Below are 282460 nucleotides of genomic sequence, written 5' to 3' on the forward strand. Positions count from 1 at the left end.
TAATTTGGAAGCAGGAATAATTGTCCAGTGACTGGGAAGCAGCAGCCTTTGGTGCTCACAGCTCACCTGCAGTTGTGCACCAGATGCTGGAGCAGTTCTGCTGCCTGCTGCTTTGGGGTTTGTTAAATGACCTCAGAGCAGCACAGACCTGCTTAGGTTTCCAAGGATGTTTTCTTGCTGTTGTTATAGGGGCTGAGTAAATCAGCTGAAAACCTCTGTGGCAGGTGCAAGTAGAGAGCTTTTGTTAAAAATATTGTGTTAGGGGTGTTGTTAGGGAGTGTTGGAGTCTCTGGTGGAGCTTCCACCAGACTGAGCGTGGAGGAAGAAAAGGGGCCTTGTACAGTGCTGTGATCTGATCCAGTGCTGTCTTGTCCCTCTGGATGCTGAAATTTCCCACTCACCCTAATGGCTCTGAGACGTGAAAAATGAACAGAATGAGAATGAAACTCTGGATCTCATGGTGACCACCAAGCAAACCTGTAACAATTCTTGCTGCTTTTGCTAATAAATGGGGTGGGTTTTGTTTGGTGCATTAAAAAACTCCTTATTACACAGCAACTTCTCGGAGAACAGAGACACAGTCCAGAAATGGCTGAATTTCTCCAATAGCCATGACCTGTTGTGCTCCTCAAACATCTAAATGTTGTTTGATACCACAAACCGTTGCTGAAAGGCAGATTTTTGCCTGTGAGTATTCACTAATAGCATGAGTGATTTTTTTTTCCTTGATTTGATTATTTCTCTGTACTAACAGACATCAAAAAAAGAACAATTAGCAAATATTGTGGCAAAAGAGGAAATCCAAAGGGAAGGAGGCAACCTGGCCAGCACAACCCAAATCAACAGTTCATTACCAAGAGAAATGACACCATCTCCTCTGCAATTGATACAGACCAGCACCGCTGCCAATATGAGTTAATTCCTGCTGTGAAGGACTGTCCTAACGATATGAGATGGAAGATTACTGCAAAATGTCAATGGGTTTTAAATCAAGGAAGTTGTATTTGCAAGAAAATCTGTTTTAATGACTGGCATCCTGTAACATATGGTCTTGGATTGATCAATAAGTATAAAATGAGTTCCTTTGGGGAATATCCTGAGAAGCTACTAAATTGTTGGTAAGAAGTGGTAGGGCTTTGATTAACGTGATTGAAGCAATCTGATAGAGTAATTGTCTGTTTGATATGGGTCCTTCAGACTTGGTCCCACTGCTGTGATTGCAGCATATCCACCAACTTGCTGTGCTGTGCTTGGACCAAGATCTCCTGTACCATAGCAAATGCTGTAAGCACTGTTTCACACTGCAGATTTTCTTCTCGTTTTGTTTTTGTCTATTCCTCTTTCTCCTTCTTCTCTCGAAGGGTTTTGTTTTCATTATAATGTCAATTAAAAACCACTTCTGAGACCTTGAGATAATTTTATGAAGTGGACCTTTGTTTTCCTGGCAGCCTCAATCAAAACCTGAAGTAAAGCTGTGTGTACTTGTTTTCTTGTTTTCTTTGCACCTGATTCTGGTCTCTAAGGCAACTTTCTGCCATTGTGAGGTGTCCTTAAAGGGTTGGGGGTTTCTGACATTTACACTTGCTGGAAGACCAGGGCAGCTGAAATGCTTTAGCAGCTTTATTTGATCCTCCTGCTCTTGAATTATTCATCCTTTATTTACAAGCATTTGCTACAGACCCTCACTAGAAGTGTGCAATGCTTGGATTTTCTCTGGAGACTTCTTGCTAGGAGTACTTACAGTCTCACCCTATGGGATAGCTCCGTATTTTCTGTCTTTCAGCTCGCTTTTTAGCTGCCATTATTCAAGTTTCTGCTGACTGCTGATGTCACAGGTTTTTTTCCAAGCTTAGAAAGACAGAGCAGCTCCTGCTCTGCATCCCATCTGCAATTAAGCAGAGCTGGAAGTGGAAGATAGGTCTGAAAAGTTTGTCAGCACACATGGCAGGAGGAGGGACCCCCCTGGTCCCTTCCAGGCACGGAGTGACAGCTTCAGCAGTGAACTTAATCCATGTTTAATCCAATCATCCAAAGCTAAATATTTCTTTTGATGTTTAGAGAGGAAAATATGTCATCTGTCTAATTCTTTTTGTCAGGGGAATACATCATCTGGTGATGAAGTCTTTTCTGTGTCAGAAGGTCTCCGTCACCCATTATTGGAGCGTTTCATGTCTTTCTGCAGCATCTCTTTGCCCTTTCCCTTGTGTCAGTGCCAGGCTGCGTGCAGTACCGTGGTTTGATGTTCAATTGGCAGCAGGATGGCACTCGTACAGCCTGAAATAGCTGTATTTCTAAAATATTTGTTTTAGAATACAGCTTGGGGAAATCGACTGTTTTTACATTATTGATGCCAGTTTTATTTCTCCATCTAACTAAGGCGTTCCTATTTCATTAAGGCAGGGGAGGTTTAGGTTGGGTGTTAGGAGGAAGTTTTCACCCAGAGGGTGGTGAGGCACTGGAACAGGTTGCCCAAGGAGGCTGTGGATGCCCCATCCCTGCAGACATTCAAGGCCAGGCTGGATGTGGCTCTGGGCAGCCTGGGCTGCTGGTTGGTGACCCTGCACACAGCAGGGGGTTGGAACGATATGAGCATCGTGGTCCTTTTCAACCCAGGCCATTCTGTGATTCTATGATTTTATGATCTAAAGAGAGCAACTCACCTCAGGAGAATCATTTCTATTCCCATTGAGCTTTTGGGGAGTTTTGTTCTGGGCACTATCTGCAGCCACAAGAACGATGATAGATGCTTAGTTGACAATTGTCACTTTTTCCTTTTGGAAACACAATTGGAGCATCTTTCTTTTACAGTTTCAGTTGAGTTTTTCTATTGCTCCTTCTGTTGGACAGAAAGAGGAGGACATTTCCTGACTTCCCCAGTACACTGCAGTTGCTGATCTTGTTCTTGGGTTGGGATTTCACCAGGATTCTTAGCTCTCCTGTTGAGAGAGCACAGGAGAAATAGCTGAAAGTATAGTATGGAGTATAGTATGGAAATATAGTATGGAAAGTATAGTATGGAGATACTGAGAGTTACACGTCATCAACTCTGTTGTTTGCTATGGATGATGTGTGGTACGGGCCAGCAGCTGGGTACTGATCACAGTGCTTCTAGGCAGGCCACACATAACTCTTTGGAAATCATGCTAAAGTTGTTAGCTTTTTCTTGTTTTTTTTTTTCATTGTACTGAGAGCAGAGTAATGCAGCTTTCAGGTAATGAAAGGTCAGGTTTTCTCCCAAAAGCTGAAGGAAAGAACTTCCCAGCAGTTGCTCATTCTGTTACAGACCTGGAATTAAAAGTAAGCAGGAACCAAGGCAATGTTTTATTTACAGCCAAACCTTTTGTTTCTTTCTTCTTTTTTAAAAAAGAAAAAAATCCAAGATGTGATGTTTAGGAGTTTGTATGGACTTTTTCACGCAAAATCTCTTCTCCAATGGCTATATTTATGTTCATTTTTTTTTCTCATGCAATCACACAATTGAATATCTACCTTATCTATATTGAATAGAATATTATCTATATTCTATATATTGAATATCCCTTATCTACCACAATTAGCTGAACCATTGGTGTATTCCTGGCACTAAAATGTTTTGACCTTAACTTGCAGCCTAACTTTTGTTATTTAGAGGCACATCAGTACAGCAACATTTAGAGTTGAGTTGCTTTGGTCACTTTTTGCTCTTTACTGATTAAACCAGTGGGTAGGTTAGTCTCCTCAGCTATGTATTGTATTATTACTCGTGATAAGAGAGCATCCATTGGTGCTATTACTGATATTCATCTTTAGCCCATTAAAATGCAAATTTTAAGGTGTGCAGCAGATAGAAATCTCTGCACCTTAAAGCACCGAAAAGCCTGGCTAATTATGAGTCCAACTATTTTTCAGATAAGTCAGCAGCAAGTCATTATAAAACTTGTAATGTGAATCCTTTTATTTCCCTTATCCTGTGACTATTGAGCTGCTCGTGGTCTCGTGAGGCACTTTTTTGCTCCCACAGTTAATGCCCAAGAGTTTATTCATTACCGTAAAGGAGAAAGCAAACAAAGCTAAGAAAGTCACCCCGAAGGGCCTATTTCTTGTCTGGTGCAATGTGAATATTTGCAGCCCAGTGATGCATAGCTCGTGTCGACAAGACCAAAGTTCAAGCTTGTTCTTTCTGTGTAGCTATCTGATGGCTCTTTTGGTTGCAGATTTTTGGATAGTCCAGCTATTTGCATCCTCTCTCAAGGATCACTATGTCCCTAGAGACTCACACCATTAAATATGACTCCAGGTCTTCTCTAGCAGAGTGCTGCCCTCTGTGAATAGACCCCATCAGACAATGCCTGAAACCTATACACCAGCACATCATGCAATGCCCCTCTACAGATTCCTGCCCTGAGCATGTAACTCAGCTGTGCTGTTATGCCAGTGTCTGTGAATACACCAGCAAAAGAACGTGGCTTTGGTGGAATTCAGTCAGATGTGGCCAGGATCAGCTGGGCAATGGCATTTATGTATGGCTGAACCTGAAATTCAGTTTTCATACATGTGAATGCTCAGTGGGCAAAGCATACTATAGATGTTGTTCCATCTGAATTTACTCTTTTACTGGAGTGTCTCTTGATCTGGTTGGTCTGGTATTTGTATAGATTTTCCTTTTCAAGTGTGGAGGGCCCCATTGTATTGCAGTCTACAGCATGAATGCAGTCGCTGTGATTAAATACACAGAAAAATCTGATCTTCTACCTTAGAACTTCTGAACTTCTTATTTAATATGACACATTAATTTTTCTCTTTTCTCAGGATTTAACTCTTTGGCCAAGAAATTAACTAAGTACCTGTTAAGCCAGGAGTAAGCCCCAGGCAATATTGCAGAGTTGCTTTGAAATAAAGCAGGTCTCAATATTTGTTCCAAACAGCAGCAGAAACTTTTCTTTGAGTTAAAGTTGAGCTAACTTTTCCCATGTCACAGTTTTTCCTTTGCCTCTGTTTGAAGAGCTCACCCCCAGCTGGCTTTGGAGATGTAACCAACACCTTTGAAAGACCAACAGCCACATCAAAGGAAGAACAGAGACCAGTTCTGCTACCACAGGTTAAATACGAAAGCCTGTCAGGGGCTATAATTACAAAGATGACGCTGTGTAACTACCTTGGTGTACCCTGTGCTACTTGCATGCAGAGATAGGGATGAGCTACAGAAAGCCTCACCAGATACCCCCTGAATAGGGCATGAGCAGGGTGAGATTTTGAATTGAAAATAGCTTCTTGTACCACCTCTCACTAAATTTGTGATGCAGAAGGAAGCAGTCCTGAACCCCTCTTTCCACTGGGGAGTGGGTACTGTGTGTTGGCAGCACGTGTTTGGGATGATCTCCCCCAGAAATATTGCCTCTGCTGTGGGGATTTGGTAGGAGCTGGAGGGCAGTAGATAACTGCTCCTATTTGAACTTATCTAATAATGATGAATTTGGCTCCGCAGATTTGGAAAGGCATTCCTTCCCAAACTGGGGGGAGGAAGAAGAGTTTCTCTGTAGAAAACGCGCTCATGTTTTGAGGCATTTTCTGAATGTAATTGAACAAGTGCAGCTGCCTCTGGGGTTGCTGCTGGAGATGTGGTGAGCTGAGGATGAATTGCTTTGTGCAGGGTTCCCAGAACGAGCAGAGCTCCTGGCAGGGCTGCCTGTCCCACAGCCTCAGGAGTTACTCTGAAGCTCTCTATCAAACGGTGGAACTGAAGGCTAGACAGGGAGGGGAAATAAGTGCTTCTGTAGATTAAAAGATAGAGGAAGGTGGGGGAGAAATCCCAATCTCAACTCAGAAAATAGAGGAAGAGGGGGGAGAGGTGCAACTCCTGACTCTATTTATGCATGGATGAGCTGAGGACTTGACTCATGTCTCTTCCAAAGTGGGCACCTGGGCAGTACCTGTAGCCTTGCAGGTAGTGGCCCTTTGACTGGTGCTGTTCTGGGATCTCTACTTCTGCTGTTTTTGAGAGCTCCCCAAGGAACAGAAGCTCCTGCTCAGCCCCACCAGCACAGCAGTGTTTGTTGCGCAGCTCTGCAGCATCCGCCTTAAATCTTCTGTTCCATGGCAAGCCTTTGGCATGGATCCACTCTGGGGTGCGTCTGGCATTTCTCTTTGTGTTAAGCTGTATGGAAGAGAGACAGGATAATGCGGCCAAAATTGGCTTTTTCTGCCCCTAGCCACTTCAGATCAATGAGAAGATCTATGGAAACTCTCAGCCAGGAGAAAATAAAGAAAAGCAAAGGGAAAAAGAAAACTCTTCTCTTGAGTGATCGCTTAAACCCCTCTGACAGCCCTGGAAATGGAATTTCACTTTCTCCTCTGTGATTCCAGCACAGATTGTTTACTTTTATCTGTGCACTTGTCTTCAATGGTTTCTCACCTTGAGTTAATTGATTGACTGCCACAAGGCAGCTTGTTAAGACGGCTGCAGACCTGGCTGGGTGCTCCCCAAACATTTATTGCAGTGCTGTTACCTGAGGCCACATCCCAAATTAACACTGGGAACGGGTCTGAATAGAAACCTGTAGCATCTCTCTTACCTGTTGGTCTGAGTCACTCAACAGATTCATAAATGGTTTTAGATATCACAAATGCTAAGGCAAAATTTATGGCAGGAGAATCAAAGGTGACCTTTCCTGATAGATAACACCCGTGTCATTTTAGTAGCTCAGGAGGAACATGTCAGGATGCAAATACCACCTTAAAATACTCCCATAGCTGGGATTGCTTGAAAGCAGGCAGTAACTGTGCAGCAGGAGGCTGTAGAGGAGCATCTTTAAATTAAAACTAAGTTGAACTATGTCTTCGCAGAAAGCAATTACCCAGCCTGAAATTTGACCCGACCATCAGGATTAATTCACCACCGTTCTTGAGGAAAGTGCCTTTGGATATTTAGATTCCATAAGCAGATAGCAGACTCCTTTTATATCTCAACAGAAGGAGACAAATAGTAAATAGCAATAGCTCTAGCAGCTGGCTTATTACAGAAAACTATTAAAACGTCATCCTCTGTATGGCCAGTGGCCCGGCTCCCATCTCCATTCCACTCAGAGCTGGATTGCATGGTTCACACCTTTGCCTATAGAGCTGTGATGTTTGCATGCGCAACATAAAACATCTTGGCTTTAGACCATTTGTTTTTTTCCACTTGAATAATTTGTTGTAGCTGCAAAATAGTATATCTTTTTATTCAATCTTTTACATATAAATGAGTTTTATTGAATAAATGTTGCCATTGTCCATTCCCCACGCCATATTTCAGCTCTGTAACTCCAGCGACTTTATGATTCCTCTTCGATTCTATTGCAGTAACAAGTTTGTTTATTGCTTTTTAAATCTCCTGCGCTGACACTGTGTAAAATTAAGGATGTGGTTAAAAGAGCGTTTCTGAAATTTTGCATTTCCATAACCTTGAACGGGCAGCATCACAAATCAACCCCGGGATGCTGTGGCCACTTGGCTGTAGCTCATGGCAAGTTGCTGTGGTGTGCTGGCAAAGCCACTGCGGAGCTCTTGAGGTCCCCCACGCAAAGGCAGCACAGTGCTCTGTGTTAATGAGTGGGACTGAAATACTGCATAAGCGTTTTCATCTATTTTTATTGTTTCTCCTTTTGTTTTATAAGTCTGCGTAAATCCTAGCTGGGAAGCAGTGGAGGTGTGTGACTGGCTCCGTCTGAAGATTGAATAAGCCAACTTTTTTCCCTGCTTGGGTAGCTGTATTTTGTGATTGCCTATGTATGAAACATTAAAACCAAAGCAGTGTGAGTTTGAACGGGCTTGTCAGCAACTGTTATTGACAGAAACTAATTACACAGCCAGTCTCAGTGCTAATACATGCACAAATAATGTGTCTGTGGCAAGAGACCTCTTCAAACATCCAAAATAAAATGAAAAACCACAGGTCTTAATCCTCTTCTCCTTTAAGTCAATGGGAGTTTTGCCTTTCCATGCATGGATCGTGCCTGCTGTTGCTGTTTGCTGTAACCCAGCGTCAGCTCTGGGGGCTGAGAGCACTTCATGGGAACAGTGGGAGAAGTGGCAGGGGATGCTCTGTTGCCTGACTGGCGGGGCTGGTGTAGGCTGGGGTTGGGCAGAGTGCTCATATGCTGCCAAGGCTCAGTGCAGTGCACTGCTGGGCCAGTGCTGGTTGTCTTCTGGAGAAGACAAACATTGCATGAGCTTCTGGTGTCCTGTGCTGGGGGATGATGGGCTTTGTGAACCACTTCCAGGCTCTTTGTGCAATCAAGTTTTAGAGTATACTTAATGAAAACATGATTTGTTGCAGATTTTCGGGTACAAAAAGCTTCTGAAGTAACACAATAGGGATGAAAATAGTACTGTTGTGCATGCACATGCCAGTGTTTGAACTCAGGCACTGTAGTAGCTGAAAATAGCTGAAATGTTCAGTGATGAAACAAAGCCAGAGATGTGGCTGAATGAAAGAATTTCAGTCTTTTCAGTAATATAACAAACATATTTTTCTCTCCATCTTTGATCCGTTAATTGGGAATGTTCCAAGCTCTTTGTTTCCCTCATGTGAAACTGGGGCTGCAGTTTGGTGGTGAAGCTCTCTGTGTCCGTTTGCCTCTACTTTGCCCACACATTCTTGGAAGCATTGCAGCACTGCTCCCTGTTAAGGCAGTCAGTGAGCTGAGTGCAGCGCTTTGTTACAAAGCATCGCGTCGTGGGGGCAAGAGAGGGGCCATCAGATGACAAAACAAATCACCACCCCTACGTTCCCAGGTAATTCAGTGTATTAAGGGAATAGAGGAACTTCTGTGGGAGCGAATGGCAGCTAAATACCTGTTGGAACTGATGTCAGGACTCTCACATCCCCGGAGGATGCCCATAACTCAGCCACAGCCAAATTACCGCTCCTGGATCAGGGAAGGTGACGGCGAGGTTAGTTTATTAGCAGCACAGTAGTATGGAGCTATTTGGGGGAAGAGGATAAGCTTCAGGGTGAGAGGGAACAGCAGAATGAGTTGGTGCCTCCCTCGGATGGGTAACACACGGGCTGGGACCTGATTCTTGCCATTGGCAGAGAGAGGAAACAAAACTATTCCAGCATTGAGGCAAAGGAGGGGCTCTTCCTTGGCTCCTGAGCATGAGGCAGCCAGGAGCGTCACCCCTAGTTTGAGTGCTCATTTACCAAGGCAAGCTAAGAAGTTTTTTGGATGCTGAGCTTATTTTCCTTTCTCTGTCTGCCTGTGGCAAATAATGGTTTTAACTTCAAAAGTGATAGCGGTACATTATACAGCAATAGATTGGAGTTAAGTCTTAAAAATAAACCAAAGTGCAGCTGAAAGCTTTATTTTTTTTTTAATGGAAAATATTGATGCTAATCTGCTCCTTTTCTATATAACTTTCCTTGCTGTATTATCCGTATTCCTTCCAGTAGTGCTTTGTGTCGTTATGAACATCTGACACATTTCATTCTTCCTACTCTGTAGTATTAAAAAAAAAACCAACAAAAAAAACCCACCAGAAAACAACCAACAGCAAATGATTTACATAATGTATGGGATGCTTTTCTTGGAGGAAAATCACACTCTGCTTCAGGGAGCAGCCCTGCCTACTGCTCAGCAATACTGCCCTGCATGCAGTGCTCACTGCCACTCTGATGGAGTGCTTTGTGTCTCTGAATGTGGCAATGTTTTATGTGACCCACACATATGATCCAGGCTGTTCCTCTGCTGCTGCTTTTGGTCCTTTCTGAGAGATAAAGGTGTGACTGAAGCACTGCAAGTGCATCCAGGCTGGCAATGAGCACGGACTGGGGGGAGTTTCCCTAGAAAACTGCTGGCAACTGAATTAAGTGACCAGCCCAGGGTGAGTCACACACTGCTGTCTTCAGCCCAATTTAATTAATTAAGTTATCTTAAGTGAGTGTAACTGCAGCTTTGACCCTGGCTGGGCAGGGGAAGCTGCAGTGGGGTCTGCAGGAGCATCCTAGGTATGTCTGCATCAGCTGCTATAACAGAGCAACGTTGACACGAGTCAAATACAGAGCCCACAGCTGCTGGGAGGACAGTTATTTGCACTGTGGATGTAGCCAAATTTTGCAGCTGGCAAATGATGTTAAGTCAAATACTCCAGGGGTCAGGCCTAATTAAGATATTGGTAGCAGATTCTAGTTTAATTATGCAGGGAAAGTGAGCTCTGCCTTGTTACGTGCAAATGGTTGCACACCAGATGAAGCACACTGAGTTAGTTGTGCAGGAAGGAGCTTTGCATGCGCTCTGCATCACCAGACCCTCCGCCAGGCCTGAGTGCAGCAGAGGGGCTGGGGTGGATTCTGGAAGCTAATTGAAGAGGGACTTCTTTTTGAGGAAGCAGCGTTCTGCTGGAGGGCATTCTGCAAGCAAAGAGCAGGGCCAGATTTGTCAGATACCTCATTTGTTGTAAATAATTCACTCTGCTCCAGATGTGCTGTGTGAGCACTCTGCAGCACCACTTCCAGAGCTGAAATGGTGGCACTGCAAAATGCTCTCAAAGGTGCCCCTGCCAGCAGCCAGCCCCCAAAGTTTGGTGATGCTGCTCCTGTTGTAAAAATGTGCGTGATATCCTATGCTGAGCTGCAGAGTACATACCCCTCTCTGTGCAATGCATTTGATGTCTTCAGGACTAGGTTGGATGAACACCTGGGGCTGCAGCACAGCATCAGCCATGGAAGCAGCTCCTCCCGCTCTCCACTCTGCCTCTCCCACCCTCTGTGTCCTTAAATAAACTTCTCGTGGGTCATCTTCTTAACTAACAAGCACCTGAGGGCAATGCATGGGCTAACTCCCAAGCAGAGCAATAAATGCTAAGTTCTGATAAGAGCCATTTTACCCAGAGCTTTTCAAATCCTAATGACACTCCATTTCAGCCACATAACTTCTGAAACCAGCCAGATTTTCACACTTCTTCAGTAACTTGTTTGAGCTCTCTGTCCTCCAGCCTTCCCTGGTAGAAGGGCGGCTGTGTGCAAAGGCAGAGCAGGACGCTGTGTCCTGGATTCTCAGGCAGCCCGTGTCACTCCATGCACTGTCCCTGTTGGTTTTCATCAGGGCATTCAAATGACCCAATTTTCTCCTGCATTGCTGCTGCCCTCCCTCTTGCTTATAGGTATCAGTGATGTTCAAAGTCAGCTTTCCTTAGGAAACAGCTGCTAAGATGAGAGGACAGGGTGTGGGAATTGCTAAAATAGGGAAACAGACCAAAATGGCTTCTGGACCAATAGGATGTGTTTTCCTGCAGGCAGCCTCTTGACTGTGCATGGCACGCTGGGCTCTGCTAGCAGATCCTTTTCAAAGGCAGCAAAGGGCATGGGGTGCTGGCAGCTGGGATGTGGATGTGGGTAACAGCAGCCCAGTTGTTGTCACCCCATCTTTGGACCTCATGCAAGGCAGGACAAGCCCTGATGGTAGTACAGCATAATAAATAGAGCCTGTGAATCATCCAGTTCTGCTTGAAATTCAAGTGGTTGGGGATGGAGTTGATTGTTATATGTGCCTCTAAAGTTGATGTGTTCCCTACTTCCCCCTTAGCCTGCACTGTGTGGTAATGAATAACAGCTTAATCACTCTGGTATCAAGATAGCCCTTTTACAGCTATGCCAATGTTCTTTGGAATATAATTTGTACATGTTTCACTCATCTATTATCATTGTTCTTTCTAAATGAGAAAATGCAAATGTTACACCAAGGGCCCCATCTTCACAGCTTACTGAATATAATTCCTGACAGCAACATGAAGTTGTTTAGCATAATTTTCCTGTTAATAAACTGCCAATTACAGTCATTTAGTTCTTAGCTTTCAAAGACCAAAAGGTACACAGTGATTTCCAGCCCCTTTCCAATTATTGTTTCCATTTATTATTCGGTATATCTGAGAAAGCAGAAAAAGTAGAACACTCAGTTGTTTACAACTACTGCAGCTCCCTTTCACTGATGCAGAATGCTTTTCTAGAGCAGAATGCAGTTTTGCAGTGATGCACACCCCATTGCTCATACAGCTGTTCCTGTACACCACGCACTCAGCATCAGAGATATCTGTATTACACACAAATGTGAGTCAGCTTGAAAAAGTACCAAAATAAATTTTGTAAAAGCTGCTTAGAAACACCTGGCAGCAATGGACAACCTTTTTTTTTTGTTTTTTTTCCTCTCAACGACTTCTGTTTGTTGTGCAAATGCTTCCAAACTCAGATGGTAACGCAGCATTTTATTAAAGTCAGTAGAAAATACTATGAACGGGAGAGGAAAAAAGAGTGTTTCAGGAGATGTTTATGGTTGCTGGAAGGGATTCAGAAGTGTTGTATCTAGAAGCAATTAGGTTTTGAGCAGCTCTCCATGCGCAGTAGTTTCTGTTCAGATTTCTTCTCAACTTTTCTTACTGAATGGAATTTGCATGAAAACAATCTTTTATTTCTTGAGAGTTTATCTGATTTTCCTGCCTATTTCCAACTCCCTGCTCCATCTGCTCCTGAAATGATCCTTCCATGTGATGCAGCAGAATAACTTCTGGAGCAAGCTGGGCTGATGTTAATTGAGGAATAAGTGACAAAGGGTCTCAGGAATGCAAGGCCAGACTTGCAATGCAAACATGGAGACAGGCTGTAGGTGTGGGGAGAACTGAGGAGCATTACCAAGATGCATGAAGCCCTTCAGGTGCTTTGTTCAGGGTGCTGTTTTTCCCTGCTATTTGCAGGAGGCTCCAAACTTTCATCCCCTGTTTTGTAAATCTGTTGTTTCAAGAATATACCCATGGATTGTGCAAATGACTTTTGTCTCAAGTAATTTGTGTCTCAATCAAATGAGCAAAACAAAAAAATGCCTCCACAAAGCGAAACCAAAGGGAAGTGAGAGAGACTGCATCCTTCCCACAACTGCATGCCATCCTCTGCAAATGTAAGATGCTCAGCCTCAGCTGAGCCTCCTGTTACCTGCGGGAAGACAGAGGCAGGCTGCAGTGATTAGACTCCAACTGTAATATTTATTAGACCTTCAGGACGTGGATTTGGCAAAATTTCTGTTGCTTGTGTAAATCCTCACATGAAAGCCTGCTTTGGCTTTTCCTGGAGTGGGCTGTTTCCAAGGACTCAGCATTGGTGTCACTGATGTAGGTAACGAAAATAAATTGACTCCTGAGGAAGCATAGTTAGGTCAACACTGAGCAGTTACTTATGTTCCTCCTTCCTGCAAGCTGTGTTTAAATATAAAGCATGAATGCACGCCTGGTGCCATCAACAAGTCTGATTTGCCTGGGCAGCTCCCAGCGCTTGGGAATGCCTCAGCTGAGATCTCCAGAGCCCAACCTTGTGCTGAAATAGCCCTGCCTGCTTTTGTTAGCCAGCAAAGCAGCTGGTTTTGGTGCAGAGGGCTCCTTTCCCATGGCTGGGTCCTGCACTGTGTGCCAGCACCGCCGTTGTCCTTGCAGGCAGTTCAGTGTGAGCCGTTCTGTACGGCGATGCACGATCTTTGCAGAGAAGTTGCAATTGCTTTGAGGAACAAAGCCAGGTGGCCACGTTTGGGGATGCTATTGGAGCAGGGCGCATCCTGTTCAGCTGTTGGTGGATCTTTGATGTTGGTTGAGCATTGGCTCACTTGGCCAGCTCCTATCTGCTCCCATGCCTTGGACAAAGGCTCAAGGCTCCTCCTGTGCCATGAAAGCTGACTTGAAACAGCGTTATTGAGGTTATTAAACTTGAAGAAGGTGCAAGTGTATGTGCCAGCTAGTTCCTTTTAGGTAAGTATAAGCTATTAATAGCACTTGTAAAAACTCAACTCAAGATCTGCAGTCGAGGTATTATTCTTCAAGACACTCTTTGACTATTACGAGATTAATGGCTATGGGGCAGTTTGGAACTGAAACATTAATTTTAATCACATGGCTCCGTTTGTATTAATGAGAGAGAAGTGGGCAAATCCTATAGAAAGACACTAGAATATATACCTAAAGGGCATATGTGATGATTGTGCATTTTGTTAGAAAATTATTACTAGCCCTGGAAATAACTAACAACCAAATTTATTAGTTGAACTCTTTGAGGATATAAAGCGGTGCGGCAGTGTATACAGCAGAATGGCAGTGCTACTCATCTGTTAGGTTAAACAAATTCTGAAATAAATCTGCAAAGCAAAATAATTGTATTTCTTCCCTCTGGGGAGCATCATACATTCGTATTGAGAGTCTGCTGGGGTACATTTGTCTGTGCTTGTACCGTCCATAAGGGCTTATGACTGTTTTATGTTGGCTTTTTTTTTTTTAATACACTTGAGCGTTCAGTTGGAGCTGAATGACTCCAATTAATCACATCAATTTTCAGCACCTCTGGTACCAGGTTTTTTATCTATAGGCTAGAAACTTAGGGCTCTGTGGTATTTCCTTGCTGGCCTGCAGAGTAATGCGTGCTCTTCTATTCCAGCCTGACCTCTCCTGTGCTTGTATTGTAAGCTCACTGCCAAAGCTCAAGGCTGATAAGGCTGCCCTGGACCCATGTCAGGTTATTATATGCAGTGAGGAAAGAGCTTTATATGGGAGTGACACCCCTGGGAGCATTGCCTCTTGGCCTAGATGTGTTACATCTATAGGGGAGCAGAATGAGGACCAGCAGCCCTGCTAACCTCAAACCACATCAGGCTGATGTGCTGCTGACGTCCCATTGGGTTTGCTTTGCTCATCAGACAGCCTAGAGGTGATTTAACATGATGGGATGGGATGGGATGAGCTTTCATCAGTAGGAAGCCTACAAATGTTAGTAGTTATAATTAGGAAAGTGAGAACTCTCCTATTAGCCTGATTGATGGGAAGGCTTGATTAAGCAGAAAACTGATTTTTCCCAACTGGCTGTGACAGAAGATCCATTTGGTTGGAAATGGGAGTTAAAAGGAGCTCAAATTTTTGCTTATTCCTTTAACTGATGAGCAACTGGTTGGGTGCATCTTCGAAGGTTTATAGTGAGGAAAGAAACATCAAAATGAAGATGTGTTTTAGGAGGGCACCGTTTTCTAATCTTATTTTTAGGGATGGATGGTCTGTACATGGCCACCACACTCTGTCCTTACATCAAGCAAAGCTTGCTTGTGTTACACCGTTCTCACCAGCTGTCTAATCTAGGGCACGTGTCCTTCCAGAAAGACAAGGTCACTTTAAAACTGGAATGCAGTTTTAAAGCAGAAGAACCACAGAAAGCTGAATATACCCATGCACCCATACGGGGATATAATTTGGGAGCCATGCTGGTATCTGCACAGGCTTGTGCTGTCCGTTCCACCTCAGGTCAATGCTATTTCCAACGTCTCTGTACTGTCGTCCATGATGCTGTGAAGATGTGCCCTTGCTGACCTAATGGATTGATAAAGAAATCTGCTCTCTTTTTAATGCAGTTCTGGGAGAAAATTGTCGCTTTTCAAAAATAAAATGGTTTCTGCTGAAGGTTTACCACGGTACAAATGCAGTAGTGATGCGGCTGTAGCTCTGCTGAATGGCTCTTCACAATGCAAAGCTGACCTAAAGAAGAGCTCGTGTGCCCAAAAGCTTTTTTGTTCTCCAACTACATTCAGTGGGTTAATAAAAGATCGCCGCTCTCCATGCAAACCTTGCTGTCTGTACCATGAATTAAACCTCTGTGTCCAAAGGGACTTGATGTTGACCTTAAAAACCTTGAAAGCCTGTTAATATTAGGCAGCACGGAATATATAGCTCCAAGGCAGATCATGTTTTACTTACAGGCAAACAAAGCTCTCTAATATCTTCAAAGGCCAAAAATTAGTTGCAAGTAGATACAATAGAGCCTCAACAACTCTTATTGGACAGTGTTCTGTCTAATTATTATCTATCTATTATTTGAAGTCACAAATAAATTCACTAAATAGCTGTGTATTTTGACAGCAGTTCCTGAGCATGTACAAATTAAGCTGAAGTGAACATACCAACCTTTCCTGAACCAACTTGCAAACAGAGATAAAGGCCATGAGGAGCGTGTTGTAGCTCGAGCACATAATAGCCTCACTGCCAGCCCAAAGCTTGGGGAAAAAATAACTGTGGTCCTTTCATTTGCTGCAGACCTATTAATGAAATGTCCTGGTTTCAGCTGGGACAGTTGTTTTCCCCTTCTCCTCATAGTGTTTGGTATGATGCTGTGTTTTGTGCTTTGGGAGAAAGACAACACGGGTAACATAACGATGTTTTAGTTGTTGCTGAGTGTTGCTGTATAGAGCCAAGGACTTTTCAACTTGTTATGCTGTCCTGCTGAGAGGGGGCAGAGCCAGGACAGCTGACCTAAAGTGGCCCAAGGGATATTGCATACCATATGGCAACACGTGAAAACAAGGGTCTGCATTCAGTTGATGCAACCTGCAGAGAATACATCCGTGTAACAGTAAGTGCAAATGGGGACTTGACAGATATTGCCTGGGGTCAGTGGTGCGGGCATCCCGCGGGCCTCCCTTGTTCTGGGGCTGGCACTTTGCAGGCCCTGTTGATTGCAAAGTGCCCTGACATTGACATAGCAGTACTCATCTGAGTTTTCGACATGCAAAATTCAAATATTGCATTTTTTTTTTCTTTTTTTCTGCTGAAGTTGCAAGAACTCATGAATGCAGACTTAATTCCCCCAAATATGCAGACAAAATACTTGCTTACTTTCTTAATGGTCCCTCTGGGAGAGCTGGCCAAGTCAGACAGTAATGTTCAGTAAATCCTTGTTATCTATGCTTGCTTTGCTAATGAGCCTGAGTATCATGTTTAAATCCCTGTAGTTGCATCTCATATACTGGCTGGAGTGAAAATAAAATATTTTTGCTCAGTATTTGCCTTATATCATGGGTAGTTCTGCTGTGCTCCAAAAACACCTCTTCTGCTACTGGCAGGCTGCAAGGACTTTGTAGGATTACTGTGAAGAATAGGAAGGTGGAGGCTGTCCTGTTTCAAACAGCAAATGTTACTGCTAGTGGAGGGTAATTGAGATACTGACTATTTACACAGGTCTGTCTTGGAAATGCTCCTTTAGCAAAGGCCAAGTTTGATTAAGAGCTTTCCTCCTTGGATTGGGGCAAAGAAAATTCAAGGAGCAAGAGGAAAGAAGAAGCAAAGGAGACGGAAAATAAAGCAGGGCATTTCCAGCACAGCCCAGCCAGCAGGGAGCTGGGGATGTCAGTCAAGGGCAAAAGGATGCACTACGGAGGGAGGTTTCTTAGGACACCTTGTGATTTTATCACGACCCATTTTCTTTTGATTGAATTTGTGCTGCTTTATGCAGAATATTTTAACCAGTGTTTTCTTGAAGGGTTATTTATAGCAGACTCAAACTTTAGGAACGAGCATTTGTTGGGCAATGCTCTCCATTCTCGGCGTGTTTTTCTACTTTTTCAACATGAGTGAAGATGAATAAATTCCCTACATGTTTATAGAGGTCTGTGTCCCCTTTGGATCATTAGTAAAATCAAGTCTCCAACTAATGCTGAAACTGAGTTGATGCATTTGATCCCCGGTCCCGAGCTTGAGCTGCAGTGAGGAAGGCAATAGGATTTTAGAGGAAAAAAATCTAGACAGCATAGAAAATAATCACATTTTTTCCCTTCCACCCTCTGGGAGTTTTCCTCATCTGGACCAGAGCAGAAGCAGTGGCGAATTGCTGCTCCGCAGTGCTTACAGGCAAGGTGTGCTTCCAACAGATTGCTGGTTCTGGAAGCAGGGGCTTCTCTTTTCGTGCAGGAGTTTTTATGGCCTGCTGCCTCGTTATCTCCGTAACTTATTACAGCTTTATGTCTGTGTTGTGCTGCAAATGGACTGCCCATAATCCCCTTTTTATAGACTTAATCTGGCTGGTGATAAATGCTGCGGTGGCAGGGTTGGGTCTTCCTCTGGGTGGTGGGGCACAGCGAGAGCAGCTCCCTGCAGGCTGAGCCCCTCCTGCCCGTGGTTTGAAACCCCCTCTGTTCCAATCTGGCATTAAAGAGGTGTTGCTATTGACATACAGAGCTGGGTTTTCCACTGCAAGGATCAGTGCCAGCTCCCATAGCTGTGACCAAATTAACCCCTCCCCCCCTTTGATACCTGGAAGTTAACACCAAGTTGAGAATCCAAAAAGAGATTTTGGAGATTTTGGTAGTTTATGTTCTTGCTGAGATAGACACGATGAATATTAGGAGTCGTCTCCTCCAGCGCCCTGTGAAATAGCTGTTACAATTTTACAACGCCTGTACACACAAGCTGGTTAATTTGTTTTCAGCGAACATTTGTATGAGTGAATTATTCACCCATCTGCAATATTTATCTTTACAATGATGAGACAATTCAAGCCTGTGTGGAGATGTGCCTCTGTGTGAATGCATAAATCCCTGATCGCTGGCAGGGCAGTTGCTGCGGGAGCTGAGGATCTATTTATTCTGCCTTTCCTCCTCTCCAAGGGTTAGCCCAGACCCTCTTGCTTTGACATGAACTGCAAGCAAACAACTTGTATAATATTTTACTACTTTCTCATTGGAATATAAAGCTCCGATGATGCTCTCTGCAACTGCAGCTTGTCAGGTTTGAAGCTCTTGCTGATCTTCAGGCAGCAATTTTGTGCATCTTTTCCCTCACACATAATGAGCATTACGTGATGAGCTGAGGTGGCCGAGGTAAGGAGGAATTGCAGATGGAGAGCTGGAGCCTTTGGTGCTATCAGTGGTCAGCTGGGAGCCTGCTTTTTTGGGGTAGGCTTTTTCTGTTCAACAATGCTTGGAGCCCTGGGACTACAGGACAGCACAAAAAAGGGCACAGAGGGCTGTAAAACTTCTGGTTTAGATACTGAAAATCATCCTGAAGATCAGTGTAGATGAGTGGAGCTGCGTCCCCTGCCTTGGGACTGTCCTGGGCTGGGAAGCAGCTAGGATTGCGCTCTGGTCCAGGGGATGGAACAAGAAGAGCATTGGGCATAATGCAGAGTTACCTAAGCTAATGGTTCAGAAAATTGTTCCTACAGCTTCATCTTACAAGATTTTTTGTTTTAAAGGATGGCTTCGATTTTAGTAACCACAGAGGAATGCTGTTTAATGGAGCCCCTCTCAGCCAGGGAAGGTCCAGCAATGAGCAGCAGGGACTCCATCTCGCTGGGCTGGAGCTCAACTTGAGTAAAGGAGAGCAGAGCCAGTCATCCAGGTGGTAATTTCTGTCACCTTAGGAAGGAATCCTGAGTATCCATATTTCTGAAGAGCAAATTTACTTAAGAAAATGCATTATTTGCATAGATCAACATTTACTGAAGCGCTAAGGACTGGTAGTGCACTGAAAGGCAGTGTGAAGTAATAGCTTTTACAAACAATTACTACATGTTGAAGTCTTACTTTTGTTAATATTTAACATGTGGCATCCCAAGATCTATCCCTGTATTTCTTTTTTAAGAATCTCTTTCGTGATCTATTTCCTTCGGCCCTTCCCAGAAGAAGAAAAGCCGTGCTACTCTGCTACAAGAGAGCTTTCTCCATCTGCACAGGAAAGGCTGTATTTGCCCCAGCTTTAAATTATTCTGAAATGACTCACAAATCTTACCTTGAAAGTGAAGTGGTTCACTGCATTAAAGCCTTGGGAAGACAAGCAGCTAAAATACTGTAACCTATTTCCACTGATTTTAGGATTTAAGTTCTGCTAATGCATCTGCTAATGCCTGTGCGAGGAATAAAGTGCTTTCCTTTTGAACTTTAATACCTGAAAGTGAGAATAGTGGAGCTGCCATTGCTGTCACAGCCACACGGCAGAAATGTTCTCACCCACCCTGGCTCTCACTGCTCACTGCAGCAGATAACCTGGCATGGGGTAGGTAAGGCTTCTGCTGGTACCTGAGAGGTTTGCCCCAGAAGGGAAGAGTCTAACTGGAAGTTGCCCAGGATGAACAAAACAACGGCTCTCTAACCTGCATGATTTTGTTATCTGAGCTATTATCTGCAGTACGCACCCGTCCACGCTGTTCTAATTACAAGGAAAACTAATGGAGTGCTGTGACACTGCTAATAGGGAGAGTGAAGTTTTAGGTGAATGCACAAATTAGCTTTGAGGTTTCCTGCCGTCTTTAAGATTTTATGGTAATTTTCCATTTCTGCTTAGGCGTATTTGCATTTTGCACGACAGTGTAGTTCTAATCACTTGTCAGAGAGCGCCGATCTGCTGTCAGGAGGGCAGAGCCACCAACCTAGAGAGCTTTAAACATGACTGTGCCCATTGCCTTTCATGGGTCTCTGGGAATGGGGCTTTGGGGATCAGATTGTGGGTATTGTAGGGCAGGAAAGGCATTGGGGCATTACCTGGACCTAGAGAACAGCAGGTTCAGTCTGCTGCAGGTAGTCAAGCCAGCATATAGCATCAGACCAATAACTTTTTGCAAGAGTGTGTTGCCTGCCACTCTTGTTTTCTTTGTCTCCCTTTGCTGCACAGAAGCTGCTGATCTGCTTCCAGGTGGGCTTGTGTAACCCCTGGGTTTGGGGGCAGTTGCAGAAATCCATCGGTATGTACCAGCAATACAGAATCACAGAATCACAGAATTGTAGGGGTTGGAAGGGACCTTCAGAGATCATCGAGTCCAACCCCCCTGCCAAAGCAGGTTCCCTACAGCAGGTTGCACAGGTAGGCATCCAGGCAGGATACCAGTTACACCATCAGCTCTCCTTTTGGTGGCTGCTGTTGGAAAGTGAAGAATAAAACTGGGAATAACTTCAGAGCATAAATTGTCTGGATGTCCTTTCCTCAGCCAGGTGCGGTTTCATTATGGTGGTTGGCAGAAGGCTTTTGCTCCTTGGTTCTTCCGCAGTGTGGAAGTCCAAGTTCCATTATCAAGCAATTAAAAACTGACACCTCGGCGACCTTTCTCTTATTTATCTGTCAGACTGTTTTCTGGTGCTGTGCACTGTCCCTCCTCCCATGAGCTGTTACCTGCTGCCATCAGGTCACAAATTTCCTTTGCTCTTCCAAACCTTCTTCTTCACTCCCAAACCTTCACTTTGACCTCTTCCACCTGTCTAAAGCTCACTCCTGTTACTGCCCTTGAAAGCCTCTTCTTGCTAACTAGATTTTGCCTTTCTGCCATGCACAAGGCTCCCCCAAGACCTTTGGTCACAGCCTGAGTCCCCCAGAACACAAATAACCCAGCTGTTCCCTTGCAATACCTCTTCTTTGCCTCTCCTCTTTTGCCTCCTCTCTGCTCCTGACCCCTTCTTGCAGGTGCAGCCCTATTTACCACCTACATGCTTTCCCACTTTGCCGCACGCTTTGTTTTCAGAGCATGGCACAATTCACACAGGCTCACAGTTCCTCCTGCCCACAGCCCTGATTGAACCGTAACCAGCTCTGTCACAGCCCAGGCCTCATTTGTTCACCCCTGCCTTGTCCAATTGATTCTTTCACTAGCCTTGCTGGTTAAACAGCCTCATTGAAGTTCATGTAAATCATATCTCCGATTTCACTCCTGTTCTTTCTTGCTGTCCCTTTCTCAGAGATATGAATCAAACATTAATATTGATCAGCATTTACTGCCAGACACAAAGGAAAATTTGCTTTCATGTAATACGAAATATTAATAAAACATTAATGAGGGCAAAGGAGAAGGTTGCAAGCATGATAGCCAGCTCATCTCCTTCCTCCAGCTCTAATTCAGCATTAAGGATGTCTGCATTATGCAGTGATCTGGGCTTTCTGCCTGCATTAAAATTTGGATTTGATTTCTGAGTCCAGATTTGGGAAAGTAGAGGGACTTTACACTCAAAAGGATCAGCTGAGGAACCTGAGGTGTTTTTGTTTTCTGCGCTGTCAGGATGGCTCCTCAATACTGTGCTCTGAAGTCTAATATCAATCATTTTGTCAGAGTTGGACTGTGTTGATCACATTCAGATGCAGTGCCTCAATTAACTGGGCGCATGCTTTGGTATGTGTTGTGCATGAAGTCACATTCCTGATGGTGTGCACTGATGCTTAAAAAGCAGCAACTGAGCTCAAGTAGCCCAAAGGACTTCCACAGACAAATCTTGGTTCTGATTTCAGGTACTGGGCTCTAGGTTGTTCCTTGGGAAACTCTGAGGTAGAACTTGAGTGCAGTAAGTGCCTTCTCATTACTCTCTTATTAGCTGAAGAGTGCAGCAAGGGGGAGAAAGTAATGAATTCAGGAGTGGAGGAAAGCAGAAAGTTAAATGCAGCTAAATCTGTTTGGAGAGCTGGGAAATAAGGATGTCAAAGCGATATGTAAAGCTTCACTTGGATCTGGTTTATAACCATGGCAGGAGATCACGTGTGGGCTGCAATGAGACAGGCAGTGCCTCTCTGCTGGGTAATGGTTATCAGGTATACAGCAAGGGGAAGATGGAAGGGTAGGAAAAGTGATTGGACTTGATGATCTTAGTGGTCTTTTCCAAGCTTAATGATTCTATGAAATAAAAAAACAGGAGGAGAAGGCAGGGTGAAAAGAACAGAAGACCCAGAGCAGGCTGAGAACAGAAATGCATCTATGAAGGAAAAAGACCTCAGAGTACTGTCTGCTGTTAAATGAATGTTCAGTGCTGTGGAGTGACTGGAGGAGGAATCCAGCTCCTTGGGAGGCATTGCTGAGTGCCTCCTGGTGTGCTGGGTGCGTTGCTCTCCCAGGCTGCGCCTCGCTTTGTTTAAGTGCAATTGAGAGGAGAAGCTGTAATCTGAGAGCAATCGCCCACTAATATCAGGATATAAGAAAAGTGAGGCTAAAAAGGTGGAGAGCTGCCTAACCTGGAGATCTGTCATTGCACTTCCAGCATCAAATCTTGCTGGGGAAATAAAGAAGCCACTCTTACCCCAGGTTGATTTCTTATAGCAAACTTTGAAGTTGTTCCTGAGTTTACCAGTATCTGCTGATTGGTTCGTCTCAAGCTAAGTGTGGCCCCTGCTGGATTTATGAGCTGCTGGAAGAAGGAAAAGCACAGCTGTATTTCTACCAAGCCATAGAGTCACTAGAGATGCTGCAGTCTTCTAAATCATCATTGCTTATTAGGAAAACTTTCATTTTCACTGCTGACAGTTCCTTTTAATTTTCCTTTCTAAGGATCCTCTCCATCGATGACCTTCAGCCTGTGTAAGTAGGAATATAAAGCAATTGACATGAAATCAATATTAATTCAGGAGTGTTTAGGGTTCTTTCCTCCTTTTGTAGCAGAATCTTATCAGGGGTTACAGCCTGGGAGTCTGAAGCCATTGAGCTTCCCAATCTGGGACTCTGCAGTGCTCAGAGTGATCACAGGCAGTGGCTGTGCTCTGTGCTCCGCCATGGTGTGACATTAAATGTCAGCTTTTATTTAAAAAAAAAAAACATCACAAACAAAACAGTCATTGCAGTTACATCCAAGGCTCAAATAAACCGCTGCAAACTTCACTGCTGTTTCACACAGAAGTGTGTTGAGGAAATGAGTTTGGTCAGCATTCGGGTGGCGCGGGTCTGACCTGGTTTGGTTTCGTTTCTGTGGAAGCGGTGTGGTTTGTTTTTTCCATTGGTGGCTAAAGCAGAATGTCTCACTTGTGAACCTCTGATCAAGACCAGATTTTTCAGCCATTGCAGCAGACCAAATATGAAAGGAAGACTGGGGCAGGTGTTGCTGGGATTTTATCCCAGTGTGAGAGGTTAACTGGAAGGAATAAGTGGGGATGTGTGAATGTGGGATCAGTTTGGCACGAGAGTAATAGCAGGATGCTGCATCAGAAAGGACAGATGTGACTCGTAGGGACATGGTTGATGGGCATAGTGGGGATGGGGTGGGCTTGGACTTGGTGGACCTAGAGGTCTTTTCCTGTCTTTTTGATTCTGTGATCAGTGGGCTATGCAGAAGATGAAGGTATGAAGAGTTTCAAATTTAAGGACAAGAACAAGATATTTCGTGTACTTTTGAAGCAGGTAACACTGGATGGACCACAAGAGAAACTTGTTGAGCAAAGGGGAATGAGCTAAGATGATTTTAGGGACAGCATCTTAAGAGACAATGAAAACAAGGTTGCAGAGCAGATGACAGTGGAAAGCATTTTAGCCTCTTATCAAGAAATAACCTGAACAGTCAGGCTTGACAACAAGCTTGAGCTCAGGAGATTTGGGGTTTATTTCTGCTATTGCAACTTATTTTTAACCTTGAGCAAGTCATTTTATTGCTCTCAGCCTCAGTTTCCCCTACTTAAGAAAGGCATTTGTGGTATGATGTCCCTTTACAGCGTACTTTGCTACGTATTTCATAACAGTGTGCAATAAAAGGTTAGTACTGTAGCTGTATCTGATAGTGAAAAAGACCCATCGTGAGGGGAGTCTGGACCCTGAGGGCCTCTCCCTGTGCAAGAAGGGCAGCAAGCTGAAGCTGCAGCACAGCCCTGCCCTCTGCATGCTGCGCCTCTAAGAAGGATGGAGGATTTCAGTACCTTTAAGTGGATACCTATAAAAAGAGAGGGAAATGATGAATCATCATTCTCAGGTGCTTGTTAAGTGCTCTTGTTAGACACTATTTCCAATGGTCCGTGGCTTTACTCTGCTAAGAGTAATTCTGTTCATCCTCCTGGCTGCCCAGCAGATGAGCAAAATGACTGACAGCAGAAATATTCCAAACCAGGGGATATTAAGCAGGCGCACTGATGACTGATGTCTGCTGTTCTCCCCGGGGAGTTATCACTCATGTGATTTACTTTGACTCCACTGACACTTCTGCCCTTGAGGATTTCTCTCCTCCTTTGCAGAGCTGCGTGCATTTGAAGTTTTGCTGAAGGCTGTGCAGGGATCTTCCTCCACGTGGCTGCATTGCCATCAGAGTCACAGGGGGTGGTCAGGCAGGGTGATACCAGTGGCAGCAAAAACCCTGACTGCCCCAAGACCCGCACTAGTTCCATGCTGGCCATTTAGTCAGACCTGAGGTCCCCACGCCAAGCTCTAGTGATTTTAGATGACCGTGAGCCACCCAATCTGCAAGTCCATGCCACTGAAAGAACAGCTTTGGCAAGGGATTGTCAGTCTGATTTCCCAGCTTAAGGCAACTGTAGAATCGTAGAATGACTTGTGTTGGAAGGGACCTCAAGGATCATCACTTTCCAACCCCCTTGCCACAGGTGAGTTTGCCAACCACTAGTTAGTACCAAGTACTAGATCAGATTGCCAGGGTCCTATCCAACCTGGCCTTGAACGCATCCGGGGACTAGGGAGGACCTTCACCTCTGAAATGGTTTCCCTCCAGTATCTTACTGGCTTTTAGGACTTGTTAGCTGGTGTTTGTAGAGGCTACTTACAGAGCTACCCGTGGTGTATCAGCCACAGCAAGGAGTGGATGCATCTTCACAACTTATAAATAGGCGTGTAGGGTAAATTCATGCAGTATCAAACTAGAACGATGTGATGTAACAGCTTCATTACCATATTTATATCCTCCTAATTGCACTCCATTTAGATCACTTGCAAGGCTATGATGGATTTCCATGTAATAGGATCAAGTTTTATTTGATCTTAAGCCTTTTTCAAAAGGAAACCAAAATGAAATGTGAGATTCAGAAAAGATCATGAAACTTATTGCATAAATTTAATACCAGAAAGTATTTTCACTTAACAAAACTTTCTTCCTGTAGATGCCTGACCCACTTCCTGGAGTCTGTCCATGTATTTAATACACTATGTGAACGCCAAAGATTCAACAAGGCCAGGTCAGGCTGGCCATGAACTAAGCACAGCAACAATGATGTGTAGGTGCAAGAGGAAGAAAAATGCTTCTTGCATAGATTATGATATTGATTTCAAACATATTAGTAGCTCTCAGTAGGTCTCAGAGGTAGCCTTCAATTCTGAAGTACTTTTGGTTTTTGTGGTCAATACTGGATTTAGTTATTGACTGCTTTGAGTGACAGTGATGAGAAAAAAATATGTAGGAAGCGTTCTTTAGAGATGATCAGCTTTTGTAGAAAATGGCCAATGAAAAGCAACTGGTCTTTGTCATAACGTGATAAACTCTGACATCAGTTTCTGGAAAGAATGGTTTTGAACTTTTCCTTGCCATTTTACACCTACTGGAGACTGATGGGCAACTCTTGCTGGCTCAGAGTTCTGCTGCACTGCACAGAACTGGAGATTGCTGCATGACATATCATCCGCATTAACACTGTCAGTATCAATACTGATATTAAAATCAGTAACAAACATTATTCTTGTACCCATTTCACAGATGCAGACTTTAAGTCCACAAAAACTGGGATCTCAAGACATCCCATTTTCAGTTGTGTTCTTACACTTGCATTTTCACTGAGATCTCTCACAAGGGCAGAACCATACATGGAGTCTCAGGCACTCAACCACCACTATAGGTGACCATTCCTTCACATGAAGAGGAGATTTTAAGCAAATTGGTTGTTTAGAGGATTGGTACAGAGCCAGCTTGGAAGCACTCCACCTATGTATGCCAGGTAGATGCTCAAAGAGGTCCTTGCCAAAATGTTTTGTTGCTGGGAACGTGAAAGACTAAAAACCATTAGCAGGAAAAGTCAGCAGAATCATACTGAAGAGTCTTACCAAAAGCTTTCTTATTCCATGTTATTCTTGTTCATAGCTGCTGTAAGCATGGTAATTGCCAGAAAGACAGGCAGGGTTCCTGCTCTGGGAACCATCGCTGTTGGTGAACAGTCCATTGGCTGAATCGGTTGCTGCTCCAGGGCTGCATCTGCATGGACCACTGGATGGTTGTGGCTCTGGGCAGCCTGGTCTGGTAGTTGGCGACCCTGCCTGTGGCAGGGGATTGAAACTAGATGATCTTTGAGGTCCTTTTCTATGGTTCTATGATTCTATGAGTTGTGAAGAGCTTCGGACAGCTGAACCGTGAGCTCTGCACTCAGCACCTGGATGCACTTCCAGGGTGGCTAGCAAAGTTAAAAAAGCCTTGGCATAAAACCGCCAGGCTTTATCCTTTCCATAAATTTGCCCAAGGACTAGGAGTGTTTTAAGGCATATCAACCTAAAGAAGTTTTAGAGTGCACCGGAAAAGAGCTATAGTGCTGCAATTTACAGCCAGGAACACTCACCTGGACAACAAGAAGCCTGGTGCACTGAGCTGAAAAATATGCTGCAGTGTATGGTATTGGCTTGTTTGTAATAAAACACTAGCCTAGTACATTTTATTGGCTTTACAGCCATTTATTGTTTTGTTTTCAGAAATACAGTATGTAAGCAAAACCAATAAAATAGTTTATCGCATAGTAATTGTTCAAGAAGAAAAAGACCTCTTGGGGGAGGTATCCTGTGATCTCTTAAAAAGTACTCAGTGGGTCTCCTGTCTTGAGAGACAATATGGAGGAGATGGTTGAACACCATCCTGAGTTGTCCACTGACTTTATTGGGGCTGGACAGTGGGTTTACATGAGGTCTTAGACAATTTCCCATGTGCTTTATCAGCGGGAGCACAGATGAGCCAAGAATGCAAAGCAGAAGCACAGTATTTACTGTTGGCCATTCATCAGCTTTTATTAAATGGGCTCAGCTCTCTTGTGAGGGAACAGGGAGAATACGAGGACATTTCTGAGTTGGACACCAATAAGGAACCAATGTGACCAACCAGCATCACTTGGTTCTGGCGGCCAGCTGCAGCTTTCCAACTCCTTTTGGATTTTTTTCTCAAAATATTAGATGTGTTTGCTTAAGTCCAAGTTTGTGTCCAGAGTTGTCATGATTTGAAACAGAGCTGAGTTTATTGTGATCTAAAATGGGGATTTTGCTGTAAATCTGCAGAAATGGGCAAAATAAATGGTAAGCTGCTTTGTCAAAACTGTTAGGGAGCAGATTGTTTTGGAACCTTTCTACCTGCTTTGTCCATGGTTAAGTAGTTTGTTTCAGTTGTCAAGTCCTGTAGAGCATCTTAGCATCAGTGCCTGGTTTGTATGGGAGAGCAAAGTCACCAGTGCTGCTCCTGCTCAGCTTGTGTGCACAGCAGCACCCAGAAAGCAGCAGCTCTTCCAGGGGACAAAGCACTTTTATAGCATAGCATTTATCTTTCCAGCCCCACTGAACAAGAATCTCCTGCTTTATTTTTCCATGTAAGGTTAAAAAAAAAAAAAGAAGTAAGAGGAAAAACATATTTTCCTGACTTGTAAAGGTGCAGGTGATTTCCTTTTCAGAGGTACAGAACAACTATGCACCAAATCCCTAGATTTCAGATTAAAACATCAGCCAGAGGATACTCTTGGGATGCCCAATCCTTTTGGTCCACATAAAGCATCCTAAATTCTACCTGTACCTGAGCAAGTAAGGAGGAGTGCTGGTGCGTGCTCAGCTCCCCTTGCACCCCCTGTGCTGCTGCACCCAGTGTCCTACAGAGCATCTGCACAGCCCTTTCCACCTCCTGCACTGCAGCTCCATCCTCATCCTGCAGCAGCTGACTCCAGGCTATTAGTGCACTGCTTAATGATCCTGTTTCAGCTGCTTTGGAAGAGCAGTCCTTAGCTCTGTGTCTCACCCCAGGGATTTAAATTGGCTCGTATATCAAGGCTGAGTTTTGGTGGTTCCTTTATTCCTAGTGTCATTTCACATCACGTGGAAACCAGGAGGGTCTTCTGAGCAGGAAAATGACTTCCTGCCATTGCGCAGTGCCTATCAGCAGCCAAGAGCTCTCCCAGAAGTTATATTCTTAACTCTGACCTTTGCTCAGATCTAGTGAAGTTGGGCTGGGATAAAACAAATCACAGTTCCAAACGCTAAATTTCTCATCAAAGGATTTGCTTTTAAAAGCGTTGTTTTCATAACAGAGCTGTTTTCCCTGTGTTTTTAAGTCAGGCTGTAAGCCCACACGCAATTCCTTATTGCTGCTTCAACCTGTGCCTCTGAGAGCCAGCACACCGACCGCCTGCTTCCGTGTTCTCTGTGCCCATACACCCCACTCTCTTTGTTCCGATTTTAAATCTCTTTAGCCTGTGAGGGACTCGTAATACAGAGGGAGCAAAACACCTTTACATGTCTCCCATCAAAATCATAGTTTCACAGAATCATACAATGGCCTGGGTTGAAAAGGACCACAGTGATCATCTCGTTTCAACACCTCTGCTATGTGCAGGGTCGCCAACCACCAGACCGGGCTGCCCAGAGCCACATCCAGCCTGGATTATATTAAAATGAAGTAATAATCTGCATTGTAGCAGTAATTCAATAGTTGTACTCCTGTGGTTTGTTGAGAACTCCTTTATATACCCCCAATATCATCCCTCCAAAATGATGGAATTCCTGACCTGTTCCTTCTTCCAAAGCCCTCTGACCCAGCAGCTGTTGGGAGAACTCCTGGACTCTGGGTGCTCTCAGCTGAACCTCTGGCAGTGAGAAATAAGTTATTTCCAGAGTGTGAAACTCTCCTGACCCCGGCTGAGTGCTGCCAGAAATTATAACTGAAGGACTGCTTTGTAAATATTGTTGTTGAAATAGAAGTCTATGAGAAAGGCGGGAGAGAGTGGTGCAGTTCTTTCCTTGGAGACATCTTTATGGAACTTGGAGCTTTTCCTTACATGATTGTGCCCTGGGGCTGAAATCTTCCAAGCAAACTACAGAGGTTGAAAACAATAGAAGGAAGTAATAACACCCAGTAATTCTAATTCAATCAGAAAATAGAACCTAGAGTCTATTGGAGGTACAGCCGAGAGTTGGTGACAGCCTAAGTATGTTCTGAATTTTAGCATGAGATTTGTTGTATGCTTGCAAATATACACACTTAATTACTACCATTCATGTAATTGGAACTTAATGCATTGATAGAAGTTGTTTAGGAAAGTTTGTGGAAAATATTCAACCTCAGAAATACATGAAGTTGTGCTGTGTTGGTGAATGAAATGTCGATGTTCGTGCAGTGATAAAAGTCTGTAAATCATGAACGCCGTATCTGTTTGGATTTTGCTGTTTTTGGGGTTACCAAAAATACGTTTGCAAGATAATTAATTTTAAACGTTTGGAGTCACTGTGGTCCAATGTTTTTTAAGCTAGTATATATAATTCAGAGACTGGACGTGCAGCAGCAGCAGCTGTAACCCAGCTGCCTTATGAATGCTGGTGCAATAGGAGCAGCAAGTTACAGAGCTTGCACTGCTCAGAGCAGCACCACATGTGGCTTTTGCAGCTCGTGATGTATGTGGGGCCATTAAGCACTCCACCACATGCTCCTATCTCCATAATTTTTTAAATGAAGTTCTCCAGTATTTTCTGCTGCCACGCCATCTTTGCCTTCAGTCCTGTCCTGCTGCCCATGCTCCCTCCATTCTGCTGCTTCCCCCAGCCTGGCAAAGAGCTCAGAGTGGCTCCGTGGCCCTGTGTGTGTCACACAGACATGCTGTGATGAATAATACACCACACTCATTTGCCCGTGTTTGCATTTCTGATGTTAGCCCCCAAATTAAAGTATTTCTTTGGTCTTTCTTTGTCTTCAAGTTGATTGAGAGGGTTTAACCGCATGCAATATTCAAATTACTTTTGTGCATGAAGAGATTTTCAAGAAATCAATGCACTTTTTCTGTGAAATAATGAATGCATGAACTGACTGCCCTTTAAAGACAGTAGCAATGCTCTTTACTAAGACCAATGCACTAATATTACATGCAGTAATGTACTTTTTAAAAGTTAAATTCTTCATCGTTGGTATTTGAGTAGGACACAGAATTAGGCATGCATGCTGTATTTATTAGCAGAAAACTGATTATTATTACTGGCCAATCTGCTTTTTAATGATTCAGCGAGCTCATTGGATTTTTATAGTAATGAATACGGGGCTCTTAATCAGGTGATCTGACAAGTGCGCAATTTGCCTGGAAAATTATGCTGGGCTGAAAGTGTTTTTGTGAAGAATAAGGGACCAAAAACCCCATCAAATGTTGACATTTAGAGGTAAAAGAGGAAAAAGACACAAAAAGGAAGGAAGGATACAGTAATGCTTTGTGTCTGACTGCAGGTCTTGGGCCAGAATTCCTGGCTGTGGTGCCCAAATGAAGGCAAACTGAAGGTTTGCGTTTGCTCTGTTCCACCTGAGGTGGAAGGAACAGGAGAGTGATGCTTTGTAGGAGCAGAAAGCAGTGCTGGAGCTGGGGAAGATGGGGACAGGATCAGGTAGTGCAGTCCCCTTGTGCTCTGGTGGCGTGCATACCTTTTTTTTGCTTGTTCTTAAATGGAGCAAACAGGCAATTTCAAGTCTAGTCTCATAAATACCTTCAGTTTTTGTGATATTTTTTTTCCTCCTAGGTTTAGTATTATTTCTATATGTGCAGTGACCTCACACAAAAAAAGGGTGTGTGAGGCTGATAGAGAAAAAACGGCGGTGGTAAATCAATATCAGTGAGCTAACCTCCAGGAGTAGAAGTGCATTGGAGAGAAGCAATATTGCATTATTTCTGTATTGTCTGCAACACCTGAGCCTTGGCTATCATTTGGAAATATAGAAATGTCCTTTCATCTCCATTGTTTAACTGAAAGGATTCCCTATTTGCTCTCTGTCATCAAAAGCTGTTGTCAGTGATTGCGCCGTGTTTCGTATTGTCTTCTGTAAAACTCTAAAATGATTGTTTAGATTGAATGCCTGAAGTGAGCACTGGCTAAGTCACAGTACATTGTATATCCTTTCCAGACGTGGCAGACGGATGCATCGCTCAATGATATCTTTTCTCTTTATTGCAATCACAAGAAGCTTTAGTGCCTTTCTTCGGCCACGATGAAAATTACTCTTTTTTTTTTTAATCTGTGTTGAAAGACACTCGGTGATGTGCAATTTGGTGCAGAGAAATGTGAAGTTTAAGCCTATACTGGGCATGATTTGGTCACGATGTTGCCTGCAGCTGACCCTCCCAAACCTGTAAATAGCTTAGAAGTGTTCACCGTTGCCTCCATCCCTCCCAGAGTGGGGCTGTGCTGCAGCTTGAAGTATTCATTATTTTCATTACGGTAAAACTTGAGAGATTATCAAGAACTCGGCCGTGTTGTAGCAGGAAGGACATAAATTCCAAATAGTAGATGCTCTGTGCTCTGATGAGCTCACAGTCTAAAAGGACTGGGCTGGAGTTAGAAGTATGACTGCGTTTTTCAATAATCTCACATCAACCTATGGATTTTTTAAAGAGTGATGGAACACAGTCTTCAAACGTTATGATTCCCTGTACAACTTCATATCTTCTTAGTCTTCAGAATAGGATCTCTGAAACTCTATTTTCTTGGCCAAAATAGATCAGTGACGCAGACAGCATTTTTATGCACTCTTATCCTGACCAGGGAACAAACCAACTCACCTGCTCGAAGCTTCCACAGCTGAATGCCACCACCTTTGCTGCTGGGATGGCTGAAGTCAGAAACTGCTGCTTTCTAAACACTGGTGCAAGTGAAACCCTAAGGCACTGCCATGACTGACTGGCCCTTCTGTGATACTTTCCCAGTATTTATGGTTGCAGCAGGTATACATTCTTGTTGTAATATTTTTTAGGTCTTATCCAACTTGACCAAGACTTCATCAGAAATTCAGCTGGGGATGAGCTACGGCTGGGTATCAGACAAACTTGCATCTCTCCTTGATGCTGGTGCAGACCTATTGAACTCGAGGATTTCTGAGCATTGCTCACCCTTATGGCTGACTCTGGAAGTTTAGTTCTCTATAAGCAACAAGAAGAATGGGGCCAACAAAACCAAACATCTGGCAAAACTTGCTTAAATACCTGAAATGACTTTCAATGCTATAAAACCTTAAAAGAATGCATCTTGTCTCACGTTGGGTTGCTTTTAGCCTTGAGGTGGAGAAAAAATGAAAATTAATTATCATTTAGAGCAAGTCCAAGGAGCTCATTCTGTACATGTAAAATATTTACTATGGAGATCAGATATAGTTCTTTTCAATGTCACCCTTTCTAGACATTCACTGTTCTGACAAATCCTTGATAGCAAAGCCTTTCAGTGGTGACAACTTGGGAACCAATGGAGAATGTCACCAATGCAGGTTTTTCTTTTTTTAACATGAAGTTGATAATCCAGAGGGTTTGGAATAAACTAGTAAAGAATAGCAAGATCCACATCAGAATGGAACTGGAGATCTAGGAATTGTTGGTAAGCAGGATTGTGGAAATGACTAGATTGTGACACGACGTTTGTATTGCTTTCACTGCAGGGGATATGGATGGGTAAGGACAGTGCGTGCACCATTCCTGGAGATGCCAAGCAGCCATCTCCTCTCCGTTTCATGCTTCAGTTGTACTTTGAGAGCTTTCTTGTGTGTTTGTTTCTGCAGTTAATGGTTTTGTCACATCCACGCTGTCTTTGGCCACCCTAACAACTTCTGTCTGAACATAGAGGTTATTGTGTTGTTTAAGAATTGCTGGTAGCCATGGCAATGATCGCTTTTCTTGACCTAACGGTGTTCTTCTGCTCTCCTGCATACCTCAGCATTTTGGATAATTTAAATGTTTGCTGTTTAAATGATGCAATGTGGCTGTTGTGCTGTTGAAAATACATGGCATAAATCAGTGAGAGGGGTTGCTTCATACAGAACAAAGCCTAGTCCTTGGATGCACACATACATCACTCGGTGACTGAAAGCAATGCCATTTCGTTCACCTGAGGACGGACTTTCTCCCATGCACTGTGTGGGAAAACTGAGCTGACAAAGAGAAGGTGGAACACGCAGGAAGAGGGGAAAAAGCTGATATCCTGTGCCATAAAAATCAAATGCGAAGAAGTTCATAATTTAAAGCTGCCCCGGGTCATAATAAATAATTCAATCCTCAATTATATGCAGTTTCTCCATAACATAGAGCTATCCAGGTTTTTGTAAAAATCAATCCACAGGCTCTTACCACATATCCATGCATAGGAACAGATAAATATACGCCTATAAAATCTCCTGTCACGGTGATCATTTACCTGGTTTCATCAAGATTTGGTTTTTGTCCGTGAATGGATTTCTCTATGGGTCCTTTGTACTGCATAACATCCCATAACCCGAGCTGTGAAATTCAGGTTTCTGAGTGTGGCTTTGTTGGATTTGCTCCCATATTCTGTGTGTGAATATGCTCCCATATTCTAGATGTGTGAAGCAGTGCCAATGTGAGATGTGACTAAAACAATAACACTGAGTATATGTTTTGCCAGTAGCCTTAATTCACATTAACTTTCTCTTCCTAGGGTTGTTGCTAATAGGCAATGACTAATCCTTAATTATTATTTAAGTTTAATAATAGATTATTACCTCTTAATGATATGAATACTTTCAGCTGTGGTTGGTCAGAGACATCACTTTGCATTTCAGGCTCCTGAACAGAAACACTGGTAAACATTTTGCCTGGCACTTTTATTTAGGAAAAGTTTAAATCCACATTTCACAAACATCTTTTTTCTGAGTCCTTTAAATTCTGGTTCTGCACCATATCAATTGCTCTGGGAAAGGCAGCAAACTTTTCTCAGATACGAGGAAAAATAATTTAAAATTGGATGAATATACACTTATTGCTTTGCTTCATTGCCTCTTCAGTTTTATTTGAAATAGAAAAATGTATATTGAATCTGGTAATAGGAGCTGTACTGGAAAGTCTTTGTCATGCAGCAGATGCAGAAGAGCTCTGCTCTGAGTTAACGTGGCCTGACTCATCCCACCTCATTTGAGGTGATGCACTCAGCAGGACCTCATTTTTGGCATCTGCCACAACACGTGCTCTGTGATGCCCATCTCCCTCCTAAGATACAGAAGTGCATCTGGGGAAACTCATCTCCTCCCTAAACAGCCACGACCCGGTGATCTCAGTGGTCTTTTCCAACTTTAATGATTCTGGGATCCTAGACTTTGTATCTCTCTTTGAATGATCTTCCATATTGCTGGCCAGATATTCTTGTTTATTTGTTAGTTTATTTATTCTATAATAAAACCCACAAAACTATAGCTTCTTCCTTTCCCACAGGCTGGGATACTCAGTTCTATGGAATAAAAATAATCCGTGAGCCAGCCAGCAGCACTGTGTGAGGAAGTAGGTAAATTTTGCTCCTGCAGAGAGGCTCAAGCAATTAAATTCGTGAGATCTTCCCCAGAAGAGTTATAACACTCATAGATTTGCCTCGGTTTTTCTCCTTCCCACCTTGGCTTCCCTTGGTCCAGGCAGGCAGGATTGACTTCCAGTCTGCGGTGCCTCTGGGACTGCCAATGGACTTGTTAAATGGTGATAATAATTTTTAGGCTGTTGGCCACACATTTGTTATGAAACGAAGTAACTCTCTTCACATGAGCTGTCAGACAGAAATTACTTTTAGTCACAATCAATCTAAATTTCAACAAGGTGAAGGCTGTGAACTCTGCTACCTATTATAGGCCCGTGAAGCCATCCGAGCTTTTTCATTCTTATATAGAATGGTATTTCTATATTCTTGTGATGCAGAAAGTATTGTTTATACGCTCTAACTGCATAGCATTAAATGCAATAAATCATATATTTCAGATACCTACCTCCATCAAAGCCGAGATTTAACTTCTGTGGGTCAAATTCTGACCCTGCCCCTTTCTGTGGGGAACGTTTCAGGCCCCTTAGGAGCAAAACTCAAACTCGATCCCACATTCTGCATTTCTAACATTTCATCAGACTCAAAATTACCCCTGTTCTTCTCGTGCAAACATTAAAGAATTATCAAGCAAATGGCACTTCCATTATTCGCATTATAAAATATTCACCCTTGGCATATTGAGCCCACAAACTGAGGCTTTATGATCTTTAAAGACATCTCTTGGAAGGAGCTTGACTATGAGTCGGTGTCAGTAAGCACCATATGGCTGTGTACACAAGGCTGTACAACATATTTTGCACGTGCATATTTCTCCCGCATACCTTTTGCTTACACTTTGTTTTTAATCAAAGTGAATGCAACCTAAACAAAGACCTTTCCCTAATGCTGGGTTTAATGACCCTTTTAATATCAGCAGTACTGGGCTGCATCTCACTGGCTGCTGTTCTGTGCCACCTTTGGAGAATTAAACATGTTATAAAAATGACTTTTTGATATGACCCACAAATTAACTGGAAGGCACACAGAAGCAGTATAGTCATCCAGCATGAAATCAAAAACTAATCACTGCAGATTATGTTAGATTAGCTAAGCAAGTAAACAATTAGCCAAGTTAATGCCACCTACCCTGTCCTTCAGGTGAGGAATTTGTCTTCCCAGATGAGCTTAGTTCCCAGCTCCTCTTGCTGACATTGCATGTTATTGGATGAATTTTTCAAACTTGTGAGTCTTGAAGAAAAATGAAGGAGGTGTTGGTAGGAGGAAAGCTCAGCTCTCAGGAAGGAAGAGTGGATTTGGATGTGAAATGATGATACAGAGTTGGGAATTGCCCTTGAGATTGAGGGGTTGCACTTAGCTTCTTGCCAGGCTGGGTTACACAGTAGCACCCAATGGCACCCAGTATCATGGGATTATGGTGACTAGGGCCTGGTTCTGGCCGTGGGAGTGGTGACTCTTACACCAACATGATGGAAATGCAAATTCCAGCCCCAAATTCACGTCCTTTCCTGGTGTGGGCAGGGAGCAGCTGCCCCAGTGTCTCTCAAGAAAGGTGCTCTCAGCCTAATGCTGGAGCATTTTTTGTAAGTGTGGAAATAAAACAAGTAGCTGTTTTGGTTTGGTTTATTTGATGTTTTGCTCGTTGTTTTGTTTGTGTTTAATTTTATTAATGGATTCTGTATCTGATTCCTTCCTCTGAATGCCCACGCCGTTGTTTGACTTTTTAGCCATTAAGATCCCAGTGAAATTGAAATCAGGGCCGTTGGCCTTTTGAGATGGAACACGCTGCTCCATCACCATGCACTTTGCTTCAGGTCTCACGACATTGCTGCTCCTCTTGTGCAGCTTCCTGGAAATGCAGTGTGTGTGCATGGGTCTTTCTGCAATGTGGCATTTCATGTTGGAGTTGTTTGGCCTTGCTTTGTGTTCTGTTTGGATTAGAACCAGCACTCCAACGAAAATAATAATTTAATGATATTAAACTAGTTTCAGAGCATCTGTTTGTTAATAGCACTGTTACCAAGCTACAGGAAAACACACGAGTCTGGCTTTAAGGTTCTCACAGTAATGCAGGAATTAAATTGTGTTTATTTGCACCATTAATTCTCTGAAAACAAACACAATCCACTTTTAGCTGAGGTTTTTACAGAATTTCTGATGAAGTAGAATTCACCCAGTGGTCACATCCGATGTGTGACATTAGCTCCTGTCATCAACACGAGCTGCTTTTGTTCTTTTCACTTTAGATGTCTTGCCAGCAGGATGCACCCAGTGATACTTCAGTGGTCCTCATTACGTGCAAAATTTGTGATCCCTTCATTTTTTTTTCCTTGTTGTTATATCCTTTGCAATGGACTTGCAGATTGCAAGCACTTTTGGACATGAGGGCAAAGCTCAGCAGTGTCTGGGCACTAATATGAAATAACACCAACATCTACAGAATATTTCTTTGTCTTTACCAAAACTGAGAGGGTGAGACGTACACAGAAATTGAATACTAATTGAACAACTGACTTTATGAGGAAATTGTACAAACGTTGAAGCCACAGAAGTGTTACTCAAAGAATGCAAATGAAGAGAGTGACTGCTGAGCAAAAGGGAGATGGATGTGGGGTGAATTGCATGCTGGTTTGGAATGGCCTTAGACCATGTAATAGGCCTGGATGTTATCAATTACATTCTATCTATTAGTAATAGTTCCATGGTTCTGCACTTCTGCAGCTTGATGCTGGGGTAGCTGACTCATTCATGCTCATTTCTTTTAACAGAGTCCATTCTGATTTATGTAGACACTGATATGGAATGATAAGCTGCTAAAATTTGGTGGGTTTGCGTATATATGCAGGTTGCTCTGAAAGTAATGCCTCCCTTTTTTTTTCATGAAAACAACTGATACAAAGAGCAGAGTAACTCTGTTTGACAGAGTGAGTTCTTAGCTGCAAAACACTTTTTTCAACACAGTCACCACCATTAGCTGTGCGTTTCCACCAGCAATGAACAAGAGCTGCATGCTGTGCTCATATATATCTGTCCCAGTGGAGGGGACCACTGTTGTTGTCACCACTGCTGAAATGCACCTCCACTCCTCACTGTGCTCACATCCACTGGTTGGTCTCCACAAACATTCAGCAAACGCCGATGACTGTCAGTGAGTGCCATTTTTTGCACATGGTGGAATTCACTTCCACCCCTTCACTTCATTCACACTGCCATGTCAGATGCCAGGCTGTCAGATGACCCATCTGTGGCATGGTAGTAAAATACTGGTGGGAAGGTTCAACCTCCATGGCCATTCCACCAATATCTGCCTCTGTTGTCACGGGCTGTCATAAAATGGGAGGCATTACTTTCAGAGAACCCCTCATATGTAGACTAATGGACAGAAGAGTAACCATTGCCTGAGACTTCCAGACACCTCTTTTCTTTGTAACATTCTTATGATGTTTTCTGACAAATGTCATGGAATAAAAAGGATCAGATTATCTTCCGGTCCAGGGCAGAACATATGAAAAAATAAGTAGCAATTCAATTTGATTCAACCGAAAATGAAATCTGCTGCTGGAGTCTGACATTTTTTAAAAAGCAAGGAGCTGAAAGATGCATCGGGTCAGACATCTTCAGCTGAGAGCCCCCAGCCAGTACTCTGTAGCCTCGGGCGTGTGTGTATTGATCTGAACCAAGTCATCTAGAATTCACCCTCTGCTAACTGACACAGGAGGCTGTTACTGTGTGCAGGGGGGCTGCAAAACAGCACAACTTTGCACTCACGGCAGCAAAACCTGTTGCTTTTTAGGGATGAAAGTGCCTGGAGGGAGTGTGATGGGAGGAAGCATCCGAGCATCTCTCTGCATCCCTTGCAGAAGAGGATTTCTGCTGGCGGGTTGCTGCAGCCTGTTGGAGCTCTGGTAAGGAAGTGTGGAAGTTTGTGCACTCTGCTTCACTTCAACCAGCGTGTCGTGCAGTGACAGTAAAGAACAATCAATAATCAGGGGGTATGATTAAAAAGAAAAATTAATGACTCTCGGTATAAAATTGGATCTCCAGGTCTTCACTCATCCACTTCAGAACCAGTTCGAAGCCATCCGAGGTAATCAAAAACCTTGCTAAAATAAAAGACCTATCCAAGCTAATAAAAAACTCAACAGAGTTACTGTGTGTCATTTTCCAGGGAGCTGTAACTACTGCGTTATAGGCAGCTCATTGAGAACTAAGTGCAGAGCCCAAACACTGACGAGGCTCTGGAAGAAAAATGGATCGAGGCTGGATCAGATTTGGGCACAGAAGTGCTGTGTTAGAGGTTAAACCCATTCCAGGAGCTGAATGCTTTTGCTGCATAGAAAAGGATGTGACAATGAGTTTCATTTAAAGGCTGAATTCATTTGCCACAGGAACAATGAGGTTTTGCTTTTTTAATCAAAATGCAGACAAGTAATTTCTTAGGCAAGCAAAGCTCTGAATTATGGCAGGGAAGATACAATGAGAGTAAACAGTCTTTTCTATAATACAGCTATAAAATATTATAATATACATATACATGAAATAAAGAAGTGATTGAACTTGTCACTTAATTGTATTATCAGATTTGTAGCTTGTGAAAATGTCAGAGAAAATAACACAGTGCATAGGATGGGTCAATTTATTAATTGTGGATAATTTTTGAGCCAACCACAGCCCATGCTGTTGTATTTTTTATTTATAAGTATTCATCACATAGCTTGGACAAACAATTTCTAGCCAGTGGGTTAAGTCTTTCATGGCCTTCTCCTTCGGGTTCCCCCCTGGATGCTTGCTGCGATCAGAGCGTGGTCCCTGGGCTCCTGGAGCATCACCCCTGCCTGGATGTGTGTAACTTTTCCAGCAGGACACTGACGTTTGGGTCAGTTCTGAAATGATGTAAATTTCAGAAGCTCTGAATATTCAGGACCTCCCATGAGACACAAGAAAAGTTTATTTAGTCATGAATATCTGTGTAACTGCTGCCCACTTTCCCATTCTCCAAAGCTGCTCTATCATAGCCAGCTCTCAAAGCTGAATTACACTGAACCTGTACTCCAGCTCCACCAGTCCCACTGGCACCAAGTCTTGGCCTGGCAATCCATTCTCACTCCAGCAGCACTCGGGGGATTTATCTAAATAAGAATACAGGAATCAACCTTATTAACTAGCAAAGGAAAATGCAGGTTAGAGATGAAGTCTGGGGCTGCTGAGATGGGATGATCCACCAGTATGTGCCTGAAGGGTAACTGACTGCAGTTATTCCCAAGAATACACACAGTGATGTGCACGTTTCTATCAGCTGGAGGAGAAACACTCACATCCCTGCTCCAGAGTGCCACCCTTCTCTCAATGCTGTGACTCTTTTTTTGGGTTTGAAGTTCAACTTGCTTACGGAGACTTGTTTGTATGTTGCTCAGGAAGCCTGGAAGGAAGGAATTATTATTTTTTAGTTTTCATTTTGGGGTTTGGGGTTTGAAAGAATGCTTAAATGCAGATCTTTGATTGTACCCATGTGCCCCCAGGGAGGCAGGATCGCACAGTCCTCATTAAGGCCATGTGAGAGCTGAAAAAATAAAGAAGAAAAAAAGGATTCAGCTCTTCATATTATTCATAGACAAGAATACATTGTCTTGAATATTAGCTGCGGGTCTTATCCCCCGAGATCTGAGCATGCTGACACAATGAGGAGTTCTGAACAGGTTCCCAGGCATTGGGGAATTACACAATATGTGAAGAAGGTGAGATGAGAATAGGGACTAGAGATGTCCCCGTTCTCTATTTCTTCCTGTTTAAAATGCATCAATATTAAAAATAAATAAAAAATAGCAGCATGTTTTGTAACCCTGCCGAAGAAAAAGGAGAAACAAGATAGATACAGCCTGCAATTGACACTAACTTTTTCCTTTCTTTTCTGCCTGAGCCCGAGCTAATGGTAATAATAACTGTGCTGCCTGCCCACTGACCCAAATGATTTGTTATTGTGCTAATCCACCTCTACTGGTATTGACTGCTGGTCTCTAAGGGGTTGCCTTGCAGAGTCAGAAATAAATTACCCATCAGAATCAATGAAACTCGTGACTGCGGCTTACACAGATGTAGCTCTGTCACTCATGCTTGCAAATGAGAAGTGCTTGACAATTACTTCTGTACTTCATCTTTGGAGTGGGGAAGGCTGTGTGAGCTGCCTTGGGGAGAAACCCACTCATCGGTGTGGTCACTTTTGGATCATTGCTATTTCTTCACAATACCTTTGAGTTAGACAAATTAAAGTATCTTAAAAAAACGCCATTGCTTTTGCTCGTTGGTATGGAAACAAATTGTTAAGTGAATGGAGGGCCATGACATCAATGTCTCAGTGATATTGAGGTTATTGCAGTAAGATGAACTGATGAAGAAAACTTCCTTTTCCTCCTATCGCAACAGCTCCACCAAAGCTCACATAAAACTGAGAGAGCACAAACACATCGCTGCCCTTGTTGTGCCTGAGGACCTTTGGCTCCTGGTTAGTTTAGTTCTTCAGTTTTAGGCTGCCAGATGTGGGTCGTTCACTGATGCCGACTCAGTGCTGTGACTGTAAGAACTAAGCCAGCTGATGGGCGGCTTCTATGTGGCTTTGAGAGAGGCTCTGCTATCCTTAAAATCAGAGCAGAGGGATGTATGTGCTGAAAGTGTGCTGTCAAGTGTTGGAGTCAGGAAGATGACAGCAGCACCAAATCAGCAGCAGCAGCAGCAAGACTTCAAGCCAAGCCAAGTTACCTCGGGCTGAAGTGAGCTGCAAAGAGAGAACTCTTGAAGCTGCTGAGTGGGTGCTGCTGCACCTCGAGTCTTGTGCTTTCACTGGGTGCCCCCGAGGAGCACCCTGCTCCATCTCAGTGCCTCTCTGCAGCCTTCTCTCCATAAGGCTGAACCGACTCATTGGGGTAATCCTTCGTTCTTTTGATTGTGGAGTCACAGCACAGGGAGTTTTGCTAGCACAGCATAACTATCACAGAATCACAAAATGGCTGAATTGTAGACTCATAGAATGGCCTGGGTTGAAAAGGATCATAATCATTTAATTTCAACCCCCTGCTGTGTGCAGGGTCGCCAACCAGCAGCCCAGGCTGCCCAGAGCCACATCCAGCCTGGCCTTGAATGCCTGCAGGGATGGGACATCATCAGCCTCCTTGGGCAACCTGTTAATGATGCCTCACCACCTCTGAGTGAAAAACTTCCTCCTAATATCCAACCTAAACCTCCCCTGTCTCAGTTTAAAACCATTTCCCCTTGTCTTATCACTGCCCACCCTCTTAAACAGTTGTACTCCCTCTTGTTGAAGGACCTTTGGAGACCATTTACTCTGATTGTCCCCATCTACGTTTGCTAATATCTTCGTATAGGAGCACTACTCCTGCAGTTATCATTCATGCAATGCTTCTGCTGCCTTCTGTGCAAGCTATGAGCATACAGCTAGGGTGCTCCACCACATTTTGGCTTTGTCTGTGACCAACAGTGCTTCCTTCACACAGGGAATGTTTGCAGATGCACTCAGTGCTGCACCACGCATCATTCTGCAGTGCCAACATCTGGTCCAACTGAACACAGCAGAAACATCACTGTTGGTTCCAGTGGGGCTGATGGCTCCTTGATTGATTTTGCTTTTCTTTTCTCTTTCTACAGAAACTGAAAGTCATTGCTGTGATTAAGGAACCTGTCTGAAGCCATCAGAGCCCCAACTCAAAGCATTGGTAGGTGTGAGCAATTACACGGCTGCTTGTGAGGCTCGGGCAGACCTGATGCTGATGCTTTCTTCCAGGTCAGTCTGTTATTCTCAGAATGGAAAATTTAAAGATCAGAAAGCATTTGATAGGTTGAGGGAGACAATGCCTTTATAAAAATGTTATTGCTATTGACTTGGTGGGAGATTTGATTACAAGGAATTGGCAGGGAAATGATTTAATAGTAAACATTGACGTCTGCGGTACCCAGGAGTTATTCTGACAATAAGAGAGGAGAAAAAAACACATTTTCTTTTACTGTGGGAGAGAGTGTTGCTAAAAGGATAACACAGTGATGACTAAAAGTGATTGGCTTCTAAAAGCGGTTTTGAAGTAACAAAAACTGCCAGTAGAAATCTGGCCAAACAAGTACAATATGTATGAAGAAATAATTCCATTAGCAGCCAAAATGTAATATTTATTATTATTATTATTATTGTTATTATTGTTACTTAAAATACTTTATCAAGCACTGCTGCAGGAGAATGGCCATAAATAAGGCAAAGCTGCCTAAAATCAATGTCTACCCGAGGTCCCAAGGCAGATTTGTTGAAGGCAGATTTGTTGAAGGCATTCACACTGCTTTCTTACCAGTGCATGTCTGAGCTTTAAACATGAGAAATTTCTCCTACTGGCTCATACCACGGTCCCCCAAATTCTCTGTCAAGTGCAATTACTTCCCCACTCTCTCCACTCCACCTTTCCATCTCCCCGTGCATCATTCTAGCTCCAGTTTTATACCTCCTTGTTTTGGTTCAGCTTGAGATTGTGCTGCAGCGCAGCCAAAGATCTGTCCGCCAGGAAGTACAAATCGTAGCACTATTCCAGCTGGAGACTCTTTATCTGTAAAATACGGCATTGCAAAGCCTAATGTCCTCTGGTTTTATTAGCTGTTCTTGAAGGGTGCTTAGCTGGCAAGTGCAGCATCTGGTGCTGCCTCGGCACGGCTGGAGCACAACCTTCCAAATAACCTCTGCTGGGGCATGAGGGCTGCTGGTGGCAGCGGGTTTTGCTGGCCCTGCTTTGCTGGCCCTTCCTGCATTGGGTCCTGCAGGAGGATTTGGGGTGCAGGATGCGGTCCTCAGCGGGGCGTGGGGAAGAGGGACCCGCAGGGAGCAGCAGCCATGCTGAGAGCTGTGCAGCTCTGCTGGTCTGCCTCTCAGAGGAAAGGAGGGTCCACAGCTGTGCTTCGTAGGCTGACCCTCGGTGGTCCCAGTGGGTCCCAACCCAGTGATGGAGCCTGCTGGTGTGGAGAGGACATACAGAGCCAGTGACATTCATTTACTAGGAGGGGAAAACTCCAGCGTAAGTGGTCTCTACTGTGTATAAAGCACTCAGTGCCAGTGACGTTTGCCTCTTATCTTAGTGATAAAATATATTTATTTGTGAAGTAGATCTTAATCCATCTCTGAGAAGTGTTTTTAGTTTTTCACGGTAGCATTTATAATGATTGAAAGTGTAGCTGGAGAGGACATCTTTCTGTAGCAATGAACAAAAATAAGAATAACTTTTCAGCATTACCGTATATCAATAGCCAATTATTTTTGTATGGATGGGTTCTGGCTGGCTGCTAATGGACTGACAGTGAGATAACTCTTCCAGGAGAGAAACCATCATTTTAAAGATGGAGTGGCTGGCCTTTTAATTTTCAGGTATTACCAAAATCACATCTTTCACCTTTAAAAATTGTAAATGATCACAGTTCTATTCTAAATCATTTCATTGCTGTTTGAGCTGAGCCTGGCTAATGCTTTGCAAGGGCTTTGTCTTTCCATTTGCATTGGTGGCATTTACATTTCTCAATTTTTCTCAAAAAACATCGTCCTCTTTGCTTGCCTTCTTCCTTACAGCCCACACTGTCTGCAGAGGATATTTAAGGAATCCATGGCTAAGTCTCCTTTGCCCCAGTGTATTCCTTGAACTTGATATACAGCATCACTATGCACTGGCATAAATTAAAACCTATTAAGCGATGGGATTAAAACACAGAGATGCTTCAGAAAACTTTTTCACATGTTTTAGATGAAGCAGGCTCACGTTTCTTGCTCGTTTTTCTCCCGTTCTGGTGCACATGCTTTCATCTCCACATGCTTCATTCATCACCTTTCTCTATGGCATGGGGAATTTGGGAGGAGTTGAGCAGCCCTCGCCTCTGAGCAGCTGCCTGCTCACCTGTGTCCTCCCTGCTCTACATAGCTCCTCATTTAAGCATTCCTCTCAAAAACAAGTTGAAAAAAATACAGATCACCATATGCTTCAAAATATGCACCAGGACTTTCGTATGGCATGACTGCACTGTGAATTGCCAAAGAGCTTGGAAACAAAGCTAAACACCTTATTATCCACTGTGCCTATGGATCAAAGTGCTTTCTTGTCTTCAGATAAACACTGTCCACTGTCTTTGATGATCTCTCCAGTGCATGTGGGCGAGGAGAGCAACGAAATATTGAGACAGGAAAATAGAGGAAAGCATCATTCCCCAAGCTCTGAGCGCAGTCTCTGGCCCTGCTGCCAGCCCGCTGCCCTCCATCTCACAGGGCAGTGGGAACAGAGGAATGCTGAAGTCCTACATCACCTTTAATCCGGGTATCTGAGGTTATTTATTGGACCATTCTGACATCCCGTATGCAGCTGCACTGACAGCTCCCAAGAAGTCAGAATTGTGCCTCGAGTCCCTGCAACGTTTCCTATTCCAAACTTTGCCGATGGTTCCTCCCTCCAGTGGCACATTGATTGTGGGTACGCTTAGGGTGGCTCTGATTGCGTTCAGTATTTGGAGCTCATCATCTGTTATCCCATTCGCATTGTCATCCCGGGCCCAGACAGTATCAAATTGGAAGCAGTAGTGTAGAAAATTACGAACAAATCAAAAAAGACTACAGCTGTGAAATGAATCAAACCACTGTTCCTACGTTTAGTATTTCCTTTGGTATAAAACATCTTTTACGATTTATTTTTTTATTATTCTGGGCTGGCAGCTCCGACGGCAGTGACGAAGCACCGCGATTACCAGCGCTGCCAGGCAGCCAGGGCCAGTGGCCCAGCAGAGCCATCACTTACTAAAGCGTGGCCAAGGCAATGAAGAGCGGGTCACTGAGGGCAGCACCTCTGTAGGTGTGAGCCAAGACCCATTTGGGCCACCTAAAGGACTTGGCACTGGTGTGTGTGCCCATCCTGAGCTATCCTGCTGGCTGTGCAATGGGAGAATGATGCCTGCAGACTCCTGCCTGTTTTCAGCTCTTGACCCCATTCCTCTCCATCTGCTGCATCCTATGGGGTTGGAAAAGTTCATATCTGAGCTCCATGTCAGCTTTTCAGAGCAGCCTCTCAATCTGCAAATGCTGAGAGCGGGCTTTGAGTCTGTGTTTGTATGAAGATGACCGTATTAAATTTAAGCAGAAATAAATGGTAATTTAACCAGCGCGGATACACAAAGCTGACATAATCTCCAAAGGTTTCAGGCTGCTATTAAATTTGTTCCTCACTATTAATTTGTGACCAAGAAGATAATGAAAAACCAGCAACTCTAAAGTTGACATAAAAAGTAAAAGATATACAGTTGGCATGGAGAATTTTATGCGCTGTCAAAGCGAAAAGGCTTCGCTAAACGTATGTGGGCAAAGATACACACTGCCATCTTAATGAGCAATTAAAAGATGGACTCCTAATAATTGAATTGTGACTCTCGTCACATTTGTATTTGTTTAATATCCGTAGTTTGGGTTGAGTCTGCGGTTGAGCTCTTATTTTAATCAGGCCTGATTATGGCTCTTGGTTCAAATAACGGGGAGTGGTGAGCATGAATCTTGTTGTCCTATTACTTCCTCGGCTGTTTCTTTCCACTGAATACAATGTTCTTCCGAAAACGCGCGTTCAATTACTGCATTTGAACAGCAGGGCAGGACAAAGAGGGGGGAGATGATTTGCTGTCATTCCAAGCTTGAGTTTTCCAAGCGGTCATCATATCTTCCTCCTCTGAAGATCACGGAGTGAATTTTGGAATTACTTCAGATGCTTACCGGTTAATTCCTTTGCTGGTAGAAGCAAGCAGTCTTGGCTATGCTCGTTGCTGCTTCTTTTTTTTTTTTCTTTTCTTTTCTTTTTTTTCTTTCTTTTCTTTCCCATTTTGAAGTCCAATAAGAGAAGACCATCTGTTCTTCAAAACTGTTTCCCTTCAACTAACAGCCGCGGTCATTGCTGAACGCCATCGCATCATCAGTGGCGCGGGGCTCCGCGCTGCCAATCTGCTGCTTAACATTTCTCATCAACTTTGCGGAGCCGCAGCTGTCAGAGCTGACAACAGTTTGCACATTTCCAGCTCCTCTCAGCGCAGCACAGCCCAGACCCGGCCCAGCTCTCTCCTTTTCACAGCCCCTGGTTGTGCCCACGTTGTATTGAACACCCCCTGCTTCAGCTCCCCTCAACTTGCAGAGTGCTTTTATTTGATTTCTTCGTGTTTGGTTTAAACACACGTATATATTTTTAAAGTGCGTGGAAGGGAGAATGCCTCATTCTCATTCCAGTGGGTTATCCCACTGAAAAAATAATGGCAAACTCTTGTTTCTGCCCTTTCTCTGTGTGGGAATCTTTCCCTCCTGCAGTCTGTCTTTAAATTCATCTGTTTTTCTTTTCCTCCCAGCTCTAATCACTGTCTTTTGGGCCTCTCCAATTCACAGTTCAAAGGAAAACAAGAATTATTTTGCTTCAAACTCACATGGCCCCAAAGATGAGGAATGTATTCGTGTTTCCTTTATTTCCCCAGCTCCGTATCAGAGCTGTTTGCTTTGCAGCTGAGCAACGCAGCGTGGGGGGACAGCAGCTCTCCCAGAGAGCCCTCCCAGCTCCTTTAGCAGAGAGGCTTTGGGAAGGTGCTGTGGGGAAGGCAGTGACATTTCCCTTACCTAAACGGTGGCTTCTGCAGCTTACTTTGCCTCAGTGCAGCTTGCACTGAAAAGAGGAATGGGGCCAACCGGAGGGCAAGGCTGTGAGGAAGGGCTCTTCTTTTTAGAAATGTTTTCAACGGGTCGGAAAGGCTGGAAACCATTGGAGAATTGCAAAGAACCCCGGTGTGTAAGAGAAGTCCCCCAAATGGGTTTTGGTTCCTAATTGCACCTGTAACGCAAAAAGAAGTTGGGCTCTGGGGATGCCTGATGAGGAGCAGTCAGCACAGCTGATGGAGGAGCAGGCAGCACCTTCCATGAGCTGAATTGTCCCATAAATGCTCCTCACTCAGCCGTCAAGACCCAGTGGCCATGGGCATAGAACTGCAGGGCCCAGCTCTGTCAGGATGGGATGCAGGGACCTGGAGGTGCTCTGGGCTGGGGGCAGGTAGGGCACACATGGCCAGATTTAGGGTTGTTTCCCCAAATCTCACTGCTAATGGGGACAGCTGGGCAGAAGGAGGAGTGGGATCACCCTGGTGGGGAAAACCAAGCTTGGTACTGAGTTCCAGGGATCACCTTTCTGCCCAGCCCAAGGACAGGGCCAGATGCTGCTGCTCTCATGCTGCTCCATGCAGCATGACCAGCCATCTCAGCACCCCTAGTCTGTGCACCCCCAGTCTGTGCCTTTCAAACTGCACCAGATTATGCAAAATGAGCACTGAGTGCCAACTGCAGCATTGCCTGGCACATGGTGTGTGGAAACAAGCAGAGGCTGTGGGGATACCTCAGGTGTCTGTGAGTACGTCTCATGTTTATGCCCATCTTTTAGAGAAGCAGAGGAATGACCAAATGCTTCAAGCTGGCAGTGCAGTCTGAGGTATTTCCATGGAATGAATGGTGTTAAGCAACGAGACTTTCTTCCCTTTGGGAAATGGGAAGTAGATGTCTCCGCTGATATTATTTCTATTTTCTTTGGGGTTTTCTCTTACAGAGTCCCTGCAAGCTTTTGCACTTTGTTCAGGCAGAGTAAACCCCATCTATTCTTATTTCTTTATTTTGTAAATGCTGAGAGTATTTTGGAGGTGCAGCATCGCACTGACCTGTCTGACCACTCTGCATTTCCTGCCATGAGCAATAGTGACAACAGAGAAGCTGGTGCTCGTCAGAGAGCCTCTTGCTGCCATTCTGGGAGCTAATTTTTCGAAGCCATTTTTTAATAAACGGATTTTCTTCCAGACATGGGCTGCTTTCCTGGGGCAAGTCTGTGTCTTCTCAAACAGCTGAGCTGGGGGGGGGGGAGGGGGTCCCATTCCTTTCACACCAAAGCCAATGACAAATCCTATTTAAACACTCCGATCCGGCTGGACGTTTCTATATGCGAAGGAACACACAAATTACCATATCTTATCGGGTCATTTAGGCAGCTCCTTCTGCTGCTAATTGTGAGCATTTGCTCCTTTGCGATGCAGTTTGTGCCTTTGAAAGCAAACACCCTCAATCCTCTTTGCGGTCCGGTTTTGTGCTCTTCTCCTGTAAACACTCAACACTTTATAAAAAAACAACTGAGCAATGAGTTGATAGATTTTTATTTTTGTTTTTAACCAGATGAGACGGCGAAGAGGAGAACGAGTGAATGTTAATGTTTGTTTTCTGTGCGACCACGAAAAGAAAAGGAATCCTTTGTGAAACAGAGTGCTGCTGTGCTGCTGCTGGTGAGTTGCACAGTCCTACTGGGACAATTTGGTGCCTCGTCAGGGCAACCCCGTGTCGCAGAGATACTGGCAGTGCATTGGGGTGGAGCAGTTGTGATCTGGCTGCGCCGTTTTCCCCTTATCCCCGTGGATGTCCGCCCCACTGAGCGGCTACACGCTGTGAGGTTGCAACAGCAGGGCGCTCGGGGCAGTTAGTTTGCAAATTTAGGGTGTGCTGAGAAGCTAAACCCAGCAGCCCGACACCTTTCCTATCCAGGATGCCCCCACGGTCCCTCGGATCCCCCTTCCCCAGCAGACCCTCCTATGTCCTGCCAGCTCCGAGCGGCATCATCCCCACGGGACGGTTGGAACCCCGCCCCCCACACTCTAGGTGTGCCGCCCCGGGACGGCGCCGCAGCTCTCCGCCCTCCGACGGTGCGGCCCCGCCGTCCGCTCGCGGTGCCCCCCGTCGGGTCCCTCCCGTACCACCGTCCCCATCCCCGCGTGCCCCGTGGGGGCGGTCCCGCCGTCCCGCACAGGTGCCGGCGATTGGGTGGAATATGCAAATGCCGCGCTGACGTCAGGCGGCTCCGGCCCAGAGAGCAGAAATAGGGCCGCCCCGGCCCGCGCCGCGTACACGGCCGCCGCCGCTCCCGCCCCGTCCCGCCGTCCCGCAGGTGAGTGCGTTCCGCGCGGCCGTACCCGCAGCTCTCCCGTCCCGCTGGAGGTTCCGCGCCGCCCCTCCGCCGTGCGAGATCCTGGAGCGCTGCCGCTGTGCGGGGAGAGCCCGCGGGGGACACTCCGCCGTGCGCTCTGCCGGGGATGCTGCGGCTTCGTCAGTTCTCGGACAGCGATCTTTCCGCCCCCCGAGTCCCGCAGCGTAGGGAAAAAGAGGGGAAGGTTCCTTCCGTGGGGTCGGGGCGGTCCCCTCCCGGCGTAGTGCTGCGGCAGGGCCGCACCGAAGCGGGCGATGCCGACGTCCGCGGTGCTGAGCGTCCCGCCGCGGTCGCGAGTGGGGATAGCGCTTCCCTCGGCGGCCTCCGGGTGGCGCTGTGGAGCCGGAGCGCCCCGTCGGGTCCGCGCGTGGAGCGGCGGGGGGATGCGGGCGATGCTCGGCATCCGGCGCCTCTGTGCCGTTATCTCACCGCGGCGGAGCGGTGCGGTTGTTACTGGTGGCGATCCCGGGCACGATGTCTTGTCTAAAGCGCTTTCTTGCGTTGGGAATGAGTGGTTTTGTGGTGTTGCCGTGCGCTGAGCCTCGGAGCCAACCCGCGGCAATACGGTTCTGTCGGGTTCGGGAGTTTCTTCGTGGTCCTTCGTCCCCGCGGGGCTGATGTTTCCCAGCGTTTCTTTCTGGGAGCGCTGAAGTGTCTTGAAGAATTGGAAGTGAAATTTTCTTTGAAATATTCATAAGTGTGCTTTTGCTCGAAAGCAATGCAGCAGTCGTGCAGTTGGTTCCAGCGAGTTCTTAATGCATCCAAACTTTGTCTGTGTCAGATGGTGCAGAGAGCTGGCTGAAATCGTTGCCTTCCCTCTGCTTTGCTGAAAGGCTTTTCTAGAACGGATCTTCCCTTGATTTTGTAACTTTCTTACACTCGATGAGAATTTCTGGACGTCGGCGTTACTTGCAGAGCCCAGAAATGCTGTTCAGATGAGGCTGAAGCAGTGAGAGCGGTTAGTGGCAGAGGAGTGAGGATCAGATTCTTATCTGGTGTCATCAGAGCCAATTTACAGAGGTAAAGCTCTGGTCTGAGTGCTTTCCTTTTGCTATGGCAACAGCCATCGTTTCAGGTAATTAAGTTGATTCTCATTCTAATGTGAAGCTCATTGGAAATTAGTGAAAGCTATTGTGAGCTATTAATTTCTCAGCCCTAAAAAAAAACGCCAAAAAACCAAGCTGCGATTGAAGGAGCCCTGAACAGAAAACCCATTTGAAGAATGGTTTGGGCAAATGGCTTCATCTCCTTGTGGTCACCTCAAGGAATTCCAAACGCTTCTTCTGTGCTGGGGAGGAAGAAGTTGTGAGCTCTGTGCAGTGATCCCGCAGCCTGACTGCTGGCTGTGCATCACGGAGTGCTCTGAGCAGCTCGGGGGCTCTGTGCTCCACTGGCCCTTGGATCAGTCCCTGTCTCTTCAAGGTGACCCTCTTTTTTGCTGGAGCAGCCCTGAGACCTGTGCTGGTGCCTTTGGTTTGGCTGCTTGCTGTTGTTCTCTTCATTCAGATGCATTGCACTGATTCTTATTTTTGTCCCTGTGTTGGTGTGTGCACAAACCCATCTGAGTACAGGATGGGCCGTTCTTGGGCTGTTAATGGTGCTGCTGTGCTGCTGGAGCCTTTCCTGGTAAAGCAATGCCAGCTGCAAGCCAGGCTGCAGCTCTAGATCAGTGCAAGGAGCCATGAGCTGCAGGTGAATTTAGCTTTTCTGTAGCACAAGAGCATGAATGGTTTTGGAAGGAATTGCCCTGAAACCGAAGGAGATGTCATAAATAGATGTGGTGCTCACCTTTGTTGAAAATAGCCGGGTTTAATTCTGGTGCTTGAGTTACACAGGAGGTTGGTTGGTTGCTCTCACAGGTTGCAGAGAGCAGGTGGGTGGCACTGCCCCCTCCCCCCTTGGGTTCCAGGGGGCTGCTGGTATTCAGCTGCAAACCTTGTTCATGGTTTCACCTGTGCAGCAGCGCGTTTTGTGCCTGGTTTCTGTTTGTGAGCTTGCAGTGCTGTGAGCAGTGGTGTCTGTATGGGCTCATCTCCTGCAATCTGTGCCTTGCTCAAGTGAGGAAACTGCTAGTAAGCTTGGATGTATTTTATAGCGGGGATCCAAATCTATCCCATTTGAATTTTTCTTTTGACTTTGGGGACTGGACCACAATCCATCCCATGGCTGTGCTGTGTGGTGCAGCTGTGGATCAGGCTTTGCAAGGAGGCTGTGGCTTGGCTGTGTGACACAGGTGTGCAGCTCAGGGTGTAAATGCAGAGGGAGCTTTGGGATATCAGGTGACACAATCACTGTGTGTCTTCAGTTAACTCTTGCTTGGTATTTATGGTGCATACTTGTTGCTTGGTTTGAGCTATTTGGTTGCATAATATGTATGTCTTTCCCTTGTTATGAATGGGAGCAATTAACATGCTGTCAGTCGGTCTGCAATGAAAATAAGTAATTTCTAAACCGAGAGGATTTTTGACCAATTCCATTTCTAAAACCAGCATGCAGTTGCTGCCCTATTGGATTCATTAATGTTATTGCATCCTAATCCAAGCATCATCGTGTTTTCCAGCAGTTGTTTACTAAATACACATGAAAGTAGCCAGCTCTCTGTTTTGCTCTAGGACTGGGATTTCAAGCAGCATACGAATGAGAGGTCTCCAGAACTGCAAAGTGAGAGTATTTGCTGTGATGCTATCAACAGAGAATACCAAATACCTCTGTAAAACGTGAGAAATAGTACTGCTCTGTAAGAGCAATCCATAATGTAACAATGTACTTGTAGCTTATTGATATAGTGACTTTGGTTTATTAAACATTTATTTGTAGCCTCAGTAACATTACATCTGAGGCTTCTAATTGGAATTTAGAAAGGCTAATAAATTTTGATTTCATCCTGAGTGCTCTCAATTCAGGGTGTTTACATTAGCGCTGAGGAAAAGCGATGCCTTAACTGCATGGGTGAGTGGTGTGCAGCGACTGCTGGCTGTGCTGGCGTTGTTGGCAGTGTATTTGGGCAGCAAACAGACCGAGGCAGCATTGGTGTGAATGGTCACGGCTCCAAAATTAATAGCGATGCGCCAAGCCTTGGATATACCCTGCAGCAAATGCATGGTATGAAAGAGCTGTAAAATGAGCTCTGTCAAGGCAAGGTATGTCACGGTGACTTAATACAGCTGGGCTTAATTTTGCCATTAGCAGGTAACATGTCTTGTTAATGCATATTGCTCAAACCAAGCAGCAGCCTGTCACTTGCATGTTATAGAAATGCCATCTCCTGCTTCATTAAGTGGTCATTATGCTTCATTATGGTCTGTGTTAGCAGATGCTGTGAAAGGTCAAAGCTTCCCTCAGCTCCTGTGGAAATGGAACTAGGGTGAGGACTCCTTTGGTATTTTCTTTATGAGAAGTAATGGCACAGGCTGGTGGAGATGCGGAGCTCTCTGGCTGAGCTGTTCTCCTGGAGCTGCCTGCGCCTTGGGATGCTCTTGGCAGCTCTTCCAGGCATTAGCTCAGGGTTATGCACATAAGCAAACATGCAGCAGTTTCACCTGGCAACCCTATGAGTAGCTTGCATTTGTATTCTTCTGAACTAAAAAAAAAATGCAAGCTCACTTTAAAAGCCACTTTTCACATCTTCTAATTCCCTGCCAGAGAGCGGGATGAGCGGAGGAATCGCAGCCTCAGGAGAGGCTGACATGGATGAGGGGTGGGAGCAACACATCGGACCTCTTTGGTACAGAATTGTTGTGGGTCTCTCAGGTTTTGGTGGGGTCAGGGACCACTGGCCAGGTGCTGTCATCTGGAAGAGGCTTGGCAGCTCCTGTGTGCCAGCTGGAGCCCCAGGTTGCTGGCTGGCCCTGCAGCTCTGAGTGCAGCCTCTGCCCGGGGCAGCATCATCCTCTGAATGTGAGAGGAATAATGATTTTTAGTTGCATCACCTTGTTTGATATGGTTTGCTGCTCATTACAGGTTTGGAAATCCCAGTGCTCCAGTTCGCAGGGGTTGTGCAGGAGCAGGCTGGGAGCAGCGTGCCCTGTGGGGAAATAGCTCACAAAGCTGTTGCCATATGGGAATTCATTGCCTGCACACTGATGGGTGCAGAACAGGAAGGCTGTGTCTCACTGAATGTGCCATGGGAGTCTGCAAAGCCCCGCCAGCAGTTACCAAGCGGAGGTGGGCTCTGTTGGCTCCTGCCACTTCCTTGAATCTGAGCTGGGTTTTATTTTGAGCCTGTTTCATGACTGTTCTCTTGTTTTCAACAGACGTGAAATGATGAAGTCGAGAAATTTTCCGTTGTCTCTCGTTTTGCTTGGGGCTTTCCTGTCGTTCACAAGGGGATGGATGGACTTGGATGGGAGCAGACGGCCGCTCTCAGACCTGGGGAGGCTGCACCAAGAGGTACGGCAGATCGGCTGCTGCTGCAGCTCCTGTGTTTGTGCTGTTCTCAGGTTTTCTGTACTGTGAAGACAGAACAAGTGGGGGCTTATATCTGTGTATTTGTACAAAGCACACGCTGACGAGGTCAGATGAGAAGCAGTGATTGTGTAGAGGCCATGAAGTGTGAGAAGCTGTAGGTCTGGGAGTAAAATTGTGCACCTGGTTGTAGTGGAGATGTGGTCTCAGCCCCCAAAGGCTTCATGGTTTGCTCTGTCCTGGGGCACTGGGACAATTGAGCTAAATTTAAGGAGCGAACTCTGACCTGGATCTGTTTGGGTCACTGAGACTTCAGGTGAAACCTGAAGAAGTCCTTTCCCTGCTTAGCCCAAGGGAAACTGAGGCATGCGTAGTTCTGAGGGGACCAGCAAGCTTAAAAGGCCACAGGATCCCTGCTGCAAAGCACAAAGCCATCAGGAACATACCGAGGTGGTGGTGTGGCCTTAATGAGCGACAGTGATGTTGATTCAAGCATAAGGGGACCTGAATGCATGGCCTGAAAGGGGAGGTGGGTGCATCAATGCAGCGTGGTGATGCTCAGCAGCATTCAAGCCCTGGGTTTGTGGTGGTGGTGTAGCAGCGGAACCCACTCTGTGCTGAAGGTGACCCTGTTGACTTTCCTTGTGGTGATGCTGGTTAGGAGTCTGCTCCCTGCCCTGTAACGTGTCCCACGTAGGCTGTCCTCACCAGAATTTGCAGTGAGATCTTTCTGCTCAGATTCTCACCTTGCTGAAACAGAGGTGAGACAGCAGAGCCGTAAAGCTCCAGAAATATGATTTTCATAAGAATAAAACAATGCTGGAACAATTTTAATCATTTAATGAGTTTCTGATTACTATAGGTTTGCTAAATGATTGCTCAAATGGTTGGAAGGTGGGATCTGGTGGGGAAGCAAGAGGAAGGACACTTGGGTATTTTGTTGCCTCAAATGCTTGTGTGCTGGCAGTCAGCGCCAAGCTAACGATGAGCCCAAGATGGAATCCTGCAGCACTCAGATCTATTTAAGTCTCAGGATTTTTTCTTCTACTTGGAGAATCCCATTTCTTCTGGCTGACTCCCAACTACAAATACCTGTGTTTGTGTGCTTAATTTCAGTGCAGCAGCTTAAGGCAGTGGAAAAGATGCTTTTTACTGTTTAGCAGGCCTGACAATCCTTTGAATGGAGTTGAATGTTGTGCAATTCTGAGTTCTGCCACAGGTGTTTTTCCCTTGAGGTGTCCCTCCTCTGTTCTGCAAAAGTGAAGGAAATGGTTCCCCTCCTCTCCCCTTGTATTTTGCTGCTATCTGGAGTCACCATATGCAGGCACTGTGATGTTAAGCATGTTTCTGTATTGCCTGAGATCACTTTTGCCCTCTTATTAAAGAAAAATAAGTTTTTGACGTGTTTTTGCATCTCAAAATGAAGTCATTCCTCACTAATGCATGTTTGTTACGATTTTTGAAAATGTTACCCTAAATAATTAAATTCATTACTCAAATGATTTTTTTAATATAAACTGTAGAACTATTACAGGACATGAAAGGCGCTCATTCATTTGATCTTGCTCTAAAAACCGTGAAGTTATTGCACCAATTACTTGATGTTGCTTGAGGTGAAAGGATCTAAGCTGGAAATGTATTTGTTCCGATTTGTACAGAATTGATAGCAGGTGTGAATATTAAAACTTTTAATGTACAAAGGATGCAGTTAAAATAGCTTCAAGGGGTGTCAGAATTCAGGTTTTTTAATAAATTAACTGCACGGAAAGCTTGTTCCAAAAAATGATGCTGTTATGGTGCAACACCAAAATGAATCTGAATACTGAATGCAGCTTTAAGGTAGGGCAATGAAATTGAGAACTGCTGTTTTCTCTCAAAATGCATTCATTATCTTTCAGGAAATTTAGTCTTCATACGTTTTGTAACGAAACAGTTTGATCTTTTTCTAGTGATATTGGCTTTGATCAGGTGGGAGTTCATCTCCTGTGCTGCCTGGTGGTGGCTGTTTATCCATGGGACCCGTGGCATCTGGCAGCTCAGAGGCTGCAGTCTGTGCCACGCTGCTCTTTATTCATTAGGAATGTTTGTTAGTTACCAAATACGTGGCTGCTGATTAATGTGTAATTCCATAAACACGCGTTTAAAACGTTGAATCACAAATGGAAAAGCTCCAGGTGATTCTGAAATTGCTTTAGGAATACATAAAGGGTTAACTTACAGGTGAAATAATTTGGAGCGTGCTCTGATCCGAAATGCCTACAAACTTCATCAAAGCAAACGCTTGGCTGTGGGTCACTGACCTTCACTAATACTTGTTCCTATGTAGATCACAACAAGTTTCCTGAATCAAAAACATTACTTAATTTATGTTCAGATTGCCAAATCGATTTCTTCATGGTCTGTTGTGAAATTATTGCAGTTGTGCTTTGCATTTATAAAGGGAAAAATAAGTCTTGAGGCCACAGACTGCAATATACACTCTTCTGCATGAGAAATTAACTTTCCAGCACTGCACTGATGCTCAGCCTTCCACCTCTCAGATTTATGGCTGTTCCTGAGAAGAGATTTGTTTTCTGAAATATTTTTAGTCTTGATTGGAATAGCGATAAACATGTGGAGGCAGTCTGAACTTCCTTGGGCATATAATGAACTAAAATAGGAAACCTAATTAAAAAGGATGGTGTTAGTACTGCACTGAAAAGCATCAGCTTGCCTGGTCCGCATTAATCCTGGAGGATGATGCTGTTGCTTTTGCACTGTGAACCTTCTCAGGCTCCTTCTGCAGGCTGCTCCAACACTTCTACAGCTCCTGGGTGCTGCACGTGGAGCACTGTGCAGCTGGCATCTGCAGCTTTCTGGGGTGAGCCATCAGGAACCAACTCCTGAGCAGAATACGTGTCAGAACTGCTGAATATATAGAGCTGCTCAGCTCTGGGGTGAGACTTATGGGAAAGGCTTTGCTCTGCATTCAGCAAAGTTGTTTTTGTGCTGAGGTTGATCAGTGGCTGGTGACTCTGCACACAGCAGGGGGGATTGAAACTAGAGGATCCTTTCCATCCGAGGCCATTCTATGATTCTGTGATTTGAGGTGGCCACGCTTCATGGACGGCTCTGCAGTCCTAGAAGGGCTCTGAGGTGCCTCTGAGGCAAAGTATGGGGTGTTCTGAGAGCTCTGTTCCCTTCTCATGTGGGAAGGAGCTCTCAGAAATGCAGTTTTGTGAGTCAGTGCTCTGAGGTCATAGTAACTGATTTTTTTTCCAGCTATTGGGGCGCTGTACCAAAGTATCTTAGTTAACATTCGTATTTTCCCTCTGTTGCAGTCAGTATGAGGCTGCTTTTCTGTCTGTGCTGAAGCCAGGCTGCTTGCCATGTTTCCCGGGGCAAGTTTCTCCTATGAGAAGGGAAGGCACAGTTCTCAGCTGGTGCTTCATCAGAGCACTGCTGCAGGTCATCAGCAGGACTCCACCCGCTGAAGGGAGCACAAATATGCTGGCACAGTGCTGCACCTTCCATTAAATCTTATATTATCATGTTTTGCAGGGTGCAGCTGGCAGGTAGCCTGGCATATTTGGTAGTGGCTGGATAGTGTGAAAGTTGAGAATAACCCTGTGCTGTTGCTGTTCTAACAGTGGTATTTGGATGTTCCTGATAGCTCCCAGGTCGCAGTGCATGTTGGTGGGCATTGGGCATTTTGCCTCTTTGGGCCACTGAACCAGAGCTGTTCCAATTTTGTAGAAATAATCTCATTCAGGCTTGGGTTCCTTGATCATTTTTGCCTACAATTGTCACCTTATGCCTTTAATTATATAATCAGCCTCAAAGTATCGTGTGTAGCTGTGCCAAGTCTTACTTATTTTTATGCTAATGGCTGTTGAAAACATGTTCTTTTTTAAGGTGACAGTTTTCTTATTGGCATCTGGAAGCTTTTGGCTGAGTAGATTATCTGTTGTTTGACTTGCTCGTTACTTATTACTTGCATGGCACCAGAACCACTTAAAATCTGCACATAATAAATGTCACCTTCACCTGCACTGTGACTGCAGCCATCTGAGTGGTGCCAACCCTCCTGCACAGGGTGAGCCATCCCTGTGCCCATGCACAGACTGAACTGTGCTTCTCCAGGAGCATCAGTTACTCCTGGAACTTCTAATCACCTGCAGGTTCTTGCATGTTGTTTCACTTAATGCTGCAGCTAAAGACTGCAGCTGCTTAATCTGAGCAGCAGGGGAGTGATGGGGATGGTTTTGTGCTCTTTCCCCCAGCAAAGTTTTATTTCTGAATCTGACTGGGAAGGGAGCTCTTTGGGAAGTTAACATACAAAACTGCAAAGGCTTTGGATAAAAGCTTTTGCTTATAATTCAAATAGAGGCATAATTTCAGAGCATGAGCTTGGAGTAAGACAGGCGCAGTGTATCAATTTTATATGCAGTTGAAGATCTAATGTCCTGGTATTTATTTTAGGAATTATTATTGGTAATGTATTCTGTGTGTGTGTGTGTGTGTGTGTGTGTGTGTGTGTGTGCTCTTCCTGCCTGTAAGTCAGTTTTCAGAAAGGAAGGAAAGAAACAGCTGAATTAAAATCTGTGCTGGGCTCCAGCCTGTCCCTCCTCTAAACATTAATGAAGGTGAAGGGAGACAAACAAAACCTACATTTATTTTTGTATCACTCAGTTGTTCACTGATAACCCACTCCTTGTTACGTGCATCTGTGGCATCTCTAACAAGCCGCAACTGCTGCTTGTAGACCATTCCAAATCTAAACTGGTGCATTATCCCTTTGGAGATGAAAAGCTTTTCTTCTGTGCCCTGGGTATCAGCATATTTGCAGTTGAGAGTACTGTGGAATATTTTCATGGTGCTTGGATACACGTTAGGGTCCTTCATCTGGAGTTGGGTTGGGTCTGAATGCTGCCTCTTGAGGAACGGTGGGACTGTGAGGATGGGGGCACCTGGCTCTGCTGAGCGGTGGCACAGACTGACCAGCAGGAATCAAATTTGCATTGATTTCTAATGTCACAGTTAAGCAACTGTGAAAAATTGTATCTAGGTGGGGAAATGCTGATATATGCCTGAAGCAGAGAATAACATCAGAGTAAAACTTATTTGGCAAAATGGGGGGAAAAAGAAGTCTGAGATGATTTTTAACTTGGGTATGGTGTGCTGGAGGGCTGTGTTTTCTGATATTCTCTTCAGAAGTCAATTAACCTGAAAATAAAATGACCATTTTTTCCCAAATGTAGTGTATCTTCCATTCACAAAAGGCTATAGCAGTGGCTTTTAAGGGAAGGCAGCGTGACTTACAGTACTTCTTAGCATCAAGCAGGGCAGTTCTTGGCTTTTTGTATTAGAAAGGATACATCTGCGTACTCGGAATTCCTGAAACGGGCTTCCTGTGAGCTTCCAGATCACAGTGTGGAAATTTATGAAGCTCTACCTGAGATTCTAATCTGAAGTCCAGAAATAGTGAGTAAAATCAGAGGCAGTCATTATCTCAACTGGTGACCATATGCACGAGCAGATGATAACGTGGGATGTGGCACATTAAAGATTCTCTTTTTTACCAGATAGGGTAAATCTAAATTTCCAACTTCTGCACCAATTCCAAGCTTTCTCTAAACCGTAATGTGATTTCTTTTTTTTCTCTTGTGCCTGGACAAAAAAAAAAAGTGAGGTGGATATTCTTTCTCATTGGCATTGTTCTTTAAAAATGAAGTATACTGTTTGTGACTGTAAACATGACATCCTGGTGGTTAAAGCTAGTTGCATACTTGTCGTAACAGCTGCATGTGCTGCAGCCCATACGTACAGTGGCTCACCCACCCTGCATTAGGTGTCAGTGCAATTTTCTTGACTTTCCTACTTGATGTAAGGAAGAACATGCTCTGAAAGGGGGAAATGATCCCTGCCATATCATTCTGCTAATAGAACAGCTCCTTTTTTATTAATTTGCTGAATGAGTTAGGGCTGTACATTTGGAAATCGTACAGCAGTTAGGCTGATCCTGGGAGCACTTCCCTGGAGACTTGGTGTGTGCAGACGTCATGTCTAACTTTGTGATAGACCCAGCACGAGTGCAGCTGCACGTGCTGAATTTGCTTTATCTAAGTGCAAGCACTGCAGTCCTGTGGCAAGTACTTAGTAAGAGGATTGCTACAATCCAGCAATAGCAGGACCGTGGATCTGAAATGTTACCTATGCATCTCTTCCACACACTGCATTAGTCAGCTTTGGCCGAGTCCCCTTGCATTTGCTTATAGTTATTTTAAGTAAATAACCTTATTAACTAGGATATTTCATCATCTAGTGATGAAATAAACATCAGTATTAAAGGACAAGACTGAAAACGCTGCAAAATGACCCTTTGAATTGCTGTAAGCTGCCCCTTAAAGGGCTGTTTGTATCTGTTTGGTACCAAACTTGGTACATGTTAGACACATGCTTGAGTGGTGAGAATAGCAAATGCACAACCACTTACAAATATCTAAATAGTGGTGTGTGAAAGGGAGGCAATTAAGGAAAGAAGCAGAAGTACAAAGGCGCTGTATGGTAAAGATTCACTCCTTAAAATATTGTTCTGGGCTATTGCTTTGCTGCTTGTCGTGTGTGTGGGGGGGTTAAGAAGTGGTATTCTGGTTTCAGTTGAAGGAAAGCAGACAGGAAATTGTCTTTCCTGATTTCAGGTGTAATTGTGACTGTTTAATTACTAATGTTGCAGTGTTCTCACTCTTCAAATCAGAATGCCAGGATTTTCATGGGAGTGCATGTGGATGTGCGGGGACAAAAAACAAGAACAGTTACAGAAGGTTTATGGATTATGAACATACATTGCACGTCAGTTAGAAACAGAGCATGAAGTGCTGTTACTTAATGTAATTCCTGAGAGTGCTGGACTCTGTGTGCTTTTCAGCAGTGTTTCAGGATGGGGAGCCTTGTTCTGCACTCTGTCTTATTTCCATCACTAATGACTGCCAGTAAATCCATTTCTGGCTCCTCAGCCACCAAGCAGTGTGTTACATTATGCATTCCCTATGTGTAGTTGCAGTTAACTCTGTACAAATCTTTTCTACCTCCCCATGTTTGTCCTGAATGAAATGTGATTCTTATTCCAGAAGTACTCTGTGTGCCCATGATTTAGCATTAATCAGGGGCCTGTAATGCAAACTGGCTATTATGTCTTGGCAGGACATCTCAATGTTGTCTTCAAAAAGACCATCGTTCCCCCTCTACAAAAGCAGAAAAAGACTCTGTGCAAAAAAGTCATTAAATTGCATGAGTGTCATGCATGGACGTGTGTAACATTTCCACATGGCAGCTACTGGGAGAGTGAAGCTGTAATAGAAGGCAGTGAACTGTTGCTCTTTTTCCTTGTTCCATCTACCTAGATAGAATTAATAATAGTACTTAATGACACTGCAACTGCTCTGATTTGTAGATGCTGGTTTGGTTAGTCTTTCAGAGAGCAGTTTTCCAGTAGGTAGTTGTCTTGTGAAAAGCAATGCTGCAGCGAACATACTACATTGATTTCCACATAAACAATGATTAGGCACTTCACATACAGAGCAGAGGGGCCTTTTGTTCTGCATTCGATTAACTGACTTTAAAAGGAAGGAAATAGGTGCTGAAATTGAGCCTCGACAAATAAAACTGCTCTGTTGCATGAATGCTACAGTTTTTGTGACGTTTTATAGAAGAGATGATTTTTTTTTCCACTGAAGACTTATGATCTATGCTCTGGTAAAACTAGATTTTTAGTTAAAGAAATTTGCAGTCACCAAAAGGTGGCTGTGAAATAAGTCTAATATATAACCATCTGCTTTATGTCTTCTGCAGAACAGCGTTCCTCAGGCAATGCATCTGAGAACTTTAATGGCATTTTATCGAAACGGTTTGGTTCTCTGCTAATGTTATTAAAACTTGTGTGATTCTCACTGGAGAACAGCATCTGACACTTCAAAGAAGGGGAGGTTGCTCCTTTTTGTGAGGATTGCTGCCGTCACAGCGTGCGTCACGGTGCTGTGCCTGTGGCCAGCCGTAGCAGCAGTGTGTCTTAGTGTGTTAGATCATTAATAGAAAGGTCGCCTTGTTCAGCAGACCCTCAAGGAGGGAAATTAGCATCGTTTCTTATTTTCTGTGCTATAAAAATGAAGTAATGAGACTCAAGCAAACTAAGAACAAAACGAGTCCTTGCTGTAGCTCCACTTTACTTGGGGGGACTGAGTTGTCTGTACCTGGAGCTGATGCCTTTCTGTGGCCACTGCAGTCCTATGACAGCTGTCAGGTATTTCTTTTTTCCCCTTCTCAGTTCCTATCTACATTTCTGCAATACTTCCTGCTTTCAGTACTATTGGCCTTTTCTCTGTGAAAGAGAGTATACCAGGCACTGATATTCTCCCAGGTAACAAAGCGATGCTTTGCAGCATGACCTCATGTTCTCCTGTTGAATTGCCATCAAGATTTTCCTCTGTATACTGTCTGGTTTGGTTGTTGTTTTTTTTTTTGATAGTTTGCATTCATTAGGGCTTATTATTATAAAGGGAAGCAGTGTGAAAGAAGTGGAACTTTGAAGACCAACCTTTTGTTGTTTTTTTTTTTTTTTTTTTTTCCTACAGCTCTTTCATGGAAATACCAAAAGGGTATTTAATACAAGAGAGTTGACACTTGAATTTTTAGTAGTGCATGCTTGTCTTTTTTTTCTTTTGATCAATATAATAGTTGTAATTAGTTCTACTGTTTCTGAGCCTTTGAACTGCAGAGAACTCAAGCAGCTTGTTGCAGCGAGGGACTCCAGAGGAACCTTAAAAGTACTCTTCCCTTTTACATATATTACATGTACACGGGCTTAATGATACCAGGCTGTGTCTGGATTTTTTCATCCTGTGCCCCACCTCTCAAACTAATATTTTGAAAAGCTTTGAGAGGTCCCTGGAGTGTAACTGCCTACACAGCTCGGAGCTTTGCTGCCTAAAGAGGATAAATGCTTTGAAGTCTGTACTAATCCTGACTGCCATTTCACATATTTCTCAAGATCACTGAGGTAGAATCCTATGGGGAATAAGGAATAAATGTTTTTATAAGCAAATACCCTTTCTTTATTATCTCCCTCTGTTTGCACAGAGGGTTCCAAGAGCCTCTTTCTGCCTTTCTGATGATCTTTCTGGTGAGAACTTTGTTTTCAAGGTGTAACGTCCCTTGCAGGGGAGAGAATCTCCCTCTGTGGTGTGCACACCAATGGTGATGATGGATGAGCTGCAGTTTGTCTCTGGATGGAGCAGGCATGGCCCAGGAGCATGATGGGCTTCATCCTCAGCCTGCAGTGAGGACCAGGCCTGGCTGGGAGCCCCAGTGTCACTGCTGGAGAGCCTGGGGTGACAGGACAGAAAGGGCTGGAAACAGCTGCAGCCACGTAGTGCAGGTTGTGAAACTGCTCACGTTGATGTGATCCTGTCTGGTGCCTCCAGGTTTGGGGGATGCAAGGCCTGCAGGAATTAGCAGAGCAGGTGCTGCTGTTATTCCATGAGCTTGCTTTGCTTCTGCTCATTTCTACCTTCTGTCGTTTAGAAAAGCTTTTTCTTCTCACTGTGTGCTCCTGTGGCAGCAAGTAGATGGATTTCATGACATGCTAAACTGTTTTACTTCCCTTTGTCTAAGCATGGTCTGCAGGGAGTTATTTGTAAGTGCAAATAAAGCTGAAATAAAAACCATAATAAGCATCAGGTGGGTCAGAAGGCTCAGGTGGCTGGGAAGGCTGTGTGTGTTATTTTCTTATCAAAAGGAGGAAAGAAAACACCTTTTTATTTCATTCTCAGATAAACATCCGACAGCAATGAACACTAAGGGGGGTGAAATGAAGTTAAATAAAGCATATCCACAAGACGAAAAGACTGCTTAATGAGTGCTTAGTGCAAGGGCAGAAAGCTTGCTGCTGTTCCCTCTGTGCTGTGGGGGATGTGGATAGGAAAACAGCTTTTAAGAAAGGGAAGCAGATTATCAGAAGGTGAGCTGTTAGTGAAGGTTCATCTAATGCAGCAAGGGCAGCCCTGGGTGCCAGCATGGGGCTGGGTGGGAAGCAGCTGCTGGCACCAGTGCTGCCATCTGATGAGTCCCCAGCTCCTTTGATAGAAACTGTGCTGGCGTCCACCTGAACATCTTTGGGATCTTCCAGCTATAGGATCGTGCCCAGGGGGCTGATCCTGTATGAGCAAGCAGTGGCCAGGTTGATATGACACAGAGCAGGTCGTGGGAAGGATGGCCTCTGACCCCACTGTATTCAGTACTGGATACAAGGCATCATTTGAATGGTAGAAATCGAGAGCATTTGTAATTAATCTGTAAATAACTTTCCCACTTGAAATTAAATATTTATTACCTTGGAGTATCACCATTAGAATGGGTAGGTAAGTTGGGAGTGCAGTACCCAGTGGGACTTTAAGCAGTGTGTGTCTCTAAAAGGTGTATGGTGGGAGGTAGTAGGGATGCTTTGCAAGAAACAGAGCAGATGTAGCTATGCAAATACTGAAGTGAGCACAAGTAGCCTGGTTATTTTGAGATTATTCAGGTATTTGAGACAGGTCCTGCTGAAAATTTCTAAATCTTCCTTCCCCCTTGATCCCAAATTCTTAGTATATTAATAAAAATAATAAAACCTTCTAACAAATGAAAAAGAAATCAATTTTGGGTAAGAAGTTGTGCTCTGTCATGTAACCTACTGCAGAATGATGAATCGCTTCAAGTGATGTATTAATCTACCAAAATATTTGTGAACAAACCTAAATGTTTATTTGCAATTACTCAGCTACTGTGTAGAGCTTCACGGATGGCTCTCTGTGTCAGTGACTGATGTTTTTAGGGATTTCTGTTCTTGCTGCCTTTGAACAATTCTTGTACTTTTCAAAAAACCACAAACAATTCTCTTTTTCCTTATAGGTATCCGGAAGGTTTGAAGTCACAAGAAGAAAAGGTAGGAAAGTTTTCTTTCAATCTGCTTGTTGGTGTTGAGTATTCTTGCAGTGACTTCTTAAAGCAAACATGAGTTTACACATTTGAAAGGATGTACTGCTGCCAGATTTCAAAGGCTGTCTCCTAGCACTTGCCTGACAGATTTTTAAAGTAGTGACTTGTAGATTTTTTTTTTAAATGCAAAGTTTTTCTTCCTGCACAGAATTAAATGACAGTCATGGGGATGCAAGTCCGAGTTGGAGTGCTGGCAGAGGATCTGAACTCTGACCCTGGGAGCACTTTAGGGGTGGAAAAAAGGCTTGAACAAGGCTTTCAGTGCATTTATGTGCTTCAAGTTCCCCTCCCCACAGTGCAGTAATGTTGAACATGAATTTGCTGGTGCCCTGAGCTCAGGTCCTGCTCCTGCATACTCTTTTGCATTGGTGTTAGTAACTGGTTGCTTGCTGCTGTGAGCAACTCACTGGTGGTTCCTGGCAGCTGCCTAAGTTGCCCATCAAGGAGCTCCTTATGGTTACTTGGTTTTGATTTTGTTTAGGAGAAGTTTTCTGAAAGTTTTCATGCAGTTTTGTGTCATCTCTGTTGGTGTAATGTGAAGTGGGAGGCACTCTGCTGTTAAACAAATGAATGCTTTCCCTGTCTTTATTCAGTAACTACTTCTATTGCTTTGGGCGTCCTGTGTATCAGAAAGAGGTTGTAACTAGCACTGTTTCATTGTATAAAAGGAAAGGCCAGGTACAAGTGTAACTTGTCATCTGGGCAATGATTGGATTTCTGGTGTTTTTCAAGGTGGTCATGGCTCTCCAGGCCCGGGCTGTGCAGCCCAGTGAGGCTGAGACAGCAGAGGGACTTGAACAATTTAAATCATAGCAGTTGCTGTAGAAGAAATTTTGTTATCTCAGTTTTTTGGCACATGTATGTTTGACCAAACTTCTGCCAAATGATTTTCTATCACTTTTCTAATGAGGAAATTCTGTTTTGTCAGACTTCGGTCAGCCTCAATCTGAGGAGGGCTTTTGGGTTGTTGAAGTGGATCTAAGATGTAGAGAAACAGTTTTGCTTCCTGGATGTGGAGGCATTTATCTAACTGTGGAGTGTGTGGTGCAGCTCATTACTGATGTACAGACCGAGTCCAGCCTTGCTCTGGTGGGAAAAAAGGATTTAATGAACAAAATTTTGTGAAAGTACCGCAAGTCTGAGTTGAGATGTGATTCGGGTCTCCAAAGTCTACTTGCCATTGAAAGCATCCAGAACACCGGCGAATTCAAATAAGTTTTTGAATGTAATACTGAGTTTATGGGTCGTGCAGGTGCTTTGAAAATGCTCCTTGCGAGCAGTGATTGGATTTTAGTTCAGTGGCTCTAAACACTGAATTTCCAGGCTCAGGTGGATTTTTTTGTCTTCACAGAGTGGGCAAGGCTTGATTTCTGTTTGGAGGGTTTAATGCAGCAGTCTCTGAACAGAAGGCACTTCTTGAGGTTGGAACAAAAGCTTATTGTATTGAGTGTGTTTCTGCTGAAGGAATTATCTGTCAGGAGGCTTAGAGACAGGTGAGGAGGGGAGTGGAGGCAAGAGTGATAGCCAAGAAGTCTCCCTTTGGTGTGGTCTCAGAAATGAGGTGTCTGAAGGACTGCAGACTCCTTGGAATTCAGGAAGAAAATGCCAACATGGTAAGTAGACACTGGCCAGTAAAGCTGGTGGGTTTGCTGAGCTGCCTGGGGGTTTCTCAGCAATGATTAAGGATCGTCATCTCTGGAGTCAGTCCTCAGTAGTTCCTGTACAACAACCCAACAAGTCTCCTTCAGGAGCCTGATGAGCACTCGATGATTGCAGAACAGACATACTTAGGCCTAGAAAAAACAGGAGTGTTTAAAAATGAAAATAAAAATGCACACAATGTATTACAAATTTTGTTATATTATGTGATCTGATTTCTAAAATTGAGGCTTTTTTCTTTAGAGTAGTAATTGTTGAATTACTTGTTGTGAATTCTTTTCACTTGAGGAAACTAAAGAAGATCACGAGGTTTGAATGTTTCTTCTTGGAGAAGGTGGATGTTGTGAATGTCGTCCCCCATGCCCGGGGGAATATTTGGCTTTGTGGTTGAAAGCTGAAAAAATGAAACTTAAAAATATCAAACAGAAGTCACCTCAAATAAGAGCTGTAGCAAGCATATTCTATTTATTACATTTATTATTGCTTTAATGAAGTGATTGTGGAATTGTGCAAGGGCACTTTTAAACGTTTTTGCTGAAGTGCGGGGCAGGCCTGGCTTACACTTCTCAGATGTTTTTCCTTTTGGGCAAAAGGCTTGATTTCTTTAGATTGAAGGAGTTTCCTTCTTTCAAAGGAAACAAAGCCTTGGTTGCTGTCAAATGGTCTGTGGGTAAACACTGACTGTACTTATTTCTTTCAACAAATAGTTCGTTTAATAGGCATTTGATGGTCAGTTCTGCCTGGACTATAGGGTTGTATTTATTAGATGGAAGAAAGATGTGAAAACACTTTTTTTTCAGCTGTGGATAAGCCTATTTAAACTGGGATGCTTTTGGTTTCCAAAGTCAGGACTGCATATGCTGGAGAAATTTTGAGGCAGCTCCAAAGCCCATTACAATCGATGAATGGCTTCATCTGGCTTCTGTTGGCACAGGATCAAATATAATTAGATGAACTTTTAATTGCTGTGATATGGAGGGGAGATGCCTCCCTGGCTGCAGCTGGCAGACACCTTCCTCTGTGATGTATGAAGACTGATTTCTTTCTGAATTTAAGCAGCAGAGCTGGCAGATCTGTTTTGTTCCTGGGATGTCGAGCTGGTGTTTGGTTATTATCCTTTGAAACTAAAAATGCTCTGTGAACTGAAGAAACTCATTCTGGTAGCTGATTAGAAGCTGCAACAATATTTTTGTACTTCCCATTTAATCCCATCAAGTTGAAATTTTGCTCTCAGACACAACCCGGTGCAGTTTGCATCTGCATTATATTCCTGTAATGGAAAAAAGAACATGACACAAGACACAGGATTTTGTGATGCCTTCTTTAAAGAGAAAAACAAAACCCAGCATGTGGTTAATAAGCACAGGATTTGAATACCATTTTCTTGCTCTTATAAATTCAAGTTGGGGAGCAAGTTAGAGTAGTCAGGCTTTTCCAAACTGTCCAGCCTTCTCACATTTTCTATCTAAATACTTTCTAATTACTTACTCTGTACATCCACACAACTGTGCCTCCATGCAGTTCTTGCAGTAAAGATGCAGTATTGCCTCAAAATTCTTGCTTTCTGAATTATTCTCATCTCAATGCCTGCTGGCACTCTGAGTGTATGCTGAAGAGATGAGCTCCTTGCACTGGGAGGTGAGTGGGGGTGTGATCTGTCCTTCTGTCCAGGTGTGGATGTCTCTGATGTCAGATGTTTGCATTATTGCTGGTTTCCTGTAGCGTTCAAGAAAGGGAAATTGAGTAAAAATGTTAATAACCTGTATTTTCGTATCGGTTGTTGAGGATAGTGAAAAGGTGCAGGAGGACTGGTGGGACACAACAGGGCAAGAGCAGGGGTTGAAAGGAAAGCTGCAGTTCATGCTGGCCAGTGGATGATGCGCGTGTTTAGTGAAGGAGTGAGAAGAGCATTCAGCAGAAAACTGGGAGGCTAAGAAATTTATAGCAAAGCAGAAGTGCCAGACCAAGCTCCAAAGGGTTTACCTGTGAGCATTTGGCTTTACAATGGCTGGACTTAACTTTGGAGATAGAGATTGCACTGTGTAATGAGCAGATATGAACATATGATACTCGTTGGTTCGTGTTAAAGATGAAAATAACTTGTATAAAAGCCATGTACTTCCACATCTAATTCTGTGCATTCAGTAGAAGGGGCATCTGGTGGTTTTCCTGAATAATTAACCACATAAGGTCTAATTCTGTAACTTCTGGAGCTGACAAATGCTCCTACTGCTTTTGGCAGTGCAGGGCTAAAGGGTGCTCAGTACCCAGAATAAGTTTTATGCAGACTAGAACTGTACGACCATATGTGTGGGTAGTCACTAAGCAGAGAGCTAGATCTTCAGACACAAACAAGCAAAGCCATGCTGAATTTAATGGACCTCTCTCTCTTTTTACTAGCTGAGGATCTAGTCCAAACACGTAAAACTTTTAATTTGTTTTTATGTTGCTCACAATCATCCATTCAACAAATTAGTGTCAAAAGATGCTTTTTAAAGCATTCAGCCAAGAAATGTTCAAGCAGATTGCTTCCACTCTGTTTGTCCATATAATCTTAAATGAGATGTAACTCCAGGCTTATTCAAACAGATGACATCTAACTACCATAAAGACCTGAACTTTGGTTATCTTTTCAGCATTAAAAGGTTGAAGCCTTTTCTTTGAAGTAGTCACAAGCTCAGTATTGTGAAAGTCTTATATGTATTTTTATATATTTAATGGTACGGAATCATCATTGCTGCAGTGAATTACTGGTCACCATGAAGACTACAGAACAGAAAACGCAGAAGTTTTATTGAAAGTGCATCAGTTCAGCAGTGGTGGAGGATCCTGCCAATTGCTTAAGGAAAACTTCATGATTTGCCACCTTTGCCCTAGATGAAAAACTGAGTCACGGTTATAAAACAGTAATGCCCTTTAGAGATCCTATTGACTTCATCCTTTCCTTTTGCACACTGAAAATTTCCACCTATCCACGGAAGACAAAAGGCTCTCAAAACTTGGCAGGAGCAGCAAGTTTCTCTCCTCAGCCCCTTCAGGGGCACAGTGAAGCAATCAGCTGTAATTTCTTTTATAGTAAATCACCTATTAATTTCCCATCCCATTGTTCTCTTCCTACTGCTAGAGTCCAAGAAATCTCTGTTTCCTTATGTCTTGGTCAAACCTCCTGGAAATCAATAGCTGTGCTCCAAAAGATCTTGGCAGTCAGGTAATTCAAATGACATCTAGATTTGAAGGTACTACACAAATCTATATACCTTTGTGTGTATGCTATGTATGTATCAAGTTAGTATGTTCCAGTGGAGGCAGACTAACCCAAAGTGGGAGTAGAGGTTGGACAAAGTTCTTCACTCCCACATATGTCAGCATCAGTGTTTGATTATAATTTGTTATATTTTATGGCTGTAGGTGATGTGATTTAACAGAATAAAACCATGTGGAGGGAGAAGGACCCCAAATAGTTGACTCACTCACTGGTGTTTGCCACAGTAGTTAATAATCAGTGATATGAGTGGTCCCATACTGCCTTATTGTAGCTGTTGGCACTACGCGTGCATGGGGCTCTGAGCAAGGATGAGTGCATGCAAACACCATCAACATTCTGAACAAAACTGAGCCCCTTCCAGAGCTTGATCACTCTCCTTATAAAGAAATTCTTCTTAATATCCAATCTAAACTTCCTTTGGTGCTACCTAAAGCTGTAACCTTTTCCGACCACTTGTCACGTGAAAAAGACTGGAAGCTTCCTTGTTGTGACCTGGCTCCAGGTAGCCCAATTTCAGCAATCATTCCTTTCTAACTCCTGTTTTCTAGTTCCTTTGATGTTGTCACTCTCTTCTCTGCATGTTTAAAAAAACTCCCTAACCTTTTTGTCTCTGAGTCTGGCGCACTGTTTCATTTAGCAACCTGTGCACCTGTCCAAGGCACAGTCAGAGTGTGGGAGAATTGGGAGAATGCTGAGACAGTGTCAAATGCTTCACTAAAAACCAGGTAAACAGCATCTCCAGCCTTTCTTTCATTTACTAAGAAGGTCATCTTGTCATAGAAGGAGACCAGGTAAGCCAGGCAGGATGTGCCTTTCATAACCCTGTGCTGTCTGCAGCTGATCACTCAATTGTCATCCCACAGCACAGAGAGGACAATTGAAATGATCTGCTCTATAATCTTCCCTGGTACTGAGGTCGGACTGACAGCCTGTAATTCTCTGGATCCTCCTTCCTGCCCTTTTTGTGGATTGCAGTTGCATTCCCTGATCTCTGTTCCCAGCCCTCCCCTGTTAGACAGGGCTGCTGGTAAATCACTGAAGTCAAATACAGTTGTTTCACAGCCCAGTGCATGATGTGGAAGCCTCTCCTATTGAGAGGGCTTGCAAACAATATTGAAAGGTGCATATTTGCTGGAAACCCCGAGTTGCCAGACCACAATACAATAAACTGTTTTGTGAGGGTTAAAGAAAAATGAGCAGGTGTTTCCTGTAAAGGCAGCAGAGTGGAGCATGTAAATATTCAACTCTTTTATTCACTGTGTCTCAAACCATCGAAATAGCAGACTGCAGACTTACAGTCAGAGAGCCCAATGTCCAGGATTGCTTCTGGTCTCAATGAATTTAAGTTATGATTTGAAATATGCTGCTAGGCCACTTAATGTGCAAGAGCATGGTATATTTTCAGTTAGACTTATTAGGTATCAGCGTGCCATTTCTTCCTAAACTGAGCTTTTATCACAAGGCAGAGCAATTAAGCTTATATTCCAGGGCTTCAACTCGCTGCCCAAAGATGAGATAAATGAAGACAGAAATTGCCCCCTTCATGCTCTCTCAGTTCAAGCAGCCATCACCAGGTGGCTGTGGCCTTTGTCTGTGATTAAAGTGGTGTGCCAAGCATTCCTGGTTAGCCCAGCTGAAGCAGAGAGTGCTCATGCTGCCCTTCCATTGCCTGCTGGTGCTGTTGGACTCTGTCAGGGCAGTGACTACAAGGTGACCATTGGTGGCATTTGCAGTACATACCTGTGTGTCCAATGCCATCTTCCACTGTGTCAAATTCTCACCAAACCCAGGGCCAGGCTGGCTGGTACTGTAGCTAAGTCCTTGGGTGCTGCTGTAGGAAACACCCAATGAATGTGTTCTCAGGGGGCTCTGTTGTGTTGGTGAGTGTTTCTTTCAGACTGCACGTTTCCAAGCCAGATTTCAGCTCGGTGCTTAGTATGCCAGTATATTTTTAATAGGAAATTATGAGTCTGTAAAATGTTCCAGTTGTTCTTGGTGTTTGGAAAAGAACTCGTGTGCATAACGTGGTGCAGTTACTTTTCTAAAAGGGTTTTCATTGTGCACCTAACAGCACATTTACTGTATTTGGTAGACCAAAGTAGAGCTAGAATAGAATGAATAAGCCATTTTGGTCCATTGGGTAAACTCTGAATGTTAAAGCATTTGTAAATATGTATTTTGCCAGCAGAGCTGATTGGTGATTCTGAGTCTGCTCCAGTCTCTGAGACAAGTAATCAAGGTTTAATAGCCTTCCATAAATATTTCCTTGTTTGTCACAAGGCAGTAGTTATTTATCTATGCCATACTGCTTGTTTGCTGTTTGATGAGATCTGTAGGAGAATATGAGAGCAGTTTGTTGTTTTGCATACAACTGTAAGGCATTATAACCACTGAGAGCCGCTTCCTCTGTGGGATGAGGTATGAGGGGCAGGCTTCATTTCATTTGGAAACTGGGACTGTGGTCCTCACATCCCAGCCCCTTCTCCTCCCTTTTTTCACCCTTGCCTCTCAGAGGTGATTTGTCATCAGATCGCTCCTTTTAACCTCTCAGTTTTGGTGCGGTTAAAAAATGTGTCTTCCTTCTGACTTCGGGCTGCCCCTAGGGTATGGCATTCAGGAGAACTGAATCCCAGCCCAGCTGTCCTTACATAGAAAACTACTGGATGCTTCAGAAATCAAGCTACATATTCCACCAGCATGAAATCAGTGTGCGAAAAGTGATTCTGGACCTATAGGACCTATAGATTTCAGAGCCTGTTCCTTCAGAAGGGATAAGCTGCAGCCTGTTTTCTAATTTTATTCAGTGTATAGGTTCAGCTCTGCTGGGTTATCAGTGTCTGTAGCTGTAGTTTGTTGTATGGAATAGTTGGTAGAAAGACCACAGCTGAAACGCACCTCGTGCAGCCAGCAGATAATAGCTTGAAGTTATGCTCCTGCTTGGAGAATAAAAAGTGCAACAAGGAAAAAAGTGCCCTGTTCTCTATCTGCAGGATTGGAAGTTTTTCAAAATGTCACTTCTTACAAGATTTCAATTTAGCTTCTCACTGCAACCACAAAGCAAGTGGCAATAGTATGCAGTGACCCTTCATCTATTTGTTTTCCTGCTGCCATTGAAAGTCTCTGATGTAAGCTGCCTATCCTATGAATTTGCTTTACATATTTGTATGATTTAAACTCACTTTTTCTCAGAGCTACTAAAGCTGGATCTTTCATTATCCTTTGTAAGTTTCCTGTTTTGTTTTCCATTTGAGCAGTGTCTCAACTATGAGGGAAGTTCAGCAATAAAATGACTGACACAGGGGAAACACTAAATGGACTACATTATCCTTACTGTGCAACTGTACAGAAATGCTTTATGTCTCTATAACTGCTTCTGCCACTGCGACAGGGTAAGCTGCCATCATGGGCTGCAAAATGTTCATAGTGGTCTGTTGGTCTCAAAACCACTGCCAAGCCACTCCTTGCTGCTAGTCCCAACATGGGACATAATGAAAGGCATGCAGGTACCTTGAGCTATCCCTGAAGCCCTGACTGCTCTCAGTACTAAGCACCATCTTAGAGGAAAGTTTCATATGAAGATAGTGGTAAAGGAATGTGGAAAGCAGAAAGTCCCCTACTTCCTATTTGAAAGTAGAACGAAGGTCCCCACAAAGCTTGAAGGTTTGTATTTGGGCAGCATCTCTAAATGTATTCAAAACAGGTCACCTGGATTAGAGGCTTTGCTAAGCAAGCATTTCCTTAAGTCTGAGGTTGCAGTTGCCATTGGAATGTCCTAAAGTATCTCTGGAGAGTGTGGAAGTGCTGGGGAGCTGATCCAGCTCAGGGTGAGCTTTAAAAAGATTTCTTTCAGAATGCAGTACTTTTAAAAACAGCTCTTTACCACTTTTTAATGTTCACCTGATGCAAGTAGCATCATCAGAAAAAATCCTTGCTGATCTGTGTATCGGGGCTATAATTCACTCTTCAAAGGAAGTGTGCTCATCAGGGCATGTTTATCAGAGCTGAGCTGTACTGCAGCTGCTTAGATGACCCTGTCATCTTTCAGACATCTCTAACTGTGCACCTCTAGTATTTTAAAACAGAAGCAGTAATTAAAGTCCCCTGCCTTCTTCCTCACCCCTCTCCCATCCAGCAGGCAGGAGCTCTATGATTATTTCACAAGATGCTTGTTCACCAGAGGGGAAGAGTCTGGTCTTGCTGTGAGAGCAGCTCTGCATGCCATCCTTGTTGAATTTGTGCCCCAACACAGACTTTTGCCATGGTGTCTTTTTTCCCTGTTCATTTAGAAAGCCTGAAGCATTATTTTCAGCTCCTGCAGGTATCACAATTAATAGAATGAATGACATAACAGAAAGACATTTTGTTGTATTCGTTTAACAAAAAGAACGCAGGGGGAAGCATTAAAATTACCCAACTTATTTTCTTTTGTTTAGATAAACCAATATTGTCTCAGCACTCTAATGATGGCTCTCTCCCTTTTCAGAGCTTCCATTTCACTTTTGTGGTTTTGCAGCAATAAACTTCAAACTTCCTTTAAGCCAAACCTATTGGTATTTTTTTCAGAGGAATTCCCATGGGATAACAGGATTTCTGTCAACACAACAATATTGCTCCTTTCAGGAGATTGATTTAGAGCAGAGAGCAGAGCAAGGCGTTCCAGGGGGAGGCAGCACTGATGGGACACCATTATTGTCCCTGCCCTCTGTCACTGGGAACTGCATTGCACTTAATTGAGATCTTAACTCTTTCTTTGCACAAGCAAAATCTCCTCAGCAATGTGTAATTTGTGAAGTTACCTTATAGCTGCTGCAGCTTGTAGCTAAGCTCCCTGTGAGCAAGAATAAGGTAGAATTAATAGAACTATTAGTTTTTAAAGCTGAGACCCCGTGCTGACTTAAATACAAAGAAGTTCAGTTTTTTAAATTAATTTCCAATGAGAAGAGATGGGTTTAGATTTTGCTGCTTCATACAAAAATGAAGCTAAGCATAAAAGCTAAACACAGCAATAAGACTGGAGAGAATGGCCTCAAGTCACACCAGGTAGGTTTGGGTTGGATATCTGGGGAAAGGAAAAAGAAGTAAAGAGTGGTCAGTCAGTGGAATGGGCTGCCTGGGGAGGTGGTTGAGTCAGTGTTCATGGAGGTATTTGAGAAATGTTTGGATGTTGTACGAAGGGAAGATGTGCTGGGGGGAGATATTGATGGTAGGTGGATGGTTGGACTGGATGGTCTTGGAGGTCTTTTCCAACCTTGATGATGCTGTGATTCTGTAATTCACTGTATCTGTAGTGAGGCAAATTTCTCATTAATTATTGCTACAAATGCTGCTATGAAGATAAATGAGTTGTTCTCCACAAATATCACCTGTGGCAATATTTCCTTTTAACTTCTGGAAGCTTCCTGATGTCACCAGGGGCACCATCCATCTCCCTCAAGGCATTCCATATGGCAGAAGGATCTGAGGCTTCCATGAGCGTACCTTGGAGCTGCTGGGAATGTTCTATAAAGCCATAGGGTTGGGTTGCTTTAGACAGGGTTTGGTTAGTCCTTGCTGAGGACAAACATTTTCTTAAGATAAAAATCTGTATTCTCTGTGCCCATTCTGTATCAGGTGCTAGGATGTGGGAGTCAAGGCTTGTAGGGAGAACTCAGTATCTTTTATTATGCCAACTGAGATAGAAGGAAGCCAGGGGAACTTGAGTGCAGGAGTAGTCTGTCAGGTGTAGACATTAATGGCAATTGTCAGATATTGGATTGCAGCTCTTTATTCTTGAATGGAATTTGCTGATTTGTGTTACTGTAAACACATTCTGCTTTCTTTACTTGCTGTCAAAATCTAATTGTGTGCTTTCCAGCTATTAAGATAAAAATGGCCTTCAGGTCTCCCTTCTTTATCTCCTTTGTCTGAGTTACTTCTTTCTTTTTTGGCCAAAAACAAAATGACAGTTTTGACAGAGAATATTTAATATGATGCCAGCTACATGGAGGACTTTTAAATGTGTACGTATTTGTATTTTGTGTTTGTATGTTCTCTGACCTGGCAGCCAAGGCTTTAGGGGTGTTCTGTGGTGGTGGGACACAAGACAACATGGCTTACTGGGATGTGAACATCACCAAAGCTGATGTGATTTCCAAGATAAAAATCTACTTAAAACTAATTGTAATATTTAACTTCATAACACTAGCAAAATGTCAATCCTCTGTAACCTCCCAGCCATGATGTGCCTCTCCCTTGCAGGGCAGTAGCAAATCCTTCAGGTCCTGGTTAGCATTCAGCCTTAATACATAGCAGCTCGTGGCTGCTTGCTGGGGCACTCTGTGCTCCTTGCTGATCCCATCCCAACGACTCTGATAAGCTTCAAATAACGGTGTGCATACGTTAAAGAAGGAAGAAAGGCAAGATTAAGTTGCAGATTGTCCTCCAAAACTGTAGTGTAGCTTTTAGTGTTTTTTCTCTGTGGTTGGTGCCTTTTCTGTCATTTTTGGCTAGTCTTTTGTTGTTGTTGTATCTTTTAGGATTGAATGACTGGTGCACTGAGCCTGTGAGCTGTGCCCCTGCCCCTGGCACACTGTGTCTGTCAGGGAGTCGTGGTGCCTCTTTCAAAGGCTTTTGCAGAAGCACACCCAGGTGCTGCAGATCTGACTCTGTTGATGCCTGAGAGACTCCATCTATTCTGGTACTTCCAGTAGCAGAAGCAGAGCAGAGATTTATGAGAGTGGTTAAAAATACTCCTATTGATTCCTGGAGCTATATTAGTCTGAGTGATTTGGTACGCTTTGCTTTCTGTGTGCAAACCTCATTCGGTTGCTGTTCTGTGCCTTTGTCATGATTTCAGTGAGGCAAGTTTAAAGGGAAAGTAATATCCATTGATCTGATACCAGTTGTAAGAGGAAAAACAGGAGACAGCAGCAAGGAGGTACTGGTACCTCTGTCACTCTGGTGCTGTGATGCTTTATCCTGTATCAGCACTGTTTATGCTGAATACATGGATGCACTGGGTTTATGTTACAGCTAACCCCTATCCCTCGGTCTTCATTGAGTTAGAGACCCTGAAATGCATCTTGAGTGCTTGGAGCCTAATACCTCTAGCTGAGCCTGAGCTTCAGAAATAATTCAACTTCTATTCATGCAATTCTGAGAATAGTAGGAATTAATAGGAATTTCTTGTATCTTTGTTGGCTGCGTGCATGCTTTTGAATGAATTTCAGAGTTTTGTATTGAATTCGTATTGAATATGGCCTTTTTGTCCTAAAAGCCTCTGTATTATCTCCATTACAGCAAGTAACCTTTCTCTTTCTCATGTAGAAAGTGAGGATAACACCAAATAAACTTAGTAACATTGCGTGGGGTGGAGAAAGTATTTTGGTATCCTTAAAATAAAGCTGTTAGTGAAACTGTGTGCATGTGTGCCAGCAATACACTCTGCAGTAGAAGGCAACAGTGCTCTGTCTGGGTTCAGGAGATGACAATGAGTCAGCCACAGTAAGCTGCTAAAAATACCCACAGGTTGGAGACCTGGGCTCAGGGACTGGGCAGGGACAGTGGTTTGCTGAGCTCTTGTCCTTCACCCAGCAGAGCCCCTCTCCACAGTGCAGTTCCACCTTTTGTCTACAAGTGTTTCTGATGTTGCCTGATTATTCAGTGTAAAATTACAGGGAGGCATTAGGTTTTGGGAGCCTAATGAAAACTAAAAACGAGGCTGTTTATTTCTGGTCTCACGTATACAGCAGTGATGCTGGAGGAGGCTGGGGGTGAGCCGGGCTGATGGTGTGTGGAGCAGAGCTGTCTGCCCTGCAGGTCTGCCCTTGGCTGTGCTTGGTTTCCTGCAAATCTCAGCCCTTCAATAGTACTGGTTCCTGCCAGGCTAAGCACTGCAATGTTGCATCACGTGCAGGCAGGCAGCGAAAAACAATTCTTCAAGTCTTTGTGGATAGGGCTTTCAGGCTCTCTTATCTGGAAATAAATTTACTGGCTAAGGGCAAGTTGAATCAGATCCTCTTTGAAAGAAAAGCAGCAGAATGAAAAGGCTGCATGAGAGCCTACTTGATGGTGGGAAGGAAAACCCAACAGGAGGCGCAGGAGGGTCAGGAAGAGAGGCAGTTTCTGTGGTATGGCAATTAGAATGGGTGAGCAAAAGAGAATTGTTTTGAAGAAGACCCTAGCGCTGTGAAAGAAGAAAGCCCTGGGTCTGGTCTGCCTTGCTGATCTGAATCTTTTAAAATCAAATTAGTCATTCATGAAGGTGAGGCAGGGACTGCAGACCAAGAGCTGAACAGATGGATTTGCTTGCTGGAGAAGTTATTTACCGGGCAGCTGCTAATGCTTATTGGTGCTGCTATTTCTCCCATGTACGTTTTCAGAGCAGGTGGTTTTCCTGTTGATCTCTAAATGTTGCAAAGGAACTTGACATCCTTAGGTGTACTTGTCAGAGCAAATCTAAAGGGATACCCAGGGCATTTTAGCATTGGCGTGCTGCAGCAGTTGTTGAGGTCTCCTTTTAACACTGGAAGACTGCAGTGTGCTCTGGGTGCAGGGCATTAAACCCTCACTTCTGCACAGATATACTGACCTGCCCCAAAAAGCAGGGTCTCCTGCCTGTCACCACTGCATTGCTTTGGGCCAGACCTGCTTGTGGAGCCTTTCCTTTCTATGTTCTTCTTGCTGCCAGGCTCACCCTGCTCTGGTTCTGCTGGGAGCTGTGCACCTGGCTGTGTTTGCAAATTTGGCCTTTAGCTGCTTGGTCTCCCATCTCATTGACGGCTAGAGAGATCATGCAGAACATACAAAAGGATGCTGTGGTGTGCAATGAATAATTATTAAGTGCCTGGTTTGTGGCATTGCTTGAGCCAAGTTTGAGAGGCAGCCTTTGTGGTGGCCGTGTTACAGAGCCTCTTTTGGAGCAAGGGTGCGTGCAAAAGAGAAGTGGATGAAATTCAGTGCTCAGCAGTGCCTCCAGGAGCAGCACCTCCTGTCTGCTTTGCATCACTTTGCACCCTCCCAGCAGCAATTCCCACGTGGGGGTGAATGGCACCAAATGGAGGTGGAGTGTCGTCAGAGGAGAGCTCAGCTGTCAAAGTCAGTCTGACTTCTCTGTTTGCTGTGCTGAATTATTTTTGATAGACGTTTCTGTGACATGGCCGGCCTCAGATGACTTTCTGCTGTACCTTGTTGTGATACACAACTGCGTGATGGCTTCACACAGCCCTCTCTGGGGAAGGCTGTGCTTTACAGGGAGATGAGATTGCCAAGTCTGTGCTTACCTTCCTTAGAAAGGAGTCGGAACCATTTTAACAGCCCAAGGTAGCTGCTATGCTGATGTTTTGTAGCGTCTCCCTTAAATACACTTAATACTGTGGTATGGCAGTACTCTACAGCTGACACCTGCATGATCTCCTCAGTTTTATATTCCATTATTTCAGCTGATTTTTACTCATCCTGAAGGTTTTGGTTCAGGCTGAGAGGAAAATGTGTGTACCTGTGATACCAAGTCATGAAAGCAGCAGCTGTGTGTGTGTGTGCATGCGCTCCTGGGTGCCCACCTGTAGGAGATGGAGAGAAAGTGAAGCCTTTACAGACGTCTGTGAGCACTGGAGAGGGCGTGCGGAGCCTTGGGCAGGAATAGATCACAAATAGAGCTGCTTATCTAAAGCTTGTGAAGATCTTACCTCAAATAATCCATCCCACTCCGTCCTTCCTATCCTTCAGCTTCACAAAATGTATTTCACGTGGGCAGTGTCTCTGTGTTTGGGCCCATTATCTGGCTCCCAATAGCTGTTTATTCTTTCCAAGTACTCTACTACTGCTTGGATTTGATGCTTTTTTTGTATATACACAATCATTTTGCTGTTGTGCTGGCTGAGTGTCTGCAGATACAGGAGTGCCTCACCTCCCTGCCTTCCTATATGCCCCATCTCTTGCTGCTGTATTGATATTTCTGTACCTGGTGGGAAAATTAATTAAATTGTTCTCTATTTATGAACTACTTTATTGCTTTAATTATTTATTGCGAGTGCCGCTAATTTGGTTTAGGCAGTATTTAGTTCTGTTTCAGTAACTTTTCATTTTATAAACAAACTGCTGGTGCGAATTCATTGGCGTTAACAGCCTGTTATTGATTAGTTTGGCCTCACACTGTGATAAGGAAGAGTGGCTGTGTGAAACCTGAAGGTCGTGGTGTTAACAGCAAGTTAAAGTGTGGTTTTCTGGGAGTAATTCTTTGGAATATGCATAAGGGCTTGTGGTACTTATGGAAGGTTGAAGCCTCTCCACTATTTCTGTGGCTTGAGCTTGTCTGTACAGTAAGGAAGGAGGTAAAGGATGCAGCAGTCAGAAATCGCAGTGCATCCTTCTACTTTCACACCTCAATTGCAGCACTGAGGTGGTTTTTGCTGCAGAGGTTATTTGTGATCAGTTGTAACATCTGTAGTGGTGGGATGCAGCCCTGCCAGGCTGTGCATCCCTTATGGGCTGCTCTCTGTTCTGAAGAGCTTAATTCCAAACCCATTAAAACCGTAAGGAGGTTTCCTCTTTTGCTTGTACTCATTTCGTACAACATCTCCAGTAATGACTTGTGAGCCTTTCTCTGCAGCATTATATTCTGCTGACTGTTTGATTTTTTTTAAAAGCCTTGAGAACTCTGTCCTCATAACCAAGAGGTTAAATATTTTCTCTTCCAGCATCTCTGGTTACCTGCAGAAAGGCTCAAGGGCTATGCCTGCAAGTAGAAAATGAAGGTCTTGTTTGGACATCATAGTTCAAGGGCAGCTTGAAGAGTGTTTCTTGAAGGATTAGGGCTGATCCTTCTCTTCTGTTGCTACCAAAGTGGCATAACTTGCACGCAGTGCTTACATCAGCACAACTCTGGTTTTGGTGAGCTGTTGTAACCCAGGCTGTGCCCATGGGCAAAGGAACCAGCCTGCATTTAGAGGGCAGCATGGAGGCTGGTCCCAGTACTGCTCTGAGCTAAGAGGCTGTGGAGGAGAGCAGGAACTCCCTGCTTTGTCTTGGGGGTCTGCACACCCATCCCGTCATTTTCTGTCTTGGAATTCTTGTATGGAAGCATCAAGGGTGATGGGAGTTCTTTCTGTACTCTCCTCCTTCCTGACAAACGTCCTCCATTTATTCTGTGCTGTGGTGCCTTGTTTACAGCATGTGCAGCTGTATCAAACAGCTGCCACATCTCAAGGCAGAGGTAGCTGCCACGATCCTGGAGTGCCTGCATAAGCTCACGTTGAATCCCTAGGGACGAGGGGCTTTATTAAAAATGTAGGATCGTTATCACTAATCTTGAAAGTGGACCGATGCATTTAACATATATAATTATAAACTTCCAAACAAGATGATTTCATCTGGTGGAGCATCTGGGAATTGTTTTTTCATTATCACGTTTCAAAGAGTGAGAAATCTTTCTGTTCTCTCAGAGGATTTTATGGGATTAGTTGCTGCTGTTTGCTGTTGTGTATGTCTGCAAATGTTTGTATATCTATGCACGCCTCTGATTTATTCTGCATCCTTTTGAGAGGATTTTGTGGTGCCTTCTCTGGTGCTGTGCTGGGATGGTCCCTTTCCAATGGTGAGGAGAAAAGGAGCAGGCTTTCCTTGTGATTGCTTTGAGAAATGGTCTGACAACGTGTGCAGGAGTTTACTGATGCAGCAGAGCGCTTGCTGGCACAATCAATTTGGGAATAACCAAGGTGACTGAGAAAACGGCTTGATAAAATGATTTGCATGAGTGATATTTTCAGTGTGAAATGCAGTAGTAAACACACTGATCTGTTTTCATCCGAGTTGTCTGAGCACTCCTCTGAGCCCCTGGAATTGGGTCACTCTGTGATTCTGGCCACTCTTTCACAGGTGTAAAAAGAGGCCCCTGTGATGCTGCGGATTAAAATACTTTACTTTTGAAGGAAGTGCTTCCTGAGTAAGATTTTGAGATAGATGATACAGCCAAAAATCACTGCCAGTGTGTTTTTACCTGATAAGAACAGCTCATCTCGGTTCAGATTTTCAAAGTAAGGAGCTATTGGCATGATTGTTGACAATTGGTCTCAAACATTTCCAGTAAGGAAAGAGAGAATCTAGATATAAGTTAATAAGAACTTGATTTCATCTAACACCTTAATTCTCTTGCTCTGCCTAATCCTAACTTTCATAGGGAGGGTTCCCTGTTCTGGCAGTGCTGGGGGAAGTTGGCTGCAGTGGTCTGGAAATGTCGTCATAGACATTTGAAGTCCCATTCTTGGAGAAGAAATAAGGCAAACTGACGCAAGAAAGGGGGGAGAGCTCTTGTTTCTGATGCTTAGGAACCTGTAATCCAAAAAACACGGGTATTTTTACCATGCCACAGCCTAATGTAGGCCAGTGTTGGGTTTTTGAATGCACTGTTTTCTGTTAAAGGATGTTGGTAGTGTAGCAGCTAGAAATGCTGGTGAGTCAAGACAGGCTCTTAGCAGAAAGCAGAGGGGCAGGAATGGGGAGGAAAAGCTTGGGAAGGAGAGCAATTCATGGAAGAAGGCTTCTGTTGCAGGTGGGATCTAAGTTCCATGTGGTTGCAGATGCCCTTTTTAATCAGGATGCTCTGGGCAAGGGAGCTTTCCTGTTCCTTCTCCTGTTTCATGGTTTCACTTGATATCCAGGAAAGGTGCAGATCTTGGGCTGGGTTGGGGATGGGGTACAGAGCTGATGTGTCCATAGCTGGGAGGCAGCTGTCTGGAGCTGGAACAGGCAAGTGCTGGAAGCAACTTGTGCTGAAAATTGCTCAGGCTCCTATTGAGAAAGGATCATGGTAGATGTATCATTTTGTGCCAAAAGTGATGCTTTTCTGGCCAGCCAAGTATGTTTAAATTAGATCTGTGCATAAGGCACTTAAATCACAATCTTTTATAGGGTATTTTTAGAGTATTACAAGCTTTTTTTTTTTTTCCCTGTGATATTGCTTTCTGGTTTCCAGAGGCTAAGATAGGAGCTACTGATGGAGGAGCAGGCAGAGCAAGTTTGCTTGGGAATAAGGATACTCCAGAGAGTCTTAAAAGATAGAAGCTAAATGGGAAGCTTCTCCTTGTTGTTGCTGGGGAGGGAAGATGCATTGCGGCTGCCTGCCAAGGGCAGAAATGCAGCTCGCCCAGCAATCAGAGAAGCTGAGGGTTTATGGAAGCCCATGAACCATTCTGTACAGTGTTAGGAGTCAAAGGGTTTTGTAATGAGATTGCAGAGCGTTTTCGCTGGTGGCGGGCAGCTTGGAAGCAGTTACAAGTCAGCCTCTGAAAGGATCAAGCTAAGGAGGTTTTTCATTTGGAATTATTGTTCTTCTTGGGAAGAAATGCTACAGCACTGCAAGCTGAAGTATTGAGAGAGAAACTAGCACATCATTTGAGCAATGTGAGCACGTGATGGAGCTTTTTGCACGCATTGGAAAAATACTGAAGGGTTGCTGAATTTCAAAATCTTATCCAACGTGTGATTTTGGTATCTAAAGTTTTAATGATCCTCCCACAAGGAACGTAAGGGCAAAATAGAACCTTTTCTGTGGACTTGTAAAGCTTAATTATTTTACAAGAGTATGCTTAACTAATAGAATTAATTGACACCTGCAGCTGAACTGGCTAACACATTCTTTCCTCAGTGTTTAACAGCTAATTATAATATTTTGCAGTCTTCTAAGGCATTCCTGACTTTGTTCAGCCTTGGAGAAGCTCAGGGTTTCTTTTGTAGGAAGCGACCTATAACACAAGTGATTCCCAATGCCAAGTCTTCACTTCTAGTTGGAGATTCCCAAGTCCCACTTTGCTTTTCAGTTGCTCAACCTGACTGCGTTGTGACCCCATCCTCAGAGACCATCTTTCTCTGTGTCATCTGAGTTGGGCATCCAGCCCTCAGCCATTGTGGGCCCCAATGTCCCCATGTCACCTTGCCTGGCAGAGCCTCATGGCTCTGAGAGCTTCCTCCTTGTGCAGAGCCCAGTCTTGCAGCTCAGTCACGTATCCAGAAACCCTTTCAAATCATTTCAAAATCAGAATTCTAGGAGTGTGTGCAATGTGATTCCATGCTTTAACACTTCTTGAAGCAGAGGAACTCCTGTTATGCGTCTCTTTGCTTGTAAGCATTTCTATCAAGAGCATTTGAAATCATTGACTTAATTTCTTCTGTGCAGCTGAATGTCTCATAGAAGGAGTAAGAATGTTGCTGAAAATTCAAATAATGACTTTGGAAACCAATAGCAACATGAAATGAGCAGATCAGCAAGTCACTGCGGTCTCTGTATTCCATCAGAGGACAAAAGGTTTTAAAATACACCTTGCAAGGATGCCTGTAGTGATGCTTCACAGGGTAAGGGTCAGCAGAGAGCAAGGGAAGAGAAAGGAGCAGAGCGCTGCAATGCTGCATGAAGTATTTTCCATGCTTTTTTCATCTTTGTTGGCCAGAGTTGTGCAGGGCCCTCATCTCTGTGCTGCCCAGAGGGCAGCTCTTCCCCCCTCATTCACATGGAGTCAAATGCATTCAGGCTGGATGTGGATTTATACTGTTATACTTCCTCTACCTGTTCATCACTGTGCATACAAACGAACTTCTCACTTGGATGCCCCTCTTGATAACGATAAGCTTTTGTTTCCTGACACATAAAACAAGTGATTCAAGTTAGATTGTTTTGCACTTGTATGGTGTCTTGATTATAACTTTAAAAAATGATGGTTGATTAAAAAAAAAAAAAGAGAAATAAAAGGGGATATTAATTTTACTTGATCTGTAATATTGCAGCAGTAATGTCCAATCATTTGTAAGACACAAAGCTGTAAAATACATCCTGTGATGAGGCTATAGTACAACTAAGCATCATCGTAAATAACAAAACTCAACTATTCATAATAAGGTGTGATTGGAGTAAGTATGATGGGAGACATTTAATTAAAACTGAATGAAGGGGTGTTGTAAACATCACAACATTGCCACTGAAAACAGAAAATTAATGTGCTGGCAAACCAAACAGATAAGACTCTAAAATGCATCTATGGCGACGTCCTTTTGATGAATGTTTCAGTACCTCTGTGAATGCTTTCAGATTGATTCAAGGACATCCAAGTGCCACAATATCTTGTCCAGCCCCTCAGTCAAGGCTGCTGTCCTTATTTTTTCAGTCAAAACATTGCAAGAGTGTCTTCCATAAAGAGAAAACTGCCTAATACCCACAGCTCTATAAAGATGGGAATGCAATTTGCGTTTGAGGGATTGATGAGTGTGTTGTCACAGACGTCAAACTGTTCTGATCTTGGTAGCTCTAAATCTTTTTCTGTGGATTGTTTCTTTTCTCTTTGCTATTTTCAGTAAAAATGTCAAAACACATTTTAATTGATCCGCTGCTATTGTTCTGCTCCTTTCTCCTGTTTTCTGTGGAAAATGCTAGATCCTGAAAAGGGATGATTCAGCCTTCATCAGGGGGACAAAATGTTGTCTAGGATGCAATGGCTGCTAGAGACAAGACTTGGAGTAGCCAATAACATTCAGCCCAAAGCATCCTGCTGCTGCAGTGAAGATTTGTCTCATCCCCGCCACACAAAATTGCCATTCTGTTGCCTCCATTTAGATTCTCTCTTTTGTTAAAATATTATTTTTCAGGGGCAGTCCAATCATGCTCAGATTCCAGTTTTCCTGCAGGCCAGCTGTTTTTATCCTGTTGTTTGTAGTGTCACCACGGGGAAGCTGCTTGGGGTACAGTAGCAAGTCTGACTCTTGAATGCATCTATCTTTTAAAATACGAACAGTAGCAGCATCTTTGTTTGCCACCATCGATAACCAACATTTCTTGTTGCATACTGGAGAGGTAGGAGGGGTTAGCATCCATTGGAGGGATGTCAGAACCATGAACTTACAAGTTGGTAAGTAGCTTTGTGCTTCTGGAGGATATCCTCCACAAAGTGAGGTGGAGAGGAGTGGAGGTTAGAACACCAACTATGCTGCACAGACAGATGAAACCAGAGGCCATTAAGAGCCCTATCCATTGAAGTGTGCTTTGTGATAAAAGTACGTGACAATTGTTCACTGCAGGTCCCTGTGTGTGATGACATAAATGGAGCTTTGAATGGCACGGTGCAGCATTGATGGGTTCTCATGGTTTTGTCATGCTTTTTCTACTATTTCTGTTTTATGTTCAGTGGGAACAAGTCTCATCCTCTCTAGTCTTCCTATTTTTCATACATGAAACGTGCAGCACCCTGCCAGGGAGATGTCAGCACTGCACTGTACCAGAGTGAGTGCACTGAATAGTCCTGTGAAGCTTTGCATGCTCCATGGCACAGAGTTTTGCCCAGCAGTTCCTGTTCATGCTCTCTCTTCTTGCTGCTGCCCCAGAACTGGGCTGTGGGTGATGAGCACTGCTTGGACAGCAGGCACATGGAGCTCCTTGTGTTCCCCTTCCTTGTGTATTTAAATGAGCTGGGAGCAGAGCCCCCATGCTTGACATTTTATCAATACTGCCTTCATTAGAAGTTCACTTCTGTTCATTAAAGTTCTTCTTTTAGATGCAATTTGTCACTTCATTTCAAGTGAGAAGAAGGAGATCTGGGTGAGTGGGGTGGTTGTGTTATTTCTTGGAGTTGTAAATTGCTGAAGAAGTGGATGCTGCTGGCATGTTGTTTCACTTTCCCACTGCTGGGCTGGTTCAGGTCCAGATTAAAATCCTGCAGGTTAAGAACTCGGTGCAGTTCTGGCTGGTACCCACCAGCTGAGCTTGTAACCAGGGTTTCATCAAACCACAGCACTCTTCTGGGTTTTCTGCCCCTCCTGTCTGTGGTTTGGAGAAGCCAAGGGTCCGTCCATCGAGCCAGTCACCTCCCTTACTCTAATGTCCTAAATAAAAGTGCTGTGTGGTGTGCTGAATGACTTTGGGATGGGTAACCTTCATTCAGTGTCAAGGGATCTGTTTGTTACCAGCTACTTGATTTGCATCTGGTATTTTTTTCAAATACACAAAAGGAACAGTTTACAAATCAATACATATTTGCAGTGCTAGGTTTGCATAGAGGCAAGGATGGTTGGTTTTTTTTTCTTTTCTGGAACCTGGTGATTCCTAAAGTCTCTCTTCTAATTTGACCATAAATGTGATGACCTATGTGCCAATTAGAACCAATCATAACCAATAAGAAAACTTTCAGAAAATTATTCAGGCTCATGAAAGTGTTCAGAAGTATTCAAAATATTCTATATTTTTAGTTGTTTTTTTTTCCCTAAAACATACAACACTCAAGCTGAATGTGGGAATTTGGATGAAGCAATCTTACTAATTAAAACTCTGATATCTGCAGTGTTGTAAGATTTCCCAATTCGTGTAGAAACAGCATGATGGTTGTAGGATCATCACAAAAAAACAAAGCTTACATACCAGATTGAAATTGCTGGCCTGGCATGCTTGAAGGAAATGGTGCTGCTTTCTGCGCTTTGACTTGTATTTATGATGTTCTGATGGAAAGACTTGGTGGCTTCTTGGGAAACAGATGCAACGTTAATGTGACAATTAACCCAGTTGTTTTACCATGCAAAAAGGTGTAATTTTCCTCTTCATGAAAAATTAAGACCTGCTTTCATCATTTGGAAAGTGCAAAGCAGACTAATGAAGCAACGTTAGGACATGAATTCCAACATTCTTGGTGGGTAAACACACAGCATTGCTCTGCTTAGACCCAGAGGATCTAAATACAATCTTAAAACTGAAAACCACAGAAGAATTTGCAATTAAATTTGCAAACATGTTATGTCTGAAATGCATTTGAAAATGTGATGGTGTCATCCCTTGAAAATCTGTTGTTTATTAATGCATACAGTGTTTTTCCTCTTCTTTAGAGACAGCAACAGCTCTCCCAGTAGAGAAGCTGACATGGGGGATTTTTCCTTGTTAATAAGGTCAGAGATTCAAGATCTGAGTCAAGGTATTGATAGAGTGGTCGACAATGCTTGCAGAATCATGTCTGAATGCACCCTGCAGGAAGCACAGAGATGGTGACAGACTGCCAAGGAATAAGTCCTGGCTTACTGCACAGATCTGCCTGGTGAGAGCAGAGCTTGCTCCAGGGGCATCCCATGGGATAATGCAATATTGTGAGGTGATGGCTGGAGAAAAAGTTAATAGTGTTTTCATTCTGCAAGTTCAACTCCTGCTGTAGAACTGATAAGCATTGGAATTGTCCATACCTATCAGCATTTGGGGACTATCCCTCTTACAAATCCTTTCAGGAGATATAAAATTAGATATAAAATTAATCATAGAACAGCCTGGGTTGAAAAGGACCACAATGCTCATCTGGTTTCAACCCCCTGCTGTGTGCAGGTCACCAACCAGCAGCCCAGGCTGCCCAGAGCCACATCCAGCCTGGCCTTGAATGCCTGCAGGGATGTGGCATCCACAGCCTCCTTGGGCAACCTGTGCCAGTGCCTCACCACCTTCTGTGCGGAAAAACTTCCTCCCATATGCTGGCCTGCACCTTGCAGTAGCTCTGTGAATACCTTGTTGTTGTTGTTGGGGTTTTTTTGAGCACTAAGAGTTATGTCAAAACAGTGAGAATCACTGAGTGCATCGCAGGGCTGTGCCTGCACAGCAGTAAGTGCGGGCAGCTCCTGCCTCATGGAGAGCAGCATGGACAGCCCAGCCAGGGAATTTTGTTCTCTCATGTATACATGGATATGTCTCACTGAAGAAGTATTATTGTCATTCAGAGAAGAGTGCCAAGATGTGTTTTGAAAAGCATGCAAATGTTTTGATAAGTTCTGGACGTCACAGCTTCTCATGGTGGGTTGTTTTTTTCCCAGTTGGGATGGTATTTCTGCAGCATGATATTGTATCTCTATAAAGCATCTGAGTTTACACTGATCTGACTGCCATTTTCATGCTAAAAGGTTGGGAGCAGCTGAATTAAACTGAAGCCATAATAGATGGGCAGGATGCCTGTAGGGTCTCTTTAAGGCATCATAAATAAGAGTATTTCTCACATTCCTGGAACTCTATTATTAAGTAAAAGAAAAAGCAAAATTACCACTTTTCCTTCTAAAGACCTCCTTAAAAATAATGAATGTGTTGTCCTATTCCTTGCTGTTTTATCTATTCTGAGTTTCCATGCTCAGTAACACTGTCACAGCACCTGCAGAGCGCTGGCTTTGCCCCTAGGCTTTGCTCTGGGTGGTGCTGGCTGTATGCTGGGCAGAGGGGAGGCTGCCCTGGCAATGGCAGCAGGGAGCTGTGCCTGCCCAGGGAGGGCTTTGGTGTGGCTGCCTTGCAGCGCCGGCATCCAGCAGTCAGCCTACCAGCTGCCCTCGCTGGGCAGAGTGAATTGTAAAGCAGAAAAAGCTGTTTTCAGAGTCAGCCGAGTCTTGAAGAATTAATAGAAAACGGGCCATGGGGATTGGGATCGTTCAGCTGGTGAGCACAGCGTTTCAGTTTATGTAGGGTCAGTATTGTTTTTCTTGCTTCAGCGTGGAAGAAGTGTGCAAACTTACAGTAGTTTGGGATGGGGAGAAGCAATCCATATGTAACGCTGCTGGTCCCAATTTCTAACCTTGTCACTGTGCCCCTTGCTGTTAAGCACTGGATTTTGGTAAGGAGTTCATGCACAAAGCTAGGGGGATAAGGCCTTTGTCTCAAAGCATCGTTGCTCCTTGCTGTGCCATCTTCCTCCTCCTCTGCTTTCATACAGCACCATCCCACATGGCAGTTTTGTGATGGGAAAAAGTGAAGGGTTTATGGGGATGTGCTCACTTTGGCTGCTTTTGGAAACTCCCTGCATAAAGAATAACATTCATAATGCCTACTGCACAGCGATTAAGCTTGTAAGGGCAGCTAATATTTACATGGCATTTTGAAGGAGTACAGTGATAAATTCCTTCATGATTTTCCAAAGATGAACCTAATATGAAATCCTTGAACAAACAAGCAATGCCACGGGTAAGAGAACAAGGAGGACATCTACACCTTGCATCCTCAGTCCTGCTGCCCTCCATCCTTCCTGTTCCTGCCATACTGCTCAGTAAAGGCAGCGGATGTTGGGATGCTCCATCACAAAAGTTTCTCACTCTGTACTCTCATTCCCCTTCTCTGCGCTGGCTGCTCTGTCTTCTTGACTTTAGATCTATATTAATGGGTGTTTGTTCATTCTTCTGTGAATAGATCAGGTTAGGTAAGAAGTAGTTATTTCAGAGTGAGAGGCTGCACTCTCTGCAGAGCTGCCTGCAACTGAGACTTGCCGGAAGCAAAATCAATTGGTCAAACTTTGAGTATTTCAAAGTTCAGTACTGCATGTGAAGAACAGAGATGAAAAATGCTTTAATGCACTCAAGCTTTTTTTTTTTCTGGCTAAAAAGAAGGTATCTGATGGGAGAAACAGCACTGCTCAAGTTCGCAGAAGTAAACAATGCTACCAAAAATAAGTTAATTGCTAAAATGGCCGCTCTCAGTCCACAGCAATCCAGCACAGAGGCAGAGCTTTGATATTCTGTAAACTGACCATCAAGCAACTGTGCTGCAGAGCTCTGGAGAAGGGAGTGATTAAAACATACCAGGTCTGAGCCGTGTTCCGGGCTGCCTGGCATAGCAGGGCACTGGCAGTGAGTGAGGCTGTGCTGATACAGATATTGCTGCCAGCACGGCTGCAGTTCAAGTCAAACAACGTGCATTTCCATGCGGGAAGGCACACGGCTGGGTGCTTTGGCTGCATCTTCTGGGGCTCCATGGGGTGTGTGGGTGAGAGCAGAGCCCAGGGGTCAGGTTGGCACCTTCCCACCTGGACAAGGCCCTGCTGTTGGGTATTCCCCATAGCACCGAGCCCAGGTGGCACAGTGAGTGAGGACTGCTCTGGTGGGAGGACAGCAAATAAAGCTGTGTGAACTTGTCATTTATTCCTGGGTTCTTGGAGGCTCTTTGGGTTTCTTTAAAAAATTTATTGCATTCTCGGTTGGTCCTTGAGGCTTGTTAAATAGCTGCTGCTTTAAGACTCACAATGTGCAAGGAAGAGCTGTGAGCTCTCCTGTCCTTGAGCAAATGCATTTCTTTTGTATTTAAAGACATGGCCCTTTCTCTCTCCAAAGTTGATTGCAGTATGCCCCCGTTAGTGCTTTAGCAGAGCTAACAGGGAGAATGCATTACCAGGGTTTGTATTTTAATCTAAGTATGACAGGCAGCCTTGGTCTGCAATGGTCTGCAAATCTCTATTGCCTTTTTATTGTCTTATTCCATGTTAAGTACTCTTTATGAACAGTGTGCAGTGTTTGCTGGGTGTTCTTAGCTGTGCCAACTTTACATAATAAAATATATTTAAATTCCCTCTTGAGAAGAGGGATAAGGATTTTTTTCCCCTCTCCTCCTACCGCAGTCCTTCCAAATTTTGGGAGGAGGAAATATGAAATGATGTTGTACATGAAAAGACTGAATTTCAGCAGGATAATGTTTGCTAACCAGAAGTGCTGGTTTTGGAGTCCTTCCATGCTTAACTCTTCTTGTATATAGCTATATAAAAAACTTTCCTGCTCATCCAGCTCTGTGGTTGCTGTCTGCATCCTTGGCTGTGACACTGGCCTGTGCCTTTGACTCTTAGGGTTCCTGGGGAGCCCTGCAGCAAGCAGCATGCAATTGTATGGCATTTGGAATTAAGAACAGCTTAACATGCAATTAAGTGCATAAGGAAAACAAAGATCTGCGTGAAAACCTGTATGTTTCTGGAGTTTGCTTCTCAGTCCCGTTGCAAACCAGCCTCACCTGTTAACCACACCAGCAGACATATTGCAGCTGTCGGGGTGCTGCGCTTACAAGAATGAGAATTTTATCTGACAGCACAGTGCTGAGTTCTGTCTGGATATTATTGCTTACAAACTCCCCTACGCCTCCCAGCTGGACCTTCAGGATCATCTCAACTGATGGGGAAACCAGTTCTCCTTTCACCAGCTGCTCTGTAAGAAAGTCTCTATTCTCAGAGGGCTGGTTGGCACAGTTCTCCTTTCTGGGGCAGAAACTCCCAGCAAAGCACTGCATGAACAGGCTGAGTAGGCAGGGCCATGGAGGGCACTGCACTGTTGGCAGTGGGCAAGTTCAGCAGGAAAAGTTGTCCTGGGAATTTAAGACGTTTTCTCATATCTTTTTCATTCAGAAAATGCTATAGTTCTGGCAAAGCCTGATGCCTCCTTTGATGCTGATGGTGTCTGACACGGCATTAATGGTGTAGTCAAACATGAAAAACAATGCAGGTAGCATTGATTTGTTATTTTCCAGGTTGGTTAAGTTCCTTCCTATTGAGGAAACAGATTTAAATGTAGCTTGGTAGACCAGAGGGAATAAATATAGGTAGGAGTTCCTGTTCTTACAGGCATTAATAGCAAAGCTCCCACCACATGCAGGGGATTCAGGATGGGACCCTGATTGTGCTTCTGGGAAAAAAAGGATGTCTAGTTTATTGCATTGCTGTTAAATGTGCACCTCCCATGCATGCTTGTGCAAAGTGGCACCTGGACTGTGCTCGTCAAATTTAGTAATGTTGTACGTGGGGCAAAATGCTGCTAAAGATGAGCAGAAGTATTAAACACGATCCTGAGTAATTAGAACTGCTGTTACTGGGTGTGATGTTCCCTCTGGCTGGATCTGGATGATTCTCCAGCGTTTCAACATGCTGCAGAACTTGCCTTTGTGAGCTTTGCTGCTTTCTGCTGCTGCATCCCCATGTCCCAGGGCAGGAGCTGTGCTGTGCCTTGTTGGGCACATGTGGGGCAGCACTGAAGCTCTGTGCTCAGCAGTTGAAGAAGGTATTTTAAATGCAGAAGTCCCTGCAAGGATTGGGAAGGGCAGGCTTTCACTGGGAGGTTACAAACACAGCATATGATGGGTAGAACCTTTTTGTACTTAAAGTAGTTTGGATAAAGCTTGACACCTCCAAATTTTCCTATTTTGTTGGGTTTGTGCTTCATTTGAAGTGGGAAATTGATTGCTCTGGTGTAAGGTGGCACCCGTTTACACCTGGGGAGGTCGATCTCTTGATTGAACATAATGGGACCCAGGTGTGTGTGGCAGGCAGAGCAAGGTCACCTTGTTAATGCATCACAGCTGGTGGTGGTGCTCATTTAGGGCAGGGCACCCATTTTGTCCTGCTGATAAACCCAGGCTCCTTCCATTTGCTGCCTTGCTGTTGCTCTGGTGAGCTGCAGAGTCAGTGTGGAAGAGGATGGGAAAGAAGCAGTGAGAAGCGTGGCGGCAGGCAGAGATGGGTGTCCCAGGTGAGCCCCTCAGAGCAGTATCATAGCAATGGCCAGTGGTTCATATGATCCAGTATGGCCCAGGGATTCCTTTCTCCTGTTTTTGGGCAGGTCTTCAGGAGAGAACAAGTTAAGGATTATCTTGAAGACTCTGTGAAGATGTGTCCTTTAGTGCAGAAGGGTGGCTGTAGAGGTTCTGCGTTTGGTTGTTAGGTTGGGCTGAGGGGCTTGGGGTTTTCTTTCCTCCATGTTTTCATTATTCAGGAAGCTGTAGGGTATCTAGCCCAGAGGGAGAGATTTTAGCAAGTCACTCATCTTATTAATTTGCTCAAAATGTTTGTTAGTTCCAGATGTGCCAGTAATTGTAACACTAAGTCAGTATGAAGTGGCAGCAGGGATGCCATATATTGTGTTTTGCGAGTCAAGGAGTAACATAATCTTGAGATTTCATTGAGTTTTGTGGATATATGTGGAGATTTGGATGTTCAAGGGAGTTCTGGAAATGCCTAATTTAAATTCTTCTCTGGCTACTGGAAGAAGGAATATAAATCATAAACTTAAATTATGTTCTGCCTCCTTTGCGGATTTCTCTCCCCGCCTCCTGGGTAGGGAGATGGGTGCTGTAAATCCCCTGTGAAGTGCTTTATGCTGGCAGTTCATGTGGCAGTGTTAAAAGGGATGCTCTGTGCCATATTTCAGATGTATGCCTTTTATATCCCGTGTGCAACCGTGCTCCTGGGTGCTGCTGCAGGAGCAGTTTGTCTAGACAGTGTGCTCTGCACGCTCTGATAAGGATGTTGGATCGTGTCCTAGAGGAATGAAAAAAAAAGTGGGGAAAAAAGCCCACAAGATGGTGGGTGCTTTTTTCTTCAGGTAGTGTGGGATGTAGCTTGGCACAGCTGGGAGGGAGAGCCATGGCCCTGGAAGCAGTGACAATGAGGAGCGGAGGTGCTGCTCACATCAGGAGCAGTAGGGGGAGAAGGGGGAGAGATTGAGACTATAAAAGAAAGAGGGGAAGACTTAGGTCTGTGTTAGCAGCACTTGCTATCATACCTGTTCTGGTCCTGCTTTGCTGCTTAGAAATCAGAAGGTAGGGAAAAATAAAACCACCCTAAAAATGACCCAGACTCCCTCGCCACCATGTTTCTTGTTGCTGTGTGCTCACCAAGTTTTGTGTGAAGAGATTGGGAAGTGTCTCATCATCTTCATGCTGTGCAGATGCTAAATCTGCTCTTGGGAGGTAAAAAAAGGGATTTCTTGACCGAGTGTTGATGCTCTGTGCTGATGGTGACTTCTTGTTTTAACCATAGCTTAGCTGTACTTCCCAGCTGAGCACAGATGAAGGATGCAAAAAAATCTGTCCATCTTGCATTGCAGCATTAACTGCAGAAAGGTGGTGGACTGGTAATGCAGTGATGGCATCCTGGTATGTGCAGGGTACTGCAAAACCAACTACAAAAGGGAGGATGGCAGCATTCATCAGTGCTCTCTGTAGAAAGCTCTGTCTTCATATTTGCCTTATGGTTTCTTTAAGTGCACGGCCTCCTGCAGGAAGACTTTGGGTTGAGAGGAGGCATGGCTGGACTGCAGGCTTTTGATTTCAGCTTTCTGGGTTTGGCACTCATCAAATTCACCTTTGTAATTGTGGATGGTATTGGTTATATTCTGCCTTGTTAGTCATTCTATAGCAAATTGCAGTGGGAGCGAGGAGGTGGAGAACAAATTAGTTGAAGAAGCGAATGTACAGGTTTGAGTTTTGGTGGCCTATTCCCTGTGCCTCATCCCAACATTGCCCAATAATGTAATGCTGTTGTGTGATACTTCGTTTCTGGGAAGTTTGGATTTTCTCCTGGAAAAGTACACTGTGGATGAACCTGGGGATGCTGGGAGGATGCTGCAGCCGTTCCAGGTTTCTCTTGTTTCAGTGAAGCTTCAATAGGACTTATTGACTAAAAGCTGGTTTAGATTGAACAATCAATTAGTACCCCTCAGTGCACACACGCTGAATTAATTTGATATTCCCTCGTGTGAAGGCAGTGGGAAGAAGAATATTTTTGGTTATTTTACAACAGGAAGAAAGTGTATCTTCTAAAGGTAAATGTCGCAGTATCGATCAAAGCTCGGAGCAGCATCTGCACGACTTGGTGCTATTGCTGGAGGTCTGGCTGCACTGAAGATGCCGATGCTTCTTCCTGTCTCTCCTCCTTTAATTCTAAAGGTAGCACCTTTCACAATCGATGGCATCACTAAACTTTTCAAGGTGGGTTTTTTGTGCTTTTTTTGTGCCGCAGTGCGTGCTTGCCTGCTTGTTCCTGAGATTCCTGGGGAAATCTGCCTTCACCAGTACTTGGTGGGGCAGGGCTGGATACCGAGCAAGGGGAGGAACAGTGCTGTGCCGTAATGGAGCTAATGGCACGACGCTCAGGACAGCTGCGGGTACATCTGGTGTTAAACTACTGTTATTTAAACTTTATGATGCGAGAGACTGCCAACTCTCCCACTCGCAGCATATAAATTATGTCAATTGCTCATGCACTTTTTTTAACCCTGATTTCTCTTGAATTATGGATGATAGACAGGGCCAAAATTTGCTTTTAGTGTTCCCTTGTGAGCATCTGTATGCTGAGTGCACTGAGCAGTCATAATCTCAGTGTGTGCAGTCATGGGATGCGTAATATAATTTGTGCTGTGACCATATAGCTTGAATCCCAACCATTAAGGGAGTTTTGAAATCAGGAACTCGGCAGCTATTTTTGGGCAGGGTGTTTATTTCCTTGGGGGCAGGGGAATGCTTTGTGTCTGGGTAGAAAGCCGCAGGGCTTGTAGATGTGAGCTACTTGTTCCAGATGTGTTTCTGAAAGGTAGCGTGATGTCCTTCTTCAGGAGATCCCTCCATTATAGAAGTCTTGATCTTCATTGTAGGGCAAAATAATAGCTTAGGTTGTTAGAGAAGATATTATGATGGGCTTTCTTGGAAGTACATGTGGTGGTTGAGGGTGTTTGGCAAGCCATGCTTTTGTTGACTGAGCAGTTCCCATGTTGGTAGATGATGGTCTGTTGTGTAGCAGCGTTGTGTTTCCAGATTTCCCCTCAATATGAGCTCACTTCCCCCTAAAGTAACCTGGAGGGGACTGCAGTGTGTCTGAATACTCAGAGCTGGGCTGTGCCAGGCACAGGGGATGGAGGGACTCTGGTGACTCTCCGTTCAATTCAGTTTTAATAACCTGCAGCCCCATTATCAACGCACTGAGCTGAAGCAGTTTGTTTGCCGCTGCAGTCCAAAAAATTATTTTAATCAGTTTTATTAATATCTCACAAATCCTAGCTTCAGTGTGTGGCACCTGATTCCTTCCCTTTTTGGTACAAGTCCAAAAAGTGCCCTCAAGGTAATGGGGACCCTGCTGAGGCTGCTGGTCCTGCCATGATTTCAGCTGCTCATTCTGATGCTTGGAGGGAGAGTAAAGCCTTCCAAGGGGCTTTAATGCAGTGTGCAGGTATCACAGTGCTGCTGCAGGAGCAAGTCAAGGTGCTGCCACTTTTAAGATAATTTCCACTGCATTTATTGAATATTGTGTGCTTTAAGGTGTATCAACAGCAAGTGTTTGTAAATTGTATAAGCCAGACACAAATACACAGCGGAAGCATCTGCTCTCCTGTGGCGTTTGGGCTCTCTGTAAAATATGACCATTTCTTTCTCCATAGCTGTTGCTATGGGCAGTTAGTGCAGAGATGCTCACACCTGAGCTGCAGAGCACCCAGGGTTTGTGCAGGAAGGTTTCTGGGGGCAGCCATGGGGCTTTAAAGTTCATTAGGACTCCAGGAAGAGGCCAGTTCCGCACTGCACTTACCAATTTCACTGGCTTTAGTCAGACAGCACAGAAGTTTTGCACTGAGCTGTTCTTTGGGAGTGAAGTGCAAACAGTTCACGGTGGGCTGGTTGGGTAAAGTCTGTCATTGCTGATGGCATCTGAACTGTCCAGTGTTGGGAGATTTGTAGGCAAATCTTGTGCTTAGAGTGGTGGCAGGTGAGGTTAGAACTGTGAAAATGACTGGGGGAAGGGAATTGGGAAGGTTGGGTATTGGGGCGAGAATTGCTGAGGTTAAGAACCCAACCCAGGGCTCTGAAGTTGAGGGAAAGCAAGCTTTGGCTCTGAAGAGGAGGGGTAGGGGTGAAAGCTCTTTTGTGTGCTGGGTGAATCCTGCTGCTGCATCTTGCATCAGGATATGCGTTGGGATGGGGCCTGGGAGCCCAGGCTGGGTGCTGCTGCCTGGCTGTGTGTGCCAGCCGTTGTGTTTGTGATGCTGGGCATCAGCTGTTTGCACACATTGCTTTGAGGACTTGTGGGCGTTGAGCATTCAGGATCATCGGGTCTGGCTGTGAACCTGACCTATTGTGTCCCATCATTAAACCATGTTCCTTAGTGCCAGCATGTTGCCTGAATCATTGTGCTTTAAAATGACTAAACCAGTACATTGTTACAGTAATGTAAGTATGCCACCAAAGCTTTATTTTCTTTGATATTTTCTCTATATTTCCCTGTTGTTTTTTTGTTTTTCTTTCTACATTGCTGTTTTTTGGTGCTTTTTATTTTTTTTTCCTGACATATCCAGGCAGGCACCAGTGTGCTACATAGGCTAAAAATACTCAGAAAGCACTTCCAAAATGCTGAGCTAAATCACTTTGCAGCCCGCAGTCTGTCACACAGGAGCACGTACAGTGCTGTGCTATGAGATGCATTTGCTGGGTGCAAGTCATTAAGAAAAGGCAGCGCAGTGGCTGCTCTCCACCACAAAGAGCCACTCGGTCCCCAAGACGCTTTGCAAGCACAGCCCTCTCTGAAGGAAGCCACTTAATCCTTGGGTGAGCAAATATGATGATAATGTTCTGTGCTTTGTTGTGTACTGTGATCTAATTGAGATTTAATGCATTCTGCCTTGTCCCTGCCGTGGACTCCCTTTGGACCATGCAGTACAAAGCTCGGTGTTAGCAGCTTTCTTTGCTGTTTCCCAATTTATGTCTGCGAAGACAGTCAGGCGTTTGTTATTCGGTTTGAACACGTGAAACAGTTGTGCTGGGAAGGATACATGAGAAGGGGGGGAAACAGATCCTTTCTTGTTCTGTCAAAGCAGAATATTTGCTCTAAGTACAAATATTGAATGAGGAACCTTTCACTCTCCCGTCTTCCCGTTTAATAAGTATGTATTTGCTGCTGGCTGTGTTAAATGCACCTGCACCTCTTGTGTGATGCTGTCTAGTCCTGCAGTAACATTCCACTATCAAATAGATTGAAATTGCAGCACAAGTGTGCACTCTGACTGCAGTGGGAGAAGATATATCCCACAGTGGGACCCCTGTGCTGCAGCATAGGGCTTCTGACTGGGACATGCCTTGAGGTTTTCATGGTGCAAATCATGAAAGTGGTCTTATTTCTTCCCCTGACAAACTCTGTTCCTGGGAAACCTAGCCCTGCTCCTGACAGAAGGGCATCTACACACAAATAGGGCTTGTTTTCAATTTTTTACATGCTTTGTACGCTTGAGTGCTGTTGAGACAAGTACAACTTCAAATGTGAACTTTGGGGAAACTCAGTTTTAGCTCAGGATGACTCCTGCCATCACACTCTGAGAACAGTGTGCTCTTCTCCCTTTCCCCAGCTGCTCATTCACTCCATTTCATGCTGGATCCTGGAGGGATTTCTTTCATTGACCGCTTCAGACCCTTTTTTTCCTCCAGAACGAGCACTGTGTGTGTTCTTTCACCTGACTAAACCAGAGGCAGCCATGTAGTCCCTGTCGTGCTGGAGTCAGTGCATCGCCCCCAGGATCCCCTGCGGGACCCTGCTCTGCAAGCACAGCTCCTGGAGGCGTTGGTGAGGATTGCAAGTGCAAACAGAGGCAGGCTTTGTTCTGTGCCATAGCTTCCAAGGAGTATTTCTGTTGAGAAGTACACTGTTGGTTTTTTTTTTCCTAAGTCAAATCTATACTGTATTATTTAGTGCAGAAAAATCTTTACATGAAATACAACTTTTTTTTTTTAAGCATTTGCTCTGTCTCTTGGATGATCCCAGCTTGTAGCAGCTCTGAAGTTGTTTAAATCCGCCCATGCTGGGTGTTAATGGGAACAGGAGCAGTCAAATACATGCGCATCAGTAGGAAACTCGGAAGCATAAAAATTGAATTCTCTCCCTGCCTTTTTCTTCCCTATAGAGAAAATAGGCTCCATTAGCACAGAAAGCTCTGGCAAGATGGTATTTGCAGTCCAAGGCTGGAAAGCAGCTGCTATCCCTGGTGTGTTGTTGAGCAGAGGACTTAACTTTTCACTGCTGCCAGTAATCCTATTCACCCTGGCCACAACATGCCTTCTGGAAATGTTCACCCATTACTATTGGGTTGAAGCAACATCTCTCCTTGTGGAGCAATGTGTGGGTACAGCAGGAGGGCTGCAGCCGTAAGCAATGGGTGCAATGGGATGAGCCGTGCTGGATGGGCAAGGAGTAGGATTTTCTCTAATGCAAATGTTGTTTAGTGAGCTAATTCCTAGACCTCTGCAGTCGTCCTGTTGCTGCTCGTGCATTTCTTTTGCAAGTTATCAGCTGTGCCAAAGTGTAATTAATATCTAGTCCCTTTAAAAAAAGTAAGTTTTGAAGTTTATTGCAGCTTCTCAAACTTTTTTTCTGATGGATAAAATAGTAAGGCTGCTTATCTGCTGGCATAACTAAAAGATAGTTTGAAGGATGGCTGTAATTGCAGGTAAATTGGTAAAAGCTGTTTCTGTATGCCTGTTCTCGCTGTAGATCCAATACAGAGCCTCTGATTTCTTTAGTCCTTTCTGGACAGTATTCTCCAGAGACTGTGGCAGATCTCCTTTCCTTGGATCCAGTTCCCAAGCTTCCTGAGAGCTGCATGTGCCAGGGGCAGTGATAGTGAAGGCAGACTGGGGAGTTTCTTCCCTTGTTCCTAAGTTTGAAAATGAATATTTTACTTGGTTTTTTTTTTTCCTAAGGCACCAGGGAATGAATCTGAATTATAAACTGATGGAAAAAGCCTAGTCTCAGTCTTCAGCCTGAAACGCAGTGCCTGTCCTTTTGTGCTGTGTGCTGGGCATCTTCACCTGGTGGCTCAGCTGGAAGCTGCTTGGATTCTTTCTACAGCCAGCTTGTGATCAGGTGTAACTGTAGCCTTGGGTGTCTGCACTCCTCTCCTCTACTTATAGGATCAGGCCTGTGCTGTATTGGTGTGGATCAGCTTAAGGGCAGAGAGAAGCCCTGCACTGAAATAAGTTTTATTCCATTACCTATCTTAAAAGAATAAAAAGCCCTGTAATGCTGCTTCAGCCCAATGCGCTCTGATGTTGATGAGTGATGATTGTGGCTTATTCCTGCCTTTTATCTCAAGCTTTCCCTTTTCTGCTATTAAATGTGACCCTTTTGTTTCCATCGGGGGCCTTTGTATTCCAAGAGAAATAATGCTGTGTTGATTTCTATCAGTTGCGTTTTTTTAGTCCTCATACAGAACACTTTTGAAGGGAAAGCAGTGAATACATGTGCTATTATTATATATGTTCCCTTTCAGATTCAGCTCCCCACGTGCTTTCCCAACATGAATGAACAAATACTGCTCCTGTACCACGGGTACAGGCTGCTGCCTTCGTCCATGGGTGCAGCGTGGCCCAGGATTTCCCTAGGGATGCAGCTCTGGGAGGCTGGCTGCAGGGCTGTGCTCTGCCCCACTGGCACAGGTGCCCTGCAGGGACCCACGGCTGTAATCCTCTCTTCCAGGTGGTGTTTGCATTAATGTCATTTGCTAATGGCAGAGGGTTGGAGGTGTACAAAGGTGGGCACATCTCACATGGCTGAGCCCATCCCTTCCCTGGCTGTAATATCTGCCAGTCCAAATCCCCATCCGTGCAAATTAACAAAATTCAGATCATGATACATAAAGCAAGTAACACTGCTGCAGAAACCCTTAATCTGTGACAGTTATTTTTATCTATTTTCACCTCTTCTGGATTGTTTTCTGTTGTGACTCACAAGCAGCAAAGCTGGTGATTTTCCTACTCCTCAGAATAAAAACAAAGTAGTTAATGTCAGTGTTTTAGTGTTTGTGTTCCATTTCTGCATTGATACCCTCTGAGTCAGCTTTAACAGTGTGTGAGATTTGAAGTCTTCACTTCCAAGCAGACTTCTTAGTAAGTTTTTACTTTATTGTGTTATCTGTTTGGTAGGCTGTAACTCTTCCATCAGATAAATGCATTTCACGTTGCTTCCTCAGCAAGGAGCAAATGTGGGGGGAATAAAAGGTTTGCGATGCATTAGAAATGGCTTTAATTCTGTCCTTCTTTGTAGAAGAAGTATGGAGAGAAGTAACTGCTAGAGGGTAAATGGGGATAAAATGGATGTCTCTTGTTTAATTTAAGAGATTAAGATGTTGATGCCTATGCTTCCAACCACTTGGTGCAGTATATTTTTAAAACATTAAATATCTGTCAGAACAAGGCTGAAGCTATGGACAACTGATTGACAAATGAATATACAGAGAGTGCTGGAACATGACAAGGAGATAGGAGAAAATTTTCCAGAAACTTAAAATTATCACCTTGAGTTTGCAGAGAAGAGGGATGAATAGTAATGTGGTTCCTGAGACAGAAATGGTGCCTGGCTCTGGGATGGGGAGGGGATAATTAAAGGTAACAGAATGGGAAAGTGGAATGCAAGTGATTATTGATTTGTGTGGTGTTGGGGCAATGTTTCAGGCTGGCTCCAAGCTTAGGGAGCACCTACTGCTCACTCAAGCTGACCAGCACTGAATTAAGGCTTGTGGGCACTGCTGTGTCCTGCACTTGAGGACAGGTTGTTCCTAGAGCAGCATCTATAGCTGGGGATTTTGGTGGACATAATTTATTTATTTATTTTTGCTGTTTTGGTGACATCCCAATTAAAACTGGCTCATCCGCCTGGCATTGTACGGATCTGAGTACAGCATTCCCTCTGAGAACATCCTCAACCCGCAGCCAGCCCAACTTGGCACAGCTGTGAGTTGCTGAGCCCATTGCCATTGCTGGGCAGTAACATCTGTTTAAGATTTAGCTGCAATCTCAATGAAATGTGTTTCCACAGCAAATTTCTCTCGTGCAGTGTTTGGGCAGCAGGTAGGGTGAGGAGGAAAGATCTTGCTGTTCTCTTGGATGACATGTAGGGGAGGGCAGTGCCATCTGAGCTCAAGTATTTTCTTGGTTTTAGAGCAGCTGAAAAAAATGATTTTGGCTGTGTGTGAGGCAGAGCTGGTGGAGGCAAGATAGAGCTGGGAATTGCTTCTCTTGCACCATACTGGCCAGCTGCTCCTCCAGCTGGTGAGTGGTCCTCAGGGCCTCCCTTTTCCTTGTTTTTTCCTTGCAAAGCTGGAGGAGCAATGGAGAGGAAGGGGTTGGAGTGCAGCAGCTCACCGGTGCCTGCAGGCTCCTCCATGGCTTTCTCCTCCTGCACCCACTTGCACACTGCAGTTTTCTCACTGACAGAGATTACATGGTTCATTAAGAACAAAAACGGGACGTGTGCAGGCCAACAACCAACTCCCTCACATGGAGCAGCTGAGTGGGTCCTTCCAACAGATATTTCTCTTTCTGAGGAGTGGCTTAAAACTGACTTATAAAAATATCTTCCTGCGTCCCAACGCAGATGTAATGCATACCTGTGGCTGTATTTCTTCCTGTAATGGCCCTATTTGGCTACTGGCTCCCACTTCTGGTATAACTTGCAAGATCTTGCACTTGTAATGTATGAGGCTCGAAGGCATTGAGTCAGGAAAACATAAATGAAATGTCTTGGGGAAAAGAATGTGAAAAGCCACAGTGCAATCTCAGCAGTTTCCAGCAGGAAGCTGATGCTGATTTAGATGTGATACAGGAATGCTGCTCATCCCATTGGTTGGGCTGTCTCTTCAATCAGGTGAAGTAGTCATGAGTCAAACATGCATTATGCTTCACCAAGAAGTAAAAAAAAAAAAAAAAAAAAAGCACCTGCACTAACACAAACTCCATTACAGCTAAATAGCTTTAACACTTTTTTCCCCCTTTCTCTCAATTTATATTCAGCAGATGTCGAGTTTTGCGGAAAAACATTGATGCTCAGAAAAAGACTCTCTCAAAAGCTTTATCCAGCCCCTAATTTTCCCCCAGTTGTCTGCCTTCCTGCATGTGTTGGACAAAATAAAAGGAGTGCTGCAGGCTGTGCGTGCAGCTGGTGATGGCTCTGTCTGGAAACCTCTGTCCATGAAAATCACAGGTTGGGGGGGGGGGGGGGGGGGGGGCAGGAAAGGAGCCTATGTGTGCCCCTGGAAGTGGATTTGGAGACTCTCGCTTGCTTCCTTCTGAGGGTAAGAGCTTCCCTTGGTATAGGATGATGCCTGATCTGAGAACTTCATATATGGCTGCTGTAGGAGAGGTGGCTCTGCTATGGATCTGTGTTTTGAGTATTTGCTCGTGGCATGAAGCCCATTCTTCTAAGCCATGATGTGCTTCCAAGTAACACTAATAATAGGGTGGAATATGGAAGTTACTGGAAGACCTGGAGCCTGATCATTGTGTTTTAGGTCGTACCCAGTGCTGCTCTCCATCCTTTCCTGGCCATGGAAGTCTGCGGCCTTTCTGTTTGTTGTCTGTTTTTGGGATGTGCCTGCAAAATGTTTCTCGAGGATGAGACTTCATTTCTAGGGTCCAAATGTCCTTCCTCAGAGGAAGGAATATTAAGGGAAGTGCTGACACTGGTGTTGCTGTGATGTCTATAATCAGTCACCCTGAAACCTTGAGTGGTGGCAGTTGTACAGACAGGTGCAAGACTGGTGATGTTCACTGAGAGCAGAACTCCAGAGTGATGTAATGTGGGCACACAGTGAGTACTAACTATAAAAGTTTTGTCTCTCCATCTTTCAACCAGAAGTACATTATTAGAAAAATGTTGTTTTCTGAGGCAAATGCAATGAGCTGTTCTTTTTTACTCAGTGAGCCTGAGAATTGATGCGCTGAGTGAGAAAACAAATAGGAAACTGAAAAAGAGAAAAATTATATGCAGTGTGAAATAATGCTTGACTTGTGCGTGTGTAAGGGAAAAAGAAATACACAGTAAACAAAATAATACTTTTCTAGTAAATGGTATTATTGGAAGGTAATGAGTCAAACAACATAGAAAATAGACTTTAGAGTGCCCCTTAGAGAGAAACATGGAGTCTTTTGCTCTGGAATCACTGCTGATATTACAAGGTGTCTTGTAACTTTCATGTTGGGGTGATGAGTGATGGCTGAGTGCATGTCCCCCTTCCACTGCAGCTGTGTATCTGGGGGAAAACCAGGAACAAAGCAAAGGCAATGTGTGGGGCTGGGTTTAAAGCTTAATAACACGGGCAACTGGAAGCATCTTGTTTGTTCAGCTTGCCTCTGGCAGCTCTGTTGGTAATATAATTGGCGAATTCACCAGGAGAACACGCACGTCACCTGTAGTTATTTCATTATTGAATTTGACCCTCTTCACAGTCTTTGCCACAAGAACTTCATTGAAGGAATAGCAGAAAGATGCATGACACTGTTATTGATTTCTCATAGCTTTTATTGCAGCCTGTAGAGTGCTGGGGCTTGCTGTGCTGGTCAGAGGATGAAAGGGAACTGAAAGCAAGGAGAGCGAGGCAGGTCCTGAGAGGGGGAGCGAGGGGCTGGGGCAGGCAGGAGATTGATGAGAGAGATTAAAGGCAACAAGGCTGGTTTTGAGCAGTCACCTGTGGGAATTTCATCGCCTTTCTTCAGAAGAGTGTATTCTTCTGACATGGTTTTGTCAAAGAAACCCAAGTATTAATATGATCTGTTCCCTCAAGATCTGGCACTGGAAAGTTTCTGCATTATTCACACTATGCAGCACTGAGATAATTAAATGCGTGATCAAGTAAAACAGATCCGTGTGTGTGCTCATCCTGTCCAACTTTACCAGGTTGTTCACAACATGCTAAGTGTGGGTGCTGAAGGAAAAACCACGTCCCATCCTCCAGTGAGTGCAGGCAGCATCTGCGTGGACCCCTATATAACGTGTGCTCAGCAGTGCAGGCTTGGGCACAGATCCTGACTTGCTGCATGGCAGCGATGGGATAATATTGCCTTCAATATGAAGTACTTATCACAGATAAATTTAGGTAAACACTGAGTAAAGAGCAATTTTATGAATCGCCTTCTTAGCACTTTCAATAGCAGAACTATCAGGCAAATTGTGCGTGGTAGAGTCTCATGGCAAGGGCCTAAATATATATGGTCTCGTTTCAGTCCGTGTTTCTTCCTTGGTAATCTGTGCAAATACTTCACATTGCTCTAGATCTTTTGATTTCTTCTGGCTGTTTTTCATGTTATACCTTCATAAACCAAAGTGCCGTCCAAAAATGTAGTTTAATTGAGCTCTTGGTGTCACCGTGGTTAAAAGGATTTGAAAGTGAGCAAAAATAAGTCTCATTACACTGGGATGACATTGATCCCAATTTTCAGATCTAACCGTTGATAGAGAAAGCAATTCTATGATTTTGAATGTTTCATGCTGTTGTTTGCAGAATAACTGCACGTCATTGCTGAACGTGGAGCAGTGTCTTTGGTATTAAATGGCAGGCACAGACCCTCAGTGTTGGTGTCAGCCCCGTAACTACTGCCCATGGGACTCCTGCATGCAATTTCCCTTTCCTTTAGGTGCTTATCTTTTTTTTAAACTCTGCAAGAATTCTCAGTAGGAAACCTGAAATAATGAGAAGTTTTGGTAATTTTTGTTTGCAGGAGGGTTTGTGTGTCATCCCGGGTTTCGCTCCCTGTAGAACATCCAAATTAGTGTGTGACTGATTTGCTCCTCAGCAGAGGCTGATGCATCCTTCCCCTTCTGTTCCAAGATGTTTCCCCCCAGTTATCTCCTGAGCCTGGAAACCAAATAGTTTGCATCCTTAGAAAAACACGGACTTGAAGACATCTCATTTTCTGTGTTTTCCTCCAGGACAAGTTGCTGGTTTTGCTTTGTAAGAATAAATAAGTTACAGCACCAAGGGCAAGTAACAGAGCTAATGGCTGTGCTGCTGCCATTCCCTGTACCAGGAGCTTCACTGCAACTTCTCTGCTTCGCCACTTCCATAACAGGAGTACAGTGAAAAACAGAGAAACTCAGAGCAGTTAATTACAAAATTCTTGCTTTGTTTCCTTTCTTATTTTATTGCAGTAGTAACAATGTGTGCAGCACTGGCATTTGCTCACAGCAGCAGCCAGGTCCAATAGTCACACACCTGAACTTCTGTTACTTCAAGGCATGTGTTGAAGATGTGCTGGGAAGGGAAGCTCTGGGGCCTCGTGCTGCTGCACTGGATGCTGTGTTGCCAGCAAAGAGTGAAGTTTAGCAGATCACTTTTATGTGTGTGTGGATCTGTGTGAACAGGCAGCAGAGTAATGCTCAAGCACGTGTGGCTACGTATTCAGCTGGCAAATGGACATCTGCATGTACCAGCAGGTACACTTTACAGCAGGAAAAAGTGCTTGCAGGTGCACTGCTTCAGACCTCAGCATGGTAGCAAAGGAAAATGCTGGAAGTCAGTGTCAAGGTGGGGAGGAGTGGCTGCTGACCTGTGAGCTCACTGCGCTCCTTCTTGGAAGCAACAAATGAAGTTTGGAGACTGAGTGTTTTTACATCTATAGAATATTTATTTTATTGCTTTACAACAATCTGCCTTGGAAGCAGTTGGAGTGAGAGCTTCCAGTTGTAGTTACACCCATCTCTGGTTCCTCATAATTAAAGCTTCCAGTTCTGGCTGATGTAAAGCCTCAGCTCTTTCCTTCACAGATGAACTGGGGTGTCCAGCTGCCTGCAGCGGTGTGCTGTTCCTTGAAGACAAACTGGCTTCTTAAATATAAATGTAGTAATTTGCATTTGTGCAGCATGTAAGCAACCTTCCATGAGCAGTAACATGATGGAGCTGTTTGGTTTTTGGCTTTGCTCTGTGTGTGATGGGTTTGTCTGCTTGGTCTTAAGTGAAATCAGTGCTTGTCACCAGCCCAGCCTTTCCTTGAACTCTTTGGGAGATTTGCCCAGGTAAGGACTAGGGTTGGATTTGGATGTTGAAAATAATGAATTGCCTGATAGCTCCAGTCTGATCTGTAACATGTTTAGTGACATGTAACAGCAGCTGTTGCCCAAGTCATTATAAATTAACGAGCAGCCAAAGGATGTGTATCCTCCAGTGTCTAAACAGAGCAATAGCATCTTCATTTCCTTAAGTCTTGCTTGAGATGAAGGCAGCCATTAGCACCTCCCCCAGTTCCCAAACTCGGTTATTGTACCGCCTGTACCCCAGCTTTGTTGGGTTTTGAGTGGAATGCCAAATTTCTCGTGGGCAGCAGAAGCTGATTTGAGGAAGTGATGGGGATTTGCGGATGTACACAAATGGGCTTCCTCTCTCCAGCAAACTGACTTGACTATAACACCACAAATCAATCACTAGCCATGTTGGGTAAACTTAATTAGCATTGAAAAGTGGCTTGTTTGGCAAGACGACCAATCTTTAACCTAAGTGTATGACTTTCTTTGCAACTAATAAATTGAATGTATTGTGCAGTGAAGCTCATGTGTACCACGTGTACGTACTTGGTGGTTTCACTTGATTACCTTTCCTGTTTTTAATAATCCTTATAAGAGCAAGGAATGCAGTCACTTCTAATAACACAGCACAGCTAACGATGGCTTTTGCTGCTGCCCTGCCTGTTTGGTCCTGGTGTCGGTGCTGCGGGGAGTTGATTGCTTACCTGGGTAAAGACAGCAGAGCTTTTACAGTTGGAAACCTTCCATCCTCTGGCTTTCCACCACTGTTCTGTGTCCTGTGTTCCTTACTCTTCCTAGCGCAGGGCCTGTCTGCATGGCTGAGTGTGCGTGTGGGGACCTTTAGTTCCTCCAAGGAATATTCAGGGAGTAATTCAATTAAGGGGCTATGAGCAGCGTTATCAGATTCTGGCAAAGAAATCTTATATTAACACTCTGCTTGCTTGTGTGCTGCTATCGGTGGATTTGGGTGTCTGGATTACTGATTACACAGCTCTTGCTTTCCATGCTGTTTGTGGGCTGTCCAGCCCACCTCCCTTTCTGAGTGTTCAAACAGGAGTTCTTCATCTGGGAACACAAAATAAACCAAACTGAACAAAAGGAGCGAGACATGAAAGCACACAGGCTTTATGAGGCTTCTCCATAGTAACCAGGTGGTGATAGAAAAGCCAGAGTGCTTTGCTGTATAAGCTGGTGGTAAACAAATCTTTGCTGTGCTGTTTAAAAAAGGAAAAAATAAAGCAACGTTGTCTTTGCAATAGGAATTGCTTTTGCTTTCATCAATGCCAAGTTAATATTAAAAATCATGATACTTGAGGCTTCAAGAGGACTTTGTGCTGTTGCTGTGTGTGATGGCCATTGGGGCAGGATGTGGTCAGCAGGGGGGGCGATAACCTCTGGTGAGGTGCATTATGTGGTGCTCAGCTGGTGCTGGGTCTAGGGGGAATTGCAGCTATCAGCATAGGGGGGGCTGTGCTGTAGTTGTATCCCAGTTATGTGTATGGAGGCAGTAACACCAGAATCTTGGTTGTAAGTATCACGGTGGTCACTGTGCCCAATGCATGTTTTGAACCTTATTGAGCCTTAGTGGGGTTCAATGATGCTGTAGGAGCTGACCTGAGCCTCTGCCCTGCTCCAAAAGGCAGCAGGGCTGAGTGCTGGTGCCCTCGGCAACGAGCTCAGCTGGAGGTCACAAAGTGTGTATTCTTGAGGATGTTTTTCAGAAACCCTGGGACAATTAGTAAATAAATAAAGAATATTTAGATATGCTTTCCAGGGACTGTATTTTTTGCACTGCTCAGGGACGCTCTGACCTTCTAGTTTATTATGAGTCAGGAAAAGTCAATATTACCTAGCTTGCCAAGGTTGGAAGAATTATAATGAGTTATTGAGTCAAATAGTTAATCCTCCAGCAGCAGATATTTTCCCCCCTTTCAGATAAAACAAAGACTTAATGGGGACCAAACCAAATGGGATTTGTAGGAACTTTTACTCATCTTTATGAACATGCTTTAATCCCTTATTGCTTGATGGAAAAATGGACTCAACATGGGATGTTTCATGTGGCTTGAAGTGGTTGGGCAAGCAGGGACTGTGTGGCTGTTAGCAAGGAATCTAGAATTAAAAAAAAAAATAGGACCAGTAAGTTGAAGCAGCTATTGCTGATGCTCCTCACATCTCCATTATGTGTGATGGAGGTTCTGGGGTGAGAGGTTGGGACACACCAAAAACTCACCGAGAGCCAATCCTACACGTGGTGAATATGGACAGCTGGGGTTTGCTTCATACCTGCTGATCCAGATCGAGTCACAGCACAGGGGTGGCTGCTGTCGGGAGGCTGTGCAGAGCAGGCAGCAGGTTGTACGCTGCTAAATGTTTATTCCTCCTTTAATTATGCCTTTTGCAGCTTCCCTTTACAATTTGCTGCTTTGTGTGCTCCAATTAGCATAGAGTAATCTAATTCCCTGCAACTCTCTTTGCTGAGTATAATGCTAATTATTGCTCCGAGTAGCGGCTTGTTTGGGAGTATCCTGTCCTGTATGAATTATAATGATGTTCTCTTGCAAGCCTTCTGACTTCAGAAGCAGAAAATGTTACAGCACTGGGGCAGCTCAGTTTGCCTTTTAATGGTATCAAACAGCAGACAGTTGCAGTAACATTCAGAGCATTATATGCAGTAAGTCTGCCAGAGTGTAGGCTTTCAGAATGGCTTCTTGAGTCCAAGTCATGCCCAAATTTTTGGCACTGGAATACTCTCACTAGTTCCTATTGTAGGGTCTAATTTTGCAAAAGCCTGGAAGAATGAATGGCCCACGTCTGCCACTTCTCAGGGAAGCACTTTCTGCACATACTTGAGATGTTGATGACTCAGAGCTGGAGGTCTGGGAGCACAGAAGTGGAGATGCTCTGCAGATTGCCATCGTGCTGCTGTCACAGTGTGCTTTTAGCCTTGGGAACCTTTTAGCTTCTGCACTTGTAATGGCTGTGCACTGCTGTGCAGCAGACAAGGATGGTCTGTTAGGTAAATATTGCTAACTCTGATTTTTTTTCTCTCTCTCTGTCCAGTTCTTTACGGTCAGGATGGCCTGCATGCATCGTGTGAGAAGAAGTACTGCGGCCGAGGGAGTAGGTGTGTGGTGAACAGGGACACCAACCAGCCTGAGTGCAGGTGTGTAGAAGACTGCAAGTCCAGCTACATGCCAGTATGTGGATCTGATGGCAAATTTTATGAAAATCACTGTCAGTTACATCGAGCCTCATGTCTTCAGAGGAAGAAAATCTACATTATCCACAGCAAGGACTGTTTCTTCAAAGGTAGGACATCATTAAAAATGAATACTTCTGTACAACTTCCATCACTCATCTTACTGTAATCCTGATAAATGACTGAATAATGTGCTTTATTTCTAAAGGATGTTTTATTCTTGGTCTCTGTAGAACAGAACACAATGTTTTATGCAGTTATCTAAACCCCTGGGTGTCGTCACCCAAAATGTAATCAAACTGTGATCTAATCAATAATTAACGTTGGTGCATGCTTTGAGTGCGCTGCAAGTTATATTATACTCAGTACTTACAGCTTCCAGTGTAATAACCTTTTAAAGCTGATTCATTGGCTAAGGATTTGACAAGGACTAAGGCATTATGAAAAATGTATACAGTATTAACAAATATTTGTTCCATAAGTGAGGGGAAAAAAAATAATTGTCTCCTAATACTGAATGTGGAAGCTGAATCTCTACGTGCTGAGCAATGTCGTTCACTGACTGTTCTCCAAGCCCTGGCAATGAGAGTCTGACATCTGGTAGTGTGGTCGTGCTGGGAGCATCGAGGGATCTGTCATCTCTGTGGGGTCGATGTTTCCCCCAAAAGCACCATTGCTGATAATTGCAGTGCAGCCCATGTAGGCAGATGACACAGGCGAAGGAGAAAAGTTGTTGAGATGAAGTTAGAGAAGCAGGAAACACACCATCAGAGCTGAAGAACAGTGACAGGCAAATAAATGATAAAGTGTTGGAGATGTATTCCTGCAGAAAAGAAGTGGCAGATCGGTTGGTTGCAAAAATGTCTGTGCCCAGAAGTGGAGCACTTCAAATGGCTTTCTGAGGCTGGGTGTTTGCACAGAAAGAAAAGGGCTCTGAAGCAAGGCTTATATGCAGCTGTTCACAAATGTTTGCTGTTATATAATAACAAATAACAAACCAGAAATTTCTATCTAAGATTGAAGCCTTGCTTTGGCCTTGGTGGATCTGCTCTTCTGATCTTGGAAAGCAATGAAGTTGCTAAGAAAGCACATGGAGACCACGTGCAGGAGGAGGTACACAAACAGGAATGTCAAGGGGCAGAGAAGCTTTGTGCTTCTGCTTTGTTGCCTCTCCCTTTGTGTCAGGAGACCTGAGTCCAGTAGGAATTCAGTTGTGCTGATGTTAAAGACAGTTCTGGTTTACCAGTAGGATGCAATCATCTGCTGTTGTTGGACAGGTACGATAGTAAATTTCATTATCATTATTGCACTGAAGTGCTGTTGGGATGGAGTCTTTTATCTTTTTCTGTTAATAACTTGTGGGCTGTGTACCTCCTGTCACAAATCAAGTGAGGCTGCGGTACTGGGAGGAGTGTGATATAATGCCAGGGAGTGGAAGTAGTCGTAAATTATTTTACTTCTAATGAGAGGTCATATAAGGGTCTCACTGGAGTATATCTTGAAAACTGATTGTCGAATATGCCTCCGTCTACCTACAGAAAGATTAGAGTGGGCTGTTGCAAATATCTCCAGTGACATTTATGTGATCAAATATGAAAATAATTCTTTTATCTTCAGCTCAATGGGCACTTGAGGCCCTGAGGAGTTTGACTGTGTGCACGGCTATCCATCAGAAGTGCTCATTTACTAATACTTGCAAGTGCGTGATGGTAGAAGAGTCTACTTATGAAAGAGGGGCCCATTTAAAGCAGCTTTTTATAAAGAGACTTAATTTATCTTTGCGATACCTTTTGTAGATAGGAACACTGTAGAGTTCTTGTGCTTTGGAGGAAGTCCTGAGACACCAGCCCCAGAATTCAAGACTTGTCTAGACTCTGCTTTGCTCAACATTGCAAAGTCTTGTTTGCTCTGAGGACTTGTCTTTGGGTCATAGAGTCATACAGTGGTTACAGTTGGAAGGGACCTTAAACCCCAAGGATTGGGACTGGATGGGGGGGAAATACAGATCTTCATTTCCAGGGATGCTCAGCATCCCTCGAATCCCACTTGGCACTGCAGGTTTTTCTTTTCCAGTTCCCCAAAAGACACCTATAGATTTTTTTCCATTCTCGTACATAGCCTGCCTTTTTACAGTGATGTTTCTGGCCTGGGTTTTTATTCATTCCTTATCGCATATACTGCTAAAGAAGATGAGTTCTCATTGCAGTAATCAGTGCCTCTGGAATGGCTGTATTATACCTAATGGTACAATGTCACGCTTGAATGCTTTCCTGAACAGGCCATGAAATGATGTCAGAAGTTGTAGTTTTGTGTCCCAGTTTAAAGTAACCCTTAAACTCTTGCAATGGGGCATTCCTTAAATCTGCTTTCCAGCAAAATAAAAGCTTTATGGAAGCAGAGAAAGAAACAAACTCTCTTCACTTCCATCATGAGTAATAAAGTACTTTTCATGACTGTCTGCAGAGATAAAATGTAGGAGAAAAAGAGTTTACCTTAAGGGAGAATAAACAGGCAGAGTAGGACTGAGGAATATTTGGTTTCGGCTCTTCTTTCTGATATGTGGCTCCTGGGGTAACCATCTGTGTATCCTTTCATTTCTTTGTCATTCTTGATTTACAAACAGGAGACTGAACCACTTCTTTATATCAGTAGATTTATATTAAGCTGTTAATCTACAGATATGCACAGTAGCGTTGTAAATGCAGTGTAAGTTTTGTGACTGGAGAACCATCTGAAAGGTGCACGATGTATTGTTTCACCTAGATGTTAGGTATATATCATGGGCATACGCTGTTTGTTTTCTCTCGAGTGAACAGTTTACTTATTTCAATCTAATTAGGCTGCTGAGTGGGCTTCCTCGTGTTTTTTTGTCCCAGTTGGCTTCTTCAATTAGGATTGAAAGCCCTGCCCAGAAGCACACAGCAGCATCTGTGTGCTCTGCTGGTTTGCCCAGTTATCAGCGACAAAGCGGAGGGCTGTCAGGTGCAACAGGTAAAAAGAACCTCTGCTCCCTTTTTAGGGCTGTGACCTCAGATTGTCCATAGTAGGTTGATAACAAAGCTGACAGGAAAGAGCTCTCTTTCTTTCCTGTGTTGGTATGTTGGGGAATGATTGAGGTCTTTCAGCATATTCTTCGTGGTGTGACTAGAAGCACTGTGCTTTTTTTTTTTCCCTCAGCACACAGAGGTGGATTGCATCAATGTTGTGGTTTTGAAAGGTTTCCTTGAGGGTAGCAGCACCCAGACTGCAGACTTGGAGCTGGGTCTGCTGGGGGAGGCTGGTGACATCCAGGAGTAGAAAGAGGCAGAAAAATAACTACGTTCCCCTTTTGGTCGATTGACAAACAGTCCATAAATAGATAGGAAACCTTCCTTAGGAGTTGAAACCCAAAGGGGAGTGCAAAGCAGAAGTCCTACACCCAGAGGTCTCTGGGGAAATACCCCTCCTGCACCGAGCTGCTAAACTCCTCCCTGGTCTGTCTTCACCATTATGAAGCAGTTTTGTTCTCTCATTGAACAAGGCTTTGCTTGAGACTTCATGGTTTTTTATTTATTTGCTTTTTAAACATATTTTTACCGCTTTTTTGTTTTCTTGTTGTCATAGAATTGCTTGGAGATTTTGATTCTGTAACAAAACACATCAGGAGAAAATGATTTTGCTCCTTGCCAAAGAGAAGAGGTTTCTCTTCCCCAAAAGCACTCCAGTAACTGAAAACCAGAGAGACGTCTGTGCTTGTAATGACAATTGTCCCACAGATGTCCAAAATGAGCAGTTGCCCTTGGAATGTTCCTATCTGAATGAATGCCTCACATAATGTTGCTATATCATTTTTGCTCAGTGATTTGGACTATACTTTGCTCTTCCATGGCAGCAGTTCCTTTATTTCCACTCTATTCATTTTTCTTTCCTTTTGAGTTCTTACACCCACTCAGTCTGTTCACTTATTTTTTCTCTCATTGTTTTTGGCCAGCAAAAGCTGCACATTCACCGCTCAGCACAGATTGTCTTCTCTTACCTCTTCCCTTTCTCTTCAAACACAGGAACAATTTACTTCTCTAGCAGTGAGCACATCCTAGGAAAAAAAAACAGCTCTTCTGTTTAGTGCCATGCTTTTCCATTTCCGGGATTTAGTAATATTCTTCCCCTCTGCCACTTCTTCCCTCTCGCTGTTTCCTGTGAGATCAGCAATCCTAAAGCACAGCATCAGCTCAGCCCTGTTAGAGGAAGGGTAGCCATGCTATTGCCCAAACTCATTCCTTATCTGCTCTGGTTCTGGCATACTCTGTTTATCCAGCTGTATCATTACTGTCTTTAATGAGATGCTCAGTTTTTCTGGCTGGGATGTGTAGCGACTTTCTACTGCTGCTGGTCAGATTTAGTTGGAGCTCTCACATGGCTTCAGTGCAGCACAGCTGACCACATTTGTGAACTTCACATTATGTAAATGTAGCTGTTCTTATTACCTTATTCTTTAATTTTTTTAATTCAGTCCAACTTCTACTAAATGTCCAATTTTATGTGATCTCGCAGAGCTCGTGTGGAAAAATGGGGCGTTATAAAAACCCATTCATGCTCTGGTATTTCAGTCCTGTTCTTGTTCTTTTTCTATCCTCTCCCAGAATGTTAGTAGTAATTTTTTCAATAATTTACTGTTATTACTTAAAGTTATTTTTTTTTTTCCTATTAAGGAAATACTTTTAATTTTCCTTCTTAGCCAAGGACAGTTTTTGCCTCATAATATGTCATACTTTTGTACTGATTTGGGGTGGGAAATGGAAAGAAATGTGTGGTAAAGCACCTGCCTGCCTTCTGTACGCAGTCCTGCTGCTGAGTCTGATCTTTGCAGTGCTGCTCAGAGGACGTTCCATACCACAAGCTCTCTGTGCAGCCTTCCAATATAGGCATTGCCAATTGCCCATTCCTGAGACTGTGCCACCCCAGACCTGGCTGGGAGCAGCCCTGAGCATCCTGCTCAGAGCAGGAGGTGATGCTGGAGGTCTCAGTGCTGGGGCCTCTCCCACCTTTTGGGTTATCCATGGTCTCACCATTTTCACAGTCTAAATGGCATTTTTCATTTTTGACTTCTTATATATCCTTCCTCCTATTCTCCAAAAGTTGTTTTGCTTGTTCTCAGTTGTTTTGCTTGTTCTCAGAAACAGTGTTGCAAGCAGGAGCAGAGAGGTGATTGTTCCCCTATATTCAGCACTCGTGAGGCCGCACCTCGAGTACTGTGTCCAGTTTTGGGCCCCTCACTGCAAGAAAGATATTGAGGCCCTGGAACGTGTTCAAAGAAGGGCAACGAAGCTGGTGAGGGGTCTGGAACACAGGCCATATGAGGAGAGGCTGAAGGAGCTGGGAATGTTCAGCCTGGAGAAGAGGAGGCTCAGGGGAGACCTTATTGCTCTCTATAACTTCCTGAAGGGAGGTTGTAGTGAGCTGGGGGTCGGCCTCTTCTCTCGTGTCATTAGGGATAGGACCAGGGGGAATGGTTTCAAGCTACGGCAGGGGAAATTCAGGCTGGACATGAGGAAGTATTACTTTTCAGAAAGGGTGGTCAGGCACTGGAATGGACTGCCCAGGGAGGTGGTGGAATCACCGAGCCTGGGGGTGTTCAAGGAAAGACTGGATGTTGCGTTGAGGGACATGGTTTAGTAGGAGCTATTGGGAATAGGTGAACGGTTGGACTGGGTGATCTTTTAGGTCTTTTCCAACCTTAGTGATTCTATGATTCTATGATTCTATGATTCTTCTTATGTTATGGAACATAATAATCTTCTGCACGATGACAGCAAACTTTCAGTGCTTAAATGTTAAGAAGAATTGCAAACTGGGAGGAGAAATAAAAAACCAACCAGGCTGATAATTCATGCAAAGTGGACTGCAGCAATCTTGAGTAGTTACGAATTCAGCCTTGGATGGTGGTGGTTTGTTTCCTCGCTGCTTTATTTATTGTCCATGTGTTAGTTCTGTGTTTTGTTACTTGCAGAAGTAATTTGTTCTAGAAAAGAGCATTCCAAAACATCTTGGAGAATATCTTGGGTGTTTTTCTCATTTAGTGGTGGCAAAACAGATCCGTTGGGTTGGCTGGACTGCAGGCTGCAGAGAAACCTGCTCCATTTAGCACTGCAGCTTTCCAGGTGGAAAAATCGGAGTGTGAGTTAATGGCACGTTTTTCAGCCCACAATTAGTATTTGCCAATTTGAACCTGCAGCACTGCTGCCTGGCTGGAGGCAGTGAGATGGGCTTGGGGAGTTGGGATTTGTAATTAATGCCTCTGGGGAGAAGGCCGGGGTCTCTAGCATGCAGGATTGGCCTTTAATGATCTTTTTGGTGCCCTGTGTAAGCATGCTAGAGCTTTCAAATGTTAGAAAGAGAGATACGCATTTTGTCTAATAGAGGTTTCTGTTTCATTTCACTAGGCTAATACAGTTCTTAATACAGCAAATACTTCAGGATTCTGAATATCCAAAGGATTCCTTGTTATTCCCATGCTGTTTTATCAGCTTTTTCCTCTGAGACTTTTGAGGAATGATCAGTTTTACCTGGATTGTCAGGCTGATTCCTTTAAAATGTGATTGACAGCTTGATTCCTATATAAACTGACTGCATCTGTCTTTGGGGTAAGCTGTGCAAGATCCATTGATTTATGTGAGAATGCAAACACGAGGCGGTTTGCTCCTGGCTGTGGTAATAGGGATCTTGTAGGAGTTTGTCTAAGATTTGTAAGATTATTTTCCATCCATTGTTGTACCTGCAGAATTTCACCTGCCTTTTATCCCAAATGTTAACTGAATAGAAGAGGCTTTCTTTCTCTGTAAATCTGGTGTTCTGATGCCAAACAGCTTGCTGACATTTCCTCTTGGACCTATTGTGGTTGCAAGCTCCTATTAATTCTCAATGGAAGGATAATTTTAAATTTATTCTTTGACTGAAACAAGTACATTTAATGTTAGTGACAATACCATGTAGAGCATACTGCTGCTGTCAGAAGAACCATGAAGAGCCTGACAGCCTTCCAAAACCAGCTGCTGGTTGTCCTCCTTCACTGGAAGACGTGTAGGATGACTTCTGTTGGCTTTTGCATTCTAATTTTTTTTTCTCCAATACAAAGTGAAGAAAAGCCTTCATTGAATGGGAAGCTGTTGGTCTGGAGGTAGAGTTACAGTGAGCAGCAGTTACTGACAAAGCTCCTGTTTCTGGTTTTGGAGGTTGGGAGTGGATGTTCTTTAAGGCCCCCAAAAAACCAACCCACAGTTGTGAAAGACCAGGCGATCACTTTAAAAGACAGTTGAAAAGGTTGAAAGGTTGAGATGAACTTTAAATGATTCAATTGCAACAAAGGCCGCTGGAAACTAAGTCATGGAATCTGCATATATCAAATACATCTTAGAGTTAAGAGAGACTTAGGCAAAGAGATTCAGGAGTGCTTTAAAGATGAAAAGGGCTGACACTTGAGAATGGCTGATTAAAGGGTGTTCAGCCCAAACACTACTTTCACTGGGTGCTGAGTATAAAAATCCTTGCTACAAATTGGGATTCCGAATGCTGGGGAATACCATCAGACTCTATACTGTAGATTCAATTAAGTGGCTGAGGAAAACCAATAGGCTTCCATCAGTGTTAGCTCCCCTTCCCGCCTCAGCTCCACAGTGTAACAGATGTGCAGATCCCATTCCCTGTGGTAGAGTGATCAGTCACAAATTAAGACCCACAAGGAAGATTTCCAGGTGAGATTTAAATGGGAGGCTCATGCTAATAGTATTTTGTGTTTTCCATCAGTGTCCAAGAAGGCTTTATGAAGATTAATGAATTAGATATTGCAGCAGCCCTACGTACTGGGAAAATATTAATCCTTCTTCTACAGAGAGAAAGTCTGCAGTTTAGGAGGGAACCAGAGGCTTTCTCAAGATCACAGAAGTGGACATCAGAGCTCTTGTGAAATCATCCCTTCTGTGGTCCCTTAAAAATCCCGTGGCACGTGCTGTTCTTTTTCCTGTACGTTTGCAGGGCTGAAGGGGAGGGAAGGTCTGGCTGGGGCTGTGAGTTCCAGTCAGCAGAGATGTGGCTGTGGGCAGTGATGTTTGTGAACAGGGAGCTGTGCTGTGCGTGGCACTCACAGTAGCAGGCTTTGAAGCCTATCCAGCTGTGATGCTATGCAGACAGTGGCTCTGTGTTCAGTTTTGGGACAGAAATGGAAATGCTGGGATTTTACAGATGCAGTCTCTTTATCTCATAATGATCTTGATGAGCAAAAAAAAAAAAAAAAAAAAAAAAACAACTCCCACAGTAATAAAAGTATAGAGGAAAAAAAAAAGGTGAAAAAAAAGCACTGTTTGGGTTTATTTTGCTCATTCAGTTATAAAATCAGAGATGGGAAGAACTGCACAATGTGGAGCAAGACACGCGCTTGCTAAAATGTAACCTGCATAGTGAAAAGGCTGGGGCGTGAGGAGTCCATGCAAAAGGAAGGTGTTTGTTTTGCTTTTAGTGGGGGGTTCTTTTCACTGCAAGCAGCCTGATGAGCAAACACAGGTTTGCCTGCAGAGGGTCCCCCTGTAAAAACCTTGGTGTTTTCTCTCTTCCCATAATGATTACAGTCTCCTTTCAGGTTGTGTCTCAGGGATTTGCTTTACCCTGCTTGCTTGCTTTGCCTCTGCCACATGGGCACTGCAGTTAAAGAGAATTTAGTGACTGCACCTGTTGTTTGGGGATAACACGAGGAATTTTACTTTTGAAGCAATTTGGGGGGGAATAACAGAAGTGTCAGTGGGATTTTATCTGTTTATCCTGTTCAGATCATTATGATCAAGGCATAGAAAAGCCTCAAGGGGCAGAATTTGATTGCATCCAGAATACGTGCAGAGCTTTTGCCTCACAGCCAGAGCTCAGGCAGTGCTTGGCTGGGCAGCAGTACTGACTCTCTGTTGTCCTGGCCCAGCAGCCCCAACCCTGGTTCCCCCTGCAGGGTTAGGAACACGGACGCCCTGCTCACACAGCACAGCTCCCTCCATCCCCACTCTCCCTCTGCTGAGATTTTTGGCATTACCATGACTTCATTGACTTTTTTTTTTCCCCCCCCTCTCAGTAAATCTGGAGGAAATGCTGCAAAAACATTTGCGGTGAATATTTTATTTTAATTTTGTCTATAATCGCTTTGGCTGAATCTGCGGCCCTTTAGTCTGCTATTTTGTGAATATTTTAGCAAATTGGTTTACCAACAGGCATGTTGCCAGCAAGCAAATGTTCCTGGCTATTTGAGGAAAATGGGGTTTAGCTTTGTGTTTGCTGCAGGAACTCTGTCAGGGCTCCTCTGGGAGGAGCTGCTTGGCCAATTAGAGCAAGTCTCATTAGGAAATGGGATTCTCAGACCATGTCAAAGGCTGATGAGTGGCAGGACCAGCTGCATGAAGTGGTCCCCGTGCACAGCAGCTGGGTGCCTTGCAGGTAAAATGCTATAACAAAGTGCTTGTGGGCTCTCAGGAACCTCTGTTTGGTTTTTTTTCATCTTTGTTTTGGATCAGAGCTGTGCTTGGGCTGTAATGAGAGAAGGGCATAGAAGAAGAGATCTCTCTTGGGCATCCCTTGCCATGCAATGGGTTTTGCTGGGCTGTCTTCTGCTGTGCTCTTCTTGCCTGAGATGTACAGCAGGCTGAAAGAAAACCACTGCAGTGCTGCCTTTGGGATGGGACTGCCAGGGCTGGGGAGGTCACAGTGCTGTGCTTCTCCATCCATGAGTTCCTCTGACTTCCCGACTTGTTCCATGTGCTGGTAATCATCAGACTTCACCCTTGGCCCTGCTGTAGGCAGGATGGAGACGTGGCTGTTTTCTGGGGAATGTAATTGATAGGAAGCAAGAGCACTGGGATCTGGGACACCCCAGGTAGCATTGGGCCACAGCCTCATGTCCAGCACAGATGTGAGGTGTCAGCACACCTGGCAGACATCTGCCTCACACTCATAATTGGGTATCACAGTCACACAGGGCTCTGTGGAAAATGTTTAATTCTCCCAGGCACATTTTGTTTGGTTTTAAAGGTGAAATGGCTTGTTAGAGCCAAACAGAGCAGCAGAAAATCTTGCTGAAGCTGTGTGGAGTTGAGGAGGTAAAAGGCTGTTAGGACAAAAAGCCCAGCACCGCTGGGCCCATGAGATTTTGGCCACACCGTTGCTGGAACAGAACCTACAGGTAATTGAAGGCATTTTGCAGCCCCCGCTGACATTCAGCTAGGTTTTATTTTACATAATGAGCCTGTGCAGATCGGAGCACAGCTACTTTGGGGTCGCTTCAGAAATGTGGACAGGTTGCAGTTTTGGGCTCATCAATTCCTGCCAATTCCTCGGGCTCTTCTGCAGCTGAACAGCTCGGTTCTGCCAGACTCTTCCAGCTGGGCCTCCGTTTCAAGGTACGTTCAGTCAGTTTCTTAGACTGACAGCACTTTCCTATTGGACAGAAATTACTGAATATAATTTTGAGGACACTGTTTTCCTTTCTTTTTCTTTTCTGCACTGTCTTTCCCTGTGTTATATGGACATCTGGCTCGTTTTTTCCCTTTCAGTCTTGCTGCAGAGCACCTGCTCTGAATCAGCAGAGGTCATATGCGTCTCCTTTACACTTTATTGCACTCACCTTTGTTTTGGAGGCTTCAAAACTGCGAAAATTGGAGAAATATTTAAGAACTGCTTCTTACCATGTTTGCTACTGTTAGGGTCGTAGGAGTGGCTGTTGTTTGTAGTGGCATCTGACCTGCGCTGCCTTATCTCTGGTAGTCTAAGCTCTGCAAATGGAGCAATGCAACTTATTTTTCTTGACAATAGCACATGTAAAATACCACCAGTATCCAAAAGTGCATCCAGCAGACACGTAGCTATCTGGAATCCCTGAGCTTTGACTCCTTCCTCCTCAAAAAGGCTCCAGAAAAAGCTATTGGTCCCCTACAAGGAGCTGGGAGAGCTCTGACATTTTCAAAGCAATCAGGTAGAATTACCACATCTCTAAGTATATCTTTAACCTATTTACTGATATTTTCTTAACATCGTCTCATGGTGTTCATCACTCAGAAAGTAGCTGGAAGCTGCATCTGCCAGATTGCTTTAAGAGTCGTTTCAGTTTGGGAGCCCAAAATCTCTTATTTTAAACGGGCATGTTTTTACTCACTTAAGCTTCCCATTTTTTCCTGCTTCTGGTTACCCAACAAGTGCTCTTGTGCTCCTGGTGCCAGGCAGTGAGCTACTATGTTCTTTTTCCTTTGGGAAAGCCAAGAAGCTGCAGTTTTAAGCTGGGATAAGAAGGAGGCCTGCAGTGCAGGGCAGCACTCCGAGCATTGGGTGAGTCAGCATCCTGCAGTGCTTCTGAATGGTGGAGATGAACGTCTGAAAATCCTTGCTCTGATCAACGGGAGAAAACTTAATGTATGAAAGAAAGTACTTTAAGCTGTTATAGAAATAATGTTCCAACTCAGTCTCAGGCTGAGTTACGTTGTGAGCGAGCAGGTATTGTTTAAAGCAGAGCTGAAGTGAACTTTGTGCCTTTTGAGAGATTTCAAATGCTGAGAAAGTAGGTAAGATGATCACGCAGAGGTTTGATGCTGCGTCCTGCCTCTCTGTGCTCTATGCAGCTGTGCATGTTTCTGGGAGGCCTGCAAGCACCTGCCTTCATCTGTGACGTTTAAAGGCTTTAAAAAAAAGCACGTAACATTGATGCAAATCTTCTGCTCTGAGCTCACTGGTAAATAACGCAGAGTGAGGAAACTTCTGAGCACTTCCAAAAGCGCTGCTCTCAGTTTTTCTGTTATTACTGTGTTTGGCTTGATATTTGCTACAGAGGGGAAAAACCTGAGCGTTCCGTCACAAAAAGCACAGAATAGGGTGTTAGCTAGCGGTTTATTGCAATTGTATTTCTGCTGGCAGTTTACAGTTATCTTTGATCTGCAAAGCATGAGCTCAGTAATATTGTTTATGATCACATGAGGAACTGTACATAGGATCACAGCGGCTGTGGCAGGTGGCAGTTGCATGACTTCTCTGCAGACCTCAGCAGTACTGAGAGTTGGTTATAGCGACAGTCACTGCTTGTACTGATACCACTGCTCTGCAGAGGGTTGCTTTGCCTCAGTCCTTGCTTTGTGCTGCTTCTCAATGCAGCAAGAAGTGCAGAGAGGAGAACTGATGTATTCTTTTGTGGGTTTTTTTGGTAGAGGAGACGCGTCCCATGTGGACATCATCCCCTTCGCAGGTTCTTGGCCTCCTCCATAAGTCCCTTAGGCTCCATTTACTACAGAGGATTCCATGGCAGGATACGTTTGGAGTAACTCAGTCTGTCTTTCTGGATTGTCCCCCTCACTTCTAATAATTGTCTAATGAAAATACCAAATGTTGAATTCTGGATATACACCTCTCTAAAACAGCCTAGCACTGACTGATCAAAACTGATGTGGGCTCTTCATCAGCATGCTGTCCTTAACTTATTACTGCAAGAACAGTTTTTAATCCTTAACTACACAGGGAACATTTGTGGGAGTTTTACAGCAGGGAAACCGTTCAGGTGAAGTATTGACACTCAGAATTTCAATACAGTATTAAATCCCTCTTAAGCTATAGAAAATGAAAAAGTTTATGAAGGGAAGTAACTCATGCCTTCTAATTTTATTTTTATGAAGCAGTTTCCCCCTCAGAACATCTCTGTAAACTAATACCTCTTAATCAAGTCTGTCACTGTAAAACAAAATAAAATGTTTAAAGAGCATAAAACAAAATTGAGGATTTGTGGGGGGAAAATGCTGTCGAAATATATTTAAAGCAAAGTTCTTTGCTGCAGGGCATTGAGCTGTGATGCAAGAAGGGATTCTCAGCATGGATAAACTGTAATTTTTAACTAATTGCAGCTCACCCTTTTGGAGAGTGCTGCGGTGCAGCGCCGCAGCGCCGCATGCGGTACAGCAGTGTGAAGCGCTGAGCTGCATGTTATCCTCCAGTTTTCAAGCTGTTAGAAGCCTGAAGAAGCGTGGTGTGAGCAGGCAGGTGGCACACACTCAGCAGCTTGGCAGGCAGCTGGGTGGTGCTGTGGGTGCTGCTTGCTGTGCAGATCTCATGATCTTTGGGCGCCCTCAGCACCCGCTCCTCCTCACCTCCACATCTCCCTGCCTGCATTGCCGCCTGCATTTCCCACAGCACAGACTTCGGCTGGCAGCTCTGGGCCAACTTTGGTGTTAATGCTGTTCTCGGGGCAGAAGGAATTTCTTCCCTCCGGGGTGGAGGAAAAGCAGGGCAGGGCTCCTTTTACACCAGTGAGAACAGAAGTGCTTGCATCAAATTAACGCTGCAAAAATTGCTGCTCAGCATGTCTTATTTATTGTCTTAACCAAGCACTTTCCTCCATGAGTTTAGAAGTTTGCTCACATGGCTTGTGCCTTCATGCACCCTTTGTGCAATTTCTTCATGCAGCAGTTGCAAATGAAGATGCTAACAGCTATGTTCCAAAGCTTTGCTCTCCAGCGACCGAAAATGCAATCAGTTTTCCCACGTTTCTGCCATCTGTTGGGGACATCCTGAAATACTACAGCCTCACACCTGCTCTGTGCAGACTTTTCAGGTAGGAAATGATGGGAACATAGGCAAAATGCACAGCACATCCCACGATTCTGTGAATGGGCACAGTGAGGGCGGGTTGCTTGGTTGTGGCTGATGATTATAGAGGTCTTTTCCAGCCTTAATGATTCTGGTTTTCTCTGCCAATCAGTGATTGCATGCAAAAACTGATGGCACCCTAGGCTTTATATAAAACCTTTGTAGGTTTTGCAGGTGCTGGTTATGATCATGGAGTTTCAGTGTGCAGGGGAGTCAGTGGGGGGTGAGGCAGTATGAATGAATGTGTTTTTATGTGCTACAACACTGAAGGATTTTCGTGGTGCTTGGGCTTTTGAGGCCTGTAACAACTTTTATTGAAGTCAGGAATTTAATTTTTTTGCTTTTTATATGAATGCTTTTGCATTTTATTATGGCTGGATTAAGGCTTAATTGTCAGTGCTTTCACAAATTGCACTGCAATAAATACACAAAAAAGTGGATGTAAACATAACTTGTGGAATAAAATGCAAATATGTGCATTTGTGTAAAACGTGTTTGGATCTTGCACTCAAATTTACATTTTTAAGTAGCTGCTTTTAACAGTTATGGCTGCAGAAATCCCTTAATGTTAAATAGATGAATCTTTATCTTCAGACCAGGTTCAGATGTAGAAATAGCTGAATATATTTCTAGTACAAAGTAACTTTACAGGGTCATGCACTCTATCTAACGCCTTGTCGTTTTAATGGATTCTGGTTTAATTGCTCACATCCCACAGCTGAAAGCGGTTTTTCCTCATTCTTCTCAGATCTCGTTGTTACCATAAAATACTGTCCATGGGTCACAGCCTAAGCTGAAGCAATTTGCTGAGTGTTTTCCCTGCGTTTGGGGTTGGAAGTACAGGTGCTGAGGCTGGCAGCAGAGCTGTACAAGTGAGTTTGGCGCTGGGGCTGTGAGGGGAGGAGGGGAGGAGCATCCATGGATGTGCAATGGAATCGATGCAACCCACAGTGTGAGCTCAGGCAGGTGGTGATAATTCCTCTGTAAGCCTCAGCATGACAATGAAGCTTTGCCATTTGATGATGGAGGCTTATCCCAAATCAGCCTCTGCAGAAGTGGAATTATTTGGCAGGAGCCCAGGCATCTCGGGGGAGTTTGGTCAAAGGGCGCTCATGGTCCTAGTAGCAATTCCCAAATTTTGCAGATGTGTTAATGCTTTCTCAGCTCCAATTGGTGTATCTTCTACCCGTGCATGCATACTCTAAGCATGCCTGAAAAGCAAAGCCAAGGGGCCACGGGTAGGAAGGAGGCAGCTGTGGATCCCAGTTGGAGCCATGGCTGCTCTCACTGTGAGCACTGGGATTGGGAGTCGGTGGGGATGAGGAGTGCATCAGTGCTGTGTGCTTCTTGCGGTGCTGGTAGTTTGTTGTAAAAATCTTTCCATCAATTCAGTTTACATCGTGCCTTAAACTGCTTGTAAAATAAATATAACTGACAGATCTGCAAGTAGCAATACACAGATTGTGCACAGAATATTTTTCTCTCAAAGCAACCCAGAGGTAAAAAGTAGATTAGATGCTCAGAGCACCGGGTTGCATACCTGTGTGTGAAGGATGGGAGAGATACGGCCTAATATATTTTGGATGACAGTCATTCAAACTCTTTGCTGTGTTGATAATGAGAACAAAGTGACCAAATTTGATTTAAAATAGATTCTACTGAAAATGGGGAAAGCATTATAGCAACTGTAGCGTATCGTATACCTTAGGAAGTCTCCTTGACTAAATTTGCCTGTGGAAAGGAGGAATTGAAAATACCCCCCCCGGTCTGCTGCCTGGCAGAGACACTTCAGCCTCTGGCGATGGCAGAGCTGCAGGTTTCACTGGGACTGCTGAGCTCAGCACACAGCAGAGGTGTGCAGGGCAGAGCCCTTAGCTGGATGCTTTCATACCAGGGAATTCCCCTGGTGAAACACGTGGCTCTAGGTGACAAGCTTGTTTGTTGTTGGTTTTTGACCCTACTTTTAGACATTTCCTTTAAATTGAGATGGAGGAGCATGGCCAGCTGCCATTCCAGCTGCCATTGTGCTTTGCTGACTTGGAACGTGGCAGCTTGGGACTGCTGAGTGTGGCTGCTGGGAGCTGTGCAGTGCTGAGCACCAGCCTGGACTGGGCATCTCTTGGTGCTCCTGGAGGTTGGGATGAAACAGGGCTTTGAGGAGACCTCATTGTGGCCTTCCAGTATTTGAAAGGAGAGTATAAACAGGAGGGGGTATGTCTGTTTACGAGGGAGGGTAGTGATAGGACAAGGGGGAATGGTTTTAAACTGAGGCAGGGGAGGTTTAGATTGGATGTTAGAAGGAAGTTTTTTTCCCCAGAGGGTGGTGAGGCACTGGCACAGGTTGCCCAAGGAGGCTGTGGATGCCCCATCCCTGCAGGCATTCAGGACCAGGCTGGATGTGGCTCTGGGCAGCCTGGGCTGCTGGTTGGCAACCTGCACACAGCAGGGGTTGGAACCAGATGAGCATTGTGGTCCTTTGCAACCCAGGCTGTTCTGTGATTCTGTTCACAAGAGCTTGTTAGTGTAGACACGATTAGAATGCATCTTTCATATTTCAGTAGGTGTATCTTACATAATGAATAGAGAAAGGGGTAATACACTGCAGCTTAAAGTACCCAGGAATGGTGAGTTTGAGTCTCTTGTTGCACTTCAGCTGACAGTTGTCAGGGATTTTTGCAGGAAAAATTTCTTTCCATTGTATGCTTATGAAGAATTGGTGACATCTGGTGATCGCTTATAATGAGCTGTCTCAAGACAGCCAACAAAAATAAACCTTTTGGTAACAAGGATTTGTCTTGCTGTGTGTCGAGGAGAGATGCTGCAATTAAGACGTAATTCCTACCTGCTGCTCTGCTTAGAGGAACATTCAAACTGCGTCAGATCAGATGCTCTCTTCAGCATACTACAAAATGAGAAAGGTTGTTCCCAGACTCGTGGGTCTAATTGAATAAAGGCCTATCCAAATGAAAAGGGCACAGATGATGCTCTGGATCCTGCGAGACGAGTGTAGAGCTCCTGCTAATGTCAGAGAAAAAGCTGCTGCAGGATCAATGCAAACTATGTCTTTAAGTTAAACGCATTTATATTGGTAGGCAGGGCCTGCTGGCTGTTTTACTTGAGTTTTGTCATCGTGTCTTTGACGTGTAATAACCCCAGAGTGGCAGCATTAGCAATGTAGCTCTCAGCATCGGCAAGCAGAGCAGCCCCTGTGGGCAGGGATGTTGGCAGCAGTGTGAGGGCTCCTGCATGAACTGTCCGCACCATGCGTCTCCACTGCGGTCGTTTTATCACCATCCCAACTTGCTAATACATCAACTTTCATGATTTTATTTAGCCAGATGTAAGGCATGGCTTTTGTTCACTGGCTCCAAAACAAGGTTCTGTTATAATGCAACTCTTAGTATGTTTGGGGTTGAAGAATCATGGGGCCAAGAACTGTTTGTGCTTCTTAGTGCCAGAGCCGTGCTTGGGGCAGGTTGGCTCGCTGTGGTATTCAGAATGGAGAGGTGTCTCAGAAGTGACTTTCAATGGTTTTTAAGAAGAAAAGAGAATGTTGCCTTGTAGAGCTTTGCCTCTTTTTATTGACACACAAAGGGTACGATTTCAGTGTTGCCTGTATTTGTAAAACAGTGTTTCAAAAAGGATTTTTTTAGAGCACTTGATGTGGCCTTGGCTTTTAAGAAGTTTTGTGACAGCTGGAGAATTTAACAGTTTTTTTTCCTTTCAGACATGGTTTTATGTGATGAAATTCATACATAATGTCAGAAGTCTGATATTTTTATTTGTAACACAATCGCCTTGTTAATAAACAGCTATCATTTTATTTTTAAAAGCTTTGAACAGAATTACTATTCATATATTAATTAAAATACTACATTGAAAATTCAAGGTATGCTCTGAATGGCTCCTTATCTCTCGCTGTGTTCTGCCTTGAGCTGCCTTAGATGTTTAAACCAGCAAACGCAAAATTAGCATTCAGAAAAGGTGAAAATACCCCTCAAGAAAGTATCACCCATTTTGCACTAAGCTAGTTGTATTAAAGAAACCTGGATTCTTGGAATGCAAGTGCTGAAGCTGAGTAAAATTAGAGCTTTTTGGATGCTGTGTGTGATGGAAGATGCACCAGTTTAGGGGTGCCAGGTAGAGCACCCTAATTTGTCTTTGAAGCACTGCACCATTAGCACATGTCCAGCACACCTCCCAACCCAACAGGCCAAAGTCTTTCATAGCAAAGTGGGGGTTCCTTGAGCAAAGCAGTGCTGACCTTTGGCTGCGTTTGGTGAATGTGAAGCTCTGGAAAGAACTTCAGTCTGATTTATTTTTAAGAAGGATAACTCTTGAGTATCCTGGATTTTGCAAACCTAAAGCCTACCTGTGTAATCCCTGCAAGAATGTTGTGAATAAATTGAGATCTGAAATACAGAACTAATGGCCAAGGTAGCACTGCTTTTGGTTGTTTGATCAAGTAAGGTTTGCTCTTGCCTCTTGGTGTTGCAGCCATTTACAAAATAACAGCTTTCTAACCAAACCACAGATGTGCTTTTTCTTCTCCATCTGCATGACTTTCCCTTCCAAATCCCATGAATAGATTAATCAATGGGAGAGGTGCAGTGCTGGCCCCAGCCGACCCTCTGCCTCCTTCTGGTGCTTCAGATAGATCGGCAGCTCTGGATTAAATGAAAAACAAAGCAGTAGCTGGCTCCTTGCGCATGCAGAGGGTAATGACACACTGATATGGAAACTAAATGCAAGCATATCCTTTGGGCTCCTTGCCTGAATGCTCTGCCAGGGGAGAAACTAGCTCAAGCATCAGCAGCTTTGAGGCAGTAGTCTCAATGCTGACTCAGGCAGGACTCAGAGCGTTAAGACCTGGCGGTGCAGTTTCTCAGTGGTCAGAGGTAGGGTAGTCCTAAACATCTTCCTAATATTGTGGGTCATTTAAACACGGTTTGCAAAAACAAGATGCTTTTGTAGAGTGGTATTGGCAACTGCCTGTCCTCTGTAGCACGTTTGGATCCATCTGAGTAATTTCAGCCAAATTTAACTGTGGAGGCAGAGACCGTGGGTAGAGCTTTGTATGAAATCCAAGAACTTGCAGCAGGTTCCCGGGAGGCCAAAGCTGCTTGGTGAGAAGGCTCTGAAGAGCTGAAACCAGAGGGAGCCATTACGTGTGAAAATATTTGGAAATGAGCTCAGTACATCCCAGTGTCACAGGAATAACTTCTTTGTATGGCTATGCAGAAGGAGTCACAGTACTTTCATGTCAGAGCTCAAGGAAGACAGATAGAGGGGCTCAGTGACTCTTTGAACACAGCATCCAAGACATGCTGTCCCCAGATCCCATTTCCACTGTATCTGCTCTGTTGGGTTGAATGTATTGGGGTAGAGAGGCAGGGCCATCTCCCCTGCCCTGCTGGCCATGCTTCTGCTGGTGCAGCCCAGGGTACAGTTGGCTTTCTCTGCTCCAGGGACACGTGTAGCTGTCTCTGACAGTAAAGGTATCATCTTTGCTTGTCTTAATGAAGAAATTACCCATCTGTAAGGAGGGATATCATCTGCTTCATTCATGTTTGAATGGTGCGAGCCCTGGTGTAACGTTTATTTCATCCTATTGTAGTTATTTATACCGCTTCTTCCTCCTTTGACAGTCATCGTTTCTGCCTGTGCCATCAGCCTCCTGCCAGAGGAGTGGGTCGGTTCAGAGCTGTCAGCTGTGGGCTGTTTGCCCTCTGGTAGCTCAGCCCCCCACCTGCCAGCCAGTGTGCTAAAAGAAAGCATCTGATTTCCACTAATGGCTGCTTTGCTTCAGAGGTCAGAAAGGGCGGCTGTGAATTGTTGCGTGGCTCCTTATTCATTGCCCAGATAAAAGGAATGCTGTTGATTTTGAAATAACGGTGGAAGAATAGTAGACTTTCCTGAAGATTTCTTCACAGGTGGATTAAATGCTCCTCATCTTGCTTTAAGTAAAAACTCTTCTGCTACTGTTGATCATCTGCTTCCCTTGTACTTCTTGCTGTAGTGTCAGCTCCAAACCAAGCGCACAGAGGGGTTGTTGGCATTGGAGTCCCACTGGCAAATCACAAAAGGAGCAGGCTGGTGTTACTAGAAGATGCCTGATCACACATTACACAAGCACAACAGTAGGTTCCAGTGCTGCACTGTGATATCAATCGCATCCTCAGCACTCAAACCTGCTCTGTGATGTTGGGGAGGGTGAGAAGAGAGATTGTCCGTTGTGAAGCAGTGCCAGTTCTTGCTTATCTGAACATCAGAAAGGGGAATGGTAACACAGACGGAGCCCACCCTGTTAAGCTGGAACTTCTGTGCTGCCCTCAACATCAGATAAATGACAGTTTTGTGTACCCGTGAAGCTCGAGGATGAGATAAACAGAGCATAGCTTGCAATCACAAATACAGCTTGATGAACTGTTTGCATTGGGTAGATATTACAAGCTAGCATACTCATGTCTGAATAATTGCACTAAAGAGGAATCAATAAGCAATAGATTTTCCAGAAAAGCAGCACGTTGCCCATCTGGTCCAAGTGGACATCACTGGGCCGAGCTCACAGCACTGCTCTTTCTGGCACTGCTGTCTGGTTGATGGGTAGTTATTCACTGAAGCGCTTTGCCTTTGTGTTTACTTATCATTCAGGTTTAAATTCGTGATCCAAATAATAAATTTAGCTCCATTAAGTTATTGAAGGGTTCTAATCACAGCTGTTTTGGTAAGGATATACAGCCAGTAAGCATGGTATGAGTAAGGCTGCTTCTCATTTTTGTATCAAATTTAATGTGCTGATATGATCTTTTCAAGACCCAGATTTGAGTTTAACACTGTTTAGAAAACAGAAATCTGTCCAAACTGGTTCTAGATGTGATTCATTTCATTTTGTGTTTCACAATATATTTTTAACAGCTGATGTATGAGCGTGCTGAGAAGTTGCCAAAGGAGAGACGTCCAAGCCAAAGAAACCAAACCTCTGACTCCAAAATGATTTCTTTTTTCCCCAGTGTTTAAAAAGAGTTCCTAATTACTTATTTTAATGATTTTTTTTTTTTTTCCTGTTTTACATTAACATAATGAGAGTTGCATGTAAACAGTCTTTCTGCCAAGGTGCCGTCATGGCTGATATTGCAGGCTTTAAGGTGATGGTGTGACCACTCTCCCTCACTGAGCGCAGCTGCAGGCTTGGGTGAGCTGAGAAGAAATGGACCCCCACTAAAGAATGCTGTGTATAGATTGCAAAGAAAAGGAAAGAAAAATAAAACTAAGCAAGTCCAAAATAGGTACAGATGATCATTTGAAAACTCCTGGCTTTGACTCCTGAGATGCCTTTTTTGCAAATACTGACATTTTCTTTCCTGGTTTCCTTGGTGCGAGGTGGTCTTTAAGGTCCTTCCCAACCCAAACCATTTGATGATTAAGGGGGGACAAACTTGCAGTACTGCTCCATTCCTAGGAAATTTATTTTTTTAATTTAATATTGATTTTTCTGAGTTTCAGCTTCCATGTGCAGAGGATGCTTGCTGCAGAAGCAGGTGTGTATCTGAAGCTTTGCACCTGTTAGAGATACAGCAGCCAGCTAGGGTGCAATTTATAGCATCAAGGATGCCAGTGCTGCACTAGGCAGCAAACAGCTCCTCTGTGCCCTGGCAGCTCAGACCTGAGTTGCAGCTCTGTGCCCATGTGCATGCAGTCATCTAAAGTTGTTAGCATGGTGTGCATGCCCTGCTGAGCGGTGCGTTGCCCCAGGAGAGTTTAGGCTGAAGCGTTTCTGAGTTTGTAGGTCATAAATTGATGCTCCCCTGTGCTGCTGGCCCTTGTTGGGCAGGAGGAATTCTGTCATCGGATTTCCTTGTCTGAGTTGCAATCTGCGTTTGAGGGCCTTTTAATTCAGCTCCATGGCTGAAGTTGGAAGGAGTGAAAGTATTCCTGCCGATGCAGATCAGCATATTTCCTAGGCTCACAGCATGCAGCTGTTTATTTAATTTTCATAAGTTTAGTAGTCATCAAAACCTTTAACTGAAGTCTCATAAAGGCGGTTCTTACAGTGTTTTCCAATCTGCGTAATTTTGAGGCTGAGAGGACTTTGTATGCAGATGAGGACATGCTGGTAATGTCTGCTCCCCAGGGGAAGAGTGACTTTCCTACAGATGCAGGCGGTGGGGTTTTTGAGCAGCAGTATTCATGGCCATGATTGTGTAATTAGAAAGAGTTTTAGCAGCAGCTTGTAAAATGTACAATTAAAAGTTGGCCCCAACTCCTCCTCCCCTCTCTGCCTCCCAGAAGCCCTTGGTATGAGTTTCAGATAATTTCAAGCTCATTTCTACTTGATGAGTGTTAGATTGGGGTGGAGATATGCAGTAGCTGCTGAACTTGGTGCTTGAAGATTAGCTTTGTTAATAGCATCTGCTGATATCATTAACAACACCACAGAAAGGATGGCGGTGTTAGGGAGTTTGCCTTGATGTTGTGGATGGTTCCCATTCTGTATGTACCAGTGCAATCTCTATAAGCTTTGAGGCTCTGTAACAGCAGAGCCATTGTGGTGGGATGATGGAGGCTGCTGGTGGCATCCTTTTTTTTAGCAATAGCTGTAATCTGTCAGCATTCTTTTCTCCAAGCCTTCTGCAATTGTGACTTTTCCTTCAATGAGCGAGATGCTGAAATACTATAGCTGCAGTCATTCCTATTATGACTAAAGGTTCCCCACTTGCAAATTCTTCTTCCAGGTGTTGTTTTAAATATGCTGTTACCGTCCCTTTCAGCTGTGCTATTCATGTCTTTTCTTGGGTTCTTCTCTGGTCTTCGTTGCATCCTTTCCTGGCAGCTGCACAGAGGGTGAGCACGTGGGAAGTGAAGTACCCAGGAATATGGCATTAGCCAAATGGCCTTGTACTAGTATTTTCCTTTCTTCACATCCCTCTATGGATAGCACATGCTCTTGGAGCATACCCCTGTCTGGTAAGGCTTTTGTAAAGGTCCTTTGAGGTGTTAATAAATTAAACCTGGGCAAATAATCTGATTTCACGGTCTCCTTGGCCTCCAACGCTCCAACACAAATTTCAGGCTTCATTTTTCTGGGTTAAAAGACATTTTAAGAAAACTGGAGTTCTCCTATCTGACATGAACATTTAATTTTTTTAAAACTCAGTGAATAGAAGCAGAGGAATTGTTTTGACATTTGAATATCTCTAGGAAAGCAGTTATGACAGTATGCCACAAGACAAAAATTTCTGGTAATGCATGGCAGAGCAAGGTTGTACTGCAGCAGGATGGGGCTGTGCCAGCATCCCTGGGTTAGGGAACATCCCATAAATCTTCTGGGCTGGTTTCCTGTGGAATTCAATACTTTAAGGCTTCCTATAGCGACTTCCTGCAAATGGAACATAGGGAAGGAAAGGGAGAAGAGTCAGTTGAGAGGGAGATAAGAGGTGCGGAGGATAAGAGGTGGTTCCCATGGAGCTGTATCAACAAGGCCATTAACACTTTGCACCAATGGGTTGCAGGGACCAGTATGGCTGAATGCCTCCTCAGCAGCCCGGGTGCAAATCGCAGGCCTGATCTGGAATCTAAAGAAGAGGATTCATTTTGCCTAGTGAGAAGTCTTTAAAAGGCTCCATGCCAGTTATCTAGGCTTCCTCTGTTCCCTATGGGCTCACACCATTCATCCTGCTGTCTGGGATCTCTCATGCCTGCCTCATCTCTCCCTGAGATCAAAGGAAGGAGCATCAGGGCATCCGCTGGCACAAAGAGCTCAGTGATCACTTTTACCCTTCTGTTGTATGATGTGTTGATAATGTGATAGCTTGCAAGGCTGAAGTGGCCATCCATGGCTGTGTTACTTGACCTGTTTGGTACAGACAGAATTTTACTCCACAATGGGATGAATCGTTCTTCCTCTTTATGTAAATGGTTGCTATTAAAGGTGGTCAGGTGTGGATGACCTTGAACTGTTGGGCAGTAATCTAATTGTGATTACGAGCGGATAAGTTTCAGTGAGTGAACTGAAAGCCAAAGGCAGTAAATAACACAGCTTAAGATGGTGACCTGGGGAGCAGGGAAGTTAGCCAAAGAGCAATCTTTGTGTATAGCAGGGAAGGATGATCAAAATTTAACGAGCATCATAAAAAACGTTGTCCTGCTGATGGTTGCTGGTTTGTGCAGGGCCTTGACATATGTTGGTTGTTTTCTTCAGGAAGATAGAGGGGATCAGAAATGCTGGGCACAGTGATTTGCAAAGAACTGACTGTGCGAGAATGCATATCTGTGGTTGCTCTATATGCCAATGCCATACAGACATTTCACACTGCACAGGCTGAGTGGCTGCTGACCTTCTGTTCCCTTTAACATTGCTTTGGGTATGCAATCTTTCTACGTTTCTTTTTTCTTTTTAAATATGACAGGGTTACACTGTTGGCTACAGATCTACCCAGGAATGCCACCATCATTGCACCATCATGCCACCAATGTTTTCTGTGTGGGTCACCTGTAGTATCTCAGAAATATGAGCAGGGCCAATGGGCTTTGGGCTGGCATCATTGGGATGACAGGATGCTGCCTTACATTAGATAGCAATATATTGTTTTCTCACAGCTCCAAATAGATGTATCTGACAGTCGTAGGTGCATTTTCTGCTCGACTGACCACAGATCAAAACATTTTGCAGTATTACATATCCAAGCTTCTCAAGCATAAAAATTTAGAATATTAGTTCTGGAAGTTTTGGAATGCTTGATTGCTATTATATTTAAAATAATAAAAAAATAAAATCAAAACCTGAGAAGGATATTTTACTTCTTGGAGAAGCTGCAGCTCGGTGCTCACTGCCATCACTGTGACTGCCCACTGCTTGTCACAGATGGCATCAACCAGCAGTGGGAGAAGAGGTTAATTTATTTTTGTTGAGTTGAAGTGGATGCAGACAAAGCTATCCAGTCATGGGATGAATCTTCTGCTTTTTTGTTTGTTTCATGGGAGAAGAATGCCATCATCCTGAAATTGCAGCATTAATAGATTTTTACACAATTAATTGTGTTTAACTTGCTTTAAGAGTGAAGGGATAACAATATGGCAAACTACAAATTCTGTGCAGTTTTAACATGCCTGGCTGCAGTTTGGAGATGCTTCTGAGATAAGCAGTAGCTGTGGGAGAATCAGGGCTGGCAGTGATGCTACTGATGCCCATTGCCTGCTGTGCACTTTGGCTAAATTCTTAATTAGAGCTTAAACGCTGGATCCCCTTTTTACTCTTTCTCATTTTGCAAATGGTTTAACTGAAATCTGGACTGATACATCCTGGTTTGTGCATCACAAAACCACATGGCGTGTGAGAGCGACCTGACGTGACCGAGGGCCTGACCCTGCTGCTGCTAAATGATGTTACATTCCTTGGCTTGCCTCACGGAGCAGAAGCCTTCACCCGTTTTCCATAGCTGCTGTATGTTATGCACTGCTAAAGATGAAGGGAGAAATATTGGTGCAAGACTTTACATAAACCATTTGGATTCTTTCATTAATGTACGGTTTTGCACGCTTGCAGGTGAGTTTAGCAGAATCCCGAGATGATTAGGAACAGTTTTCACTGGGAAAGTAGGCATGTTATAAATATGTCCTAATATCTTACGGAAACTGCTGTAGTGGAAGAACTTTCTTACATCAAACTCAATCACATCACATTTTCAGTGAGCCTTGCTCACTTTGCAGTGCCCCAGCAGCCTCTCCAGAATGCAGCACAGCGAGGCAGCAGCATCCCCAGGGACAGAGCAGCATCCTGGTGTGCACAGCAGGGCAGAGCTGTGCCTTGTGCTGCTCAGACACAGCCTGGGGACGGTGTGAGAGGCCATAGGGCAGGGCAGCAGGTCCCCTGGGAGCTGATGGATGTGTCTCCTGTATTTGTCACTTGTGCTGTGTTTCACGTGCCTCAAATTTCGAGTGTCAGGAGTACGGAACAGAGATTGAATTAAAAAATTTTGTGGTGTATGGAACAATTTCACTCCTGTAGCCAGGTCTGTTTGATATAGTGCCATTGGGCAGAAAAGTATTAAGATGGCAATTACATCTGAATGCATTTGGAATAGTCTAGTGTAACTGGCTTAAGCTCTTCCTTTTGGCAGAGTGTGGCAAAATGCTATCATAGAATGGCCTGGGTTGAAAAGGACCACAATGATCATCTAGTTTCAACCCCCCCTGCAGTGTGCAGGGTTGCCAGCCACCAGACCAGGCTGCCCAGAGCCACATCCAGCCTGCTCTGAATGCCTTTCCTTCTGTTCCCTTTACTTTCTTGCCCTGAGATGCAATGTACCACTGGGCTGCCCACATCCTGTGCAGCAGGCAGTGCGGGTTTGCCATGGGAGAGGAAATCCTCATCCAAGTTCTGAAGGGAAACTGGGGAGCCCATTTCTTTGGTGGACCTTGGAGAGCAGAGCACAAGCTGAGGCTCTGTGGGGCGAGGACAGAAGCCCCAAACTGCTGCCATCTGGCAGGCAGCTCCCTGGAAGCCATTGCTGCTGGCATCCCAGCCCTAAAACCATGCTCATTCCTTCCCAGCACAGGCTCAGTGCAGTGCTTTAGCAGATCACAACACAGCGATTTGTCACTCGTGCTTTACCCCGGAATATCTGTCACTCTTGGTGTTGAAAATCTTCAGGAAAAACATGTTTTCATCCTCTTATTTTTACAGTAAGAAGCTTCCCTCTGTACTTTAGTGACATATAATGAAAAATCCTGCTGCCGACGGTTCGGAGCAGGGATGTTGTTATCTTGACAGGCCTCCAGCAGATCTACTCCACAATTGGTGCCCTGGATCGCAGAAGGGTTATTTGCGTTGTCAGCAGCAGAGCACTTCCAGTGCTCAAATGCTGTCCCATTCATCATCTATCATTGCAGCGCTTGAGGGAGAAAAAATCAAAAGTCCCACATGGAAACAGGAGTGTTCATCCCTGAAATTCAGCCTGTTGTATTTGCGAGTTGTTATTTATTCATTCTGTTTCTTGATCTGCTGTATTTACTCCTCGTGCCTAAGTTCTAAGTAGAAATAAAAATCTAGTTGTTCCTGTTGCCTGGTCTCTAATGGGAGAGGACAGGAGGAGCAGCATGGAAATTGTAGTGTTGGAAATTGTGGTTCAATACATAGATCTGTATTTTTCTCTTTGCTGCTCTCGGGTTGTAGTGCAGTGCTGCAGCTGCTTTGGTGTGGATGGGTCATGGTGAGCCTATAGAGTGCTGTAGTCAGTGGGTTTGCTAGGTGTCAGAGTCCTCCTCTGCACTTTGCTACATGGAAATGATCCGATTTAATACTTGACTGAGTCAGGAATTCCCATAATTAAGTGGTGAGCCATGACTGTCCATCACAGGAGGCTCTCCTGAGTTCTTGATTTCTGGAGCAGTGTATGATTGTGCTGTAAATGTTGCCCTTTGATCTGTCATTGCTGGGATCATTTAAGAGCTTGATGTGAAACTTCTTACTCCTCTTTATTTTTTTTATTTTATGCTAGAAGTACTTTCTCCCTCCTTGTGCACATTTTCCTCCTTAGAAGTCAGTGTTTTATAATTGCCATAATGCCCTTTAGGAGGGTGTATGTTACGATCTACTAATGAGTTGCCTTAGAGGTCTCCTAATGACAAGCTGAACAACAGCCACAGCACATCATTATCAGACCATTACACGCATCCTTAACAATAATAAATACTCTGCTTGCTGTAATCGCATAGTCCTTCGTTACTTAGCAAGGGGAGCTCAGGAACTTCGTGGTTCAAGTGCAGGGTGGGGAAGTGTATCCCACCAGCAACCAATCCTCCAAATGCTGGTGGTTATGAGGCGAGAATCCCCCCCCTGCAAGGGAGTGGGGAGAGCTGCTTAATGAATACCTAATGAAGAAGATCAACACAACCAGGGCATCTTCCCAAGCTGCTGACTCCTCACATCACCAGGGGCAGCCTGAAGTCGACCAGGCCCTGGGCCACTCATCCCATGCACAGATGGCACACCGTGGTGGCTGTAAGGGGTGGCTCAGCCAGGTGTGTGTGGCTCATCCCTAATGCAGAGTGATGGAGTAGATGGAGCAGAGAAGCCAGTGAGTTGGTTAGAAAGGTAAATGTTTCAGAGCACGGCAGCGTCAGTAAAATTTACATTAGTGCCAGAGGGTTTTAAAGGTTTATTAGAGCTTCAAAATAATACATTTGCTATCTGGAAATGCTTGATAGGTGTGCCAGTCAGCTGTAAGAAAGTGAGTGTTGGTTACATCCCAGAGGAATCTGGCCAATTTTGCTTCCTCTAATAGAAACAAGGTGGGGGACTGTAAAAATGTCAAGCAGCAGGTTGCAGAGCATCAGCAGCTGAAGTAGCCGTTTATTTAACAAAAAGCCCATTTGGTTCATTTGAATTATGGGATATCTGACATTTTCCATATGGGAATTCTGGGCTGCTCGTGGCTGCAGCAGGATGGGGTCTGAGGGACTGAGCTGCTTGGTGTCACTGCTGGGGGGAGCAGCTGATGGCCAGCTGTTGCTGCAGGGAGCTGAGCTGCCCTAACTCAGTGACATGAGTCGATGTGCCATAGATTTTGCCTCCAGGTGCTTCAAATGGCTGCAGGGAATTGGTTTGTTGTTTGTTTGTTTGTTTTTTAACGATTCTTATTAATTGTTATTTTTTTAATCGCTCAAGAAAATTTGGCTTCTATGTCAGTGAAGGAATGCTCCTCAAACATTCATATCCTACCAGATCAATTCCCTCCATTTAAAAAGCAGCATTCTCCGGCGCAAGACTTAAAATTAAAGCACAGCAGCAGATGCAAACTGGCGTCTGTATACAGATGTGTTGCAACAAGAAGTGATTACAAGTCTTCCTCTTTTTTTTCCCTGCTGTCTTTTTTTTTTTTCCTTTCTGACTTCTTCTCCATCTCTTGCTTTAGTTCTGTCCATACACGGAGCTGCAGTCCTTTGTTGATAACCGCATCTGAGGTTATTGATCTCAGTCAGTTGTGTGGCACTGCCTCTCTCCCCACGCAGCCTGCAGCTCGGGGTGCCACGTGGCTAATGTAGCTGAATTGTTTTCACGAGGGAGAGCAGTACAGTCTGAAGATGATGCGATGTGAGAGAGCACTGGACAGGCACAGAGTGGTCCACGCATACCTAGCTGAGGTGGTGGGACAGGCACATAGCAGAGCAGGCTGTGCTCTTAATGAATTGCTCGGTGGACGCCACCAGCTTTCTGTCTGGGAGTTGTGGCTGATGTGCTCCTGCTTTCTGTTACTGGGCTGTGCTCTGTGCGTGGTTGGGCTGAGCGGTGCAGGGGTCGCTTTGAGCCACGTGCCTTCGTGCTGTGTTCCTATGTATGTGCTTCCATATCCGTGGCATTGTTGCTTCTCTGGGGCTTGACAAACATTTTTGATTTGTAACAGAAAATAAAAGCCAACGCTCTGTAGGCAATGAACGATTAAAGCAGCATCAGGAACAGCCTGGATTGCTTATGGCAGCAGATAGAAAGCTCTCCCGGCTCAGGCACTGCTGTTAGTTACACTGCTGTGCAAAGTGAGTCTTTGGGAATGCTGCCCAAGTGCCTCTTTGGGAGCGATGTCCTGTGGGGCCGAGAGCACAGCCCTGCTGCAGTGTGTAGAAATTCCTGGCTTGGGATGCTGCTGTGCATTTGGGGTTGAGGTGCACATTCATGTGGGCATTTCCTGTTTGGGAGGGAGTAAGATTGGGATAGTTCTTGTTCATAGAGTGGTGAATTCATGTTCTGACATTACCAGTTCTGAATGTGTTTTCAAAGCTCACAGAGCAGTAGATGGGTGCTTTCTCTTGTTGTAAAATGAGATGCTGAAATAAATATATGCTGAGGCGAGTTTTAGCTTTCCCAGGTCATAAATGTCTAATTTTTAATGCTATCACTTTGTAATATATCCCATCCCATTTCTGTGATTATATTCCGTGAGCTCCCAGTTGCAATGAGATTATATACAGATATCTGATAAATGTACACCTTATTAACTGGAACATATCCCTAAGATAAGCAGTAAGTTTTGGCTTTTGTTGTTAATTGATTTTTTTTTTCAGCAATAGCAGCCAAAGGATTGCCAACATTCACGAATTTGCATGATGTTAAACATCTGCTCCTCCTGGTGGGAACTTTCACAGAGTTTCACTTAACTTGTAAATTCACATCAGGAATAAAGGAGGTGCTCCTCAGGCTTGGAGGGCACAGCTATGAGCAGAGCAGATGGGCAGGCGGTGCGGCAATGGGAGCACAGTGTTATGGGCCAGCTTTGCCTGCAAGCTTTCAGCTCGCTCTTTGCTCGCTGCTAATCAAGATCACGGTCATTGGTACTCTTCAGTGGCAGCAAGATGCTGTTGTGTCATTATCAGACAAGGGATGTTGCAGTGTAGCTACCTGCAGCATGATTGCTGCAGAGCCCTGCTTGCTGTTTTATACAGAGCATCCTCTGAACAAGCAAAAGTCAAATGGCTGATGTGACTGGTTGGATTAAAATTTGGTTAATTGTTATTCATCTGAAATGTCTTCAATCAAGCGCAGTGCTTCCAGCCCATGAAAATCAGTGTGTGTATACAGGGGGCTCAAGAGTCACAGATGTCTCTGCGTTGTGGGCAATCATTGCATCTCACCCAGCTTTTTCAGTATGCTTCTCAGTGCAGTGAGCTGCTCATTAGCAGGCAGAGCACTCAGAATGGGATCTGTCCATGTACTTTCACAAGAAGAGAGAAGGGTTTTCCTTCATTCCAACCACTCAGGAGAAGCAGGAGGGAGGTCCCTCTGGCATCTCCATGCACGTGCAAAACAGAGCAATTAGAGGGAGAGGAAGATAGAGGCAGAAAATTGGCCCGGAGGAACAGGGATTTACAGGGACTGAAGTCACCTTTTATTTTCCTGTCCCTGTATGCATCTGCTCTGCCAGGTCAGATGGGCCATGGGGCTGCAGGTGCCAACAGCTCCCATACTCCCAAACTCATCGTTCTCAGATTCATCAGTCTGATGTTTGGGGACCACGTTTTCTCAGTTTAGGCATGCAGGCACTTCCATTTGGTATGCATGAAAATGGGTCATTGCTGGTAGGCAATTTAGCTGTAAACAGCACAAGAATTAAGGAGCTACGCTCATAAATAAATTTGTATCCCATAACATTTTAGTTTAGTCCTTTTCTGATGCTTCTAACAATGCCACACGAAGCCTGAATAAAGCATATGAAAGGATGGACTCTTGGGGAAGAAAAAAGGCTTTCTCAAATCCCTGTAACTTTGCCCACAGATGGTGTTTTTGGTAACCATCTCATGAGAAAACATGTGCCCCCATATCCCACACTGAATTTCTTCCCAGTGCTAGCAAACTGCCTTAGGAACAGCCAAAAACAGCCAGCGTGGTGAAAGGGGAGCTGTCAGACACAATGACCCTGTGGTGCCTCCTGCTCCCAGCAGCTCTTGGTGGCAGTGAAGTGTGGCTTTGAGAACTGGCACTGCTGGAGGTCACGTTGGTGGGAGGTGGTCCTGAGTGGTGCTGGTGGTCTGGAGGGGAGTCCCCCATGGGGGTTGGCAGGTCAGAAGAGGTTTGATAGAGCTACATGTGTGGGTTGTCACCTGCTTGGTGCTTAGCATGGATTTGAACAACCACTGTGCTTTTGTACTGGAGGTCCCTTCCAACCCCTACAATTCCATGATGCTGTGATTCTGTACTGGGTTCTATGGAGCACTGCTGGCACCAGCTGTGGTTGCGCCCAAGTGCAGCTTCTGTGGGGCTCACATCCTCCACAGAGTGCTGGAGGTGTTAGGTTTGTTCAATGCTGGGGACCATGGGATTGCTGCTGTATCATAGAATCACAGAATCCGTAGAGTTGGAAGGGACCTTTAAAGGCCATCTAGTTCAACTCCCCTGCAGTGAACAGGGACATCCACAGCTAGATCAGAGTGCTCAATAAGTTACTTTAATATTGTTAGCAGAATAGCTTCTTACCAGAGCTTTCTCAGGGAGTTCTTCCCCCCATCTGTACGTATATATATGCATATCATTTTTTGTTTTTATTTAAGGAAATACTGCTGTTTCTAGCAATCATCACATTGTAAAGCACCCTGCAAAATAATATTTTACAGCGAGAGAAGTTTGCCCGTCAAAGGAAGCTCTGCATTTCATCACCTGACTTTTGTTTTTATTCAATTTTTGCCATATTCCTGTGAAGGACAGCAAATCCCCGGCCTTGTTTCTTTTGTTATCTGCCTCGGCTCAGATCAGGCAGGGATCCTCCTGCGAATCCCACTGCAATTCACAGAAACCAGCAGTAAAATTCTTAAAGAGGGCAATTATTGAGGGAACTGGATTAATGATCTGTCATCACAGTTTAGCCACATTCACCACTGACCTTTCACAGAGAGGATGGTCTTGATAAATGCAGTTCATTACAGAGTTCTGACATGAAAACAGAATGGCACTCTGTGTTTCTTGGCAGGCTGATCAATATTTTATCTGCCAAAGCATACAGAAGTGCTAAACAGGACGAATTACGTAGCTGCAGCAAAACAGAACAAGAAACAGAATTGCTCGGGGTGAGCAGAGCATGTAAATGTGACAGTTATTGGCCACACTTTGGCAATCAGACCCTGAGACGCTGTTTTTTCCCTTTCTTTTCTTCTGTCTTACTGTTTTTCTTTGCCTGTCATTCTTTTCTTTTTCAATACAAACAGGGCCGGGCTTCACTGGTTCTGGAAGCGCCGTAAAGAGATAAGAGGGCTTGTTTTTGCTGAGGGCTTCCAGCATGGCTGGGGACCCACTGGGATCCCTGCCCAGGGGCACCACCGCGCTGCCAGCCCCCCCAGCCAGGTGTGGGGATGGCAGTGGGTGCTTTGAGAGGATGTTTCATGTCTTTATTAAAAAAAAAAAAAAAGAAATAAATCAGAAATCCTCATCTTTTGAGCCTGGTATATTGAAGTTTTATCCCAGGAGCTGCTCCTTGTGCAGGGGTCGTTTGAAAGTCACCAGCGTTTTCTTTTTAGGGCTGTAAAGGAGGATGTCAGACTACGGAAGGGATCTGGGCTGACCTCCAGCAGAGTGCTGGGAACAAAGGCAGCGCTGCCCAGGGCATCCTACGGCTGGGCAACAAGCATGCAGCTCATCCCAGGGAAGGCTCCTGTTTGTCGTACAAAGCGTTTGTGTCAAATTAGGTTCTTGTTCAAAAAGCAGAGGGGCCATCAAAAGCAGTGATGCAGTCTCTTGGAATGGAGAAAGCAGCCTTTTTTGTTCCATTTTCCCTTTCAATTTAAAATAAATTCCTAAGCTGAGATCTGAAGGCGTGGTATTACACGTTGTTAACACTATTAACTTTAAAAAAAAAAAAAAGCCCTGCACTAGCAGATCAGCATCTTAGTTTTGAGATCAAGTGTCTGCAGTGTGCCTAGAGCTCTCTTCTTCAGCAGTCAGCAGAATAAATCCTATTGGGATCGTGCTTACGGATGGAAAAACAACTTGCGTGACTTTTTTTTTTCCTAACCGATCCTTATACAAAGTAGTGGAAAAAGATGATCAAGTGTGCAGAGACCCAGTTTAAGGCATGGAAGTAGAAAAGCAGTTTTCAGCTCATCCCAGAGCTGTGCAGCCGGCAGGTTCTCCACCTGGAGGTGGTACAGATGGGAGCAGGGGGCACTTGGGCTGCACGCAGAGACATCTCCAGCACTCAGAAACAGAGAAGGGAAGAAGTGCTGCAACAAAAGCAGCAGAGGCAGCTCCTGGTGTGCAGGCTGAGAGTCTGGGTTCCAAACAAGGCAGTGCTGGGGTCTGTGGGGACAGCAATTGCAAACAGAGCCCAAGTGCCCGGGGTGTGCTAACAAGGAAACCCCACCGAGAGACACCAGCAGGGAGAGCAGTCAGTGGCTAGCGCTGAGCTCATGTTGCAAAGGAAACTGCTGGAGGCACTTAGCAAAGCACAGACAAGAATGGGAATGAGTGAGAGGGCATGAAGATGATTTTTCTGTGATTCAAGTAGCAGCTGTGGTTATAATACCTGAAAGAACAGGAAACATAGAAGAGACAGGAGTGCTGCAAGAAACTTAAAGAGAGTATTTAGCAGATAAAGCTGGTGGATCCTGGGCACGGTGTAAGAAGATTATAAGTGTCACTGACAGCAGGAGTTGGGACTGGGGAGGAGAGAAAGCACTGAGCTGTGCTTTGCAGGACCTGTACAACAGCCCCAAAGGACTATGAACTGAGTCCACAGGGAAGATGGCTAGATTAAGGATAAGAGAGCAATGTCTGGTAAGGAACGGGAAGGAGCTTTATAACAGGAGAACCTGGTTAACCTTAGCATTGGCTTGCCAAACGATCCAAGCTGCCTACGTGTGTCCTTGGTGGAGGGCAGAGGCAATGAGTCTTCTGCAGTGCCTTCCCACTGCTTTTAGAGGAGCATCAGGTCCAGGTTGTGTGGGTGGGTCTGACTTCCCACACAAGGATGGCAATGAAACCAGTGCTTTGGCCAGGTGTACTGACAAGTTGGGTCAGACAGAACATGTCCTTTGACTAGGAATGTTTTTCCCCCGTGTTGTTTTTATTATTATTATTATTATTATTATTATTATTATTATTATTATTGCTATAATGAGATTAAATATATAAATTATTTAAGTATTTATATGCACTTTCATATATAAGCCTCAGCACATTTTCTCATCAATCTTTTACTTCCACTGAACGAGCACGAATGAGGAATCTTTCACCTCTGTGACAGAACTTTACTGCTTTTTCTCTTTTCTTTGTGTGCTGCCGAATGCCAATATGTGCCTTGTCCTGAAGGAACTGCTTCTGCATCACTGCCAGGCTCAGGTGTCACAGGTGGCAGGGGAGGATGGCCAGAGGTGTGAGCTGTCACCTCTGTGCTGCTAAGAGGTGCTGAGGGAACGGCGTCCAGCAGAGCTGAGCAGCGCTGTTTTCTCCAGGGGAAAGGGAAGATGATGAGGTTTTGGAGCAGTGTGAGCTGGGGCAGAGCTGTGGTTTGCGTCAGTGAAATGTGAAACAGAGCTGATATTTTAAATAGGTGTAATTGTGTTATTGCTGGCTTCCCTTGCTGTATGTGGGGGGTGGTCTGGTGTTACCCTGCTGCTGGGATGGGCTGGGCTGGTTGCTTGGTCCCTGACAGCAGCCATTGCAGTTATGGAGGAAAATGTTTTGATGTGAACACAGAGCAGCATTTGGGGTGTGCTGCTGAGGCTGCCACCAGCTCTGTCTTCCCTCCAGTTTCCTTTATTTCACTCTTTATGTACATCACATCTGCCTGGAGGTGACAGCCGTATCCCTCTCCAAGTCCCCAGGTTGGCTCCTTGGGCTGTCCTGCAGCCATGTGAGCCTGTGCATTTTGGGGAAGAACAGTTTTGGGGAATCTTTGTTGTCAACATGTGGATAGAGCATGGGGGTGAAGATCATTATCTCTTCCCTCTTGGCAATGCAGCCGTGGGCATTGTGATGCATCCAAATGGGAAGCACCACGCAGGAATAAGGTGGGAAGCAAACTGAATAGTTTTCTCTGTCTTCATTAGCCTAAGATACATCTTAGAATAGAATTAAGATTTGACTGGAAAGAAAGGAAAATTTCATCTCAGAGAAAAGCAATTATTGAAGTAGCTAAATCCGTATTTCTGACAAGACTGCAAAATTGTGTGATTGCACTGGAGAAGGCAATCAAAATTTCTTTTAAATAAGTACATGATTGTAAGGAAGGCACTTCTTGCCACCTTCAGGATAGCTATCAAATGGGGGCAGGGAGAAAGGCAAAACAAATAAACAAGAGTGATAGCAACTGAGTTGCAGAGAAGCCTTGTTCTTCCATGGGATTGATCTCCAACTGAGATCTTTGGTGGTTGTTTAAGAGAGAAGGAAAAATGTTACGGCTGCTCAGTATCGCTGGGCAGTGAGGAGCCCAGAAGGGTCTGAGTTCAGGATGGGAAGTGAGCCTGGTTGTGTGGTTATCACAGAAAAGCAGCACGGTGCTGACCCCAATGGCGGGTGCATTTCTGGCCCCTCTGTCCCCTTCTACCTTCTCAAGTCATGATGTTTTTGAAGCTATGAGCATTAAATAGGAAAGGGGAAAAAATCTTGCCAGTAGGTGGGTTTGCTATCAGAGAAATGCCTCCCACCTGGAATTTTAATTGGGTTTCAGTTGTAGTGGGACAAGAGGTCCAAAAATGATGTTGGCTCAGCAATAAAAGGACAGGAAGGCTGGCGGTCAGTATGACAACCTGCTGTTATTTTTCAGAGGAATAACATTGAAGTCTTTGGGGAACTGATCTGCAAGAACATTGTCCCTTAAAGAGTGGAGAGACCCCTCAGATTTAGTCCAGCATGAGAGCTGAAATAGAATTGTTTCAAAACTGCCGATGCAGAGAACAGAAGCACAGAGAAAAGGGCATCTAGCAGGAGCAGCGGGCAGTGCTGTGCTTTGCACTAAAGCAAACAGATCTGCACCAACAGGAAAGCGGCCGCACTTCATTCTGCTAAGCTTTGCCAGAGAGCAGTAGAGCAGAAAAGGGCAATAACGCTTTCGGTGCTCCGGGCACGTGGGTCAGCTTCCTGTCTAAGAGGATGCCTTTAAATCAGAGCAGAGCACTGCTCAGAGGATTGCTGGCAGCCGCGAGCACAGCGGGAGCTTTCAGGGTCACAAAGGTTTGGTCTCATTGCTCTAGCCAGGCTGGTGTCACTTCAACGCGAGCGGCTTGAGGGCTTCTCACTGATCATGATGTTTTTCCCTGGTCAGGGGTCGAGGGAGGTGGCTGTGGCAGCATGCAGTGTCACTGCAGGCAGCAGGCTGCTCCACACCATCCTTCCCCACCAGCCTAGAGCCTTGTGCTGTGTCTGAGGCTTCCTCATGCTCTAACACCTTGAGAGTGAGATGTATTTGCTGTCCCTATGCGCTTCGTGCCTCATTTAACCCGAAAGGGTTAGTCCCATGTGTTGCATAGGGTGACACTGGAGTGTTTGTGTCTCAAATCAGCCTCCTATGATTTATTTTTCACTTTGTGATCACTGGACTGATGATATTTAGACAAATGCGGGGCAAATTTGATATGGGTGGGGATTGCAAAGCTAAGTATGGAAGTCTGTTAGCAAAGCCCTATAATCTGCAAGGCAACGTTCTGGAGACAGCCCTGACAGCAGGGCTCAGCCAAACTGTCAGCTCCTGCAAAGGATGACCACTGCAGGAGCTGCAAGGCGCAGCCTGGCGCGGTGCCGTGTGTGCAGACAGCCCGGCTTTGGCTTTGCTATATTTATCATTGCTTCAGAAGCAGAATCCCTTAAAGGATCCCTGTGCAGTAACGCATCCCTCCTTCCCTCTCTTCCAGGTGACACGTGCACCATGGCCAGCTACAGGCGGCTGAAGGGCGTCGTGTTGGAGCTGCAGGCGCAGCGCTCAGCCCCACCGCGCCACCCAGCCGCCGACAGGGCTGCCCAGAAACGTGCTTTGGTGGAGGAGCTCTTCCAGCACCTGGATGAAAACAGGGATGGGCACCTCAGCAGCTCGGAGCTGGCGCAGGTGGGTGCTTTGTTGGGTGCAAATGGAGTGGGTTGTGTTTCTCATTGGAAAGGAGAGGTTGGCTGTGCCACAGCAGGGGGGAGCAGTGATGCTGCAGCCCCCACGTCTGCCTCTGCATCTCCGGTGTGGTGTCCAACACTCGGTGATCATCCACAACAACAACATGGCAGTTTTCCAGCATCATCCTTGCTCCTGAGAATAGCTGATAATCCTCACTGCTAGCAATCATCTCCGACATTTCCAGGTAGCTTTTGATTCTATGTAAGTTAGGAAGAAATCCTTTCCTTCTTCCTCCTCTTTTCTGGATCGTATGGTGACACGACAGTAAAGTCAGAATACTTTTAAGAGGTTTATTTTGCCAGGGTGTTGAGGCAGATAGTGAAATTTTGATTAGCTGATCCTAATAACATTTGAAAAGGTGAGAGCCTGAAGAAACTGTTATTTCTAATTATGGGCCTGCTGTGCTGTTGGAATTCATCTAATTGGTAAAGTGAACCAGCGCAGGCACTTCTGCTGATTACTTTGTGTCCTGAACTTATTTTCTTAGTGTGAAAATTTGACAAAGCAGCCTTATAAATATGAGCAGCAGCACTACACCAGATGTGGGAGAGTGTCCCCACATTGATCTTGTGGTTCTCTATGTTCTATAGAGTGTCCCCACATTGCTCTTGTGGTTCTCTATGTTCTATGAGGACAGTGCAAGCTTGCTGCTCCCCAAGCAGGACCATTTGCAATGGATTTGCTCTGAATTTTAATCCTAATGCTGTTGACACGATGCACAGTCCTGCCTGCACAATGCAAAGTGTCAGCATAAATTCCCTTAGATCTGAGCTATGAATGTATACAATACTTCATCTGAATTCGGTGATCTCTTATAAAGACATGGGTAGGGATAAGAAGGCACTTCTCTCTGAATTCAAAGCCTGCTTTTGCACAGTTACATCTGAGTGTGAGAAAGAGCACAGAGAGGGCTCCAGGCGCAACAGCAAGCAAAGGAATTGGCTGCTAGGTTTTTTTTAATTCTTCTAACTATATCATCAAACTCAGTAAACGTGTTTGCAGCTCTGTTGCTTGCTGCAATGTAATGAACTGACAAAGTCCAGCCCTCAGCTGGAGCCCACTCAGCCACACGTCCTCTGTGCACACGCAAAGGCTGACAAAGTGCCAGCACCTCTCAAAAGACAAAGCAACACCAGGTAATGCTGATTGCAGAGGGGCTGGGGATGCCTTTAATCCTGAGCTGAGCTGCAGTGCTGTGGGCCCCACTGGGGCAGTGTGGGCAGGTCAGGCTGTGCTGGGCACCACCTGAACCCTGGGGCTCTCACACCGCCTATATTTCTTCTTAGCTCCAAGCCAGGATGACTTCCATCTGCTTTCACCTGTCTGGCTTATTCACTCTGCTTCCAAGGGATTTTTGTAGGCAATGAGCAATTTTTAATTTTAAGTGTTACAGCCTTAAGAGAAAGTTTCTTGCCTTGAGAGGCAGATCTGTGACTGATTTGTGTTGGCTCTTTTAATCTGAAGCTCACCACAACTTTAAAGTTCCTCCGAAAATGGGAGTTTTATTGCCCATGGGTAGAGGCAGATAAAATGAGCATGGTGCACAGGGAGGCATGTGATCTCATTCTCTCTGGCCGCTGGATGAGCTGTTGTTGTGCATTTTCTTTGTTTTACTTAAAAGAAAAATAGTCTCTTGAGCACCATAACCTTGTCTGCAAGAAACAACCTGAGGCAGGTAACACACACTGCTGCAGGAAACAAAAAGCACAAAAAAACCCAACAACCCAAGAAACAAAACAGTCATTTTTAAAGCCTGAAAGGGGTCTTTAGGAGGCTCAGTACAGAGGGATTTGTCCCAGAGGAGAAACTGGAAGCAGAGTCCCTGCAGCAAGGACAGTCCAGCGCCAAGGTAGCTTCCAGCACAGGGACACAGTTGAGGGCCTTTGCTTGTTTGCTTACTGTCCATTACACAATTGCTTTGAGAGAAATAGTGACAGCAGATGATCCATCCCTTCTGTGTAGAGCCCGCTCTGTGTCCTCACTGCCAATGGATTCCATTGAGCTGTGTTTCCCTCTGGACCCAGCAGTGTGAAGCACCCATGTTGTCCTGCAGCCATGGGTATACAAATCTATTAACAAAGGTAGTAATTGGAATGGTATTTCCATTTAAAACCTGAATGTATTTTCTAGTCAGATTCATAAATCCACTGAACACATTGCAGCTGAAGTGCCTTGTGTGTTGTTTTTTTTTGTCTCCTGACATTAAATCAAAAGGACTAGTAAAAAAACTTGTAGTCTGATGAAAAGCTGATCAATTTTCAATACAAAGATAGACAAAGGGAAATTTCCATCTTTAGAAGATTGATCTCAAATGTTATGGTTGATCTCACTTTTATTGAACATTTTTACTGGCTAGGTGAAGGGTCATTTTTTTTAGCATTATTGCTTTAAATTGCTTCAATATAATGGGCCAAGACTAGAGGAGTAAATAAGAGAGTCTCTGGATTGCAGCAAAAGCCTTCCTGCCTGGGACATGCAGTATTTCAGGAGTTTTCTTCATGTTCCACAATAAATTCAGAGAAGCCATTGTTTTCATTATGCTTAGGTCTGAGTTTAACTGTTTGCTAACTTGGATGTATGACTTTCAAATCTCTCTTCATTTTTCGTGTGGAATGTGTGAAATCCTTTGCATGCAGAAGAAACAAACTGTTGAGAACTGAAAAAACACGTTCATTTTGAGTATACCATCATCTCTTGCTTGTTCCAGTCCTAAAGGGGAAGGTGAAAGCGCTTGTGGAGTGATACTTTTTTTTCCTCTTTGCCCTATAAACCTGGTCCTAATCTGCTGACTTATGAAAGTACTGTTCTCCAAAGCCTCTGCTGCTCAGAGGCATTCAGAGAATTCTCATGCACCAGTGCCAGCAGCTGGCACCCCGAGCCAAGTTTGTGCCAAGTCAGAGCTCCAGCTTGGAGGGTTTCATGGTGGTGGGGGCTGAGTTGTGACCATCCTCATGGCCCTCTGAGGAGGAAGAGGAGGGTACTGCCCAAGGGTCATTTAATGGCGCATCTGCTGGGTGACTCAGAACCACCGACTGTAGCTTTGCAGTGAGGTTGAGCGTTTTCTCTGCTGCAGGTAATGAAGAAAGAGGATCTGGAAGGTGATTTATTGGATTGTACGCTGGAAGACCTCCTCCGGTTTGATGATTATAACAACGACGGGCGCTTGACCCTGCAAGAGCTCTACACGGCCTTCCGTAAGTCCTGATGCTTCTGTCTGTCCTCAGTGTTGAAAGCGTGTGAATATCTGAGATGGCAGTGCTCTCTGCCCAGGCATGGTCAGCAAAGATGATCCCTTTTTGTATTTCATGTAAGGCTTGTTTTTAAAGATTGCTGTGCTTCAAAGGGTGGGCAAGAGCCAGGAGGTTGGCAAAAGCGTGTGGGACTCGGTGTTCTTGTGGATTTTCTCATGCTTTGGGCTGATGGCATCTTGTTGGTGGCTGTTGAGAGATGTTGGGGGAATGCCATGTATGTAGCCATGAGCGTGTGGCTCCTGAGTAGCTCTGAGGAAACAATATGTACAAGCTGTTTTTGCCAAACGTCATCTTTCTAAAGAGAAGGTTTTCAATTTGCTTGATTTTCATTTAAAAAAAAGCAACTTTGGATAATAACATTTGATGTGCTTTCAGACTAGCCCCAGTAATCACCTTGCACCTATTTGAACCACATATATATTTAATTCAACACAGCACACTCAAAGCAGCAGATATACAGTAAAACATAAAACTTCATCCGTTAAGAAGGTGATCAAGTGAGTTACCCCAGCTATAAAGGTTTGACATGCAGTTATTTGGGAGTGTATTTGGATCAACGCGTTCTCAAAGTCACGGGAACTTGAAGCTGAATTCCACAAGTCATCTGTATGAGTTCTTGGTTCAGTGGATTTTAAGCAGGCAATGAAAATAGGACAGGTACAAAATATTAGCCCAGGAACAGAGGAAATAATCAATAAACTGCAGAAAGTATTGCTGCAAAAAAGCACGGCGTATTGAGGATTTATCAAAAGGATTTTGAATATTAAAAGAAACTAAAGTTCAGGTTTCTCTATTTTCAATTTCCCAGAGTCCCTGCTTTTATCCAGAGCATTTATTGGTCGTTGGTTTTCAATTAAAAAACAAAGCACGTTGCTTGCAACTTTGGAAACTTTACAGGATTCTGCATGTGAACTTCAGTGCTTGGTTAAAGCCTGGCTTTTTACTTTATTGCATTGTCTGGGAACAACTTCTCAAAAATATGTTTATAAGCTTTGTTCTTCATTATGAGGCAGCCCTGGCCCTTGACAGTAGTTTTGTAGTACAACATCAGGCACATTTTTCACGTTGTGTTGCTTAGAATTCAGCCAAGTCACTTATTTCTGTGTGCCAGCAGTGGGGATGGCTGCTCTGCAAATTGAGGAACCTGACTTTCAGAATTCAGTGACATCAGGAAGTCTCAATCTGATTTATCCTCTCAAAACCTCCGTTAGGTCTGTCTCAGCGTGCCGCGCTCCGGTGCGGTGTTGCAGTTTGGAAAGGTTTGAAGATGACCTTGATGAAGCAAAGAGCTTTCCAATTTGTCATTCTTGCTATACTTTCGAAGCTGCAATTCATTTTCTTGACTCCCATGGCCTTTCTGCAGCTTACAGAGACACAGAATTGTACCTCCTCATTCCACAGTTGGCTCTTGCCTTTTTTTGACCCATCTTCTCCCTCTGGGGCCCACACAGGTCCAAAGGGCATCTTTGGTTCTGTGCCCTGCTGGTCAGCTGAGAGTGAATGAAAGCTGTGTGGGTGAGAAGAAATGCAATGCCTTGCCTTATTGAAACCTGGTCTCACCATTACAACTCCTACATGTAATAGGTGCTGCTTTTAATAATCATTTCTAATCACGCTAATCAATTACATACGCATCTCAGTGCAGAGTATCAGATTGAGGGTAGAAATAGCAGCCCTCCTGCTAACCCTCTCTAATGTATCGTCTTTATTCTATTTTTTTCTGAAAATTCTTTTATCCCTGAATAACAAGAACACAATTTTTAGCAATTTCCTTTTGTGTATGAGGATGAATGGAAATATCTATTAGCAGAGGATTAAAGTATCACTTTCCAAATCATCCTAATCATTCGTACACGATGAGTAACATCTGAGACAGTTTAAATGTTCTCCTGGCAGCTCTGGAAAGAACAAGTTTAGGTGTCTTCTAATTTCTTATTAGTAAGTTTTATTAGATAAACAGGATTAGGGCAGTAATGAAAAGAAATTCATTTTTAAGATGATGAACTCAAAGATTTTCACGTTCCAAAGATAGAAAGTGTAGTACTAAGTGTACTTGTCTGTTTTCTTATTGATATTTTCAGAAAAGATTCAATAGATGAGTAATAAATAAGAAGCTTCGTTTATATCAGTACTACAGCAGTGCATGCACCTAATTAATCAGCATGGAGATGGTCAAGGAAATTGGCAAGCACGCCGCCCAGCTGAGTCGAGCTTTAAATACACTCAGATGAGTGATGTTTGGATATAACTTCTGGAACAGTATCTGACTGGAGGTCATTAGAATTAGGCATGTCACTTTTGGCTTACCCGTTGTCTTCCCTAATGGGAAAGTAGCAGGTTGGCAGATGTGAAAGCCCAGCTGAGAAAATCAGTGTAATCTTCTGGATCTATATTAGCATCAATGTGGACAGGTCCATTTGTAACACAAATATGTCAAAGAGAGGGAAAACATGCATCCCATCAAAATGGCTTTATCTTGTCAACATTGTTTAGCTAATAAGAAGCTATTAACCCTATGATAAAATCCCCTTAAGTTCTAGCTCACTGCCAACTAGGGCTCTCTCCTAAGCAGCACGCCCTTCTGACAGCTTGCCTGTGCATTTTGCTCTACCTCAGAGAGCACGAAAAGGCCCTTTGTGAGCATCCTTCCTACCCCATGGCTGTTGTTCTGACAGCAGGGAAATGCTGCTGGCTGTGAGATGTGCTGTTATCTAAAGAACACAAACACAGTTTAAATGCATTTATACAATCACAGAATCACCGAGGTTGGAAAAGACCCACAGGATCACCCAGTCCAACCGTCCATTTACTGCAGGAATGAGTGCAGAAGAGGCTGTGGGATCAGTGTGCTCTTTTCACTCCTAAACTTGCTGGTGTTGGCTTGTGATTGTGCTGTTGTGCTCTTGGTAAGAAGCTTGTGCTGTTCTCTGATTTTGCTTTAATTCAGATTTCCCTTGTTGAACTGGCCTTAATACTTAGTGAACAATGTACTGTGGGTGAATGTGAGGAAATAAAAGGAGTGAGGATCCAGGGCTGGGCATGGCTGTTGGGTAAATCAGTGCCAGTGTAGAGGAGCAGCAGTGGGTTGGGCTCCAGACGCCGTAAGTAAGACACATGGGGCTGTTCCTTCCTGACTCTGGACATCTTCCTGAGCCAAATCTGCACAGCAGAGTATAAAGCAGATTTATTTTTGAGGGGTGATTCTTGGAGACAGAGCTTTGTAGCTGTCAGCCAAACACTGAGGCTTCATGCCAGCCAGGACAGGCAGAGCTGTGCCTGGGGAAAGGAGCAGGAGATGCAGGGCACGTGGGAGAGCTTCTATTCTCACGACTTAAGGAAAGATAGAAATAACTCATGTTTGAAGAGAATGGAACGTGTGTGTTTGGAAATGTCTGCAATCAATGTATTTCACGTCCGCCTGGCAGCCCAGGTGTCCAGCAGGAATTGCAGCTGTGAGTTCCATTCCAGGGCTGTGTGTTACAACCCAGTCCTCCCCGTCGGTGTGGCACGTAGGGTTGGACATGTGTTGCTGCTATCTCCCAGTCAGATTGGTCAAGCCTAGTTAATTATATTGGACAACTATATTGTGAGATAAAATTTTGCTTGAGGTTTTTTCTTTAGCAATATTATAGCGTCAGTTATCAACAGGATCAAATCGTAGTCCAAAAATATTGACAGTCTGCGCACCGCGCTCAGCCTCTTCGGCTGCAATCTCCTTTGTATGTGATTTTTCTTTCATGTTGCTGCAGATATTGCTACGGAGTTGGAAATAATTCATTAGCTTACCAACATTGATTTGTTTCTCCTGTGAGCGATGTGATATCCAGACTTCAAACACGCCTCAGCAAGCAGAGCAGCGCGGCGGTGCTTTGGGTTGGCGGCGGTGTTTGGGGTGCCGCAGTGCTTGGGAACAAGATGAGCTTTCCTTTGCTGGCCAATGTGAGCAGCTCCAGGCTGCCTTGAGGGGTCCCATGCAGCTGTGTTGCTGAGGATAATGGCAATTCTGGGGGGGGTTTCTGGAATAATGAATGTAGCAGTGCATTCTTGCAGCAAAAATAAGCTAAAAGCTAACCGTGGGGCAAAAAGCAGAATTTGTAAGCCATTTAGCTAGATTTCTGCACCTTAGTGTCTAAAGTGAAAATTTCTGGTAGGGTAGACATGGTTGGAATAATTGTGTGGGTTCTTTTGGTCAGGAATTGCTGTCTGATTAAGGCAGAGAGCATCTCCTGGTGGTGCACATGGTGGGAACTGCCAATCTCCAGTAGTTCTTGAAATACCTCTCATTTCAAAAGATACCGCCTGGAAAATGTCAACAGGCTTAATATATAATGACTGAATAAGAGAAAATGAACTAATTACAAGTTGTTATTGGAAATCCATTCTCTACGAATAGCAAAGAAAGCTCACCAGAATACAACGTCCCGGTGCTTTTAAACTGCTCCTCGGGGTGCATTGATTTGTTAATCTTGGTTTTAAATGAAAGAATTTGCAGTGTGGAGTTGTGCTTCGGAGGTGATGTAGTGCAAACCGTATCAAATGTCTACGCACATTCTTGCAGGAGCAGAATATCTAAATATTTATAAGTGCTTATGAGTGACTCAGTGGCGCATAAAACCAGGCAAATGCCATTTCTCAAAAAATGATTTGATCCGTACCAGCAATGTTCACTGAAGCAATCTCTTACACACAAATAACACTATTCTCAGTTGCTTGCAGACACAAAATTACGTCAGTGAGCAGCAAATACAAATGTTGGTGAGCTCATGAAATGACTGACAGCCCCTCAGTGTGGCATCCACACCTTCAGATCGCACAGGTCGAGATCTATATGTGGTGATTTGCATTTTCAGTGAGCTGGGGATGTGGAATTGCAGGCTTTTCTATGGCTTTGTTCCATTCGTGCAAAAGCAGAGCTGGTTTCTGAAAGTCAGACCTAGACTTCCCACACTGTCACTCCTTTTTTTTCAGCAAATGTCTTTCTAATGAATTTGGGAAACAAATGAAACAAAGTCATGAAGCAAAAATACGGTGGTTTTTTGTTTTTTTTTTTCCTAAAAATGAGGGAAATTATGGTGAGTGAGTGTTAGAGCTGTGTTTGCCTTGTGAAATCATCTAAGGAACACTGCCGTGTGTTCCGTTCTCCCATTTTCACGGATGCTTTGCATCACTTCTCCATCCACATGCTCTTCCAGTTTTTTTCCTCAACTGCTTCAGCCGATTCATGAATTTTAAGGTCAAAACTGTTCCTTAATATACCGTAATCACAGAATTGTAGGGGTTGGAAGGGACCTCCAGAGATCATCAATCCAACCCCCCTGCCAAAGCAGGTTCCCTACACCAGGTAAACCAGGAAACCGTAAGGTTTCCCAACATCTGCCTCAGATCCGTTGGCTGCCACTACTTCTCCTCAGTTCTTGTTGTGTTTGTTTTTGGGAGTTGATGGTGCCTTTTAGGTTCAGCTCCACATGATGCCACTGAAACAGCCCCATTAGAGCAGTCCCCAGTGGGAACTGCTCCCTGAGATCTGTCCATCAGCCAGCTCCTGCTTCATTTAGCACATGCTTCATTGATACAGCATTGATACACAGTGCTACTGAGCTGCAGTGCTAATTTTATAATCAAAATGCCAGAGCAGCCATCAGAAAATTACTGAGTACAGTCCGTATCCCCAGTGCAGTGATACGATTTATGTAGAGCCACAGCTGAGATGTTTTTATTTCATGTTCTTCACAGGAGAAAATCTCCTTGACAAATCCAGAATGTCCTGATAGGAACTGAAAAAAATAGCAGTAGGAAATTGAACAGGCTGAATTGAAAGGATGGTTCTGACCTCGTACTTTACACCATGCTCGGACCCCGTGTCTTCACTAGGGCATCCCAGCAGTGCTATTGGGAACTTGCTGCCTGCAGAAGGGATCTGTGGCTGTGATTTACATGAAGAAAAAAGAAACGTGCTAAGTATATGCCAGCCTGTGGTTTTTCTTTTTGGTTGACGTTCTGTTCACCGTGAAAAGCTGACTACAGAAAAACATGGCAGGTGCCACTGATGCTGACCCAGCTGAAATGCAGCAGCACTTTTCATCGCAGCCCCAAGGAAATGCTGGAGAGGCAATGGAGTCATAGAATCATTAAGGTTGGAAAAGGCCTCTAAGATCATCTAGTCCAACCATCCACCCACCACCAATACTGCCCACTAACCGGGTCCCTGTGTACCACATCTACCCTTCCCTTGAATGCATCCAGGGATGGGGACTCCCCTCCTCCCTGGGCTGTCTGTGCCAACCCCTCTCTGCTCCTCAGAAGAAATTCTTTCTAATATTCAACCTGAGCCTCCCCAGGTGTATGGTGGGCAGATGGGAGCACGTAAGGGAATGGGAATAACATTAATTCCAAAGCAAAGCACCAAAAAAGGAGCAGGGTGAAAAGGGAGAGTAAAAATATCCTCACGCTGTGATTGCAAAAGCTATAGGTGCTTTTGAAACACAAAATTAAATGGAACATTTGAGAGCTTGAAAGACGTTGGTAACTTTCAAAACACGCTTTCAGGGTGTACTTCAACATGAGCTGTATCTCACGGGGCTTTCCTGGATTTTGTGTGATTTCAGTGCAGAGTTCTGCTCTGATGGAACTGCTGCTCAAATTGCATTCAGGCAGAGGCTGGTTTTGAAATTGCAGGGCACAAGATGCGGCCCAGCCTGACTTTCCCTGGGTGTCTGTCTGGCTCTGTGACCCAGTTTTCCATGTCATGCATGCTTCATTTTAATTGTGTAGAAAATACTGCTTTGTGCAGTGCTCCATCGTACCAGAGGTTATCCATCATTCCCCACTTCGCCAAGACCAAATCTGCATCCCCGGCCTGGATTTCCCTTTTGCTGGTCACATAGAAAAGCAAAAAAAGAAAGGAAAAAAAAGAAAGGAAAAAAGGAGGGGTGGGGATGAAGGGGAAGCATATTAGTTTGTCCCTGGGCTCTGAGGGCTCAGGATCCATTTCCACTCGTGCCATGTATCAGCTGGGCTCAGGCAGTGCCACCACCACCCCTGCGTTCCTCTTTACAACAAAAGCTGTCATCTGCATATGTTGAATATACAGTCACAGGGCTGCTGTTTGATAGCTCTCGCAGGTAGAATCCTAAAAATTTTGCTGCACGAATGTCTGCCTTTTATATTCCACTCACCTCCCTAAGGCTATTGATCTAAGGAGCCCTTTGCCTGGGGAGAAACAAATCATTTTTGCCATGAAATTTCGGGAGCTGTAGTCTGAGCCTGTAGCAATCTGGTGAGAGAAAACACAGCGCTGCTGCTGCCTGTCCAGGCTTAATGTTGTTCTGCTTGTCTAATCTATCTCCATTAGCACAGACCTCTTGAATACTCTTAATAAAATCAGGGGCTGGAAGGAATACTTTTGCTAATGCTCATATGATGAAATAGGAGAATGCCATGCTGTGTCCCCTGGTAGAAAGCAGCTTCCCAAGGGGAGGGCTCCTCTTGAGGACAGTCTTCTTGTTCATGGGTGTAAGTCCACGTGTAAAATCATCATTTCCTGCTCTTTATAACAATTAGAAATGAGCAATCCATGGGGCTGAATTGCTTGGAAGAAAGCAGTGTTCCTAGGCTGATGGCTGCCAACTCTTCATCCCCTCCTAACTTACATCAGGAAGTTCTGCTGCATCAGAAACAGCAAATCTTCTTTCTTAAGCATCCCCTTTCTGTAATGATCCAGAGGAGGCTGGCATGTTCTTCTTTAACGTGCAAGTCCTGCACAGGATGACTGTGACTGCATCCTGGACTGTGACTCCATCTCGGCTGGGGATGAGTGAACCTTCCTATTGGTAGCTGATACACGTGTGTCTCTAAATTGGGTTTATACTCCTCTGGAACAAAAAAGCAAAGTAGTCTCAGTAGTACTGATAGTATCTGGTTGCATTTGGTCATCACTGGTATCAGAGTCTGTTGCACTTCATTACAGTAAGAAAAAGAGCTTTGTGCCAGAATCTGCTGTAGCACTGTCTGTCTCCAGCCCCAGATGTAAGCCCTGATTTACAGGCTTCAGAAGGTATAAAATGGGTATGAATACTGACTGTGTGAGTGAGCACATCTCCACTTGTTTTGGCACTAATTGCTGTTGGTTTTGTATCACCGTTAGCCGATGTAAGTGCGTTATGAACTACCAAACATACGTGTGTTTCACACAAATGGAGTGGTTTGGAGCCTGTTGGGAAGCGTAATGCATCTTCTGGCAGGGCTAATAGACTTGTTTTGCTTTTAAATGCAATTTACCAACCAGTCATCTACTAAAATATAGCATGCCCAGGTCTAAATTTGTTACAGAATTTTTATTTTCCTCCTTACTTGGTTTAAAGATGTGTTTTTATGAATTTGCTCCAAGTCAGGCAAGATGTGTTTGTGGAAAGGCTCCAATATGTTAATTGGTGTTTATTGAATACTTCAGTGTAATGTGATGAACAGGCATTGTGGATTGTAATTAATGCATTGACATCCAGCTTCTATAGCTGAATGGAAGATGAAAGCAACTTGTAATGGCCATAACAGTCATTCATCTTGTGGTGATGCGTGGACACCTACCGAGTCAAATAGCTTTCAGAGAGAACAGAAATGCATTTTCTTTGTCAGACACGGGGGTTTGTGGCCATGGCTGGAGAGGGCTGCTAATGTAGCACCTCTTCCAGCAAGCAGCGCTTCCCTCCGGCGTTATCGAGCTCCCAGGATGGAGACAGGCACTTAGGCAATGAGAAAACGAAGTGGGCTTCTGGCATCCAAGTGAGCATTATTGGTGCTGCTGGTATCCCCTCATTGCTGTGTGCCCAGGCTCTCTCCTTCCCCTTGCCGCCTTCTTCTCCCTCGCTCACTTGAATTTGCTGAGAGCTGAGTGTATCAACAGGAGGGATTTGGCTCAGAAAGTAGATCTTTTCCTTTCTTAAATGCAGTGAGAGAGTAACCCGCTTACTCCTTTGATGCATTAGCACGGGTGGCCTCTTGAACGCAGTGCATTAAACAAATTATATGAACTGCAAATAGCATGGTTTGTATTCTAGTACACAAACAGGACTCCCACAAATAAATAAACCAACGGCAAGAAGCTGCTTTTCAGCTTTCCTTTTTTAAGCCCTGCAACTGGGCACTAATACAATTATGTCAAAAGTATGTTGAGCAGATAGAAGTAATGAACTGTTGGATTCCTTTTCTGTAAAAGCTCTTTAACACAGGACGTCGGGGAATAAAAGATTTTCCCTGCAGTAGGCATCACGTGTACAAGAGCTTTAAAAAAATAAAGAAGAGTGGCAGATTAGCTTCTTTCTTTTGACTCGTGGGAAAAGACCAGCAGCTCCAAGCGCTCATTGATTAGCTTTCCCTTCATTAAATGTGAGGTAGGGGAGGACTTGACAGGTGCAATTTCCTTTAGGGGGGGGGGAGCTTAGGGGCCTGGTGCCGCGTTGCACTGAACCATTGCTGCAATGCTCCCGTGTGGCAGCTGAGTTGCAATCTTGCATCAGGCTTTCAGATGCCTTTCAGGTTCTGGTTGGAAAAGACCTCTAGGATCCTCATGTCCAGCCCACCATGTCCACTGACCACATCCCCAAGCACCACGTCCCACATTCTGGAACACCCCCAGGGATGGTGATGTCCCCATTCCCTGGGCAGCTGTGCCTGCGCATCACCGCTCTTTTGGAGAATAATTTTTCAACTCGACCCTCCCCTGGTGCAGCTTAGGGCTGTTGCCTCTCATCCTACTGCCTTGCAAGCATTCTTCTGCCCACGAAATAAACAATGCATCAATAATTACTAATTGATCCACAATTTCCTATAACAAAAGAAACTTTGGAAGAAATAGTAGGGCCTGTAGCAAAGCAATTTCATTGTTTTTCTCTTAGTGTTCTGGATAATTTACTTTGAGGACTAGGTACAAGTCTCTCATAGAAAAGGCTGTAATATCTGGTGAAGTATTTGTGCTTCTTGTAGGGATTTTCTGTTTCCTACAGTTATTATAACAATTGTAGTTATTAGTTTTTGTGGATGATGCCCCATAGGAGTTGGATGGAGATGCCCAAGCAATTTCACGTTGGCTTCACAAGATGTCAGATGATAACCATTTTTAGTCACTTGAAATAACAAACCTGGTTCATTTTTTTGTGAATCTGTCACTTGTACCAAGTTTATACATGAAATGCACATTTTACATGCACCAATCTGCTTTGTCTATTCCATGTTTAAGCTGGTAAGACCTCTGGCTGTCTAATTCCACTGGCACATGCCTGTAACTCCTTCATAGTGAATAAATAAACTAATGACAGCCTAAAGGGATAGGGTTAGGGCACAAAAAGAAACACAAACTGTTTTCTTCTTATTTTTATCTTTTTCATCAACACATTTATTTCATTACTTTGTTAGCAGCATTACTGCTGCCTCCGGCAGGTGAGTAGAGCTCAGCAGTGCCCGAACCAGGAGCAGCATCCTGGCACACCTCGCTCTATTGCCATCTCCCTGCCTTTCCCTGGCCTCGCCTGGCTGCCTTTCTCTCCTCAATTAGTTTGTATTTTTTTCATACCTGTCTCTTTCTTCTGTGGATATGAAGAGGAGGGTGTTCAAATGATGGCACAAGAGGAACGTGAGCAATTCCCATTAAAGGATTTCTAAGCCTCCTCCTCGCGTATCTCTTGAAAAATATTGACCATAAATATCTTGGAGATGTTTTGAAAATGTGGTCCCCACGTAGAAATGATCTTGTGTCAATAGCAGATGGGTCTCAGCTGTCAGGGGCTATAGCATCCCTCTACAGTTCATAGGCAATGAAAGTCTGGAGAGTTCTGGGCTAATTTCTGTCTCTTGCTTCACAGATCTTTTCCTAATCACAGTGAGAATGAAATTGCTTCACCGCCAAAATCCCCCACAGCCATTCCTGCTGCAGGACTTGTGGCCTCCTCTACTTGTGGGCAGTCTCCACTGTCCCTTCCCTAACTAAAGCAGAAAGGGATGTGCTGGTACTTAAATAAAAAAGGCAGCGAGATTCCTATGCTGCGGGCTCTTCCTAGGCGGTTCCATATCAGCGTTAGCATCTTGTCTCACAGCAGGTGGAGATATGGAAATAACACTTCAGGAGTTCTCTCATTATGGTGGGCAGGAAATCGAGAGCTGCACACAGAGTTCACATCATGTAATTTTCTCATAACTGCTTTTTTGCAGCTTCTCCCTGAATTGTGGTGCGTCCGGCGTTGGCTGGGAGACTGTTGGTGGTCCCATGGAAACACTCCCTGCCAAGGAATGTATCTTTGTTATAGTGTGTTAATTTGGGTTGGCTGTACTGTGAGAGAGGCGTTTCTTGGCAGAGAACAAGGCAGTGGGAACAGTCATCCCTAATGGAGGAAAAATATTCACCATTTCACATGCTCAAAGTTACAGTGTCAACTTCCCAGTCTGGTCACATCGCAGGGTTTAATTAAATGGAAGTGATAGGAAATGTCCTTGGATTTTACCCATCATCTGGAGAAATTGGCTCAAGCCTGAGTTCCAGGAGCACAGACCTGGAATCATAGAATAGAATGACAGAATTGCTCAGGTTGGAAAAGACCTTAAAGATCATCGAGTCCAACCGCAACCCAACCAAAGTAGCCTAACTCTAACAGCCCTCTGCTAAATCATGGCCCTGAGCTCCACATCCAACTGAGTTCTTCCTCTGTGCCCTCCCTCTGGTTTTGCTTTGAGTTGCAGGGCAGCTGCTGTCTGAAGGAAAGGGTTCTGTGCTGTGTTAGGCTGTCAGTTTTCAGAAAAGTGGGGTTTCTTTTGCTTTTTTTTTTTTTTAAATATTATTTTTCTTTTGCTTTTTCCACCCTTCAGAGGTGCTGGGCTCTTGGCAGTTATGCTGAGAGAAGCCACCTACAGCATTGGCACTGGGTTTAAAGATCCGCAGTGTCATCCTTTGTCCTTCAGAGAAGTGCTTGTCATGCAGTCAGCACCGCAGGGCTCCCCAGGGCTCTCCCATCAGTGCTGTAGCATTGTCTGGGTGCTCCTTTTGCAGTGACAGATCCTGAAAGTGTCTGTAATGATGGGAGTGACTTACAGAGAGGCTGAAGGAAAGCGCTGAGAAGTTTTCGATCCCCTTTGGCCACCAAGAAACCATAGGACCAAGGTGCCAAATTGTGCTGTGATTTAAATGCTGTTGTTGTTTTATTGCAATATGTGAATATAACCTAAGTGTGATCATAGAAGGTAGAGGCTTTTACCTTGCACCGTGAGTGAAAGGTTTGCCAAAAAGTGCACCGTTTCATTGCTGTAGAAAGAAGCTGCATTAGGCTTTTCAGTAGCAGCAGATGAAGAAATCAGATGGAAAAGATTCTTCAACAAAACAGTTTCTGAGGCAGCATCCAACCCGTGGGCCCTGCAGCACGTGGGGCAGCCGGCCTGCCTGCCTGCCACAAGCTGTAATGTACCTCGTAGGAAACAATAAGCAAGGGAGTGCGGCGCTGTCTGTGCTCCAGGGCTGTGTCCTTAAATCAGTGAACCTGAATCTATCAGAGCGAACCACCTGTCAGTTCCCTTGGAGGGGATTTTTTAAAAAGCAGCAATGGTCCCTTAAATCACCAACCTTGTCACGGGAGGAAAAAGAATGGCTCTTTTCCCATCATATTACCTGGATGGAAACAGTAAGTAAGAACAACAGAAAGATGTTTTTTTGTGCAAGCGTTCCTGCAGGAGGGCAGGGAGGGGCCCACATCTCAGTGCTGCTCTGCTGCGTTTCCTGCAGCACAGAGCATCCCTGGGAGCTCACATCTCCTCAGGCACCAAAGCCAACCCTCCCAGTGCTGGTGCTGGCAGAACAGTGCTACCCAGTGCTGTGGAGATGCCCTTTTGTGAGCATAAGCAGATGCTGCTGCGTTCCTTCTTAAGTTGCTGCCTTGTTATGTGTCTTGTAGTAACAGTAACAGCAGTGAGCGAGCTGTGAATGATGCTTTGCTTTCCCTGGTAGAATATCCTGGTTAATCACAGAATAGATGCTGCTCATCTGCTTTTATTTCATGAAAGATTTTAAAGAATAATAGTCTAAGCCATTCACCCGGTGCAGTTTCAGCATATCTCATTCTGACTGTTCCAAACCTTTTGTCTCTGCTTTGCTTGTCATTAAGATTCAGGGGTTCGGTCAGTCCGTGAGATGAGGGGCAGCTGAATTGATCCACCTTTAAGCTGTCTGTTCCCTTACAGAAACCAAAAGCCTCCTCAGCTTCCTCCTGACCGAACCCAGAGAAAATGCCGCTTCATTTGTTTGCCTTCTTTACATGCAGACATCATAATGCAAGCTAATTAATCCTGATGCAGCTCACGTGGCAGGATGCAGCCCTTGTTGGGATTGCTCTGTCGCTCCAAGCAGAAGGAACTTGCATGGATGCTTAACAAATTGGCTGCTCAGCTTTGTGTGGAGTACTCATTTTTCTTTTGGACTTTCTTACTTGGAGGGATGAAAAGCTTTCAATTGGCTGCTTCTTATTGCATCTGCGGACAAGTGGAAATATATTAAGAGAGGACACAGAATTTGTCTTTACTTTATTTGCATAAAAATACAGTTCAGACCAGTTTCTCTCTCCAAAGAGGTTTTCTGTATTTCTGTATGTACCCTCCTCGGGGACAGCAGTACAATTACCAAAACAAGCAGAGCTGCATTAAACTGGTACATCTCATAGCATGGCAGGGGTCTCTGCTGACATTCTGGTAAAAAATGCACACAGTGGACATGGGAGGTGCAGGAAGCCCTGTCCAGAACTGAAATAGGAAAACATTTGCTCTATTCCTTAATTATGTCACTTACAGTAGTAGATTTTAAATCTGTGTTTCCTCTCTTGCATGTTTGCCTTTGCTCATCATCCCTTTTCAAAGATGTAATCTCTTTCCTGTCTTTAATCTGTGCTACTTACTCATTACGTAAGAAGTTTGTAAATCTGCAGTTTTCTTTGGGAATTTAGATTCTTTTAATTAGTTTTTGTTGGTGCTTCTGTCGGAGAGCAGCTCTACCAGAGATCTGCCCAGAGACCAGGGAGAATAAACACACCCAGCTGTTCTAACAGGCGTACCATGAGAATCCAGCAAGGCAATTGTGCCATTGTTACCACTTTATAATTACTTATTTTGTGTCTAACAGCTCTTTTGAAAGGCTCAGTTCTTCACAGCTTCATTAAGTCCTGCCATCTCCTCCCAGCCCCCTCCCATCTCTATTTAGATAGATTGGACAGATTTTGTTAGCTTTCTCATGGTGATGATGGGGACCAAAAAGTCATTTAAACATATTTGGCAGGCCATACATCTTAATGCTATCTAGTAATAATTCAACAGGAAAAGGAGTCATGTGCCTGTGAGCTAAATGAAATGAATTTCGGGCTCTGTGCTCCCCGTGGGCCAGGCTCCCCTTATCTCACTTCTCATAAATGAGGTGTGCAGTTCAGCTGTGTAACTGAGATGGAGAAATGATGTTCAGGACTCTTTGCTGGGGAGCTATGGGACGCCCTTAGGAGTGCATGGGCTGCTCAGTGACTCCCTGGGAATATGCTGCCTGCTTTCATGGGCTTCTTCACACACGCTGTAAATGCCAAATGAGCACTGCACACCAGGACTGAACCCAAACACAGCCCCAGAGCTCCTGCAGCAGGATGATCCCAGGGTCAGCGCCTGCAGGGCATCCCTCGCTTGGTCCTTTGCTCTTCTCGCTCCGTGCTGGGATGCTGCTCCTGATGTGGTGGCCCAAGAGCAGAGCTAGGCTGTGGGGTCTCGTCCTTGACCAGCCAGAAGATAAATTTGCCTTTTTCACCCTATACTTTGTTGTTTCGCAGAGCTGCCTGCATGTTGAGGTTGTTACTAGTCCCAGGTCCTTGGCAGCAGCGCGTCCCTGATCTCTTCTTCTACATTAATTGCTATCAGTGCAAGAGGAAAGGTCGTTCCATGCCAATCAAACTAGTTTTCCAGTGGCCTTGACCTTTTGAGAAAGAGTTCTGTTGGAAAGGGGGAACATCCGGCAGTGTGACAACACCCTCATCTTTCCCTGTGTCTGCAGATCTGGCACTGAGGTACCCACATCAGTTTGAATCCCAAATTTCTGGCTTTTCCAGGGTTAGTGACACTTTAAAGAATTGAAAAAGAAAATTCACATCAGTATGATGTTCTCTTCAAAACAGCTGTCCGCTTCCCTCTTAGAAGGCCAAGCATACCTATTGCACATGTGGCAGGAAATATATTTCTTTATGATGTAATGTTGAGCTGGTGCACAAATCGACCGGTTCCAGGGGGCAAAAAATGCCAAAACTAACAGCAGGAGTTGCTGTCATGATTGGATCGGCCACGTTGCAGTGAGGTTTGTTCCCAATGGAGTTGATGTGGCTGAACACTAATAGTCATCATCAGCCATTGCTTCCGTGGCAGAGACGAGCCAGTGCCGCTCAGCGTTAGCTGGTGTGCAGACCCTCTGGAAGATGCTGCTGTACCCAAATCTGATTTTCCAATGAAAGGAAGTAATAAGCAGGAGGCGAGCAGCCGTGAGCCGGCAGGGATGGCAGCCAGGGTGCTTCTGTGCTCAGAGAGTCTGACGTGCTGTTCATCACCACTGCTGCAGGAGCTGAGGAATAAACAGGGCACAGACATTTTTATTACTGCGCCATCAAACTCTGCCCAGGGAGATTTAAGGCATTATTGCTGGAGGTAGCACTTGGTGTAGTCAAAGAAGCGCCTAACCTCAGCGAGGAAATTATCCGAGCTTCTTGTTACAATGAAATTTATTTTCCCAGCGTTAAATAAAAAGGGAGGAGCTGTGTGTGGGGTGGGAGATGTGCCACTCAGCACGCTGTGTGCTGCTCCCCGCTGTCACGCAGCTTTCATTCCAGCTGTAGACTCAGTTACACTGCTGTGTGGGGTAGTGGCTCCTTCTGGGTTGCACTTATTGATATGAGCCACATAAATACTTGCTGTGCTGTGTTTGTTTTGGATTACGGCTCCTGGGCAGTGCAGGCTGAATGCTGTGGGCAGCCCTTCCATAGTCCCAACCCCTACAAAGGGCCAAAATGCCCCATTCCACAAGGTGCTAAATTATAATACCCCTATGTGTGTGAAGATTGCACCTTGGTTTGGTGTGTTGAATGCTTGAAATGTGTTAAACGTTGCCCAGCAGAATGTGGGAAGTCAGGGTCTGAGCTGTGGTGGGGCTCTGAGCTGCTGTGCCCACATTTACAAACTGATGGGAAGCCATCCACAGCCACCAAACAGCTGTGAGAGGCAATGAGGCCATGTAGCCTGTTCTAGGATTTTGTTCTTGCTGCCCCGATTTTCAGTGTTGTTCCACTAAATGTGTTCTCCTCCTTCCTTTAAACTGCATTTTCACCATCAGCCTCCAGTCTCAGTCCTGGAGCTTTGATTTGGATGCTGCTGAAGGATTAGATCCACTTGTAGAAAAGTTACGTGGCCAAAAGTCCTGGCTTATTCCAAGTATCAGTGTGATGTCAGGTTGTACAAGTTCTCCTATGAGTGTTTCATGGCTGTAAAAGGCAACACTCATCCAAAAAAAATACAAAACACCACACCAGAAACTACACACAATAAAAACCCTGAAATTAAAATGGCTACATAAGACAACAGACGTGTGAGAGAAAGGATTTTGGCTCTGTCTTTCCTTTTGGAAACTTCATTATCAAGTTATGGGGCTTTGATACTGCTATTGATTTCACATAGAAGATATTCAGTGCTACAGTGGTGCCAATCATATTAAACCTCAGGATGGATGACTGCAAAAATGTAATAAGGTGATGGTTACAGCTTACATTTCTAATGAAAAGTTCCACTAATAAATAGAAATCCATAATGAAATTGCTTCTTAAATGAATTGTTATTCAGGAATTTTCTGATTAGTATAAATCCTCTGTTATGTCACACCCCGATTAAATTAGACAGGATATTATTTTACGTAAGATAGTAATTAACTAAGCTGGAATTGGGCCAAGTAGCCATAGTTTATACCTGGACTGCCAAAAGATAGATGAGACTTTTAATGCTTGCAGTCAGTTGAGAACCACCCGAGTTTTCCATTCGTCTGGAAGGTGATGTTTTACCTCCGTTTTCATTCCATCTGATGAACTGGGAACATTGTCACCACTCAGTGAAAGCTAAAGTTAGTGGGAAAAACCTGAATCAGTACCTCTGAGAGGAACCGTGGCCAACACAAGGGCACTGTCATCATCTGTGCTCTTTGTTAACGTGGGAAAGCCAACCTAGGGCTTCTTGGCTGAGCACTGCTCTGGCTTTGAAACATCATCACCTACACTTTTGTGATGTTTTGTCCGGGTTTGGGGTTTTTCTTTTCTGGTTGTAAAAGGAAAAAGGTGATGGTGAGACGTGGGGCACGTGAGCCTTGCACCCACGTGTAGGCTGGGGCAGTGCTGCAACCAGGAGGGCTGGGAGTCAGGAAGATGAAAAGATATCTGGAATCAATACTTTCTGAATTAGATTTCTTTTTTTATAGGATTAAAAATGTCTCGTGAGTGACCCAGAGGAAAAATGTAGACTGGAGGCAAAGTAGAAATGATTACTGTATCTAATAACTTCCAGGTGTCCGCGGTGTTTGCAGTGAAGGGGAAAGCTCCAGTGCCTGAACATTGTGCATTATTAGCTTCAGAGCAGTGCTTTTGTCTTTGGTTGGTTTGTTTCCTTTATAATTAGTGCAAAAGCCATTTTTTCCAGAGAACTGTTGTATTTTTTAGAGAATAATTTTACAAGCCTTATGATTTTTAATGATTACGAAACAGCAAGAAGGTAATGCAGTAATGCAGGTGTAAGTCCTTGTAGTTGTGGACATCACACTGAAGGGAACCAAGTCATTTACTAGGAGTGTAAATGAGCACGCCAGGTAGTTGGGTCACAGTGTGCTGTTACAGAGTGGGATGGCAAGCCTGGTGTGGATCTTTGCAGAGTTAATAGATTTGTCATGGAGTTACATTAGTGCCAACATCATCTAGCTCAGAGTTGCTCCACATCACAGTGTTTCATTCCATCTTTCAGCATTAAATCTGACAGGTCTGTGTCCTACCCCGTACCCAAAGTCACGAGATCTGTTGTGCACAGCAGCTCATGGTTGTCAGCAGCAGAGATGTTTTATAACCTTGCAAAAGTTGGACTCAAATGTTATCAAAAACCACCCAAAACGTTGAACTTGTCAGCATGTATTTGCTTAGATCCCTGTGAATACAAACCGTTTGGTTCTTGCTCTGTCTTTAATAAAACCAAATCCCCTTTCTCACCTGGCAGCTGTCAGCAACAGGGAACTTTACCCTTCAGATTATCGCTTATTGAATCTTCAAGAAATTGAATTGTTCATTATATGTGTCAGCTGTAGTTTACCAGAACGCTTCTGTCCCTCCAGGAAAGAGCTGATTGCTCTAATCATATAAGGCAGTCTAAAATGTTGAAACCCATATGCGGCCCTACAGCACATCCATGCCTTTTCATGTTATTGTAGGAAAGGTATTGAGTGTACATCACTGCCCATCACCCATAAAATGCAGGCTCAGTTTAGAAGCTGAAAATATTAATGAGAAGGAACCCTTTGTTTTTTATGAATGCCTTGCATTAACCTTTGCCTTTTCACTCGTGATGTCCATCTCTCTTAATCTAGACTTACAATTCGCATGCCCTCATTTATATCCCAAACAAGCAACCTTCCATTAATCTGAATTTGCTGGATCTGACTCTCTCCTCCACGTAATTTTTGGAAACTCACATGAGGACCATCCCCTCCATTGTGTGAGCAGAGTATGCCATCAGCAGCCAATGCTCACAGCGTGCCCTGCTTTATTCCCAGCGCAGGTTGGCTGCTGCTGGTTTTCCCAGTGAGTGCAAAGACTCTCCCAGCTCAGGTCAGACTCCAGACCATCAAAGAAAGCGCTGCAGTACTTAACTGGTAATATTTCAAAACAAATTACCTGATTTGTGGAGGGATTGTTAGCTCTCGCTGTGCACGGCATCAATGGAAACCATTTCAGAGTTGAGTGATCACATACACTGCACAATACACACCGCTTGGCTTATTATAATGCCTTGATTCAGTGGAAGATAGTATTTTGAGAGCAGCGTGTGGGTTCTTTAGCAAATATTTTACATGAAAAGAGTATAACTGTGGAGCTACAGAAAAGGAAACTTAGAAGGATTCATATATCAGGCCTGAAAATCAGATAAAGATTCAAATCCGAGCTCATTCAACATGACAAAATCCTTTTTTTTTTTTTTCACTCTTTAATGATTGTGGAAAATAAATGTCATGGCAGTAGCTGCCATAGCACGAGAAACCTTGTAAGAATAGAGAAGGTGGTTAGCAGAGGTCCCAGCGGGACAATATTCTTCACAAATTGAAGAGGGATTTATGAGAATGAGGGGAAGGAGGAAAGGGAGAAGCTCTGTGTCAGTTAAAGGACTCAGCAGTCTGCCTGTGTGCATTGCTGGGGTCTGCAAAGGGAGCCAGGTAGCTTCGCTGTGCGTTTGCAGAACGCTTCTTTCCTGGGAATTGAGGATATTGGTGTGGCAGCACTTGAGTTGCTTTAGAACTTTGAGCTTTGTGCTAGTGGGAAGCAATGGGAAGTGTGTCAGCAGGTGGGCTGCATGTGAGCCCGTGATGGCCAGTGTTAGCATTGCAGATAACCAGCACCAGTGGCCCTGGGTAGTGAAGATGGTTCCAGTCTGAGGGGCCTAGCAGGATCTCGTTTTCTGTGTCCCAGCCTAGTTTTCCTTCCTGACTTGCGTTGGACACCAAGAATAGCTCCTGTGATGGAAGAAAAAAAGGATGGTGTAAGGCTCTTTTCCATTGAATCAGCAGACAGATTGAGGGCATTGCGTTGAGAGCTCAGCAACAGAAGTGGAAAGTCTTGGGTTCCCATGGGCCACAATTAGCACGTAGGATACTTTATAGCCAGCTGCAGCAAAATGGCCTGGGCTTCATACACGTGTGTGTCTGCGTGTATATGTATGCCTTTTTGAAACATTCATAATGCTAACACAGTGATCTCCCATGTTCTTTTGAGATGTTTTCTTGAAACCTTCTGCCCAAGTGTGAATGTGTTTGTTTTGTAACTCCGTGTAACATGGAGTTGGTTAAAGATGGGGCTGTAGAAGCAAGAATAGAAACTGCTGCTCTGAACGACTGTCTGGCTGTTGGGAGGCATCATCAGCTCCTAAATTCAGTGCTGGAGAACTGGTAGTAAAACTTGTTGTTTTATCTGGTGAGAATTATGTGCCTGATACGGACTACGAGCTCTGATGGTGAAGTCCTACGACATAACCCACGGCTATTTTCTCACTCCTAATTCATTCTAGGCCAGTAGAACTGCTGTAGGACTCTGTGTATTTTTCTTATCTCATGAGAAATGTTGCCATTTGGAGTAAATATTATTCTCTTTCTAATGGGCTTGAAATTCATTTCAAGTTTTCCAATTACGTATTTCATTTATTTCATGAATGTGAAATGACACTGCAGAGAGCAGAGTTGTGAGCTGCCCTGCGCTGAGCTGCAAAAGGTTTCAGTTCTGAATGTAAACGCGCAGAAATTAATTAATGAAATGGAAGTTGCTCGCCATGAGATGCCAGGCATTTCTCTGGCTAAGAAGCAGATGCACCAGGAAAAAAAACAAAAAGGACTCAGCGTAGCACTTTGTGCTGACCTGAGGCAGGGAGTGGTGGGGTGCTTGGCATGGTGCTGCTGCCCTGTGCAGGCAGGGGGAGCTGATTTGTGCTGCTCACTGCTGTGTGGCCGGCGTGAGAGTCCGACCCAATAAATATTTTAGGATTGAAATAATTACTGATGGAGCATATGGAGCTCTGTGAAGCCCGAGACAGTTTGTAGACTCCTACAGTTTATATTGTGATACTTATGTGAGACTGGTGATGTCAAAAACAAGCTTTTCACAGATTAGTTTATACTGTTGCTTCTCTACTTGAATTGGACTCAGTGTTGCTTGTACTGTGCAATTCAGTTCAAGAAAAGGATTAAGGAGGGTTAATGAGAGTTATTGCAGCCTGGGTGCCTTTGCACACAGTACAGAAATACCTGCTGCATTGTTCCTGAAGTATTTCATCCTCAATCCTTACTTCCCAGGATGTCTAGGTTTGATTTTGGGGTCTCTTTTCTCTCTGTTTCCTCCTCAAGATCTCAGTTTATGTCCATTTCTAGATATATCTGCATGGTTCTGCCTGCCAAGCTGCTCTTTAGTGCAGTTATTGAATTAATTATGCACACAGTTCTGAAAAACAAAATGTCTTGCTGATCCCATCTTTGCTCCAGGGAGTGGTACTGGAGAACACCAGGTGATGCCGGCCATGCTGTCATTTCATATCCCAAAAGCACAGGGACATGAGATGGGAGGTCAAGAGCACGAGAGCAGATGTTCTGGGGTTCAGGATATCACACCGTGCTGTCATCAGTGCTGGGCATTGCCTGGCATCCCTGACATTCATGGGAAGTGTTAGTCCAAATCCTTAAAATCTGCGTGAGAGAACGAATGACCAAATCTACAACAGCAGAAAGGTTGGTCCGTGCTGGTTTAGAACTCTGGATGGAAGCACATGAGCGTGTTCCACCAGCTGCACTGCACGTCTCTGTGCAGGCAGGGGCTCTGTGGCAACATTCACCCATCTGCTGCTCTGTGCCAGTTGCAGGCAGACCTGCAGGTGTGGTGTACGAGTGCTGCTCCACTGTCTGAATTGGTCCAACACAGATCTGGGGAGGATGAGGCTGGAGAGATGGGCTGCAGCAGTCCCAGCACACAGTAAGGAGCAGCGCTGCCTTTGAATGCAGTGTTTGGAGGGTTTGTTCTGCAGGATAAAAAGAGAAATTAGAGCTCTTTGTTCGGTGATCACAAAGGAAAAATGCCCACATCAGAAAAATGCATTCACATCTTTGTTTTTCATTTGTGCCTGAAAAAGATCAGTGAAAACAAAGATGTCTCTTTCACAAAGCATAGGAAGCAGTAGAGTAGGACCCAGCAGCCAACTGTCCCAGTGGTTCAGGTCCTAATAAAATCTTAAACCCATGGTTCTTCCTCAGTCTCACATGCACAGAAAGAAAGATAATTTATTTCATCTCAAGCTGAGAATTTTCTCTCTTAAAACATGGCATACTGATTTACAAGGTTTCTCCTGTAAGTCCCTTACAGTAAATTACCTGTCACAAGGGTCGTGGATCCCTGTCTGCATGTTTGAATAAAATGTATAACAGATTTACAGCATTAATAATGGGACTGTCTTTGGAAAGCTCTCAATTTGCAACAGTGAGAGTGGAAAGATGGCAGCTGGGTTATTTAGCATCCTGCCTATCCTCCTCCTGAAGTTGTGAGCAGAATATGGCTGCTGATTGCTGAAGGTGCTCAGGTGCATCGACCTTGACTGGAAAACCTAAAAATCCTCTTACCTGAAGGGAGCATCAGTGCTGGCCAAGCCTGGAGATGGCTGGAAATGCAGAAGCTTTTGCTGGGAGAGGAGTGAACCCATAAACCTGTGCCACATCATTATTTTTATTACTCTGTGACCAGAGGAGATGTGCTGGTGAAGTCCACCTTGTGCCACTCATCTCTATTGTCTGAGCAGAATCATTTTAACAGAAGAGCACAGGATGAGTCGTTTTTTGACATCCCCTTCTTTCCCCATTGGAAGAAGGGACCACGTGCCAGCACAGATGTTATATCTCTGACAATCCCTACACAGGAATGTGAACGTGCCATAAATTAGCCAAATATTATGAGAGCATAGGAGGAGTCCTATGCTGTTATAATCACCCCCTGTGCACTGAGAGGGTGGTGAGGCACTGGCACAGGTTGCCCAAGGAGGCTGTGGATGCCCCATCCCTGCAGGCATTCAAGGCCAGGCTGGATGTGGCTCTGGGCAGCCTGGGCTGCTGGTTGGCCACCCTGCACACAGCAGGAGGTTGGAATCAGATGAGCATCGTGGTCCTTTTCAACCCAGGCCATTCTATGACTTCTCTTAATTCAGAGCATGTTCTTTGGCCCAGTGATGTCACAGCCTCAGGATCACCTGCCCATCACACAGCCCGGTGTGGAGCAGCAGCCGTGATGCCCGGCACACCGTGAGCCCAGCAGCCACATTCTCATTTTTTTTACCCCAATCTTCAGCTGACAAGCAGCTCCAAATCAACCAACTGATCCCAGCCAAGTAGATAAAATTTGTTACCGTTCCTGCAGAAATGGAAATAATGAAATTGCTATTTTAGAGCCTCTCTTTAATAAAATACACTATCATCGGGCGAACGTTATATCTCTGCAGAAATTCATAGACTCGTGTGTACATCTCTGAAATTAGACTGGTGCACTTGAAATAAAATCCTGCTCTTTATGAACAATTCCAGCTGGGGCCTGCTGTAATGATACTTCTATATCAGGCAGGGATGAGTGTCACTGCCAAATAGAAATAGCTGCTCTTCCATGCATACACAGGCCATTGTTTTATATAAATGTGTGCTGCGGAGCCCTGGTGACATGGCCTGTATATCTTACTCATCTGAAGGGAGTTTACATTTCATTCTCGTTTATCTGTAAACAATCTACACAGCTCCACGGCAAGTGAAAGATGGATAGAGTCACTGATGGGAAATTTAATGCACATCTGAAATGCGAGCTAACATTCAGATGTATGTCTTCTCGTTTTTTGCCAAATCAGCTTGCTTGGGGTTTGGACAAAGTTTGGTTCCTCATGGCAGTGCTGTGGCTTGGGCAGGGTGCCTTCAGGAAGGGGCACAGGGGTCCGGGGCTGGGCATGGCTGCCTCTACCTGTAGCTACATCGTACCTTCTTCAGACCATCTAGAGACAGTGCACTGCATGGCTGGGGGAGCTGGACCTTTCCATCCTGCAGGAATGAGCATCTTTCTGTCCACCTGGGGCGTTTCTCTCTGTTGAACTTCATGGAATTCCTGTTAACCCACTTTTGCATCCCATTGAGATCCCTTTAATGAGGTTTTACATTGTTTTACCCAGTAACCCAACAAGGGGATCATAAAAGCTCTTCTGATTGCCTTGTTGGGTTACTGGGTAAAACAAGGCTGGTAGCAGCTGAGCTTGGTAGGTTGCATCTTGACCTTTTCTGTCCTGTCCTGTCCTGTGTCTTGGCTGCATGCAGCAGACAGCTCTGAGAAGGAGAAACCCATTGGAAGCCCTGAGGCTTCCCTTGGATCTTTTCCTGGTCCTTTGCTGATACTGCTTCTCAGTATCAGTAGTATTTAGGGCATAAGTACGAAATGCTAGGTGCCATTAACTGCTGGAGAGTGGGGCCGGTGGAAAATCAAGCAGTGTAAGTGTCTTTGCAAAGCAGGATGGTTGCGTAGCAATGCAATTCAAATTCAAATGTGCAATTCAAATATTGGCACCTGGCTTGGAGATGTTTTCTTGGAGGTGTATGTAGCTGCGTGCCTAGTGCAGGGGGAAGGACAAGAGGAGCAGGCTGAGAGAGACATAGGTGCCTGAAGGGTGACCTTTCCAGCATCTCTTGGTTGCATCAGTGCCAGAGGAGCCGCCCCTGCATGGCTGTTCCTGCAAAGAGGGGGAATGGCTGCACGAGCCAGAGAGCAGAGTGCCTTCCTGTGCTCAGCACTGCATGCTCCAGCAGTGCTTCTCTGGGGGGTGGGTGTCCTTCTCTGACAGATCACTGGAGGGGGGTTTGCACAAAGGGTTTGTATTTCATGCTTCTGAACAGAGAGAAAATAAAGAAGATCCTGATTTTGCCTAAAGACAGAACTCATGTACTTTGCACCTTGATTGCGTGCACTGGAAGGTTTTCTGCTTTCTGTATCTGGGCATATTTGAAGTGAACGATGTAGTTACACTGGGATAGAAGAATCATATTGATGTGAGTTAGTGAGGTTTGAGACAAAGGAAGTTGGAGCAGTATCAATCATCCTTAAACTGGGAGAGACAGTATGAACACGAGAGAGCTTCTGCCAGGATAGGGGACTGCATAAAAAATCACCGCCGCGCTGAGAAAGTCCCAAGCAGTCTCAGGCTGCCCCTGTGCCCTCCTGCACCTTCATGGGGCAGCTCAGTCCTGAATGACCTCTGCAGTGTCTGCCCACACTCAGCATCAGTCACAGACTCATGGGTGCTGTCTGCCTTGTTGTGTGTCACAAACTCTTGGGTGTGCTGGAGATAACGGCAAAGGAAGAGAAACCCACAGACAGCCTTGAAGTTGTTGATACAATCCAGAAGACTTTCATGGAATACCAACATGAATACGATTGTTGCAGTGCTGTTAGCAGTCCCAAAGTGATCTTTCTGTATCGTTCTGGTTGATGAAATACCCACGCTGAGTGTTTTGGCTTATTTGCAAACCTCCTGCCACCTGGATCTGAATCAAAATAACTCTGCTTTCAGTGGAGTAAGGAATAAGGCATGCCTAAAATATTAAATTTCCCCAACAATTTATATTGCATTATTTTTAATTACATTAGAGTTCCTGCTATGTAATTACCCTGCAAATGTGTTCCTGTGTTGAAGATGTGCAGATTTGTTTTGCACTGCTCTCTTCCATTCCCAAAGTCAAACGCTACTTTTTAGTAGGTTTTATATGTGCATATTTTAGCTGGGAAATTGGTTAGAGTTGGTTAGACCCTTACATGCACACTGTGACTCTGACATTGGTGCCCCAGTGAGGCAGTGCCTTCTCCTGGAGCCTTTGCATTGCTTGGCTCACACTGAGTGCTGCAGGATTTGGGGGGTTGGAGCACAACCACAGGGGAAGCATTGCTTTTATCTCCCCAGGAAAGAAAAAATGGGGCTTTAGCAGGAGTGTGCTGGGAAGGTCACCTGCATGGCTGTTGCTAAGGAGGAAACCCAGCAGTGGGGAACGATGATGTGCCACAATTAAAAGCAGAAAAGCAGAGAGGAAGGTAGAGTTGGTTTTGGAATTGGCTGAGGGCAGGATCCATCCCTTGGCTTATTTTCATGGTCACGCCAAGTTCCAGTTTGTCTTGTTGCTCCGCTGTATTTCTGTCCACATTACATGTAGCACCCAGCAGCAGCTCTCTGTGGTACCTTGCAGTAGATAAAGATGAAGCGATGCCTATAAAATGTGATGTTTGCTTGCTTGGTTGTCTTCTAGATTAAATGATCATAACTTAAAATTAGGCTATTCCAATCTGTTACACGCAGAGCTGTTAATTTAATTTCAATACATTATTGCTTGTCCATTCAAGTAGCATGTACGGTCCTTTCCGAGAAGTGTGACACTAATAACGTAGCTACAGTGAGAAAGGAAATTAGCATTAAGATGTTATGTGATTTTTCTATTGATCCTTCATTAGAGCTTCTCAGGGGTCTGCTGCTGACACAGGGGGACGTCGTGGGCACAGGAAATGAGCTGCTCGAGGTCTGAGAGAGCAGAATTGCATTCAGCATTTGCAGAGGCTGAGGAGATTCTGAGCAAGCTTCCCTCTGCTCCCAGTGGTCGGATGCTTTGCAGGGAAGGAGGTAAATTGCTCCCTTGGTACTCAGACACGATTTAATGATTTTGCTAGGAAAGTGGGCATTTTGGGCAATTAAGTGTGAGGGTCTGACCTGGGAATGTCACATGGTGAGAGGTGTTGGACTCCCACAAGGGTGGCATTGCCCAAAGTCAGAGGCAAACCTTCACTTTAGTAATTCAGTGTTACTCTCAAATGCTGTGGCATTGCGGATCCCCTTCTGTTCTAAAACCATTTTGTTTAAGGCTGTGCGATTAGAAAAAGGCTCCAGAACCTTTCATTTACCTACTATGAAACGTGTGCTTCATTCCTGGATTTGGGGTTTCCCTGCACTCATGCAAATTTAATGACAACAAAGCGGTAACATCCAGCGGGGCGTTCATGCTGAATTGCTGCTTCCATACGTTGCTGGGATTTAAGCACTCTGCAAGAGCCATACCAGAAAGTTAGACAAGTGCTTTGCTTGAGCAGCAGTCTGCTAATGAGATCTGCAGGCCTTGAAGTAACCTTGTCTGGGGTGTGTATGGGTTTCTAGCAGGAAATTCTTTACAACCTTCCTTCATAATCTCAGTCTGGAATTTGCTTCAAAGGGCTTTGACACAGCAGTAAGAACCACACTGTAATATTTGTAACATTAAATGTGCTGTGCGCAGTGGCATTTATCACTGTCACAGTGATTATCTGCCTCTAATTAGGAAAGAGCAGAGGAATCTATCAGTGCAGAGGGGGGGGTCCTTTAACCTCACATCCAAACACCCCCAGCAGAAGGAGCACTTTGTGATCAATCCGTGCAGCTCTCTCTTGACACCTGCAAGATGCCAGCACAGAGGGACTCATTAAAATGCATTCTTTAAATTTCTGATGCAGATTGCCATGCAGTGTGCTCCAGCAGTTAAGGGTGGCTCATACATTTACCTGGGCTCGCACCCAGGCTGCCAGCACGGCTCTCCTGCAGCCATCCCCTCTGGCTGTGGGCGCAGAGCACAGCAGCGTGATGGAGCAGAGCACTGAGCAATGCTCTGATGGCACAGAGTCACAGGAGCACGTGTGGTTTTAAAGATTTCCAGGGATTTATGGAGCGGGGTTAGATTTGTGTGTTGGTTTATTTCATTCTGAATAACCACAGATAAACAAAGGACCCACGACTGTGCTTGGACAAATTGAATCTGAGCTGCAGCAAAGGGCTCAGTGGGGTGGGAGCTGAGCCAGGAGGGTGCTGTGCTTGGTCTCATTTGCTGTTGAGGAGAGCAGGGAAAAAGTGGGCAGAATAACATCTGTTGGGGCTGGGGGTGAAGTTAAGCCCTGTGGTATCCCTGCTGCGGGTGCAGTGGGTTGGCACATCACTGCCTTGCTGGGACAGGTATTTCAGTTCCATAGGCTGTACAGCAAAGCTCATTTCCTACCCCATAAATGGCACGTGGAGTCTGCATGGGGCCAGACCAGCAGGAGTCAGCCTCCAGCTCAGACTCTGTCTGAGCCCTGCACGTACCCAGAATAGTTTGCTGAAGGCATTGCTTGCAAGCATTTAATATTTAAATACCTTTTAATCATCCTCATATCCTTATTATCGCCTACACATGCTGCTGGTCTTTATGGATGCAGGGGGACCGAGAAGGGCTCAGCTGCAAATTGCTGCTCCTGTTCTAACGTGGGCAGTGGGGGCATCACCCAACACAGCGACGCCGACAGGAACAGAGCAATGCTTACAGCCCAGGCAGGAAAAATGCAAAGCAAGACCTTTGCACAAGCAGGTCTTCCACTGGCTGATAAGGAGTAAAATATAATTTGATTTTTTCTGAAGTAGTGCAGTGAGTTGCATTGCCATCTGAAAAAACCAACGAGACTACAGTATTCCATTAATAATGAGCAAGGAATAAATTACCTGCAGATGACATTTTGTAATTGAATCACAATCTAATATCCCGGTAATATATTACAATAATAAGAATATTAGGATGATTAAAAGATATTTAAAACTTCAGCCCACAGAAATGCTAAGACCCAGCGCTGGGTGAAAGACAGATGCTGTGTATGTGTTTTGCTGATTCTCAAAACCAGGCAGGTAATGTGATGGGTTTTGGCTCCGTGGTGTCATAAAGTTCCTCTCTGATGTGTGCTTGAAGTCTGTTTGTTGTCAGTTCTAAATGTTTCTTCGCAACAACAGCGGTGCTGGGGGCAACCTTAAGTGCAAGCGCAAGATCTAATACATTTTGCATACATCTGGCATGGTGCGTAAGAAATATCCATGTGGGAAACCATCGTTCATTCCCCAGCTCTTCTGGGGAGAAGGCTGGGCGCTCAGCACCAGAGCCAGAATCATTGGAGTGAATGAAGGGGATTCTCTTGGTGTTGGTGAGTTCACTGAGCTTCTTAATCCTTTGCACTGCTGACTGCCCTGGCAGAGCAGCCAGCACACGTGGCCACATGTCTGTAACACTGTGCTGAGATCCACGGAGCCCAGCATGGGTGTGTGGTTGGGGAATGCTCGTGCTCACACAGTGTGATGGAAATGTCTTCTGTTTGCCCTGGAGATTTGGTGAGTCAGTCAAACAGAGCCGTCCTACGCTTCTGTCTGTCTCACGCACTTCCATCACGTTAATGAATGGCAGGTAATTGTGTGAGGGCTGCGGGGAGGAGGAGGAGACCCTCCTGAGTGCTGCTTGGTGTTAGTGAGCTTGGCAGTTCACTTACTAGCAGAAATGTCTGTGAGATCAAATGGGTATGAAATACTGTTTTACTATATAGGTATAAAAAAATGTTTTGTATTTAAGTCCTGAAGCGGACCTGGCTTTGATAAGGAGCAGAATGGCATCCCTTAGGAAATTCATGGCCACCACCCCACTCCTTGCCAGGATCACCACAACTCCCAGCCCCTTCCCACCCCATACCCTTCAGGTTTAACATCAGGAGAAATTTCTGCTCTGAAAGAGCAGTCGGGCACTGGCACAGCTGCTGAGGGAGTGGGGGAGTCCCCATCCCTGGGGGAGCTCCAGAGCCATGGGGATGTGGCACTGGAGCTCAGTGGGCACAGTGGGGTGGGCTGTAGCTGGGCCTGAGGATCTGAGAGGTCTTTTCCAACCTGAATGATTCTGTGATTCTACAGTTCTGTATCTTCCTTCCTCCTGTTTCCCTCCACCCTGTATCTACACAGATCAGCCTCCGCTGGCTGACACAAGAGAATGAGGAAAATGTCCTTTTTTCAGCTTTCCCATTGCTGAGATGTGCAGTCCTAGGCAGAAAGGCACAGCAATCTTCTATTGCCACAATCTGTTCTAAAATTTATTATGCTTTAATTGATCTTTAATCAACCCGGCTTGGTTAGTACTTATTTATTACTGAGTAACACATACTCCAGAACCCACTGAAATAAAAACCCATTCCAGGAAGGAAACTGCTGACTGAAGGCTCCAGCTACCAGGAGAAACTAGTACAGACAGAATCCCATTAGATGAATGCCTATAAAGAAAAAGCCAGCCTTCTGTGAATGGGAAGATAAAGTGCAGCCATAATTTAAACTGTTTGATATAGCAAACAGTTAGAATATGTTTTGCAAATTCCTTTCTGTAGGGGTGAATCACTCCCAGTTCACTCACTGCACAAATATCAGGCTTGTCAAAGAAAAAGTATTTCCTATGCGTTTCTGTTTGGAAATTAAATGGGTTTGGGGGATGTCTATAGAAGTGCATATTCTGAAGCATGCTTTGAGGCTGTATGGCTGTGTGCATATGTGTGTACTTGCATTCTCACATCCACACGCTTGGATATCTGAAAGACTCCAATGGAGGCTGCTGGTTTAAGTTGAAAACCACCAGATGTCAGTTAGGAAGAAGCAGCACTCCCAAAACAATGCCTGCCCCACTCCCTGGGTGGACATTCATTCCCCTTCCCCTTCTTCCCAGGGTCTGATAAATAGATGCTGCTATTCTCGAGGTGCTCATGCATTGCAATACAAGGAATTTTCTAGGTGCTGTTAGATAGAAATAGGTTCATTGAGTTTTTTCACCACGTTTCAGTCAGTAACTTTGCTCTCCTGAGGTGTTTTTTGGTACAAAAATCCACGGGTGGTGGCAGATTTTAGTGAGAGCCAGAGTGAGTCCTTGAACCTCAGAAGATGGGAACGTCTGATGGCATCGTACCCTCGAAGTGCCACCTGCTCCTCCCTAGGAAATTGTTATTGATTATTACTCTTTTTAATTATAGCTCCACTCAGAGCCTCACGTAGGTCCATAAACAGTACTAGAAGTCCTTGACATCGTGCATGGGAAGCATCTCTCTGCCTCGTGGTGATTTCAGGGGATTTAACTCAGTTTATGATCTCCATTCAGTTTAAAGCTCAAGGGTTAGAACTCAGCTGAAGGGAAGGGCTGTTGTGCTGCTCTCCATAACCAAGTGCCCTCGGTCCGCATTGCGTGAGCGCTCGGACAAACCCTGCCAAGTGGAGAAGCAGCCCCCGACCTTTCGGGGTTCCAATTAACTCCCTTGCCACTGTCGGTTGGATTTCAGCCTCTCTGGTGGGCACAAACTTTCAACGCTATAATTTGCAGAGAGCCTGGGAGCCACGGAATGCAGCAGAGAAGAAAAGAAGCAATCATAGCTTTGTCATCTGAGGAGGAGGCTGACCTTTGTGTCCTATCAAATTTAGTCCTAAATACATTTTGCCAGTGCTGTGGAATGCCCTTCAGCTGGCACCGGCGTCCCTCGCATGCTGAGCTAATGCATTCAACAGCACAGACTCTTTAAAGTGGGAATTGAATCTTGTTGCCCCTTGACAGAAATGGAATAATAGTGTAATGCAACAGAACATTTTTGAAATGCTAATACTTGCCACCTGCAACTTAATTTTATTTTTTTTCTTATTGCATCTTTTTATGACATTTCACAGTCCCATAGCCTCAATGGATGGATCTGCATCATAAAAGTGACACGCTGATGATTTAGGAAGGATACTCAGTCTGAGTGAAACGGATGGAGTGCTTTAAGAGTGTCAGTTTAGCACCTATTACATAGGGTCAATGTTCATTTTCAATACATCATTAAAGCATCCTGCTAAATCACTCAGAAAATGTTCATGTTCTCCTCTTTGAGCCACCATGTTAGATTATAGGGATAATGAAGTGTAACTGCACATAAATGGCAGTTTTACACAAGCATATTTTATTGTTTTCAGGGCCACTGTTTGAGGTTATTCTGAATATGAAACATTAAAATATCCCCAGTGAAATACTGAGTACCTCTTTAGGTGATAGTTGCCATACTTAGGTTGGCAGTCAGCTACCAGCTCCATCAAATTTGATATCTACTGAAGTCATTTTCCCACTCTATCAGTTTTACAATATGCGGTGTTCACTAAACTAATATCAATAAAATCAAAACTGCCCTCAGCCCAGTAGCTAGTTCTGAAATTGCATTACAGAAGATGTATTTCTATTGTTTTGAGCAGAACCTTGGAAACTCGGTTATGTCAATAGAAATCCCTTTGCCAAGGTCAGTTCAAGTGCAGGGTGGTTTTTGCTGGCGTCAGGTGTTATTAACAGTGCAGAGTCTCAGAGACACCTCTGTCATGATCACCATTTTTATTGCCAAGGTAATGTTAAAAATCAGAACTTGGGAGGCAGGAATCAGGAGTTACAAACACGAAATGTTAAATATTTAAACAAGTCCTTGTAGTCTATCCCTAAAATTGACTGTTCCCACAGTACAGGTGGTGCTGGGAGACACTTGGTATGAAATTGGATTTATGGGTAGTGCATAATACTGAAAATATTAACTTCTTTTGTACTGAAACAGAGAGCTAATGCTGCCTCTGCCCTACTAAGGAGGGAAAAAACTATCAGGTTCCCTCAGGCTCATAAAATATTTACCTGCTTTTATTGCATTTTGAAATGGGAAACGTGGCTTTTATTTACAGAAAGGTGATGCAAGTGTATCACAGTGGGCACCCAGCCCTTCTGAGATTTCCCTTCTACATCCCACCCCATCCAGGACTTCTTATTAACTTCATGCTTGATTACTTTTGGCTTTCACTGCATTCACTAACCAGGTGCAGACGGGCATCTCGATCTTCTCTCTGTTCTTTATCTCAGAGCTCTCTATTAATTGCAATGGGACTCTCCAGTTTCAAGGTTCGGACGTGTAGATTGCATGTATTGAAATGAGGAGGTAAACATACCTGCTTTAAGACTGCTCTGTGGTTATGGAGTTTGATTCCACACATCACTCTTAGGAGCCAGCTGCTCTCTCTGTTTGGATGGTGCCATTTTGGTTTGTTATAAAATTATATGAAAGCAGAACAGTTTGAGACACGGGAACAGAGCCTCCAGGACACCATTACCATTCTCCTTGCAGTGCAGGAAGAAGGGACCAGCACGTGGCAGAGCCATGACAGGCCTTGCAGAGAGCAGGAAGCACATGGGAAAGGCTGCTGGGTGCAAGTGGCAAAGCATGGAGCAGAACTTGGCCCTGGCACTGTGACGTGGGGCTGGAATAGCAGAGAAGCTTTCTGAGGCAGCTAATGATGCAGGGCATTGCAGATTTTTTTAATGCTTCAGCTGGGAGATTCCTGCCATTAACAAGGAGTTTGTCTTAATGACAGGCTTGTTTTAGGAAGCGTTTGAAGCTAATAACTATACTCAATAATGATGGTGAACATTATAGAGTTTTCCCTATTCACCTGTAAAGGATTGTAAAAGGCTTCTGCTCTACTGCCAATACCACCTTCTGCAGGCTGCGTGCTCTGCAGCTCAGCTGCTGGAGACCCAGTTTCTTCCTGGGCTCAGGGCAGCGCTGCCAAAGAAGGATCACAAAATCAGGAGGAATTATGGAAAGAAAGGGTACTGAATAAAGGTATTTCCCATTGCAAATAAAACAGACCTGATCTTCAAGGGGAAAGTGTTATGTGAAGAGCAGGGGGTCACATTCCTCATTTTCCTTCCCAAGGGCATTGGATTTTTATGCACACAGTATCCCTTCTGCAGGACAGATCTACAGGGTGTTGAGCATCCTAACAGGGAGAAGAGCTGAGTTCTGCTGTCCTTCTCCTAGGATGAGCTCCTGGCCTTGGGTCTGAGTTGGCAGGAGTGCCACGTTTGCCTTAGTTTATCTAATCTGTTCAACAAATGGTGTGAAGCCTTAGCAGATACCACACAGCATTCTTTGAGATGCATCACAAGTGCAATTATTATCATTTATTACAATCAGATGAGTTGGCGAACCATAACCTGGGTATGGATGTGCAGCAGTGGTTTGTTTAGCACAAAATCCTCCAGCTTAAAATTCTGAATGTATTTCATGTGCCTGGATCCACCAGTCCCCTGCCTTGCTTCAGAGATGCGTGCAGTGACCTTTGTATTGTTAGGGCAACATCAATGGAAAAGGTGTCATAAACTATGGAATTTAGCTCGGATCCCTATGGAGAAAATAATTTCCTTGTCTTTTCAATTTTTTTTCTAGCTTTCCCTTCAGAAACCAGCCAGTGCTTCCTCCACGTTCTTGACTTCACTTAATTGCCAGAAAAAGAATTATTTGGAATATCTGCTTGTTTTATTTTATGAAGTTATTCTGAGTTCTCCACTCTGCTCGTATTTCCTTATTACAGTGCTCTCTACTCTTCCTGAGTGCAGCAATATATCAGTATTATCCAGTCTCCAATCCTTTAACATCGTGAAAGCTTCCATGGGTAATCCTGGTTCTGTCCTCTCATGTGACTGAGCTGTTATATGTGCCCTGTCCTCAGTCTCAGGCCAGCTCTGAGGCTGCAGCATTGGTCTCGTGGGGCAGTGACACTTTGCTCCTCGCCACCTGGGTACAGTGAGCAACAAGAGAAGGCACAATATTTTTGTTTGTTTTCTCATACCATAATAGCTTTGGTTTGATGTTCTTGCTGAAAATGATGGTCTGAAAGGTTTCTGGTCAACACGAATAAATTAATAAATCAATGCTCGCGTCCCATTAGGTGTTGTACATGGCTGCAGCAATTAGCAGCTGCTCCCTCTGCGTGTGGGATAATTATTTCATATTTATCAGCACTGATCAACAGCTCATTTCTGCAGTTGCAGTTTCTCGTGTAATGTAGAACTTCCGGAAGATAGTTCTAGCTGTCCTCATGGTTTGCTTTGCTTCTGAACCTGGGGAAGCCTCCTGTCCTTTGTGGTTTTCTGTTGCACGAAGCAAAAGCTGAATATTACCTTGAGGACAACTCATCTGATTTATTCTCCTGGCATTTTACTGACAGGTCAAAGACAAAAAGCGTTCTGTGCACTTGCACAGCGATGCTGCAGCTGAAGCTTTTTAAAGGATCATTATTGAATCTGTTGTATGCAGTGCTGTGCAGCCATGCTATCTTCTTGCAGCTCACCTTCAAAAACCTGTACAGAACTTTGAGTCAATGATCTGTGTGACACGTTGTGTCATTTCTATGGCAAACCTCGTTCTGCAGATGACCTTAGCAGAAATTAGTCAGAAGAAAGCATTGTTCTTCAGTTAGTACAAGCAGATGATCCTGAGCACGGGCACAGTTTGGTTGTGGGGATCTTGGACAGGGTCTGAAGGGTCATAAAAAAATGATGGTGCTTGTGTCTGTGGATCAGCATAACTCCTCCTGCAGTGAAATGCAACTGAAGGGAACCGCTTTGGCCTGATTCATATACATCCCTGCATCTGAATGTTATGCCACTGTAAAACAAGATACAAGGGGATAAAACTTTAAAGGTTGGTAATAAAAAGGTAATAAATGGGATATACAATAGACTGATGAGAAACTTCATCTATTTCCCTGAGTTACGGATGACCTCATAACTCATGAGTGGTGGAGCGAAGTGGAGTTATGAAAGTCATGAAAGGTCATCAATAACAAGTGGAAATAAATGAGTTAGTCCATTGTGTTTTCTGTTTGCATACATCTCCACTGATAGATGTGACAGCAGTGTTGGGCTGATGAGACTCAGGAGGAGCGGAGCTGGGAGCATCCTGCCTACAACTCACTGCCGTCTTCTCCATCACAACTCAGGGATTAGGAGAAGTTTTTGTGAAATGGAAAAGAGACCAAAAAGGTGCCAGCAAAAGTGAGGGGGTGAGTTGTTGCCCTTTTCTCATAGGCATCTGTAGTGAAAATGCTAAGTCGCAGCTTGAAGCAGTGATGGAGCACCTGCTGGGAAGGCAGCTCCAAGGGGAGCTCAGGTGCATGCAATGCAGCTGAGTGACCTGAAGGGCTGGAGCCAGGATCCCCCCCTGTCCAGACCTTATTTAAGGGTCAGCAGTGGAGGTGAGGGTGTCTTACTGGAGGTTCCTGCCTACCTGAGGTCTTCCAAAGGTAAGCAAGTTCTTTCTTCTGTTTCTGTGTCCATGGCTGTTGCATTTGGGCTAATTCACACTTGCTGCAGCCTAGGGCTTTGCCACCATGCTACTATTGCTGTGCTTTCCATTGTAGTATTGTGTGACAGCACTGTTACCATGGGGTGGCACACTGTTTTGGAACATGTGGCTGCAGAGGGCTTTGTAGCACATGGAAAGGCCAAGCAAGGGCCAAAAGAATGCAGCAATGCAGATTCAGATGACTTATAGTGCAGTATGGTAGCGAGAGAATGCAGGAAGTCTGTGATGATGTTTCTTCTGGTGCCAGGCTGTTAGTTCAGTATGTTTTACTCCAGGCTCCGGTTGCTTCTAAGACTGTTTTGTCAGGTGTGATGCTAAATGTCCCTTCTGTGCCCTTCTGCAAACTTTAGCATAAGCCAAGGTCAAAGCAGAACATAGCAGTCACTAATAGCTCAGACCCTGCTCACATTTTAAGAGCTCTCCAAGAAGGCAGCTGCGTGTACGTAGCAATTCCACCCATAATGGGATTATAAAGTAATCTCAGAGAGGCTGCAAGAGTAACCTTGGGAAATAAGGCATGTGTCTGGTTCTGGTTCAGATACGCTGTGTAACTGCAGCTAAATAGCGTCTGTCTCTGCTTCAGCTCGCCATCTGTAAAGCAGGGGGTTTTACATTCTTTTCATAAAGGAATATTGCTGGGAGGGGAAGAAAAAAAAAAATCATTGTGCAGATATTCTTGTCCTGGAGAACCAGCAACAGAGCAGTACTTGAATGGAAAGTCACCAGAGGAAACTAAGAGACCATTGTTTTGATGAGTCAGTTAAAGAGCCAACGCTTCCTGCTGACAGGATTGAACTTCAGAATTTGGTTAGAAGGCACTGTTTTGCTGACAGCACTGTCTTTCAAAGGACATACAAAATCAACACCTGACCATCTGTAGTCATTTAAGATTCACCCATAACACTTTGCAGCAGAAGAGCTGTCGTCAACCTTGACATCTGGACGAACGCCAACATCTCACACTCTTTATTAAGTCACCCTATGTAAACCACTGCATCCTCTTCAGTCCTGTAGTACCCTCTTGAGTTCCTGAGCATTTTCTGCATTTCATGCTTCCAGAGCAAATGCAGATGTGGATCTCCCACTGCAAGCTGCAGCAAACTTACCCTCAGTAGCATAGTTCTCCTGGAGCTTCAGACATAAAATCTTCTCAGGGCTGTTCACCAGAGACCATCCCACGTGTGATTTCCCCCAGTGCTCTAGCAGAGGTGGCAGCCAAGAGTCTCCTCAGGGACACACAAGGACAAGGGCATACAGTGCTGCTAGGCAGAGCCCTTTTGCTGTGTATGAGCAGGGCTCCAGAGTTCTGCTTCTGACCTTGGTAGATAAGCATGCATTTTCTTTAAATGTGTGTCCTAAATTGGAATGAATACTTCATACCTTCAGCTATTGCTAAGTGAAAAATCTAGAGAAATAGTTTAAGCAATTTTCCACAGAGCAGTAGTCAGTAGAATGTATTAGAGATGATATTTCTGTGATGCCTTGCTTGACAGTATTGGGGAGCAGTGATTTACCTGGTTTAATGTCCTTGGCCCTTCTCCTTCCTTCAATCACTGTTATCTGTAGCATGGGAATAAAGGCTCCATTCAGTTTGGAAGGAGCAGTTCTGCAGTGGTTTATGAATGCTTTGTTTGCTCAAACATCTGACAGACATTACTCTGAATCATTAAGAGCCTTTTTTCACAATATGTCCCTGACTTCAGCACTTAATCCTTGACGATTCTTATATGAGCATTGTTCTTGATTTATGTTGAGTGTTAGTGATTTGAAGTGCATGAGTACAACAAAATCATCATGGTTTTGTGAGTGGGGGTGTAAAACTATGCAGATAGCAGTGTTTTAATCTGGGGCCAAGGCCCAGAGATTCCTGTGCAAGGCAGCCCTTGGTGCATGCCTTGGGACCATGCTGCTGTGCTTTGAGGTCAGATGCACTCAGTGGCTTAGTGAAAAGGGGTGAGGAACTGCAGCCCTGTTCATCTAATGTGGACCTGGACTAAAGGAGCAATATCTCTGACTTTTGCTCCAGTTGGAGGCATTTTGAGCAACCCCGTCTCACGAAAGATGTCTGTGCCCATGGTGGGGTGTTGGATTGGATGATATTCGGAGGTTCCTTCGGATGCAAATGATGCTCTAATTTTTCACTTGGTGATGCCCTTTTAATAGCACCAGAGCTAATCCTCTCCATTCCACCAGTGCTCGTGTTTGGCTGTGTTGCTCAATGAAGAAGGGAAGGGGGGAGAAACTGGAGGTTTGGTAAAAGGTGAAACATTACGATAAGACAAATGAAGGAACATTCCTGTCACTTGGTTCCAGTAGGATAATTTAAATTATTATTAAATCCCTTCCACTTAAAATTAATAACTGCTAGGAAAACTCGGTCTTTGAGCTGTTTTCAGTGTGTGTTTGAACAAAGCTTTGCACCAAGAATCCCTGGTCGTGGTTGGGCCTTTTTGGCGTGCTGTATCTCACCAGACCTTGTCAGGCATTGTGTCTGCTGTCAGATATGAGATGGCTTTGAAGGGATACAAGCCACAAAGGACTGTACATCAATTAAAGCACAGCAGGACGCTGCTCACCAAATGCCCTGCAGGTACGTGTTATATCCTAGTGGCTGAATGTCATGTTACATTTGTGAAAATCATTCCATTATCAAAGCAGTGATTTGCACAACGGATTATACTTACTGGCAAAACACAAACCAGGCACTGATCTTGTTAATACTCAGATAGGCTGTGTGTTTTATGTTGGAAATCTTTAATTTTTGCTTTATCATCCTGAGCAGTAGCTACACTTAATGCTGTTCTGAGGTTTTCCTATCTCAGAGCTGTTATTTAGATAAGATACTAGGAAAAGCAATCGAGGCAGCAGTGCTTGAGATAGTGGCTTTTTATGGTGCACTAATTTGTGTCTGACCTTTGGTGAGTGAATGAATGCATTCTGTATGCTGTTTCTGTGGCTCTGCACAGCTGCATAAAACAGAGGGGAGAGAAGCTCTGCTGCAGCAGGCAAGGAGGGCTGCTCAGGTAAAAGCCAGCTCTGAGGAAGGGACGCTGCTTTAACTACTCAACTACTCAACAACTACTAAGATGATTCTGCCTCGCTCCCAGACTGAGATCTCATTCCTTGTAAGAGCTTTCCTGAGGTTACTTTAAGGTTCTAATATAGCAGCGCATTGGCTGTACCTGGGGGTCGAGGTCTGTGTGTGTGCCTGTGTGCACAACGTAATGGAAAAGATGTTTTGTAAATGCCAGCATGTGGGTTTGCAATCTGAGCACTAACGATGAGCCCTGACCAGAAAGGTACAAACCACCCCAAGTCAGCTGATAGATCTGCATTGCCAGTTCAAGTCAGGAGTTAGTCAGCTGTGTTAGGAGAGATGAGTCCCATCCAGCCTTCCCTTTCCCACCATGTCCCTCCTGGGCTGAGCCCAGCATATTCTTACCCCCTCTTTGAGGGGCAATGCACCCTCCAAGTGTTTGTAGTTAGGAGTGAATTGTTTCTTGGAAAAACAGAGCATCTGGTTGGTAATATTTGTGATGAGTGCCGTGCCAAAGATCTTAAAAGAAAATATCCCCAGACTCTTGATGAATATTGTTGTTTGTGGCACTCAGCATATGGTCGCTTTGCTAGCAAATAATTTAGCATTAAACAAGCTTTCATTTGGTCCACTCAGTTTCTTCTGGGCTGCTGTAAATTAAATATTTATTTAAAGACTATTTGTATTTACGTTACAGACTTGACCAGGAGTAATTCATCGTAGATAAAGCAATGTGCGCTCCTCAAATGTTGTTTAGAGCTAATTCCAGTTTGTGATTGTTAATGTCAGTAAGGCATGCACCTATTGCAAGTGGTCTGAAGAGTCAGTATTTAAAACCAGTTACCAATGTGAGAGGAGTGTCAGTGCAGTGGTCCCACCTGCAGGGGAAGGAGCTGGTTGGTAGCACAGAGCCGGAGAGATGAAGTTGGTAGGATCCAAGAAGGGAATAATTTGACACCCCATCCCTGGAGACTTTCAAGGCAAGGCTGGATCAAGCCCTGGGAAACCTGATCGAGCTGTGGAGGTCTCTGTTCATTGAAGGGATTTGGACCTTTAATGGTCCCTGCCAACTCTACGGATTCTTGGATTATTTGGAAGGAGCAATAGAAATAGCTGATGCCCTGGGCAGCCTGATGTGGGTAGCAGCTTTGCCCACAGCAGTTCTTGGGACTGGATGGAATGTAAGGTTTCTTCCAGCCCAATCATTCTATGATCCTATTAAATATGCCCATTATTTACATACTGTTGGGTTGGAACAAGTGACTGAAGCTATGCTTGCATCCAGTTGGCATGGTGAGGTGGGGATGGAATGGAGGGGCAGCCTGAGTTCATCTGAGCTTCAAGGAATGAAGCAGTGGGGAGGGGAGTCTGGGACAGGGTGAAGGAAACTGGGTGCCAGCAGGAGGACTGGGATGGTGGGAGCTGGAGCAGCTGGGGCTTAGGAGGGCTGAGAGGTGTTGGTGCTGTGATCCTGCTGTGAGGCTGCACGGCCCCTGAGGGCAAGTGTCAAAGGTGATTCTTTAGGGGATTTAACAGCAAAGGATGTTAGGGAATAAACATGAAGAAATGGACCATTTCTGCTGTCAGAGCCAAATGTGAGAAGTTGAAAATAAGGTCGAAGGATGTAAGATAAGAAAATGAAAATATTGCACAGCGGTCTGCTCTGTGCTGCAGGATGGGGAAGGGACTGCAGCCCTGTGCTGCCTGTGTCCCACAGCTGCTGCCCTTCAGCCTGGCCCTGCTGGTGTCTGGGGTTAAATGCCATGGCATTTGTAAGAAAGAACTGCTCCTAAAAAATCATTTTGCTCTGAAGATTGCGGAGGTTCAAGAAGCTGATGTTGTTGGTTAGTAGACAAAGAGTACTGGCTGCACTGGGCTTTGCTGCCATATCTTGCTTTTCAAAATGCCTTTTTGTATGATAGCACAGATGATTTGTTTTCCCTGTTACTTCCAGCGATGCAGCATTTATCATTCTTGTATTACTGGAATTTGAGTTGCAGCAGTCACTGCAAATCTCTGCTTCAAAGTACTTTTGTATAATTAAATTTCGGTTTTTATATGTGGATTTTATCTGTGAACCTCTGAGGGATTTTAATGAGGAATCCACAGACATGACACGCCTGTGGCTGTTTGCACGGCCCCTATTGCCTTGCATGCTGAGAAATCTTTCCAGATGGGTTGGTTCTTCCTCAGGCTTTTCTGCAGGGAAACTGAGGCATCCCCAACTCTGACCCTCTCTGCAGAGCCGCTTCCCAGCCCTTTGTTGTCCATCTTGCAATTCCCTGCAGAGATAAAACTCATGGAATTGCCAGGCTTCAGTATTGTGCAGCAGCTGCCTGCTGGGTCTGGTACCAGCTCTGGGCATGGCCTGGCCCCTTCTGCAGCTTCCTAAAAGCTTCCAAAGTGCCGGGGATTGGGCTGGGAAAGGTTTAACCGGGACAGAAGATGTGCTGAGAGCATGAAGCAGGGGGTTTTTCTGTAGGGGCTGCTTGCTGTGCTTTGGTTCCATTCACCTGCCTCACCGGAAGGAAATGTTATTTTTAATTATCTGCTGCTTGCCAAATTAATTCTGTGCCATCTTCACATTTCTGACTTTCACCTACCCTTTGTGTTTGCGAGATGGGAAGGGCATGCATGAGAGGGCTGATCCAGAAGTTCTTATCAGCAGATGTTTTTAAAACAGGAGGTGCTGTTGGGGGGCTGCTGCAGCACAGCCTCACTGTGCCTTAGCCTGGGCAGAAGGTGGATGGCTTTGCCCCATCCCTGGTGCCCAAGGCCATGGCTGGGCCCTGGGCAGCCTGACTTGGTGCAGGGCAGCCAGCCTGCAGCAGGGGTACCTGGCAGGGCTGTGAGTTCCCTTGCAACCCAACCATGCTGTGATTCTGTAAGTCTAAGCACAGTGCAGTTATCCCAGGTGAATCTGTGCTACTTCTTCATTTCCAGAGCTGCATATTGCTGCAGCATGCATCAAATTGGGCTGATGCCTGCCCTTCCAAGGCAGGACAGCAGCACGTGGAGAAACGCTTCCTCTGGGTGCGCAGAGCTCAGCCAGGGGCAGCCAGGTCCTGCCATCAGCCATCCCACTCTGCAGACTGGAGGAAGCATTTCCATACAGCAGCGTGAGCCCGGAGCATGTGGCAGAAATAGCTGCATATGCCTTTGAGTCGTTGGTTTTTCCTCCAGTTACATAACCACAATTTTCAGGTGAAAGGTGCTCTGGTTTTATACTGCTGGCTTGAGAGCGAGGTTGCTGTTGGTATGGAAAAGCACCAAAAAAGCCTTGGGGGAGAGGCTGAATTCTGACTTGAATGAAGCAAAACCCAAGCGAGCAATGGCTGGAAGAAGGAGGGGGGTGGAATAGTTCCATTGGATGGTGTGAGCCTGGAAAAGCAGAGTCCTTGTGTTTTTTAAGTGTCCCAAGTGTGGCCACAGTCAGAAAAGATGCCAGATCCATGTAATTACCACAGCTAAGTTTGCAGTCATCCATACAAAGAGCAGTGAAAGCTCTGTGAATACTATTATGAATGCTTATTTACAACTTGAGAGTGTGGTATCATTGATTTGATGGCTTATGAACGCAATAATATGAGAGAGTATGAAGGAAATAAATAGATCCCATTTGAAATGCTTGGGGTTTTTTTGTTGTTTTATTTTATTTTTTTTTTAGAAACCCTTAATCTAGGCTTTAAAAGCAGTGTGGGCCCTTTTTCTCTGCTCCTTGTTTCCCGTTTCATGCATTTTCCAGTTTATCACATTCATTGCATATTGCTGGCCCAGACCCCGAAGTGAAATGAGTGGGGAGGATAAGATTGCAGCCATTCAATGCGGCCATTTCAGGGGTCTCAGTGCTGTTGCACTGCATGGGAATGCATCCTGGACCCCACACGCCCTGCAGCCTGACTCTGCTCTATTTGCTAAGTAATTTACGTACACTTTACAGTGGTTCCCACAAGTCATGCTGTACTTAATGATCTGACAGCATTTCCATGATAAACCCTAGGGGTTTATAGTGCAGCCATAAAAATTCACTTCTAGGAGAAACTTGGCATGCCACATCCCGTACCAGAAGCTATCTTTTTCTGCCTTGAATCAGGTATAAATCAGTTCAGCTACTGCAGCTTATTGAAGTTCAAAAGAAAAAAAAAAAAAGTTCAGTAGTTTCATATTTTTTGGTCCTCTGAAACTCAAACACCACATTTTAAATACAGATAGTGACTGCTCTTGAAAGCTCCGTTCCTTTGGAAGAACCATTGCAAAGAGTTCCCATCTTGAAGCTAAGGAATTGCTAATGGAATGGCACGAACTTCCATTCCCCCTGTAATGAGATGAGCCTTTTGCACGAGGCAACTATTGCTCTTGGGGTGGTGAAACTGCAGTTGCTAGTAATGGTTTCTTTCAGTTCCAACTGGATGTACTAAAGTGCAGAACTGCAGAGAGCAGGTGAGGCTTCTCACCTGTGCCAAACCACAGTGTTCTTTTTTTTCCTGTGAGTTCAGTGGAAAACTTTGGTACTTGTCTCCTTTGGTTCTTGGGAGGACGCTTTGGACTCTTAATAAAAGAGACAAACCTTTGGAGTCAAGTGTTGCAACGATCGCGATTACCAGAAGTAATGGTGAGATATCAGGCCATTAGCAATTCTACCTTTCAAATTAATAAATTGACTGGGAAAATGCATGGCTGTTATGGTGTAGGCAGGACACTGTTGACACAACATGGGAATATTTTATCAAAAATTAATCATATCAACATGGCTCTCAATATGCAGGAAATAGGAATTTAAAATAAAAACAAATGCGTTTATGTAAGCTGTTCTCTAAAAGAAACTACTTGTGCCTATTTACATAATGAATCCATCACTTATCACCCTCAGGAGATTAGATAATTAAGCACTGAGCAACTTATATTTATTCATGTACTTTCAAGAATGAATGAATTATCCCTTTCTGCACAAAGTGAATGTTCTCTGATTAATAACAGGAGGGCAGGGATGGGATTTTACAATGGGAAGTGTACTGCTCGTTTTCTTAAAAAGAAAAGAAATTGATCTTTAGAATACAGTACATCAAGAAGCTGTTTTTGATTGAAAGTCAATATAAATGGTTTTAGCAGCTTGTTAGCAATGCGAACGCTCCTGATGCAACTTCATGTGGCAAAACTGGGCTGAAAAGTGGGAAAAGGCATTGCAATATTTCCTCACTATCTGCTTCTCTCATGTTGAATCCCGGGTTCCTAGTCACACAGGTTAGAAGGGTGTCCAGCCTTGACAGGAATGTGAGACAGGGTCTTGTCCTGCAGCACAGTGCTGGGTATCACTGATGTTTTGCATGTATTTATGCCAAATTCTGCATCGAGATGGGCTGCAGGCTTCCTGTGCCATGCTGGGACCTGTCTGAGGAGCCCTCACCCATGGCCTTTGTGAGTAATGACAGAAGAGGGCTTGAAGTGCTGAATTCTCTCATACTGCTAGAAGCATAATTATGCCTTTTTACAACTTAGAAAACAGCATTACTAATTTAGTGGAGAATTTACAATAAGATACTTCCTGAAGTAGCATGCCCAAGGTCCCGAGGATTTATAAATTACATTAAGAACTTGAATTATTAGAGCTACAAAATACAGCTGAGGTATGAGCATTTCTACTTAGCATTAGAAATCATTTTATTGTTCACATTAATTAAACCTCTAAGCCTTGGAGGAAGGCTGCGTTGTGGTCGCTCTTTTCCTGGGAAGCCAAACTCTCTGAGCATCCCATGGAAGGCTGCTGATGTTCTTTGCAGGTTGTGAGGCCAGAAGCCCGATCCCCTCCCCTGCTCTGATCCCAGGTGGGAGCTGTTGGAACTCTCCAGGTTAATTAATTGTGAACAACCTGCATCGAGTTCATTAACAGCTCTAATGCGGTTAATTAATAATGCAAACATTCTTTGCTCTCCCGTAATTCAAGGCTGGTGTTTGGAAAATGGAGTTTTCATCTCGGGTTGAGTGATGGATAATCCATCACCGCCAGCAGACAGGTGAGGGGATGTAAATATTGCTGGAGAGGATGGGCTTGTCGAGCCTCAATCTCCAGCAAACTGTGTTAACATGGCAACATTTCTTCTGGAGCTGGTCCTGGAGGCAGCAGTGTGACAGCTTTGCATGAGCACGCAGACCTGGGGTGATTTGTGTGGCATTGGTTTTATTAATTCATTTACTTGCTCCACGGAGTAGGGTAGAAACTAAATCACAGGGTGTTTGGAAAATACTCTAATGCTAATCTGAGTAATTTATAAGTGTGTTAGGCAGTGTTTTACGCATTCAGACCCACTCTGAACTGCCCTTAGTATTTGCAGTGGCCACATCCCATCCTAGGCAGTCACTCTGTGGCTGGCCAGATCTCATGGTCAGTTGTTGTACCTCACATACAGTCATTTTAAAATCCATTAGCTGCAATCCTCTCGGGTTTAAGAGGTTCTAAAATTGATCTTCTCTATACCAAGCCAAACACTTTTCATCAAAAATATTGGAGAAAAAGGAATTAAAAAAGGAATATCTTATTTTATCCTCTCACCCACTAATTGCTTTGGCTTTCTTGATTCAGTTAGGTCCTCACCTGCAACTATAACCAGAAAGAAGGCTTCTATCTGTTGAAACAAATGCTAACATCACCTTTGACCTGTGTGCTGCAGTATTGGCCACAAGGCAATATAGAGGTGTACCGACCCAGTGCAGGGCCTGAGCAACAGCTGCAGGATTTGGGGAACTGAGTGAGGACAAAAGTTTGCGTCCCATTAAATCAGTCCCAACTTGACCAACTGCTGGGGAAGCACGATGTGTTTGGGGCTGTGTTACCCATGCTCCATTTCCCAAGCTAAAGGTCTGTGTGAGTTAACTGGGAGGTGAGGATCTGTGCGTGAGGCTTTCTATAGCAGTGAGTTCTCCCATCCCTTGCTTCCAGCAGTGTTACGTTTTGGTACATTGTGTACTATGCAAGAGCCAGTTAAAAGATTAAAAAATTATTTCCTTGTCCCTTCAGCATAATTTAAGCAATAAAGTCCTTTGCTCCGTATTCTGTTTTAGCAGGATGAGATACCCATGAACAAATGTAACAATGATTAAAGGTGGTAACAGTGTATTAAAAATATATTTTCTTTAGGTTTAAGTGAAAAGATCTAATTAATGATATGAAGCACTTTAAAAAAAACATGAAATCTTTTTCTGCGTAGTGTAGCACGAGCAAAGGCACGCAGGGAAACGACATTTACTATGTAAATTATCTCTACGCCGTGCTAAATCAATGAGTTTTCCTCCATAGATGCTCATTCCAGGTTGCTCCCTATAATGACCTCAATTATACATGTCTTCATTGTGAAATTATGATTGCCTTTGGCGGGCTGCAAATGACAGCAGAGGAAAGATTTCCGTGATAAAACAGCACAACAAGTAATACCTGCGTGCATTAGTATGCAGAGCGTGCAAAGGTGCAGCACAACTCCTGCTTTAGAGCCTTAAGAAATAAAATTGGAGAGGAGGAGGGGTGCAGGGAAACGTTTGGCAGTGCCTTGACACTTTTAACAAGAAAAGGAATTAGTGAGCCTTCACCATCTCAAACGTCTTGCGAGAAATTCCAATGGTGGCACGGCGGCGTGGTTGGCCCAATGGTCTGCACTGCATCACAGCCCCTCTGGGATGGGGATAGCAGCAGAGAGAAGAGCTGTGAGGAGCAGGATTTCCCTGAACCGCCCTCCTGCCCAGTCCTAGTGACTGTGATTTAATTTGGAGTTTGGCAAAATGCTGTAGGTGAACATGGTTGCATCTGTTCCTTCGTGAAGCTGATTGCTACCGAGCTGTCTTGAAGTACCCAAAGTTGAGTCACAAGCGTTGGGGATCCTACTGGTGGCAGATGGGTTACAAGAACCACTTTTTCCTCTCCCTGCAGTAGGCTGAGAATTTGCTTCAGATGAAATATCAGTGAAGAATACAAGGTTTGACATGGCTTGATAAATAGGATAAGCTAGGAGTGATACTTGCAGAATCCATGGAGTGTATGCAGAGCTACTATGCTTACATGCAGAATTTCCCAATAAACTTGAAATTGCGCCATTTTAGGGTCAGATTCCATTCCAGTCTGCGTTCTGCACGTGAGCATGCTTTGAATATTCCCCATTCATTTCTGTTTGGTTTTTATGTGTGTGGTAAAAATCCTTTTATCTCGTAAAGATTTTAAAAAATAAAATGAGCAGCTCAATACTTAACCTAGAGGATTCCACCCAAGATCATTATGGTGACTTGAACAACTTGTACAACCAGCATCAGAGTGTTTGAGGTCTGCAACTTAAGTACAAGATTGTGATTTTTCTAAGCAGATTTGTGTTTTCAAACCAAGGAGCACAACCTTAATCTCCTTGCAGGGCATCTCTATTTCCATCCCAAGGCACCTGGTTGTGTAAGTGCATTTTTTTTTTTTTCTAGCGATGCCAAGAAAGCTGTGACTAAAACCACACAACATAATCCTCTATTAATAGAAAGACCCTTGAAAGTCAGTTTGGTCGTGGTAGGATGCCTTCAAATATATTCCATAGAAGTATTTGAGGGAGGTATGTGATTATTTAAGTGATCTATCTATATTACATACTTGCTGTAGCCTAAAAAGTCCCATTCTGACCTGATTCAGTTCCTTGATGTGTGGCAGCCTTCCCAATGCCTTCTTAAGGGACCACTGGAGCTCGGGAGCTGGGCAGTGTGAGAAATGGCACATAGAGTTGAGGAGAACAGCTGTAAGAAGGAAAAAAGAATTCTCATAAAGGAATGACCCTTTATTTCATTTCTCCTCAAGAAGAGATGGTCCTCATTAGCCCTATTCTGTGCTACAAATTATTGTAACTATCGATTCTTTATCCTGTCAAGTGTGCTCCAAATATTTTATTAATAAAAAAAGGAGCTCTTTTTATGCAGAAAGTAACTGTTACCAGCACCTCTATGGGGTTTACGTGCTTCAGGCGGGTGGGTGAAGGCACAGGGCTGGGGCACTGCATCCTACACTGACCCCAGTGTGAGATCTCCTCCTCCAGCACATACCCAAGGGTGATGCCTAATGAGATGTGGCTTAATGAGGTGGTGTGTAATGAGGTGTTCAATCCTGGCTTTGCTGCTAACCTGACTGTGGGTGGGTGATGTTCTCCTCTTTTTGCTCCTCCTCTGTCACTCCATCTGGGCTTTAAGATTTCAGGGGCATAAAAGTTTGATGGCCAGACTCCTCTTGTGTCCGCTCTATGGGAGTGACTGCACCCCAAGTAGTAGCATGATGTTGGTCTGACTTTCCTAGTTTTTGATTGATAGATTGACAGCTGTTTATTTTAACTCATGGTGTTTCTAAGCAGTGCTGAGAATATTAAGTGGGAGAACAGCTCATGGCTGGCAGACATGGCATGCAATGTATTGATCTTTGCAACCCGAAATCAGCCTCGGGCCTCCAGTAGTGAATATGGTTTGTGGCACACTGCATTGACTTCTCGCTTGGGTGGAGGAGGGATGCAGAGCTGCTCAGCATGGCTTCACAAGTGGGTTCTGCACGAGGGGCTCACAATCATCAGATGGAGCCCTAAAGTCAATCCTGTCAGCTGCCCAGGTTGGGGAAGACATCAAATATTTTAATGAACAGATCTTCCAGAATTGTTACTTGAGACTTTTAATAGCAGTTTTCATGCAGGGAGTATGAAGAGATGGAGAATGTTCCTTGAAGAAGTAGGTGTTGGGTTTTATTGAGTACGCTTCTGTAGTGGAGGCCAGGTGAAGAGGATTTTACCACAAAAGCTGTTAACTCTTAAGGCAATATCACATCTTAAGCTGTGACTTGAAATGACAAAGATGGTGTTTGCAGTCACTGAAAGTCAGCGGAAGAAAGTGCATGAGGCTTTTAAATCTTCTCAGTGCAAAGAGTGGTACACAGATCTTGTGTGGGTCACACTGCAGATATATGAGAATGAGCCTGATGAATAGGGTAGCTCTGCCAGCTGGTGCAAGGAAGGGAATATCACAAGCCCACGTGGTGTTTTGTAGTGTCAGCAATGCTGCACTTAGTTTTCTTAAAGCACACAGCCTGGGGCAGGGCAGCATCCATCTCTTTGGTACCTGTTTGGGACCACATGCAGTGGGATGAGGACAGAGGGGCTTTGGGAGGAGGGAGGGGCTCATTCCCCAGGCCAAGTTTCTGTCTCGGCTGAGGCACTATAATGCCAGTAGGCTGTGAGCATTCCTTGATCCTCTCAGTGGGAAAGCTGAGAGGACCTTGGCTTTGTTGCTTGGAGATTTTTGTCTTTACACCCAACGCCTTGCTAAAATCCTTCAAAGTTATTCCTGGAATGGAGAAGAAAGGGAACCGTGGTGCTATTTGGTATTATTCCTTTGCAGAGGTGGTCCAGCTCACACTGCCCGAGGAGCAGCGGGTCAGCATCACCACCATCACAGTGGGCCTCAGCACCATCCTGACGTGCGGCATCCGCGGGGCGCTGCGGCCGCCCATCATCTGGAAGCGCAACGGCATCATCCTCAACTTCCTTGACCTGGAAGACATCAATGTAAGTCCTGAGTTGCTCCTTCTCGTGTATTGAATGCGGCTTCATTTCACGGCGGATAGTTTGAAAGGAACAAGTTTTGTCTCGTTATTGTCATGAAAAACAAAACTGGTGTGATGTTTTGCTTTTATAGGAATGTCTTAATAGTAACAGCTGAGAGCGTGGGTTCTTGGGATGCTCAGCTTACTGCAAGTTGCTTAGCATTGATACTTCATCCCCTGTTCCTTGTTCAGTTCAGTGCAACCAGAGCAGCCCTGGAAAGCAGGGGAAGGAGCTCTCCACACCATTAACCTCTCGGCTTTCTCATTCCCAGTACAAAGCCACGGGTTCATTGAGAGCATGAAACAACACATTTATGGCTGGCAGTGAAATCTCTCCTCTATCTAAATCAAATAAATCTGTTTCTCCCCTTTCCTTCGCCTTTCAGCCTGCTCCCATCTCTCACTGCTCAGGATTTCTGACGAGCACTTTAAAATATGGGGTAATTCAGCGGGGTGTGGTGATACCTTGGCAGGAAGGGAGATGGATCTCTTTTAATTCGCAGCGCTGGTCTGATGTGTGAGTCACAGTTCATAGTAAAAACAATACCTGAGTAATGGCGTAAACTTCCTCATTTATTTAATAACATTTAATTATGGAGAAACTGGAAAGTCATGTAGAAAAAATACGGTCCGTATTTAATTTCTCTTTGCATTACAGTACACGGTAAATCAGTTTTTATTTTAATTGCGCTACAGAAAGAGTTGATTTATGTTTTTGTTCAGCTCTTGTTAATTTGATAACCACTCAGTTCAGAGTTGTTACAGCCACAGCTCCCTAAATTGTTGTGTATCTGGGATTGCTGAAATGCGAGAAGTCTTTGTTTTACTCTTTACTGCAGCATAACACATTATTTGTTGCCTCTGCCTTAGTAGGAGCCTAGTGCACGCTGTATGTAAGTGATTACTGTACACACAAATTCAGTAATTACAGCTATCTAAAATTTTTCTTTTAATGAAAGCAAAAATTACCTTTTCCAAATGCATTTCTTGTTGCCTTTTGGAGCGTGGCATGCAGTGTGAAACCAGCAAACGTCCCACTGCAGTGTTGGCAAGGTTTATAAGGAGCAGTGCTGAAGATGCTTAGGATTGCACAGCCAGCCCAAGGCTTGCAGAGCTGACAGGATTTCTTCCAGCCATCCATCAGTGCTGTGGTTGGGATAATGGCCGTTGGGTCACTGCACTAAAAATGCATGGAACACCACCAAAATGCAATACGCAAAATCCGCCGTTCCCTCCTGCAGTGGGAAAGTGGCCGACCTGACAGCTTATGGTCCTGTCCAAACATTCTTCAGAACAGATCTATTCCTCGATGCAGATTAAGCTGAGTAAAGATTACACTTGCTGCCAGCATGCTTAGTTTAATCCACAGCAAGCAAACTCAATGGCTTTGTGTGACCAGAATGTAGAAAGGAGCCTTTCTATGGGCAGCAATGTTTGCAGGGTTGATCTGAGAGGTCCTATTTTGAGGCTCATGTTTTGCTGCTGAGCCCAACTGAGTTAAAAGTGAGAGTCAGCTGTTCTGAAATCCTATTTCCTCATCCTCTGGAGCCTCAAGAGTAGTAATAGAATCTTTTGGCCCAAACTAATGAAAATTCCAGGCATTTGTATTGTCTTTATGAAATTTTGGTTGTGATCGCATTGATTTATTTTTATTTTTAAAAGAATATTTGAAGCTGGTGTGTGAATGGAGCACAGAACAACAAACCTGGGAAGTGGAGCATAGAGGCATCCCTGGAGGACAGCATGTGGCTCTGAGGCTTTGTAACCCAACTGTTTTAATTAGGATTGGAGCAGTAAATTTTCAAGCTCAAATGCCAATTCCTTCGTAATTTAGTGCTGGTCCAAGTGGACTTCTGGTTTACTTATGAGTAATTCACTTGAGCATTTGTTGCTAAATGTTAGGAAGACTTAGGTCTTTGAACATAAACTGGATCCTGCATGATTACACGCTCCTTGGACAGTCCCGTGCAATAGCAGGAAAAAATACATAGTTTTTTATCTGTTTGAACTGATATCACTGAGAAACCATATAAACGGAGCACTCAGGCTCTTACAAGGAAGCAAAACGGGATTTATGCTCGATTTTGATGTTTTGAGTGTCAGTTTATGATCCCTCTCACCTTGTCGTAGAACACCTGGTGCTATTGCGCATCAGCATTTTTTTTTTAATCTAATAAACACTTGAGCATCTTTTCCATCTTTAATTAAGCTGTAAAGCTCTTCATGTTCCATATACACCATTGCCATCTGCGTTCTGGTGACTCGAGGTGAGGCAACGTGGGGGGCTGTGACCCTTTTATTTCCCCTTCTGGGCAATGTGTCTGTGGCTGCCCAGGTGGGCCCTTGCATGGCTGGGTGCCCTTGTTGGGAGCTCAGGTGGAGATGGCCCTTTGGAAGCGTGAGCATGCCTGTGCTTGGGGTTAATTCTTGCCTGTAGGCACCAGCAGCAGAGCTGCAGTGTTTGCTTTGAGGTTGCAGCTTGGGGCAGCCCCTCGTGGGCGCAGAGAAGGACATAAAGCAATCAACTCTTTAAGGGCATCGACAGCGGGGAAGTGAGGGCAGCGTGCTTCTTAATACACTTGAAGTCAGTTAATGAAATTACTTCAGTTTTCTTTTAGAGTGCCTCGAGCAGAAACTCAATTGCATTTCTGCTTTTCACAATAAGGTTAGCAATTTGACTAATTGGAAGTGCAACAGGAGATTAATTGTACCTTTTTAAGTTGAAGGAAATCCTCCCTGCTCCTGGCACAGTGGTAATCACACAGAAACCTACAGGATATTCATGCACTTGGAAAAATCCTTGTATTATGTTTCAATTAAACTCTTTCTCTTCTAAGTGCTAATTGAGGAAATCAGATGAAAATATTGGTCCAAGTCAGAAGAAGCAGAGCTCTTCAAAGACGATGTGAGCACAGCAGAGGGAAGGAACCACTGCAAAGTCCTTTGTGGCTTTATTCCCCTAAGATGGTTGATAGATGTGGTATGAGAAGGTTGACTGTGTTCCAAATTAATACTAGAAGTGACAAGTTCAACAAAAACCGAAGTAATCCGAAATTCATGCAGAACTGAGAGGCTGAAGATTACTGTAATGCCTGGATGTTTATGTGCTTTACTTAAATCATTTTTATGAGATATCTCGAGTGGCAACAAAGTATTAATAACTTTCCATTTCTCTCTTAATCAGAAGCTTTCATAAGCAACATTAATTTGTCTTGTTGGTGAAGAGCTCTGTTAATGAGTTGCCACATAGCTGGTACAAAAGAGCCATCTTAATGGTACATGTAATTAAATGATTTTTCTTGCAAACACTTAAGATTGCTTTTTGCATGAAAATATTATTTATTCATACATTTCCCATCCAGGTTATTTTATCCATTATAAATGCTTTTGCAGCTGTACTAAAAAAAAGTCACATCAACTTTTCTGGTGAAGAAAATAACTACAGTGTAGCTGAAATGGGTGAGGTTGTGATAGCTGCAAATTGATGTTTGACTACAAATAGCAAACTGGTTAAAATGTGTTATCTTTCAAAATAATATCCTTCTGCCTCCCAGGAAAAAGCAATATGCTGTCCTAAATCTGTGATTATGAAAGCATTCCTCAATTTGAAAACATAAAAAAAACTCCTCGTGGAATTAAATGTATTTATAGGGTATTGTTTCATGTGATTTAACATTATCTGGAGAAAAATACATCAATTTATGAACAAAACTTGTAAACAAAAGCTTATCTATAGCAGCACGATGAAAACGTACACAAACAACAGAGAAGAGCATATTATCATAAGAAAACAAGTGTAACAGAGCACAGGTAGATAAGAACATGGTGAGTTACCAATATGATGCAAATAGCTTGAACTAATTCATGAGCAGTTCTCATTATTCTTTTCATGTTCATCTGTACAGTTTAACCCAGATCTACATTAGATCATTAGTTCAGAAATGCACTCTTTGTTGCTCATGTTTGAAACTTGGGTTGCTTCGTTTCTGCACGTGCCGAGTAGGGTAACGCGTCCTTCCTCTGCAAAAGAAATCCTCATCTAGGAACAAATGCAAGACTCCAGAGCCAGCTCCCCTCAGGGGAAGCACTTGGGAAATGAAGGCTTTCTCCTAGTCTGATAAAAAATCAATAATGGCCCTAAAAAGCATTGCTCCTGGGAGCTAACAATGTGTGGCCTGTCATTCGTTTGCTATTGTCACTTGTGTGTATCGATTAGCTGATCTTGCAGAAAGTATAGGGAGAGGGTGTCCATCCAACATGAGATCCACGTGCCAAATTCTTGATGTCTTGAGTGCTCATCTCCGGAAGAGACCGGTGCCAACTTCATGCAGGTTCAGTTGTGTAATGCTTGGAGACCAAAGCAAATGGCCAACCTTAAAAGTAAGAAGTCAGCTGGACCAGATTGCTCATTAGAACAAACTGCATGAAGTAGATACGTCCCTGTTGATGGTACTAATGTAATTCCATTGTTAAATAATAAAAAGATCAGGTGTGAATAACCCTACTTAATACCCTGCTGATAGGAATGAGGCCCTTAAAATGATCACACCTGAATGCTGCAGTAATACAGTGATGTGGGTACATTACAGGAACTTGCATATTTAAAGCCAAATTTCTTTCTTTTTCAAATCAAAATTTAAGAAATTACTCAGTGCTTGTAGTGTCTCAGGTCTCAGAGGCTCTAAAATAGAGGTCAGGTGGAAAATTAACGCTTACAGTATTTTCTGAATATGTCATTTCTCACTTTTCTCTAGTAAAGTCCACAGAAGTTGGATGCACTTGGTGCCTTCAGTGGGAGAGCTTAATTTTGTGTCACGGCCCAAAGTTTGCAGGTGATTACTGCAGATGCAGGAATACTTCCATGGGGACACTGCAGTTGTTCACCTGGTCCTAACTGTCTGTAGATGATAAGGGTTCACCTCCCCAAACCTGTCATTTTTGTGGAGGAAGGCTTTGTCCCAGCAGCCTGGGTGGTTTGGTTTGTACTTCTTCCAGATGGGCACAGGCCTCGTGAAGTTTTTGAGACACAAGAGATGTGACTCCTAGAGATGAATTGCATACGCTCTGTCTGGGTTTTATAACAGGAGAGCTATAAATACAGTGTGAAACTTCTAAAAATGAGCAGGAAGAAAGGAGCGAGCCAATTAAAATCATCTACTGTGAAGTGCTGAGTTAACTGGGCTGGCATGCTTACAGAAAGCATCAGAAGGGCTGTGATGGTGAGATGGATTAGGGCTCTTTGGAATCAGATGTGCTGTCCAACACTTGCTCGGGTTGATGCAACCAAGAGTTGGGTTACCAACCAAAGTCTCTGCCTCTGTGCCCTCGGTAGAAAGCCGGAGTTGATGCATCCTGTTTTCTCCCAAAGTCAGTTGTTGTTTGATCAGACTCGTTGCTTTTCTCTGCAATGGGTGGTAGATCCGATTAATAGACACGCTTCCCTGAATCATCCCTCCTTCCACCAGCAGGAAGACCCACCGTGGATTTTCTTCTTCGTATCATCTCTCTGGGTTTCTGAGGATATAAAGTCATCCGTTTTTTATCTGTGCTATAACTGTACGGTTATTTTAAAAGGCTGTATCCAAATAAGTCAAGAAAAAACTTTTTCTGGCTCACCAGCAAAGTCTTCTGTTGTGCTAAATTCTTTAAGCAGCAAAACAGGAACAGAGATAAATTAATATCCCACTGGGCTGTGTTTGCAACAGTTTTCTGGCATTTGCTTAAGGCTGAATTTTTCTCCATGTAGAGCACTAAAGTGTGAGATGCCGTGTGTAAAACCAAGAACAAATAATATTAATGAAGCATAAGTTCTCAGCTTGTCTCTGGGAATGAATTATTAAGAGCACCAAAGAAAGTGATTTAAGAGGCCATGACTAATTTAGTTTTTATTATTTTTATATGAATCACTCATGAGTCTATTGTAAAAAAAAGATCAGAGACGTTTGATTAGTGTGGAGAAATCACTTTCCAAGTGATAGCCATTGTTGGAGATTTTGCATAATAATAATCTCATTAAATGCTTGGGTACATTTTGTTTTAAAATCCCGTAAACATTATCAGAGAGAGATTTCCAGGACTCTGAGGATCAGGCAGGCTTTTTAAAGCAAACAGTTGAATTTTCATCTCTGTGTTGGTTGTTATGAAAGCGTGACGGCGTTGATTTCCCTCTAGTGGAAACCCAGTGGCACCAGCAAGCCTCAGCGCCAGGCCTGGCTTTGTCTGAAGGAGGTACCAGAGCTGTGAGAAGGTTTCCTTGAGCTCATCTAGGTTTGTTCCTTCCAACCATTTGAGACTAGTTTGGGTTTGTTTTCCTCCAGTAAATGGAAGTTATTCTGGCCTTCTATTCCAAGGCCAGCCTGGATGTGGCTCTGGGCAGCTTGATCTGGTGGTTTGGTGACACTGCACATAGCAGGGGTTGGAATGAGATGAGTGTTGTGGTCCTTTGCAACCCAGGCCATTCTATGATAAAAAAAAAAAAAAAACAGAAAACCAAAAAAAAAACCCTCATCTGCTAAATGCCAATTGCTCTTTAAAATAAGACCTCCTGGAAAACGGTTCCTTTTTGCCAGAATTTCAAGACGTTTCCCATATGTTCCCCCTCTGTGTCGGAACAACCCCAAGTCCTGTTGGAAAGCTTTCTGACAAGGAAAGCACGTGGATTCCATCGCAGTGTCGGCAGGCTGCCCCAGCACTGTGCCCACTCCCATCCCTGCGTGTCAGAGCTGGAGATTTGTGGCATTCCAGCTCCATAACGCATCGCACCTGTGTCAGAGCAGGAGCTGGATTTACAAGCAATAGGTGATGTTTTACACATTTCTAAGCGCCGTGTCTCCGAGCAGCAGCAGATTGCATGACCAGGGAATGCATTAGAAAGGAGGAATGGGTAAATAAATATGAAAAATCTTCTGTTTGGAGGAATTGATGTCTTGGGTAATCAGTGGTGATGGAAGGGAAATTCAGTACAGAAAAGTGCATATCTTTTTTTTTTTTTTTTTTTTTTTGGATCTGCTTTGTTATTTTTTGAAATGGAGTGTGTGCAGTGGCAACTTGGGCTGTGTGTTTCAGATTACTGAGCAGTTATCAATTTAAATGCAGGGTGGTGGTTTTCTTTTAATCTTGAGAAGTTCAAATGTATCCCGAGATCACTTAATCAGCCCTTTGTTTGAAGGGTAGCTGCAAGGTGTAAAAGAAGCTCATGAAGGGCAGAGAACTTTGATTCCAAAAAGAGAGAAAGAATATGAGATGAACTGCTGGGGGAGTCCATTTGTCAGCTGTCACTAGATGACCTTATCAATTATGAGAAATTATAAGCACTGCTTGCTGATTTTTTTCTTTTAGTTTTTAACCCAGAACGTATAACATTATTTTATAATGAAATTGATAAAATGGAGGTGAGAACACCTTGTCCTTACCTGACTGCTTTCCTTGCAAGCTTTGCTGTTGCTCTGTAGCTGTTAGAAGGGCTTCTGCTTCTTGCTCATACATTTACATTGCTTCTATTTCTTCCCCTTCACAAGAAAACTCAGCTTCAGCAGTAACAGAGGGTAACTATGCCCCAGAAGTGACTTTCTTCCCTTTCTCCTGCTTGCTTATCCTTTGTCATGGGTCTGTACATAAACATGTCTCTGCAGTTTGCCTTTTTGCATTGCAGGGGAATTGTAGGGCAGACCCAGCTCCCAGGGTTGCACAGCAGCGTGGCTTTGGGCAGCCATGAGATGCTCTGCTTGAAAGGTGTGATAGCTTTAGGAGGGAAGAATTGTGTTACATCATTTTTATAGATGCTTATGGCTCCTGAGTGCTTTCAGGCTTGTGGTGACTTGGGAACTTGGCTTTGCAAGCCAAAGCCATCTGAAAAAGTCAAAGCACACAGAAATGTTTCCTCTGCCTTTTTCAAGCATGAATTCTTCTCGTTCCCTTTGCCTATTTCAACCTCTTCCCTCCAGTTCTCCCCTAGAAACTTTATGTGAATGTGTTTGTATGGAGGGGTGGCTGGGAGGATGGATGGATGGTGGAACAAGCTCAGAACTTGACTCTAAAGAGATTTTATGGTAAATGGTTTTTGAGAAGTTTTATTGGGAAAAAATTGCACCTTTATATAATGGAGAATAAACAGCAAGTGTTTGTGCATAAGAATGCATGCATATATATCAAATGTAACCGTGAAATCTTCATGCACTAATTACATCCACAGGGAAACACAGGGAGAAACTGTAAGCTGCAATAAATAAGCACACGGGAAGAATCACTGATTTGTTACAGAATTCAACTTTCTTTTTGTAGCAACAGAAGATGCAGTATTGAACCTAAATCTGGTGATTACGTTTTCTTTCCCATCCCTAACCCTGGGGTTCTCAATAATGTTGTGGTCTCATGTGAGCTCTAATGTAGAGCAGATTATTTCCCTTCTGAGCCTGACAGGAAGGGTACAGCATCGTCAGAATTGCATTTGATGACCTTTTTTAAGTGCTGGAAGACAGAAAATAGTTTTTTAAATGCTATAAACCATGCTTTTACCAACAAAAGCTTCTCTTTACAAGAAAAATGCATTTGGAGAGGAAGAGAATAATCCTGTAATCTGGCATCAGTTTGTTTTTTGTAAGAGTTATTGTATTAAATGTATTACGTTAATATGTTTGTATGGGTTGAAAAAAAACAGGCTGTCCATAAAAAGCCAATTACAGAGCACAGACCAAGCATTCACAATATTTTGCTGCGATATCTTTTCAGTTCTAAGCACATTGCTTCCTTTAAGATTGCATTCTACTGTATTTCTACCACTCCGTATAAATCATTCCATAAAAATGGTCGTCCTGCTTTTATTGACCTGAACTCAATCTGAGTTGCTTTGGGCTTAACTTGAAAAACTGTTATTGAGTCCCCTCTGCTGCAAGCGTCGTCTCTCTCTCGTGCAAATATCATTTGAGCAGGGGTGATAGCTCTTCCATTTGCGGTTATTCCTGCACCTTTGTTTTTCAGCAGGAAAGATCTAGCTGGCCAGAAAGCAGGCAAATGCTGGAAACGGGGAATTTTCAGTGTGTATTATCTGTGATGTATTGGGGAGCTTAACCTCATTCTGGATGCCCAATCTGCCTGACACCCAAAGCACCACTTGTGTCTGAGATGCTTTTGGTTGTAGATAACGAATTTCAGGGGCATCTTTGGCTTTGTTCTTGCTCAGATCTGTGCGCGTCAGAGCAGCAGCACGCCATGGGCAGTGGAGAGCAGAGGCAGTGCCCTTGTTTCTGTCCCCCTTTGGATCAGAAGAGAAACAAAATGTTGTCCCACCTGCAAGCTCTGCCTTGTAGCATGTCTAAAAATCAGGGAAGACCCCACGCTTCCCTTTGCTGTCCCAGGACTGGGCTGTGGGGAAGAAGAGCAGCAGAAGGATTGCACAAGGAGTGTGACTTTGCCATTCCAGCTCTCCAACACTCACCCTGTTGCGCTGGTTTCATGCCACCCTGATTATTAATTGCTTTTTACCTTGCTTTTGTGATGAAATTGTGCGAGGAGTTGAATTTAGCATGCTTCATGCATGGAGTTAATTAAGGGGAAATCGTTCTTTAAGCTCATTAACTGTTCTTAAAGTATATCCTCCTGAGTTTCTGTGAAGGTATGAACATGTTGGGGGCTGTAAATAGAGTAACAAAAGAAGCTGCTTTGTGTACCCATCAGTGCAACCATTCTGTTAATGATAATTTGACATATATTCCTAAACAGAGCAGTTATGCAAAATATTCAGTGCCCAAACCTCCCTAATAGCAGACCTGCACCCTGCTGACAAACAAACATTGCAGCGTGACAGCAGATGTGGGAAAGGGAAGGGATAAAAAGAAGGATATCTGTCAGCCAGTTATCGATGGAGGCAGGCTGACTCCAAGGAAGTTTCTCTGACAGAAAGCCTTTGTTTCTTTTTTTCCCTGTCTTCTGCCTGGGATGTGGTCTGAGAGCTGACAAACAGCCTCAGCTCTTCCTCATCAAGTCTCAAGGTTACCGTGTGTTTCCTGAGGGCCAGCACAGCTAAAGGAAGCCTCAACCCACCCCAGAGTTGTGTGCTGTGCACCTGAGGTTAACGGCTAGATGTTAAATTTCTCTATAAATTAAACAGCTGGAGATTGCTATCTTTTTTTTATGTGCAAAAAGCACCTTGTTAACAACCGGCACAAAAGTTCATATTCTCAGATGAGTTACTTTGCCTTACTCTGAAATTGCTGCTCATTTTCTTCTTCACATTGATTTATGAACTCTGAAATTTGCTGTTCGGAATGCAGGCTGTGTTCCCAAGCTGTGCTGCTCTCCAAACCGCTGAGCAGGTCACCTCCCTTCCCGTGGTGCATAACATGCTTTTACTAAATAATAAGGTGCCTTTCCTGTCTTTTGTTGCTACAGGATTTTGGAGAAGACGATTCCCTCTACATCACCAAGGTAACAACTATTCACATGGGCAATTACACCTGTCATGCCTACGGCTATGAAGAGCTGTATCAGACCCACATCCTTCAGGTGAATGGTTAGTAAATGGCATGTGTGACAATCCACTGAAAATGTTCCTGTAAGCAAAGCTGTGGGTTAATCTCCTTCGCACAAAGACACGAAGAGCCACGCAACAAATTGGCTTTGTGTAGCAGAGCAGAGGCACCAGCAGTTGGCTCACTTGTGCTATCACACGGGCAATCGAAAGAAAGGGAGCACGGGGAGACGTGTGTGCCGTTAGCTGGGCTGTAGCTGGCACTGACAGCTTGTTTTACCATTTGTGTAGCATTTCCGGAGAGTTTTAGAGCAGTGTTTTGGAGCCTCTCTAGGACTAATGACTGCTTTTGTTGCTTCAATACTTTCATTTTCCAGAGAGTAATTTCTGTTGCATGAAATAAGCCAGGATATTTAAATAAATACAGCACTATGTTTCTAAAACTAGTGATCCACCTCACAGCAATATACAAGTCGTTACCTGGCTGTAGCCAGCTTGGTTGAACAGAGGGCTGTTTGCATCAGGTGAAGGCATTTTGCTGGGCTGCAAAATGAGGGCAAATGGTTTTCCGAGTGAGAAAACCACGCGGGCCGTATTCCAGCATCTCATTCAGCCATGTTTGAGCCTGGTGGGACTTTCATTCAGATGTTTGCCATCCTTCCTCTGGGTTAGACTCAGTTGGGTGTTTCATGGGGCGTTTGTTTCATGCCCATCCTTCCCTTGCACAGAGCAAGGGACACATTTCAGTCCCTGCCTGCAGGTCCCTCTGTGCTGTACCCATGTGATATAATCCCAAGGTAATCCAGCCCTCTGGGTGTGATTCATGTTCCCATTTTGTGTCCAGTTCACACAGAAATGGGATACAGATGTCACTGCCCCACTCTTTGTTGGGGTGAGAATGAGAACACAAGGGACCAACAAAATCACGGTCCAACTTGAAACCTCATAAATCCTATCCCATCTTTACTTCAGATTTCTCTGCGTTCTGCTATGAATGTATCAAATCAGCAGCTTTGTTACAGTTGATCCTTTACAAGGAAAATTACTGCTTAGTTACTTCTGTAGGTGTGCACAGACCTCTGCCAAAGAGAGCTTATCAGCAGATGAGAGCAGGTAACTACACCCGGTTAACAGAGGCTGATACAAAGGGAAACAGCACAAAGAGACATTTAGGCACTTTAGGGATGCTCAGATGTTGGGTGGAGGTTTGGCTGCAGCTCAGGTCTTCGGCCATGCCTCCATGCTCCAGCCATGCGAGTGCCTGGGGAAGAGCACGAAGCATCCTCTTGATTTGAATGAAAACAGGCTTAATGTTTCCACATAATAATTTGTCATCTTTTGAGAGAGTAAACTGCGAAATCTGAGCAATATGGATAACTAGATTGTGTGTGCTGCAGCTGGGAAAATAGGTTTCCTTCCTCAAAGTGCTATTTGTTTGACAAATGGCAGCTGAAAGGAAAGCATGCTAACAACTTAATCCCGTTATATTATGTGATATATTATGAGGCCTGAATGGAGTTTAGTTGGCAGGCGACAATGTAGTCTTTATCATCACTGAGAATTTAAGGCCCAAATGCTTTGAAACTAAAACCAGAATGGGAGGAAAGCTGAGGGGAGTGCAGGGAGGGCTGTGCTCGTGTTTCAGAGCTGCAGTGTGCTTGTGCCTGCTGCTTGGGTTGAACTCCATGTTTGCTTTTTAAGTGGAAGTTTCATAGCATAGCTGCATGTGGGTTTTCTTATTAGTGCAAGAACTCAGTTATACAAAAATAAAAAGGAATAATAATATTATTATTATTATTTTATATGTTGTATTTTCAGTGTTGCTACACGGTCATTAAACACTGCAGAAAAATGCTGTGCATTCTGCTGTCAGCCCAGGCTCACTAGAAAACTACAGCTACAGAAAGGAGACTGTAGTGAGGTGGGAGCCAGCCTCTGCTCTTGGTTAACAGCGATAGGATGAGAGGGGATGGCCTTACGTTGTGCCAGAGCAGGTTCAGCTTGGGTATGAGGGAAAACATTTTCTCCAAAGAGCAGCCAGGCACTGGCACAGCTGCCCAGGGAGTAGGGGAGTCATTGTCCCTGAAGTTATTCCAGAATGGGGGGATGTGACACTTGGGGATATGGGCAGTGGGCGTAAGGGTGGGCTGGGGTTGAATGTGGTGATCTTAGAAGTCTCTTCCAACCTGAATGATTCTATGAAAACACTGTAGAATGAAAACACTTTGTTTTAGAGCACCAGGTATTTCCAGAGTAGCTGCTAGGCTATGCAGAACCAGGCTGCCCACATCCCTAAGTTCCCCCCTCTCCTGCTGGTGTCAGTGCTTCTGTAGCTGCTGATGGTGGGGCTGCAGGGTCGATGGCAGCACAGCGCTGCTCGCCCTCAGACGCATCCTGAGGCTGAGCACATCTCAGAAATCCTTCTTGCTTTTTAGAACCATAAAGGACAAATTGAGGAATTTCTTCTGACAGGAGAAGAGGGGAAAAGCTGAGCTGAACTGAGTGAAGATGTAGAGAATCTAAGTATAGTTCATTGTCTCTGTTCAGCGCTGGGGACTCTCTCTGTCTGTCTGCATCAGGCTGAAAACTCCATCTTCAATGTGGACTTTTTGCTGCTGCTGTTCTGTATTAGGCTAAAGCTGTAAGGGGATGTGACAGCAGTAAGTCAGCCAGAACTGGGATGTATCTGCTTGCGTGCCTCCTCCAGGGAGGGGATAATACACTTCTAACATCAAACAGACAGTTCGGATTTAGTTTTTGTTTTGTTCTGTTTTATTCTACAAAAAACAATCTGATTTTTTTTTTTTTTTTTTTTTTTTTTCTTTCATTTGAAATAGAGAAATCTCCAAGTTTCTCTATGGGGAATAAAAGGGAAAGAAGAACCGCTTGGAAGCAGTGGGTTTATCCCCAGTCCTTGCCAAGCTCTGTGTCTGTGTGGGCAGGCCCCCACTTTGGGCAGGTTTCAGTTGATTCAGTGCCTTTGGGAGGTGCAGTCCCTCTCCCAGGGTCCTCTGATCCTTTTTGTACTGTCTGGCTCATTGCTGAGGCTCATAGCTTCAGCTTACAAGGTCTTTTCCTTTTATTGCCTTTTTCTCCTTAAAATGATCCGATCCCAGCTACCTAAACCCTCTTTGCATGCTCTGTTTTGTTGGTTTTTTTCTGACCTAGCTGAAGGGGGGGAAAATGCCATGCAGTGCTTCCCTGGTATCCACATCTAAGTACGTAGAATCAGGTGAAGCATGCAGTTGTTGGACCTCTGTGTTACCTGAGCAGGTATCCAAACAATACTGCCCTGGTGCTCCTGTGCAAACTACTGAGCAAACCCACTGAAATATTTATCAGAACTTTTAGTGCAGGGCTCCAGGAAGCTTAATGTGCAATATTCATCAGGACTTGCTCAGCTCTTCCGGGATCCCATAAATAACAGGGACGGACCCAGAGGCTCCCATGGACAAACCGAGGTGAGAGCTCTGCTAAGCAGAAAGCATGAAGCCCACCACGTGGATGGCCCAAACCCCTGGGTAGTGTTTGCTGAGCAAGGGGCACAAAGCACACGTGTGACGTGTGGTTGGGGTATCTTCAGAGTGGGCTCACTGACCTTAGGATTCCCAGCAGTTATAACGTGTAAATCAGTGCCTTTATAGATGTGGCCCTTCGTGCCTGTGGAAAAAACAAACCTATTGAAAGGCAGCGCCGAGTTGAGGAATGAAAAATTCATCTTGGGTGCTGTGACTTTGATCAGGAAAAGTGAAGAACAGTAGGAAAATTATGTTCTCTCCTGTGTATGGATATTGCTTGGGAAATGTGTTCAGCATGCACCGACTGTAGGGAAGAAAGGCCATTTATCACTTTCAAGAGGAAAAAGAGTTGGTGAGGATAAAGAATCTCATAAAATTGTAATCAACTATGAAAATTGATAGTTTGCAAATCAAGAGACTGCTGAGTGTGGGGCATCATTTTCCTTGGTCCTTGCACTCTGCAAAGCATCAGCATAAATCAGAATATTGTATTCCTTGAGACTAGTTGGAAAAAAAACAATTCAATCTTCAGCCCAATGTCCAATAGGACAAGTTTTCAAATAACAGAGATGTTTTAAACGCAGGTTTTGTTAATGTGGCATTTCAAGAGAGAATACATAAGGCTGTGGAAACTCCTTTCAAATCATAAATAGGAAGATTAAACATCTGAAATGAATGATTAATGTATTAATTTAAATAACCACTGCAGTATATGGGTGCTGCAGCAGCAGTGTATGTCTTTAGGGCTTGATAGTGCTATCTGTAGCCATCATGTGCTTTATCACCAGAGTTGTTCTACTGTGAGGAACTGTAAGGAAGGGACTACTCAGTATGCAGTAGTAGGCAACCTACCTAATCTCCTACTTGTTTGAGTGCCTTTTTTTTTTTTTCTTTCAACTTTGCTTAAGATAATAGCCTTTTTATATTGCCTTTGGCTGCAGGCACAGTAATGGTTAGTAATGATATATATTCACCAAGGGAAATAGCAAAGGGTAATCCATATATTCCAAAGTCTGGAGCTGAAATCTTTGCAAGTTTAAAGTAAAATGTGCTTACTTGGAATGTATTAATTTGTAACAAGGACAATAAAAATACATTCTGCAGTTTGCTGTTATCACAAGGCAGTTGCATGCAATAACTTACCTGTGCAATGAATTATGCAAGACAAGTGAGGAGAAATAAAGAGTTTTAAAATGAAAGGAGCAGGAGAATGATAAGAAAGCAAGAACAGAGGTGCAACACACTTTTTTGCAAGGTGAAAACAAGCAGTCTACTTAGTAATCACTATTGAAAAGATGCACGCCTTGCTGTGATTTCAAGTTCAGCCAGTTTTCAGAATGTTGATGCTACATTGTGCAGTGAGTTCCTTCCAGAGAGTTGGAGAAGCTCTCTGGATCATTGAGCACCAGTTGGCTTCACCACAGTTTGGGAATCTCACCGGCTTGATTCTTGTGGCATTCTTCTTCATGAGGTTTTTCTAGAAGGCAAACCAGCTGCTTGTTGTTGTACTCAGGGGCATGGTTTAATGGGGAAATGGTGGTGGTGGGTGGATGGCTGGACTGGATGATCTTGGAGGTGTTTTCCAACCTCAGTAAATGATGTAGGCTTTCAGTGGACCTCAGTCCTAAATTTAGTTCCACAAATGCTCTTAGTAGCAAACAGATCTCATGTGAAACAGGCATTGGCTGCAGGACCTTTGTACAATTCTGCCAAAGCGGATGGAAATGAGTTTCTTAGTGTACATGGAGATATTTGCTCATAGGAACTGAAATTAACTTTCCAAGGTACAGCAGGAATCAGAAGCTTCTGACTCTTACTCACCCAAACCACGTGGATGCTGTATCTCGTATTGATGCACAGGGCAGCCCCAGCTGTTCCAGCTGCAGAGCTTTCTCTGCTTTTCTCCCACTCCATTGGGCATCTCCTGAAGTCAGGTGGAGCATCAGTCCTGACAGTAATGGCAGAAAGAGAAGGTTGAAAAAAAAACAGCAAGTGTTTGTATTTAGAAACTGCATACCCAATTTAAAGAAAAGTCCTGACTTCTTGGTATCCCCCTGATTAAAAAGCTCTCACACAGTGCAGTGCTGACTGCTGTGCTCCTTACAGCCACATTTCCTTTTCTTTGTAAGCAAAGGAAGCGGAAGAAAAGGAAATAAGTCTACCTGGCCAGTGCAGAAGCAGGATTTAAAGATATGCCTTTTCTAAATGTCCTCATTTTTTTTTTTTTGCTTCCCAGTTGCCTCCAGGCGTTTCCTCTCAGATTACACTTGAACAATCTCTCTCTTTTAAAGCTATAAAAACAAGTAGACTTGAGGGCTTTCTGTCATGGCTGATTTCATTCCAAGTATTAACCAGAGCTGATGACTCAGTGCTTTTTTAAGCAGCTGGTAGGTTAGACAGGGGTAAAATACGTCTCTCTCTGGTAAGGCTCATAAAAAAATAGAAATAGAAAGATGTAAAGTGTGTGCTAGTGAGCGTAATTATTCAAACTATCCCCAGATGGATATGTGGATATATAGCGTGCTGCAAACACAGATTTCATTTTATTCTAAAGCAACTGTTGAGTGCGTTTAATTTTGTCAGTCCTGTAGGCTAACGATGGGCTATGTAAAAGCACAGTAGGGGGTTAGGTACTTTAAACCAGTGTTTTCCAGTGGAACTTTTTTACTGACTCATTTGTGCTTTGCTGTGCCCTCCATCCACACTCACACGTTCTCCTTGACCCCTGTCAGCCCCTGCTGACCTTGGCACGAGTGGCTCATCTTCCTGGAGTTGGGCCCCTGGGTTGCCCAGACCCACGTGTTGCATCCATTCTGAGGATGGCTTTAAAAAGAGAACAACTTCCTACAGGTGCATGTTGAGTCCCAACAACTCCTGTCTGGCTCAAAGCTGACCTCTTGATTATATAGAGCAGAGCAGCCCAAGACCGCCCTTCCAGTGCCATCAGCACTGCTAACTGGGATGGTGCTGGTCCTTCTGTTCTCCCCAAAATTTTATCAGTGAAAAGTTTTAATAAGTTCTTGAATACGTGTGCCCTGGGAGCGCCAGGAGGAGCACTGTGCAGAGAAAGTGAGAATATCGTTAAGAAATAGTTAATGGGAAGTATTAAGTCTGGTTGGTTTGAGCAGTAAAGCAGCATGATTGAAAATCGATGGGCTTGTCTGAAATGGTAATATAATTGGTCGTTCTGCCAATTTAGTGTATTAAATGGTTCAGAGGTGGCTTCCTGAAACAAGGTAAGTCACAGTTTGAAAGCCTCTCAGAAAAATAAGTTATGAACACTTTATTTGTTTAGAATAACAGGTAGTAAATATATAGGCTGTTTTCTTATGCATATTTAAAATGTTGAATTGTGGTCTGTCTAATAGGAAAACAGTGTGCAGGGCCTGAATTCCTCCCTTAAAAGGATTCAATAGAATTTAAATGTTAATTTCTCAATGTGTGAGTACCTTCCTTAGGTGTTAATCCAACTTCACCCAAGTTCAATCAGTCGCTTAACGAAGGCAAGCCAGAGTGGCCTCAACACTACGTGCAATATCCAAGTTGTTCCCTGGCGTTGCTTTATTAGTTTGTTCTCTTCTATTATTTCCTGTGTTCTGCTCCAAGTCAGGCTGTAGCTTTGAGCTGAGAGCCTTTGGGCTGGTGGCTGAGCTCAGCATCTCCATTCCGTGTCCCTGCAGTGCCGCCGGTGATCCGCGTCTACCCTGAGACGCAGGCGCAGGAGCCCGGCGTGTCGGCCAGCCTCAAGTGCCATGCTGAAGGCATCCCTAATCCCCGAATTACCTGGCTGAAGAACGGCATGGATATCGTGCCAAAACTATCCAAACAGCTCACGCTCCTAGGTAAGAGCGGAATTGTGATTAATTAAAGTACTGTAGGTGGGGATTAAGGAGAATTATTTTGCACTTTAAGCTGGAGGTTCTTGTACTTTCACTAAGCCACAGTTGTTGAAAATGGTGTTTCAAAGCCCGTTCTTTCTTTTTATCTTTTTCTCTGGTGAATTTGTCGGGAAAGACAGTATTGATTGATATAAGTGGTAACAGTGCTCTGTTAAGACATTGCTCCTGATTCTTCGCTGCCTTTCCTCCTGCGTATGTCTTTGCACATCAGAGGAACAGTGCATTAAATTGTTTGGGTCTGACGCATTACATGGTTTGTTCGTGTCTTTCCTCAGCCACCTTCTGTTGGTCCCTACGTTGCAAATAAGGATGTAACAGACAGTGAAAATCGATCGTATTTCTTTGCAAATTGCAAAACTATTAAAAAACAGCTCCTTGCTGCCCTGTGCCATGGTGCATTGCAGCCCTCCGCCAGCACTGGCAGCACAGCTACTCTTGTCTTGGGTGCAGCATCGCAAAATCTTCCAAAGGTTTTGGATAATGATCCCACTTGGGAAATCAAAATGATGGGGGGTGTTTTGAGACACCTCTCCCAAACGCAACTTTTTGGCAATGTGGTAAAAAAAAACCATTTGCAAAGTGGATGTGTTAATTTTGTTTTTCCACTGAACCAAGCAATATTTAACAAGGCATACCTTTAACTTACTGTCCACCTTCCGTATTTTCCTTTGTTCATTTCTGGCACCAAGTTTGTATGTGCTGATGGAAAGAAGCAACACATCAGCTCTCATAAGGATTCCCCCAAAGCCCCTGCTGTCGTGGGAGCAGCAGGCTGTGATGGAGCTGGATAGCAGCGATCAGGAGCTCTGCTCATGGGTTTCTCTCTTGCAGCAAACGGGAGTGAGCTCCACATCAGCAGTGTTCGGTACGAAGACACTGGTGCCTACACCTGCATTGCTAAAAATGAAGTGGGAGTGGACGAGGACATATCTTCACTTTTCATAGAAGATTCTGCAAGAAAGACCCGTAAGCTTCATTTACCACATATTTCTTTCTTTAAAGCGTATTTAAAGTGAGATGAGACAAATGCAGTTTAATAATTTAATCCATTGCATGCATTACGTGGGGCTCTGAGTCGTGAGGATTGGTTATGGTTTTGAGAAGGAGTTGTGTGGGGAAGGTAAAACCGCTTGTGCAGGACAGCGATGCCTTTCATGTGCCAGAACTGTGATGGTGTGCGTAACAACTTTACTGAAGTAATGAACTGGCAGTATTTTTGGATATCAAAGAACCCAAAATGTAATATTTTGTGGCACGAGATACGGTTTCAGAAATACATTTTTTTGTTTTCTGTACAAGACTTTTTCAGCTAGTTGCAAGTTGAATTTCTCAGATATTTAGATGCTTGAAAGATGCTCTGATTGGGTTATTTATTTTGTCTTTATTTACATCTCTGACTAGCAAAATAGGTTTCCCTTGGCATGAAATTATCTTCCACTTCAGAGATAAATGTTCTCGCAGCAACTCCTAGCTGCGTGTCTCCCACTGGAGTGTGGCACTGTTGCCTTGTCTGTGCTGTCCCCAGAACACAATTAATGAAGGAGGTGATTAGTTGTCCCTATGGAAAAGCTCACAGAGGCCTAAGCCTTCTTAATCCTGCTGCCTTAACTACCTGGGAGATTGCCTGGGTTCTTGGTGATACTAAAAGTCTAGGTGCAAATGTGATTTTTGCTATTTTCTGGCTGTTAATACAGAAGTTGGCCATAAATATGCATTCTCATGGCAATTCTTCAGGAAATATATTCCTTTCCTCATTAAACAGATTTATGTACTCTTGTTAATATCGTGAATACTTGAGCAAGGAAAATTACAGTATGTTGAGAAATAATTGGATGTATCCTAAATAGAAATTCAAATATAGATGTAGGGTCTGAATCCTAAAAGAAAATGCGGCTCTTGCATGAAATTCAGAGAAGAAATGCTGCAAAGCGTGTAGCTGCCATAACTGCCCATCTCCAGCTTCTGAAGGATATCATGTGTGCTCACTGGAACTGTAGGAAAGTCACAGCCTGTACCGTACCTCCAATTACATTTGAAGATGGCATCTTCAGTTCTGTAAGGCTTTGATCTTGGCACAGGCTGAAGCTGTCTTCCTATCAGCGAGGATTTGGCCTGCCTCATAGCTTCAGAATTGCCTCCACGCAGAGCAGATGTGTTCTGAAATAAGCACCTGTCCTGATGGTTTGCTGTGTTGGGATGAATGTTTCGGACTTTTCACAAGTTAAACAGTTCATTTAAACGTGCATATTAATCCAGTTACTTGCTACAATGAGAATTTTGACATTGCTTTGTTTTTTTTTCTTTTTCTTGATTATTTTCTGGCTTCCCCAATTTTCTGATGCTGCAGTTGCAAACATACTGTGGCGAGAGGAAGGTACTGCAGTAAAGTTCTTTTGTCGTAGTGATAATGTGCTTGTCTGCTTTAGTAATTCCATGATGGGCCATTCTCCACTGACCTGCCACTAACTCTGCCAACGTTTGCAGTTACCACATTACGTACAGAGCAGAAGTTTAAAAGCTAACGTATTCAATTGAGAGGTGTTGCTCCAGCAATGTCAGTGCTGCTGATAGCTTCTTACGTTTTCCCACCGTGAAATAATAACAGATAAAATACATAAAAATGCAGATTTTATATAAACTGCCACCAAAGCAAGTAGCCTGAGATTCTCAAGCTACATTAACAATTATGCAAGTGTCAGAAGTGCTCCCAAATTACCATAATCGACCAAGTAAGGCATAAATTCAATACGCTGCATTTGTAAGCAAACAATTCAAGCCCTTTCTCCTCAGTAGCATGTATTGATGTTTACTAGGTGAGCAACAAAATGGTGTTCTTGTCTGTTAAGCAGAAAAAAATCCCTCAAGTTTTACTTTCCTCCGTCCTTTAAATCGATGCAGGGTAAAGGTTGCCCCGTTTCTCCTTGTTTTAATTGGCAGTTAAGATCTTTAGTTCGATTAAATTTATAGTGTGCCCTGCACAAGGTCAACATCTGCGTACCTTGGAAGCTAAATGAGAGGTAAAGCATCCTAAACAGGTAATTGACTCAAATATACTGTGGAAGCACCTGAAGTCAGAGCTGATTTGATTTTGTATGCACTAGTACTGTGAATGTTTCTAAAACACACAGTGAGATGCCCACAGTGGGCATCCTGCAGGGAGAAGGCTCCTGAGTTGCCCAAGGAGCTGCTTCGTAGGTCTGCCACATGCATGTGGGGAAGTCGGGACCTTGCAGCCCTTCCAGCCCCATGGAGGTCTCTGTGCACAGCAGAGCTGCCTGCTGCTAACACCCCTCTGTTCAGGTGATGGCTTAGGAAAGGGCTTTGGAGACCATGTCATAAGGAATGTCTGCATCTACTCAAATGAGAGCTGTGCTCCATGCGTTGGCTTGGAGCTCTCTGATTTGCTCAAATGGTTTTGGGAGCAGAAGGAAAGTGCCAGCCCTCGGTGACCAGCGCTGCCCCAGGGTGCACCTGAGGTTCTACTGGTAGTGCAGGTATGTGCACCCATCCATAGATAGAGCAGCCAGTTGGAGACCATATGAAACAGCTCTTCAGCTTTTATCCCCAAATAGGCCACCTGCAGGTGCCTGATGCATGGCCACAAAGAGTGCCTTTATACTGCCAGTGGTCCTTAAAATGGCATTCCAGGCACTAAGAATTTCTGCTTAAAAGTTAAATCTTTAGTGCATCTAATCATCCCCCGTGCTCCTTTTTAAAGAAAGTAGTTGGATAACTCTATCAGGTGTAGAAGCATAGTAATGCTTAATGAAAACTAAAAAGTTGGTTGCAAAAAGTCTTAATATAACTTTACTTAACAATTGGGACTTGATGCTTATCAACCTTGCTCATTTTTAACAAATTATGAGCAGTTCACAGGAAAAACACAGGCATTGAGAGCAGATTTGCTGCTGATGTTCCTAAGCAATTCAGCATCTTTAAAGGCGGTTTATTCCCAGCTGCATTCTGTAGTATTTGTCCAGTACCTCCATTCCAGGCAAAGAATCCACTGAATGGAATCAAGCATGTGAAATGTGGCACAGAGAAAGCCTGGAGAGAGGAGTGGTGTCTCGGTTTTTGCATTTTAACATATTCTGTTAAAATGAAAGTGTCTGTGTAAGCAAGGGGAAGTATTAACAGATGGGTTGGTAGACTTGAGCTCCCTTTAAATGATCACATCCTCACGGCACAATGCCTGTGTCAGCTAGAGGCCTTAGGAAGATCCCAGTCAGAACGCTGCACAGAACAAGCTTTTGCTGCAAGTCAGAGCCGCATCACAAGTACTTTGTCACTTTAAGTCAGTCTGTCCTCAACACCTTTCATAGACCACACAGAAGGAAAGCTCCACAAGTGAGTGCGCACAGCACGACCTGCCAGTTAAACGTGAGACTGGAAGCTCATGAAATATTTATTCAATACGCAAGTAAGTTCTTAGTTTTTGCACATAAAAAGCTATGAGTAGCCCAATTGTAAAGTAGAGATTTGTTTTCATGCCAGCCTTTGTTTTCACAGTGAGTGTTGCTTGCTTTATTCTTGGATAACGGGAGCCTATCGTGGCAGCTGGCAGCCATCAGTTATATAAAGGCACGCACTTAAAAAGCTGAAAGCCTTTTAGTTACCTTATGTAAGTTCTAAAATACTTCCAAGCGTTTAGATTAAACTGAGGAGAATTATTCACATATTGGATCAGAGGAGAGTATTCCCCAGTGACAAATTCACCCGTCTTAGATGGGACTCTTCCTCAAATAAGGAAAGCTCTTGTTGGTGGTGCATCTTCAGCCAGCAAGTGTCCCAGAGAGGACGTTTTGCTGGTTCCCATGGGCTTGTTCATGTTTGTACCCCAACCAAGACTAGGCAATACCTTTCAAGTCACAGCAGATCACTTAAGTTTGCCTAGCAAAAAGCTTGCTTTGTTTAAAAATCAGTGTGAAGGTTACTAACTGCAAAAGCATGTTGATTTCACTCCATAAACTCTGACAAGGGTGCACCCTCAGTGTACCTTGATGCCATTAGGAAATGGTGTCCAGTCACCAGGAAAGCTTGCACTCGTTTTACTCCAAAGTAAGTGGTGGGACTTGCCCAGTCAAAGCCTACTGAGGTGAAATCATTACAAAAGTAATTCTGTGACAAATTGAGGCCTCAATTCTGAAATACACATTCATTGTATTCGGAGCATCAGATAATCATGCTGCTATTGTGCATGAAAATAACGGTGAGCATCTTCACAACGATCATAGTTTGTTGCCTGCCTGTTTCCACTTGTTAGGATTAAAACCTTTTCCTCGTGGAAGTGTTGTGCACTCATTCCAGGTGGGGCCAAGCTCTGATGTGTTCACTCAAATCCCATTGCAGCAGGTGGGAGCTGTGTGCATGCTGCGAGCGCAGATTTTGGTCCAAAATGCCCCAGTGAAATGCTTTAACCTTATATTCATAAAATGAGCACTCAGCCAATAAGGTAACTTAGTTGTCAATGGGAGTTCAGTGCCTTTTTTTTTCTGTGCATGATCCCTCTTGTGGCATCACATCTGAGGATCCCAGCTCCTGGTGCCCAAACCGGGGTATTTCTGTGCTGTGTTGTAGAGAGACTCAGCTTCAACATTGTCCAAACAGCAACACCCGATGCTGAGAAGTTGTACTCTGAAGCCACTTAGTTGGCGCAAATAGAGGGCTTTTTAACTCAAAAAACCCTCCTAGCCTCACTGAACTCTATACTGTATGAAATTCTCCAAAAAAGACATTTATCCAAATTATATGAGTTCATACTGTGAAGTTCTGCTATGATGATTTGCCTTAATCCTGCAATCCACCTCTGAGAAGTGAGAAACCCTGTAGGTAGCTGCTACCACTGGCCCAGCTGAAGGCACTGTGATGTTCAGATCCGTAGAACTGGGAACTTCTCTAAGCTCAAAATATAATCAACAAGAAATTACAAATTAACACCATACTGTTGGCAGATAAGTACACTATCAACATTACTGGGGGTGACAGTGGTCATTGCAAACATTTATTGGTGATGGTACCAAAAAAGATTATTTAAAAAACTAAAAAAGAAATGATGCTCGGATCTTTCTAACTTGAGTGTTGGAAAAGATCCCAAACATTTCTTAAAGATGCACATTCCTGCAACTGCATGTAGCTGAAGGACTAAATTGTCAGTGTTTCGTGACATTTCTGCATGACAGAAATGAGAAAGCGTGACCTAAAAGCAAAGCAGTGACAGACAGCTCCCCAAATCTCCTGGAATGCCCCTGTTGTGGATAAGTGAGTGCTATTGCAATGCTGAAGTACTCCACATTTGTGAATTACAGTTTGCAAGATTTCAAAAATGTATTTGTTTTGGTGGCTATCATTGAGTTTAAGGAAGTAGAGGATATATTTTTATTTGTGGACAGCCTTTAAGCACCTGCATTTTGCATGGTGTGAGAAGTTGATCTAGTAGGACAACCCTATGACTAATTTGAGCTAAAACTTCTCTCTCAGTTCTCAAATTATTAGCAAACTATATCGAATGAACTCATAGGGAAACAAAATGGCAGTCGCAGTTGGTCGCAGTGTCGTGCAGGGGCTGTGTGAACCACGTCCTGCTGTGTGCATCGGTGTAGAGCTGAGCAGTGACACTCGTGCAGGGCTGCAGCCACCAAGGCAATGCATTTTTGAAGGTGTCTGTACCTCTCCACTCCTTGAAGCCCTCGTTGTGACATGAAATTTGATTTTGTGAATGCACCGACTGCATCCGAATGACCGACGTTTATGTAAGGCAGGTTTTGTTTGGGAGGATACATACAGAAAAAATTCTGCTTCTTTTGCTTTATTTCCCTTCAAGGCCTGAGCGTCGGGAATATGTTCTATGTCTTTTCTGATGATGGGATCACAGTCCTTCAGCCAAACGAATGTGAAATCCGGAGGCACATCAGGCCCGAGGAGAGGATCTTCTCCAGTTATGTAAGTCCTGCAGCTGACGGCTGGGAAATGTTTCTTAGTCTCTCTTGAAAGGTTGTTGTTGCCTCAAAGGTTGGACCTTGGTGGGCTTCACGCAGCATCCCTGGGGTGCATCATCTGCTCTTGAAAATTAAGAGACCTCCACATGGGAGAAGTGTGGGATTAATTTCCCAGATTAAAGCGCAGCAGGGAGGCAAGGAGGGATGTGGAGAGGATGGCAGCCAGGAGGCCAAGCATTCCCAGTGACCTGTGGTGTGTGTACTGCACAGAAATACATTCTCCCAGGCAACAAAGAGGACCTAAGGGAATGGCCGCAAGTTGTACCAGAGGAGGTTTAGGTTAGACATAAGGAAGAACTATTTCTCTCAGAAAGTGGTCAGGTGCTGGAATGGCTGCACAGGGAGGTGCTGGAGTCTCTGTCCTTGGCAATATTCAAGAGGTGTCTGGATGAGGAGCTGTGAGATATGGCTTAGTGCTTGTGGTAGCAATGGTGATGGGAGGACGGTTGGACTAGATGATCTTGTAGGTCCTTTCCAGCCTTGTGATTCTGTGATTCTATGATGCTATGAACTATTGCATCTCCTTAAGGGACAGGCTTAAGAGATGCTTTCTTAATCACTCCATTGCTTAGTTTTATGGGAAGACCCAATTAACAGAGAGAGCTGAGCGTGTGGTTCCTTCCCTTCTGAGGTAAAGGGCTCAGCCTTGCTTTCAGTTCACTGCTGCCATGGGTCACCATCTTCTTGGGAGTCTGCATTCGGTGTTCTGCCAAGTCTCCTATGTTTGTGGTCGATAATGTTTTGTTGATTTGGGTTTGTTGGTGGGTTTTTTTTTTTCCCCACTGATGGATTTATAAACCTTACTGGAAACCCACCGATGCTCACCCCAGGATTGGCCCTTAGCATGGACTTAATAATATTAACCCACACTTCAGCTGTTACGTCAGAAGGGTGTACACACCCTGTCCTTCCTTTACAGAGAGCTGTAAATGTCGAAGGGGTGGTTCTGGAGAAACGACTGCAAAGCGCTGCAGAGAGAGGGCACTTAGAGAGAGAATGTCAGCACAGTGGTGGGCATGAAAGGGATTTTTATCACCATTATTTGGCTGCCTTACAGAGAGACCTTTCAGCATTTCCTGCAGATATCACAGGGCCCTTTGCCATGCTCAAGGGAGGTTTGGCTTTTTTTTTTTTCCCTTTCAGCATCTTGAGTGTTTGCCATGTGGACAGTGATATCATCCTGCACTTTTAGGATGGTTCCTACACTAAAAGTGGTTTTGTTTGCTATTAGAAGTGCAGCAAAGCAGTGTAGCAGAAAAGAGGGGTGAGCTCTCCTTGGTGGGGTGGGTGCTGTGGCCAAGGTGCTCTCAGGATGAGGAGGGCAGTCCAGAATCTGTTTGGTGCTTTTGCAGCATGCTGTACTGTAGTATCACTTCATCCCTTGCATGTGGCCTCCAGCAAGTTCTTGACAGGGCTGTGCTGCTTGCAGGTGCAATCTCTGTATTCCCACTCATTGCTCTGACACAGACTTGGTGGTGGCACTGCTTTTGTTTCTGCATCCTCTTTCTCTGAGCAAGCTTTGCTGGTCCATTTGCTTCCCCCCTAGGGGCAGTGCCATCATTTAAAGTGACCCGGCTGCTGTGCTGACAGGATTTAAACCAAACACTTGTGCTGTTGGACACGTTCCCTTTGGTTTGTCCTTTCCACATCACAGCTGGGTCCAACACAAATGCTTGTCCCATAAAGCATCTCAGCAGAAGGGAAATTCAGGAGAAAGAGAAATGATTCTGCTGAGATCCCGTGTCGCTTTTCCTACTTGGGGTCCCATTGAGCTCCCGTGGAAGCTAGTACAGGTTGTGCACAGGGCTCAGAGATCTGAAACAGAATAGGGCACAAGGCAGCTGAGATCAGGGTTTGGTCCAGGGCATCTGGATTTGGTTCCTTTGGAACAGGGTAAGTTTCTATGTCAAAGCCACATCTGATGGGATCCTGCCTGCTTCGCTCTCATGTCTTTGTTCACAGCCATCACAGGGCAGGCTCTCCCGAGCTGAAAATGAAGAACGTATGAAAAAATATGAAGCTGTGATGTAGTTAATATAAATGCTGACAGCACTGCTAGTCTTGATAAACCAGGGTGTCCTTCAAAATGCAGATCCACAGACAACATCATCATTTAAATGCAGTGTGTGTCTGCCAGAGGTCCGGCTGCGTGATGTCCTGGGGCAGAGCCAGGCTGCAGCACAGTGCCACTCCGAGTAATTATTTCACATTTTCCAAGACAGGAAATAATAATTTTAAAAAAGCCATTGTGGAATTGTTTTCTGTGGTTTTCAAAGCCAAACTTCATACTGCTCCACACTCAGAATTTGCAGACATGAAGCCTCTTTTCCTCCTTTTTGTTTCTGCAGGAGGAGATCTGTCCCAGAGTGGAAGGGGAAGGCACTCAGTCCTGCCTCTGGGCCTCTGCAGTCAATGTCCGAGACAAGTATATCTATGTGACACAGCCTAAGCAGAACAGAGTAATGATCATTGACATCCAGACACAGAAAGCTGTGCAGGTACCTACAAGGGGAACTCTTTATTCACTGATGGCAACAGACTTTGCTGTGGGAAAACAAAAGTGGGTTTCTGGCCAGGGGATCTGACATCACTCTGCGTGATGCTGCACCTGTGTTATTTTCACCCATGAGACCACACTATGTTATTCTGAAACCACACTGCCAGGAAAAGAATCCCTTATGAGCTGCTTATCATCATCTCAGGGCTGTGACTGCAGTTGGGTTTGCAGCTACCCTGGTAAAATGGTGCTCCTTCACCATTCTGAGCAGGTCAGGAAGAATGAACTGATGCAGGTGGGGCTGGGGCAGAAGTTGACCCCTGAGTTGCTGGCTGCAAGAGGTGCAGCCAGAGAATGAAGCTGAGCAGCCAGCTTTTCTATTGCTGGAGCTGCTGCTGATCACCAGATTGATTTGAAGGAAACTGTACAAAGCTTACAAATGAGTGTAGCAGAGGTACATGGGAATGCCAGCAGTGAGCTAATGTATCTGCCATGTGCCTAGGGACATTTGTGTCACTATGTAAACATGTATCATCTCCTATTTAATTTTTTTTAAGTCTGTGGACGTGGACCCTTTGCCAACCAAACTGCATTATGACAAATCCCACGACCAGGTGTGGGTGCTGAGCTGGGGTGATATGCGGCGATCGTCGCCAACACTGCAGGTGAGTCCTTCCATTGCTGAGCATGGTGGGTGGTGGGCTGCTTGCAAGTAATTTAACAGCCTTTAATCTGGAAGTCCAAGTTTTCTGCCTATGCACTGAATTGTTTCTTGTTTTCCTTAAACTCTGTTTATTTTGTGGCTTCCCTCTCACAAGCCTTCAGCTTTCTTTTATTCCTTCCCAGTGGTGATGGCACAACAGCATTCTTCTCAGAGTAAAATGCAAATCATAAGAGAGAAGGTAGTTTGTTCAGTGCTTCTGAAAGCTGTGTATGATGAAGTAAAAAGGAGAAGTCAGTGATAGTGTTCCGTAAATCCAGCTTCACATCTTCTCCCCCCCAAAAAATAAAAGAAGCCAAAAAAAGAAAAAAAAAAATACAACTCTCAATGGCATGAAAGAGGCATAAAGAGCAAAACAGGACCTGTGGGGCACGTTTTGTGTCTGCGACTCTGCTTTTTGCTGCCTGTGCTCAGCAGCACTGTAGGTTTTCAGGGCACGGCGGTTCACACAGGCTCGGCCATCCCAATTAGCTTCCTTTTTTGCATGGCCCTGTGGGATTTGCTCGTCTCGTGTCGATGGCACAGAAGTGCAGGCGTCTAATTGGGCGTTTTGCTGCTGCTGTATGTCCTCTGACAAACTAACACCAGCCCTGCTCTGATCCAGCCAGGCGTTCCCTACTGCAGTAGTTAATTTCCAGCTCTTGCTGCCCAACCTTTCCAGACCCACAGAAGAAGGGTGAATATTCACTGCACCACAAAATTTGCTTCTAGGGCTGCATGAAACCATTCCCTGACAGCGTGAGGATGGTGTGGGGAAGGGGTTCTGTGCTTTCTGACCTGAAAACAGCACAGGCAGAGGGTGCACTCTGAGCATTTCCAGGAAAAGACACCAGAAACAGAATGGAGGCAAAAGGAAAAAAGGTTCTGAGGCACTGATGCCAGTTCACCTCGCCTGGGGACTGCAGTGGGCTGTGCAGGTCATAAGGAGACAAAATGGGCTATTTTTACTCTCTCTGACTTAATTTCCTCCATCCAGCTGTGAGAGGTTTCTGTAATTAAGGGAGAGATGTCTCAAGCATGTGATTATTGAGAAGAACACACCATCTGCGCAGCTGGAAACTTGTTATGAGGCTCCAGCTCAGATAGTGCTTTCTGTTATCGTTATAAAGTGCAGTTACACACGTGGTGACTGAGATCAGCATCCACACCAGCAGATTCTTTTGGGGTTTTTTTCCCCCTGTCTTTCCCACAAGGTGACCAGCAGCTCATTTAGGTGCTGGTGAAGGTGAAGTTTATTCATGTGACCAGCAGAAACGCAATCAAATGTTCTTGAACAAAAAAAAAAATGCTACCATGGAAGCTGCCCTAAATTTCCACCAGTTCTGGGATGTCAGAGGTTTGTCACACGGCCCACGAGCTGACTGAGTGGATGCTGTTGTTTGGCCATGATGGGCTCCTGGGAAGGAAACATCCAGTGCTGTCTGTGGCCCTGAGAAAGCACGGTGCAAGAACAGACATCTTTCTTGAACAGTTTAATTGGAAGAAATCTAAATGGCATGGCTGGAACAGCTGCCTGAACCTAAACCTTGAAAGGCTTTAGCATTCCCTCAATGAATTATGTGGCCATAAATTCAAAGCAACGGCTGTTGCACATTGCATGAACAGAATATCCTAATGAATGGACTGAAGTCATCTTGAGCCAAGCAAACTGTTTGAGAACATTTTAAGTATTGAAAGCTGCCTCTCTCTGTCCGGTGAGGAGTTGCTGTGGTAGTGGAAAGGTCTCTGTGCTGGGGGACAGAATGGGAGGAATGAAGAAGGGACTTGTCACAGCCCATGAGTCCTGCATGGTGTGGCAGATGGATGGACAGGTCTTCTCCTTCAAAGTGATAATTAAGAGCTGTGAGTGAGTGGCTGAGCCTTCAGGCTGGTAAATTATCGCTCTGCACCTAAGTGAGATTAATAAATATGACCATGAACTAAATGTTTATTTTAGACAGTGAGGAATAAATTATTGTGGTTTTTGTGCTGTCATGCTATTTCAGCTCCGCACGACTGCTCTTTCTTGCAATATAAATGCCTTATGAAAGCAGAGTTGTGTACTTACCTTACAAATGTCAAGCCTCAAATACTATTTATTAGCCCACTTTTTCAAGGCAGCTACACCAAACGCTATTTTGAAGCCGTTAATCAATTTGAGCCTACTGCATCCTTGGGAAAAGCCAAGGTACCAGGTTTGGCTGTGTAATCTGTATTTACCTTTCTGCCTCAGTCACTGCTTCCCTGTGTATTTATTGCAGGTGATACCGGAGGCGAGCGCAGGGGAGGAGCAGCGTGTGATCCGCACACCGTTCAAAGGAGTGGATGACTTCTTTATACCACCTACAAATCTTATTATTAATCACGTTAGGTAAGAAATTATCTTAATGAATAGCGACGGTGCCCATACTGCTCACTGCTAGTGGGACCCGTCAAACATCCTGACAGCACTTCACCCATGTCAATGAATGAGCGTGTGCTTGAGCTAAATGCTCTTATCATTTTTGTGCACAAAAAAAAGGGAGAAATGACTGAGCATGCTGGTTAGTTGTTATTCAGCAAAGCACTGAGACAGCAAGGAACAAATCTGGGCTTCCCTTGGCCCAGGCTTTGCCAGCCGTGCTTCTGTGCAGCATCGCTCTGGTATGTTGGTACCAGGAACACAGTGGTTAGAAGGTTGGCTTCCCTGCCTGGAAGCTGCTTTAGAATCCAAAGATTTACTGCCATTAGTGGTAAAGGTTTGTTCTGCTTCAGTCCACGTTTACAACTGCTTGTTCAAATCTTGGCTCTGTCTGTGAGGAGCAGGGTTTGAGCAGAAAAAATGATATGCAGTGCACATTAGAAAGAAGAAAATCAGTTCTCTGAACTATCAGTTTTGAATGTTAATGTGATGGAGTGGTTAATGAGATTTTATAACTAACATACTAATAACTTACAGTAATACTGACTGCTTCCCAGCAGGAACAGGAAGCTTCCCATTAAAGTTAGCAAAATGGATGATAACTTCACAGCAATTTATACTCTTCTTACCCCATTACAACAACTGCTTAATCATCTCCTGTCACCAATACAGTTTAACTAAGTTAAACTCTCCAGAAATCATAATCAACTCCTTCCATTAAGCTTAGGTTCCCTGCAATGATCACTGAGGACGGAGGGTCACGCTTAAATGATTTGGGGTTGAACGTGATACAAAATAAATAACTTTGCTTGCTGAAACATAACATAAGACATACTTCATGGCTGTCACTCTTCATTTTCCCCTACCTCCTCTTTCCAGTTTGCATTTAAACCATTGTTACAAGCGAGAGCTGTGCAGGGGTGTGTGGCTGCTACACGTAATGGATTGGGATGAGGAGGTGCAGTCCAGGTTCAAACACAGGAAGGTGGAATAATTGATTTTTTTTTTTTACTCCTTTTATGTGCTGGGTTTTTTGTTTTGGTTGTTGTGGTTTCTTTTCCTTCAGTACAATTCATCAGCTGCAAACATGATCTGTGGTGAGAAATATTAAATGCAGGCAATTGCAGATAGGTTTCCCCGTGCAAAACAGGCAACGCTGTGCCTAATTTCCTATTTCATTTGTTCAGGGCCAGATCTTTCTCAGTTTTCTCTCACCTTCAGCACAAAAAAAATAATTGCTCACAGTCTAATGAGACTTACTGGGTTCATGTGCTAAATTCTCCACTCAGAAACAATAAATGGTGAAAGCAGCATTTCTCAGGAAGGTGAATATTTAAGCAATCTCTTCTGAGAGCCCAAAATATTTGTATGCAAATGTTCCTGCATGTCTTTTGGCTGCCTGTTATTTCGGATGGATATCTGGAAGTGTAGCCATGTGAATGAGTTCCCAGGGTAGGTTGCTGTCTATTACAATCTCTTTAAGTGCAAGGTTCTCATTGAGATTTTGCATCACAGGTCTCACATGAGCACTGAGCTTCTCCTGCAGCTCTATGCACACAAGATACATCCTGACCCACTTTTTTAAATTGAAGTTTGTGTAAGAACTATTTTTTTTTTTTTTTTTTGTAACTTCTTGAGGCATTTGGCCAAGAATTGAAGAAGTCTCAAGGAAAAAAATACTGTCAGGAGAAGCATCTTTTAAAGTGTACTTAAAATGCATTCATCCAAGGGAAGCGTAAGTGCCATATTCAATTTCCCCACACACTCTGCACTATGAATCTCTACTGCAGGTATTTTGTGAAGCCTCTAATGGATGTGAGCATAATGGAAAAATGAGAGGCTTAGCCCAGTGATTTTCATGGGATCATACACTGCATTGGCTCAGTCCTCAGATGTGAAATCATTGCTGAGCATCTCATTGACAGACGGATTAGGGATAAAAAATAATAAATGCAGTGTTTTAAGCAAAATATCTGTTATGTGCAGCAAGCACAGTCCTCCATGTTTCAAAAAGCAATTTTAAATCTTTCAGGGAAAAAATGCAAAATTAAGTGCTCGCTTCATTCCCTTCCCTCTGCACTGAATGGACAAAAAGAGATTCAACATAAAATTAGTTTTTTTTTTTTAAGTCAGTACCAGCGACCTGTGAATCCAGGGGAACACAAACAGGCTGCTCCTATGGGCTCTGCTCAAATTAAGCTGAAACCTTTCCTGGCTTTTTTTTTTTCCCTTCAGCAAAGGTCAGCTTTGCTGCAACATCCATCTTCTAGAGAACATTTATACTCTGCTCACTGTTGTCCAGCCCTCTGGAGTAAGAAAAAGTCACTTTTCTTCAGCCCACCTTTGCTTGTTCTGCTCCTACCTTCCAGGCTGCTGGGACAGTCTGCTCTGCCCTCCGATGCTCCAGTTTCAGATGCAGGGTTCGGCACGTTGGGTCACTCAGTAGTTACATGCAGAGGTCAGAACTGCTCTCCACCCAGAGAAACAGATTGAATCTGAAACAGATTGAATACTTAGCTTGTTAGTGCCTGCCTACAGAACACGCCAACCTCTGATCTGGAGAACATTATCCAAGCACACACTCAAGCTTCCAGCATCAGGTTGCTAATTGTAACCGAGTTCCTCCTTGTAGCAGGTTTAGAAGCACTGAAACAGGAGGGATTTCTTGCTGAAGCCAGACAGCGTTATTGCACACAGAATGAAGAGGAAGGGATCTCCCAGTTTTGCTGTCTTCTTTCTTTCTCCAAGCTTACCCCTGAGTTTCCAGAGATGACTTCAGTGTCGTGTTTTCTCTTTCAGGTTTGGCTTCATTTATAACAAATCAAAACCCACCATCCGCAAGATCGACCTGGAAACAGTGACCCACATCAAGACCATCAGCTTCAGGAACTACAGCTGCGCACCACAGACCATGGCCTACACCCACCTGGGGGGATACTTCCTGGTGCAGTGCAGGGACCAGCGGGGGGCTGCTGCCCCACAGCTCCTCATCGACAGCGTCACCGATGCCGTGGTCGGCACCAACGGCGCCGTGCTGGGCACACCTCACATCTCACCGGATGGGCGCTTCCTGGTCAGCGCGGATGGGGATGGAGGCAGGATCCAGGTCCAGACTGTGACCGTCCAGGGGGAAATCAAGCTGATTTATGACTTACAAACAAACATACACGTATCTGATCTGACATTTCAACCCTCTTTCACCGAAGGCAATCAGTACTATATATATGCGACTTCACATTTGCAAACAGATGTGCTTTTCGTAGAGCTGTCGACAGGGAAAATGAATGTACTGAAGAATTTAAAGGACCCTATCACATCCAAAGACTGGCCCTGGAGCAGCTACAACAGAATTGTGAAAGACAGTGGGTTGTTTGGACAGTATCTCATTACACCAGCGAAAGATTCATTGTTTGTTATAAATGGGAGGCAAAACACATTACGCTGTGAGGTTTCAGGTATAAGGAGGGGTAACACAGTGGTCTGGGTTGGGGAGGTATGAAGGGGCAGCAGCAGCAGAGCCTTTGGCAGACAGTACCAGTTGGACCTTTATGCTGCAACAAGTGAGCAGTAGCATTGTATATTTTTTACACCAGGGGAAAAAAGAAAAAAAAGAAAAATCAAACCAACCCTGTATAGGCTTCATGGTACAACACTGGTCTACTTGCAAGTTTAATACTACAAGGTATGCTCTGCTAATAGGAAGTGGTTTTGAAGGGATTTTTTTTATTTGGGGGTATGAGTTGTGGTTATGAGAAAACGCTGGGAAGCAAATGTCTCCACTGAGCTACCACGTAAGCCACAAAACCTAGTGATTCTGTAGAACAAAACCGATTTTGAGTTCCCATATTGAAGGGCTTTTTGTTACATTCACACCACCCGTTCTCTCCCCTCCTCCCTCCCCCGCCATGCCAGCTGCCCTGCCCAATTTCTGCATCTAAAATACACGATGACAAAGGAAATTAACCATCAGAGAGCAGTTTTCAAACCACAGAGACCTGGGAGAGAGATTTAATGAAAACCGATCCATTTTCTCTGCAGGTTGGCTTTGGGAGGATTCATGGATGTGGTTTCAGAAAGAGGCACAACAGAAATAGTAACTGTCAGCTTGCTGTCTTTGGTGCTTAATTTTGCTCCTGGTACTACTGAAAGCAATGTTACGAGCTCTGCCTCTTCTAACACATACATATAAGATTGCATAGGAGAAATTCAGCATGAAATATCCAGGCCATTAGAGTGCGTAAAAGCCAGAAAGGACTGGGAGGGGTCAGATATTGTTAGAGGGAGAGAAAATGGAGGTGTTAGTCCTTAAGCATCTTGTGAGCGCCGTCAGCTTGGGCACAGGATGCAAAGTCTGCTCTTCAGTGGGCAGAGAATCAATCGTAGTCAGTAGGAGGCAGCAGCACTTCTGGAAGTTGCTGGTTGCTCTCATCAAATATTTAGCAGTGCTGAAGTTGCTAGGCTCTTCATAAAATAACTACAATCAGTATTTTAAGCAGAAAACTCATTTTCTAGTTGCAGCCTTTGCTTGCCTGTTTCTTTTCAGACATTCTGGGAAACCATTCTTTGTTTTCTTTCTCCCCATTTCCAGTACATTTGTTTATAGCCAATTATCTTTTAGTTATGAGCAAAGAAGTTCATGTAAAACCAGCAGAATTACCCAAGAATGCAACAGCTGGCATCAAGAAATTCCACATCAGTTCCCATAAAAATACAGATCCATTTGGTAAGACATAAAAACTTTTCTAATTGCTTTTTGTAATTTTCTATATTCATTACTGTGAAGTAATCAGGGCAGGAGCAGCTCTGGCTCGCAAATGGTGCAAAGCCACAGGAGCACCACAGCCACGAGCAGTTGGATCCCAGCACTGCTTTGAAGTGTGGCCTTGGTGCGGGGGCAAGCTCTCCCCACAGGTCAACATCTGCTGCATCAGAGCCATGCACTGTCCTTTTGGAAGACCCAGCTCCTTTTGAGAATGACCTCATTGCCCAGAGTTGTATGGAAGCAAGCACTGCACACACACATCCAGACATATTTAGAGGCGCAGTAATTGTTTTCCAACAGAGGTGCTTAAAGTCAGCCATTTCACAGTGCACACAGAGGGCCTTAAAGCGAGTGACTGAAAAGGATGCAGACTGGCAATGGTAATCTGTGCTTTAAGTGTTCAACTGTAACCAAAAGAGAAGTATTTCAGCATGGCTGTAGACCTGAAGTAATTTAAACCATTTCGGTTCTATAGAAAGCATATACAAATCTGCTCAGACAGACAAAGAAGAGGAGATGAATCCTATGAATTCATTCAACACGGCATCCTTTAAATTGCCCTTCAACACTCATAGGCTTAAACCTACATGTATTGTCACTGATGAGCCATAGGGGTTAGAAGACACTATCCCCTCATTGCAGCACAGGCATATAAAAGAGATTGGCATAGCCTTCCCTTAGCAATGCATGGTGTCCATGATTTTCTACTCATCTGGTTAGGAAACATACCCACGTCAAGAAAAGGAGGAGACCAGCTCTGTAAGTACCTTTAAATATGCACAACTCCTTTCTTGAGCAAAGCTGTATCCATACATTGCAGTTCATCCTAAATGTGTTCTACTGAGGCCAAACACTGCTCTCGTGTTCTCTTTTATGACTTCTCAAATATTTTGTTATGCCAATGTTTCCCTGTAGAGACGTCCATTGTGTCATAGATCAAATATTACTTTTTTAAGAATACTTAAAGAAAAAAAAAAAAACAACCTGTAAATATCTGTTCAGGTAAATACTCGAGGCTGGTTTATATGTAGGCTGTGAAAGATGTGTAACAGACCTCACTGCTCCCTGTTTGTCGCAAGATATCGGACTAGCGTTCACTTGGAAACTCCCACTTGGACCTTCCAAAGATGTTCCCTTCCTTCCCCTCAGCCCAAGTTCTGGTGATGTGTTTTCTAAATTATCCTAATGGTTATATATCATACTTAGAAAAATGAACTACAACTTAGATTGTCCACACTACTTGTGAACAGCTCCAATGACGGTCAGTTCTGACATTAAAGTGCTGCACATTTGTTACTCGGATTTTATTTTTTGTTACGACACAAGTTTTATATATGCTCAGAAAGTGTTTAAGTCGTTTTATTTTGCCTCCCAGCTCTGTCAGAAGGAGGCTGCACTGCCTTCTCTGCCCTTTCTTTCCCACTCTGTGTGCTCCACCAATTAACAATCCCTGCCTAATAAACTGACTTAATTAATCACAGTGATTAATTGAAAGGAAATTGAAGTAACAACAGTTTAGTTTTTCTATACAAGTTGGGTATTCTGACACAGGATCACAGAAAAAAAAAAATCCTGGTTGACAGGAGGTCTCTGGTCCCGAGATCAGATGCGTTTTCCAATCAGTGCTGATGTTTAATAGCACTATAATGCAAATACTATAATATAACTACAGTGCAAATACTATACTGCAAATACTGTCTCCCCTGAGCATTTCTATCAATATTGCACTTTTTTAAATGGGAGTTTTTACTTAACCTCTCTACCTATGCAGCCCAGTGACTGTTTTGAAACTGCCCACATGTGATGTTACCACTTGGAGAGAAAAGTCACAAGTGCCTTAAGATGAAAGCTGACAGTAAGCAACCTTTTCTCATCATTTAACACATCAAGTTATTATTATTTTTTTTTTTCCTTTACCACCACATGAAGTAACACAATTCCAAGAGGTTCCAGTGGGCAGAGGTTGGCACTGCTATGGGGTCAATGTCAACTGGAGACTGCTGAGTGCTGAGCTGCTCAACCAAGAGACCTGGCCATAGTGAGATGCCAGCAGCAGAAGGGATTTGGCTATTGGGCCATGCTAACCCCATGAACAACTCTGACATGAGACACAGCAGTCCTGATGACCTGTCAACATCTGCTTATTTACTCAATTAGTACCATGATTATGTCTTAATTACTGCAGTGCCCAGCAGCATGCTTGGCACTATGTGAAGGAGATCAAGAGGCCGAGCGCTCTGCTCTGTGAGGAAAAGAGCCAGTTCCTCACCTGACCTCACAGCAGGTCAGCAAATCACATAAAGCAGGACCTGGGGCTGGGGAGAGCTACAAGTGAACACAAGCACGCAGCCTGGCTGTTCACCAGCAGTGCAATGCTGGCATGACACATTGCCTGTATATTTGCCCATTCAGGGCATTATTCCAAGCAAAGTTCTTTCCCTCTGTTGAACCCATGGGACTGGGACGGACCCACTTGTCCCCAGGGCAGTCCATAACTGCCTGTGCTCCTATAAATCACCACTGCATGCTTGGATTACTTCCCCCTTAGAAAAAAGGTGGGGAGAGTCATAGAATCCTAGGATCATTACGGTTGGAAGGACCACTAAGTTCAACTAATCTGATCACCGATAAATCACCACCACACCACTAAACCACATCCCTCAGTGCAATATCTGCCCTTTTCTGCAACACCCCCAGGGACGGTGACTGCCTCCTCCCTGGGCAGCCTGTGCCAGTGGTGCATGACTGCTCTTTGCAGAAGCCATTTCTCCTAATATCTGATGTCTACTTCTGTGAACAAAGATTATCCTGCAAGGCAAGTAGCCAGCATGCAGCTTCTGATTTCAGGATTTCTGAGATGTGCTCAGCCTCGGGATGTGTCTGAGGGCGAGCAGCACTGTGCTGCCATCGACCCTGCAGCCCCACCATCAGCAGCTACAGAAGCACTGACACCAGCAGGAGAGGGGGGAACTTAGGGGTGTGGGCAGCCTGGTTCTGCATAGCCTAGCAGCTACTCTGAGAATACCTGGTGCTCTAAAACAAAGTGTTTTCATTCTACAGTGTTTTCATAGAATCATTCAGGTTGGAAGAGACTTCTAAGATCACCACATCCAACCCCAGCCCACCCTTACGCCCACTGCCCATATCCCCAAGTGTCACATCCCCCCATTCTGGAATAACTTCAGGGACAGTGACTCCCCTACTCCCTGGGCAGCTGTGCCAGTGCCTGACTGCTCTTTGGAGAAGATATTCCTCCTAATATCTTATGTCTACTTGTACAAACAAAGATTATCCTGCAAGGCAAGCAGCCAGCATGCAGCTTCCAGTCTGGATTACATTTGACATCACCTTTATTGCCTGACTCACTGCTTTGCATTTACTTTTTTTCTTTTTTTGAATGCATCCCCCAGACACTTGGAAGCATGGAAGTGTCTCTCCCTGGAGACTAGGAAAGCTCTTGTGTTCCTACTAAAGAGGTGCTGCAGCTGTGTCTGGCACTGAGCACAGGATGAGTTCCCAGCCAGTTGGGGAAGCAAGGACCAATTGCTCCAGTCTTCTCCAAGAGCACACAGACACTAAAGTGTAGCTCATTTCCAACCTGCTGCCACCAAGGGGTTGCTTTGTTCAATGAACAAAATAGAAAGCATGCTTCACACCACCCTAAAAGCAGCAGCTCGAGAGGCAGGCCATTTTACCTCTATTTACACGTGGAAACATCCTCAGAATGCAAAGCCACTGCTTCAGATACCAGTGTGAACAGATGGGACTAACAGCCCATGTGGGGCAGGAGCAGCACAGAACTGCTTTGGACCTGACCCTATCCAATCACTGCATGGCCACACTGATGCCCAAAGCTCTTCATGCACTGCTTCAGTGCTCCTATGTGCTTTGCTGTAAGGCCCTTGGGTACCTTTAGTCCTCCCAGGCATGGCTGGCTCATCATCAAGTCCAACCTGACCATGCTACCCTAACTCTAACAACCCTCTGCTCAATCATGGCTCTGAGCAATTATTATTTTCATATTTTCCAAATGCTTGTAGTTACAAGGCAAAGAGAAAACGGAAAAAAAAAAAAAAGGGGGGGGGGGAGGGGGGAAGGGGAAAAAAAAAAATGAAAGAAGAACAAGAGGGAGAAGAGAAAAAGGGTTTTTTTTTTCCTTTTTTTAAACAGTGAAAGGACAGCAGAGCAGGAGGGCAGGTGCCAGTAATTTTTTAATTAAAAGGAAAAAAAAACACTTGTCCCTGCTGCACTCCATAGCCTGCAGTAACAGGTGGTGCACTGAGCTGCACACACAGCATTCCACCCTGGTCTCACTCCTACTTAGCCTCTAAAAGATTTGCTCCAAAACACAGTATTGAAAAGCCAGCAGAATGCACAGCACTGCCAAACCACCAAAGAAACATAGACCAACATTGTGTACTGCCATTTTTTGGCCAGCAAAACCAGGACAGTGCAACCAGAACCCAGCATGTATCAGTGCATCAAACGGGGAGGGAGGAGAAGGGAGGAGGAGGAGAGATTGCCACGATTATTTCTGTTTAGAAGGAAAAGCAGCAACTCCTGCACTAAACAAGCAGTTTTAGCACAACTTAAGACAGTGCACTATGGTTTAAAACAAACAAACAAAAAAACCACGAAGTCTTCATACCCTTAATTACACATATGGGAAGAGTCATTATTGCATTCCTACAGCACAGCACTGAACTCCTTGCTGGGAAGGCGCTGAGCCCTCCTACAGCAACCGCTGCCCCATCCCCACAGCTCAGCCAGAAGGAACAACCCGAACAGGCAGGAGCCCCAGGAAAAGGGCAGACCTGGCCACAAGCTTGCTGTTCCTCCCCCGAGGCCACCGAAAAACCCATGAATACATGGAAACTAATGAACGCTTGTTATTAACTAAGAAAGCAACAGAAACCAAACGCTTTTGTCAAGACTTAAGCACAGAAGAGCAAAGAAGAACTTGCATTTAAAGAGACAAATACCTGAGTTTAACTGGGTGTTTCGTGGATTCCCTGCCGAGATCCTCGACGTCCTGTGAGCACTGCTCTGAAGGCAGCACACTGGGAATATAAAGGCAGCTCCCACCCACTGTCCCACCGGGCAGCACAGGTGGAATGCATTTGTATTTACTTTGCAGCAGCACCTGGTGTATGAGGGGGGTGAAAGCCAATCCCACCGAGTGCTTTCTCTAGAATCACTGTAAATGCTCTTTTTTTTTATTTTAATTTTTTTTCTGCCTATTTCACAGTAAAACTTTACAAACTTGTGCTGATGTTGTCTGGTTTATCTTTTTGGGGTGGTTGGTGACTGCAGACCATCCCCTTTTGGCAGTCTGCGCTCAATGGCTTCTTACAGTGAGCTCAGCTGTGTGGGGCGCAGTGGTTTTGGGGCGCTGAGGGGTGGAAGGGGTGAGCTGCTGCTGTCCCAGGCACGGTGCTCCATTCCGATGGCTCTGCTGTTCCTCTGTCATTCATAATTACAAATTTGGCCTGGCAAGAACAAGTCTGCCTTTGCATGGAGCCATCGGAATGCTGAGACACAGATGGCTGATTATCGAAATGTCTGATGGCATCTTTGTAAGAGTCCTAAGGCAAAAAGAAGCGCTTCTGACAAGCATTATTTGCTGAAACAAATTCCATTTAATTAAGACACAAGGTCTGCATTGAAAGACTGCTTGTCAACAACGCTAACTGCAGCAAACACTGCTAGAGGTTATGCTTTGCATTACGGCTGAGCAATAAAGGACGGGCTTTGCAAAGAGGTTCTGAACCCCTCCTGTGCAGCAGGGCTCAGCTGGTCCTTTTCCTTGTGTGCTCTCCTACCTTCAAAGCCCAAATCATTGCTAGTGAAAACCCCTGGCTTCAGAGGTTAAATCATCTCTGACCCCTCAAAGCTCATTCCTGCAGTGCAGGGCTGCTCTGTGAGGTGTGCAGATCTCCTGTGCCCCACCTGCAGCTCCAACCCTTGTGATGGCACTTTGGAGGCTGCAGGACCATGCATTCTGAGCATCATTCCAGCAATGGGGGTTACAGGCAGAGCAGCAGCCCGGGGTCCGTGGTGTCCCATATGGCAGTAAAACTACTCAAGGAGAAATTATGCAGATAGCCAACATGCTCGAGCTGAAATGAATTATGTCGAAAACATCAGCACAAGCAGCAGTCAATTTGTGTTACGGTCAACGAGCGCAGCTTCATTTGTTTTCTCCTCTCAGAGGCCCCTGGGGGGCTCCAGGGCTGGGATGTGGTAATGAACACCCCAAAGCTCTTCCATCCGCACCCGACACGACAAGGAAGAAGTTCACTCCTAACAGCTATCGTGCAGGCAGCATGTCTTTGCCCAGCAGGGCTGGTACCTTGCTTTACAGGGGTCAGCAGTGAAGGTGCTGCCTAATTTCTGCAGTTTGGATGTGGGCTGAGCCCCTGCTCTTGCTGCTCTCCCACTGCTCCTATCCCTGTTGCAGGGTCTGCTTCCCCTGTGCAAAACCAGGAGACTGCACTGCTCCATGCCATCACCACAACAGGGAAACAGGCAGTTAGTAGATGCATCTGCAGTTTTATCTAAGACAAAGGTACAGCAAAAAGCAAAACCTACAAGCCATGAGCCCATTGCCTGCTGGAGGTGAGCTTTTCCCAGTGCTGCCTGAGCAGTGTGTGCAGAGCATGGGAGGCTCTCTGGTGGGGTTTTCGAGGCTGATGCCCCACCAGAGCATTCCCGTGATTTCTTTTTCCCCATCAAAGTTTTTCCTCACCCATAAAGATATGGGGAAAAAATCCCTCCCCTGGTACAGGGGGCTCATAAAGCAAAGATGCATTCACCAAAAGCCCGGTGCATTCACGGCCTCAGCCCCAGGGGTGCCTTTTCCCAGCCAGCCTTTATTACCTGAACTAATGTCCTGACTGGCTTCCAAGTAAATAAAAGCCTTCATCTTACTCTCCGCGGCACAGTGTGAACAGATTTCTCCTTGGTCTGTCTGTTTCCTGTAAAACAGAATGTGGCCACTGTTCAGAACAGCATTTGTTATGATGGAGTCACTGCAGATGAATGAGATCATCCCTGCAGGGCGCTGGGGCACACAGAGCTGCAGATCAGTGTCCCTTTTCCTGGGGTCAGCAGCCAGCACTGCCCCATCCAAGGCGACACCACTGTCTGTGGGACAGGGAAAAATCCTTTGGGCAATAATGATGGACGTCACCCAACTCCCAGACTCTCATTATATTGTATTTTTGCACACCTGTGTTTTTTAGCATTTGCAATGCAGGGATGCCCAGCTTGTTCCCTGCCTGTGGCCAGACCTGTGCTAAGGTACAGCCTTGGCTTCTGAGAAGCTCTTGGCTTGGCCAAGAACGGTTTCCCTCCAATCCATGTAGTGCGACGTGGCAGTGTTCCCCAGAAGGACAGAATTTACTGAGCACTTGCTATGGCTCCAAGTAATGAGCAACAGGAGTGGAAATACGAGCCTTTTGTGACCAACAGGAAAGGGCTTTGTCATCCTTTGTAACAGAATAAAGCAGGTACGTGTTTAAAACTGACATCTTCACCTTCCTACAGCCTCACAGGCAGCACAGCCCTGCCCTGCTGCCACCAACGCCTTCTCAACATATTGCAGCTCTTCCCATTATGTGCTTTAATCAACATTTTCTAACTGAGCTCACACATTTTTCAGCCTTCCTGTAGCAAATGAAGTTCCCCTCCAGCTGCCATCTCCTCACTTGACCAAAACTCTCCCCATGTTCACTGGGAAGGGCTCCACATTGGCACAGCCCCATGCTGGACCCAAAAGGTTGTCCTGTGGGATTGGAGACCATATCTGGTGGTTGCACCTCGGTAGAGCAAGTCACACCACGTTGACTTGATGTATGAGTGCAGGAAGGAGGAGTGGGAAGAAATAAGGAGACTTTAGCAGAGATAAATAGGATTTACAATGCTGTCATCTCCAGCAACTTTGGCGTTTCAATTCATTAAAAGTCCAGACAAATTAGATGTTTGTATTCATTTAAAATAATTTCTCCTCTTTGACCTAGCTTAATTTATCACATTACTTCTTTCTGCTGTGCTTAGGAAGGCTGCTGTTTAAAAGGACCCAAAGGAATATATGAGTAAAATATTAAGTAGTTATCACTAACAACGCAGAGCATTAAAACCCAGCACCACAGCTTTCCTGCTACTACTTTTGCCCAGCCCAACAGAAAGCACTTTCCTGCAGATACAGAGCCTGTATTGGTGGTACTACTAGAGCTGGGGCACCTCATGACAGACTTCTCATGACTAACACACTTATCTCTGGAGCTCCATTGTGGTCACTGCAGAGGAATAGCAGCGGCAAAGGGAAAATCCTGCACGTCACCATGAATCAATACTGGTTTGTTATTGTTTTTTCTCCAATGTTTCTAATAAAATTCCTCCTTGGCCTGTGTTTCATATTCTGTGCTTCCACATTTCTGCCATTTTTACAGGTACTTTGCAATTCTGTTGGCAAAGGAGCTGTGCTTCATTCAGTAGGAGCTGCAGCCCGTGCTCATGTGGGCAGACACACAGTGAGAAGCCCCAGAGAGAAAGAAGTTTGATATAAGGAAGCTTCAGAGGTGACTGACAGCTATGATCACTCTCCTAGTGTTGTGTTCCACACACACGTATGTATATATACACATGGTACATCCTAGTGGCTCCCTGAAGATGATGTGGGCTTTCTTTACATTTTGTGGAGTCAGGACAGTGTCCCTCTATTCCTCCTTCAGCAGTGCTGAAGTCTGTGACATGGCGTTAATGCTGCTTTGGCCTTCCTTTATTAACAGCCTTTTAAAGCAGCCTTGATTTAAATGCACACTTTTGCTGCTTAATGTCATGTGTTTCCCAGGTGAGAAGGCTCTTCATGTCACAACCACCATCTGTTGGCTGTCTGACATGTTCAGGGGATCGTTCCATGCGGTCTGATCCAATTTCTGCCTGAAATCCCTGCTCCTTTCTCTGGGTGGCATCCAGGAAACACCTATGATTTTTCATTTTGAAATACCATTTGCATCTTGCTGCATGCTGACCGGGGAGTAAAGAGAGCTGTGGGGAAATGAGTGACACCAACGCCAGCAATTTGTTATAATGACTCAGAAAATTACAGAATGAAATGTAGGTGTCAGCATTACAATAAAAGGAGGGCTCATTCATTCTCCCCTAAGGACTTCCTGCTCCCAACCAGCGCCCCGCTCCCATGCTGAACTCAAAGCACAGGGCAATGGGCTCTGCCACAGCACCAGGTGCTTTTCCAAGTGATGGGCACCGCTGCTTTCAGCCCAGCCCAGCACTGCGCCGTACCCAGCACCACAGAACGGCTGAGTTGGATAGAATGGTTGGGTTGGAAGGGATCTTTCAGCCCCCCAACCCCATGCCTGCCACAGGCTGGCTTCCTTGCATCAGCTCAGGCTGCCCAGTGCCCATCCGTGGCATTGCTCACCTCCAGGGATGGGGCAGCACAGCGCTGGGCTGCAGTGCCAGCACCTCACCATCCTCTGATTAATTTCTACCCAACATCTAGCTGAAGTTTCCCCTCTTCCAGTTTGAAACCATTCCCCCTTGTCCCACGCACAGAAAATAGCAGCACACAGTGATGATAACCCACTGAGCCTTCCTGTTGCAGCCGCTCTGGATGTGACCATATGTGACAGAAAGGGATCTCTGGCACGCTGGCTTGTAATACCATAACATATGTGTAATATCTGAAGACCAAGATTATCTCTCTATTAAATTAGATAACAGATAATTAGATAATTTTAATTTACTTTATGAATCTTTCAGAGAGTAAACTGCTTACAGGCAGCTAATGCAATAAACTTACTTTATAACCAGAGAGCAACATCTGTTACAGTGGAGAGTCTGCAGCACACATTAGGATTCTGTGCATGCCCCGCAGTAGTTAGAGTAAATGTATCATTAAGTTGGTATCCTTTCCCATTCAAAGCACACTTTTCAAGATTTATGTACTGCAGACAATAAGATAGCAGGAGAATCAACTTGCACTTGGCTCCTCTTGCATTCACCCCTGTCCCATGGTGAGATAATGTCAGTAAGATGTAAGGCAAAGTGTGGAAATCAGGTCACTTCCACACCTAGCAAAAAATACAGAACTGCCCCCCTTCCACCCCACGCATACACAGGCATGGCAAAGGCAGAAGCTGTGGTAGAAAGGCATCAGTAAAGTCACAGTATCAAGTCCTCAAAAATCAAGGGACTTCACAGAATCACAAGGTTGGAAGGAGATCACCTAGTCCTACTGTCATCATGCAGCCCTCTTAGCACACACACACCTACTCTTGCAATGGATATGGCATGCCTATGCCAGACCCAAAAGTGCTAGAAAAGATACGTGGGCAAAGCAATGAACATCAGGGAAAACATCAAACCAACCCCACCTATTCCCAAGGCACAACACTACCATGTTTTCAGTAGTGACTGCTGTTTGAATGTTAGAGCAACCTGGGTTTGGAGGCTGAATGCTTTCCTGCCATTGATATGGCTTGTCTGTACTTCTGGTTGAGCCAGCAGCACAACATAAAAAACCAAACCAAACCAGATGAGCAGTGCTACCGAGTTCCTGAGCAGTAATAGAAAACCACATTGTCTCTTCGGGCACATGAGCATAGCACTGAAGATATCTCTTGATGACATTCATGCATTTTCATTTTAAATTGATCTGCCACATCAGACACAATTGCAAACCCTGTCAATGGTCAGCACACACTCCAAGAAAGCTTCGTGGGCTTACCGGGCAAATCTCAGTGCAGCCCCTGACCTCAGTGCTCTGGGTCAGCATTTGGAGACACACATTCCATATTGAACAGAGGGCAGGTTTGACATTTTTCTGGTTTTGGAAAGGTGTCCTTTCCCAAGAAAACACCATCCAGAAACAAGTGTGGACACTGCTGTGTCCATGAACCTCACCCTGAGAGTGCAAAGGAGGATGGAGACATGCACGCCCCCAGCCACAAGCACTTTGGACCTTTAACATGAACAGCTTTAGATGCTCCATGCGTTAGCTGAGGGACTCTGTGCTCACAGCGCTCCAACAGTGAATACTGGGCTCAATGCTCCAGGTTCTGATCTCTTACCTGCACTTAGGTAAACTAGCATACAAACAGGCACGAGGGAGATGCCTCAGACTCATGGGCCATTCAGGAAACTGCAGCTCCAGTGCGTGCAGAAATCCCTGCACGAGCCATGGCACGAGCTGCTGTGGGGCAGAAGTGTCAGTATGTGATGCACTGACAACATGATAGCTGGGTTAGGCACTAGAAAGAATTTCCTGAGGTGGGGGAAATGCTCAGCTCCTCCACAGAGAAATATTTCTGGTCCAATCTCATTTATCATGCATTCATTCGTTGAGTAAATATTCATAATATATAAATGCTGGTGTCACTTTAATGTTCTGATTAGCATGGTACATCTTTTCCTCTGTCTAGATAATGGTGAAAGTCATACTAATTGAAGTAATGTTGTGTGTCAAATGATATAGAGCTGATTTACTTAAGACTTGGATGTCTGCTTCAATTAACTTCCAAAGTATATTGCGTTCAAGTTCCTCTTTCTGTCTTTGATGAAATATGGTACATAAGATGTATGTGAGCTGCAAAGCAAATTCACCAGCCTTCTATTACCTCTCCATACATCCCCTGACCTCCTGTCAATGCCAAAGCAGAGAGAAGCCTGCAGCACCCAGGGCAGATATCCCCTCTCCTGTAATAAATCCGTATCTATTTGCAAACACCAGATCCGTGCACTTTCTGCTTTAGAATTTGGGGTTTTCTGTACCTGCACAGCTGTTCCAGCAAGCAGCCATTCAGGGGGGAAAAGCTGCATGTGGAAAAAAAAAAAAGATGTGAACCATATAAAGACCATATGGTTGAGTGAAATCGGATCATCATGTACAGATTGCTTTTTTAACAGTTCTTGGATGTGTTTTTAAATTACCTTTGCAAGTCCCACAAAAAGGCATTGCACCTTTGGGTTACGACTGAAAGGCTGGCCTTATTGCTATCCATTCTACCTTGTCATTGAGGTGTTCTTACTGGAGTGCCTTGTACAGACTGTCACTGTATTGCCATGGTCCAAAAGGGTGTTTGAAGAGGAGCTTACATGGCAATGGAGCATCTCTTTCAGGATGAGTGAGTGGGATGAATTATGAAAGAAGAGATGTTAAGTGAGCACCAGCAGGAAAACCCATTTTGGACACAGCGGTTTCTAATGAAACAAAATAAAATAGTCAATGGTTGTGCAGAAATTACCTGAGCAGCATAGGAAGAGAGGAATCTTAGATCATTTGATTTTCAAACAGCGAAGCTGCAAGTTCAGTTGCCAGCACACCGCTCAGATCTCAAACCCATTAAAATTAACAGTCTGAGACCTCAGCCAGGCTCCAATTCAGAGCACTTCAGCTCAAGGTGCAACTCTGTGCTCAAACAGCAACCCTTTCCTACTGAGGACCACATCATGCCCTCAGTGCTCAGCACTGGCATTCAGTACCCCATGGAGTACACTGCGCCATCACCCCAGCGCCCGCCTGCTGCAGCCCAGCTGCACTCCGTGCTTAGAGTGCTTGGAATTCTCCTGGTGAACCACAATTGCCCGAGAAGGAACAAGTAAATATTTGATCTGTTGTCTGTAGGTTGGATGAGAGCTATTGAATTTCTACCTGCAAAGATGAGTTGCGTGCTGAGAGAATCAGAACCAGGCGCTCATCATGGGATGGTGAGAAATGCAAGCTCTGTCTGGCACCATCTGAACATCCAGCTCTCCTGCTGGGCTGCTCACTCTTCTCCTGGAGCTGAGAGTGCTACGTGGATTAACCTGGGAAGCTGCACCCCTTCCATGGACTCGTAAAGGCTTGTAAAGGAACAAAGTTGATCAGCACCAATCAGCCACCAACAGCAATACCAGCTGCAGCTGGATCAATGGGAGGTGACACCATGTTGGGTGTGTGGATGTGCATCCGCCCGTGCTCCAGCAGAGTGGTGGCCATCAGCTCCATCACCAACAGGACCTCCAACAGCATGACCTTCTGCAGGACAGAGGTGAAAACACTCAAGTCGCAGCTTTCTTATTTTTAATTAAGTTAATTCCTTCCATTACTTTAATTTAGTAATTTGTATTTAATTTCCTGTTCAAGGAGGAAGAGAATGAGGAGAAGCAGATGTTGCCCCCCGCGGTCCGTGGAACAAAGGGAGCCAGGAAAGCTCATCCGTCCATCTGATTGCTTTTTTATTAGGTAGCACAGATGCTGGGAAGGTGGTGAGAACAGAGGTATGTCAAAGCATTAACTTCTGTTTTGTGGTTTTTCACTGCTTTTTTCCATCCTGATGTGAAATAGGCAGTTAAAAATAAGATGGAAAATAAGGTAGCAAACAGTGCTCTCATTGCACCTGCAGACAGTGGGTTGTTGCCTGTTTTTCTGACACGTAAGAGAGAAGGGTGACTGGGGACTTTTTGCAGTAAAGAACCGTGTTCTCTAAAGGACGTTTAAGCAAAGGTTTATTTACGTATTTTATCTGTAAAGCTCAGTGCATCTGTTTCATGTAGAAGTTCAAAGCAGTAACTGCTAAAAAGGTGCAGGACTGGTTTAATGCAGGTTGACATAACCACGAGTTTGGCACTCAGATCTGAAAACTTTTCAAATGATGCAGCATCTTCATCTGTGCTCTGAGCTGCTCGGTAGCAGTGGTTGCAAATGCAAAAATCATCATACACTGCAAAGCAACATGGAGGAATGCTGCCCCATCTGCCCAAACCATCAGGACAGGAGAAGGAAAAGGAATCTTCCCAATCTGTATGGTTTATCCTTTTTTGCCCCCTGAGATTTTCCCTGCAGATAAATAGTTTTAAAAGCTGCAGCAACAGATATGTGGCTTAAATGGGGAACGACCTCTGCTGAACCTGAAAATCTATCAGTCCATCTTCGAGAGCTCTGTGCTCACAAACCAATGAGTTTAACATGACACAAATTAAATTGCTGTAACTGTCCTTTGAGTGCAAGTTAAGGCACTGCAGAATGAGGAGAGCTGAGAGGCTGATGGCTGAGCCTGGAGAAACACATGGGCAGACCCAGGGACAGAGAGCAGCCCTGGTTTTGCCCTGCCCTGAACCTCCTCTCCTTCTGCTCTGTCAGCTGAACTGCACCATGCTCCTGGCTATGGCCTTTAGCTTCCACTCACTGATTCACTCACCAGCTCAGCAACGTCTGTCTCAGAGATCCCCATCACCAAATCTGGCAGAGCCCCTCCAGATGGCTCTTGTTATAGCACTCATCCCTGACTGCACCTTCCCACCTGGATGATACCCCAGCCCTGACAGCTGCCTCTGTGGGCAGCTTTGCATTGGTGTGATTGAACCCCTCAGAGCACTGAGAGCTCAGTGCATGCAGCTGCAGGTGCTCAGCCCCACATCTCCACCGTGGCTTTGTTTCTGGTACAGAGAAGAGAGCACAGCGTGGGTCTGCTGGGCAGAGCAAAGCCGTGGCTTCGTCCCAGCAAAGAGCACAAGCAGCACGGCTCTGGGGAAGATTTGTGCCTTGTGCTGGAAGAGAGCTGTGCTCTGAAATAATTTGGTGGTGAAGAAAAGTCAGTAAAATATGCAAAGTGTTCTCTTCTGTTTCAGTCATTCCAAACTCTAAAAATTCACGGCTGCATCCAGCTCTGTGGCAGGCTGACACTGCGAGGAGACCAGACCATGACTTGGTATGTAAATAAGCCCATAACGTCTGGAATTTTTACATGAAAATCAGATTGCAGCAAACGTTGTGTGGATTGTTTCATTCCTACCTACGTGACTACGCAGCGTTTCTGTACAGAGAAGGCATTTAATAAACCTTTAAATGATCAATCAGTGAAATAAACACAGCATCTCCTGCAAAGCCACGCCAACTTTTTAGGAAGTGCCTCTTCCTTCTGTCATTAATGTAATAAGCCTGAGCAACATTCTCACAGCAATTAGGGTCAATGTCTGCTATTAGCAACCACGGATTATGAACATCATAAACCACGACGGCCCCAGAAGACAACATGTGTCACAAGACTTTCTCCAGTGCCAGTGCCAGGCTGCTGTAATGTGGCACTCATTGCAACAATAGGCTGTCTGGGATCACTCAGTGCAACAGTTTTTTGTCTCTGTGGGAGTTCTCTCATTTCGAGAAGTTCAGCAAGTGCTGTAAGTCTGTATGTTAGCATGGATGCAAGAGAAAAGGACATCTACGCCAAAGAAAAGATCAAAAACTGCTCTTTCAAACTCCTCTCCCTCTGCTGTTACCTTCTGGTGTTGGTTCACATGGGGACAAGCGGGCACTTTCCAGACTTTAAAGCATTTCCTTGCAGAAGTGCCAGTGAAATGTTTCAGAACAAGCAGTACTCGGCCACTAACCTTAATTAAAAGCAATGTGATTTAAGTGTAACACCGGGGGTCACCTGGGCAGGTTGTGGATGTTAATTGTGATTGTTACTGTATGATGTTCCAAACTCAAATTTCCATTCCTTGTGTGCAATAAATCCTACGAATCAGGTTATAAAAAGAGTTGCAGTGTACACAGCATGCATCATCTCTAACTCAAATACAGGAAAGAGTTCAGCAAACTGTGATTACCCCTCTGAACGCCTCCATGCAGCTGGAAAATATCCCCTTTCAGTGGGGGAAGTGGATATTGCTGCCTTCATGCCAACCTCCACGGCTTGTGGTCAGCATCTGGGGAGCAAACCAAGGTGCCACCTGTCTGTCAGAGCCACCTCGAGCAGAGTGATGGAACACATAATGGTACAAAACCTTAAAATAGACCTTTTCCTCATAAATACATCCGCGGGCTTTTTCTGTCTCCTGCAAAAATACCTGCACTGCCAGATTTGCCCTAAGCAATCATCAGGTTGCCCTTCATGCATCCACCCAATGCAATAACATACTGTGCTTTCAACGACCAGCCCTTACAGAGTGAAACCATCACCTCCCCAGCTCGGATTGTGAGCTGGGCTCTACAAGCAAAGGGCTGCGGGGATCAGTGGAACACGATGGCCACTGATCCCACAGCGAGTAATGGTGCTGGATCTCCTGGTAAGTGCACTGTTAACATATAGATAACCTAAAGCGATGTCATTCCTGCAGAGTGTCTGAAGTGTTGACTTGAAAATAAACTCTACACCCAACTTTAAATTCTCTTCTCTGGCCATTTTGGAGTATTAACCACACAAATCCCACATTTGGTACTGCAGCACACCGTACAGTTCTGTATTTAGCCTGCAAGGTTCAGCAGGATTTGTGCTTTAGTTTGAAAAGGAAAACCCCACCTCTGCCATCTCCTCCTGGAAACACTGCTGTTCTCCCCGGTTCCATTACACTTAATTCCAACGGTGTGATCAGCATATTTAAAATTCAATCAGCCTCCTCGTTTAAAACATTCCGTGTGTGTGTCACACTAACAGTCAACAAGAGTCCTGAATTTAACATCTGTTCCTACTAGTAAGTGGTTTTAATTTGAGGACTGAAAAAATATATAAAGTAATTACTAGGCACTCAATCACAATGAATAATGTGTTTGCTCCCAGCAGTTCTGTCCCGTCAGCAGAAACTCTGCAGAGGCAGAAAAGTGTAATTGCTAAAACTGGGGGAAAAACCTGAAAATACCAACACTGGGAGCAGGCTCAGAACGGTTGCTCCAGCAGTGCTGCTCCTGAGGTCCCTCAGCCCCCCAGCAAACACCTCTCCTTCACAGTGCTGGCCCTGGGGTTGGGCAGAGTTTGCTCTGTGAGCAGAAAATGAGGTTGAGGAGAGAGGGAAAGACAGCAGCGGTCAGAGGATGGTAGGGAAAGAGCAGTGGTGCTGGCTTGGTTTTGCATGCAGCTAAGAACATCGTGCCACCACTTATTTAGTTAATCAGTGGAAATCGGAATTCAACAAGGAATTATCGCAGTCCCAAACACTGAAAGCTATAATGTTGGAGTTTGCACTGAGGCATTTTCACTGGAAGAGAATACAGGAGAGGATGCCAGCAGATGGCTGGGAAGCCTGCACCGAGAACACCAGCATGAGATTGTAGATATCAGGCTTGGAAGAACAAATTCTGCATCCCACAACTTGACTATAAAGCATTATGAGGCACTGCTTTTGCATACTGCAGTGCCTTTGCTGCTCACTCAGATAAGCCCAGCTCCAGAATGCAACTTCTTCCATTCCACATTTCCATTTAGCATTCCTGTTTCGTATGCTATTCTGAGACCCGTTACTTGCAATCTGGATCTTAGTGCAAATATTTAAAGCTCAAGATAGGCACAGGAATGGGGAGCTCGAGCAACTGATCAAGCATTAGAAAGCCTTCTATCTTCCCAAGTTACCATTTCACTTTTGATTCAGCACAGCAAGTAATTGTGCGTATTCCCATTAATGGCAATAAGGACAACAAGAATAAAGAGCCAAAATAAACATGAAAACTGGACCTGCCCTCCTCCTCCTCCTCCTCCATTTCCACGCCATTTGCAGCTGATCTTCCCAGCATCCCTCAATCAGTATTTCAGATCCATAAGAAAAATCCCAGGAAGACGTTACTGGACTGTGTTTTCAATTGCATCTTTCCTTACTGAGTTAACAGCAAAATGCCCCTAATGCTGCTTTTATAGGGGCAATCAAAGATACGCACCGTAGCAAATGTATCTCTAACAAAATGAAATGTCCAAATTGAAAGAAATGAGATTCTACTGATATCTTCAGCTGGAAAATCAACCTGATTCTTCTGAAATTAACCTGGCTTGCGGTCTCTGAACACTTAATTGTTGCTTCTCTGGTATCTACTAATAGGCTATAACTCAAAGGAACGCGAATGATAATTGGAACTCTTTAAATTCCATATTGATTTGGTTCAGTAGTTTCCAGCTTCGTGGCTCTGCTAGAGCACTGTGTGCACATGCATCAGTGTATGCATGAGTGTAACAAACCCTGAGCAGCAGCAATCCATGAAATCCACCTGGGAAATGGCAAAACCACAGCCACGGGTATTCACCAAGTGCTACGTTCCTATTTGGTGACCAAATCCCCCAGATCTGTTAAAATGACAATACATCCTTTACAATACATCCAACACATCCTTTTCCTGCAGTGACTCTCCTCAGGAGGCTGCAGCCAGTTCTCCAGCCCCACGTCTGACCCTTGGGATGAGGCATGCTGCAGGCAGGACAGCAGGGTGCTGCTGCATTTTACCTGCTTCTACTTCCCTCTCTGGCCCCAGGTGACCACTTGCTTTTGAGATACCACCACCTCCAACACACAGTGACAGGTTTGACAATCACTCCCCTTCAGCCCAGTCAGAACTCACTAAATAAATCATAACAAATGAGTTTAACATTCCAGCCATACCCATCTCCTCATCTGGCTTCAGTACCACCAGCCAGGTTGAATTTATGCTCAGTGTAATCAACCTAGATAATTTCCTTCCCTGATAAATTTTGTGTCTGCTTTTTTTTCTTTGTGTTGTCCCTTTTGATTCTCCCACCTTGTCACCAGGTAGGTGACCACTGACACAGCTGTCCTGGAGGCAGTCTGGAGGCCCACTTTAAATTGGGGTGAGTTGGAGCATATCAGCTCTCAGCACCCCACAGTCATGGGATCTGCTCTGGAATCATACAGGTTCTGCAGCAGTACAGGTGCAGGTTTTACCTGTCCATAATTTGGTGGGTTGCTTTAGAGAGCTCCAAGGGAGTCACCATCCCTGCAAGTGCCCATGGATACCTAGAGATGTGGCACTGGGGTACGGTCAGTGGGCATGGTGGGGTGGGTTGGGGATGGACCTGGGGATCTGAGAGGTCTTCTCCAACCTGAATGGTTCTATGATTCTACTCCAGAGGTTCCTTTCAACCCCTATGATTCTGCATTTCCCTCTCTGAGGGCCCCTAATGTAGCATGTGTTAATTTTGCTTCTATACCACATCAGAGAAAAATGAATTGCACGTTACACTATGACCTGGGTCACACAGCAGCTCCTCCAGGACCACACAGGCTGAAAAGCAGCGGGTTTCTCTCTGCATTACTGCACGTTGGAAATGTTTATCTGCTGAAATGAAGAGAGACAGCTAAAACCAATAGGTGCCAAAAAAGCAACACTCGTAACACCCAGAGAGATAAAGGTAGCGCCATTCACACACCCAGATATATTGGAAGGATTTGAAGAAATCCCACGATTTGTCTCACGTGATTGCACTAAGAGCTGCAGCATCCAATGGCAGAGCTCTGCTCCCAGCATCCCAGCACAGAGTGTGGCTTTCACCTTCACAGCACCAGCACCCATCCTCATCCCACTGCTGGGCGCTGCTCCACCCCCCTTCCTGAGCACCCTGAAGAAGCACACATCCCTGAGTGCCACATCTCTGGGTATCCATCGGCACTTGCAGGGATGGTGACTCCCTCAGAGCTCTCTAAAGCATCCCACCAAATTTTGGACAGGTAAAACCTGCAGCTAAAAGAAAGGCATCCCCGTGCATTATCCTTCCTGCACATGAAGGCACACTGTAGATGTTTCAATTGTTCCAGCCCTGCCCTTAGCACAGCTAAACCTTAACGTGTTGGCTGTCTCTGTGTTAACCCCGTTTCCCCAGCACAGCTCTGAATGCAAAACGTCTCAGCAAGAGCTGGAACTGAAGCCAAAAAGTGCAATTTTACACTGGGCAAGGTGAGAAAAATCTAACTTTTTAAATGTTATCAGTAATCAGGTTTTAATTTCTTCCCTCAGAATCCCATCAATACGGAGCATTCTTGTCAAACACAGCTAACATGGTGCAGCACTCCTGCAAGCACAGAGACATAATTCACCTGGCTTTAATTACTGCTCCTTTCAGGTGTTTTGGCCCCAGCAGGTCCCAGCCTTCCTGCAGGCAGAAGGTGCAAGACAGCTGAAAGCCACCAAGCAGGCGCCCCTATCAATGGCAGGGTTGTCTGAAAATAGCAGCACTTTGTGCACTGAATATTTTCTCACTCAAGACAAGTTGGATATTTTCTGTCAGGTTATCAGCAGACAGTAACATGTTGATGCTGTAATGCTGTTGAAATAGAGACATTACAAAGAGTGCACTATAGTGGTTTTGGCACTGCCTTTCCAGCTTTGTGGCATTTCGCTCTTCCTCTATTTAATGCAGCATTGTAAGACAAATACTATTAGAGCAGAGAGGTTTAAACTCAAACCACTCAACAGTTTAGAGGAACACATCAGTGCCTACAGGCTGCAAGCAGCACCAGGATGAGCAGCGTGCCTTCCTCACCATACCAGTGAGTATTTCAATCATCAGGGAGAAAGCTCCATTATTACATACAAGGGAAAGTATCTAAGCAAGTGAATACCCAGAGATTTCCCCCGGTGGAAGGGTGCAGTGCTGCAAGGCTCAAAGACCGCTCAACACCACTTTGCAGTTCAGGCAGGAGCTGATGAAGAACAAAACGTGATGGGTAACGAGAAAAAACGTCATTAATTAGTGAGCTTGGAAGGATTCTGAGGGGAAAAGGGAACTGGGAATTTTCCTGTTGATGTTACAGATGATCCTTTGCAATGAGAGGAGGGGGAAGGGAGCTGGGTTGAGATGTACATGCAGTACATAGCAGCAATCTCCTGCTGCTGGCAGATCTGCATGAACCACCAAATAACAAAGTAAGCATTCCCTGGGTTCTAAATGGAAAGAGTTCATCTCTGTTTGCAAAGATAATTATTCCCCTATTTCACAGCTCAAAGGCTTTGGGGTGCAAGGATGCATGGGGTGAGTGGGATGCTTGACTGGGCTGAGCACCACTGGGGTGCCCGGTGCTGCTGCTGCCCTAAGAACCAGGGATGGGCTCTCAGCTTCCAAATTCAGCAGTGCCATGTCATGCTCAGAGGCCACCATGTAACACTACATCACACAATAAGCAGATACACCCTTTGCCAACACACCCAGCTGCACTTTAACAAATGGAACACAGCAAGCAACAAGCCCAGGGTGCTGCAGATGAGGACCTGAGAAGCAATAAGGGGATGCTGAGCTCCAAGGAGCTCATTCCACATGTTAAACTTATTCCCCATCTGCAAATTTGCAGCATTTATCACCTGGCAGTTTTCTAGTAAAATTGTTTATTGACAGATAAGTTCAAAGAAACAGCATTTTAGGCTGAAGATCCATGCAAAGGAGTGTATGGTGTTAAATATATGCTGCAGAAGTTTGTTTCCAAGGGCTGTGATCAGGGATGGAGGATGCCAGAGCCCAAACTGTCCCTCCTGAGGAGCAGCAATGAAACATATGTGAGGAAAACCATGTGGATATGAGGAATTATTGAAAACTAAGCAATTCTTAAGAACAGCAGCTTTCTCTTGGACAATTCCCACATAATAAAGAGGATGGGATTTATCAAGCAAATTGTTCACTCCATAGAAGCTGATGAGAGTCTCCTTGGTCCCCAGGCCATTTTTCACCTCAGGATGCTGCATGGATCTCTTCCTGTCTGCCTGGTTCCCAACCAGCCATACCAGCACACCATCCCTCTGGGTGCAAGCTCCGTTTGCACCTCATGCTGAGATAACCAGGCCTATGATCGCCTACACGAAAGGAACAAAACGTATTTAAACAGTCTACAGTTTTATGAAAACATGACGACTGTGTAATTAATTCTTCCCTGGCACTGCAAATTCCCACATGGACTGAATGGATGACTTCCCACATAGACTGAATGGTGTAACGTTTGGAAAAGACACAACAAAACCAGCCAGCAATTGAGGTGGAAAAGCACTAGGGAAAGTCTGGGGTTTCCTGCTGATGGTGCCAACCAGCACCCAAGGCTTCCTGCGCCCTGAGGTCCTCAGAGACAGAAGGCTCATGTGTCCCATGGGCATCCCCCTCCATCTGGAACCTCTCCTCCCCCTGCAATGATAAGACTAATGTCTCTGTGAACTCTGCCCAGATGCTGTCCCTCTGGAAGTTCCACCTGAAGACTCTCCATCTCCTCGGCCACTCCTGCACGACCCGATCGCTGGGACAAAATGCCCCATTTGGATCTCGAATTCCTCATATTAATAATGTCATACATTACACTTGACAGCCTCTAACTGATTCTCTGACTTTCGTATGGCAAAAACTTCTGGCAGCATTATTGGCTTTCCCTCTTTTATTAACTGCTCTGGCTGGCAGCAAAATCCCCAGCTGGGTCGGATGCTCCTAGGGGAATTTTTCAAAGGTTAGATCCTCTCATGCTGATGCAATGCTTTTGGCACTGTTCAAGAAGACAGATTAATCACTTAGCAAGGCCGATATCCTAACCACAGAACAAGAAGGGAAAAAATAAGCCAGTCAGTTGCTTAAAAATAAGTTTAAGATACACCTTATATAACTTTAGTCCCTGGTAATCAGGCCCCGGACCAAGGAGAGCAGCAGAGAAAACAGTGAGGCAAAGAAATGAAAGTTCCTTACAAACCCAAAGAGGAGAAAGCAATATAGCAAAGAATGGAATGGATGAGATCGCTGGTGAGATGCAGGAAATGTTGCTTTTTTCTTAAGGAAAAAAGGTGCCGACCCTGCAATTGCAGTTGGTGATAATTCACAGCTTCTGAGGGTGCTGATGCTACAAGCTGAAGTTGCTCACAAATGGATTCTTTGTGCAAATTGTGCAAAAGAACTCCACTGTTTCTCCCACAAACACTTCTGTCTGCATTGCTATAGTGCCAAGCATAAGAGCATGGAGCAAGAAGAACCAGCACACAAACATTCCCAATGAGTAACCAGGTACTGTAGCTATGTCCAGTCCACTTACCCATCTTGCCCTAGGGTTAATATGTTACCTTTTGGGTACACTGGTTGTAGAGAATCCAAGTCACCATAAAAGAACTTAAGATTAATGGTCAGCAGTGAGATAATTAACTGCCTTCATAGCAGAGACCCTGAGAAATGTCTGAGTGTGGCTGAATGCATTTGTAGCTAATGGAAGAATGGAGCAGGAGCCATTTCAGCCATCCAGCGTGAGCATTTCTCTGACACAAGTACTGACTGCAGCCACCTGGGCAGGATGCTCAGGTTTCTCTCATGTCCTTCTCCAAAAATGCAATCCATCAGTTCATCCAAACCCTATACAGCAAAGCAAAGCCTTTCTCGCTCCCATAACCTGCTCCCAAGGCCAGCTGAAGAAGCACATCTCCTCACCCTGCTTCCTTCCAGCCCTGCTGTGGGTCATGCCTAGAGCCTTTGGCTCTTAGAGGGCAGAGCACTGCTCCCTAACAAGCTTATCTTCCATTGTACTCTCAGCTCACACATTGTGCAATGCTCTATTTTGACAGGTGAACTGTATTCTTCTGTTGCTGGGCCACGGTGCAGCTCATCTGTTCACATCAGCTCTGCCCTGATGGTTTACATCCCCATGGCAGGGTCCAGTCCATCACTAAGTCAATGTGAGGTCCAATTTCTACTCTCAGATGACTCTTCAGGCAAGTCTAGCATTGATCACTGAAAGCCCTGGTTCTACTGACTGTGGTCCTCCAAGTAACCCCCAGAAATGGGTAGAGCTGTTGCCCTGGGTCATGGAAAATAGGATTCCTGTGCACCAATACTTCAACCAGTCCACACTGGGGGTTTGTTACAGGACTCCTAGTTGGCACTACATTTGGCTTTAAAAAAAAGAAAACATAACAAAAAATTCTGGTTCATACATAAAATAACACAAGGCAACATCCTGAAAGAAGTCTAACTTAACTCTTCTATGAGGCACCTGAGCAGCAGAGCTGAGGAAGCAAGGCTTCTGCACCGTTGGCACGTGAAGGTAGACACAGACAGTAAGATATCTTTCTTTGTACACTTGGAAAAATCACAAGGAGAGTGCTGGGGCTTTGCTCAGGTTCCAGACCCTTAATTCCATCACTTAACAAAGCTGACGCAGTTTATCTTCCAGGAGTTAGAACATCGGCCAGCAACTTAAACCAGATCAGTCAGTACTTGTCAGATCAGTGCAAATCCTCTTCTAACATTCAGGGCAGGACAAGCTTCCTATTAATATAAAGAAACTAGAGGATATCTGGAGTTACATGCACCATTTTACAGGCTAAATTCTGTTAGAAGCTACTCTGAAATATTCCTATTAACTTTGCTAGATGCTGGGTTGTACTCCTGGACTTCTGCAAAGATGTTCGTGCAACAATAACCAGAACAGCTCACCTGGCCCTGATCACTGCACAGAACAGAGCCTGGTGTTTTGGGAAGCTGTGCTTTAGACAGAAGAATCTATAAAGCTTATAAACTCATAGTCCCCTCTTTTCTAGAAGCAATCTATCACAAAAAAATTGGAAACCAAAATCTTAGCACCAGTTCATCAGAAGTAATGAGGAAATTCATTTATTTACTCTGAATGTCTCCTTATTTCAGGACAGATAGCCCTTTGGAAAAGCTGCTGTACCTTTGTTAGGGTACAGCAATGCAGAACCATTGCCTTTTCAGACCCCCAAGCACAAACAAGAAGCTCTCCTATACGGCCCAACTGATTTTGCACAGAGTACATAGAGGAGGAACTGAAGACACGCTGCTTCAGTAGTTAATTCTTCACCTTCCTGAAGGCCCTTGTGCCCATACAGAGCCTGGCTCAGCTGTACTGTACATCACAGCACAATTCAGAGAGCAGAAGCTGCCCATTGCTGCAGTGATAAAGCATTGTGCAAGGGAACAAGCTGCCCCTCATGCAGCCGTACATGGAGATAACTGTAAAACTCAGCTGAGCGCTCAGACTAACCGGTAATTTATTTGTCAAGTTTCATTTATTTGCCTTAAAAACGTTCAAGAGAAGATGTGGGATTTATTCTTGACATTTCCCCCTTGCAGATAACGGCTTGAATAAACATGGTGTGAATATTCACTGTTCAAACCTTCAAATTTGGGCTGTCAGTTAGTTACATAAATTGCAGCATTATTGCTTTTCCTTCATGACATATGTAACTAAGCAACCAATCATGAAATTAAGTACTAAGAGTTATGCATTCTGCCCTTCTCGTGGTGATGGGAGATAAGGAGCAAGAAGTGGTCCTGCAGCCCTGGGGTGGAGAATGAGACCAACCTGTCAACACCCAAACATTGCCACCTACTCTGGATCAAAAACACAGATGAGCATTGGTGCCCCAGCAAGGCTCAATTTCTCAGTTATTCCTCAAAATTATTTTAAAACACCAAGGATGGTGTCATGAATCACTTTGTTCTTGAATGCAGAGAACTGCATGCAGGAAAACCTGGGTGTTCCCACAGTCTCATTTGCTGGCTGCAAACTGCAAAACAGCCTGGAGAATTTAGGACTGCTGCAGTTCTTTGTAATCAGAAATAGGATGTGCTGAGACACAGGGCTGCAAAAGGTGTGAAACAGGGAGCTTGGAAGAGACATTTGTCACTTAAAACAAAAATTGAAGATTTTAAGTGAGAAAAATGGCAGAATACCCTTAGAGTAAGAGGTATTGAGGTATTAAAGGGAGTAACCTTTAAAGTCTGTCCACAGAATGGTTCCCTGAAGTCCTGAATTGCAGAGGAGAGGAAGAGAGCCTGGAAATAGATGAGCATTACTCCCCAAATCTCCTGGAGATGACAAGAAGTGCAGAAGTTTCAAGCTAAAGTATTTTATTTCTTTGATAAAACCTGAACTCTTCAGCAGCACGGGGTGCAGGGGGAAAGGAGAAAGAAAGGATAACAGGAAGGGAAATAAATCTCTTCTGCTAAATGCATTCAGCAGCGTAGCGATAGGCGTAGGATTACACTCAATTTAATCTGAATGGATAAGTCAGTCTGGGATATTATCTGCAGTTTCCTCAAAATCTCCTCTGAAACAGAGCTTCTGCTGCTCACCCAGCACTGCTGCTCCGCACTGAGAGTAGCTCAGCTCAAGGCAGCTGGTGGATGGGGAGGCAGAGTTCCTGCAGGTTCCTTTGCATGGGATCCATCAGTGACAAATGGGAGGTGCTGCTGTGAAGCAGAAGAGATACAAGAGTCTGCAGGAAGACCTACACATACACACACACACACAAAAACAAAACAAAACAAAACAAAACAGCTATTTGCATTCACCCCCTTTGTGAGATGTTTGCAAAGCTGAGCAACCATTCATGGTTTTGCAGCAAGAGGTCACAGTCCTGTATTTGCAATTAGGCGTGCTTACTCAAGATGTGGCATCCAGAGGGATGCAGCTCCTGGCTGTTCCAGCTCCCCAGAGTGCCCCCTGCAGTCACTGGGATGCAGGAATGGATGACCCTGGAGACACCCCAGCTCAAACAACCGGTGAGCACTCCGCAGCAGGAGCACATCCCTCAGATATCATAGAATCACCAAGGTTGGAAAAGACCTGAAAGATCATCCATCCAACCGTTCACCTATTACCAATAGCTCCCACTAAACCATGTCCCTCAACACAACATCCAGCCTTTCCTTGAACACCCCCAGGGTTGGTGACTCCACCACCTCCCTGGGCAGTCCATTCCAGTGCTTGACCACCCTTTCTGAAAAGTAATACTTCCTGATGTCCAGCCTGAATCTCCCCTGCCATAGCTTGAAAGCTTGATATCAAGCCGTAGCTTAATATCTCACTGACTCACCCACATTCCTTCTGAAGATGCCACCAGACTGAGATTACTTGATGCCATCCAATCACACTGCGCCAAGCACAGAACTGACAAAAAGGATGGAGGAGATTCGTTCTATTTTTATGGCAAACATCCTACAGGTTCTTAATTAGCAGCACTCCAGCAGCCAATCTCCGGGTGGTCCCCAGCTCCCTCTGTTCTCTGATGACAGTAGGGCTCCCAAAGGAGTGAGTGCCTGCACCGCCTCATCTGTCTCTTTAGGAAGGTCTGTGATGCCATTAATTGGGTTCATCATTGTTGCCTGTCTGGGCATCCGTGCTGCCAGAAAAGTGAAGGTAAACACCAACACCTTGAAATGCAGTGGGTGAGGAATTTGGCCGTGGTCACATTCAGGAAGAGAGGAGGGTGTGTGAGCAGAACCCTCCTGGCCCCTGATATTTTCCTAAGCACAGAAGTGATTTCTAGAAACACAGTTTCCAGAACATATCCTCCACTCTACCAGAACAGATGTGGGCACATTGCTCAGTAAATAAGCCAGGCTGAAACACAAATGGGATCTGGCAAAAAGAAAACACCAGGGGAATGTTCTGGCTGGCAAAACATTCATTATGAAGGAATCTACAATACTGAAGGTTTCTCAGCTCCACTGCAGTACCTTTATCAGAAAAACTCCCGTGAGGAAGGGGTTACTGTTCTCTGGATCACAGATCAAAACGCTCCCACCTCCTCCTGCCACTGAGATGGGCGCAGGAGGAGGAAGCTGTAATTGCTGTGGATAATAGCAGAGCTACAGGTAAATGGTAATTTAACCTGTATGCGTTGAGTTAGACAGCATTTTGTGAGCACTCCCAACTAAAGATGTACTGTCAACAAGAAATAAGACAGAGGTTTGGGTTTCTTCTTTCCCTGAAGCGAACACTTAGAGTGTAACTGCTCTCTGTGATTGACACTACGTTTCAGATGAGTTTTGTTTTTCCCTTTCGTCTGCTTTAGAGAGTGACACCACGATACTCCATAGGATTTGTGACTTCAGTAACACAAGTGGGCTGGCTGTGGTGATTAGCAGGGTTAAAGCAAAGCAGCGTTTGCAGAGAATTGAGACAAAGCGGCCAACTGTGGCAGCTTATTAAACGTGTAACAAACTCAGACAACACATAAAAGGAATCAGCATTCTGAAACAGAGCAAAGTGAGGTTCCTAACTACTGAACAGACATAAAACTAAATGCACAAGCAGAGGAAAAGAAATCAGGACAGCAAGTTGATCAGAAAAGAATTTCAACAAGGCAGTATTTGCCCACAACACTTCTGAAGGGCTCTGTTCAGAACCAACCGCTCCTTTCACCATGGACCGTTTTTTTCTGGCCACAGAGGTATCACCATTTAAACCCACGCACCCTACATTACTTGTGATCTGCCTTAGCCCCCTTTCACCTCCTCTACTCCCACAGCATTGCAGCATTCCCACTCCACTCAGCCCCCCCCTTTGATTTCGACTGCTCTCCCCAGCTTTGTCCTGCAGCCCCCTCTGCAGCCACTGCCCAAAGTGATTGCAGCACACCTGCTCAGCTCATTGCTGCTGGTGTGCAGAGTAAAACTGCAACATTTACAGCAACATTCAGTTTTCTAGATTAGTTTACCCACACTGTCAGTCTGGCCAGCTCACCTGCATCATCCTCATCCTCATCCTCATCCTCATCCTCATCCTCCTCGCAATGAAATTAGACTTGGATTTTACAGGACTTCTATAGAATACATCTGAAGACATGCAAATCTTTGCCCCTAAGACACAAGGACTGCTTAAACAGGCTATGTGGGCAGGTGTTTCAAATCTCATCAGCCAGTACAAGAAATTAGGAACAGCTGTAGGTGAGTGAGAGCCATGGCAGGGCCTTACCAGAACCATTAATCTGGATGCTGTCATGGCACGAGATTCCCTGTTTCTACCAGGTTACCAATGCCCCATTTCTTCCTGAGCATAGCACAACTTTCATTATCCAGCCCAGCACACAGACGTCCCTGCTGCCAGGATTGTGCTGTTTTATGGCTGTGTTTTGCAGCTACAAAGCAGTGCTCCTCCTGCTGCCTCCCGGCTGCTGGTGGCCGTGCAGGAACATGGGGTGAGGCTGTAGAGTCGAGAACACAACAGGGACATCACACTAGAAGAAGCAAAAGACAAATTGTTGCAAACTGAGAGTCCCTGTGAAACCAAAGCACTGGTTTCTTTCTTGCTGTTAACGTGGCACTTGTTCCCCAGAGCCTCGGAGACCACTGGCATGTTCCATCAAGCACACTGATCAGCAGAGAGCAGTGCAGCTGCACTGACACTCACAGATCTGTCACCTTCCCACTCCTCACACAACTTTAAATATCCCATTTCCTGGTGAAGTTCAGGGGATGGTCTGAAAGTGAATGGAGTACATTAATTTATCTCAGTGGTTATCAGGCAGTTCTCCGATGGGAGGAATATGTGCTATCTCTGGGTTTTATAACCGTGTTCCTCCCATAGTAAGGACAAAGTTTTTTCATTTCCTTTTGTGGAGAAACACATACAAACGAGGCAGGAGGAAGGCCTCAGAGTTCATGTAAAATACAGGGAGATATAATGGAAGTTCCACAATGCCCTTAATACACATTGGGCAGACTATTTCAGCTCCCGAATCCGTTCAACCTTCCCCCAGTTTTCAGTTGGAAACTTGTGAAATATGCAGTTTTTATGATTAGAATGCTGTCGTTGAGAGGTCTGCCTCGGGTCATTCATTCTGCAGGAGCCCTTTGTCCAGCACAGAGCACAATCCCAGCTCTCTCTGCTTGGGCCGAAGCGTTGGGGCACTGTGCCACAATCTTTTATTTCCATCCTATTGCTCCCAACTCAAAGTTAAACAAATTATTTTAAATTGACCAGCCTGAAGAGCTGCTCATTCACGGGCAGCTGATGGAAGAAATGCAAAGGATGTATTATCAAAGGAGGAAAGTGGCAAAAGAGACGTTTACAATTCACTTGCAGAAGCGCTCGCATGCCAACAAAGGCACTGCTGAGTGCAGCGTGTGATTCCCATCAGAGAAGGGGAAGGCAGGGCTCTGAGGTGCAGCCGTGGGACAGAGCCCTGAATGCAACCAGCCCGCTTTTCAGAGCCAAGAGATAGCAGAAATGTTATCACAGCACACGCATGGTGCTCCCTGCAGGCTCATACAGCCTTTGAAAGGAACCCCATGTGTGCTGTTTGGTGACCAGGTGGGCTCCCATCGCCCTGCTGTGAGCGCGCAGGGCGGCCAGCACAGCATTGAGGAGAATGAGAGGACAGCAGGAAGGCTGCAGGGATGGTCCCTGGGGGATGTGTGCACTTCCTTTCAAAAGAGACCTTTTGGTTTCAGGTGAAAAGGGGAAAAAATATTTGCATTACTAATTCTGGGCTCCTTCTCCCAGCAGATTCTCCACTCAGAGGGAATAAAAAAAGAAGGTGCAGTGAAAGGTAGGGAATTAGCTGCAAAGGGCAGATTGTGACCTGATGGAATCGGCACGGCTATTTAGGGAGCGAGATTTCATTAGAGTTGCTATAGCAATTGGAACAGTTTGGCAAAACCTAATGAAGGATTATGACAGAAATAGAGAAGGCTATAAAGCATCAAAGCTATAGAAACATAAGCTTCAGAGGGTTGTGAGCCAAATCCCCCTGGAAGTGCACTGATCTCCCTGGAAGATATCACACTCATTTCAAACATTTCTCCAGGGCATTTGCTGAGCAATGATTGCAATACAAAACGGAGCATTCCCTCCACTGCAGAGTTATTTGTGGATTTTCTCCTCTGAGAGGCACACTTTATTATTAAATGCTTTATAGCACTCAGTACTTGCACAACACCTCTCATTGGAGCAGTGCAGAGGTTACACCTGGTGCTGCGTTCAGCTCAGTGCAGGTTTGGAAGCTGAACAACACTGATTTGGTGCAGGCAAGGCTGGAGCAAGACATCAGCAGTGTCAGTTCTGTGTGCTTCACATTAGGGCCATAGCCAACACCAATGGGAAAAGCAGAGCAGCATCAAACCTACCAACAAGTTACTGGAAAAGCCACAGTTGGGAGTGGGTTTTCATGATGCACATCAGAGCAAGGTGTTCAGCTACAGAGCAAGGAACACCTGGGAAAGCCTCCTGCCATCTGCAGGAACAGGAGCAGCACTTCCCACACCTGCAACATGAGGATGCTCCGGAGCTGGAGAAGTGCTGGTGGGCATTCAGAAGTACAAGCTTCTAATCTCATAATTTTGGGGGCTTTTTTTGTTGCTGTTACCTTTAATAACATCAACATCTATTTATCATACCGGATGTCTAATCCCTCAACAGGCCCGAGCCCTCAGTCTAAATGCCATGCCATGGCATTCCCACTTAGCATTTAGGCTAAGGACTCCATGCTGGTAGAGGGATCAGGTATTTTGAATCACTCTATTCCACATTCTAATAATACACTGGAGATCAGAAAATGTTTTTTTTATTGCACTTTCCTGTTTGCCACCATTCAGTTTCAGTGAACATTGCTTGGTGCTCGCACAAAGAGATCAGGAGAATGGCACTTCCCACCTGATACAAGAATATAAGGTTCTCCTGAGCAGAAAAACGCATGCTGTCTGTTTTGCACAACCCATTCAGCTTGAGCTATCACTCCTCCCACCACCACCAGCACTGCCCATGTATCTGCCTGTGCCACATTGGTACAGCAGGGCTCAGCAGGGAATGCCACTTCTGGATGTGGCCGCTGACCATTCACGTTTCACATCAAATCTCTGCCCTTGTTCTAAAAGAGTAACCTTAAGAGACATTCAGAATCTAATCATCCCTACAGAGACTTAATACATGCAAGGGCATGAGCAAGACCAGAAGAAGGAAATTATAGTGGTGTGCTTCTGAAGGAGGGCTATATGCTGATGATCTGCAGCACTTTGTCTTCAGAGATTACAGGGTGTTATCAATTATAATATCCTTATAACATGATTTTTATTTATTTTTTTTTTTGTCTGAATGAAAATTCTTGTAGAGTTATTACTGATAACTGTTGAGAGTTGGAACTGTTGGAATAAGGAAGGTTCAGGTTGGGTGTTAGGAACAATTTCTTCTCCAAAGAGTGACCACAGGCATTGCCACAGCTGCCCAGGGAGTGGGGGAGTCACCATCCCTGGAGGTGTTCCAGAATGGGGGTATGTGGCACTGGGGGACACAGCCAGTGGACATGATGGGATGGGTTGGGTTGGACCTGGGGATCTGGGAGGTCTTTTCCAACCTGAATGGGTCTGTGATTCTGTGAAACACACTGCTGTTGCTGGATTGGATATGGTCCAGCATTATAACCTATTTCAATTCTTTCAGTTACTTAAGTCACTTCAACACAAGGACATTTGCAAACAGAGCCTAGCACCCAGCACAGTGTTATCAACATAGCACAAATAGCAGACAACATGGATGACACAGACAATCTAGAGAAACAAAAGTAAAAATCAGTGAAGCCAGGAGAGGGAGACCTTGGATTCTGTTCTTCAAAAAGATGAGCAAGGGGCCTCTTCCAGTGCCAGAGATGTGAGCTCAGCATGTGAGGTTTTAAAATGTTCCAGGTACATTAGTGGTGGTGAATGGAAGACACGTGCACTGACCTCTGCAGTGATGTAACGCTTCACAGAACTGCCCTCTACTTGCTCTGAGGAGGAATGAGTTCTTCAGTAACAAAAATAAAAGAAAAAAACGAATCCTTGGAATAGGTAAATAATTACATGGGCACATTTTAGGGATGCAGATCTAAGCAACTATTTTTCTTTTCGTTCACTTAATCATAAAATTCTTCAACATGTATGGTCTTAGGGTAGCAAGAACTTGAAGTTATAGAAGAATAACCACATACTACGTCATCATTTGAAAGAAAAAACCTAATTTTCTAACTAACTAACTAATGAGATCTCGACTGCCTGCAGGAACAGCACTGCATCCCTCCACTGATAACTGCACAGCTGATAGCAGCTGGACCAACGTGCAAGGAAGAAGGCCGAGAGGTGACAACAGCTTTGGGCATAAAGGGAGCTACCTTAAATCAGATACTTTAAGACACTGAGCAATTCTTGCAGATCCCAGAGCTGACGGCACTGGGAACTGAAGTCATTCTGCATTAGCTCCTATGCTTAGCAGCTATGGAGGAGGGGCTTGGTATAGGGTAGTTATCATAAAGACACCTAAAAAACCCTCTTCTGCTGGCTTCATACCAGCCTGCATTAGCAGCACTCCCCACATCCCTGATGTCTGCAGGCTGCTCTCACACCTCTATATCTCAGCTTTCCCGTGGCATGGCCACTGTTTGCACCCAAATGCATGAGCACGTTGAAGGAACAGAGGGCTGAGGCAGGAGCTCATACAGCCCCCACATCCATCTGTTCAGCCAGCCTGCATATCACCACTGGGAAGCATGAACTGCCCACTGCAAGAACCTTTCCATCCCCACGGACCTCAGGGAAAACTAAATACCCTCAGAGATGGTTATTCTTTTTCTGGAGTGGCTGAGCAAACACAAGGATACGGTGACAACATGAGGAAAAGAAACCAGCAATCCTTAAAAATAAGTCAGAAAATCTCCCAAATGGAGTTCTTTGTCCTCCTCCCTCACACACTTGCTGGGCTGCCCTGCTATTAACGCTGCTCCCACGCCTGGCGCCCGGGGTCCCTGCTGAGCAGGAGGTTGCAATCTGCTTGGCACAGACTGGAGAAGCCCCAGCAGGCTGTCGTGTTCTTAGAACCTCAAAACAGGGAACAAAAACAAGACAACGCAGCATTTGGGGAGCATTTTTTTGACAGATGGTTACGTGAGCAAACTTAAAACATGTGGGCAATCAAACGCGTTCAAGACGTGCAGGAGCCCATTCATCGATCACCAGGCAGTTATTGCATGGGATTTCATGGGCAAAGATATGCTGTTCAGCCTTGCAAACAATTGAGAGGCACTTTATCCACAGGAGAAAAGTTGGAATTCGCTTCATTTAAAGGGCATTCGTTGATTTGTTGTCCGAGAAGAGGAACAGCAGTGAGTTACCTCTGGGAGCGTTTCTCCTCGTTGGTGCTGGTGCTAACCAACATCCATTTGCTACCAAATGGAGAAGAAGAGAAAAAATCAAAACGCTTATTTAACTTCGCAGAGGATGTGCAGAGAGTTGGTTCATCCATTCTCTCTTAAAAATGAGAGCAATATTAGGTATTGTTGATCGTATTGTTCCGCTGGGAGACAGAAATAAACCCGAATCGGAAGTTCAATCACTACTTTCCACTTACTAAAACCAAACAGCACCTGAAAGAAGTGTTGCATCTTCTCTTTTTATAGCCATGTGCAACGTAAGAACATAATTCACATTGGTGACTAAATAAGGGATGAGAGCAGATCCTTTGTAATACCACAAATTTGTTACACAAAGCCGCAGCGTTTTCTCCTCTGAGAACTGAAACACTTCCTTTTGTCTTAATGATTACAGAGAACCATAAGGAATCACCAGCTTGGAGGGTGAAACAAATATACTGTAAGAGCATGGCACTACCTCTTCCCTATAGCATGTTCCAAAATAAAGATGTCCGCAGTAACTTATGCAAAGATAAGCAATGCGGATTTTAACATCATTTGTAGGTTATAAATAATTCCTATGGGCAAGCCAGAGCCGTTCCCAGCACAACTTGCTCAGCCTCAGCATTGCAGCAATAAACTTCAAGGTTTTGTTGTTGTTTTTTTTTTTGCTTTTTGCTTCTCCCCTATTTCTGGCTGCTTTTCTGATGCCCTGGGACTTGCCATCCGTGCCCAGTAGGGGTGAATGCATCTGCTGCTGCAGTAATGCCATCCCTGCCCATCAGCTTCTCCAAGAGCTAATAAAAAAGGAAAAAGAAATAATTTTGGAAAGAGAACAGCTGTGTTGGAGCCTAGATCCCCGAGGGCAGTGATCCCCCTGCAAGCAAGGATTAACCCATCTCCTGTATATCTGCACCATCTCCAGAAAATAAGGATTCTTTCAGCAAATAGCGTGAGATTTCTGCCAGGTTGTCTTCCCTGGGGAGAACAGCTGGGACTCGACATCCTTCAGTGAGCAGCTCCCTGCAAGGTTCATTAACGCTTACTGAGAACACATCAAAGTTTGGGTTCCACCTCTGGCAACCTGTTTATGGGCATTGAGGTACCACAGAGCCCCCCAGCAGATGGGGCACAGGTCCACGAAGGTCAAACAAACGCAGAGGTTGGAAGAAGAAGAGCAAATTGGGATTCCAGAGTGGCTGGGAGCAGAGGGGACAGCTGGGGGGTCCCATAAACCAGGGTTCATGCAGGAACACCCCAAACTGGGAAAGAAGGAAACTGTTCTTTCTCCACACCCTTCATTGCCTTTAATGCCTCACAGATGGAGCCCAGTGAGCACCGAGGACTGCTCTCTGCCCCCAGGGCTGTCAGCAATGGAGTGCAATGGAAAGGTTAACATGGGGAGGAGGCGTTTTTAAGGGTGAAGTAAGAACACAGCCGAACTCCCCACCGACACAAGCCGAGATGCAAAAGGTAGGACATCACCCTTCATAGAAGAGATTCTTTAAAAAGTGACTTTTCATTCAAAGCCATGGAAAATCATTTTTGAGAAGTGGACTGCATTTTGCAAACTCAGAGAGTAAAAGCTGTGCAAGGGAAGCATTAAAGTTAGCATCCAAGAGAGGAGCTATAATAGGCATTCAGTGCCAACAGCAGGAGCACATGGGGTAAGAAGGAGCCTCCTGGCTGGGGGGGTTCCATCTTACAACTGATTATTGGCCCATTTAGGGCTGGGATGGCTCTGATTAAATGCCCTGTGAAAGCTGCTGCTTCTGGAGTGGGAATGAGAGGTCACTCTGCTTGCAAATGACACAGTGCATGCTGTCCATCCCTTGGCACTGATTGCCACTAGTTTTGGACTTAGCACCGTCAAGCTGGGACTATTTCCACATGGGGACCAGGCTGGGTTCAGCTTGCTGCCCTGCAGCCTCACACACAGTACAGAGGAGCTCAGTAAGGGCTGACAACTTCTGCTGGGGCATCCCTGCCCATCAATACCCCAGTGCCTCACACCACAACATGCAAACAGTCAGAAAAAAAGCAAGAACAGGAAGATTTCTGGCAGGACAAATCACGTCCCATATCCTTCCAATCTGCTCCACATTATAAATCACCACTGAAGGTGATAAATGCACGCACTTAAAACAAAATACAGGCTCTGCAATGCCCAGGCTGCACAGCGTAATAAAGCAGCCCAAGGGCAGCTGAGCTGGCACAAGTGCCGTGCTCTGGCTGTGTTTTTCTGGGTCCCTGTGTTCTGGTGCAGTGAGGCTTCCCCAGGCTCTTGGCACCCACAGCAGGGCTTGGAATAAAATGATCCTTAAGGTCTCTTCCACCCCCAACCATTCTGTGATTCTGTTTCCCCAAACAGAGCCTGCAAGGTGAGCTCCAGGCTGGTAGTGATGCTCATCCCTCTGTTACGTGCTTCCTCCAAGCACCTTCACCTCCTTGCCTGCAGGGTTGCACAATCCAGGTAAATTATCTGATTTATTTCTGCAGTTTTTCTTATAAGCATGCCTTTGCTAATGGTCAGAGCCCCGCGCTGCCCACGTGCAGCACCACCAGTTACACCTGCTGGATGTGGCATCTCACAGTCAACAGGATGAAATTAAACTTAGGTGTAAAGTAAGCAAGCCTTATTATACCCAATTTTACAGTTGGGTAAACTCGTACACTGGAGACATTTCAATGACTTCCTGCAGCCCTATGGAACAAGCTAGCCAAGGCACAGAGCCTGGAAAAGTCTGACGCTCAGTCACCTGCTTTGTGCCCCACTGCACGAAAGCAGATTTATTAAGCACGTGGTTAATGCTAAGCTTACGGCCAAGGGGACATTAAGCTGTTAGAAAGCTGCTTTCCCTCAGCAGCCCAGAGCCTGCTGCTGCTCCAGCATGGTACATACAGATGGAACCTGCCCCTGCAGCCTGCAGGCAGAGGTGACATGTCACCTAGAAACAGAGGCAGGGACACTGGGTGTCTGTTTGACACTGAAACGTAAATGGAAGCAATAGGGAAGTAAGCAAAGGGAGAAAAAGCAATGCTGTTGTCAGAAAAAAAAGTTTTGCAAAATTAATGTATCCCTTGTGGGGATGTTAGCAAATGATCAGTTGCCAATGGTACTGCACTAAATGCAGGGACTTGGGGTTTGAGGTGATTTTCAGGGCTGACCCGGTTTGGAAAAGCAGCCAAGGGAAACACTGCTATGGGGAGTTCTAAACTTAGATTATTCCAAATTCAAAGTGCTGGTTCACCGGCGTGGCTGGAAACGTCTTAAGATGGGAAAACATTCTTTGGCTCAATGTGGAATTTGCAGAGTACTCCACACATGGAGCCATACTCTCATACCTCATTTTAGCAGTAATTAGTGACTTATGACACTGGGAAAACAGGAACTAATTAAACACTAAGAGAAGAGACACCACTGTATAATTAGACCTGGGATACTAGGCCAGGCTAGGAAAGATTTGGGACCTGGAAGCAAATTCATCATTCCAGTCTTGCCCCCACACAGACCCTGTGCCCAGCACTGGGTGCAGAGAACTGCAATGAGGCCACGGCCCTGGAGGAGCCCCTGCAGCTTCCTTCTGCTGTCCTAATTGAGTTTTTGTGCTGAAAAAACACTTCTTCCAGAGGCACAAGAAAGGGGAAGGACGGGTCCTGGCTGCCTTCCAGGAAGCTCTCCTCATTTCAACATCATTCTGAGATTTAGGCCCTAAAGTGAATTATAAATGGACCAATTTTGCACTGCTTAATGGAGGCTTGTACGAGGCAGAGCACGGGTGCTGGGTCGGTGCTGTGCATTTTATAACTCAGGAAAAACCCATTTGGGAATTCTTATGAACAAATTCAAGGAGTCCATCATCCAGTGCTCCCATCGTTCCGCGCTTCAGAAACAACCATGCACACGTTGTTCCACTAAGGGTAAAGGCATGCTATCACAATTTCTCCCCACCAACCTCCAACAAAGGGTGGAAGAGGAAATATGGTAACATTTAAAGGAAAAACGTAGTGTTGTTTCTGTAAGCATGGCCCATTCCATTTGGTGCTCAGTCCAGCAGCCCAACGTGCGCTCTGAAAACATGAGATGACATTGTGCCCCAAATAGGACTTGTCACATTAATGCTTCCTCAATACATGTTACACAGAGACAAAGGAATGAGCTCTGTTTTATCACGTGAACTTTACAACCAGAAAAACAGAGCACGTGTCAGCACTGCTGCAATTTCATCTGTTCTCTGGTCTCCACAGCATATGGTCTGATGGTGCTATTCCATTTTCTGTCCCTGGGAGAGCAGTTTGGAACGAAGAGAAATAGCATGGTACATTTGAGTTTATGGGGTATTAAAAGGGCTACAGTGAATGGTAGCCCAGGCACCAAAGTGAATTATTTATAGAGCAATTGCACTTTCCCCCAAACTACCCTTCAGATGGGTCAGGCCTCAGATATATACATTCAGACCTTGTTAAATCCAAAGTCAAAGCAGTATCCCACAGCGTGGGCACCCCAGCATTGCAACAAATGGCATTTGGGCAAAATTCCTTCAGAATTGGCACCCTGAGAACAACAGCACTCAGATTATGGACAGACACAGATGTTACATAAATCTCTCTCTCTGGTTTTCCCCTTTGGGAATGGAACCACCTATGTACTGTGATCTAGGGAGAAGATCTCTCTATTTTCAACACCAAATACATCTTTCTGTCCTGGCACTGTGAGTTAGCCAAGGTATCTCCTTGCACTCATCTAGTGTCCAAACGTGCACAAAAAAGGGACCCAGCTCTGCACTGCAGAGGGGTGCAGTGATTTGCTGCACCCTTGCTGTGCTGCTGTGATGTGGAATTTGCAGTTTGCAGGACAAGGCTGCCCTTCCCAGGCAGATAGAGGGGCTTTTGAATCAGTGGAGGAAACATTCATATAAGTTCATATAACATTCATTCCTTTTGAGCTTCCACTTACTCCAAGGTGAGATTGCAAGCTCGGATTTCGGAACAGGGCTGGACAGCACTGCTGTTCTATTCCCTCAAGTCCCGAAGCATCCCATCCCAGTGCTCTGTACCAAACAGGATGCTCTAATTGGCCACTGCTCTCCTGCTCTAGGGGGAGAAGAGCACTGCTGCCCTGGCACACAGCCCTGCTCCACCTCGGACATAAGCAAATAGAGCAGAAGTACTATCTCAGCAGTAAACTAACGAGTGAATATTTCTACAGGATGTGATAGCCCATTAATTGATTTTATTGCAATTTGTGGCATTTGCATAGTGATGTGAGTCAATATGAAGATAGGGAAGCAGGGGGTTATGAGAAGCACTGCAGAGTCCGATCCCATTATTTTCACATTTTTGTTCTCTAGGTTTGGTCATGCTGTGGTTTTGCAGAACTTTCTGAAGCAAGCAGCAGTTCTGTCCCAATGCACTCATTCCCAATAGCATCTAACAGTGCTACCTAGCAAATACCTGGTATCATCAGCTGATTGGATTCTATCTCTAATTACAGATATTTTTTAACCAAGGAATCTAATTTGCACTGTTATATCCCTCTATCAAGCAACTTCTCCATCAAACCAATGACCTCGCTCAGCTAATGGCTGTAGAAGAGGTGCCACTTGCTCAGGCCAGCTGGCTGCATTGCTTTTCCCCTCACTTCCCATGTTTAGGGGTTGCAGAGGCACGTGGTGATGCAGCCCCACTGCCTCCACCAGTGGCACAAGCCATCCCAGCATCCAAAGCACAGGATGTGAAGGTGATTAAAGGGATATCGTTACGACTTAAATGCAGCTAAAGAACATCTTGTTACCCATCCTTCGATTGAACAATGTGGAACCAATGCAATGAGGCTCCATTTGAGAGGAAGATGCATGGGCACATCTGATAATCTGCTCTACTGGAGTATTGTTTCCAGCACTGATGGCCCAGCAGCCCAGATCTCTGCATTAAAAGCAGTGCTCAGTGGGCACAGCATTGCCAGCATCGTGCAGTGCTGCTATGAACGGGAGCTCTGCCCACAGACACCTCACCTGTGAGATGCTTCACCTCAGCAAACACCGAGCAGCCCCACAGATGATGGGTTTCACTGTGCCTTACAGCCCCCTGGCTCCATTCCACTCCGTACCAACAGGACTGCACCACAGAGTTTCTCCTCTGAGACTCCAACAAATGGGAATTGATGGAATGAGAATTCTAATTATAAGTAACAACTAAAAAGCTGCAATTAGTGCTTGTTAACAAACTTGCGCTACTAATTAGACTACCTTTCAGCAGAAAGCATTGTATCTTGATGCATGTTATTACTGTTATTGTACATCCCTTCTAGATCCTCCTCCCTGGATCCTGTCCCACGCACAAACATCCAACAGGCCACATTTGTGGTAAACAAACTCCCACAGTGCTTCCCAGGCCATGCTGCAGCCCAGGGATTGTTTCCTGAATACCAGCAATTAGAGTAATTAAAGTGATAAAGCACAAAAGAAGATGTAGGAATTAATCAAGTCTAGATCAGATCCAAGTAATTGCTTGTTTATTCAAACGCATAAACACTGTTTTGGTGCTAATATCAAACTGACAGCTGGAATATGGCATTCCTTGAAAGCAGAAACAGCAAAGCCAGTCCTGCAGGGTTGGCTTTTGGTTTGGTTGCTTTTGCAGGGTGATTTTGGTTGCCAGAGCAGCACCCAGTGGGACAAAACATGAGAGCATCAGCACCCAGGCAGCACTCAGGGCAGGAGCACAGAATGACTTTGTGTTGGCATCAAGGGGAGCACAACGCCGTCAACGAGCCACAGGAGATGGGCAGTGGGAAATCACAGCTCCTCTCTGGGAGCAGAATGGGACAGCATGGCCCTGCAGCCACATGGAGGCTCCGTGATATCCTGGAGAACACAGGATATGGGCTCTGAGGGGACAAGGTCCCAGCTCAGTGTGTTACAGCTGCACCCTGCCATCACCCGTTTCTGTTCCTGTAGGGTCGTGTGATCAAACAATTCGCCCCTTACAAACTTGCCATCTCAATTAAATGGAGACATCGAGTGAAGCCCAGAACCAATCATAGTCAGTACCTAGGCTTGCTCTTTCAATGGACAATCCAAAGCCATTTTGAGTTGAGCAGTCCCCACAGCATCCACCTGAAACAAAAGGTTCCATCACACTCATCTTACAGACAAAAGTGCAGCAGCAATCAAACAAAATGACTAACTGCCATACACCCAAGCTCAAGCTGGGTCACCCAACTGGGGCAGACAAGGGACAGGAGCAGGAACCCTGGCCAAGGGGAGGGAACACCCAATGTGGACTTCAGCATTTCTCTTCCCTCTCCCCTCAGAGAGACCGGGACTGAAGTCATTTCCGTGCTATGACTGGGTTTGCTTGTACTCTGCAAGATAGAACTACATCTACAGATGGTCCAGACAAAAAAAAAAAACACTGTTAATTTTAGCTTAGGCAGAACCATGGGTATGTAGCTGGGGAAATGAAATTAGATGCACTTTATGTACTTCCAAAATTATCAAGTAGAGCTTACTCCAAAAATAAATACCAGCCCAAACCTAAGCTTGCATTTGATGCAACACAGTTTAGTATTTACTTTTCTTCATGGCATTTCACAAGTCACAAAAAAGCATATTTCTTTTCATATGTCTGCTCTGACACTTTTGCAGTTTTTTTTTTGCCTATCTTGTAAAATCCCATTCTCACACAGAAATGGGTCCCCAGCACCCCTTATAGATTATTCTTCCGCATTTCCAATTCTGTTAAATAATTAGTGGTAATTGCCCTAAGCAAATGGTTACCAAGCAATCCAATACCATCAGCAAGCAATTTGTGCTGTGGAGATGCCCTTGTCTTCACACAGAGCCCCAAGGAGGACAGCCAGTATGCATATGTGCATCGTTCCACTCTCACGTGCGTGGAGACAATTAGCAAAAGAGCAGGCATCAAAGCCCCCATGTTTTGGCAGAGGTGAAAGTAATGCAGGAAATCTGGAATGCCCAGAGGCAGTTCCCTGGTGGGAAGGGGCTCTCTGTGTTGAAGGACACTTCAGGTCCTCCTTGGAGTACCAACAACAGAAGTAACGCAGAATGGCGCCTTTATGCTGCTGCGCACAGGGATCCAGCCTTACCTCATGCACCTCTTCTCTGGGGTTAATTATCTCATTGTGGACAGTGATGCTCAAGGTCACTTCTAGCAGGCGATGGGTGTGAATGTTGAATGAATCTGTTGCTCTCCATTCGAGAGGACGGAGCCATCGCTGTGCCCAGGGGCGCTCAGCCCTCAGGGCTCCTGCAGAACAATCCCACCCTTCCTTCATCACCACCATTCCATTACATTGCCCACGTGTACAAACTCTCCACTGCATAAAATATATTTCTGAACTACATTGGCACTATTCATATGTGCACAGCGCCGACATCCAGCTCTGCCCTGTGCTCCTCTAATTTGCAATTTGACCCTTCAGCTCTTCAGAGACGGAAACCGAAACCTTCTAAATCTACTTTACGCCAATCTAAACTACCCTAAACCAACCTAAATTACTGTCTTTGTCACAAAGATATGACTAATACAATCCCAGTCAATTTGGAATATTCTGAAGCATTGCTCACGGCACTGCTGTGGGATAAAAATAAATGTTCAAACAATTTCATACTTCAGCACGGTGATATCTCCACGATGCATCAGCCCGGATCCACATAATTATAAAGTGAAACTAAAGTGTGCTTTAAAAGACCTTTTTCTCGTTTCTCTTATATGTAAAAGTCCCATCACTCATGCATGCACGATCACTGTAATTGCAGAAGTGGTACTGTAGCACTGCTGGTTTGACAGGGAAATTATTTATCTTATTTTCCTTCCTTTCTTTCTCTCTGTGTTGCTTTTTTTCTTTTTTTCCGTTTGGTTTGTGGTTGTTTTTTGAGTTTGTTTGGTTTTTTGGTTGGTTGGCTGTTTAAGAGCAACCTAATAGCCACCCTCCTGGGTTCCTCCAAGGCAAATTAGAGCAACCTGGCCTCTTGGGTGGTGTCCCTGCCTATAGCAAGGATTGGAACTGCATGATCTTAAAGTCCTTTCCACAGAATCACCCAGAATCACCCGGGTTGGAAGGGACCCCAAGGATCATGTAGCTCCAACCCCCCTGCCTAGCAGGGCCACCAAACATACATATTCAGATCAGGTTGCCCAGGACCCCGTCCAACCTGGCCTTAAACACGTCAAAGGACGGGGCACCCACAACCTCCCTGGGCAGCCCGTTCCAGCCATACTTTCCAAGCCAAACCATACTATTGTGAAATTGTTGGAGGGTTTTGTGGCTTCACAAGAGGCAGCATGGCCACAAAGGGGGGTGCACCACCTCCAGCCACCAGGGAAAACGTCAAAGGGAATAAACAGGGGAGAATCTGAATCCCTGCAGGAGATGGCAACACAAGGAGCAGAAATGGGGAGAAAAGGGGATCTTGCACCTTGGTTAAATTGCCAGCATGCAGCTTGAGGAGCGCATCTTGTGCTCAGTTTTGCTCTCTGGGTGCATGGAGAGCACCACAGCTTTTCCAAAGGATTGCTGTCAGCAGCACTGGTGCCGAAGGAGACAAACCCAAGTGCTGCTGCCTCTGTTGGACGTGATGGAGGAGAAGATGGTCAAACCCTTTGGAGTTATCAGTACAGAACATGGGTTACCCATCCACCAAAGGTGCCCATCCAGGCAGGTCTTCCCATCAGCTCAGCCCATCAGGCACAGAAAGCAGGCATTATTTCACACTGATCAGTATTTTATAGTTATACATCAAATCTCTCCTTTGGATTTCAGTAAACTCTTATCAAAATAAATAAGTCATTTATATGCAGGATCGTACAAACGCTCTCCACTCTGTCTTTGTCTTCCTGTGAAACCAGCAGGCTGCACTCGCCTTCAGTTACCTGGGTAAACAGATTGCTAATATAACCAATATATGTGCTAATATTCCTAAAGCATCGTTTTACAAAAGGGCAAAATATTTGACCCAAACAATTCCCAATATGCTTCATGCATTACTGTTCATAGAAATTTCTCCTGACTTTCACTTTAGCATAAACGAAAAAACAACTGCAACAAAAGCCCTTTAAAACACGTTCTATGGAGGGGGGGGGGGGGGGGAAAAATCATCATCAAATCTGCAGAAATGATTTTCTCTGTGCTGCGAGCAGTACTGAACTCATCACAGCTCCGGGAAGCTCTGGAGCCCAACTCAGAAAGCGTTCAGAGCTGGAAACATCTGTGCCACCTGAAGTTCCTTGCGTCAGATCAGTGCCCAGCTCAGAGCCTGAAGGGGTCTTTCCCATAGGTGTGCAAATAGCATTTATCAAGTCAGGACAGAGGGGCACAATAGCTTTGCTTCCCATCACCCTTAGCCCCATCCCTCATGTCCCTGTGCAGCAATCCTAAAGCACTTTCCCCTTACTTTGGGGACAGGCCAACAGCATTTCATTTAGTTCACACCAGCTTTGTTTCCTGCTCCACACCCAACAGAGCTTTGCAATTTTGGTTTCACTCTAAGGAAACCTCTGCACCCACAGCCTCAATCTCTGCTCTCTTTCCTAATCGTGGGACTATCTCTGTCCCCAGAGCTCAGGTCGGTGCCAAATGGCTCTGAGTTTGTATAACAGCCAACTGGCCAGGAGATCTTTATTTCTGTTTTACCCTTCTCACAGCCTGGAGACAGGAGCCTGGCAGTGAGCAGCCCTGCATCCCAATCAAGGATGCAGAGACTCCTGCAGAAGGGAACCACGTAAAAGCTAAGCACGGCCAACCTTCCTTCCCCCTGCCCTGTGGTTTCCGCAGAGGCAAATTTGTCCGTGCTTAATTTTCATTAATAAAATCAATACGTATTCATGCACACGCACACTGCTGCGAAGTAGCTTTCAAACAAAAAACAAATGAGGGTACGTGAGCTTGGTCCCCACAGTGGACCTTGGGATCACACTTTCACCAGTCACGTTCTTCTGAGGGTACGACCACAATGCAATTACTGGCTGAGATGTTCCCCTTCAGGTGCCAAACCCAATCAGTTCCATTCTGGATTCACATTTGGATAATGGGCCTCGTCTTTATAAGAGCTAAGACCAGGAGTTACGTGGAAGGGAAGTGCTCAAGAGAGAAAACAGTTCCTCTTTGTGGCTTTTTTTTTTGTCACTATGGTTTTGCTTTCAGCTACCAGGTTTCTTTGTCCTTGGCCGAATGATATTTAATAAACCATAATGCCACTAATTTGCCTGGGTTTCTAATGAGGTTGCTCTGAAAAGCTGTGCTCCTTTATTCTTGCGTATCCTCAATGAAATAAACTTTGTTCTCATCCTGCCCTCTTTGCTGGGGTATTTCATCTGCTGCTCTGCTACTCCTGAGCTTTTCAGCCAGTTTCATACACTGCAGCATAGATGTTGCCAGATCAGAAAATGCTGCATTATCACCTCCAATTAAGCAATCTGGCTAAGTGAATTCAGCAGGGAGCAGGAGTGCCTTCAGATCCCCCAGCTTGTTGCTGTCTCCACTCCTATAAGCTCCACGTTTCCATCTCTCTGCCAATACCTACAGAGATGTGTCACTGAGCTGAACCCTGCTGCCACCTATCCCAGCCAGCTGCCAGGGCAGGGCAGCATCACAACCCAGATACCTGGAGGAAACCTACAGCAGCGCCTTCTCCAAAAACACCCCCACAGCTGCACCCAAGTCCCCCACCAACACACAAGAACAAGTATTTTATACCTCCTGCTTCAAATGACCTTCGGTGGGCACCTCCTTTCTGGGCCTTCCCCCTGCACACACACTTGGCAGTGGGGTTACGCAGCCCAGCTCCCCCAAGCAGCCCAGCACAGACAGTGGCAACGCGCTGCGATTGATGCTTAAATCCCATTCTGATCCTCAGTTCTGACCCACAGCCTGGGAACTGGGTAACCACCCACCCTCTGCACTCTTAGCATTAAGACCTCATGGGGATACTCCCCCCATTCCCATCGCCCTCATTTTCCCTTTCTCCCCATTAAGGCTTGTTACCCCAGGGCCCATCTTTGTAGCACTGATAAAACACCCATGGAAGTGCCATTCACCCCAAGGGCTGCCTCTCTCCATCGAGGCTCCTCAGACTCAGCACACAACAATACAACAAACACTGGCCATCAATAATTGAGAAAAACTCCTTCCCCATGTGTTATTTTTCATTGGAATGATGTGTTATTAGTTTATAGATATATACTTTTTAGCTGAAGGCTTTTTTTTGGCAGCAATGCAGCCTTTACAATAATGGACTTTACTGTATGTGAAGCCTTGGAAAAGCAGCATTTCGGAGAGAGGCACAATAGCCACCAAGTCTGGCTTGTCACACTGTGAAATGGAAGCACAGTGCCATCTCTTGGGCTGAGCAGGGCCTCAGCTCTGCAATCAACCTCTCAGGAATTCATACATTCAGCGCATCGCCAAGGAATGAACTGAAGGTCAGGGCTCTGCTCCTCACCCTCTGTGTCAGGCACAGCTGCAACCACCCACTGACCTTCTGCAAATGCTGCTTACATCTTGCATGTGCTGCGTTGGTGTACATGGAGAGTACTGCACCAACAGGGTGTCAGACTCATTCCCTTATGGCTGCCCCCAGCTGAGGTCCTGGCTGCGCACACGAAGAGCAGAGAGGGCCTCCAGTTCTACAGCTGCCCCTGCAAGGAAGGCTACCAGGAGCAAAGGGATTTAAAATGTGTTTCCTTGTAATTTTTAAGAAACGCTTCCTTTCTATTGCCACTGAGTACGTTAAAAAACAAAAACAGAGGTCATTCCATACAACTGCCCAATTGTTCAAAT

At 44.6% G+C, this 282460-nt stretch overlaps 1 protein-coding gene across 6 annotated transcripts; it reads left to right on the forward strand.

Annotated features, from left to right (window-relative positions):
* The first annotated feature begins 49120 nt into the window (after positions 1-49120).
* On the forward strand, positions 49121-237590 carry FSTL4 (follistatin like 4). 6 transcript variants are annotated; one of them, XM_048960268.1, is made up of 18 exons: positions 49941-49977; positions 53330-53380; positions 53977-54180; positions 54270-54405; positions 65344-65377; positions 110722-110970; positions 147812-148002; positions 151136-151256; positions 200589-200755; positions 211180-211300; positions 218457-218618; positions 219507-219641; positions 221023-221049; positions 225496-225614; positions 228019-228168; positions 228725-228832; positions 231129-231238; positions 234068-237590. In XM_048960268.1, the coding sequence occupies exons 2-18, from the start codon at positions 53370-53372 to the stop codon at positions 234765-234767; spliced, it is 2745 nt and encodes a 914-aa protein (XP_048816225.1). In that variant the 5' UTR covers positions 49941-49977; positions 53330-53369; the 3' UTR covers positions 234768-237590. The 6 variants fall into 6 exon arrangements, with proteins under 6 accessions (XP_048816229.1, XP_048816228.1, XP_048816227.1 ...); XM_048960270.1 differs by lacking the exon at positions 53330-53380 and having other exon boundaries at positions 49904-49977; XM_048960269.1 differs by lacking the exon at positions 221023-221049 and having other exon boundaries at positions 49942-49977; positions 234068-237589.
* The last annotated feature ends 44870 nt before the right edge of the window (positions 237591-282460 follow it).

Source organism: Lagopus muta, chromosome 14, assembly GCF_023343835.1.
Source record: "Lagopus muta isolate bLagMut1 chromosome 14, bLagMut1 primary, whole genome shotgun sequence".
Classification (NCBI taxonomy): Eukaryota; Metazoa; Chordata; class Aves; order Galliformes; family Phasianidae; genus Lagopus; species Lagopus muta.

Coding starts and splice junctions, on each gene's coding strand:
- FSTL4 (XM_048960268.1), top strand. Junction 200,756..211,179: donor TTGACCTGGAAGACATCAAT/GTAAGTCCTGAG, acceptor TTGTTGCTACAG/GATTTTGGAGAAGACGATTC. Junction 221,050..225,495: donor CATACTGTGGCGAGAGGAAG/GTACTGCAGTAA, acceptor TTTCCCTTCAAG/GCCTGAGCGTCGGGAATATG.